The sequence below is a fragment of the Saccostrea echinata genome, unplaced genomic scaffold (assembly GCF_033153115.1).
Source record: "Saccostrea echinata isolate AGI-Se365-2 ecotype Australia unplaced genomic scaffold, CSIRO_AGI_Sech_v1 ptg000014l, whole genome shotgun sequence".
Lineage (NCBI taxonomy): Eukaryota > Metazoa > Mollusca > Bivalvia > Ostreida > Ostreidae > Saccostrea > Saccostrea echinata.
In genome coordinates, this window is record NW_026889763.1 from 14,573,852 (window position 1) to 14,834,154 (window position 260,303).

The window sequence follows — 260,303 nt, forward strand, 5'->3', positions numbered from 1 at the left end:
ATTTCCCGGCCTGACACTAATTTCTTTCCAAACCGTAAATTCAAATTTTCATAAATAAATGTTAGGAGGACTACCAAGATGATATGCCTCCTATTACAAATATATAAATTTTTAAATAAACTAATGAAATATTTACATATTTTATTTCACGTAATGAAAATGCAACTTTTTTCAAATCGTTTGGGTGCATCTTCATTTATTCTTAGTTAAAAAATTCGCTTTTTCTTAGCTTTTTTAAATAAATAAATAAATAAATAAATAAATAAATAAATAAATAAATAAATAAATAAATAAGCACTTGCTCCGGTTGACCTTGCTTAAGAAAAGGTCGATTTACCAAATATGGTAATTAGCCGGCATCTTCTCAAGTTTCTTATTCTTACTTTCTCCAAGCTTCTGGATTTTTTTGGTTAATGTTATATAATGAAATAGAAAATCTTCCTTTTTTATTCGATAAAGACAGTCAAATGCTGAATTTTTCTCACAATTTTGACAAAATTTGAAGTACGAAACTACGTCTACAAAGTGGATATTACTTCCGGAATTTCCCGAGTTGGATGACTGTGTAGTGTTATTTTAGATTTCTGAGAAAGGGAGTAAGCGTTTTATTATTTTTCAGGCTGCATTTGTGGCTGATCGCGCTTATTAACTTGGAATAAATTTAAGATGCCGGTGTTCCACACAAAGACGATAGAAAGTATCCTGGAACCAGTGGCCCAGCAGGTTGGTAGAGTTATCTGCTCCTTGTGTTTACATCTTCAGCAGTCGTCCTATTGTTATTAATATATCTGTGTAATTTCAAAATTTATCTCACCCTATTGACCCGCCACCCGAACAGGGTTTGCAAAGTTACGATGAGGTTTTCCTTCGGAAACCTCTCTTAGACTCTACATTTAATTTTTTCGGTGCCAACAAAATATTAAAACATGTTAAACCAGTTTTCCTACCCCCTTTGATCTGGACAGGTTGCAGCCATGGGATAATAAAACCCAACTGGGCATAGATTTACTGTGCAAAAATGATGTCAAGGATTATATTTGGAGTTCCTTTAATCCTCGTTAATATAAACTGCATACAACAACATTTAATTGGCAAGCAAGTTTTTCTATAAAACAAGTTTTTTTATCACATTTGGGATATTAATATATTCCAATGCTGCTATTTTATATCATATGGGCAATTCATTTCAACTTGTTGATTATGTCAATCGATCATCAGATCTGTACATCAATCTTGTATCATTGAAATTTAACATGAATAATGAACACTTAAGAAGGTAGCATCTCAAATGGTGAGCAAATTTAATGTATAAGATGAAGTGCATTGAATATACCTTTTCAAATGTATTAAACATTTATGAAAGGAGCTAATGGTCACAGTGGTGGGACCTGAAGCTAACACAGATACACCATTAGCATTAGGGCACTCTACCTACCCCTTAAACCCCCCTTATGAAAGCTCTGACTGATAGGAAATTTAGTAGTCAACATGCATCAATATTTCTGATATCTTGAATATGTACATGTACCTATAAAAGTGAAAGTAAAGCACTAAATCCAAAGAGGTATTTTAGTTTTAAAGTTTTGTAAAATGTATGTAAGATTTATCTGAACTAGATTGATAAAATGCGACAAGTAATGATCATTACTTGTCGCATTTTATCAATGAACCTCTGGCTTTTAACACTCCATGATATGACCTTTTTATCAACTACACATAAGATTTTCATATTTCTCTTACATAACGCACATTATCAGATATGTACTGACAGAGAATCAGATATTTATCAGACATATTTACTGACGTCCTGATGCTGGGGGAATCTAGGAGGCAATTTTTTCAAGTATTGTTAATAGCATGGCCCTACATATATGCACAAAGAGTGGTAATCTAGCTACTAGTATCCTACCAGACACTTAATTGAAGAGGTGCTCCTTTTTTTTTCTATGTACAAGTAGATAAAAAGTGTAACAATGAGGAAATAAATGCTGTTGAAGGAAGGCACAGGCTGTGACCAGAAGAATAATAGTGTCTTGTACAATTATTATCTAGTTAATAATATTGAACATATTAAAGCTTTGACATTAAGTTGCATAACAGGTATTTAACTAGGTTGTAAGATTAAAGTGACAATACTACCAGCTTTATGCGGCTATTGACTCACAGCACCACTGAGTGTGACAGACAGTTTTCTGTGAATCAGCTGTGTATCATCCCTGACTCTCTGCCCCTTAGCTTCTCCTATCTGATGCTGGAGTTGCTGCCAAATGCTGTGAATGACTAAGTTCTTCCACTCAGAATGAGATCACAATTAAGATCTTGGTTTCATGCCTGAGCCTTCATAAAAATAAAAACTGCACAATCTTCTCATATACATATAATCAACTTCTCCCTCCCTTGTTTATTTTGGGTCAGTCCCCACTTTTCGTTTGACTGCATGCAGACACATACTGATTCTGTTATCCTTTATTCTGTGCAAGGTTGAACTTAAGTTTGCATTTCTTTTTATTCAGGATTAAATTAAGAATATGAAATTCTTACCCTACCCCCTTTAAATAAAACCTTTTGCAAAAAAAAAAAAAAAAAAAAAAAAATATATATATATATATATATATATTGATGACTATCTATAGGCCTAAAGGCTCAACATGATTCCTTCGGTATGTTGATTTGATATATTTAAAAAAAAATATATATGTATCTGAGTCTTATGAAGCCTTAGATGATCAGTAGTGCAAGAAATAATTTTTATGAGAAAACATAAAACACCTCCTTAATGTGTTCAGCCCTCAGTCTTCATCGATCCCACTAACAGTTGTAAGTAGATGGTAAGCGGGGGTGGGGGGTGGGGGGGGTAATTGTTATAAGCCAATAAGTTAGTACTGTTGAACACCACATAAACTTCCTTCATACACCAGAGCTGAAGGGGCACCTGCTGCACACTGTTATCTAGCTGGTATACATCTTCTGGTCAGTGAGGACAGTTTTTATTATTGGTAATGTAACATAGATACCAGCTGTTCTTATTCGTGGTAAAGAATATCCAAGTCATTTACATGTTTCTTGGTCTATAGAAATGGCTTTTGAAAATTGTCTTGTCGGCCATGGGACCAACAGTATAACTGAGAATCTAATTAATATTACTGTGAAAAGTTTTATAGATACAGTCTTCTTTACTTTTCCAGCAGTTTCTTCACACAAACACTTTAAAAACCTTTCAGCAATCTCTGAAGGTGGTATAACTATTTAAAATATCTAAAGGAACTGAACAGTTCAAACAAAACTATGACATATATTAGACAAAATTTAGTTTAAGAGATTGAACTATGAGGACAAAACAAAGATAATAATAAAAGGGAGGGTGAAATTAATGGAAAATGATTATATCTATCTGACTTCCAGAAGAATAATGTGAAGGTTCATTTTGTGAACAAGTTCCATATATAACCAGTTTGTTCTTTGTTTTTTTGGGAGGGATGGGGTGTGCAGCTTTCTGGAGGAATTGCAGCTACAGATAGATTTTTTTTTGGAGGGGGATAAGTGGAGAGGAAGGGTAGTGGTGGCAGTCTATGACCTCAATTTACAGATATAATACATAAACACCTCCTCAGGTATGAGTTTTTAATTTTATTAAGTGGTTCACCTCAACAATGTTGAAAATATTTCATCCTGCTGTTGTTATACTGTCATTAAGGAAATTTCGTTCTCCTCATCCATTGCTCAGGAGCTGTTTAGTTGATAAAAAGTTCATCTGTGGTTTACATAATACATTACATAGTACTTATATACTATATATATAAAGTTTATCTACCTTCTCCCACTTGCCAAACACTTCAGATTCCAATGGTAAGAGCCCCACATGTTTTGGAGGTCTGAAGTGATACAAGAACAATACAGACTTTGTGTATCATGTAACCGCTAGGGAAGGAAAAGAAGTCAGGATGATATAAGGCTGTGAAAATTACATCTTACTGCATGGTTTCCTGTCTGAGACTGTAGTTATTTTGCCTGCATTTGTATATTTAATTGAGTCGTACATTGTATATTGCAGATTCACTTACGTTTTTTGTGATTGGAACTTTGAGATACTTCAGTCACAGGCACCTGACCTTATCTTTCTTTTAATAAAAAATATACCCCCTACCTAATAAATTCTTAGGTAGGGGTATATTTTTTTTATTAAAAGAAAAATAAGTAAGGTCAGGTGCCTGTGACTTCAGTGCTTACTATGTAAATTTGTAAAAGTAGAAAGGGTAGCTGTCATGGTCCATTTCTTCTGACAAGCATTTCTAATTATTTCAGAATGACCATCACATATGTGTGGTTGATTGAGTGGTTTATTTGTACCGCTGACTGAGTCAATCCTGTTAAGTCTGGGATTGATATTTTGAAGCCAATATTTTTGCACTAGTTCTTGATTTTGACATTTCTGATTAACTCAAGTAAACATCTTACTTGGCCAATATTTAGCCAGCATTAATGTTACACAGGCATTCAGAAAGTGGCAAAGAATTCACCTGGTGCCATAGTCTTGACCAGAATCATTTTCTCAGGAATTTGCCAGAAATTGAATCAATTTTATTTGTAATGGTGGAGTAGTGAAGGGTCAAGGTTCTATGCAATCGCATTTTTGATACCTTACTCCTTATAGGAATGTATAGTTTGTTCATTTGCATGTCTACTTGTCTTTTAGATAAATGAAAAAAATCTGTGTTCTTTTTCCATAATCTTGAGTTAGAGATGCTGATGAGTAAACGTGTTCTTATGGCATCATAACCTTGGGAGTGTATCTAGATACAGAGTCAAATGTTCAGAGGAATTTGAAATATTTTGATGGTTGTAAATTTAGAAAAAAGGCTATCTGAACCCAGGTAGGGGCTGAGTTTGATAACACAGGATCAATGAAGACAGTAGTTAGATTCTGAGGGGGAGGTATGCACTGTGATGTATGTTTCTGGGGATAGGAAGTCGATTAAGACAACAAATACCACATGTTGACACCCCCACTGTGTCTTCACCTGAGCTCTCGGAGCAATCTCTGACAGTGTATACAAAAGAAATACAGTGTATGTCATGTTTAAAAGCATTCAGGGATGTAGCAGCAAAATGTTATACATGAGAGAGAGAGAGAGAGAGAGAGAGAGAGAGAGAGAGAGGATTAACTTAACTTAAAGCTTTATAACCTTAGGATTTCATTCTTGCATGTGATTAAATAACTATTCCTTTGTTCTGATTTAAGTTGGAGATTAAGGTCTGAAGTGCCTACTTAGATTTCTGACAGATTAGTGAGGGAGAACAATTATAATCTTATCTTCCCTGTCTTCAATCTTTAAACATGCAGGATTATAAACAAATCAGAAAATTCTGACGCAGTTTAAAAAAGAATCAAATGTATTTGTGTCTTTGCCACTTTTGAAATGAATTAATTTGCTCATCCATGTCTTTTCCAAACATGTTCCATTAATGAAATAAATGTACGTAGTATGAAGCAGTAAAATATGAAAATATTAACTCCAATAATGCACAGTCATGTTGGTTGTTGATTTCCATATACTTGATTAATAAATGCAATTATAAAATGTAAAAGGTAAGTATTTTTTTTATAAGCTGGTCTTCATAATCATAGTGGCAGAATTACTGTTAAATTGTATATTGTATCAAGGAGTAAATTAAGCATCAGGGGCTAAAACAAGGATTACCGGTACTGTAAAAACATTACTGATGTAAGATACGAAGATAAAGTGTGGCTGGAATAATTAATATTAAGAAAAGTGTCCTTATAACCAGAAGATAAAGTACAAGAGATTTCTAGTGGTACATTACATACAAAACAAAGATTGAAACATTTTGCTAGAAGTTCAAAGTAGAAGAGAAAATCTCAGCAAACTTTAGCGCAAGAAAGCAAACTTCCTTAGAGGTGTTGTAGCAAAAATCTGTGGTACACAATGCTAGGTCAGAAGTGTTTCTCATAGTGGTATAGCTAATCTCTCCTAGAATGAGTGGTATAGCTAATCTCTCCTAGAATGAGTGGTATAGCTAATCTCTCCTAGAATGGTATAGAAGATTATCATAGTGTTATAGCTAAAATCTCTTAGTATTATAGTATAGCAGATTATCTTAGTGGTGTAGGTAAAATCTCCTAGAATGTTATAGCAGATTCTCATAGTAGTATAGCTAAGCTGTAGAAGATTCTCATTGTGGTATTGCTAAACTCCTATATATGGTATAGCAGATTCTCATAGTGGAATATAAACTCTCCATAATGTGGTATAGCAGATTCTCTTAACTCTCTGAGATGTGATATAGAAGATTGCAATAGACAGTGGAATAGCTAAACTCTCCATGATGTGGTATCACAGATTCTCAAAGTGGTATACATGTAGCTAAACTCTCCTAGATTTAGAATAGCAGATTCTCATAGTGGTATAGTTAAACTCTTCTTTAGATGTGGTATAGCAGATTTTTCTTATTGGTATAGCTAAACTCTCCTAGAAGAGATATAGCAAAATTCTAATCATAATTTTATGATAAAACCCATATTATTTTAGCAAAACTCTTCAGAAAGTTGAATAGCAAACTTCTGGTTATAGTAATGTAGCAAAACTTTCTAAATAGTGGTCAGACAAACTTTCATGAATGTGGTGTACCAAATGGTAAGCCAGAGGTACTTAATGTGAAAGAGGTAGCCTCTTCTAAGACTCATGTGCCTCCCCTAGAAGTGAGGATAGTAGTGGGTCATGTTTCACAAAGGTATATTATGGCATGTAGCTTGTCATGGGCCAAAGGTTGATCATTTTGAGGGGATAAATTTTTTTTTTAAAATCTTAAATTCTTCTTCTAATCAGCCCAGAATTTGCAGAGAAGAAATTCAGAAGTTAGTATGTGACCTAATTCTTTGTCTGTGTGTTTGTAGGTATCACGACTGGTAATCCTCCATGAGGAAGCTGAGGATGGGAACGCAATGCCGGACCTGGCCCGTCCAGTACAGACGGTCAAACTGGCCGTGGACAATCTTGTCAAGGTAAGCCAACATTAAAACTTAATATCATATACAGTAGATTCATATATATATGTGTGTATACGAGCAATTTATTATCGCATAATTTCATGAGAATTTCCACTTATTTTTATATTGCTGAAATACATGTAGAATTCTCTGATCAACTCTACACTCACTTATTCATTTCGCTACTAAGTACCCATGTAATATAAGGAATCTACAGTACTGAAAACTACCATCATACAGTTGAGGAAGAAACTACAGGGTGGCTTGCTGAATTTCATCCTTTAAATACAGTGAAACCTCATTATCTCGAACTTGATGGGACCAAGAAAAATCTTCAAAATATCCAAGGATTCAAGATATTGAGGGTAAAATACTTAAAGAATAGGTAGTTGGGACTTCCAAACCACTTCGACATGTCCATGGTATTCGAGATATCAGTGTTTGACATACCGAAGTTCAACTGTATAAGAGATCAAACCAGGATAGCTCAGTAATTGCTGTGAAAATAAACAAATCGTGCCATTTGTGACAGTGGTAGAGAATACGCAGTGCTTATGTTATAACCTTCATAGGAATGACCTGTAGTAATCCAAACAGAAATGACTTAATCACAATAGCTCTTTCTCAGTGGTCAGTTGATCACTGTCCTTTTAGTGGAAATTAAAATGTTTTCCTTCTGGCTCATAAAATTTTATTCATTTCTCATTATTAATTAAGGTAAAGATTACTCGCCGCAAAAATAAAGAGTGTGTATCCAACAATAAAAAGATTGTGAATGTATGAAAATAGATGATATAGTAAATAAATTAATTATACAATGCCATGAGTACATAATAATAAATAAGTGTAGTTTGTGTCTGCAAGACTTCTCTTTTGCTGAGGAAAGGGTGCATTGTATTTGAGATTTATAATCATTTATGAGTCACATTGCTTTTTTATTGATGAAGGAAATATGGTTTCTATGATCTCAGACAAAGCAGAGCCTTGAGTGAAAATAATATTGATAATGCATCGGTTTATGAATGTATTCCTTCATTGTTTAATGTTAAGTCAACAGCAGATGTGCATGACTAATGCAAGCGTCTGGGTAAAAGAATATCAGTAGAAATTAAGTCTGGGTTTTACCAAGCTAAGGTTTCATTAAAAGGGCTATTTGAGGGTCAGGGATAGAAGGATAGAGGGATAGAAAGATAGAGGGATAGAAGGCAGGATAGTGTGAATGGATAGAGTAGAGAATTATATTTACCGGTAAAAGAAAACAATTGTAGACAATAGAACAAATGTTTTCTTAAATATCATCTATACTGCCTTGAATGATCTAGAAATATTTTTGATATAAATGTTTTTATGCCCCCTCATGGCTGGGGCATATAGTGTTATAGTCAAGTTGGTCTTCCATCCTAATTCTGTCTGTCTGTCTATCTGTTACACATTGCATTTAGCTCAGTTTCAATGAAATTAATCATGATATTTTTAACTTCATAGGCTGATACATGTAAGTGATGGCTATTCAACTGCATCAACATTTTGACCATTTTCATTAAAAATTATCCTTAAAACAGAAAATAATTGGAAGCCTCATATTTCTGTTGTCATGTTTAACTTTATTCTCAATGCTTTCACTTCCTTGAATCCTTGTAAAGATTATAAAACAATGATATCATAGCTTGACTAAACATATGCTGAAAACTGATTTAAAAAAATGGGAAATCAAAAAAGAATTTTAGAGTTTTAGAAACATAAATAAATGCTTCCCTTAGGAAATACCACATAGAAATATTCAGTAGCTCAGTCCGCATAGTGTTTTTCACAAAATTATCTTTTAGACATTTTATCATTTTTTTTTTCTGTAAGGAAAGTAGAAAAGGACCCAAAGTGCTTTGGTGCATTATTAACTAAATAATTGTTTTAAGATAATTAATGAACAAAATTGACATAGATTTGGTTTAAAGTGAAAAATATTGACTAAAAAATGATGCAGTTTGTATTTTCATGCAGAAAATAATATATTCAATTATAATCATATTTTTTTGGGTGGGGGATGGAGGGTGAGGGTGGGGTTACTTTATGTGTCATGAATTCTTTTGTAAGTTTTGTATTGATACTGTCTGCACATATGGGAAGTAAATATATTTTAAGATGATACAATGATGCTAAAAACAAAGACTTGTATTAAGCTTATCAAATGGAAGAGATCCTTGAGGTTGGCCTGAAAATTTTGATTAGTTTCCTTGTCATGTGGAACATTAAGTATCAACAATAAAACAGAAATAGAACTGTACATTCTAATCATGTCTATATGTTGCATGTCTATTTAATATATCATGTAAATAAAATGCTTATATAAACAGGGCCAATGGTTCTGATATTGTAGAGTTACTCCCCTTAATTATATTGTTCACAAATGGTATTAAAAATACTGTTTGAGCAATATGATGAAAGAATTTATTCACAATTCTGTAAAGTCATATATATATCAAGTACATACATAAACATACATGTGTACTTTCCTTCAACACAACAGTGTACCCTGTCCCATGTATGGTATTCTGTAGAATTTCTAAACATTTTACAGAATCCTACTGTACCCTATGAATACTCATACTTTTTGTATCCACCAGTCCAAATGCTCAGTACAACTTTTTGTATTTACTGGCTTTCACCACATATTGCACACTGATCAATTAAGAAAATGTTACTGATTTTGTAAATTAGAAAACCTTCTGTAATGAACCTTTTTTCTCTTTTCTTTCTTTTTTTTTTATTGCCAGTAACAAACATTACATTGTCTATGATTTTATAGGTGTTTTTTGCCTGTGACCTATATTACAGTGTCTGTGATTTGTAGGCATTTTTTACATGTGACATATATTACAATGTCTGCAATTTTATAGGTGTTTTTTTGCCTGTGACCTATATTACAGTGTCTGTGATTTTGTAGGCATTTTTTGCCTTTATTACAATGTCTGTGATTTTGTAGGTTTTTTTTGTCTTGACCTATATAACAGTGTCTGTGATCATGGTGATTTTGTAGATTTTGTAGATGTTTTTTTTTCCTGTGACCTATATTACAGTGTCTGTGATTTTGTAGGTGGGGTATGACACAATCAATAGCAGTGAGGACCAGATTCTGAAGCAGGATATGCCCCCCGCTCTGAACCGAGTAGAAGAGGCCTCACTTCTCCTCCTCCAGGCCTCTGAGATGTTACGGACTGATCCATATTCTGCCCCAGCTCGGAAGAAACTCATAGAGGGATCAAGGGGTAAGAAACTGGGATAATATTTCACCTATACAGATTTCTTACCTCTTCTGTGCTCAGTTGTGTTTCAGGTAAATATATTTCGCTGTAGAGAATTGATGTTGACAAGGCTGTTTATGTGTTTGTTTTAATAGGTATTCTACAGGGTACGTCTTCATTGCTACTGGCCTTTGATGAATCTGAGGTGAGGAAGATCATCCGTGTCTGTAAAAATGTCCTGGAATACCTGGCCATTACAGAAGTGGTGGATCGAATGGAGGATCTTGTTACATATGTTAGAGTAAGTAAAAGTAAAAGGGGGCACCTGGCCATTTGGGAGAATAGAGGAACTTATTACTTAGATTATGGAAAGGTTGGAGGAGTACATATTTTAGGAAGTTAATCTGTTGCAAGGTTGACATTTTTAGAAATAAGTGAGGAAGCATGGGAAACAGAGGAACATCTATGACTGAATCTGATTCTTAATGCTTTGTAGAATTCAACCCCTGTATTAACTTTGATGTTGTTTTCTTTTTAAGAATTTAACCCCTGTGTTGACTCGGATGACTAAAGAAGTAGATGCCAGGGAGAAGGAACTGACCCACCAGGTCCACCGCGAGATGCTGACCCGATCCCTGGAACAGGTGAAAAACCTCACCCCTGTCCTAATTAGTGGGATCAAGACATATATCACCGTCAAAGACTCAGGTAAAATAAACTTTGTACATGGATGCTGTCAAAATATCAAGTGAGAGTGAAGTCTACCTTATAGAAGGTCAGCATTAACATCCATAGAGATTTTCAAAAGAAATGATAAAAAGTTTTCCAACTCAATTAGTTCAAAAGTGTGATATTGAATTCAAAACGGAAGTGTATAATCATATTTACGAATATACAGGTAAAAATCCCCAAGACACACAAGCCAACAGAGATTACCTGGTGAGAAAGATGTCGGATGAGATCCATGAGATAATTCGAGTCCTTCAGCTGACAACGTACGATGAAGAGGAATGGGACGCAGATGACATCACTGTGATGAAGAAAGCTCAGGTGAGTATGTCTGACTATAGGTGCAGAACCTCCCTGAAAACTCAGATGAGTAGTCTGACTATAGGTACAGAGCCTTCCTGAAAGCTCAGGAATATTGGCAAATCTTGGGTACAGAGCAGTGATGCAGGAAACCAAATTAGAAACAAAAAAATGAAGCTGAAATGATATTTTCTTTTACAGTTGAATGTAACAATTCATGGGGTAATTCATTACGTTGATAGATTTATAGAAATGTTAATTTGATTTTCATTATTACTTTGTAGAGTGGTATTGAGCAAAAGATGAAGCAGGCCACTGATTGGCTGCAGGATCCTGCTGCTTTGATTGGTAGTTTAGGTAGGTCAGAGTTCAACATAATGAAGAAGATGTAATCATTTTTAGCTCACCTGAGCTGAAAGCTCAAGTGAGCTTTTCTGATCACATTTTGTCTGTAGTCTGTCTGTCTGTCTGTCCGTCCGTCTGTAAACTTTTCACATTTTCAACTTCTTCTCCAGAACCACTGGGCCAATTTCAACCAAACTTGCCACAAAGCATCCTTGGATGAAGGGGGTTCACGTTTGTTCAAATGAAGGGCCACGCCCTCTTCCAAGGGGAGATAATTAAGAATTAGTGAAAATTTGGTGTCATCTTTTAAAAATCTTCTTCTCAAGAACCATTGAGCCAGAAAAGTTTATACTTATCAGAAACCTTCATTACATAGTGTAGATTCAAGTTTGTTCAAATCATGACCCCCGGGGGTAGGGTGGGGCCACAATGGGGGATCAAAGTTTTACATAGGAATATATAGGGAAAATCTTTAAAAATCTTCTTCTCAAGAACAACAAAGCCACAATTAGTCATATTGATATGGAATCATCCTCAGGTAGTGTAGATTCAAGTTTGTTTAAATCATGACCCCTGGGAGTAGGGTGGGACCACAATGAGGGATCAAAGTTATATATAGGAATATATAGAAAAAAAATCTTCTTCTCAAGAACAACAGAGTCACAATTAGTCATATTGATATGGAATCATCTTCAAGTAGTGTAGATTCAGATTTGTTCAAATCATGACCCCTGGGCATAGGTTGGGGCTACAATGGGGGATCAAATTTTTACAAGGGAATGTATAGGAAAATTCTTTAAAAATCTTCTTCTCAAGAACAACAAAGCCACAATTAGTCATATTGATATGGAATCATCCTCAGGTAGTGTAGATTCAAGTTTGTTCAAATCATGACCCCTGGGGGTAGGGTGGGACCACAATGAGGGATCAAAGTTTTATATAGGAATATATAGAAAAAAATCTTCTTCTCAAGAACAACAGAGTCACAATTAGTCATATTGATATGGAATCATCTTCAAATATTGTAGATTCAAGCTTGTTCAAGGCATCCTCAAGTAGTTGGGTGGGGCCATAATGGGGGATCAAATTTTTACAAAAGAACATATACAGGAAATATCTTTAAAAATCTTCAATCTCAAGAACAACAAAGCCATGATCAGTCATATTGATATGGAAGCATCCTCAGGTAGTGTACATTCAAGTTTGTTCAAATCATGACCCACCCCCCCCCCCCCCCCCCCCAGGGTAGGGTGTTAGACATATTTAAAACTCTGTTTTAAAGAACAGCAAAATCGTGATTAGTTATATGAAGATAGAAGCATCCTCAGAAGATTTATATTCAATTTCATTCAAAACATGGCACCTTGGGGTAGGGTATGCCTAGAACAGGCAATCAAAGCTTTATATATGAATATATAGGAGAAGAAATCTGCTGACGAAGAGCAGCAGGGCCATATTGACTCAGGTGAGCGTTGTGGCCCATGGGCCTCTTGTTTTTTTTCTTGCTTCCATTTATTATCTACAAATGGATGCTTTGTTCTGTACAAATCATAGCTCTACCAAACAAAATTAAAACATTACAGTGCATTTTTTTCTCAGAAGAGGGAGAAAACTACATGTACATACCATGTATATTTAAAGTGCATTTGAAGAATGTGTCATACTTGGGAGAGTAAGGTACATGTACATATTTTAATTGTAGGAGACAAAGCCCTTCATCAGGTTTTAGATGATGCCAGGAAGATTGCAGAAAGATGTACAAACCCAGCAGACCGTGACCAAATTCTCAAAACTGTAGGAGATGTTGAGTCTATGGTGGATGCACTATGTGAGCTAAGACAGCTTGGAAAGGTACAGAGATGTATCTCCTGTTTCATCTCAAATCAGAGAATTCAAATCAAGTTCTGAATTACAAATAAAATCTGTAGTATCATACAGTATGAAGTTTATAAAGGTATGTGTATATAAACATACCATGGGAAAGGCCAGTGATTAACTTTTACTAACATAGACTCACTGATGATATTGTTTCTTTTATCCAGGGGGATTCCCCACAAGCTATGTCACTGGCCAGAGAAATTCAGAAAAAGCTTGGAGACTTACAGAACCTGACCAATATAGCGATCGCAAACACAGAGCGTAGTGGAATAAGACGACCAGCTCCCACTGTTGATGGCAAAGTGGAGCAGGCCAGGACCTGGCTAGCCAATCCTGGAATGGATGATAAAGGGTTAGGTGTGTATCTGGTATTTTTGGCTCATCTCGGTTGTATTTTTTATCATGGAATACTTTTTCATATGAAGTTTTGTGTACAGTCAAACCTTGTTATCTCGAACTCAATGGGACTGAAAAAAAACTTAAAGATATCTGAGGATTTGAGATATAGAGGGTAAAATACTTCAAGAAATTGGGGGTATGAGACTTCGAAGTCACTTTGACATATCCATGGTATTCAAGATATCAGTGTTTGAGAAACCAAAATTCAACTGTATATTGTTTTGCTTGACAGTGGCTTTGTATGAATGATTTAGACTTTAACTGTCAAGTACTTTCTGTTTATCAGGTGACATAGTCTTGCTTGATTGTTATTGTGAGGATGAGTAAAGTTTTTACTGTCAATAAAATTTTGCTTATCAGGTGAACAAGCCACTCGACTTGTGGTGTCAGAAGGAAGAAAGATTGCCAACTCCTGTACTGAGCCCCAAAGAACTGAACTCCTACGGTTGTGTGACGAGACAGAAATATTAACCAATCAGCTTGCAGACCTCATCAGAAATGGACAGGTAAAAGGCAGAAAAAACAAATCAAATCTCAGAATTTGTTAATGATATAAAGTGGGTGTTAAACTTGCATTGCTATTATTGTTAAAAATTTTCAGGGAAATTCACCCCAGGCACGAGCCATCGCTAATCACCTGTCTGAGAAGTTGTTCCAACTAAAAGGAAAAATCAAGGAAGCTCTCATTAACCAGGTATGTATAGAGAGATAAAAAAATCCATGAGTGAGTGACGATCTTAAAACTCCTGCACTGACAAAGGCAGAGATATTTTCTATGCAAAAATACATATACTTTAAATATTTTCTAATTTGAGAAGAATTGTATTCTATCTCTTAATTTAAATCTACAGTTGTTTTGAAAGATGTTAATTTCTGCAAATTACATTTTTTATCAAATATATATATAGATATGAGTTTACTACAGACAGTTTTTTTTTGTATAAAGATGATGATAATCATTATCTGGTAATCTGTAGGTGGCTGAGGATTTCATTGACATCTCTACCCCTCTGAAGCACCTCAGTGAGGCCTCTATAGTTCCCTTAGGTAAGTCTTCTCTCTGAAGCACCTCAATGAGCCCTCTATAGTTCCCCTAGGTAAGACATCTCTCTGAAGCACCTCAGTGAGGCCTCTAGTTCCCCTAGGTAAGTCATCTCTCTGAGGCACCTCGGTGAGTCGTCTGTAGTTCTCCTAGGTAAGTCATCTCTCTGAAGCTCCTCAGTTAGGCATTTGTAGTTCCCCTAGGTAAGGCGGTCTTTAAAGAATTGTTTTCCTTCTCCCAACTGACTGGCTAAAAAAGGCCCAACTCAAAACTTTATTTAATCTCCAGGAAATGATTTTTTTAATTCATTCTGGAATTTTTTCATCCAGTCAACAACTATTTTTAAGTGTGTAAGTAGCTTCATTTTTTAATTATTAGATTCTGAATATTCAGCACTAATGTTGGAAATTTTGGGGGAAAAAATGTTCCCACCTATCTACTGACCAAATTTTTTATCCTGAGTCGGGAGAGGGCAAACAAACATTTGTCATTATTTTAAAGCTGGCCTAAAGCATTTCTGTGAAGGCCTCTATGAGGCCTAATTAAGTGGTTCCTTGGGTAACTTTTTTATCTACCATCTTCAATGAGCCTCAGAGGTTACTATGTGCAAGTGTTATAGTTACAAGTCTCGGAAAAGCATTGTTGGTTTTTGTTGCTAAGTTTCTTCTCTATTAACTCATCACATAAAGGTTTATTTTGTTGGCTCAATAAGAAGACTCCCTCCATTCTTTTGACAGGTACCCCAGGTAGAGATCAGAACTTTGCTGAAAAATCTCGAAACTTTGAGGGTCATGCCAACAAACTTGCTGACACTGCTAAAATGGTGGCCACTGCTGGAGGATGTCGTAATAAGAAAACTGTGGAAGAGATCTTTAAAACCTCTGCCCAGGTAGAGAAAGGAATTTTTTCCCCCTTTGTTACTCCTCTGGTGGTTGCAGAAATTCTTTTTGTTTTTGGTACTGTAAAATGAGGACTTATGATATTGAAGTAAAAAAAAAAACCCTTAGGAAGTATGGTACATGTACATGTATCTCATTAATAATAAGTAAAGTAATTGCCATATTCTATCAAAGACATTTTTTTGAGTAAAAGGGGGGCAGGGGATCAGATGGTTTTTATTTGGGCAATAGTACATGTTCTAGTATGTACTATGTAAAGAGATATTGATCATTAATTCATGGATGCTGAATCGAGTAAGTTTTTCAGTAGGTTTCTGTTTTAAATAATCATTTTTACTTTGTCTCTATAGGTAGATGACCTGACCCCCCAGTTGACGACAGCAGCTAAGATTGTGTTCCAGGATCCGACCAATCAGGCGGCCCAGGAACACTTTGACCTGATGAAGAAACGCTGGATGGACAACATGGAGAGACTGAGAGCATTGGTGGATGAAGCTGTCGATTCTTCTGCTCTTATCAAAGCTGAAGGTATGGTACATCTGGCTGGCTTTGAAAGAAGTTTACTTTTGGTGAGAAAATTCTTAAAGAAATTTATGCTCATGTCTTCCATACTTTGAAACAGAAGCATACTTAGATATGTGATCCAAATGAAAAAAAAGTCCGTAAAAAGTTTACTAAGGTCCTAAATGTATGTCTTGCAAATACTTTGAAAAAAAGGTCAATTCTTAAAATTATAATGTGCAAATATCATTAGATAAGTTGAACACCTTTTTTGATGCTTTTGTAGAGGAGGGAATTTTACGAGACACAGAGAGGGTGGAGGACGCAATCCAGATGAAGGACCCTCCAAGAATTGGGGCACACGCCTCCAATATCGCCCGCCGAGCCAACCGCGTCCTACAGGTCGCTCAACAAGAGGCTGAAAACAGCGAAGATCCGAAATACGTAGACCATGTAAATGAAGCAGCTTCTAACCTAAGATCAAGTATGGAGTTACCTCCCTTGGAATGCTTATTTTTCCCTGTTTGAATTATTCTATCCAAAAACTTAAGTAATTCACATAATTACATACAATTGTGATTTGGTTGATTGTTTTGAAAATATATCAATACAGATTTAGGTCTGATAGAGTGTATGTATACAATCCATTGTCAATCATTTCTTTAAACTTGCTTCAAACTCACCACTGTTAACATCATTTTAAAGAATGGAGATTAAAATATTTACAGAAAGATAGTGAAATACATGTAAAAATAAAGTTGTGCAACGAGAAATGAGGACCACCTGTTTTTCTCAGATTAACCAGTTTTATAAAATCTTAAAATTTCTGCTTCATTAATGAACCATCTTCTGTGTTATGTACTAACTCTCACAGTGATGTGGCTGATATGATACTGAGTATGTTAGTATCATATGAAGGGTGAGTCTTTATAACTCAGAAGCCTTAATTCTCCTCAAACCAGTTAAATGAAATTAATATAAGCCATTATATATCAATCAAACTTGTACATCCATACATCCAGAATTATTTTTTTTTCATATGATTTCAATCAGATTTTTTTACTAGATGTCTTGTTATCACTTGTGGATACAAAATAATGATTTCCTGTGATTTGATTTCAGCCATTGCTCCAATGGTGCAGGGTGCCAAGGGTGTCTCTCTGAATCCTGCTGACACTAACGCCCAGCAGAACTGGAGAAAGGCCAATCAGAATGTAGGTCACATTTACTCCATAAAACATAAACATCAGCAGTAAAACAAAGGCCTGTCATGTGATTTGAAGTTTTTATTAGCTCACCTGAGTTGAAAGCTCAAGTGAGCTTTTCTAATCACCTGTTGTCTGTCCGTCTGTCCGTAAACTTTTCACATCTTCAACTTCTTCTCAAGAACCACTGGGCCAACTTTAATCTTGTGCCTGTTACTTCTATATGAAAAGTTAGTTTTTCTGAAATTTGATTTATTTCTGTTTTATCTTTCCTCCATAGTTTATAAACATCTCTGTTGTACAATACACCACATTGTTCATCTTATTCTAGATTGTGAAATCAAAATATGTCAAAAAAAAATCTAAGCTTATTTAATATTGTACGGTGAAACATGCTTATAGCAAGGGGGATAAACAATTTTGACTCATTTTAACTGTAATTCCATCTATCTGTTAAGTTCATAATATGTTATACTAAGTATGAATTCATTATAAGCAGGTTCAGTGTGACTGTGTTTTAATATAACAGACTTGTAGCAATCAGTATAATGTTAGAATTCATGGACTTTCTCTTTTACAAAGAGAAGTTCTGACCAATGAGGGGTTTATTTTCTTTATATTTTGCTCACTTACTCTAAATCTTTAATTGATGTTCTATTTTTAGCTGATTGACGCTGTCCGTGACGTAAGGGGAGCTGTAACGGTAGACTCCGGCATGGATCAGTTTCCCCCTCCGCCGCCCCCGGACTTGTCCGAGCTCAAAATCTCAGGTATGTCTCACCAGGTAAAACCCTTATATAAGGTTTATAAATATTCAATAGAGTCCTGTATTTCATGTAGCTTAGTTCTCAGATAATGTACATACCGTATGTAGGAAGTCATTTAGAAATTTGTATATAAAAACATATCTAGAAATCTGAATTATACTCTGGCATCATTAATTTTCAGTCATAGAATATGAGGATTGTGTAGACAACATTATGATAATACTTATGTATTGATGGTTATCCAATTTACTGCAGAATTTAGAAATGTTTGGATTTTGAGAAGTTGATGATCAAACTTGTTTTAAACAACACTCATTAACTGTTCTAGACAGTGTTTGACATTTTCTTACTACTCAATGTATGCTCACTGCTTTTACTCATTTACTATGTAATATAACGTAGGTCTGAATATTTTGTATATACATATAACACTTTAATTAACTGTAGATGGGAATGCTACTTTTAGAGATTCGTGTATAATTTACTGTATCAAGATAATTCCTTGGATTAATGTTCATGTTTTTTACTACTTGTGTCCAAGTATTTATTGTAGTATATTTACATGGCATTGTTTCACAGTTTCTGTCCTAATTTGATACACTGCTTTATAGATATCATATTAAGCTGTGTTGTAATAGTCTTGGCTTTTCTCATGTAGACTTGTATGGCCCCCCAAAGTGGGAGCCTGTGACCCCCAGTCGAGTCCGACCTCAAGCTGCCCCCATCAGTCCGAGACCCCCCAGGGCTCCAGCCTTCTCCCCCCACAGTGACCTTTACTATAGAAATGTGTCCGCTAGAGGTAGATTGCTTCCCAGCATGCTGCTGTGCTCAGTTTGAGAGATGTTACCTCCCTACCCCAGCCACAGAATGATTTTGATTTTTCTATGACTTTTTGTGTGTGCAAAGCAGGGGCTATTTTCTTAGAGATGCATTGACCATTTCACATGAATGAAGATGTTAAAAATGCATTAACTAAAGTATTCTTTGTGAGGAAAAGGAGACATTTTAACAATAAGGTTAACCATTGAGAAATGGGTCATTTTAAGAAACAGATTTATATTCCTTACAATGAAAGTTCAAAGCCAGAACATTACTAAATTTAAATAAGACAGTCCATCTATCTGATATGGCTGCTCAGATTCATTTATCAGCAAATCTAGGTGGCTTTGGTTGTTACTGGTAAAATCAATCCCATTTCAAAATAGATTACATGTGGTGACCATATTCTTTTGTATCAAGCAGGAAATTTGGAAAACAATCCTGACTGATTGATTACGTATGGTTAAGGGGCTCAGACAAAAGAGTGACATTACTGTTTGTTTCTGTGTTAGTGATGTGGTTTGTTGTATTTTACAGAGGATGAAATTCCTCAGGAAGAAACTCTTCCTGCATGTAAGAGAATGTACCCTGTGTGTCACAAATCCTGTAATCTAACTATGTACCTTTTGTGTCATATTCTGTAATCCAGACTGTGTACTTAGTGTTTCACATCCAGATTTCTATCACTGTCTCCCACAACTACACTACTAGTACACTGTGGTTTGTCTATCTCTTTCAACAAATTAACTGGAAGTATGTTATTTTAAGTATTTAGACATTTTTTGCTCTGAAGTATTTAAACATGATGATTCTAAAACAAACTAAAAAAAAGCTTCAGTCAGTCTGATTACAATCTACTGTATACAGGGCTATTTTCACCCTGTGTTATTATCGCCCTTTCACACTTTCAAATGATTTTGCCCCATTTTAAATTTGCCCAGTCACAGTTTTGTTTAAGAAATTATGCTGTCTTCTCTGAATTAGCCCGTCTTAAATTAGCCCACAACTGTCCAGGGTGAAAGGGGCAAAAATGAAATGGAGGCAAAAATTTTCTTGCATACAGTAAATAGTACATGTACAAATATCATATCTGCTTGAACTTTCAGTAAGGCGTGACAATCTGGGCGATACATACTTAGCGTCTCTCAGACGGTGACCTAGATTCTCATTGGTTAAGAAATTGATAACATTAGCAACTTTAGATTGCTGTTAACAAACAATGAGATGACATAAGCCACACCTCTTTACTGTAAGAAACGATGTAATTGGTTCCTTGTGTCACTCGTTGACGTCTGAATCATTTTTATTCCATGTGTTTTTCACCTGTGAATGAAAAGCTGTGTAAATTTCAGTATTGATGAGCTAATCTGGCAACCAATGAGAATCTAGGTCACTATTTGAGAGACTCTAATTATGTATAGCCGAGAATATCACGCCTTACTGAAAGTTCAAGCAGAAATGATATTTGTACTATAAGCTTCTTTGATTTAATCTGACTGAGCTTTAATAAACATATTCCACTGAAATTCAAAAGGAAATGTTTTTAATAAAGAAATCCAGCCACAGTATACAAGGTGAAATGATATATATGTTTGATTTTTGCACTGTCATGATTAATTCTAGTCCACAGCAATTTTTGTTCTTTAAATGTCTTTTGTGTATGATAGTTACTACATGTGTATTTTATATGCACTCACTTGTTACTTGTTATTTTACAATGTAAAAAAATGTATATTGTATGTATAGAGCACAAATAGCAATCAGTAGGATAAAAACAGACAATGTATATGACTATATACATATAGTTTATATACTACTTCATCATTTCATTACATAGTGATAACATCATTTCTGTGGTATCCTCACATTTATCATCTCTGAGGTATCGTCACATTTATCATCTCTGTGGTATCATCACATTAATCATCTCTCATCTCATCATCTCATCATCTCATTCTTTATTTACTCGTTAGTTCCGGACCAGTTTGCTGATGGACCAGTGATGTACCGACCTGAAGGTATCTCCCATAAATAAGCGGGCTTACTTCCTATGTTTTCAGTTTCTGTTTCCCAGATTTTATTGTTTCTATCTCAGCGGAAATCCCCTGCTTTTTTATATACTAGTTAGGAAAACTTAATTTTTCTTATGTTTCACTTTCTACATTTGATCTCATTTTTTTTCATTTTGTTCATTTTAATCTTGTCACCAATATTTGAATGTTTTTAATTGTATAGATAAATTTTAGTTGTTTTTTTTTAAATATTTTTTATCTTAAGTTTGTTTGTGTTGTTTTTATTTGCACATTAAGCCTTATTTATATACAGAAAGCATTTACCATTTATGTTCTTATGAATAGACTGATATTTCAAACAACCCTGCATTATCTATGTAGTTTAATCAGAAATATATATATAGGACGTAATTGGCTGCACACAGGTCATAAAAAGCTTATTGCATCAGCAGTAAATAAAGCATTTGACACAGCATGGATAATATCTGAAAGATGTACAATGTATATCCATGCTTCATTTCTGTAAGATGTACAATGTATTTATTCGTGCTAGAAATCAGTAAAGTAATGATTTATAAAGATCAGTGTTTTATGTGTAGCATATTTATATCCAAAATATACTAGCTGTATATATCTATCCTGAATGTAATGATTGGACGATTTAATTTTCAGCAACCTTGCATCAGGACCCCCTTTACCAGGGACAGTCCTGTGCCCCAATGGTGCCCCCACCCCCCGTACCCCCACCCCCTCAGGAGTACGGGTTTTATGGCAGAGGTGCTGTACAAAGGGTGTATATTATTAACCTGGCCTTCGTGTGCATCATTTATTTCTTCCTTTTCAGTTGTGTGTGATGATTTTTTTTGTTTAGTTTATTGAAAGAACCAGAATATTTTTTCAAACCATTCCTAAAAGATATTTCTTTTCAGTTTTTTAAAAAGAAAATCCTTTGAGTTTCTTTTTCTCCCCTTTATTTGCACATCTTTGTTACTAGCTGTTGTTTTGTAAAAAGAGAGAATCATAAATATTGGGGATAAAATCATTGTTTAGTAAAATAGATAGTTCTGTAAAGTATTTGCCTATAATAACTTTCCACTTGCATCAGTGACATAATTTTCAGTTTAAAAAAAGACATTATATTGATTATATAGGAGTTACAGACTTATAAGGGGTTTGTTATGCTTGTAGTGGAACTAGAAATATTGACATAGATTTCTTTACTTTTGAAATATTAAGTAATATGATTGCATTATTTCTTGCCCTTTAGTTTTTAAGATCCACAGAATTAATTCTTCTTTTTAATCCAGCAGAATTATCTTCACTTCACAATAATATTTACTCTTACATACACTTGTTAAAGGACTTTATAAGTACATGTATATAATAACTTACGATAATTTGCTATGGTCAGTGTTGTAATTACATGTAGTATAGATTGTTTGATGAACCAGAGTTTGTGATGCCTATTCTGCAAATACATATGAAAATACAGAAATATTCTGGACAGTTTCTATAAAAAGACACAGATTTTAAGGGGGAAAAAATATGTCATCTTGTTTGGTGTTCACATCTCTGGGTCAGAGCATGGTATTCTGACCTCACATTTATTGACAGGTTTCCAGGAAGTGCTCCTGTTTGACCTCTGACCTTTATGATGCACCCTGACCTAACAACCTCATCACTATCCCAGATCTGAATGATCTCTTAGACAATAAAAATTCTCTCTCTGTTTTACTTAAAAAGCAGGAAAATAACTTGTACTGAATTCCATTTGCATGATCACAAAAGGGTACAATATGATAACATTTGTGTGTATTGATTTTTCAGAAACAGCAATAGAATATAAACATGTAGAATTCAATTGAAGCTGATTTAATATTTTTTCTGAAAATGTTGATATGAGGTTATAAGAATGTAAATATTTTTTGGATGTCACTTAGTGTATATAGTTTTTCTAATAGGTATTTCTTAAATTTTATAAATGTGAAATGTTACATTACCAGCCATGATATTGTACATGTTTATTGTGAAAATTAAAAAGTTTTTAAGTCATGTGTGTTGCACATTATAGATGGAGGTGCCCCTCCTCGCCCCCCTCTGCCCAATGACAATGCCACACCCCCTAGACCCCCACCCCCAGAGACAGATGATGAGGATGAGGCTGCTTTCCCCACCCCACAGGCCAATCAACCCATTATGGTAAGATTCTAAACAAGTTAGCATTTTAAATATGTGCATCATATACTTTTAAAGGAATTTTTGTCCTGTCTTCATTTTGGCATTAAATTGATTTAAGATTTTGTCATTTTGATTTCTTTCAAAGCCACTTTGCTACTGTAAACTGATGTGACATGTTTTGAACTATCTGTTCTATATTTGCTTTCTGATGATAAGGATGAAAATGACAAATGTAAAATAGGGACAAAATTTCAGCATGCATTAAAGATTTTAGGAGGTTTTCTAACAGTTGTTCTGTGAGAAAAAATATAAAGTTTCTTGTACGAATGATTTACCTCCTTGTGATATCTCTGTGATGTTTATCAATAATAATCTTGTTTTACATTTTTGGAAAACTATTTATTAGTTAGGGATACCTTATTTTCTGAAATCACACCTATTAGTATATGTTTGTAAAGTAAGCGTGAGCCTATTGCTAATGAAGAAACATACACACTAGTTCAGTCTAGAATCAATAAAACACAGTTTGAAATATGATTTTTTAGATGGCTGCTCATGCTCTTCACATGGAGGCCAAACAGTGGTCAAGTAAAGACAATGACATAATCGCAGCAGCCAAGAAAATGGCTCTCTTAATGGCAAAACTTAGTCAGCTGGTCAGGTGAGCTAATTCTACTCATGGCAAAACTTAGCTGGTCAGGTGAGCTAACTCTACTCATGGCAAACTTAACTGGTCGGGTGAAATATCTCTACTCATGGCAAAACTTAGTCAGCTGGTCAGGTGAGCTTACTACTCATGGCAGAACTTAGTCAGCTGGTCAGGTGAGCTAACTACTCATGGCAAAACTTAAGTCAGCTGGTCAGGTGAGTTATCTCTACTCATGTCAAAACCTTGATATTGTGTAAATGGGATAACCTTGATTTTGTGTTTATGAGGTGACCTTGATTTTGTGTTAAAGAGATGACCTTGATTTTGTGTTAATGAGGTGACCTTGATTTTGTGTTAATGAGGTGACCTTGATTTTGTTTGTAGAGGAGAGGGAGGGACAAAGAAGGACCTAATAGCCACAGCCAAAGCCATCGCTGAGTCCTCTGAGGAGGTCACTAAACTCGCTAAAAAACTTGCTGCCGAGTGTACAGACAAAATGATGAGGAAGGTAGAGAAGGAATTTATAGAAATGTGTACTAAGCTTAAATAAAGTACAACATATTTATGTAGTAAAGCTTAAATAATGTACAACAGATTTATGTAGTAAGGCTTAAATAATGTACAATAGGTTTATGTAGTAAAGCTTAAATAATGTACAACAGATTTATAGAAATGTACAATAGAGTTATAGAATTTATTATGGATTTAGTCTGTATTTTAAATATAATGCAATGACATCTTTATATTTAGGTCAAGAATATTTGAAGTACATGTGTATCTCAACTCAAAATTACCAATTGATTTGAGATATTTCCATTTGTTTCTTTATTCTGTGATGATGTATACTTGTACAACTATTTAGCACTGTTATGTGAGCTAAATGAGTGTTCAGATGTATTTAAAACTTCTGTTTGATTTGTTTCAGAATCTCTTACAAGTGTGTGAGCGAATCCCAACAATAGGAACACAACTTAAGATATTATCTACAGTCAAAGCCACCATGTTAGGGGCTCAGGGTAGGTATCTCTGTAGCTGCTTCCCAATCAGCTAGTAATAAATAGCAAATTAATTTGTTTTGTTGAGCCTCTGATTAAAATAAATCATTTGTAAGCTGATTTACTCATATTGACCAATTGGGAAGATTTCCAGGGGATATTGTATGTTAATTTTGTAGATGATTTTAAATGGATTTGTATCAGTTCCATACTTTTTTGATATTACATTTTTTTGATGATGAGTGATGTTTTACATAGAACCTATACCCAGTCCAGATGGCAGCGAGATAGAATGTGGTAAAGATCTGTAGGCATGAAGCCCCACCCCCAATTAACATGTCTCATTGAGTGTCCGTGTGTGATAGTCACAAAAAAAGTTTAGATCCACCTCTGCATTTTATCATAAGATTATATATGAATGTGTGTTTTACTAATGAATTATGAAATTAAGATTGTTAATTTTCTTGGGGCCATAAAAAATGCACATGTAAATAGGTAGTGAAAAATAAGTTATGAAATCGATGTATTGTTTTGAAGACAAATTGGGGCTGAAAAAGAAACGGTAAAATGTGTAATATGAAAGGGTAGCATTATGAAAAAAAATTAGAAAAATGTAAATTTCAGTTGTGTTTGCTACCCATTAGAATAAAATTTTAGCAGTAAATAGGGTTGGTCATATATGGATGATAGAGAAATAATATTTTAATTATATACATGTAATTTCAATTGACTGGCCTAATCCAGGAGGGCTTCAAATAAAATTTATAGGCAGCACACTGGTCAGTGGTTACTTGTGTCCATATTAAAGGAGGAAATTTTTTTTTTTGGGGGGGGGGGATATTTCCTTACTGTAAAGGATTAGTTGACCCATTTAAAAGATAAAAATGTAACAATGGAAAAATTGTCATCGTAACTGATACTGTACTTAAATGATCAATTAATAGAATTTGTGGTTCAATATTTACAAGGAAGATCTGAGAAAATTTGAGAAAGATGGAGTGTTTGAACAAAGTACATTAGACTGTTAATATTGTGTATGTAATAGAGTGTATATACTTGTAAAGTCATATACTATACATCATATACAAATTTTATTAACAGGGAAATAATCTAAGGAAAAATATTGTATATATTGTATTTGTATTCTAGAAAAGTTTATTAATAATTACATTGCATCATGAAATGATTATACATGTATATTTGACTTATAGCATGTCTTTAGTACATTTGTATCCTGGTCATATTTATTGCCTACATTTACAGAGGAGGCTTTTCCTTCTTAATATCTGACCATCTAAAATCCTAAGAATGTAGTGTAATATATTGTTGAGTGAAGCTACAGCATATATTGAATTTATTTACAAGAATAAGATCATATTATCACAAAATCTTCCTCACTTACTTTATACAAGAAATCGGTCAAAGAATATACTGTTAATCATTTGCAAGTTTATATCATAAACCCTTTTTTTTAATTTGTAAAAGTATCAGAATGTGTGTCCATGTTCATATCAGGCTGTGAAAGTTTTATTGTGATAACAGATCTTTGTTTATGAGGATCAATTATGAACCACACGTCTTAATAAGTACACGTATACAAGTGTCAAACATGCTACATGTAACTTGATCACATACCAGACTTTGCTAGAATACATTAGGTTTTGTGCTGTGTGTTCTAATGTTTGCTTGCTAATCATGCTTTTTATTCACCAAACTAATCATGCATTTTGGCTTTTTTTTTCTTTTGTGCATTTCTGGGATTCCTTGGGAACAGAATCTAGTAAGTGCTATTTTATTCCTAACCCATATTTCCTCTCACATATATCATTAAACATCAGTAGATTTGGCATGTCACAATTGTAAAAGAAAATAGGAATTTGGAACATTTTGTTGAATCAGTAAAAAATATAAATGTCAGTGTCATTTTTTAAGATAGGATTTTTGTTTTAAATTTAGAACAGTTACGTATATACTAATGAGATAGGTAGCTCTCACTAGTCCTGCCATAACTCGTAAGTTGCAGGATTTCTTAATTTAAATATGATATATCTTTAGATATCTTTAAAACTAAAATATTTCAGAACAAAACCTTAATGTATCTATCAAAACATTATTAAAGATTTTTTATGAGCACTTTTTATGCTCTTTATCTTGGGGATAATTACGTTGTAAATTCAAAATCAACACATGCCCCTTAGTGGCCGTATTTCCCAAAATATGCTGAATTTGGTAATTATTTGCTTTGTATTCAAAATATTTTACAATGCATGCTTTAAAATTTAATAAAAATCATTTCCAATAAAAAAAAAATGAACATACTACATTAAAACAAACTGTTTACTGGGGATAAATCTAGTTTGAAAAACTTGTAGTGTTGTGTGTGATGTTTTGGGCAAATAAACATGGCGCTGAAGGAGTTGCCTATCCTTTTAGTATATAGTGTTTAAAGTTGATAAAGTTGATATATTCGAGATAAAGAAATTAAATTCTTTAGTATCTGAAACCAAATACTGATGCATGTTCATATCCTTCTTTACAAATACCTGAACTCTTTCCATTTGTTCAAAACCCAACCTTGTTAAACAACATGATTTATTTATATTTTATAAATCCTTCACTTTATGCTTGAGCTTAATCAAGGACACAGCTTCAACTACTTGCTTGTTCATCAGTGGAAATATTTAATTAGAAATTCTATATTTGGATTTTTCTCGTGTTACAGATTAAGTTTTACAGAAAAATCTTAAGTGGTCAAAAATGTATAATTGAAGCATTTATCATTTTCTTAAAATCTTTTTTCTGTAGAAAACTCATTCACACTGTAGATATATCAGGTGTATTTAATAAACTAGATGTAGATGTTTTTATTGAAGAAAAACATATCCCTTTGACCCTAACTCTGGTGACATGATTTCATTTAACATCATAGCATTCAATAAAGGTATTGGCAACAACATTCTTATTATAAATTAATGACAATGAAGAATTAGAAAATTATATTTTGAACATGAGACGTTACTATAGACAGTCAAACAGACAACTCTGCTAACATTGCTACAGACAGTCAAACTGACAACTCTGCTTACATTGCTTGACAGTCAGAGAGACAACTCTGCTAAAATTGCTTAAGACAGTAAAACAGACAACTCTGCTTCCTCTTGTGGGAGGACAACATTCTAAAAGTCTGCTTTACTCTAGGAATATTTTACTCTAGCATGGGTTCACAGGCACATTTTTGAAGCCTTTATGAACATTTCTGCATTTATGAGTTCTAGTTTTCAATGACAGACATTTTATGGGATTTTTAGGTTCCAAAGAAGACCAGGAGGCCACCGAGATGTTGGTTGGTAATGCCCAGAATCTGATGCAAGCTGTTAAAGAGACGGTGAGGTCAGCAGAAGCCGCTTCCATCAAAATCCGTGTTGACTCAGGCTATTCAATTCGCTGGCTGCGTCGTCGACCTTGGTACACATCATGAGTCAGCTGCCACTAGGATCTTCTATTTACTGGAACGGGGGCCCCAGGAGGGTGACACGATGACTGGGCCCAGGTGTTATGTATTACTTGTATAGGTGTAATGTGTGACAGATATATATCTATCATTATCTACAGTTTGTGTCTGGAACTTTGTTAAAAGATCCAGGATACTTTATATAAATTTATTATTGTATGTTATTTTTTTTCTCACCATTTTATAGTTGGCTTATTTAATTTATGTAAACTATAATAATGTTAATTTTAGTGGCTGTTGAATACCGCTCTCAAGGAATTAAATGAACCTTGTGAAATGACTAGTGATAAAACCATTAGATCTGTGATGTTTTTTTCATCAATTTTTTATGTTTTTGTTGAATATGCATTACTTAAGTTTTTATCTGTGCATTAAGTAACATTTTAATAAAAAATTGTTGATTTTGAAACAATGGAAATTTGCTTGTTTTGAATTTGACTTAATACATGAACTTAATGAAATATATACATTTTCTAGAGTGAATGTACAATCATGGTGTAAAAACAGTTAATATATTTGTGACAAATGAACAAGGGCCATTTTCTGGTCCTATTGGAATGGTGCTATTTTGTCATTATCATGGTGTGTCTCATATATGTATTATAATGTTTGCATAGTGCATTTTTCCAAATTAAGTTTTTTTTTTTACATTTTCCTTGAATATACCGTATAACGGGTATTTTCTGCCGTTGTCCAATTTTTGCGGAATTTTGCGGATAGGACAAATCCGCAAAAATTACAATCGCAAAATATTTTTTCAATATTCATTCAGATATTTTGTACATGCAATTATGATAAGTGGTGCGTATGTCTGACAGGGTTCTCATTAACGCAAGAACCTGCGTACTGGACACAGAAAAATTATTTGGAACGCAAGGTTTTTAAAATCGAGACGTCCGCTTGCAGACTCCTGAGTGGCCACATCCTCGTTAGCGAGAAAATTCAGGTGTGATCGAAATTCGAAGATTTAAGATGTCAGGATTTGTCCAAAACATATTGAATCAAAACCTTCCTGTAAATAATATCAATTAAATAAGTTGATACAAAAACATCTTTACTTGTACCTATTTCCCAATTATTAGTCCAAACTCCGATAGCTGCAGACAACACATGGTAGCTTTACTTTTTTAAATACTTTTTTTCAATCTTGTGTTTTGTATTGAGACAATAATTACTGCTTGTATACACAATGTGGCTCGATTGTCTCGTGAATTTCACCCAATGCATACGACTGATAGGATTAGTTACGCCTCAATGCACATGACACCTGTGATTGTTAACCGTCAACTTTGGGGTACTTGATTATGCAACTGTTTGTTTTAGCTTAAAATATAAACACCAAATTAATTTTGATGACAGTTAACTAGAAATGTATTTTAGAATATGGCTTGGATGCATTTATTATAATTATCTAAATATATATAAATACTAGTATTTTAACAGATCGCATAGAACGTCTGCTAGAATAAAGCTTTGTATTGTTGTTTTGGGTGGACTGACACTGCATTAATTCATTTCAATTGGTACTCGAAATATTTTTTTACAAAAACTAAATAAAAGATAGTGGTTTAATTAAGCATAATAGCTTAATACCAGTTTTCATGCACCTTTGATCAATACAGTGTATGTCTTAATGAATTTATAAATCGTAAACATGACAGCGTTCTGATAATTCATAAAGTTTAGTGCATGATCATACCCCATAAATAATTTTTTGCGGTATAATGCAACCGCAGAAATTGAAAACGCAGAAATAAATTTGCTACCTTTTAGGGGTTAAATCGCAAAAATTTCCAACCGCAGAAAATACCCGTTATACGGTATGGTGTCAAGAAAGTGCCTTTCTCAAACAGTACTGACAATCAGTCATGGAGGCAAGACTGGAAATGAATTTATTGCTTTATTTGTAGTTTTAAAGGCTTTATTTGTTTTGTTTTTTTTTTTAGTGTAATACAAGTCAGTTTGAGACAGAATAGGATTTTTCTTGAAGAAATGGATTTTATTAAATGAAGAATTATCAGACCAGTGTCCCATGGTGTTCTGATTCTGTATTAAAGATTCATTATTGTATTCAACACTCCATTATTGTGGATCTGAAGGATTCAAGTTGACAAGTCATGTAATTAAAATGATTATCACATTTCAGATAAATTTAGGATTTCCTTCACTTTTCATTTGACAATAAGTTAATAATTAAAAATAGTGTCTGACAACATTTCCTATTTAAAATTGCTATTTTTGAACTTTCCATAAAAAATTAATGCTAGTACATTTTTGGCATTTTTTATTGTATTATTTTGACATTCTTAGGGTTGAATAATTTGATGTTTTTGCAGATTGATTTGAAAGAACATGGTTTGAAAAATATACATTTTATACAACTAGAATTGTATTATTTAATTGAGTAGCATGACTATTATGGAAATAAACAGTATATACCAGTATGTATATCCAGATAAAGGTGAAGTATGTTACAATACATGCATGCTTTATCAATACTGCTACATCTAATTGTCACCTCTATAAATATATAGTGCAATGTATGTTAGGAACAGAGCACAAGCCTATATTGTAATTAATATACAATTAATTAGTGCATTGAAGGATAAAACTGTTAATCTTTGTATACTGCTGAATAAAAAAACCACCATGAATTAAGCTTGGTTTTGTTCATTGTAAATTACATGTATGTTTAACAAAACAAGAGGCAGATTTAGATTCCATAAGTAATATTCATTTGTTATTTAAAGTGTTTAAACACACTTTCATTATGATGTCATTGATTTTGTTGGTGTGGCTGATTTCTGCTTACATCTGTACAATATATGACTGAACCTGATTCGAATCTGGAACCCATACATCACAGGTCAGGTGCTATAAGTACTGAGCTACCAAGGCCAATGTCGGTCATTATCATGTGAACAGTATGCCTCCCAAATATTCATTAGTAAAGATTTTCTAAGGTTTAATCTATTTTCTATTTATGACCAACATAGGCCCACCATGGAGCCATAAAACTTAGACAAGCCCACTTTTGTTCTCAGTCTCTTTTTGATCTCAGTCTCAATAGTGAAAACATGAAACTGAGATCAGAAGTGAGTTTATCCAAGGTTTTTTGCCTAGGATCCTGGAAATGCCAATTTTTTTTTTAAACTTAGATGAAAGGTTAATCAAGTGCTTATAAACAGTTTGCCTGTCGCATACCAAGGAGTAAAAATGTTTTCAAAATCGTATTTTAAATATATGACCAACTTAACTCCATCCCGAGACCGTACTTCTGGCATCCCGAGACCGTACTTGTGACAGAGGGCTAAGTGTGCACTGTAATCATGTTAATAGATCTAATAAATGTCCATGAGTTAAGAAGTATACAAAAGGTATAAAATGTTTTCAATAAATCAAAAGGGCCAGGTATCTCCAACTTAGACCCACCCTAGCGTCTGAGTGCTGGGCCCAGGGTTCTTGTATTTTACACTTTTGGGAAAGGGTTATGCATTCATTGTAACTTTATAATCAGTTTACCACTAGACGTCCTTTAGAAAAGATTTTCATAGATGTAATGTATTTTCAATATATGACTAAGCCCCACCTTAAGGCCTGAACCATAGGGGGCATAAATTTCAAAATTTTGGTAAAAGGTTGAGTACTCATTATAATCATGCAAAGATACTAGATGTTCAGAAGTATAAAAGAATATTTTTAAGATGAAATATGAAGAAAATGAACAGTAATCAAGCTCAAAAGTTCATTATAACAATAGAAATTGGGAGCAGAGCAAATATGGACCTCTAAAAATGTCAGAGGTTGGATCAGGTGCTATGGAGGAGTAAGTATGATGCATATTCAACTTATAACCAATTCAGCCCCAACTTACAGTCGGAACCAAGGGGTGATGAATTTCACAATTTTATTAGAGGACCCACTGCTTATAATTATTATGCCAACAGTTTGCTTGATGTCCAGGAGTAAAGAAGAGGATTTTTTTGAAGATTACATTAATTTTTAAAGGTTTTTGGGCCCACCCTCAGCCCCCAGGTAGGGGCTATCTATGAGATTTTCTTCTTCTCTTCCCCTTCACCCATAAATACTATATACCAAAAGCTGAAATTGGTTCAGCAGCTCCAGAGAAGAAACTACTAATGTTAAAAAATGTGCAAGCGACGGACGATGGCGGTCAAAACCAGAGCAAAATGTCTCCTGAGTGACTTGGTAAGTATACCTTTTAGCTCACCTTGACGAAGTCAAGAGGAGCTTATGCTTTACTATACCTGCGTTGGTGTCCTTGTTAAAGTTTAGGAGACAGTACCATGTTTGAAAAACGTATAGAGACACATTTCTAAAGTCATAACAATAACAAACAAGAGGCCCATGGGCCACAACGCTCACCAGAGTAACTTTGGCCCTGCTGTTCTTCACCTGATTTCCCCCTTGTAATACCTATTGTGACCCCACCCTACCCCAGGGGTCATGATTTGAATAATTTAGAATCTACACAACACCAGGATGCTTCCACTTAAGTTTCAGATTTTCTGGCCCAGTGGTTCTTGAGAAGAAGATTTTTAAAGATTTTCCCTTTATATCTCAATGTAAAAATTGGATTCCCTATTGTAGTCCCGCCCTACCCCCGGGGATCATGATTTGAACAATTCAGAATCTACACTACGCCAGGATGCTTCCATATAAGTTTCAGCTTTTCTGGCCCAGTGGTTCTTGAGAAGATTTTTAAATATATTTTTAACATATTTCAGTGTAAAAATTGGATTCCCTATTGTGCCCCCGCCCTACCCCCTTGGGTCATGATTTGAACAATTTAAAATCTACACTACCCCAGGATGCTCCCATATAAGTTTCAGGTTTTCTGGCTCAGTGGTTCTTGAGAAAAAGATTTTTTAATGACCCCACCCTGTTTTTTTTCTTTTCTTGATTATATCCCCTTGGAAGTGGGCTTGGCCTATAGTTTTAACAATTTAAACTCCCCTTTACCCAAGGATGCTTTGTACCAATTTTGGTTAAAATTGGCCCAGTGATTTTTGAGAAGAAGTTGAAAATGTGAAAAGTTTACAGACGGACGGACGGACAACGGACAACGGGTGATCAGAAAAGCTCACTTGAGCTTTCAGCTCAGGTGAGCTAAAAACTATTTCAGTATTCATAAGTAAGTGCATATTTACATGATGAGTCTGAATACAATGAAATTTCAGATGTTTTGTTGAACGTATTATAGATAATAACGATATCAATTAATAATTAACTGCATTTCAATAAAATAAACCATTTTAAAAATTGATAACACAGAATAACATATCTTATCTACATGCAGAGTCGACATGAGTAGCAAGCACAATTCAAATAAGAGAAAAAATTGAAATAATAACTATAACATTCTTTTTAATAACTTAAATACATGAAGTAACACTGTTCTAGAAATTAAAAAGCAATTTAAAGAATGTTTTTGACTGAGTCTACTTATGCAAAGAATTCGTCGAAAAGTCCAGTCAAAATGTTTAAAAAATATATATATATACAAACAAAAAGATTGCAATGTGGAGTTGGACAAATTGCTAGAGCATAAGCTAGCTTTTCGACCAGTATGTTTAAACGTGAAGATTAAACATATGTTTGCATCTGAAAACTTTGACAAGTCCTCTGGTATTTCCTACCCACAATTTAGATTTGTACAGGAATAATGATGTCGGAAATTGTACTTCACTCTCTGTGAGCAAAAACTTCAAGAATATCCCAGAAGGACTCAGTAAATGGATCCGATGATTTTTTGCGTCGGTAACGAGGATGTTACAATAGGAGTCACATGTCACGTCATACGGATCGAAGTTCTCCATCGGGTGAAAGAAAGGGTTGTCGTCTTCTTTCAAGTTACGTCTAAGATACACACTTCTAACCTGACCAGTGGAAGACAAAATGACCAGATCACCTTTAGGAAATGCCCAGTTCACAATACAGATGTCACCGTTACCATTCTGTGTGATTCGTGCGGGGTATATTAAATGAAACCCCTCTTCCGTATATTTGTACTCACGTATAAGATCACCTGTTAAAGTCAGGTGTCTCACTAGACATGGGAAAGGATCACTGACAAGAATATAGCCGGGAGGTTTCGTTGTTAAGGTGACTAAGAGACCCCCATCAACTGACGGACAGATTCCTAATGGTAAAAGATGCTTTGTATTCGTGATTACAGAGACTGAATCTGAAGGAAAGAGTTGGCAAATGGTTTTTTTCTCATTATCAGTGAAAAACACTTCACCACCTTTACAAACACAGAGATCGAAAGGATTTATCATGAGCTTTCTTTTCTTCATTCCTTGTGTGTCAATTTGATTCACGTAGTCTAATGTATGAGACTGAATATAACCAACATCTTCATCACATACCTCAAGTATACGTATTGGTTTATCTCCGTATCGAAACGATTCTGCTTCATCAGCAATGACATCAATCGACAAAGTTTCCTGTAAGACATCAAAGATTTTTCCTCCATCGTATTCCACAGGATCTTCAATGTCTCTAATATCAAACTGTAGCTGTTTCAGAAATTTCAAGTTGTCAATCAGGTTGAAATCTGACATATTTCCGCTATTTTTCTCGATAAATTCCACGGTGTCAACAATTTGATTTTGTTTCTTGGCTAACTGAGATTTTACACAGCTATTATGTTCGTCTGTCTTGCTCAGGTTGTTTTTAAGTGTTTCTTCATTGCTTCTCTTGATTTCTGTCAGCCTGTTAATCACTTCATCAAAATGTTTATGCAAAATTCCAACATCATAATCAAAATGATTTTCATTATGCCTTTTCTGTGTTGATATTTTCTCTTTACTCTCCTCAATCTCCGGTATGTCTCCCTCCTTTATCCCCGTTAGGTACCCCGTTAGACCTCTCCTTCTTTGACAAGCTACGTTAGCTAGAGTTTCCCAGTTGTGTTTCTTGTGCTTAGTTTTTGCACACTTGGAACAAATGAATTCATCACAATCCTCACAGAATATATCAGTCCGAATGCTATGTTTGTCACAAGTTGGAATATGTTCTTGAGGAGAGCCTACAGCAGATTCTGGTTTGTTGGCCGCCATTACTACTTGTGTTGAATTGCCATATTCCTATAAAGATAGTTGGCGATACGATTCACTGGTTTGGTTGTAAAGCGTTGAAGGAGCTCTCGATTTTCCCTATGAATTGAGAATAGAAATGCAAATCAATAATATGGATTTAAAGCATACGATCTAAATAACCAGGAACAGACACCTTCTTTCGATTTATCGTCCATGAGAAGAATTACACTGCTCTCTCTCTGTATATATTTTTTTATATATTGAAATTGAAAACTTTTTCCATCATCAACTTTCCCTATTTATGTAGTAATATTCGGCTATCATCTGCATATGGTGTTTATGTCTCCCAACGTATTTGCTTTTCAAGTTTTAAACAAAGGCAGACTATTCAGATATAAGTAGATGCTGCAGGGATTTAAACAACCTCGTTTAAAATGTCAGCATTTCGTAACCTTTTTGATCATTATAACGACCTTATTAACAAATATAATCTATAACTGTGTCGTATTTTGGCTGACCTGTTTCGTTGGCTGGCCGCGTCAAACCTAAAAAGTAAACATAGGTAGTGATTGTTCCTTCGCCAAGCGCCTGGCATTAGAAGTGAAAGTCACAGATCATTCGTATGAGACTTTAAAAATCGAACACCCGTGTTACGATAAAAGTTGGCACGACAAAGAACCCTCACTGTTCAATGCCCTGAGTGCCGAGTATAGGTTTAAATTTGAAGCCCTCTGCCGGCATATGGTGACGTCTCTTTATCAGTGGAAAATTCTCGAATAAGACGTAAAAAAACATACAATCAATCAATCAATACTTCTCATTCCCGGTAGACCAGTTTTGCTCCTATTGCAATATAACTAAGTATAAAAATACATGTACTTAAATGATCAGTTTTTGATTTTAACAAAAGAACGTTGCCATTGCAAATATTTTATTGAAAAATTTACAGATAGCTATCACTAGAATGGTTCCTGAGGCCATACCCTTCGGAAGATCCAGATACCAGGCTAAGCTAATACATTTTTTTTTGCTGTTTGATGTATATATAAAGTTTAATTTCATAATTTCTTTTACATGGTTTCTTTTGAGTTTAAAACTAATATAGTATCAATTCTAAGATACCTTGTAAACAGAACATTCTTGGCCTAAACCTAACAATAATATCTTCTCTCCACCTGGATGTAAAATAATGTTTTAAGAATCGGTCATGTCGGAGATGTGGTCAGAAATCTGATTTTGCAATTTAAGATTTGTAATGTACAGCTGTTTTGAAGATCCACTCTTTAACACTGATTGTAGCATGACTCTTGCTTCAAGTATTGTAGTGGAAAACCTTCTCAACTCATCATAAGCAATTTCAATGTTTCCAATAGAATCTGCATGAGTCAGTTCAAATCGTTTCAGCCACTTTGTATGTGCATTGTCCAAAAGTGATTAGATTTCTTGAACTTTCTCTTCAGTGTTCATACATATTTCCTGTTTCCTGATATTGAGTTCGGCTTTTAGATTTAATTTTTCTAACAGCATATCTTCAACGCCTTTCTCCAAACCAATATATTTTGAAACAATATTTTGAATGTAATCTCGGTCAACCCCTAGAGCTGTATCTTCAACTACCACATTCTTGCACGATTTGTGCTGTTTGACAAGGCATATACTACAACATAGCTTTTGATGGTTTGGCAGAACACATCGAGTATCTTCCCTTTGTGCAAAAGACATGGCTCTTCTATCTCAATTTCACTGTTCACCTCCTTGATGTCTGCAAAGTTAATAAGTTTATGATCCTGCAGACTTAGAACAAGTCTATGAAATGATTTGCAATCTTCACTAATAGCTTCCATGCAAATCTTGCACCAGTGTTTTGCAGGTACCGTTTTCTCTTACCGTTTGCAAAACATACAGTATATATTTTCTTCATCTTGCTTAGGATCTACAGACAAAGTCAGAACAAGTTTATTCATAGGTAATTCCATTTCTTCATTTGAAATGTTATCTCTCGGAGTGTCGATACACCTACGTACGACAAACGGGACATTCGATCGATTTAACTGTTGGTTTCCTTATGTGCTACCGTCCTTGAAATGTAAGTCTGAATACACGGCTCACAGAATGTGTGATAATGTAGCAGAGCAGCAATTAACACAAGGTGGTTTCAGTGTGATGTTGTTTATTACAAGGATTATACTAGTACCAGATTCTGCAAAACATTATAAAATACATTAATTAAATTTGATATCACATATAACAGCAGAATCTACTGTCATCATAAAATCAGATAATTACTACATATTAATTAGGTCATAAAATAATAGATATTGACACAGGTCAATGAGTTTATCTCTTGACTTCAAATACAAATATATCTCTTTATATATTCCTTCATATAGTGGATAATAAATATTTACAATACACATGTACATAGCTACATATCAAACTATGGGTATGAATCCATCTCTAATATATTTCTAACACAGTATATATATGTCTTGCTATGGACTGTCTACTATTCATAAATAACATTTATACACTATATATCCTTTGTGTCATAAAATACATCAGTTCATTACAAAGTTTAAAATCAACTAGTTCATCAGCTTTTGACAAACTTAAATAATTTGATAAATTCTCTCATATGCCTCTTTTCATTCATACAATTATTAATATGAAATATGAAAGGATTAATATGAAATAAGAATGTCAAAAAGTCAACTTACTGTCAGTGGTCTATAAAGTTCTCCAAATAACAAAAATACAACTTTATACACTGACTGCTCCTGGGCTAGTAATTAGCTGGACACTCTAGACAAAGGGGTTAAAGGTTTTGGCGGGAAAATATTAAGCAATGGCTATTTTTAGTTATTTATTTATTCAAGGTTAAGAGTTAAACTTTAGTTGTAATTTTAGAACTCTAGAGATTTCTAGACTTTAATTATAGGTAGTTGTTATAAATTTATTTAAATGTTTAATATTTAAATAAAACATTTTTATTTTAAATCAAGTTTATTATTGAAAGTTATTTCATAACTTTCAATGGCATCTGAAAGAAAAATACTGTTAATTAAAATCAATATAAAATCATGACTATCACAATAATACGGCAAATATTTCGGTTTTCTTACCTCCTCTTGACATATTGGACAGTGTCATTTATCCCTTTCAAGGTTAGCAACAGGGGTTTCGTTTTTTGCATCAGCCATTCAATAGAAAGAGGGATATGTTTCTGAAGCCCCCAGCTTTCCGTTTACACTATGTTTACTATGGAACGCTGATTGTATTAAAAGTAATAGGCAAGGACACGATTTTGAAGTTTATTACTTTCAAAATTTCTGGTAGACGGATCTTTCATGAATTTGATGTTGGCTGAGCATTTAGGCCTTATGAATTATGTTTTTTTGTTTGTTTACCGTCCCTTCGATAATTTTCACTTCTATTTAGACGCCACCACTTGCCGGTGGAGGGCTGCTTTTAAACCTTTACTAGTACTTGTCACCTTTGAGGAGTGAGGGATCTTTTTCCTGTCAGCATTGTTGCAACGCGAAATGTAATAATCCTAAAAAGTCTGTTGCGTTATTGCATTCTGCGTTGATCTCGACGCAGACTGTAATAACGCAAAATGCAATAATCCCGGTTTATTACATTTTGCGTTGTTATTACATTTTGCGTTGTAACACAGCATCTACTGCTACACTGGACTCCGGTTTATACGGTTTCATCCGAAGGACCGGTCTTTACGTCCTACAGTGGGATTCGAACATATTAAGGTATTCACTCGTGAAATTTGTTATATCAAGGATTTTTTGAGAAGTATATTTTGGATAAGTACTCATATAGTATGACTCAAAATCGCAGAGAAAATGAGGGGTCAGTGTGCATCTAACTGAGCTACGGTACAATTAAGTTGACCTTTTTGCACTTAAATTGTAACTCTTTGGTTAATCACTTTAACCGTTATCATATTTTATCACATGTAACAATGGCAATAAACATAAACTTATTTTACGTAAAATAGTTTGAATAATATTTATCATTGAACAAATCATGCAAATTAATGCGCGTAAATTATTGTGTGACCTTTTTGCACTAAAAAAGTCTCATATTTGGGGTATTAAAAATCTAAATAGGCAATAGAATATTTTTTTGTATCAAACTTTTTACGACTTAAGTGCTGATCGGTCAAAAGTATCGAGTAGTTTAAATTAATGAAAGAAAAAGTTGGGGTCAGTGATGTAAATTTTGAAATATTGGTCAAAATATGCGATTTTCAGGCAAAAAACTGTGTAAATTTTATCTCGACTTCCTTAATATATCTTCATTTCTTGGCAAAACTTGTTGAGAGAAGGTGTACATTTTGTTATAAAAATATAAATTGAGACCTATATTTAATATCCCAAGCATATCATAACGGAAAATATTCTCTACGTAAAAGTATGTGAGGCTTAAGTTCCAAGATATTAGATTTAATAAATGTGTAGATTTGCAGAATTTTCTGCTAAATATCCTTCCACCACAAGAAATAGTCCCTTATAAATCTTGCTTCTTTATGAATTTTTGAACAGTTTTTTAATTGAATGTTGAACATTTTGCATTGTTTAATTTAAATATGTTATAAAGATTGAATTGTAATAAATAGTTTTTAATTAAGAGGTTCTGACTGAAATTTTCTAAAAGGCTGACGAGTGACATACCTTAAGAAATGGTGTTCATTCCGCTCATTTGCATGGCGTCCTTATTGTGACTATAATGGCGACAGATTCCATAAAGGTTTACATAGAGAAAATACAAAAATTCGCAAATTTTATCTAATATCAATTTCAGATAAAGTTTTTTTGCCGATTGTTTAGTTTTTCTTAATATCTTCTACTAGAAATGACCAGATTATTGATACCAAGGTGAAAGTTGCAACCACCTGTTTGATTTGAAAATTCGAAGCAAGAGTATATCGTTTTATTGAAGGAAAGTGCACTGAATTTGTGTTTCTATCATTTTTTCAAGATGAAACGCAAGTGTTTATTTCAAATTGATAGACTTCTTTCGCCGATTAATAGGATTAAGAGAAAGCCTATTTTTATAAAATACAGATGATATCTCTGACGTGTTGGAGGTAAGTGTTTGCTCTGCACCTATTTTGTTATGTTTAATGGACTTCTGAGCTTGAATACTGTTCGTTATTTCCATATATTTCATGATTTATCTTTTCGTGCAAAGTTACGACCGCCTTTTTAATCTGAAAAGGTAATTTCTTGCATCAGTGTGACCTACTTATTATTTTTAAAAAATTGTTATCATAAGTTGTCAATGTTAACCACACAAAATTCTACTCATACTATAAGGGAGGCTTGAAGAAAAAAAAACCCCAAATGAACCGGTCTTGAAGGTTTTAATGTCAAAATTTGAAGAAATTTGAGTTTATGCAGAGTCTTATGAATATTCATGAAAAGTAAATCACGTGAAAGTAATCTTTGAATAAATTGCACATTTTTCTCCAACGACCCGCGACGTTAAGTTTATCTCCTTATTCCGGCGACTCTAGAGCAAACGACCTAAGCACTGCGCCACGTGGACGATCTGAAAAACTAAAAAAGTGCGTCTAGAATTTTTTATTTATTTATTTTTTTAATGAAAATTATCGTCACTACGAATTTCATGTTTGTTTGATTGTCAAACATACTAGAACACATTCAATTTTATTCTTAACAAAGCACAACATTAGTGGTGCATTAAAATGTTAAAAATCTATGTAAGAAAAGATAGCAAAACCCACATACCCACTAGTGTTGTCTGTTCCTGTTCACTGATTAAGAAAATCAAACAAACAGTCGGCGATTTAACCAGTGCATGAGGTTTTTGACAACAAGAGCAATTAAATCGGTCTACATCACACATGTTTGAATCTAAAAGATCTTGAATTATTGAATAAATGGTGAAATGAAAATAACGAATCATGATTGATCTTAAAAATATAAATAAACAATACAAATCTGTGAACAAGGCAAAAACACGGATCCCCAGAAATTCCATAGGTGTTATCAGGTGCTTAGGAGTAAGCGTCCCCTGTTGACCAGTCACACCCGCCGTGAGCCCTATGTATTGATCAGGTAAACGGAGGATTCCGTAGTCGAATTCAGTACATGTATAAACACAAAGACCTAAACCATGATTAGTATAAAACATGCCAGCCAAAATACGACCCCGGTTTTAGTGAAACGCTCGTTTACATGCACGTCTAGCAATCGTAAAAGTAATCGTACGTTTACGATCTAAGATTTGTTAGTGAAACGGCCGCCAGGTTATTTGCGAATGACTACCTTATGTATAGGGCCATTACTACAGAGACCGATGTCAGGCAATTCCAAATGGACCCTGACAACCTCCAAAATTGGGAAGCAGACTGGCTTATGCATTTCAACCCAGAAAAGTGTGAGATCCGTATTACCACCACACGGAAGCAACACATAACCCCATAATACATCAATGGGAAGGAGCTGGCCGTTATCACCAAGGCCAAGTTCCTAGGGGTCAAACATCTCCAACAACCTATCGTGGAACCATCAAATCGATAGTGTTTGTAAGAAGGCAAACAAAACCACCGCCTTCTTACGGAGGAACCTCTCGTCCTGTCGAAGCAACATCAAGGACAAATGTTATACGACCTTGGTCAAACCCCAGGTAGAATATGCATCCACCCTCTGGGACCCTCACACAAAGACATCGACAAATTAGAAGCGGTGCAAAGAAGGGCAGCTAGGTTCGTAATTAATAACAACGACACCACCAGCAGTGTCACAACAATGATTGACAGGCTAGAATGGGAGAGTTTACACCAACACAGAATCAAAGCAAAGGCTATCATGATGTAACGTGTTGTACATTCCCTTATTGCCATAGATCTGCCTTCCCAAATCAGCAAAACAGGAGCAGCCACAAGGGGGCATCAACACCGGTACAGGACCCCATTCTGCAGTACCAACGTCTACAAGGAATCATTCTTTCTTACTACCAGCTACCCGAATACACTATCATGGCCATGTCCCCGGAGTCCTTTAAGTCAAGGATTCAGGGATATAAAGCGCCTTAAAGGAACTTGGACATGTTTTTTTTTTTTATCAGTTTTTAAATTGTAAATAGATGCGTGGACTCCCCTCCCGCACACGTTTTTAATCGAAGTGAGAAAATGCTGTAGCAGCGGCCCTTCACTTTAAAGGAAGAAGAAGGATGTCCAGGAGTAACGAAGGGAGTTTTTCATGATAAAATTAATTTTGATGGTTTTGGTCTCTCTCTCAGTCCCCAGGTAGGCAGAGTCTATGAGGTTTTGTTCCCTTCACACACAAATGCTATATACCATATGCTGAAATTGGTTCAGCAACTCCAGAGAGAAAGCTTAAAATGTTCAAAAATGTATTACCGACTTACAACAAGGGTCAAAACCAGAGCAAAAGGTCTCCTGATGATTCGGTAAATATACTTTTTAGCTCACCTTGACGAAGTCTGCTAAGTTTTAGAACCTGAGCAACTACCTTAAAACTGGGTGATTGAATGGCGCATATATATTTACGGATATATATAACATGATCTTTCGTTTTGTTTGAGACTTTGCCTTTATTCTAGATAACATTTGTATTGATCCCCGCAAAGTTTTAATATACCTATGAAAATTAAAGGGTCTATGAAATCCAGGTCCCAATTTTGAATTTTTATTTTTATCACATGATATTGTTTTAATATTTAATTGAATAATCAAGTTATAGACACACTTCTAAAGTCATAATAATAACAATAAAACTTTCAATATTCGTAAGGATGTGCATATTTACATTAGTTTGAAACCAATGATATTTTAGATCAACATGGTGGTTTATTTTGGTGAATGTGTTTTTATTAGATTAAGTGTAGATAATAATAGTATCAATTTATAACTGCATTTCAATAAAATAAATCATATAAAAATCAATAGCAATGAGTAACATACGTCAATTATCTACACAGAGTCTACATGTGTAGCAATCGCCATTCAAATAAGGAAAAAGATTATGAAATAAATACTAGAATATTCTTCTAGTAACCCTGTTCGTAGAATTTAAAAATTGATTTACAGAATAGGTATTTTGACAGAATCTACTTATGTGACAAATTTTTGGGAATATTTAAAAAAAAAATATTAACAAGCAAAACGATTGCTATACGGAGCTGGACACTTTGCCAGTTCATAAAGCTTTTCTACCAGTATGTTTAAACGTGAAGGTTAAACATGTGTTTGCATCTGAAAACTTTCACAAGTCCCCTAGTATTTCCTACCCACAATATAGATTTGTACAGTGATAATGAGGTCGGAAATTTCATTTCATTCTCTGTAAGCAAATACTTCAAGAATATCCCAGAAGGACTTAGTAAATGAATCCGGTGATTTTTTGTGTCGGTAACAAGGATGTTACAAAAAGCGTCACATGCCACGTCATACGGATCAAATTGGTAGACAGGATTGTTGTTCGTCAAGTTGCACCCACGATACACAAACTTAACTTGGCCAGATGAAGACAAAATCTTCAGATTATCACTAACCCAGTCTACAACACAGATGTCGCTGTTACCATTCTGTGTAATACGTTGCGGAAAAGAAAAGAGTCTCGCTAATTCACACCCAGGAGAACCACCTAACTCACGTTTGACGTCACCTGTTAAAGTCATATGTCTTATTAGGCTTGTAAAAGGCATCAAGAAATCAGAATAATCTGTCAAGGCGACCAGAAGACCACCATCCACCGACTGACAGATTCCTAGTGGTTCTAAGTTCCCTGTATTCATTATTACAGAGACAGACCCTGAAGGAAAGAGTTGGCAAATAGTATAGTTCTCATTATCAGTGAAGAAGACTTCACCATTCTTACAAACACAGATATCACAAGGATTTATCATGAATTTTCGTTTCTTTTTCCCTTGACTGTTGATCTGATTGAAGTAGTCTAATGAAAAAGACTGGATATAACAAAAGTCCTCACCCCATACCTCAAGTAAACGTATTGGAATATCTCTGTATTGAAATAATCCTGCTTCTACAGCGGTGACATCAATTAACAAAGTTTCTTGTAAGTCGTCAAGGACTTTTCCTCCATCGTATTCCACAGGATGTTTAATCTCTCTAATATCAGACTGTAATTGTTTCAGAAGTTTCAAGTTGTCAATCAGGTTGAAATCTGACATATTTCCGCTGTTTTTCTCGATAAAATCCATAGTGTCAATAAGTTGATTTCGTTTCTTGTCTAAATGAAATTTTACACAGCTATTATGTTCGTCTGTTTTGCTCAGGTTGTTTTTAAGTGTTTCTTCATTGCTGCTCTTGATTTCTGTTAGCCTGTTAATCACTTCATCAAAATACTTCTGCAAAACTGTGATATCATAATCAAACTGATTTTCATTATGCCTTTTCTGTGTTGATATTTTCTCTATACTCTCCTCAATCTCCGGTATGTCTTCCTCCTTTATCTCCGTTAGGTACTTTAAGAGTCCTCTCCTTCTCTGACTAGCTGCGTTAGCTAGAGTTTCCCAGTTGTGATCCTTGTGCTCAGTTTTTGCACACTTGGAACAAATGAATTCATCACAATCCTCACAGAATATATCAGTTCGTAAACTATGTTTGTGACAAGTTGGAATGTGTTATTGAGGAGAACCTACAGCAGATTCTGGTGTGTTGGCCGCCATTATTACTTTTGTTGAATTGCCATATACCTATAAAGATAGTTGGAGATACGATTCACTAGTTTCACTAGTTGTAAAGCGTTGAAAGAGCTCTCAATTTTTCTTATGAATTGAGAATGAAAATGCAATAAATAATGGGGATTTAAAACATACACGAAGTTGTTAGAAAATCTAGATAATCAGGAGCAGACACCTTTTTTCGATTAATCGTCCATGAAAAGAATTACACTGTTCTCTCTCTCTCTATTTAAGGAATGTTTTTAAGTTTTGTGTGAGTTATTGGTGTGTAAATCACACAGACTTGTCACGTAGGCGTATTTCATGAAAAATGACCACAGCCGTAGAAAAATGTCATTTTTTAAAGAAAGAACCATGGGGAGTCAGTTCTCTACATGTGCAATCTATAGCAATTTATCCCCGTTGATAAATGACTCCCATTCCAATAGCTGTAGAACTGTAGCTCTCTGCTTTTTTTTTTCAAGAAAGAGCTACAGTTAGGCAGCTACCATTCCAACAGAGTGATTCAAAGTTTAAAAGAAGTGATTGATGCGACGGTTTGGGTCTCAACGATTAATTCTCATGTGTTTTTCCGACGAACGTTGGACCAACACGCAATTAAATTATAATAGAACTGCATTACATATGATTATGTCTATTACGCATATTGTATTCTTGCTAAAAAACTGGCACAGTAGATACATTACACTGACTTTCCAATAATACTTATTATGTCGTCCAGAACATAAGTCGGGAAGACATATTGATATCGCTAGACCTATTTTTTTGTCCATTGAAAAAGATAACGAACAGTGACCGATCTAAAAAAAATCTATAAACATTACAAATCTGTGAATTGGGCATAAAACACCAACCCCTGGAAATTCCAGAGGTGAGATCAGGTGCCTAGGAGTAGTAAGCATCCCCTGTTGACACGTCACACCCGCTAAGTCCTATGTATTGATCAGGTAGACGGAACTTTACGTACTAAAATTCAGTATAAAAGTAAAAGCCTAACAATTGGTATGAAACATGTCAGGCAAAATATGACCAATGATAGGTTATATTTGCTATCAAGTTCATCATAACAACCACAAAATTTACGAAATGCTAACTTTAAACGGAAATGTTGAAACATCAACTTATCTGTCAACAGCCTGCCTCGGCTTAAAACTTGATCGTACTCGGAGCATGCTCTTGAGTATCGAATAAGTTGGGAGATGTAAACAAAATATTCAGGTGATACTAGTAATGGGATATTACTACATAAATAAGGAAAGTTGACAATGGAAAAGTTTAGTTGCTAGTCTGAATGTCGAGTTGAAGGCCAAGGTAGTGTTTTCTTCTTCTCATTAAGAAGTTTTTAATTAAATTCTGCTTCATAGAAATATAAAAACAAGTCGACTAAAAAAGGAGGACAATTACTGCCGATCGGAATTCCAACAGATGTTTGGAGGACCTGGCCTCCGAAGACTACAGAAATATTGTCACTGAGGAATTCTAGCACCCTTTTCCTTAATTTTGTTCAAAGGATTTCCTGATATTTGCTAGTTTTTCTATGATTTCTGCAAAATGTTTCTTTTCAAAATTGCTAAATTGGACAGTTTCCCAGTTATGATCCTGATGGTTTGATTTCTTACACTGGGAACAAAAAAAAAAATCATCACAAGCCTCACAGACTATATCAATATGTACACTGTGTTTGTCACACGTAGGCATATGTTTTTGTTGAGCACTATGCATTCTTAATTACCCATCGCCATTTCCACAGGATGTTGGATAATGTATCAAAGAAATGATATGATATGGTTAAATGATTCGATTAAGTAAAGTGCTGAATGTCCCGATTTTTTTTTTATCAGAATCATATACTGTGAAAGTAAAAATGCAAATAGATTTTATTTCTAAAGTTATACAACGGATTTTCATATGTAAAGAATCTCTTTTTATCATGTTCAAATAAACAATACAGAAAAGTAAGAAGCAAATGCCTGATGACCATTTATTTACTTTTTCAAAGCTTTAAAATATGGTCAATTTCGAATTGGACATTTCTTTGTCGAGTTGTAATTAAATAGAAAATTCCACATCTTCGAAATACAATTCTTTAATTTGTTATTTTGGCTGTATTCCAACATGGTGATGACAATGAAAGGCATATCGTGTAGCTTGTTTCCTTTCATTAAAACATAAACTATGGACAAATATGAATTTTAATACAAAAAATTAGGTTCCTTAATTTACATTTTTTGTACTTGATACACAATAAGCTGAAAAATAAAAAGTTAAAAAAACGCACCAACTTGCTAGTACTAGAGTTCATCTGAAATAGGTCAATGCCTACAAATTAACTTTACGCTATTTTCGTAATTAAAAACTTTTACAAGGCTATCTTCATTTCCCACCCGAAGGTTTGATTTCCACAAAGATATTGAGGTGGGGAAATTTACTTCATTTTCATTCAGAAAGTACTTTAAAATCTCTCCGTCAGGGCTCAGTAGATGAATTCGTTCGTTTTATCGGTCTGACACAAGAATAATAGGGAATCGCAGACCACGTCAAAAGGTAAAAAGTTCCACTTCAATGTCTGTCCACGGTAGGTTGATCTGAGATGCCCAGAAGAGGACAAAATAATAAGATTCCCTTTAGTTCTGCTTGTCCAGTTCACAACACAGATATCCGAGTTACCATTCTGAATGACTTTGAAAGGCATAGTAAACAACTTAGTTTTACCGTCAGCAGTGTGCTCGTATTCTCGGATAGTGCCACCAGTCAATGAAACGTGTCTCACAAGACGTCTGCTGTCTGAATTTAAATTCATCCATTGTGTTGTGTTTAATGTCACCAAGAGGCCTCCGCTTCTCTGAATACATATTCCTCTCGGTAACAGTGGATCTGTTCTAAGAACTATAGAAACAGATCCTGACGGTGAAAGGCGAGCGATGGTCCTGTTCTCAATATCAGTAAAGTATACACTGCTTCTACTCAGACATAAGTCATTTGGTTTTATCTTGAATTCTTTTTTCTTCTGGCCTTTTTATTTATTAGTTTGGTGTAATCAGAGTGGAAAGAGTTTATATAAAAATCATCGTCACTGAATGGCTCCAACGTCAGAATTGTACTGTCTCCATATTGGAATGATTCTATTTCATTGGCAATGATCTCATCTGTATCAAGAATTTTTCCAAACATAGATTTCAGTTGCTTTTCACATATTTTTCCTCGTCTAAATCTCTTTTTCTGTTCACATTTCTTCATATCAACATCCAAATCAGACATTAGTTGTGTCAGTTCTCTGTGGTTGTCAACAAAACTGTAGTCAGACATGGTGCCGTTGTTCTCCTCAATAAATTTCACCAGATCAAGAAGTTGTTTCTAACTGTGATTAAGAATGAATCACTTGTTCATTCTTTACTGCAAGACTGTCTCTAAGAGCTTGTTCGTGTTTTTTCTTGATGTCTTCGAGCTTCGTTATGATCTCCTCGTGATGTTTCTGCATAACTTGTATATCCTTATCACATCGACGTTTACCCTCTACATTTTGTGACATGAGCCTATGTATTTTATTATCAATCTCTGGTATTTTATCCTTTATAATTTTGAGATAAGTATGAAGGCCTCTCCTTATTTCACTGACTACCATTGCTAACGTTACCCAGTTATGATTACTATGGTCTAATTTTGCACATTTGGAGCAAATGAATTGGTCACAATCTTCACAGAACATATCAATTCGTACACTGTGTTCGTTACAAGCTGGGATGTGTTCCTGAGGTGAACCAACGGTGCCTTCTCTATTTTCAGCCATTATTCTGTTTATGTTGAAAAGTTCTCAAATTTTAACGCTTGCTTTAACGCCAGATTTAAAGTGTAAAATCGAAAAGGAAATATGGCGAGTTTATCGGCTAAATCTGTAAATGGTGGTATAAGTCAGTATTCCAAATGATGGATGCTTTTTAAAATTTAAAACATTACCTGAGTTTAAACTATGTCCTTTGTAACAAGACAATTCAACCACTATCTGCCATTAAAGATATTGTGCAGTCATAAACCTTTATGACAATTACTACAACCCATCCTGTATCCCTAAAAAGTCCAATGCTCTGCGACTGATACAATTCCAATGTGATCGATCGCAGTCTAGGGCCATTGCACACGTTTCCAGAAGACTCAGTGTGCAAATCAATGGAATCAACAGTCATTACCCATGTTTATATCTTAGGTTTCACGCGGCGCGGCGAATTAGCATCGAACCCGACCGGTCCTCCTGATCACGGAGTGAACGCCCTACCACTAGGATACCAGAAGTAAAATTGATGCAAAGCATCAAATCAACTTTTCAATTTTTATTCATGATGCACTTTTACCACTTAATTATTATCCGGAAAATCATGACGCTTTGAGTTCATACCTTACACTCTCCGAGGTTGGGAGTATCTATTGTAAACTCTTTATAAAATCATAAATTAATAATTATCTGATGACAAGTGAAAATGAAATTGAAATATAATAACAACAATTGATATTTGGTTTAAAGCAAGTTTTTGAAATATTTTATTCATGATTTTATACATGTTATCATTAAAAAACTATTTTCTGAATTAATAAAGAAATAACTTCTCATTTCCTCATGTACAATTTCTAACACACCCACAAATAGATCGGCCACTCAAAAACCAAAATGCTAAGTTATGTAATTTGGAAAAGTCTAATTCTGTAGCCGTAAAATGTACGTACAGTAATAAGGTAACAGTACCGATCAATCGGTATCGGATTCCTTAGTCCGTGCACTGCTCGTAAAGTGTTTCACATTTCACAACACGTGTTTCTCGGTGAAATATTATACCTCCACCTACAAATATTGAATATTCACATAAAATTTAAAGCTTAACAGCATTCATGCAAGAACCTGCATAAAATTTAAAAAGGCACTTAACAATATTTCATAAAGCACATTCACAGCAATGCAAAAGTTTAGATATAAAAGAACACACAGCAGTTATTATGTACAAATATCTTTTACAATGTTCAGTTCGTCTTGACCATCTGCTCTTTTTTAAGCTCCGACGTGGCTTCCACTGCCTCTGTTGCCCTCTCATTCCTGCTTCTTCTTTCTCCATTGCGGGCTCTTCTCTTTCCTCTACAGTGTTTTCTCTCCTTTCCTTCTTTCTGTTCCCTAAAATATTCTCCAACTACTGTTCTGACGAAACTGACTTATTGTTCAGCGTTTCCTTGCTAAACTTTATAAATATGGAGTTAACGAACAGTAATCAAGCTTTAAAGTCCATTGAAACAATACAAATCGGGAGCAGAGCAACCATGGACTTCCAAAAATATCAGATATTGGATTTGGTGCCATGTAGGAGTACGCATGCCCTGTCGACCCTATTACAGCCACCGTGTGTGCATTGTCATTACTGGGCAAACGGAAAAATCCATAGACATTTCATTGTTTAAATAATGGTCTAACGATTGGTATGAAAAACGTCAGTCAGCATTCGACCTAATGATAGGTTGTATTTGCTGACAAGGTCATTGTATAAACCATAAAACTTGCGAAATGGTGACTTTGAACAAGACTGTTGATATCCTTGATTCATCAACTTGTTTGTCAACAGCTTGCCTCGTTTTAGAAATTGTTGTACATACATGTATGTACCTGGAGCATGCTCTTGTGTATCGAATTAACTGGGAGATATAAACCCCATACGTACGCAGGCGATAAGGGCATATTGCTACATAAGTAACGGAAGTTGACGATCAAAAACAATGAAGTCATAACGTTTATCATAAAGTTTTGTTGTTAGGTTACCATTGACGTCTTTTTCCAGTAAAATATCCAAATATGAAACAGATGTGTCAGACTCTGTGGTATCTTTTCTTTCATGTTCAATGGGATATATCGAGTCGACATATGAATGGAAGTAACTATTGTTCATGGATAATACGTCGTCGGTATATCTAAATGTCGAGCTGAAGGCCACAGCAAGTGTCTTCTTCAGTTTTTGAATAAATTCTGCTTCATATGAATACAGAAATAGGTCTGCTAATAAGGGGGCGCAATTGGTACCATGGTAATTCCGGCAGATTGTTGGAAGACCTGATCTCCAAAAACTACACAGATATTGTCAGTCAGAAACTCAAGAATCTTTTTAATATCTTCTTGTGTGTACAATCAGAATGTTTTAACAAGATAATTTTGCAAATGACCGATGACAAAGTAGAAAGTAAATTTACGAGCTCCGTTTATTTGAAAAAAGTAGCTTTCTATGATGTCAAAAAAATCTTGACAGTGATTTATCGCGGGGTATGTTTGTATAAAGTGTTGAAACTTCGTACGTTTTGATGTTATTGAGTTATTTCAAATTTTCCAAAACGTTTGACTTACACCACTTCTCGAATATACTGTTGCATAGTACTTCTGAAGTTTCTCCTTCACCGCTGTTAAATTTCAGTAACAAGAGGCCCATGGGCCACATCGCTCACCTGAGCACATTGGCTAGGAAAAAGCATAAATCACTTCAGTATTGAAAAGTTTAAAGGGGGGGGGGACTTGGATTTTGAACTACCTGAGGATGCTTTCATATCAATATAACAAATGGCTTTGCTGTTCTTGAGCAGAAGATTTTTAAAGATTTTTTTCCTATATATTTCATTGTTAAAAATTTGATCCCCCATTGTGGACCCTCCCTACCCAACCCCCATCATTTGAACAAACTTGAATCTACACTACCTGAGGATACTTCCATATCAATATGACAAAACATGACTTTGCTGTTCTTGAGAAGAAGATTTTTAAAGTTTTTTCCTATATATTCCTAAGTAAAAGTTTGATCCCCCATTGTGGCCCCACCCTAACCCTGGGGGTCATGATTTGTACAAGTTAAATCTACACTATCTGAGAATGCTTCCATATCAATATGACTTAGCAAGGCTTTGCTGTTCTTGAGAAGAAGATTTTTCAAATTTTTTTCTGTATATTCCTATGTAAAACTTTGATCCCCCATTGTGGCCCCGACCTACCTCTGGGGGTTATGATTTGTACAAACTTTAAGATACCATCAAATGTTCACTAATTCTTAATTATCTCCCCTTGAAAGAGGGTGTGACCCTTCATTTGAACAAACTTGAATCCCCTTTACCCAAGGATGCTTTGTGGCAAGTTTGGTTGAAATTGGCCCAGTGGTTCTGGAGAAGAAGTCGAAAATGTGAAAAGTTTACAGACGGACGGACAGACAGACAGACGGACGACGGACGAAATGTGATCAGAAAAGCTCACTTGAGCCTTCGGCTCAGGTGAGCTAAAAAGTAAAAGATGCTTGGAAGAACATTTACTGGAACCCGCTATGTATCTTCGTTTATAAAGATTTTTATAAAGTTTAGGAATTCAGTACAGTTATGTTCATTCAAATTAATTTTGATAGTTGGAATATTTAAAACTGACATATGATTTTGAAGAAGTTCCTCCTTACAAAGGGAGCTATGGGTATAAGTTGAATTACCATTTGCAGAATTAAATCCCATTTCCTCTTAAATACAATTAAAATAATGAACCTTGTAAACAAAGACAATGTCAGCTATCTATCCTAGGCTCTTACCTGTTATGTCATGACTTCATCTCACTTAAGTGTATAACTTAAAAAGATCTTCGTTTGATCTGTGAAACGCCTTGAGGATTTCAGTCTTGACGTTGCTCTTCCTCTCATTTCCATTTCCTTCATTCCGCTCTCCTCACTGCTTTTCTTATCGTCATCAATTCTGTTTACATTGTAGTTGTCCTTTCTCTTTCTTTTAACTGGTTGGTCCTTTTTCCTGGTGCCTTTTTTGTATTAATCTTTTGATTTTCCTTACTCTTTTCATCCTTTGTCCTCTTTGTATTTGATGTAACAGCACGTGAAAGTTCCTTTGCTTAGTCCTTATCATCCTTGTTAGTCTGGGACTTCAAAACTTCAGGAACGAATGTCCCTGCATCATTTGCAAGATACGGATCAAGAAAGCTAAACTCCTCATCTAGTAGGCCATTAAATGTAATACTGGAGGGACTTAAGACGGCTGCCTCAAGGAGTCCATTAAGTGTTACCAACACGGGCAGCCACGACCAGTTTGGACATAGGATCATTTGGTAATGAGAGGTCAGGTTTGAAATCACAGGGCCAGTCTTTGGCTGTAGTGTGCTGCCTTTCAACCAGTGTTGTTCCGACTCCTCGTAGCTTAATTTGATGAAGTGTACCCCTTCGGGGGAGGTGCATAGGATTCCTTGACCTGAAGGAAGTTTTCCAGGGGCGTCCTTCTCCCTTCCAGAGCCTTAACAGCCTCCACTTGTTTCGAGTAACTCTTTACATCTGCGGTCAGTTTATCTCTCTATGGCACTTGGCCCAGAGGGAGATGGTACTTATATAAATGAGCCATGACTTGTCGCCTCTCCCCAGTGAACATCGTGATCGATTCCTCACAGTCAAGGCAGTATGCCCTTCTTATCTTCAGTGTTCGAAGTTCAGCTTCAGACATGCTCTGAAAGAATGGCATTAGAATTTCAAATTGTTTACACTTTATTCCGTTAAGAAACATATGCATTGTCTGCCGTTCCTATCCCCAATTATTCTATTTGCCTGGATTAAATATTTTATTTTTTTGTAGATTGATACTTTCTGTATCTATAACACTTTTTTAAAGGATAGGAAAGGTAGAACGGAAAGAGGAATCTTCTTAGAGAACTCTTTTAGAAACTTCTTCATATACGTACACACGACAAAAGTATTGAAGGAAACTACATGAAGAGAGACAAATTGAAAACTAATAAGTACGAAGAAAACATTTTTGATCATGATGCACTACCTTATAAGCAAGACTTGATGAATTTTGTATTTTGAAGATAACATTTGACAATTTATGTACAATTGTACATAGACGGCAGTACAATTTACCCATTTTTCAATCTTTCTGACCCTCATTGGAGAACCAGACTTGGCCTCCCTCTTTGATTTCGTTTGTAGAAGTTTTTGAATTGTAGAAATCTGTCTCCTATGAGAACTCTGTAAATTTTTCCGAGCTACTACTATTGATGCCTGCAGCCTGTCTCCATGAACCTATCTTCCCAACATAAGGAGATTAGGGTTTAGACCAGTACACACATATACACTTGACCTTTGTGTAGTCCCAGACAATCAAGGTAGAGGTTCCATTCCGTTTTATCATCTTTAATATAACTTGTGATAATTTCCATGTGTTCTATTAAATCTTTCAATTTTCCCATTCCATTGGGAATACCATGATGTCCTAGTCTTTCTGATTTCAGGTTAATTCGCACTATTCTGGAAAGATTTGACTTTCATAATTGCGACCTTGATCTAATAAAATAATTAGCACACATAGCGACCAAAAACTTCAATTTAAAGATCTCTTGCTGTCATTACAGCAGTCAAATTTGAAATGGAAAACATCTTCACCGAATTAGTAAAATAGTCAATCACTGTTAGGATATATTTGTTTCCTATTGGTGTTTCGGATAAGGGCCCAAGGATGTCAGTAGAGAGTCTTTCTAGAGGTGACCACGGAGTCATGTTTCTCAACTATCTTAGCCTGAGCAACCTGATAGGGTTTCTGTTTCTTTCAAAAATTTTGCAGCTTGATACATGAGCGTCCCGCATTTTAAACCAAAAAATATCAACAATTTTTTCATGTGTTTCTTTCAACCCCATTTTGTGATCAGGAGGTCCGGGTTCGATTCTCTTTGCCCGCGCCGCGTCAAACCTAAGACGTAAACATAAGTAGTGACTGTTCCTTCTCCAAGCGCCCGGCATTAGAAATGAAAGTCACCGGTCTTTCAGATATGACTTCAAAAGCGTAGGTCTTATCTAACGGTAGGTGTTTGTACGATTAAGCAACCTTACTGCTCAGCGGCTTTAAGTACCGAGTATAGTTCCAAATTTGAAGACCTTCATCGGTATTTGGTGACGTCTCATACGATTGAAAAAATTCACGCAAGGGATTTAAAACAACAATGAAACAATCAATCAATCAATCTTTCTACCCAGATGATCATTTAAATATTATCATGAGACGGTGTCATTACTTCTTTCCTGAAATTCCTTGGAGTGACTAATTGTAAGTGAGACCCAGAATTGTCCTTTACCAACAAGTCATCGTAAAATTTCAAATCGTTACAAGTCACCTGAAACCATAACATACTGTTCATATGGACTTTTTATACTTTTAGCACCCGAAGTTTACTGAAAAGGGATTTGATTTTTAATTGTAGAGGTCTTCTTCATATTAAGCCCAATGTTTGGCACACTCCTCGATGGTATTGATATTATTAATGAGGTTCTGTCGCTATTTGAGAGATTGGAGGTCCCTGAAATTTGGACCTTTCAATGATGAACGTTTTCAAGCACAGTTTCAACTTTGTTGCTATCACCAGTAATGATATATCCAGCAGGATTGTAGTTGAAAGAATTTGAGATTGCAAGCAATAGCATGTGTCGAGCCCAACTGATCCCAGCGCTCTATTATTGGAGTTGAAAGCAAGGATAAACAAGAATGCAAAAAGTTGACACGGTGTTTCGTAAGCTGGCGTACCTGAACAATGACAATACGCAACTGCCGCGTGTCAGTCTTTCTATCTCCCGATAGAAAGAACGAGCTGAAGACTACTAGTTAACTTATTCTTCCTTTCTATGATATAGCTACAAACTTGAAAATTATGTAATCGATTCCAATATTTTGGTAGAAATCACTTTGACAGAATGCAATGAACAATCCTGTAAAGTTTTTTTTAATGGCTAAACAATTACTGGGGAAAAAGAAATTTAAAACATAATGCATATTTTGCCCGTTTCCATGAAAACGATGGTCATTTTGAAAATTTCATATGTAAATGGCACATCTAGAGTTGCTGATTATCATTTCTATGAAGTTTCATTTAGATTCTCCCGGTCATTTTCGAGAACATAAGCGGACCAAATTTTAAGTCCAGCAAAAACATATGTCGCCCCACTTCGTTATGGACGATATAATAACACTGAGAAAGATTTGTTTTAGATGGTCTATATATAGGCATTGTAGGGTTTGTTTATGATCGAAAAGTTTAGATTCAACAGTTGGGGAATATCTGTAGAAAATGCAGGGTGCAGACCTCGACCTTCAATATATAATAAATGCAAATCTGAATTTTTGTAGGAGTTTTACTTATTTTTACAGCATATTTGTCTTTATCGACAAATTTAAGCTTAAAGAACTGTCAGTTTGATTCGTAACTTGTGGCGTCTGTGCTGACCAACATTCATATTCATAAACACTAGTCTGCATTCTGGAGTTGAAGAATCCAGATATAGACTTGCTTCTTCGAACATATGTTGTGCAAATGTGATGTAGACCAAACTTTTTTATTGACATAAGGTGAAAGCAAATTAAATGAAACAACATGTACATTAAGTCCATTGTATGCATACAATGTTTTTTGAAATGAAATCAAAATGTAAAACAAATATTCTTTTTTAAATATATAACTCAGGATATGTTTAACACGGTATGTGTGCCGTCAATATAAAATCTTTATTATTCAAAACATGACCCAATTAGTTGGTATTGCTAAAAGCAAGTGTCGAAAATGTTACATCTAAGTATAAACCTCTCATAATATCTTCTCTAATTTAAAGATATTTAAAATATTTAATGTGTCGATGATACAAGCTTTTTTGCATATATATCTTTTTAAAATTCAAACATATTCCTTATTTAATTTTTTAGATACGTATAAGAATTGTTAGATTACAATAGCATCTATTAATTTATAAAATATATACACTTACGTTATGAGAAATACTTAGTTCCAGCTATTTGAGTTGGTTAGCTAGAAAATAAATTAGATCGGGATCAGAAACCCGCAATTTCCTACTTTTTACCCTCTAACCCCCCCCCCCTTTTTGCCCTGTAACCCCCCCCAAAAAAAACGAAAGTTACACAATTTTTTTTATTAGACAGATTTAAGTAAAAATATACTTTCAGTGAAAGATGTGGAGATAACGGACAGTATTCGAGCTCAAAAGTCCATTAAACATTACAAAATAAGAGCAGAGCAAACACGGACTTATAAAACTTCAGAGGTGGGATGAGGTGCCATGGAGGAGTGAGGATCCCCTGCCGACTGGTCACACCCGCCGTGTGCTCCTTGTCATGATCGGCAAATAACGGAAAAATCCGTCAACAACTCAGTGTGTAAATATTGGCCTAACAAATAGTATGAAAAAAGTCAGTCAGCATTTGACTTAATGAAAGATTTTATACGTATTTGGTGGCAAGGTCATTGTATCGACCATAGAACTTACGAAATGATGACTTTAAACGAGACTGTTAATATTCTTGTTTCATAAACTTCCTTGTCAATAACTTACCTCGTTTTAGAAATTGTTCATACGTAGAGCATACTCTGGCGTATCGAATAAACTGAGAGATATAAACCCCATATGCAGGTGATAAGGGTATATTGCTGCATAAGTAAGGGAAGTTGACGATTGAAAAGTTAAAGTCATCACGTTTGTCATAAAGTTTTGTTGTTAGATGATCATTAATGTTTTTTTTCTAATAAAATATCCAAATATGAAACAGATGTGTCAGACTCTGTGGTATCTTTTATCTCAAGCTCACCGGTATATTACCGGTCGACATGAGAATGGAAATAACCATAATGATTGTTAAGGAGGCTGGGGGGGGGGGGGGGGTCAACAAATTAACCATCAGATATAACTTATTTTTTTTAGATATGATATCTTAAGTTGTCAACTATCATTTGGCAAAGAAAAAATTCATACATTTTAGTTTTAAAATTTAATCATTTTTGTATATCTTTATATGGAGCTCTTCTTCTAAAGGAGATCAATATAGTCTAAAAATGGCCACGACCACCCAGCCCTCTTAATTGACAATACGTCGTCGATATATCTAAATGTCGAGTTGAAGGCCATAGCAAGTGTTTTCTTCTTTTCACGTAAAAGATTTTGAACAAATTCTGCTTCATATGAATACAAAAAAAGGTCTGCTAATAACGTGGCGCAATTGGTACCCATGGGAATTCCTATAGATTGTTGGAAGACCTGGTCTCCAGAAACCACATAGATATTGTCAATCAGAAACTCAAACATCTTTTTCATGTCAACTTCAGAGTACTTGTGTGTACAATTAGAGTGCTTTTTAACAAAATAATTTTGTGAAAAACCAATGACAAGGTAAGTAAATTTACGAGTTCCATTTTTATTAAAAAAGCAGCTGTCAACGATATCAGAAAGTCTGGACTTTAATTTATCGTTGGGAATAGTTGTATATAATGTTGAAATTTAAGTTTTATGTTGTTGATTTTGGTAAACTTTTGTGATTTCAAATGTTCCCAAAGTTCCTTGGAATTTTTAATATCCACATCTGACTTACACCACTTCTCGAACATATTGTTGCACAGTACTCTTGAAGTTCCTCCTTCACTACCGTTAATATCTTAGTGAGGAGTAAAAAAAGAGGCTTGGTAGAACATTTACTGGAACCCGCTGAGAGACCTTCAAAATTCCCATCCTACCTCTAGGGTTCAGTGCAATGGTGTGATTTTGCATTATGATTTACACAAATTCAAGGAGTTTTGCCTGCTGTTGGGTTTTCTCTATCATTTAGATTTTTGATTGGGTATTCAACTTCACTTGAAGAATTCTGTCATGGCATTCTATTGACTTGATTTTGTCCACTGCCTCATTTGCGCAGAGCCATTCAACTGATGCTAAAATTGATTGTTATGCTGCTGCGTAAGAAAAAACTCATTTACTGCGAAATTGTGTGCTGCTTTCAACCAATTCATGAACGTTTTTGTTCGCTAAAATATTTTCAGTAACGTTCACTGTTAACCCGGAACGATAAATGCACATTCATTTAAAGTTTTTGTAAAATAGATAAAATATAATCGTAATCTTTATTACCATTTGCGGTATACTTGGAACGGCTATATTCTGCTTATCAATAGTACATGTATATGCTTTTATATTGAATGCTGCTGCTGCTTGTTGTAATTTCGGGATCGCCCTGTACCCTTGGCGACCCCTTGCTGCCTTTAAATATGCTACGATCAACAATCGCCAATATATCAAAATAAACCATGGTTGTTTTATTTTCCTCTATATAAATAATTTATTTACATTGCATCATTCCAGAACGACGTCTAACGAAAAGGTTCCCATGCTTTTGAATTTAAATATTTTTACAAGTCCTTTAGTATTCCCGACCGAAAGTGAAGAGTCATGCAGTTGGGAAATTAACGTCATTTTCTGTCAGTAAGTTCTTTAGGAACTCTCCGTCAGGACTCAGGATATGGATCCTGTGGTTAAGCGAATCACTAACAAGAATATAAAAGTAAGAGTCACATACCACTCAATTTGGTTTGAAGTCTCTTGTCAGGTTCTGTCCGCGATAGACCTAACACGACCAGAGGAAGACAAAATAACCAGTTTACCCGTTCGTTCACCTGACTGATTAACAACACAGATGTCTTTATTCCCATTCTGAGTAACTCTGGTTGGAAACATAAAAATCTTGGTCCGACCATCCTCCTGATATTCATGATCATGTATGAGGTCACCATTCATCTTCAGGTGTCTCACCAAACGTCTACCGTGTGATCGTAATTTAAATGCATCTGATAATTCATCTGTCAATGTGACCAGGAGTCCTCTATCCAAAGAAAAGCAAATTCCTCCAGGTGTTAAGGGTTTAGTGCTGACTATTGTAGAAAGATATCCATAAGTAGACAGACTTGAGATGCATTTGTTCCTATAATCTGTGTAATAAACACAACCATCAACTTTTACACACACATCTTTAGCATTTATTCCGGATTCATATTTCTCCTTTCCTTCTGTGTTTACTTTTTTGATTTTTGACATCGTGGAACGAATGTAACAATAATCCTCACTGACTGCCTCAAGAATAAATATGGTGTGATTTCCATGCCGAAATGAGTTTGTTTCAGTAGCAATAATGTCATTTAAATCCAAAGTGTGCCCAATGATTGATTCTATTACATCATCACTAATTTCTCCTCTCAAGTATCTCGCTGAATATTCACAATTCCTTACTTTGACATCCAAGTCAGCCATTAATCGTTTCAGTTCTCTATGGTTGTCGATCAAGACGTAATCCGACATAAAACTTGTATTCCCCTCCATGAATTCTATAAAATCAACCAACTGCTTTCTTTTTCTATTGAATTTTAATATGACACTGTTCCCTTGCTCGTTATTTTTTGTCAGATTTTCTCTCAACATTTGTTCATGGCGCATCTTGATCTCTGTCAACCTTGTCATGGTCTGATCGTAATGATTTTGCCATTTTTCCATATCCAATGCACATTGAATTTCATTTTCAATCACTTTAATTGATATTTTTTCAATATTCTTCACAGCTTCTGGTAGCATCTCTTCCTTTATCTTCGTCATGTACTCAAACAGACCTCTCCTTCTTTGACTTGCCACCGTGGCCAATGTGTCCCAGTTGTGGATTTTGTGATCCGTTTTGGCACACTTGGAACAGATGAATTCATCACAATCGTCACAAAATATTCCAATACGATAACTATGTTTGTCACAAGTTGTGCTGTGTTCTTGCGGAGACCAAGTAGTGTATTCCTGTTTACCTACCGCCATTTTCTTGTGCCTATAGCGACTTGTAATTAGATATATATCGAACAATACTTATATCAAATTTGAATAATAGAATGTAACAATTAGTTGTTCCAACAGCATAAGGTAAAACAAAATAGTTTGAAACATTTTCCTATATGAAAGATACTTTTATTTAAATGAAAATTCACATAAGGGGTTATTTTTATTCCCCTACCGGTGCCATTTATTCTTAACTTGAAGGGATCGGGATCGTTATGTGTATTGTGAAGGATGATTTTCAAATGATTCTCAATGTCTTTTTCCAAATAAGACGACATCAATGAAAATAAAGTTTATTTACTTTATATTTGAAATCCAAAATAAAAATTTTCTTTCCATTCGTCTATATCATATTGATATAAATAGAAATAAGTTCAAAATCAAATGGTTGATAGTACATTATAATCATAAAAAAGAATATGTTATTTTACACTGTTTTGACAAATACTGAATGTCAACGTTTGGACATTAATGAAAAACATAAATTACATTTAAGAGTCTCAACTTTATTGAAGATTTATCGTAATATCTGAACTCTAAAATCTTTGAAAACCCTTGAATGGAGGTTATTTATTTGAACTTCCATTATTTTCAAACAACAGATTTAAATCACAGGGTGACATTTCTCATTGCATTGGGTTTTATGAAGTTCTCATTATAAAGCCTGACACATTTTGTCCAAATAAAACAATTTGCATGTCGACCAAGAATGAGAGGTGCTTACTGCCTATCAAATAAGAAGTCCATGGGCCACAGCCTTCTCCAAGACACAATTAAAATACGTAAATAAACATATTCTCTGATTGCAGCCTTGAGTACCTACTATTTATTTCCTATAGTTGCATATATCCATTATCCGTATATATCCTCCCCTCTCCCCTCTGGGACCATAAATTTGTACCATTATGAATTTGCATGAGGATATTCACAACTGATCTGTCTCATCATGGCATGGCTGTTCTTGGGTCTTCGCTTTATAGCATTATATTGTTAAGTTTTTTTCTAGGTATAGGACATCCTCTCCTGATTCCATCTTTCTCACAGCAAATCAATAGATGAAACAGTCCTATGCCAAAATAATATTCCCTACATAGTAAAAGATACAGGTATTTTGCATATGTGATTGACCTGACGTCACAACAGCCGTATCAGCTTCCAGGGTTGATATGCATTCTGCTTGGCTGATCTGAATCAAAAGGGCTGATACGGATTTATATAACACCATAAGTAAACCTTTAAAAACAGTATTATGATAATACTAGGGTTGTTCAAGTAATCCAACCTATTGATAATCATCATAAATGTGGGAGCACTTAATTTTCTTTTCTTTTCACTGTTTAGAAGTACTATTTAAAAACTCATAATAGCCGAAAAATGCATGCTTTTACCAATAATCTTCGAAAAGAAATTCAATTTTAAAATAAGCATGGTCACTACATTGAGCTGAAAACTGTTTAAAAATGGTCTCTGCTAAGAAGATGAATCTGAGGGTGTATATAAAAACTGTAGAACAAATATAAAGATGTAGTTGTAGGTGAATTAAAAAAAAATAATGACCATCAAATTAAATTTCAAAAAATCAACTAACCATATCCATAACGTTTTTTTTTTATTTATGTCATTATACTGAACATGCATTCTTGTCAACATTTCTGAAGTTCCAGTAGCATAGACAAGTTTCAGAATTTTTTTTTTTTTTTTTTTTTTTGTAAAACTTTATTTAAAAAAAAAAGAGAGACATTCTAAAATACACAATCAAAAGAAATTATAGTTTTTTATGCTTCAAATTGGTCTCAGGGATAAACATGATTAGATCTAAACCTGGATTGAGTTTCTTCTTTTGTATATGTGAAAGATATTGACTTTTCATTGTTTTATTTTACATGTTTTTTTTCAATTCTAGTTTGAAAAAGTTTAAATATGAAATTCATTAAATCTAAGCCAAAAAAGAATTTTGATACACGTTTTCTTACAAAAAATACTAGATTTAGAAGCGATCCTATTTTACATTATCGTGTTGCACTTCTGACATCTGATATGTATTTTATTTAACATTGTTTTAAAAATTATAACACACAATACCAGTAACTCAAAGTTTGTAAATCAGTTGGTAATTTTAATATTTTTTATCATTTACGGCAAATTTTTCATATTTTCTAGACTTCAAAATATGATTATTTTGCTTGTGTATAAAATATTTTAAAATATATCTTAAGTGAAGAAAACTATTCTGCGACTTGACTGTAAAATATCCAAACAATATCTGTAATTTGATGATAGACATAATGATTTGAACTACAAATGATATCAAACATTTTCTGCAATTAATTTTTTAGTGAAGATAGATGAAGATCATTGATAATTATAGAACAGTTTTGTTGCACTCCTGACTGCAGTAAAATTTAAAATTAATCTCATAGAACGCAAAAATTCATAAAGTGTTGGCAAAATAAGATGTAAGGAAATCATGCATTTATTTATGGTTCAATACGTCATGATTAAAACACATAGAAGTATTTAGTCTTGGCTTTATATCTTGGATTATATCCTATGTATGTCAAAAAACTAGCTAAAAATATATTTAGAAGACAAACACCGTAAGCAATTGAAGACAACCAGGTATATACTACTCATCGATTGTTTCTTTATATCTATAGATATTTGATCAGCAATAATTCTAATAATTTTGATGCAAGTCTTTAAAGTAGAATTGTGAAACATGAATTACATCAGCACATGTTCTGTTGTTTCAGTGAAATTGAGGTGGAATTACCTGAATTTTATAACAATTTTTCAGTTTTTTTTTTTAAATTATTATTATTTTCTTTTCAAAGAAAAGATAAAAAAACCCCTAGATTGATCAAATTAAAGAACATACAGATTTCAATAATAAAACTTCATAATTTAGTACTTGATTATTCATACAGACCATTATTGATTAAAGAATATTTATTGGTATGAATAGAAGTCTTTTCATCGTTTAACTTGGATCTTTAAAAAAAATGTGTTGCACTCCTGACCATAGAAATATAGATCAGAAACACAGACAGACTCTGTAATTGATAAATTTATTTTGTAAAATAAAATGTTCTTTGTGTCTTTATATTACAAAATAAAAATCAGAGAAACATATACTAATAAAAGTTTTTTCCCATGCTGGTGAGCAAAACATGCACACCTGACATAATTTGGTATGCACAGATACTTGACTCTCATTAATGCTAGTTGTGAATTACCTAACACTTTAAAGTTTTTAATAGTATACCAGTAATTGTTGTACACTTTGATCGATTGATTGATTAATTGTTGTTTAACGTCCCATTCGAGAATTTTCACTCATATAGAGACGTCACCATATGCCGTTGAAGGGCTTCAAATTTAGCCCTATAGTCGGCACTCAGGGCCATTGAGCAGTGAGGGTTCTTTATCGTGCCAACGCCTACCGGGACATGGAGCCTCGGGTTTTAAGTTCTCATCCGAAAGACCCGTGACTTTCACTTCTAGTGCCGGGCGCTTGTCGAAAAAACAGTCACTACCTATGTTAACGTCTTATGTTTGACGCTGATTTATCAATAAAAATGGAACTCGTAAATATACTTACCTTGTCATTGGTCATTTGCAAAATTAATTTGTTAAAAAACAATCTGATTGTACACACAAGTACTCTAAAGTTGACATTAAAAAGATGCTCGAGTTTCTCATTGACAATATCTATGTGGTTTTTGGAGATCAGGTCTTCCAACAATCTATTGGATTTCCCATGGGTACCAATTGCACCAATTGCGCCCCGTTATTAGCAGACCTATTTTTCTATTCATATGAAGCAGAATTTGTTCAAAATCTTTACGTGAAGAGAAGAAAACACTTGCTGTGGCCTTCAACTCCACATTTTGATATATCGACGACGTATTGTCAATTAACAATGGTTATTTCCATTCATATGTCGACACGATATATCCCAGTGAGCTTGAGATAAAAGATACCACAGAGTCTGACACATCTGTTTCATATTTGGATATTTTACTAGAAAAAGACGTTAATGGTAATCTAACAACAAAGCTTTATGATAATTGTGGTGACTTTAACTTTTCAATCGTCAACTTCCCTTACTTATGCAGCAATATACCATATACAATGACCTTGTCAACAAATACAATCTATCATTAAGTCAAATGCTGACTGACCTTTTTCATACCATTATTTACACACTGAATTGTGGAAGGATTTATCCGGTTTTTGTTTCCCGATCATGAAAAGGAGCACACGGCGGGTATGACCGGTCGGCAGGGGATGCTCATTCCTCCATGGCACCTGATCCCAATTCTGATGTCTTAGAGCTCCGTGTTTGTTCTGCTCTTATTTTGTAATGTATAATGAACTTTTGAGCTCGAATACTGTTCATTATCTCCACATATTTCATGCATCCGACTATGTAATACATTGATTTGTCAGCATAGTAAAGCTTCTTTGTTATATATTATATAAAGTGGACTTGATGATATAAATGGAAGACCTAATGTTTTAGGCATCCAACTATGTAGTATTTTAATTCGACAGCATATATAAAATTTCTACATATAAAGTGGGATGAATTATATAAAGCGAAGACTTAATGTTCTAGGCATCCGACTATGTAGTATTTTAATTTGACAGCATAAAAAGCTTCTATACTACACGTCATATTAAGTGGACTTAATTTTTGTTTGTTTGTTTGTTTGTTGTTTAACGTCCCTTTCGAGAATTTTTCACGCATATGGAGACGCCACCACTTGCCGGTGGAGGGCTACAAATTTTGACCTATACTCGGCACTCAGGGTCATTGAGCAGTGAGGGATATTTTTCGATCCAGCATCTACTGCGACGCGGTTTATTCGGTCTCATCCGAAGGACCGGTCTCCACGTCCCATAGTGGGATTCGAACCATCAACTCCTTAATCCGCGACTCTAGAGCAGACACTTTAACCACTTCGCCACGCGGGCGACAAGTGGACTTAATAATATAAAGGGAAGACTTAATGTTATGTAAAATTGACACTATGATGCATATTTTGTAACCTTAAGACAGCTGTGACGTTCCATAGCAAAGCATATATTTTTTAAAACAACATATGTTTTGTTCAATCTAGGCCTGTAAGAATATCAGATATACTTTTGCCAGAATATACTTTATATTAGAAAACTAATCTAAATTACGGATGTGTCCATTCAAAAACGTTGCATTTCCCAGGATGGATATCTAATTTAGGAGAACATTTGTTTTTGTAGTTGTTGAAACCAAATTCACAGGGACGTTCAATTTTGGGGAAAAGAATTAACTAAAAGAAGCCCATTGGCCACATCGCTCACCTGAGCACTTTGGCTAGGAAAATGCAGAAATCAGTGTCAGTATTAAAAAGTTCAATTATAGAAGTGGTCCTAACATATCACCCCGGTATGATTTGAACAAACTTAAGTATAAACTAAGAAAAGTTGTTTTTTTTTTAAAAAGAATTCCTTCATGTTTGGTTTATTGTGCCCCCGCTCTACCCACGAGAGACATGGTTTGAACAAACGTGAATCTGCACTACATGATGATGCTTTTGAATTAATAAGACGAGGCTCTGCTGTTCTTTAGAATTTTTCCTATATATCCTACGTATAAATTTGATCACCCACTGTAGCCCAACCTTACCTTCGGGGTCATGATTTGAACATACTTGGTTGAATCTAAGCTACCGGAAGATGACTGTATAATTATGTTTAATGATGGCTTTGCTATTCTTGAGAATTCCCATGTAAAACTTTGATCGCCAATTGAGGACACACCCTAACCCCGGGTGTCATGATTTGAATAAACTTGAATCTATTCTACCTGAGAATGCTTCCACAATTTTCATATTTTCTGGGATAGTGGTTCTTGAGAAGATTTCTAAGAGATTCCATTAATTTTTCAATGATTCGAAATAATCTCTCCTTGGAAAAAGGCAAGGCATTTTATTTGAACGAAGTTGAATCCCATTTACCGAAGGGTACTTTGTGGTAAGTTTGGTTAGAAGAGGCCCATTTCTTCGTAATAAAATGGCCCTGTAGATATACCAATTTATTGCCTAATACCTTATGTTCCATTTTAAACATCAAGATAAAGTAGAGACTTAGTGCTTTCATTTCCAATTAAAAATTTTCTCCTTAAAGTCCAGGTCTTGGAAAACAAGCTTAATGGAATTGTTCTTTAATTTTAAGGAAAACAGGTATATATAAGTACCTTCAGAGAAGAAAAATAATATGAGTGCACCCTCTGATCTAAAAAATAAAGCATGATTTGCAATCCTCAGAATCGGGTCTATCAGTAAATAATTGCATACTTTAGATCAGAGATTGCGCTCTATGTTAAATATCGAAAAATAGCTTGACTGTTTTTGTAGAATTTTAGGATATGAGGAAAATGACATTTCATGACGTCATAATTCAGAAATGCCAGAAAATTACGTCATTTTTGGTAGATTCGCAATCGCCAAATGTCTAAATGAAATTTAATGCATTGTCAACTAAAACTAAGCAGTTTCAGTTTTTCAGAAATTCACAGGGCCAAAAAAGGCCCTAAGTGAACCTTGTTCTTTAGCACACTATTTGTCAAGATATGTCATGTGGTGGGATTCAATTTTGTATAAATCTGATGTCAATTTCCTTTTTTCCGTGCCCCTGTCCGTACCTAATTTCCGTCACAGTTTTTTCAACAACTACTCAATGCAGGTGCTTGAAATTTTAGCACACTCTTTGTTTAAGCATGTCATGTTTTGTACAAATCCAATGTCAACTTCCTGTTTATCCATGCGTCTGTCCGTACCAAATTTCTGTCAGTTTTTTCAGCAACTTCTCAAGGCAGATGCTTGTAATTTTAGCACACTCTTTGTTTAGGCATGCCATATGGTGGGATTCATGAGAGTGTATAATCTCGTCAGAGCGGGGGCATTACTAGTGAACATTGGCTCACAGACTTCTTGTTTAGAGTTGGGCATTTCTCTGTCAACTTGCAAATTAATAGAAAATTCTATATCTTTAAAGTACAATTATTTGTACTTAAGCATATAGTAAAAATGTTTTACATAGTATTCTGTATATCGGCAAAATTATTGGGGGCACGCCCAACACGCCCCCCCCCCCCGATTCCTACGGTCATGAGTTTTCATATCGTCTATACACACCTTCCAACCTTATCAATATTCAGGGTCATGAACTCGAGGGAGCATTCATTTTGTCCGCAAAGAGAGACAACTCAAAAATTATATTTTTTTTTATCCATTTAAAATATGCTCTTAAAACAAGACAGATATTTGTGAAGTGTGTTTCGTTAAAAACAATTATGATGTTATATCCATTAATTAATCTTAGGGTCACATAAATAAGATTATTTTACAAAAAATCAATTTTTATATGTTGAGTCAATATAAACATAACAAAATAGTTCAATAACAGTCTACCTATTTTGTGTACACATATGTAAAGCTCAATTTAATAAATTCTGACTTTCGGGTATATTTGGTTGCATTGTACAGGTCCGGTACATGCAAATATATTTGAAGGTAGCTGTAATAGGTTGGGTGGAGGATATTGACCTATATAGGTCAGTGGTTATAGCACCTGACTAGTGATGCAGGGGTCATGGGTTTAATTTTCAGTCCAGGAATACATTTTCTCCTTTCCTGTTACATATCAACACAATAACATGTACATTCCATTAATATTTTGTTAAATGAACAAATGATACAAGTTAAGTTAATCAATTAATATATATATATATATATATATATATATATATATATATATATATATATATATATATATATATATATATATATATATATATATATATATATATATATTTATATATATATACCGTACTCGTACAGAATAAATGACAAAGCGAACAAACGATATGTATTCATCTTATTTACAAGAATTATTTACAAGAAATTTACTACTACATTTAGAAAGGACTATGGACTGGTTCAACAACAAACGAACTTGTAAATTAGAGGGCATATGTTAATACACTTAGAAATGAAGAATATTTTTTTTTTTTAAATTGACATTCCTCACAAGCTTCCTAATTTTCAAACAATATTTGATATACATAATAAAATAGTTACTACTTATAGCATATTGTTTTCCTTCCTTCTTGAACAGATTAAAAAAAATAAAAGCCATTAAAAAACTAGCATTGTTTTTTTTTTATTTTACTGATTATTTGATTTAAAATACGTTTGTAGTTAAAATATATAATACATTTATTTACATAGATCATTTTAAGACATTATATTTCATATTGCAAGTAAAGCATTCAATCACCGATTCATTTTCTAATGAAATGACGACCCATCATTTAAAAAAAAACACTGCCTCTAAATCAGACTTGTTTTGTGGGCGTTTAAGGAAAGGTAAATTATGCCATGTTTCTAAACACTTTGACAATTCCTATCTCATTCCCAACCCATAGTGTAGACTTACACAGGGATAATGAGGTCGGTGTCTTTACTTCATTCTCTGTCAGTAAGTGCTTCAAGAAATCCCCGTCAGGATTCAGTAGGTGAATGAGATTGTTGTCTGGGTCAGTAACAGTTATGTTACAGAGGGAATCACACACGACATCATTTGGACGAAATCCATTGGTCAAGTCCTGACCAAGGTAAATAAACATCAGATGACCGGAGGAAGAAATGATCAACAGCTCACTTGTTGTTTCACTTGTTCGGTTGACAACACAAACATGGGTGTTTCTATTCTGTGTAACTCTGACTGGTTGTATAAACAGTCTGGTTTGGTTGTCTTCAAGGTATTCGTACTCTTTTATAACGTCACCCTTCAGTGATAAATGTCTCAAAAGACGCCTACTGCTTGATTCCAGTTTGAAGTCCTCCGATTCCATGTCTATCAGTGTGACCAGAAGGCCACCATCCACTGACTGACAGATCCCTAGTGGTGTTATAGTGGGTCCGTGCAGATGACGGTTGTAAAGGTTCCTGAATATGAGAGAAGGCTCATGAAGCTGCTTGTTGTAGAAAGACGAGCGATAGAGTTGTTCTCATAGTTGGTAAAGTAGACATCACTATTTTCGCCCACACACATATCATAGGGATTGATGGAGAATGTCTGAGTTTTCTCACCTTCTTTGTTTACTCGTGTTGTTATCCTGTCTGATTTAGCATCACAAACGTAACAGTCACCCTCGTTGAATGCCTCCAGAAGAAATATTACATCATCTCCGTACTGAAATGAGTTTGTTTCAGTGGCGCTGAGTTCGTCTAAATCAATAGTATGTCCGGTGATGGACCTCAGCAAATCATTTGTGATTCCCCCTCTTTTGTATCTCATTGAATGCTCACAGTTCTTCATATTAACGTCCAAGTCAGATAGAAGTCGTTTCAGTTCTCTGTGATTATCAATAAAGCCGTAATCTAACATTTTACTTTTGTTCTCTTCTATATATTTTACAGTGTCAGATAATTGTTTTCTCTTCATTTCTAACTCAAACTTCACGCGATCAACCTTTGTATTCTTCGTCCTTAGATTCTCTTTCAATTTTTCTTTGTGGGAATTCTTTAGATATTCCAAACTCGTTGATATTTCATCAAAATATTTTAACAGCTTTTTTATCTCGAGATCACACTGTATTTTATTTTCTTCGATTTGTTTTGACGCCTTCTCTATCTTTTCATCAATTTTTGACAAATCCCCTTCCTTGATTGTTCTCAAATATTCAAACAGATTTCTTCTCCTTAAACTTGCTATTGTAGCTACGGTATCCCAGTTGTGATCTATGTGATCTGTTTTTGCACATTTTGTACAAATGAACTCATCACAGTCTTCACAGAAGATATCAATACGTAAGTTGTGTGTCCCACATGTTTGAATATGTTCTTGAGCTTCTAGTAAAAAACTGCCCGCCATTCCTTTATGGACAGGCGCTTTGACACATATTACAAATAAAGTGTGGTTCTTTTAAGGATACACCAAAGGTTTCCAAATGCCAGAATTTAATTTGCATGTAATTCTTTCATTATCAAAGATAACATAATAAAAGTATATATCATTTGAAAGCTTGTTAAATTCACTATTTAATTATCCTAATTAAAACTTTAATTAATAAATCATTTAAAAATTATTTAAATATTAATGTAAATTTTAGTGCATAAATATTTTATAAATCAACTTTTTTGTATTTAACCCCTCAAAGTGGTCATTTTGCCTCAAGATAGATTAAAGATTGAACTTAAAAACCGTATCTCAGATTTTTGATAGATCTTCTAATTCAAAAGTTACAGCCATTTGCACTTCAATGTTACCAATTTATTGGCCTAATTAACATTTCCCTCAATAATTCCAAAACTAAGCTAGATATCAAAAATCTGAGATACGGTTTTGTGAACACACATTTGAGAAGCAACCCATCCAATTTTCAGAGAAATTGGTCAATAAATAAGGGAGCTGAATCTTTTGAAATAATACCACAAACTGTCTGATCTTACTTTACAGTAGAGGGCAAAAACCCATTACACAACAAAATCTGCCAAAGCTAGGAATATATGACACCTTGGAGATTCAGCTTTGGATACCTGTCACTTAGCCATATTTCCTATGCATATTCACAAGAATGGGAGGTTCTTTTCTGTATTTTGATGCCTTTAATTAAGTAAAATAGGTTAAATTCTGAATCTGAAAGATTTCCCGGCAAAATGGCAAGAGTTAAGCTCAACCTCCTATTTTATGGTCATCAGTGATCTGTTAGATCTCTTTCTCTAAATCTAGAGTCCCTGTAGTTTAATTACTGATAACCTCTGTGTGACTAGTGAAGAATTCCCCAAGTGGCCACAGTGATTTATTGCGTCTTTCATGAGCAGGCAGTCACAGATCAAATCAGAAGCTTCAATAACGGATTATTCACATGTGGTAGTGTTTATGTTTCATTATTGTTAAATAATTAGAAAACCATTTCATAATTACCAAGAATTTTACATGCATTATAAAGCAGTGATTAACTTTTTTTCTTAGCCAAAAATCTCAAAATTGTTGAAAATCTTGAAAAAAGCCTTTGGTGTATCCTTAAAACCGTTATGTAAAATTTTGGCATGTTTAACAACCGTTGATGTGCTATGCAGTTTGAATAGAACAATTACTGATAAATAATTATATGCATTTCAATTAAAACGTTTTAAGGAGATTTAAATTTGTGGTATAAAATTTAATGCAGGTTATCGTGTATGCAGAGAATACTTTGAACACTAGGTTAGTCGATATGATCCTGTGTTCATCAATGCAAGAATGGAAACATTCATGGCGAAATATTACGATACAAAGAAGGAAAGTTAACGATGAAAAAGCTTAAGTCATCTTGTTTGACATACACTTTAGTTGTTAGTTGGCCCTTAGTCAGTAGTAAGTAAAACATTCAAATATGAAGCAGACTCTTTAATTTCGAGTTCGCTGGGATATATTTAGTCGACATATAAATGGATTGATTGATTGGTTGTATTTGGTTTGTGTCCCATTCGAGAATTTTTCACTCATATAGAGATATCAGCATATATCAGTGAAAGACTTTAAATTTAAACTTTTAATCGGGCCATTGAGCAGTGACAGTATCAATGCCTGTCGTGACACGGGGCCTCGGTTTTTAAGGTCTCGTCCGAAAATCCCGGAACTTTCACTTCAAAGTGCCGAGCGTTTGGCGAAGGAACAGTTGCAACCTGTTCGACTTAGACCAGTCACGGTCGGGGTTTGAACCCACTACCTTCCGATCACGGAGCGAGCTCTCTACCGACTGAGCTACCGTGACGGTTACAAATGAATGGAAGTAAGTGTTGTTAATTAATAAAACATCTTCGATATATCTGTCGATTTGAAGGTCAACAACTGTTTTTTTCTCATGTAAAAGTTTTTGAATGAATTCTCTTCATGGGAATATAAAAACAGGTCTGCTTATAAAGGAGCATAATTAATGCCAATCGAAAATTCGACAGTTTTTTTTTTTTTTTGAAGATCTGGTCTTCGAAGACTACATAGATGTTGTCAATGAGGAACGTCGGCATCCTTTCCATATTAATTTCAGAGTACAGAGTGTACTTGTGTGTAGATCAGAGTGATTTTTAACAATGTAAAATTGATGACCAATCACAAGAAAATTTATGAATTCCATTCTTTTATTGAGGAAGCAGTAGTCTATAATATATAAAAGGCTAGTTTTTAATAGATCGTGAGGTGTAGTGAATAGAAAGTGTAGGAAAGTCATACGTTGTGATGTTAGTGAGAATCCACATAAGGTTTATATCACTTCTAGAATTTGCTGTAGCACATTACTTCTGAAGTTTCTCCTTAACAGCAGTTAATATTTTTTGTAAGGAGTATAGACAGGGGTTTGGTGGAGCACTTGCTGGACCTGGCAATGTATCTTTATAAGTATCTTTACGCAGTTTAGGAATTCACTATAGGTAGGATAGATCAAATAGTAGTCACCTTCGATGATGGAATGTTAAAAGTATTAAAGATTGACATGTGATTTTGATGAATTTTGCATTCAATTTTATTGAATCTGGATCCGGAGCTATAAGTTCAGTCAATCTAGCAAAGATATAGGTTCAACATCAAACTGATTTACAGAGATTATTTAAGGAATAACTGTCTAATTTTTTGGTTTTTGAAAAGTACTGCGAACCTGATGAAATCTTACAAATAAATTAGGTTTATCTATATTTAATGTAGTTGAGCAGCAAAAATTCAACCGAAGTATTCAACAAATGTAACAAATGTATTTTTAGCAATTACTGTAAAAGTGAAAAGTTTGACGAGGAGGAAACATTGACGAATAGCTTTAACTCGTCAGTTTCATCTCGCCATTTTTTTTTTTTTTCATTATCGTTCATCTATAAATTATACAAGTCTAGAACTCGAAAATAAAAGATTTATGTATAGGAAAAGCACTTTTAAAAATAAATCTTGAGTGTTCACGGAGACATAAATGATATATTGTTATTTTTGGCAGTTGAATGTTTAAATGACGGTTTTGAACGGTTAGTTATGAGCTTGAATTATACCTTGTAAGAAATATTTGACAAAAGTTCATTTGTAGCCAAGGGAGAGACAATTTTTGTGCGTGTAAGGAAGCAAAGAAAGATAACTCCTTTTTGTCTTGGAAGGACAGTGAAAAAATCGTCAGTTTCCACTCGTCATTAAAATCGACAAACTTTCCTTTCGCCAATAGTTACCACTTTTACAGTAGGGAGTAGAATCTATATTTTAAGTTCGCAGCACAGAGTGTTAATAAATAATCATAAATTAAACTTAGATTTCTAATTTGGTTATGCCCTTGCAAATTTGGAATTTATAGATGACCTCAATTACTGCAAGCATATTTGCTAAAATCACGTGACAAGTCAAAATAAAACGTGTAACCGTCCTCAACATGCAGGATTGAATCGTATTATATTTGTCAGGTATTATTAAAATCCAAAGAAAAAGAATCGCCAATTAACTCTACTGCGAAATTTACAATGCAAGTATTATTGTTGTTTAAAAAACTTCAATGACGTCACCCATTGTTATTAGTCTACGTATATCTTACCGATTCAACCAGCACTAGTTGGATATTTAAAGATCCAACTGACCATCAGTTGGATATTCAAATATCCAACGGCCCATCGGTTGGATATTTAAATATCCAACTGTGCATATACAAACATAATTAAGCAATGAAGAGAGTTTAAAATGTATTTTCAATGCAAATAAAAAAACAATTACTCCGAATTTGTCACACTATTAGAATTTGTCCAATGCACACAGAATTAATCACTTTGGATTTATCACACCATTAGAATCGTGTTAAAAATGTACGTCCAATGCTCACAAAAATTACAATTCCTCCGAATTTTCACAATGTTAGACTCTTGTCGTCAATAAAATATCCAATACTTATCCATGTTTTTTTTAACAGAATGTTTCCGGTATTTTCTTAAATTTTGAAAGTATCACATTTTGGCACGCTTTTAAATACATTTTTACCTTGAACCTTAAACCACATCACTTCCTGTTGCTGAATATTATTTCAGGGGACCGTTATCAGCAAATCCTCTCAGATTATTCGAGGTTCATCTCTGATCTCATACTTTTCCAGCATACTTCCCAAAACAATTTAATAAATTGACAGCCCATCTATTTTTGATACCTTTTTTATTGCAGATCTTGATATGGAATATTTTTAAAGCAGGTTCCGCATAACACCGACAATCTTTTCATCTGTTTTAGCACTACTAGAAGTATTGTCCGAGTGGAACTCCATAAGATTAAACCATTTTTCCCCAACAAATCATCATCTTATATGTAATGATAGATTTCCAACCTTTTATCAAAATCCTGTAGTTTTCTTCTGCTTTCAGGTCAAAAGTATTCAGAACACTATCTGAACCTCTGTAAATTTACTTTGGATTTAAAACTATTCTTCATCTGATTTCATGACTGTTCAGTACAATGGAAAGGTTTGAAATGACATTAACACCATGCAGTTTCATGCTCAAGAGTCAATGAATAAAAGGGGTGTTCGATTAGGGTATTGTATTGTGTCACTGTTGGATATCTAAATGGGCTAGGTCCTATTGTATTACAGCAAAGTTGGATTATGAATGGGTAAATGTTTCTTTGGGGTCCACAGTAGGGAAGTTTTTTGAGTAAGATATAAATAACTCGATAGTGTTGAATAGTTTAGAGAAAACATCCCCTCCTCGGGCCTTCGGCCCTCGGAGGGAATGTTTTCTCTAAACTATTCAACACCATCTCGTTATTTATCCATTACATAGCAATAAAGCAATTACCACAATCACCTGCATATGGAGTTTATGTCTCCCAGTTGACTCAATACAAAAGAGCATGATCTACCTATGAACAATTTCTAAAATGCAGCAAACTCTTGACAAATAAGTTGATGATACAAGAATATCAACTGTCTCGTTCTAAACTCAACATTTCATAAATTCTAGTGTCGATACATTGACCTTGTGAGCATATACAATCTATCGTTAAGTTGGATGTTTGACGTCTTCATACAAATTGTTAAACCATTTTTTCACACTGATACAGAATTTTTCGTTTTTCCGATCATGACAAGGAGCACATGACGAGATGCTTAATCCTCCATAGTATCTGATCCCACCTGTGTTTTCAGAGATCCGTGTTGGCTCTGCTCTTAATTTGCATGGTTTAAATGGACTTTGATTTTGAAAAATTGATTTCTTTCTGATTACCAAGAGAGGGAGGGAAAGGAGACACGATTCAAAACTTCTTGGCTTGTCTCTATCAGCCATATATTCCTGTCTTCGATTTACTCTTAAATTGTCATATGTATCATATGTATTAAAAGTGTATAAATTTCTGCCAGTGGGGGCACCATATTGTAGATAATTTAAGAGGTATGCCGGTAAAGTAGGAGTTTTTGACATTCTATGTCCTGTCTAAATCGTAGCAAAATAATGTTCTAAGAGATATTTCTACACAAAAATTCATAAGATATAACACTGGAGTAAGAAAGAGAAAAAAAGATAACACTGAGAGAGAGAGAGAGAGAGAGAGAGAGAGAGAGAGAGAGAGAGAGGATTACACTGGAGGAAAGAGAAAAAACAGATAGCACTGGATGAAGAGGATGAAAAAAGATAACAATGAAGGAGAGAGAGAAAAAAGATAACACTGGAGGAGGAGGAGAGAGAAAAAGATAACACTGGAGGAGGAGTAGAGAGAAAAAGATAACACTGGAGGAGGAGGAGAGAGAAAAAGATAACACTGGAGGAGAAGGAGAGAGAAAAAGATAACACTGGAGGAGAGAGAAAAATATAACACTGGAGGAGGAGGAGAGAGAAAAAGATAACACTGGAGGAGAAGGAGAGAGAAAAAGATAACACTGGAGGAGGAGGAGAGAGAAAACGATAACACTGGAGGAGAAGGAGAGAGAAAAAGATAACACTGGTGGAGGAGAGAGAGAGAGAGAAAAGATAACACTGGAGGAGGAGAGAGAGAGAAAAGATAACACTGGAGAAGGAGTAGAGAGAAAAAGATAACACTGGAGGAGAAGGAGAGAGAAAAAGATAACACTGGAGGAGGAGGAGAGAGAAAAAGATAACACTGGAGGAGAGAAGAGAAAACGATAACACTGGAGGAGAAGGAGAGAGAAAAAGATAACACTGGAGGAGGAGGAGAGAGAAAAAGATAACACTGGTGGAGGAGAGAGAGAGAGAAAAGATAACACTGGAGGAGGAGAGAGAGAGAAAAAAAGATAACACTGGAGAAGGAGTAGAGAGAAAAAGATAACACTGGAGGAGGAGTAGAGAGAAAAAGATAACACAGGAGGAGGAGGAGAGAGAAAAAGGTAACACAGGAGGAGGAGAGAGAAAAAGATAGCACTGGAGGAAGAGAGAGAGAAAAAGATAACACTGGTGGAGGAGAGAGAGAGAAAAAAGATAACACTGGAGGAGGAGAGAGAGAAAAAAAAAGATAACACTGGAGAAGGAGTAGAGAGAAAAAGATAACACTGGAGGAGAGAGAAAAATATAACACTGGAGGAGAAGGAGAGAGAAAAAGATAACACTGGAGGAGGAGGAGAGAGAAAAAGATAACACTGGAGGAGAAGGAGAGAGAAAAAGATAACACTGGAGGAGAGAGAAAAATATAACACTGGAGGAGTAGAGAGAAAAAGATAACACTGGAGGAGAAGGAGAGAGAAAAAGATAACACTGGAGGAGGAGGAGAGAGAAAACGATAGCACTGGAGGAGGAGAGAGAAAAAGATAACACTGGAGGAGAAGGAGAGAGAAAAAGATAACACAGGAGGAGAAGGAGAGAGAAAAAGATAACACTGGAGGAGAAGGAGAGAGAAAAAGATAACACTGGAGGAGGAGTAGAGAGAAAAAGATAACACTGGAGGAGAGAGAAAAAGATAACACTGGAGAAGGAGAGAGAAAAAGATAACACTGGAAGAGGAGGAGAGAGAAAAAGATAACACTGGAGGAGAAGGAGAGAGAAAAAGATAACACTGGAGGAGAGAAAAAGATAACACTGGAGGAGGAGAGAGAAAAAGATAACACTGGAGGAGGAGGAGGAGGGAGAGAAAAAACGATAACACTGGAGGAGGAGGAGGAGGAGAGAGAGAAAAACGATAACACTGGAGGAGGAGGAGAGAGAAAAAGATAACACTGGAGGAGAAGGGGAGAAAAAAAGATAACACTGGAGGAGAGAGAAAAAGATAACACTGGAGGAGAAGGAGAGAGAAAAAATAACACTGGAGGAGAAGGAGAGAGAAAAAGATAACACTGGAGGAGAGAAGAGAAAAAGATAACACTGAAGGAGAAGGAGAGAGAAAAAGATAACACTGGAGGAGAAGGAGAGAGAAAAAGATAACACTGGAGGAGGAGGAGAGAGAAAAAGATAACACTGGAGGAGAAGGAGAGAGAAAAAGATAACACTGGAGGAGAAGGAGAGAGAAAAAGATAACACTGGAGGAGGAGGAGAGAGAAAAAGATAACACTGGAGGAGAGAAAAAGATAACACTGGAGGAGAAGGAGAGAGAAAAAGATAACACTGGAGGAGGAGGAAAGAGAAAAAGATAACACTGGAGGAGGAGGAGAGAGAAAAAGATAACACTGGAGGAGAAGAGAGAAAAAAGATAACACTGGAGAAGAGAGATAGAGAAAACGATAACACTGGAGGAGGAGGAGAGAGCGAAAATATAAGACTTCAGAGGAAAAAAAGATAACCCTGGAGATGGAGAAAGAAAAAGGATAACACTGGAGTTGCAGAGAGAGGGGAAAAAAGGAATGGACTGCAATCTTTTCTTGAAAAGGATGCCATAAATCCTTTTTTTTAAAATCAGTTTCGAAAAAGTGTCTTTCCTCGGAAAAATTTTTCAGCAAGAAAAAAAAACATGATTTACATAGCCACCATTTTCAGTCACATATTTTTATATTATTAAGCCAATGATTAGTTATTCATAGAGATCTCTTGTTATTGTATAATGAAAATTTGTCTATGATGTTAATTTATCAAACATTAATATTTAATGTTTCCATAATGTTTATGAATTTGTTACTATTGTTTAAAATGACCTAAAGGTGCATTTTATCGACTTATTCAAAATTTTCAAAATATCTAAAATCATAGAAATAATCATGAAACAAAAAACGACATCAATATATCCTTTGTTATGGAAAGACAAAACACTGCCTCACAAAGTAAGAACTTTTATTTAATTCAGTGTTCAACAAATACATATATATAATTCTAACAAGATTTTACTTATGTAATATTTTCATAGTTGAAATATATATTTAGTTTTATGATCCATATAGAGGATATTCAATGTTTTGTAGATGAATATGGAATTTATTTCACGAGTGGGACAGGATTTTTTAAATATTTTCACGAGTGCGAAGCACGAGTGAAAATATCAAAAAATCCTGTCACACGAGTGAAATAAATTCCATATTCATCTACAAAACATTGAATTTTCTGTTTATTACATTTTCTTTGATTTTCCCTTTGTCTCTGTCTTAACACAGTGTCATAGGCTTGACGTCATAGTTGAGCGGTTGAAACGTCATAGCTTAGAAGTTGTGTGATTGAAAACATTAGATAGCATGGATTTTAGCAACATATCTAGGAAGAAATTTGCAGTTTTAGCTCTATCAAGATGCTTAGTTACTATCTCTATCTTATGACAGGCCAGAAATTATTTTTACTTACTTTCATATCCTTTCACACTGTGAGAGAATATCATTTTTGGTATCCTTTCACACTGTGAGAGAATATCACTTTTATTCAATAAATAAACCACAGTAATAAAGATATATATGTAATTCTAACACGGGTTTACTTACTTTTTATTGATGAAATTGTGCTTATATCTAGTTCAATGATTCACAAATACGTATGTTATTCTAATACAATTTTACTTTTTAGGTCACTTGAATCACTCAGGTGTCCTATTGCTACATATGTACCTGTTTTCGTCCGTCGTCGTTAGTCGTGCATCATTCGTTAAAATTCGAACATTGTTTGCTTCTTCTCTGAAACCGCTTAACCAATTTTAACAAATTTTGGTATATAGCATCTATGGTAAGGGGAACCAAAAATTTGAATTTCATGGTCCCTACACCAAAACCATAAAAATTAATGCAATATTTAAAAATATTCTTCCTTACTGCTGGACATCAAGAGTTATACTATTGGCATGATTGTTATAAGCAAAGAGTCCTCTACCAAAATTGTGAAAGTCATGGTCCCTGCATGGGTCAGGTATTCTGGAGTTAGAGTGGGTCTCTATTGATCATATAGTGAAAATGCATCATTTCTTTGAAAATCTTCTTTTCTGTTCCTGAGTATTTAACAAAGTAAGTGCATGGTAATGATGAGCGAGAGTGCCTCTTCCAAAATTTAGAAAATCAAAGCCCCTGGATGAGGGGTTCAGGTGTTGGACAGGGTTCTATTGATTTTCTTTTATAGTAAAATGCATTTACTTTTTTGTAATACTTCTTCTCTGCTCCTGGGTATTGACCCAAAAAAAAAAAATAGGCACATGATTATGATTAGCAAAGGTACCTCTTACAAAAATTGCGAAATGCATGGCCACAGGGTTAGGGTTTCTGGTGTTGGGGTGGGGCTCTAATGATGAGATAGTAAAAATGCATATTTTTTATTTAAAAAATCTTCTCTGTTCCTGGGTATTTAGCAAAGAAACTAAGTTCATTGGTATGATGAGCAAGGATGCCTCTTCCAAAATTATATAATTCATAGGGCCTGTGTTTAGGGGTTCTGGTGTCAAGGAATACTTCTATTGATTAAATAGTGAAAATGCAATAATTCTTTGAAATTCTTCTTCTCTTCTCCTGGGCATCTCTAAGGCAAACAAAGTACAAAGATGTAATAAGCAAGAGTGCTTGTACAAGATTTGTGAACTTTTGGACCATGCACTGGGTCATTTGCTCTTGTGCTGTGCAGGGCTCTGTTGATATTGTAGGGAAATTTTTACTCTACTGAGAGAAGGTATTCTCCTAATCTATTTACCTATTTTAACAAATTACTGCAAACAATGTAATTGATGGGTCAAATTGAATAAAAGAAATACACAAGAAATTTTAATGTATTACATAAAAAAGTACTTTCATAGTTTTAATGACCAGGTAGACTTGTAAATAATAGATAAATAAAATGAGACAAAAAATATCTTATCTTTGTACGGTGTATACATGTATTTTTCAAAGACCAAGAAAAGCCCATGTGTGAGGGAATGAGAAGGGTTTACTCCATGTTCTCTAGCACTATTGTTTAATATATAATATTTCGCTTATATTTTGTTCAATGATCCCCAAATACATATGTACTTCTAACAGGAGTTTACTTACTTTTTATAGATGAAATGTGGGTTACAAAGATTACATGTGTGATTCATGAACAAATATAGACAATACAAAGATAACATGACGTATAATATTCATCCGTTTATCCGTAGATTGCAAGTCTTTTACATAGTTGTGAAATTTAGGCATGAATGCAAACATAAATTTTGTAAGCACCAAATGAAAATAAAGGGTTCAGCTCCTATTACATGTACTTTAGAAAATTTTATGAATATGGAAATAAATTTGAAATTTAGAATGTCACTTCTTGTTAACTTTTATTGAAATGAAGTTTTAGTTACCTAATATTGAATCATATTTGAAACTTCCTGGTGTATAAATTTGCAAATATTTAAAATTAATTTTGCCGTGGTTAAACAGCAACGTAGTTGTATGTCTCTCATAGACGGAAGAATCAAGACTCAAATACAGAAAAGAGATGTTTTAATTCTCTCAGAGATTATTATGTACGTAAAAGTTGTAAATACAAACTATTATAACAAGAAAATGTTGTGAAAATTCACCTAGTAAATCAACTATTACTATTATAACATGTATAATGTTAATTTACCTGTATAGACAGGTCGATGGTAAAGAATACTTAAAGAAGAAAAATTTTAATGTTATAACTGTATTCCAATAAGTTTTGACCACATTGCTTGAACATCATCAACAAAGCAATGTACAGGTACGTAGCATGCGTCGTTTTTGAAACCGTTATTGAAAGGGAGGGTGGCAGAAAAATAATTGACAAGATCTTAAATTCAATTTCGTGTTGAGGGTGGGGGTTACGACGTTTTTGAGAAGAATTTTTTAGGATACATTATTAAGGAGGAATTCACCATTAAAAGTGTGTCTATGTGGAGGATGGACATTTTCATACTAAATCAACAGTAAAACATATTCGGATAAAAAGGGGCAGACCCCCCTCCACCCATCGATATTACATGCCTGATGTATAAGTGTATCTTAATATTCCCTCGCAGCAAATTTGCAAGGGGATACAGTAGCTGGCAAGTAACGTCTATGCGTTCCTAATTTAACTGTGTTATGGGCATGACATATGGATTGAAAGTAGCTTAACAATTGCTACAGTGGGTGTAGGCGACCATAGTTATGTTTTAGTTCACATGAGCTGAAAACTCAAGTGAGCTTTTTTTTATCACTCCTTGTCTGTCTGTAAACTTTTCTCAATTTTGACTTCTGCTTGAGAACCGCTGGGCCAGTTTTAACCAAACTTCGCACAACACATTTTGGGGGAAAAGACTAAATTGTTAAATTTAAGTGCCAAGTCCCATTCCAAGGGAAATAATCAAGAAAAGGTAAAAATAGGGTGGGTCATTCAAAAATCTTCTCACGAACCACTGGGCCAGAAAAAGGTGAAACTATGTGAAAGCTTTCTGACATAGTGTAAATTCTAAATTGTTCAAACCATGGTACCCCGGTGTAAGGTGGGACCACAATATAGAAAGTTCTGGCTTTTGTAGTACAAGACTAATAGGGAATCAAATTTAAACATTGGAATATATAGGAAAAAGTCTTTTAGAATCTTCTTCTCAACAGTGAGGATAAAAATTCTACATTTGAATATATTGGAACGATTCTTTATAAAGCTCATCTCAAGAACAGCTTTGAAAGCTTCCTGGCGTAATGTAGATTTGAAATTGTTAAAAACCATGCCTCCCGAGGTATTGTGGGTCATAATAGGAGATCAAAGTTTTACATTGGAATATATAAGAAAATTTTTAAAAACTCCTCTCAAGAATCACAATAGAACCATTACTTAGCAAACATTTCCAAGTTGTATGGATTTATTTATTTTTCAAATTACAGACCCCCGATAAGAGTTGGGTTAAATTGGAATATTTTTTTATAAGGCATGTATTCAGAAAAGGGGTGTTCTTCTCCCTAACTGCAGAGCCAGGTTATTGAAATATTGATATTAAAGCATCCTCATGTTGTAGAGTCAGAGACCACTCCTTAAAGTTTGAGTGGGGTCATAACATGGGGTCATAATTTTTTCATGGGAATATAAAGGAGAAATTATTTTAAAGTCATAAAGGTTACTCAGGTGAGCATTTTGACCCATGGGCCTTTTTTTTTTAATTTGAAGGTCATAGTCAATGAATGGAGTATTCTGATGTTGTTTGGGACATTTGTTCTGAAAAAGATTCTTAACTTTTAGAAGACATACAAGTTGAAGCAGGCAGAATTATCACTGGATTAAGATGTAACTTTTCTCGTTCAAAATTGTATGATGAATTAGGATGTGGTCTTCTAAAAACAAGGAGAAAAATTCATAAGCTTATATTGTTTTATAAAATTATTAATGGTTATTCTCCTCAATATTTGTATGATTTGATTGAACCCTATCGCCCATCAAGTCATTCTTATAATCTCAGAACCAATGATGTACAATTCAAAATTCCTAATATTAGAACAACATCTTATATGGAAAGTTTTCTTCCCTCTACAGTCAAACAGTGGAATATCTTGCCAGATTAAATGAAAAATGCTCCTGGAATATGTTCATTCAAGAGTCTTTTCAAATCCTATTTTTGTAGAAAAAGTAATGAACTTTTTCATTTTGGAATAAGAAAATATAATATAATACATTGTCAGATAAGGAATAATGCTAGTAATTTGATGGCAGATTTATATAATCAATGTTTAGCAGAAACTCCAATGTGTGAACATTGTGCTGGCTGTATTGAAGATGCCTACCATTACTTTTTTGTATGTCCAAAATATACAATTCCAAGAGATGTACTTTTTCATTCAATACATAATGTTATAAATTGTAACCATATCTTTATTGATTAATATTTGTTACATTAAAAAGCATTTCAAATTTCCAAAAATTTTGACTGAATGAAAATATTTTAGCAAATACATAAGCCTTGAGTTTTGTTTTGTTTTTTATAGATACGTCGATACATTTAAAAAAGTAATAAGATTCATCCCCAATTTCATTTCAATTACATAATTTACAAAGTACAGTTGTATAAGAAAAAAGCTAAAATAAGTTAAACAGTAAACACATTCGTATTTGTTATTTTCTTTGGGTTGATTTAAGTGTAATGTAAAAAAGGAAAAATTCAAGGAGGATGCACACTAATTCTAAATCCGTCACTTACTTCTGAACATTGCTTGAAAATTAAGACGTGGGTATAATTATTCATTATTTTCAATGAATGTACTGAGTATATCATCGACTATGTACTTATACATTAAAACAGTTGTCATTTTTCAGTGGATCAATCCGGGAGTAAAATTGTAATACGTAGTAGAGACATTTTATAAAGAAGTAAATAACGTAAATAAACAAACAGTTATTCTAATCTAAAAAATATTCATTAATTTTCAAATAAATAATTTTTTAAATGTCCAGATATAATTAAGCGATTACTCAGGTTGTAAAACCGTTGAGTTTTTCACTGAGTATTTCTCAAGTCTGGGAGTAAATTTCCAGAAATGAAACCATTGCACGTAAAGTGTTGACATATCTATAATTAAATTGATACTAATTAAAAAGTAATTGGCAACATACCTCAATGTATAATGGCATATGGCAATATTCTGATAAGATGCCATAATTCAATTTATTCTTTAAAAAAAATATTAAATTGTTGTGTTCTATTTCAGTGATTTATCTGAAATTTTCATGGTTTTAAAGATATATTTGTTACATAGCTTCTACCTTGTAAAAAAGGGGTAAAAATATATGAAAATATTTATGAATAAGGCTGGACAGATACTCCCTCCACCTCACATACACACCTCAAAGGGAAGTTTAGATCCCTCTCCTTTCGCTATACCCTGCACATTTTCGTATAAAATTGATTAGTAGAACTTAATAATCAGAGACGCAAATAACATGATGTTATTTATTTCTCAGTTTATTATAATGCATGAAAGAATATGTACACAGGCACCAATAATTGACGGTTCCTATTAATGTTAACGTTGGAGTTGTACATGTTGTTTTATTAAATCAAATTTTGAGTCTGAAAAAAAATTAACTTTGCATATATCTGTAAAATCTTTTTAAAAAACAAGCTAGTTTACTTTTTTTCCCAGTGTACTGGCTGAGTTTCAGAGAAAGATAACAGGCCCGTAGAGCATGGTGGTGGTGGTGGGGGGGGCCTTTTTTCTCTTAGTATTTTGCTATATAGTCAATTTTCCTTCAGATGCTGCCCCCCCCCCCCCCTCCAACTTTTTAATGTTGTAAGGTCGAGCAATGGCAAATTCCATGATTCGGACAGTAAATTAGCCCCCCCCCCCTTTTTTTTTTGCTTGTCAGATTTTTTTGGGATTCCGAAATTGCCCCCAACCCTATTTGAAACCGTTGCTACCGAATGGCCTGGATAATATGTGGTTTTTCAATTTTTGTGCTGAAATGCCGAATAAATCAGAAACATAATTCTTTTATAGATTTGAGACTTTCACGAAGAAATGACCATGCAATCTAATTGCATATCAATTATTAATTTAAACTTTAATAATACATGTGGAATATTAATTATTGATTTGTTTGTTTAATGTTACTGGATGATTCGTCGTCATATTCAAATTCATCTTCTTATAAATAGAAAGTAACAAATTTCAAATGTCATTTTACATAATCTTGTACTTATCTGTCACAGAATTCGTGGTCTTTTGAAATTACAGAAAAGTTATATACGGAATATTTTGTAGATAATTTGATGTATTCCAGCTTATATTCATGATTTTATGCCATGATATGATAGTATTGTCAATAAATGACGCATTTGAATATGAGTAAATTTTATTATAAATTTGATAAGTAAACGCTATTTCCCTGTTTTATAATATAATCTATATAACTGGTTAGACGATACAAGGCATATTAATTTTATATGTATTAATTACATATTAATATGAACTTTTTAGATAATCCCATTAATCCATCCAAATAAAATCAAAGTACATGTGCCCTCACGAAATTATCAATTCTGTATTATTGATATATTGCTTTCTTTCCATGTCATCGCTCGTATTTACAAGCACGGGCACCTGTTAGCTACGGTCGGTGATTTTACTAATATGGAGTGTATACGAGGTCATCGCCATGGATTAGCCAATGAGCATCGAGGCCGCTTCAAATCGGAAAAAATAGGTCAACCAATGAAATCGGTCCATTCAAACTGTAGTAGCTCCCTTTGTTTGTTAGGTTGATCTCGGGATTTTACTATATGTGTAAGGCTCACGGAATAAGATCCGAAATTCCTTGTTTCAAAAAGTTGAACCAACTTGAATACATCTTAAACATTGAGGAGATACGTGACAGCTGTGGTAAGTTATAAAATGAGTAGTTTTAGGTCGGAATCTATCCATTTTCAGTTTGCAAATAATCGATCAATGTTCTGAGTCGAGGATTGTCATGTCTGATATTTGAATTTACCTCTACCCTCGAAATCTCCTCTCGCATACAACATGACGTTATGTTTGCGCCAAGTTTGAAAAGGTATTTGTAAATATTGCCGACACGTGTTATAGATAACTTTGTGATATTTTTAATGTATTGCTTTTTGCTAAAATGATGATGTTTTGTTCCAGTCAGAAGTTGATGTGGTCAGAAACACGATGTTAAGTATGGCGTATTGTAATCCATCCGACATGGATTTTTTAGACACTGTTTCAATGGACTCACATGATATTCAGAGTGAGATGGAGAAAATTCTGGCCAATGCCGATTTTCTAAACAGTGAAAATAGCAACCATGGAAACAGTGCTTTTGATTTTGACACCACTGGACCAAATTCTATTGATGACTGGATTCAGAATATTCAGTGGAATGAGGTGGCAAAAGTGCACAATGTCATGGACTCTTCTTTTGAAATTGACAATAATAATCCAAACTTAATTGTCAATCCACAGTCTGTGATGCCGATAGCAGTTGCCCCTGCTCGTCACAGCTCTCCCAAGAAAACGGCATTCTCACAGATTGGCACACAGACAAAACCCAACTCAACAGCGGTGAATGTACAGGGATCTGTGTACGGTTCCGAAGCCCTGGGACTGAAAATTGAAAATGTTGTCAGCCTTAATCCACAATACATAGAGAAAAACAACAATTTGGCCACTACAATAAATTCTACAGTACAAGAGACTGCAATGTCTGTACAGTCTCCCAGCAGAGTATCGAAGCCTGTGACAGTGTCATTATCAAATAGTGCTGTGTCATCCATCGACTTGATGGAAGAGCAAGAAAAAGTGTACCCCAAACCTGTGTATTCTTACAGTTGTTTGATTGCCATGGCGTTAAAGAATAGTCGAAAAGGGAGTTTACCTGTCAGTGAAATTTACAGCTTCATGACGTGAGTGACATTGGATTTATTGCATATTGTGTTCATTGTGCCTACTGAGTTTAATATGATTTAATGATGATTTATCAGAAATCAAAAACAAAACCTTGTATTCAATAAGATTTTGATTTGAGTTATTTAGTATACAGGAAGAATTCAGTCAGAATTACTTTCAGTTTTAATTTTTTAAATTTGCGAGAATGATTTATAATTTAGTTCATTAAAACTCCTATATTATATTATATTATTTGTAAGGAAGTGAATTTTGGGGTTTCCCAATGGCTACCATTCTAAATTTTTGGAAATATGATCAAGTAAATTATTTGCATTTGTAACATACAGTGTGTCTGTGCTTTGTTTTATAAATTTATCTCTTTCTGTTACAGAGAACACTTTCCCTACTTTAAAACAGCCCCAGATGGATGGAAGGTAAAAATTAACAAATTTTCCATGAAATCGATCTTCATTTGTACTAGTTGTAATATTTAAACAGGTGCTTGGGGAGGGACCGGGGTATTTAAATCAGTGACCCGTTTTACAACAGGGAAGTTTAAAGTTCATGTTGGGATAAGTTATTATACAGTGAAAGCTCTTCTATAAAATTTTTCATCCTGCTCTCACACAGTCTTGAGTTTTGTTTCAACATTATCAAAAGTTTCCATAGCTTATATATATCTAAAATGCAGTGTATGAATTAGCTAAAAAAAAAATTAAGATGCTGAATTGGTTATAATTGCAATAAATGAAGAATTTCATTTTATTAAACTGAGGACAATATTTTTATGGTTATGATTAATTTCCCACATTACATAAAAGGGATTTATAATGATTTTAATCTTCACATTTATAACTTATCTTTTTGCAGAATTCCGTTAGACACAACTTGTCATTAAACAAGTGTTTTGAAAAAGTGGATTCACCAAAAATGAATGGAAATACTAAGAAAGGCTGTTTGTGGGCCCTAAATCCAGCAAAAATTCTAAAGATGGAGGATGAAATTGCAAAACACAGAAAAAAGGACCTCGACTCCATTCTCAAAAGCATGTCAAATCCAGGTAAAAAAATGCTGATAAAATTGTTGCAGAGTTTGAAAGAGTCATTGTGTAAGGAACTGTTTATTGCATAGGAAAAAGATGTATCGGTAAATTCACTATTTATTATATGTTTTGATGTCAAGATTTACTGTCATATTAAATTATTTAATAATTTTAATGTCACATTTAACTTAGGGAAAAATGATAAATTCCTCCTCATTTAAAGCTTTGATATTAAGACTTTGGCCTTTTCCTTAAGTAAAGTACTGTTATGTCTTGTAAAAACAACATTCCACTCCCAGACATCAAAGACTATCTCACCATACAAGTATCTAATTGATTGTAAGATCAAAGGGCCTAGTGATAATGAGATTGAATGGGCTTTTTTGATTTTGTTTACACAAATTACTTAAGGCAGATGTGTAGGTATAAAAGTGTATACATAGTGTAGATCTCTATCAGGGGTGCCCTAGGGGGATCTGAACAGTTTGTCACACTTGAATGGCTCCATAGAAGTTTTTAGCCCTCAGAATTATGATTATGACACCTGTGTAAAATTTTAAATTGACACTAATTGTAAAACACAGTGGAGTAAGTCAGGGTGTCTGGCCAAGACCTTGAGAATTTTTATAAATTTCTAATCATGATTAGCTTCTCACTGGGGATTAGTGAATGAGTTAATCTGGCTTAATAATTAATTGTGAGTAATTCATGTTGAACTCCCACTGCAGTCTGTATTTTGAGAATAAAATCTTCCATTTATTGATCTGTTATATTGCAGAGAATTTTATGTGTTAAGAAAAATGAAGCTTTTTTGTCACTTATTTGATAAATAAATGTTTAATAGAAATTAAAAAGTAAAACTAGAAATTCTGAATAACTATCATACAAGCCTTACATAATGTATAATCTAAGTAGATTAATACACAAATTATTCATGGATAATTATTATGTAAGGCATGCATGTGTGAAATACTTGCAGGGTTACTTGTCCCTGTAAGAGTGTATATGAGGGGGATGTTATATCAGAACCCGGGGATGAGCATTAATTAAGGTCATTAATACTCACCTGTAGTGGGGGTCAGTGGTATGACAGGTGTCAGGCCTGACTGACCAGTGGGCATTAAGATGTCAGTCCTTATCTGCTGGTGTATACACACACTGCTAACATCAATATTGATAAAGGGAGCTGCCATAAATCATACTTCAAAATCACATTGATTGCATGATTAATTATTGGAAAATTTTAATTAATTGAGATCAGTTGCATAGGCAGGCATTATATCCCTTTGTATGGTGTGGCATATTTCATGTAAAAAAAAAAAAATCATGATTTTTAATTAAAGTATTTATTTAAAAAAAAAATTATGATTTATTATAATAAAATATTGATTAGTACATGAAATATATTAAAATTTTATAAATTTTAACACCACAATTTTAATATTATTTCAATTTTATCAATGTTACTCATTTTAAAAAAATTGAACAATTAACTCCATTCAGTGTTATAAGCATTTGCAAAATCTCCTTAGTCCCATTTTTATTTTATTTTTGACTAAAAATTTATTTAAAAATTAAATAATCCAGGTATAGTATACTGACTTCATTTCTGTTACAGGCTTTTTTTATTTCTTTTTTAAGTACTCTTCTTTGCAAATTATCTGGTACTTGATACTTCCAAAATAAAAGTCTGAAAAACTAATTAGCTCCAGTCCTGTCAGGAATTCACCACTTCCCATAGGAACTATCAATTTTAAGCATATTTTTTCCAAATTTGTTTATTTGGGTCTATATCTATACTGCTTAGGGCTCAAAATCAACAAAAATCTTTGCTTGTCAATTTAGAACTTTGCTAAATTACATTTTTTTTTTACAGAGAAAGAACTGTAAAAATCATTTATTGGACCATGAATGTATTTCATGAAAATGTGACTTTTAGATCAGTAAAACATTTACATCAGTAATAAAATAACACAAGTACTATATTTCACATTGTAGCATTATAATCGGTACTAAATTCCACTTTTTCATTGCTACATTACAGATAAACTGGAGCTAATTGAGGCTGGAAAGGCGGGACCACCAGGATCACCAAAGGAAGACACACCCTCCCCAAGTCAGCCAATCAGAGAGGAGAAGAACAGCTTCCTGTCCTCTGATGTCGGCATTCTGGAAAACGGAATCGGTCTCGAACAAGGACTACCAGATATTAGCTTTCCGGTACAGAAAACACAATCCAATTCTAACTTCATACACAAAACTTTATGTAGTATTATAGAGAATCAACACAAACAGGTTGAACACCTCTTTCATAAATTTAAAAGTTAAAACAAAGACAAGGAAATAACAGAAATACAAACTTCACAAACAACTCTGCTAACTGAAAATTTCAAGCTTGTAATCTAAGGGTGTATATGTATACCATTACGATGTCATAATTTGAATTGCCTCCCTTGTTTCAGAGCTCTGGTATTTGGGATGAGATTCGCATCGATTCAGTGACATCACCCTCCACCACACAAGTACTTACCATTAGTGCTGCCCCTTTATCAGGCCCCACTACCATAGCAACAGGTATAGAATATGTATTAATGGAAATTAATGTCTCAACAAGATCATCTATGAGTTATAGTGCTAGAACTTATATCATTTGATTTCAGCAATGCTGACTTTTGAGTTCTGTTTCTGTTAGTTCAATTCTAGACTTCTTTATTTTAGGAAATAGTAGCATATATGGAATCCTTACATGCTCAAGTCCCATGAATACCCAGAATTCCAGAGTGACCCAAAGCAGTTAATGCCGTCCGCTAGTCACCACATGTTCAGAACATTCCAGCCATTTAACCTGTCTGTGTGTGTCAGTTTTACATAACCCTCACCCCAGTATCAAATTAATATGTATCTTAAATCATTGTTGAGGCATACCCTTCTCTGTTGTAATTAAATGTACACTAAGTGTTACATTGCAATTGTAAATATGAATTGACCTATTTTTTATATGCTGTATAATATAGAATGTGTTCTGTATTTTGCATATTGCCATGAACTATTTTTAACGGTGTACCTATAATGGTGTATAACTATACAGACTCGGTGTACAAACCACAATGTGTTCAGATAGAAGTCCTAGATTTCTATAAATCTGGCAGCGATTAGACATTAGAAAAAAGACAATGTGTTCAGATTAAAATCTTACATGTCTGGCAGCAAATATCCTCAAAAATCTTTACAAAGTATGACCTAAACTTTTTTTATTGTATTTATTAAAGGAGTTGCTTTTTTGACTGTGGAAAATGTTTTATATATCATTTCAACACTAAAAAGTTTTGATCTTTCATCAAAAATGTAGATCTTCCAACAAAATATTACTTGTAAACAATTAACACAAAGATTTGATTAGTGAAGCAATACATGTATCAGCCTTCAGTGCAGTGGTATAAGTTTGTAGTGGAGGAAAACAATGCTTTGGACTTACAGTCCTCTGTTACTGAATACACATGGAATGACTTTTTGTTTTTTAAGACAAATGTACACGTTATGTAGATCATATCGTCATTAGCAGGAGTTCCTGTTGTTGAATATTTGCCGACCTGCTTGGTGGGCGTCATAGTTACATGTACCTATATTTAGTGATCATGCTTTTAAATGAAGTCATAAGAAATGGCAAGTTGTAAAGTTTTATGTATGGAGTAATTCCGATATTGTTTTCTGCACAAAGTGATTTTGATTTAACATTGTGTTTTGCTCACTTGATTGTTATTAATTTGTAAAGTGATAGAATGTATGTTAATTGTAAATACTAGAATGAAAGAATGGAAGTGATACAAGGAGGCATGACAAGTAGATGGTACAGTGCCAAAATGGAAGTTTCTTCAAGTGTGATTTGCTTCATGCAAGACACAAACCCCCTTACAGGCAGCAGTGTACAGGAGTCTGAGCGGTCATCTTTAGTTTTGGGAGGCCCGGGGTACTGCTCGAGTTCTCACGGTCAGCTGGTTCCCTGTCCATAGGGACCAGAGGGTTCAGGGGTGCTTTGAGTAAACACCAGAGGTTCCTTTCTGATCTAAATGACCCAAAGATTCAGCTTTTGATTTAGTGTTTCATATATTTAGTTGTTACCAAGTCCTAGACAAGTAGATTTCTTTAAAGTTTGGAAGGGTACAAATTCCTTTCTTGTTTCTTGAATATTTACATAGTCAGCTTTAACACTTTGCTTCCATGGCTTTAGTCATCCTCATGCTAAATTTACATCAGAAGCCATTTATGTAATAAATGTGGATATAAATAATGATTTAATTTCAGTGAAATTTTACAATTTTGCTCCACATAGTGCTATGTGTATAGTTTTCCTTGTTTTTTTTTCACTGAATTTATATGTATACCACTTTCTTCCCTAACTTTTTTCAAGCCTCCTTTAACCCATTGTTTACGTGTATCCATTTAGATTTTTATTTTCAATCATGCAACATTTTAGTTTTTATTTTTTGGTTGATTTTTTTTATGAAAGGAAAAGGTCATTTTAATTAGAAATTCTTTTTTTTCAAATATATTGTTTCAATGTATTGTGAAATTTACAAACTTGCAGCCATGTATGTGTTCATATTTTCTTAATTGAAAAAAAAGATTCAATATTTTTTTTTACATAATGTACATTAAGATGTATAAAACAATGTGTGGTGACTAAAAAAAAAAAAAAATAAAGTTTTCTTAATTTCTTGGATTTTATGCTTTGTTAGAGATTTATTGCTCTATGAATAAGCTTGATATATGGAGAAACAACCTGAAAAAATGATAATGCCTTCATTGATAGACTGAATGTGGATTATTTTCAAAATTCTGCTAATTTTGAAACAGCTTAAAGTTCTTACTCTTTTGTAACCGATGAGGGAGACCCTGGCTTTGAGACCATGATCTGAGAAGACTAGTCAAAATTTTCATTTTGAATATCCGGTATCTGGAGTTTTTTTTTAAACATATATGCTTAAAAATTTGTAAGTTTGCATAATATTCAGATTTAAACAAATGAACAAATATTTGTATCTTTATCAAAATCATTTCAAAACTTGTATTGAGTTTAAATTTTGACTTGCCCTCAGTTAATGGTCTTGGGGCCAGGATTTGAACCCAAGCCATCCTGAATTACTTAGGTGTTCTACCAACTGAGTCATTTGGCCACTAGTGTTCAAATTCTCTGATTGCCACATTCCTCTCACCTGAAAGTTCTTTGCCCCCCCCCCCCCCCACAATACCAACCCAGGCTCTTCCGTGGCAGGTCTTTCATCCGACACTTTAAGGGCATAGCATGGCAACAAATGTAACCAGTGAGAGGAAAAATGCGACAGACCAGACCAGGATTTGAACCGGGACTCCAAGACACTAGTCATGGGCTCCTACTGACTGAGCTACCTGGCCGCCAGTGTTCAAAGTCATCTGATTGCCACACTTTTTTCAAAAAAAAAAAATTCTTGAGATTATACTAAGATAGTTCATATCTGTATTCTTCAAAGGACAGTATGACTTGATTCTGTTCAAATGAAGCATTTGACTGGATTTTCTAGTGTTGGAAATGAATTTGCTGAATGTGTTTTAGATGTTAATGAATGCCAGAGGGGCCTTGTTTCCTAATGAGATACTTGCATTTGTATTTCCTAACTGACTCTCAAGAGACCAAGCAATACCATAAAGGATTTAATGGCTAAGTTTAGCAAAATAAAGCACTTTCCTTGTCAAACTAGTTGACCAGTACTTTCATAGTATTATACATGTACTTTATTATGAGGGACAGAGATAGGTTATATACAAACACATGGAACAGACAGAACAAGTTGTCAAACATAAACAATGCTTTATTGACTTCTATAATCTTGGCACATAATTTGCCTGTACAACAAAAACTGTCAGGGGAGATAAGCCCAATAAATTCAATGCTCTAGTGTGTACATACATATTCAATAGGTAAAATAGAAAGGGCAGACAACTGTGGACACAGTAATCACATTGATATACAAGTTATACTGGAATCATATATAATGGCTGTCAATCAATACAAACTGAATATCCATCACTGAAGACTCATAATCTATCAGTCCTCTCACCAACAAAAAAATAGCAGTATCGTTTGTGGGATTTCTATTGGGATATAACACTAGCTATTCCTAAGTATTAGACATATGACTAGACAAATTGAACAGGGCAAATTTATGTAGACAACGACCCCCTTTTATCCAAGTATCTCCCTGTTTCAATGATTAAAATTTGCGAATCATTAACATAAATTTGCTTTAAGATTTATCTGCTTTGTTGTAGCTTGTAATAAAAGTATTCCCTGAAAGTTATTTACACTACTCATATGTCTACATATTCCAGTGAATTCAAAATTAAACTCAATTTCAAATGTATGTATGAATTATTGATCAATGGGGTAGTTTATATGGATTGTCAGTATAAAATTATAAATATATATTTGTATTCAACATGAATTTGTAGGCTTAAATTTCTACTGCATCAGTGAAACTAGCATATAAATTCTCATTACACTTGTCAAGTTGTGAAAAAAAATCTCTGCTCATTTGGAATGAAGTTATCATATTTCCAAAATAATAGAACCCAATTTTACAGAACTTTGTTACAAAAAATGTTATTCTTGTAAGGAATTCTAAAATATCTAATCATTTAAAAGATGTTTTTGGTTAAAGGAATGTGTAAAAAATTATCTTAATCCCCCCACCCCACCCCCTTCTCCTGCATGTTACACTGTACTACTGTGTACAGGGTTATTTTCACCCTGTGTTACAAATGTATTGTCATTTACACTTGTAAACAGTTTTAAATTTCTGTTCAAAGAGAGATAACTCAGAATTCACCAAGCATAGATGAGGGCAAAAATAAAACTGGGGCAAAAATTCCATGTTTGCAGTATTTAGAATACTAAATACAAAAAAAACTTTGTCATACAAAACTTCTGGTGTACAGTAAAAAACCCTTCCAGAACTCAAAAAAGTCCCATTACCCTATATATCAGGAGAAAAATTGACATCAGCCACAAAGAGACTCAGACAGGGCATACAGAATTCACATGGTCCTTCTTCTTAACATTACACCTACACAAAGCACACATGAAATTGCATCAAATTCTGGATCCTATGAATGACACATCTTGCATTGACATATGAAAGACATTGTAATTGAATAATGAATGATGGTGAGGTCCACAACAAATACAACATTAGTCACATGACTGATAACTGTTCCAAAAAAATATGAAGTTCTGAAGTAACAATTGACAATTCAGTTTAACCAAAAAATAACATAGTCTATAAACTTCATAGAAATTACACATATACTTAATTACTTGTAAGTAACTGTGTATAAAATAATAACATATTAATGCACAGAAATTTACAATTAAAAAAAAAATCTTTTCCTTTTTATTATACATGTATTATCAACATGAAAGTATAAACATTGGTATAATTGTGCAATTTTTTCAGGTATACAATCATTCTTTATTTTAAAAAAAATGCTGGTGATTGTTTTATATAAGTCAGGTATTCCTAAGAGTAACTTCAACAAATTGTTACTCAGACCTGTATAATGCAGACTTCATTTATAAACAACACATACTATGGCTGATCAACATATAGCTGTGGATGATGTATACATGACGTGGATTTTTATTTCTTCGTTGGTTTTTTAATTATAGTAACAAAAACAACTGTCCAAACATATCCACAGGGACCTGAGCAAAATCAGTTTAAGTAACTACCCATTCTCTGCAGTATCCCCATCTAAACAAAACCTCTGACACCAGAGTTGTTTTTCTTAAATACAACATCTCTGACACTAGAGTTGTCTTTCTTATACAACACCAAATGCCAGAGTTGTCTTTCTTAATACAACATCTGATGCCAGAGTTGTCTTTCTTGATATGTTTGTCATTCAGTCAGTAGGCTTAATTCTTTGGCTATTTGTCTGAGTATATTATATTTATAACACAAGGGGGTGTTTCTACTCTGTCTGTCTGTGACCCCTGTGATGAACCATTAGACCTCCTTGAGGTACTTCAGGGGACACATGGCTTGTTTTTTGTTTGCTGCTTGGATATGAACCATCCCCTTCTCTTCATCGCCTATCTGTAACACTATCTGGAAAAGAAAACAACTGGGGCTAATTCATAAACAGCCAACCGTTCTTACTTTAAAACTAGAGAGTTCTAAGGGATGCAAATGTTGCCTGCTTAATAGCATCATTAAAGATTAAAATAAATCTAAGAGGGTTCAGCTATTTACCGTATTTTCTACTAGAATTATAGATCAGGCATTTACCGTACTATATACTTGTATATCTTCAGGTAAAACTTTGGACACCCATAAAGGCCATTGTAAACCAGACCAATGGTTTGAACAAATTTGAATCTTTACTGTTTACTAAAATTTGGAGCAAAGTTTTGTCATTTCTTGATTCTGTGCACTAAGTTAAGTTCTTAATGTGATCCATCATCCAAGAATTCATTGTAGCAAGTTTGTCTAAATTAGCAAGGTGGTTGTTTAGACATTGAAAATGTGAAAAGTTGATGACAGAATACAATAATGTATGAAAACAGATAGGAATAGGTAACCTGAGTTGACTCAAGTGAAGTAATAAAGATTGCAAGATTATCAATTGAAAGTACATGTATTCAGATTTAAAATACAAGAAGACTACGTCATATACATCACAATTTGGAACTCTCTTCCTTCCTTAACACCCCTATACTAACTACTGATACTAGTTCCCTGCTTTTACATATCCATACATCTTCACGTATACTGAATTGTCTTAGAGAAGGGAGATAATCTTAAAGGAGTCTGCGTAGTAGTTCCTGGCAATAGAAGATAACTGATAAATTAGTCGAAATGACTTTTGTACTTCATAGTATCAGCCCAAGAGAAGATAACTCTGTTATGTTACCTGATCCTTGTGCAGCTTCATTCCATTCCCTCCCTCTATCAAATGCATGGAGTGGATCACCTGGAACACTCGCTGTCCAGTCTGGATTGGGATCAAGTAGGTGGCCGGGAAATATCCCACCTTACCATTACATTTACCCTGAAACACACAAAAATTAACAGGTAAATAATCCACCTTACCATTATACATCGAATTACCATGAAAAACAAAAAAATAACAGGGAAATAACCCACCTTACTATTACATTTACCTTGAAAACCACAAAAATAACAAGTATGTGCCTGGGAAATCAATTTACCATACCATTCACTTAACCTGACACACACTAAAATTACAAGGATGTGTCTTGGAAAAACCCCCACCTTACCATTATATTTACCTTGATATGCACTATAAATATCATAAATACTGTAAATCACTTTTTATTCATGAGAAATTTATTTTAATGTAATCATGCCAGACTCTCTGCTCACAAAAATTTCATTCATGTGTTATATTTTTATTATTTAATAAAGATTGTACACATGTCCAGATACAGTAAAACTCGATTATAAGGAGGTCACTTAAAAACCCCAATAACGAAGATTCTCCATATTCATATGATCGAGGAATACCTATCTGGATTTGTAAAATTTTCTTTATAACCCAGATTTCCATATAAGTGAGATCTTTATAACTGAGTTTTACTGTAATGTAATAATTTTCTAGTTCCCCTTACCACCTGTACAATGTGTATATGTTGTGGTCACTCACCTTCCACCAGTCTGGATCTGAACTGTCCAATACACTCACCCTCCACCCCGCCCTGTCAACGACAAAACAACAACAAATCTAACTTATAGATTCAACACAACACACTCTCTCTCCACCCCCTGTCAACGACAAAACAGCAAATCTAACTTATAGATTCAACACAACACACTCACTATACACCCCGCCCTGTCAACAACAAAACAACAAATCTAACTTATAGATTCAACACAACACACTCTCTCTCCATCCCACCCTGTCAACAACAAAACAGCAAATCTCACTTATAGATTCAACACAACACACTCACTCCCCACCCCGCCCTGTCAACATCAAAACAGCAAATCTAACTTATAGCTAGATTCAACACAACACACTCACTCTCCAATGTAAATGACCTGGTCTTACCTGAGATCAAGGTCATCTTTTTCTTTTCCTTTAAAGTTGTACAATACAACATACAACTGAGTATTTTGTTTCTTTTGGCTTTTCTGCAAGAAAAAAAGGTCACAAGATGACTTCCTACTTTGATTCAACTCACACTTAAAAAAAGGGCTGAATCTATTTCTAAAGAGCATAAGAGGAATTCTCTCAATCAGCATACTCTTTATTCCTTACTTTATGCGAGTACTTATTATGAGATGACTCGAACACATCAAATTGCAAGAACATGAATACATGAGTGGACAGTTGTTCAAGAGTTCTTACATCTATTTCAGCAATACAAAAATAAAAGTGAGTAATTTTATTTCCCAAGTGGTGTCTCTCACAAAATTATGCAGTACTGATGATAAATTCCTCACTTATATTTAAAAAAGTACAATACTCTTTAAAGGACAGGATGTCTTGACTGCTGAAAAGTGGAGAATAATTTACAGAAACATGAGATACAACATCTGATCATTACAATAAATAATGAATACTGCTCTTGCATTAGAAATCAATTTTGCGTTACAACTGCCTAGGTTAAATAATGAAAACTAAGGGTTAGAAAAACTGTAGCATGTTGATCGGTAAAACAATTGATTGTTTATCTGAACTTTAACTGCCACTAACATTACATTCTACAAGTGTTAAACTGAGGAAGAAGATGTGTGAATATTGATTCAATGTCTGATGTGAACTTCTGTAGCTTTGTAAATACATCTACTACTGGGGAATCATAATTTAATTCGTGGGGGTCAATGTTCGTGGGCAAGCAAAATTTTACTTTTTTGTGGGGATGTAATTTCTGGGTTACTTGTGTATACAGTAGATTCAATGAATCAATATTTTACAAAATAAATGTCAGTGGGAATGTTAATTCATGGATAAGGTTGACCCACGAAATCCATGAACATTGATACTTCACAGTACATCAACAAACAGCCTTATTGTCATTGTCAGATTACAACTCTGGTTCTATAATGCTTTGTAATCATTTTGATCTGTAGGGGCCAAGTGGAGATATAACTTAATAAGGGAGCACTCAAATCAAAGAAATAACCTATATTTCAATATTTGTTGACATTGAGGGCTGAGGGTATCTGCAAAATCTATGAAAGTTGAACCCCCATTAAATTTGTTTCCCTTAGCATCACACATAGATAATATTGGGTATCAGAACAGAACTGTGTGATCCCCATTCCCTCCCCAGCCATCATCTAACTTTTCAAATCATTATAATCTTTTTCATTTCATAAAAATAAATAAATTCTATGCCCCAACTGTACAGGTGTATTTAACCTTGATATATGACCTTTATAATGACCTGAAATTATGCACTGATCTTCATGTTGACTCAGCGAGAATAATTATTGAATTATTAATATCTTTAGTTTATCCGTAGTGATTCAGTGGTCCTCAACAAAGCTATAGGGATTTCACTTTAAGGAGGTATGCCACATAGAAATTTTATTTGATGGATGTTTAAAGTATCTCTTTTGACATATGATTTCATCATTAAAGACCAATTTAAGCAGTGTCACCCTAAATGACTTACAGTACTTGATGAAATATGGTTGTGTCACCCTCTATGACTTGATGAGATGTAACTGTGTCACTCTATCTGACTTAAGGACTTGGTGAAATACGACTGTGTCAACCTTTAGGACTTACAGATTTTATCACATTCAGAACTTGGTGAGATGTAACTGTGTCAGTCTGTACGACTTTCAGGACTTGGTGAGATATGACTGTGTCAACCTTTAGGACTTGAGATATGATTATGTCACTCTATGACTTAAAGGACTTGTGTTATATGTCTGTGTCACCCTTCATGACTTGATGAGATATAACTGTGTCACCCTATATTACTTACTGAACTTGGTGATATATGACCGAGTCACCATTTATGACTTGATTAGATATGATTGTATCACCCTTTATGACTCAAGATGACTGTGTCACCTTTTATGACTCATTCGTCTTGGTGAAATATGATTTGTCACCCTTTATGACTTGATATATGATTGTGTCACCCTTTACGACTCAAGATGACTGTGTCACCTTTTATGACTCACAGGACTTGGTGAGATATGATTGTGTCACCCTTTATGACTTTATGAGATACAATTGCATCACTTTATCTGACTAACAGGACTTGATGAGATATAATTGTGACACCCTTTATGACTTGTTGAGATATATATACATGTTATTGTGTCACTGTACTTGACTAAAAACTAGACTTGATGAGATATAATTTTGTCAGTCTATATGACTTACAGGACTTGGTAAGATATGAATCTATCACCCTATATGACTTGGTGGGATATGACTTTGTCACCCTTTATAATTTACAGGACTTGATGAGATATGATTGTGTCACCCTTTATGACTTGATGAGATGTAACTGTGTCACTCTTGACTTAAAGGACTTGGTGAGATATGATTGTGTCACCACTTATGACTTGATGAGATGTAACTGTGTCACTCTTGACTTAAAGGACTTGATGAGATATGATTGTGTCACCCTTTATGACTTGATGAGATGTAACTGTGTCACTCTTGACTTAAAGGACTTGGTGAGATATGATTGTGCCACCACTTATGACTTGATGAGATGTAACTGTGTCACTCTTGACTTAAAGGACTTGATGAGATATGATTGTGTCACCCTTTATGACTTGATGAGATGTAACTGTGTCACTCTTGACTTAAAGGACTTGGTGAGATATGACTGTGTCAGCTTATATGACTTTCAGGACTTGGTGAAATATGACTGTGTCATTCTTTAAGACTTGATCAGATATAATTGTGTCACTCCATCTGACTTAAAGGACTTGGTGCGATATGATTGTGCCACCCTTTATGAATTGATGAGATATAATTGTGTCACTCTATCTGACTTACAGGAGAATCTTTAGGAGAATTGCTGTAACTGACTTTATCTTCCAACTCCAGAGAGCTTGCTCGATTTGATGAACTAGCGAACTTCTTCCGCAGATTGGCGGCAGAGAAAACATATTTTTCATCTGGGCTTGATGAACCTATTAAAAAGCAGACAATAGACAATATAAAATCAGCATGATGGAGGAACAGTTCATTTGGTGCAGTTCAGCTAGGACATGCACGTTTTATTAAGGAGGAAAAAGCTTATTGGCTTAGAATTTTATCAATACAATATCCCTCACAACAGTTTAGAGTATACTTTAATACAGTAACCTTAAAATTATATCTTGATAACCAGAATTTGTATAAAATGAAATATAAAATGATGAATAATGCTTATACAGTGTAAAGAAAATCAAATTAACAATCTCTGAATACAACAATATGCAAAGCTTCCGTGAGCGATAGACTGCTACAACTGCAACTGGTGTTCATTCTTCTGGTAATAATACCAATGTTCTGGAACAGCTGATTTACATGTAAAACAACTATTAGTGATAGACTACTTCAGAACATGAAATTGTATGACACATGAAAGTTATATTGATCTGTAAAACAAAATGTAATTAATATCAATATTATGTGGAAAAAAGCATTTGATAATCTTATAATAAATAAATGTAAGTACCTAAATGACATAATTGTAAAGCACTATATTTACTCCAACTCTCCATTGATTTTGTGGCATGGTAGAACATACATGTCCATGTGAAATATTTTAAGTTTAATATAGAATTGTAGCTGGATCCTCAATTTTAATGATTGAAAAGTAAAAGCCATGTCCTGTGAAATCTCGCACTGAAGGAAGTGGACACTGACCCCTGGTCACTCTTCTGTGACAGGTCAATCTTAGGTGTCGCTATATTTCCATGACACAGAAGGAGTTTCATCTGAACTTTGACATTCAAATACAGAAAAAAAATTGATCTATGAATGTTCTAACACCATGTAAATTGTAAAGGCACAAAAAAAACAAAACTTTGCTTTACATAAATAAGAGTTCAAAAGAGAATACCCCTATATTGTGAACATGCAGAAACCTTGTCTTTGTCATTGATAGAGAAACATGTAGATACCAGTTGTGCTCAAGATATGTAAAAGTCATGCAAATAAAATGTGTGCTGCTTTTTGTCCATGAGAATTAAGTGAAAATTCATCAACAAAACAATTTTTTCTGTCCTTTGGGCAAAAGTTTCATCTAATAAAAAAGCTATATACATCAATATGGTATGAAGACATGCAGTTTTAGATGTTGCTTGATGTCCACCTGGTTTTTGATTAGGAGTAGTGGACCTATTCTACCACTAGTGTTGTTCTACTTACCCTCAGAATCAGCCTGCAGTCGAGATATCGGACCTACTGGAAAAGAGAAGACAAATCACAACCAGGGAACAACATCACCAAGGATGAACAACAGGGGTCATTTACATCACCAAGAAGGAAATAAATCACAACATTACCAAGGATCACAGAAAGAAATTTAACCATTGGTCAATGCACTGATCAGGGGAGATAATTCTAAAGGTGAATGAGGTACACTCACAAAAGGAGCAATTTTTTGTTCAAAATATCAAAGTATAAGCAAAGAAGGGGGGACGGCTGGGAAACAGAATCTTAGACAGAAATAAAGAATACATCAATTGGTTGGATCAGCAGTGTTTGAACAAGATCGGAATATCAGCAATGTTTGTACAATGTAACAACTCTATTACAAATTCAGAAATAAGCAAAAAAAATGTTGCCTTATTGATCTCAAGACTTTTCAGTGACAGATTGATAAAATGAAAAGATTTCTCTGGTGAATTTCTCTCTTTGAATTCATAACTTAGACTTTCAAAATTGGAAAAATATTCCAAAACATCTTTTCCTAAGGAAAATGTTCTGAATTTATTATAATATATTACTTCTTTATTTAAATACTTTCTGATCAGTAAATGTACTGGCCAGCTCAAATGTTTAGAAAGTAAAACTATAAGCATAAAATATTAAAATTGCCAAAGACAAATGATGAAACAATGGACTAATTAAGTTTTAATCAATGAAAAAGAAACTGACAGAGTGTGTAATATATATAAATAACCAAAGTAAAGAGAAGATGCAAGTTTTAGTTTTAAAAAAATCTCGGAAGTCAATCACAACAAACAGAATGTGTGCTATTATTGTAGGAAAATACCAAAATGGAAATTTACTCAGAAATGGAGAGGATATTAGCAGAGGTGAATAGAGTAGGGCTGAATAGAGTAGAAAGGGTACGATATATATATATTATAAAGACAGATTAGCAGTGGTCAACATTTAGTCACCTCCAAAACAAGTGTTAGTAAAGGAACTGCTCTTCTTCTTTGTAGTTTCGTCAATCGCCAGCAGGTGCTTGGACGGCTCGGGAGTGTCCAAGGAAAAACTTTTCATGCGAGAATTCAACTTTTTTCGACGATTTTTGGGACTGTGGCTAGCTAAAAACAAAATAGAAGAATACACAACCCAATTAAAAGGAAGTTTCTGTTTTTAGTTCCAAAAGCTTAGCTGCATATCCCTGAAGTTTTAGAAATAAAGTGTATATATACCCATTGACAGAGCTGTTGTTGCTGTAATCAGTGTTTAGTCCCTGAAGGCATGAGGTGATTTGACTTGTAATATTGAATTGGCAACATTTTTAACCAGAAAATGTATGATATCTAGCATTTTATTTCCAGGATTCCATGCACAGATGTGCAATATTTATATGTAAAAGCTTTGTCAAAATGCTCTGGTAAGTCTTCAAATCTTGCTCTTTTTTAGCAGGAATGAGCATTTTTAATCAGCAACATGTCTTCCTTATGTCAAAACGTCACAAAATCAATGCTGCTTAGTTTTGTAATACATTGTACCAATTATCTGCTCTTTGTTGGTGACTGAGACACAATATTTACATTAACTGCATGATCATAGGGAAAAATTTTAAAAAATCTCTAGCCATAATCTTGGAACTAATTACTACAAGATTATAGGAAGCAGTGTCTCCCTGTAACTGCACCATACGAGGCTGACATAATTTGAGTTTGTTTTTTTTTTGCCTCCCAGAATGCTTTGCTGGTTTGTTTGATTTACGTAAACGCATCAGAAACATAACATGTATATTATTTTGTATTAACTTTATTACTAAACAAACAGATTCACAATGTATGAAACCTAGCAGACATTACATTTTCTATCCTTGTCTTCACCTGTGATTCAAACTGTGTAGATCTCAAACCAACATTACATGTTTCAAAAAAGTAAGTACATTAAAAGTTAAAAATGTTGGGACTTAACTGGGATTGGTAAATTCTCAAAACTTTTTAAAAAAAATTGTAAAAGACAGTGCCATATAGTGTCTCATTCTACCCATATTTTTCCAGCAATCAGTCCATCTTGGATCATATTTAACATAAAATGTTTCATCCTTTTCAATTCCAACAAATATTTCAAAACCAATCATAAAAACTAGTCTTTCCCTTCTGAAAAATGATGAAGGAATACTCATAATAAAATAAATGGAAACAGACAGACAGATGGATGTGTCAATTACAAGGGGACACAAAAACTAAGAAGATATATTACATGCATTCTTTGACACTACGAGTCCACTTGTGGAATTATTAAGTAAGACCCAAGTCGTAAATGAGATCTGATAAAATAAATCTGTAATATTCCATACAACACAGCTAGGACACAGAAAACGATCAAATCTCCAGTGTCACTGGTTATTGACTGACTCTGCTGAAAATTCAATATCTACGTTGTATACAGGTTAACCAAAAACTTCATAAAACAGTTAAAAAAACAAACAAAACAGTGCAGACAAAAAAAAAAACTGTGTGTGTAATATTGAGGTTATATAAAATACAGTTTTCTATATATACACTCTGTTATCACAAATGCTTATTGAAAAAGATTACACATATATATAAACAGAAAAAAACCAATAATGATAAATGGAAAAATGTATTTAAAGAAGAATATAGTGGGACTGGTTACCCAATAAAACAACATGACGAATCAACATGATTCACAAGCATTTGTACAACGATGGAAAAATGTAACCACTTTTAACTAACACGGGAGAGGACAACATTTAGAGATACCCTGCCAACAAATAAATACCGCAAAGATGGTGCCTTACCAAAGAACCCACCACCTCATAATCACTCCTAAGGGGTACTTTAGCAAGCCACCCCATCCAAATACTGAGATGGCGCTCTAGCAAGCCACCATGCAATAACTGCTAAGATGGTGGTGCTTTAGCAAGTCACCATGCAATTACTGCCAAGATGGTGCTGCAACATAATTACTGCCAATTAAGACAGTGCCTTAGCAAGGACCTCTTATTGCATTGAAACAATTGAATTTTCTGAACATAATTATGCAGATAAAAAAACTGATTATTGAATCAAAAAAGATTTTACAGCCAGTTTTGGATATAAAATCCTCTCTGATTCAATAGAAATTTTTTACCTTGAAAAGTGAAAAAAAAATGGCCTCTCAAGAGACTATATTTTGCATGGTTGATTTTTTTAATGAAATGAAATAGAAATTTAAAACATAGAATCATAGGAAATCAAAACGTTTGTGGCAAGGTGTCCATATAAGGTATACTATTAAAGCAAACCTGATCTATTCCCCAAAAATGAAAACCTAAGCTTTTATGAAGCTTCAAATTTTTTTTTCATCCATTCCTATATCTATGAAGATCTAAAAAAAAATATATCAAATTACTGTAAATACTCAAAACTGAAAACTGTGTCAACAGCTAATCAAACACCCTGCATAAAATGATTTTTCAATTAATGAACAAATTCTAACAGTACACTAAAATATGCAAATTTACAAAAATTGTCCCTATACGGATCTTATCTGAATATTGACAAAAATTTAACACTGACATTCTAGAGTACAGAGGCGTGTTACGAAAAGTTCAATCTGGTCCTAAAAATAAACCACATAATAGGAGGGGAACACAACATGAGGAATGTACTAGGATGTTTGGGGAAAATATTGTGGGTGGGGTGAGGTGGCGATTAAATCATTAAATCATAAAGTATTAACATGGGAGTACATGTATGTTTGGCATGTGACTATGAATAGAAGTCGTGCTAATATGATGCCATTTTGCTTTGTGTTACCACAGAAACAATTTAAAGGAATTCGAATATAGGCAGGTAAAATTTGTATTAAGCATTCTGGTGGAATTATAATCATTCAAATTTATGAAAACTGACCATGAAAAGGGTGCAATATTATAAGTGTTTCTTCCAATTTAACGTATGCAAAAATAGGCATAAAATACACTTAATGAGAAAAAAAAGTCTGGATGGCTAGGAAGAAAGAGATAATGGGAGCCTAAATAATAATAATAATAAACCAAGAACTGGGAAGGATAATTAAGTTAAAGTGAATTTGTACCTCTACCGTCAAATGCAACCAAACATTTATTTTACTTACTAAATGTTTTGATACAAAAAAAATTTTAATTTCACCTTTAAAAAAGTTATAGCTTATTAAAACATTTTTTTCCAAGAAAAAAATAATAACGATAATAAAATACAATATACAGACATATGAAATAATAATTAAACAAGAAATTTAACAAAAAAACTGAATTCAATCTAACAAAGATCTATGCTAGTTGAATAGTTTATGTACAAATAGTTCTGTCTTTGGATTGATGAATTTCGGGAATTGTGACACAATTAAATATCAGAAAGGAATTATGAAGGGAGAGGAGTTCTGTTTTTTGATGGCTGGACTTGTTTGTTTGTAGTAGGTCTTGAAATCACTGCCTAAGCTATTGCTTACATCAGAGTTCCCTGTTAAAAACAACACTTAGCTTAATATAGTCAAACAACAACAAAAAAAAACAGGTTTTAAAAAATGATATTGTGGAAAAAACATGTTTGCAGGGCTTATAAGATTGCAAAGCTATACAAAGCAGCAAATTAAAACAATGACAAGCAGGGAAAAAGCAACATATAAAATATACAAAAGCAGGTTTATTATTAATTTTATAAAGTTATTGAGTGCACAAAAAAGTGTCTGAAAATATATCAGTATTAAAAAAATACCCACTAAAGTCACAAAATCAAGTTCAGTTAATCTTAAAACCAGCCAAGGGTTTACTAAAGAAAACTGGCTACAAATGAATACAGTCAGACATCAGTTCCTGGCATGTCTTTTTTTTAATTATTTTTAAAGTACCTAAATCATTCCTAAAATAGGCTGCATCAACAGGATGTGTCTGTCCCTATAAAATCTGAAATTTCTCAAAAAACTGATAAAGCAAACAACGCGACTCTGACACAAGAAGAATAGCAGAAGTTTCTCCTCCAAGCAAATCAGGAAAGCAGCCAATTAAACTAGAGCATGGATTGGCATTAGATATATATATAGCCAATCAGCTTGCTTGTAAAGAGTCTTAAAGCAGCCAATCACAATTAAGCTTGCTGTAGAAGTTTGCTGATTGGCCAGGCCTCATTATGGTTGAGCTCTTTCTTTGAAACCTATCAAGTTAAAAAGACACTGCAGTGGTCATGTGTTAACTGGTGTTAGTGTGTTATTCATTGTCAATAATAAATGTAGATAAAACACAGAGCAAGTAATTTCATATGAATTTGTCATAATAGGTAAAAAAAAAGTCACCAGTCTCTGTAAGAAAGAAAATCACAACATCAAGTATAAGGTACGTGTTATATAAAATATGTATGTTTAATATGTTACTGTAACAAGGAATATCAAGATCTTCACTTTGGAGACGTACCTCTTGTTTACCTTAAGTTAGTATTCACACTTTATCAGTTTATATGGTATAGCTACAAACCAATGCATTCAAAAAGAAAAAAAAAACTAGTGCAATATCAGTCTAACATGATTGATTCAGCAAAATCTTCACGTGCCACACTGCAATCTCTAAATTTGCAGAGAAAATGTCATATTTCTCTGGTTTCTATGAAAATAAGCAATAGATATACATGTAATTGGTAAATTTCTGTTGAGACACATATTATGTATGCGAGTTGGTTGCTTTGAGAACAGTGTGTGTATGTGTCAATTCCTTCTATCTTTGTATGAATTATTTTTCTTCACAGCAATTGGAAGCTTCTTGTCAGCAATTATCTGTGACAGTCACTGTTTTCTTAATTTAAATAAATTAAAAAAACAGTAAACTAAATTGTAAAAAAAAAAATCTTTGCATTTCAATTGAATTGAAAAACAGGGAAAATGAAAGATTTGGATCTAAAATGAACTGTAAAACTGGAATGATTAAAAGTTTGAAGGCATTATATAAATAACTTGTTTATCTTATAACTGTAATATCTACAGTGACAGCTGAACAGACAGACAGACAACAGCGACCCTTCAATAGATCTACACGTAACCCCTACTCTGTGTTGTATAGGTGTCTCACCTGACGAGGCAGGACTAGTTGTTTTGGAAGTGCTGGTGCTGCTGTCCCCCTTGTTAGAATGGTGCCCTGAACACTGGGCATGGATCCCACAGCTGGGTTTACCAACCTTTGGAAGGTCTGCAGCACACTTTAGTAGGCTGTAAACTGGGTCAATTTCTCCCGCTGAAAGTATCATAAGAATTGTATCAAGAAATAAAACAAAAAATTTGGTTCCCAAAGTAATTTAGCAAGTTTGAAATATTGAATATGTCACTGATGTACAATTGTGCATGAGTTCAGACTTGATTTATCAAAGGTACTATCATGTTGTAAATTTTGCATTTATCTCCCCCTAGTAAATTCAAAATTTACAACATGATAGTATACCAATAAGATAAACAAGAGGCCCCAGGGCCACAGTGATCACCAGAGTCCTGGTGGCCTTCCTGTTCTTCATCACAAGATTAAAAAAGAAAATTTTCCATCTTTATTCACATGAAAAATCTTTATCTCATATTGTGGCCCTACTCTAGCCCCAAAAGGGCATGACATAACCTAACTTGGATCAACACATCCTGGGGACGTTTCAATATCATTACTCAGTCTGGTATATATGTCTAACATAGCCTTCCTGTTTGCAGAAGACATAAACATACTCTTAGTCTAAGTGAAATATGCTGACTGACTTTAGCATTACTTGAACACCAGGATTTATTAATTGAAGAAAAAAAAATGAATCCATACAAGTTTGGAAATTGATTTAGTGTGACCCTACTAATTTTAAAAAGAATTTTTTAACAATAAAATCTTTATTAACTTCTTTTTAAAATATTAATCCCCTACTGGGTCCCCACCCTTCCCCCAGGAGCCCTGGTTTGAACAGACATGTTTCTGCATTACTTGTGAATGCTTGAATATTAATGTAACTTATCATGGACCTGTTGTTTCTGAAAGAAAACTGAAAGAAAATTTGACAAAATTTTCCCTACATTTTCCCATGTAAAACAATCCCTAATGTAGGGAGCTAGGGTAGGGTAGAGATTGCATTTTTTGCATAATTATATTACTAATCATGGCTGTACTATTCTTCAAAAAAATGCACTTACATTTTTCCCTATATATTCCCATTGTAAAACTGCTCATCTATTGTATCCCCATTCTATCCTGGAGGGGGGGGGGGGGGGGGATTTGATCAAATTTTTATCTGCACTACCTCAAGGCTGACTGCCTGTGATTATTACTAGTCTAATCTTGGACATCCTGTTCTTAAGGAGACAATTTTTAAACATTTTCCCCATATATTCCCATGTAAAACTTTGATCTCCTGTTGTTAAGATTGTGGCTCAACCTTTCACCCTGGGGACATTATTTGAGCAAATTTGAATCTACACAATGTCAAGAAGCTTTCACTTGAGTTTTTATTTTTTCTGGCCTAGTGGTTCTTGACCAGAAGATTTTTTCAATGACCTCACCCAATTTTTACTACTTCATTTTAACATTTGGCTCAGGTGAGCTAAAAATAGACACAGAGTAAGGGGCCATGTGAAACTAAAACAGTACTAACTCTAATAACAACACAAGACCTAGCTGTAAAATTATTTTACTAGAATTATTTTGGTCCTAATTAACAGAGAAAGTCGAGGATCTCCTTACAAAAATTAAGGACCCGACTAAAATTGGATATTCTTCAACTGGGTCATATGGGTATTAGGTAAATTTCATAATTCTTCTTATACACATGTATACCACCCAAAAACATAAAGCACCGAACAAAACAGGAACCAGAAATACTGTGTGCCACACCATCTATCAACAATCGATAGTTACAATAAATAGATTTACTGTTAACATCTCAGGAGAGTTTGCACAACATGAAGCAGTATGGCTTCAATCAAGCAGGTGCTCTGCTCCCAGTGGGAGGCAGACTTACATCTGGCCAGTAGAATTTCCTCTGATTTTATCTTCACCAAAGAGCTGTATCTGACAACACTGCCTACATGCTATCTGGCTGTGTTAACACCAAATGATATATTTTTTTAATGTCTCTATAAACTTCATACTATATGATGTCTATGAATGGAACAGAGTGATAACATACATTTATACTGATAGTGAATTTTGCATATAAATTATATATTTGTAAATGATTTTTTTTTTCATCTATAAAAATTTTTTTTACTGGCTTTTGGAAATATTGATGAGTAATAAATTTTTACAATAGAAACAAATGATAAATAATTAATGTTTATTATACTATACATCACGCACAACAGCAAACTTAATGAGAGAGGTGTAAGTTACACTAGGCATTTTATGATAAAAACAAAGACAAAAGTCCCATAGACCACAGTGCTCACCTGAGCCACTATGGCCCTGCTGTTCATCATCAGATTTTAAAAATAAATTCACCTCTTTAATTTCATAAAATATTGACTTCATTATTGTGGATTTATATAAAATAGCTCCTACACTACCTGAGGATGTCTGAGCCATATGGATAAGGAGGATACCTAAGGATGTTTCCATTGTATCTTAATTCACTATATAATGAAGATTTTACATAAATTACATCTTTTCTGGGCAAGTGTTTTTTGAGAAGATTTTTAAATGAGGCCATTTAATTTTGGCTTTTCCTCAATTATCTCCCCTTGGAAACATTGCATGGTCCTTCCTTTACAAAATTTGAATTCCCTTCACCTAAGGATGCTCTGTGTCAAGTTTGGTTGAAAATGGCCCAGTGGTTCTGGAGAAGAAGATTAACAACAATGACAACTACGACAGACAATATACAAATTTCAATCAGAAAAGTTCACTTGTTCAACTGCTCAGGTGAGCTCAAAACACTGAAAATGTCAGATTAATAAGTAATCCTTGGTCAATTTATTTGTAAGCAAAATGCCATTTATGGTTCTAAAATGATTTGCCAATTAATATTTGATCTCAAAGTTTATTAAAACACAAAATCAAAAATATATATCTAAAAAAGCAGCACACAAAAAAAGGGAAGGATTAACCTGAAATGAGTGTTCTTAGATTATTACGAGGGAAGTGAAAAGCGTGCTGATTGTTTTTGTCTGTGTGTCTGTTTTCTATGAATAGCAAACGATGCACAACAAAGCAAAGGTCTGACAGAATTAGATGCAGCTAAGAATTCTCTGCCAACAACACAAGGGGGGATCTAGTGGTAAGAACATTTAAATGATTTCTCCATCACTATTGTGCGTCATCGCTGCCTACGCATCCCACAATAAACATATATAACAGTCCACATATTAATAAAACCCTACAATAAAAAAATAGTAACTTAAGGGGGTAAACACTCAAATCTAAACCACCTTGTTGAAAGTACAAGTATTGTAACCCTGACAATGACCTTTGTACACTAAGACCCTGGAAAAGTCAGAAGAATTTGTTTACTTTTCAGTAATACTTCAAGTTAATAGTGTACAGCAGGCAGTGATGTATTTTTTGAAATCTTCTCTGATAATTTGAAAAGTCGTAACAAAGCACAAAAAAGTTAATGAAAATAAATGTTCCCTTTCTTGACTAACTTCTTAAAACAACTTACTGGAAAATCGTACTTAATCTAAATCCTTGACAAACATATTAGGGTCAATTATACAATTCCATGAAATCTCTTGAGCTTGTTTAAATTACTAAATTAACAGGAGATTCACATTACAAGATGTTATCTCCATATCTGAATATTTACTGAATAATACTGGAGATGGCACAAACAGTTGTAGCAGCAAGAATTTGAACTCAAAACTTAATTGATCCTCTCAGAGCTAAAATTAATGACTGCGATTTAAGTTGAAAATAAGGTTGATGTACGTTAAAAACTGATTTTCCACTATTCTTAACAACTCACTAGGTCAAGATATCTTGTATTAGGTGAGTATGGTAAATATAGTTCATATCAATGAATGACAGTGAAGGTCCAAGTACTCTATAGTTCTGAAGATTTATTCTGAAGATTAGGGGAAACTTTCTGACAACCATAACTTGTTTTATTTAAGTTCTACAAGAACTTGTATCATTGCAGATATCTAGATTCTATACCATCTATTTCTGGTTTGTATTAAACCTGGGGCTTGGAAGACTGAGGGGACTTGTTAAGGTTATTGACTGTATATTGGGCAATATACCCACCCAAGGTCTTTGCGCAGTAAAGCAGAATGAACTTGCGAGGTCTACATCCAAGCACAAACCTTGGGAGAGAATATTTTCTGACATTCAGTCAAGAACATTTTTATTACATATTTTAATACCAGTACATTTTTTTTAAAATTCATATGAATGGAATTTCTCTGAATTTCTGGTCATAAAACATCCTTACAACATAATATCTGTGATGTCAAATATACATGTACGTGATGTCATTAAGAATGGAGAGATGGGAGAAGGTATAATGATGTCATAATCACAAAAGTAGTCCAGTAGGCATTTACAATGTGGGCAGATATGGTTCTGTAAATGCCCGGGTACTCTTTATACATTCTATTGAGAAATATATCAAAATGTGTAATAAAACAACTTGTATCAGATTTCTAAAGTTGTATAACTCACATTCCACTGTCTCTTCCACCTCAGTTTCTTGTGAATTCTGTTTTTTCTTTATCAAACTTCCTTTCTTGGTCTAAAAGAAGAAAAAAGAACATCATGACTGTTAAATTCGTTTTCTGAGGAAAAAAAAAAAAGTTAGAGCCTAGAGGGGATTAGTTTAGTGTAAGTATATTGTCTTCATTTGAAATTTTGTGATGAACATATATTTGTGATTCTGTATTTCCGTACTATGAAAACGACAAATTTTAAAATGATTGATATACACAGTAAATACAAAGCCAATGTCAAACTTTGCGATTTTTCACACTGGATACTCTTGTAGGGTCGTCCATGGACATTACTCATTCTAAGAAAGGAGTTACCCAAGATGTTTCTACTGGATCAGAACACAGTCTCAGGGCAAACTAGTGCCAGCAACAATACTGCACTTATCAAATGGCATTTAGTGGAAAAGAATTTTCACATACATAAACATCATCTTGTTGACCTGACCATCACCAATTACAAGTTCCTTGTTTGGAACCACTTTCTTGATGGATGACATAACTAAGGGAACTTTATTGGAATGTATTCTAAGAATTACAGCTGTGAGAGGGTCAGAGGTCAGGCTTATTGCCGAATTCTATAAACAAATTTTATTAATGAAAGGAGGATTTCCGAATTGCCAGATTGTGCATCATCTAGAAACTATTCTCAATAAAACTGTGATTCTTGGTATATTAAATTTCTTCACAAGTTTAACGTGCAGTGTATAATTTATAAGCAACACGTAATTTTGATAATCAAAGGTTTACTTGAAACATTATGAGAACTAATAATAACTCCCAGACGTAAATGATTCAGAGAAATGACATATTGCTAAATAAATACTGTATACAGGGTTATTTTTGCTCAGTGTTATTTTCGCCCTTTCACGCTTTCAAACAACTTTGCTCCTATTTATAATGGTCCAGACATAGTTAGCTTAATTAAAGAGATATAGCTGACTTCTTTGAATTTGCCCCCTTTTATATTTGCCCACAGGTGACAAGGTGAAAGGGGCAAAAACAAAACAGGGGCAAAAATTTTACTGTATACAGTATATAAAATAGCAAAAAGATGTGTTTAACACTAATTAAGCTATACTAGCTAAAAATCCCGTACTAACAATCACTAGTTTATATATCTGGCTCCTGTGTGGTCTCAATATTACCTGTACTAACAATCACTGGTTTATATATCTGGCTCTTATGTTATAGTCTCAGAATTACCCATACTAACAATCACCGGTTTATATATCCGGCTCCTGTGTAGTCTCAGAAATACCTGTACTAACAACCACTGGTTTATATACCCCGGCTCCTGTGTAGTCTCAATATTACCTGTACTAACAATCACTGGTTTATATACCCGGCTCCTGTGTAGTCTCAGGAATACCTGTACTAACAATCACTGGTTTATATACCCGGCTCCTGTGTAGTCTCAGGAATACCTGTACTAACAACCACTGGTTTATATATCCGGCTCCTGTGTAGTCTCAATATTACCTGTACTAACAATCACTGGTTTATATATCCGGCTCCTGTGTAGTCTCAGGAATACCTGTACTAACAACCACTGGTTTATATACCCCGGCTCCTGTGTAGTCTCAATATTACCTGTACTAACAATCACTGGTTTATATACCCGGCTCCTGTGTAGTCTCAGGAATACCTGTACTAACAATCACTGGTTTATATACCCGGCTCCTGTGTAGTCTCAGGAATACCTGTACTAACAATCACTGGTTTATATACCCGGCTCCTGTGTAGTCTCAGGAATACCTGTACTAACAATCACTGGTTTATATACCCGGCTCCTGTGTAGTCTCAGGAATACCTGTACTAACAACCACTGGTTTATATATCCGGCTCCTGTGTAGTCTCAGGAATACCTGTACTAACAATCACTGGTTTATATATCCGGCTCCTGTGTAGTCTCAGGAATACCTGTACTAACAATCACTGGTTTATATATCTGGCTCCTGTGTAGTCTCAGGAATACCTGTACTAACAACCACTGGTTTATATATCCGGCTCCTGTGTAGTCTCAGGAATACCTGTACTAACAATCACTGGTTTATATATCTGGCTCCTGTGTAGTCTCAGGAATACCTGTACTAACAATCACTGGTTTATATATCTGGCTCCTGTGTAGTCTCAGGAATACCTGTACTAACAACCACTGGTTTATATACCCCGGCTCCTGTGTAGTCTCAATATTACCTGTACTAACAATCACTGGTTTATATATCTGGCTCCTGTGTAGTCTCAGGAATACCTGTACTAACAATCACTGGTTTATATATCTGGCTCCTGTGTAGTCTCAGGAATACCTGTACTAACAACCACTGGTTTATATATCCGGCTCCTGTGTAGTCTCAGGAATACCTGTACTAACAATCACTGGTTTATATACCCGGCTCCTGTGTAGTCTCAGGAATACCTGTACTAACAACCACTGGTTTATATACCCGGCTCCTATGTAGTCTCAATATTACCTGTACTAACAACCACTGGTTTATATATCCGGCTCCTGTGTAGTCTCAGGAATACCTGTACTAACAATCACTGGTTTATATATCTGGCTCCTATGTAGTCTCAGAATTACCTTTGTGAAGTTTTCAGGCTTGGACCAGCAACAAATAAAGCAGGTCATTTTTTATCTCTTACATTCTTAATACTCCTAAATATCATCCAACAGCCACGTAGATCGAGGACTTCACAATAATCAACAGCTAAATGACATCAAATGTCTACATATTATACCACAAGTTCAGAGAAACCTAGACTTCCAGATATCTCTTCAGTCAATGTACAAACTGTTCATTTACTTATTTGATTATGAACATAATTTCTTTCAATTCCCCATGCTCCAATAAAACAATATATCTAAATATAGGAAAAGAATATCTCCTAAAAGCATAACTTCTAGGCTCAGGGTGAATAATTTGACAGCCCTCTATACTGAATGAATTCAGACAATTAATACAGGTCAATTATTGATTGTTCTTAGATCCTCCCCACCTCTCCATTGTTTTGTTGACTGTTCTTAGATCCTCCCCACCTCTCTATTGTTTATTGACTGTTCTTAGATCCTCCCCACCTCTCCATTGTTTTGTTGACTGTTCTTAGATCCTCCCCACCTCTTCATTGTTTTGCTGACTGTTCTTAGATCCTCCCCACCTCTCCTCTGCTTAATTGACTGTTCTTAGGTCCTCCCAACCTCTCCAGTTTTGTTGACTGTTCTTAGATCCTCCCAACCTCGCCTCTGTTTAATTGACTGTTCTTAGATCCTCCCCACCTCTCTATTGTTTTGCTGACTGTTCTTAGATCCTCCCAACCTCTCCTCTGTTTAATTGACTGTTCTTAGATCCTCCCCACCTCTCTATTGTTTTGCTGACTGTTCTTAGATCCTCCCCACCTCTACACTGTTTTACTGACTATTCTTAGATCCTCCTCACCTCTCCACTGTTTTTTCAACTGTTCTTAGATCCTTCCCATCTCTGCACTATTCTTTAAGCTTCCTCAACTCTTCCCATTTTATTGACTTTTTTAAAGATCTTCCCCACCTCTACACTATTCTTAAATCCTTCCCACCTGTCCATTGTTCTTACATCCACCTAATCAAGTGCAAGAATGTATCCTAATTGCTACACATATTTTACACCAAGTATGAGGTTTATAAAACTCAAAAAGATGAAAGCATTAATATTTATGGAGTATTTTGCTGGAAAAAGAATCTGACATGTCACCTCAAGATTTTAATCAGTGAGAGAAAATATATAACAATGAATGAAGGTTGTGATCTTAAAATTAGCTCTCTGGGAATTAATAAAGTGATCAGAGATGTACTGGATACATTAACTACCTGCTTTAATTACAAGTCATGAAGTGACGATATTATCAAGGTCATGGTGCTCTGTGTAGCATAGAGTATATAGGGTATCGGTAACCTTAATGTTAATTGATGAGAAACTGATCTACATATTCTGGCATCACTAGACCACTACAGTTATAACAGAAAACTACAGCAACAATTCACTGTCAAAGACAAAGTGGTACTCCATCTCCAAAATCTGACAGACTCAATACATCATACATAATGCCATCATCTCGGTATACATATCAACCACACTTCATAATGCATGATGTCTCACTTCTCATGATGGCAAAATGAGACAGAGCACGCGATCAGACTCCCATCAGCAGCCATAAACAAAATTGACTTCCACTGTAGGCCATGCTCTTTAGATACATACATAGCTTTGGAACTCTTTTATCACAACCAGATCACACATTGTCAAAAGACTGGCTGAAAATGGACCATTTAGTTTATACATAGAGGGCACTTGTTCTAGTGGAAATCATACAGAAGCCTTTTGACAAGGATAGTGTTTTGTATATAGAGTACAAAACTATTTCTATGTGAAATACACCTTTTTATCGCAAAAGGTATCTTTGATATGCTAAGAAAACTAGAAAATGGGATCAAGGGGGAGTAATTCTGCAAATTTTATTTATTTTTGTAAAAGATTTTTCTCAGAAAGGTTATTCATTATTTAAAATCATTGAATTCATGAACAAAGAAAAGGTATTTCCTAAGTAATATCAGCTTTAATACAGAAATAATTTTTCTTTCCTGCAATCTACATAAAAGAAAGTATTTTATGTCAACTTTTAAATTAATAATTTATCAAGAAATGCAGAACAATTCACCAGAGCAGATGTCCCTGTAACTATAGACAGAAAGTTAAGCAAGGAAATGATGGGAATAAGATTTATATTCTTCTTGGACTAAAAAACAATAACTTCTTGTGTCACAGAATGTTACTGAAGTAAATATGGCACTTGAAAGTCAATCAAAACTAAGTTTTAAAAGAAACTCTGACAGATTGCCATATGCAATAACGGAAGTTTGAAGTAATAATGAAAAGATTTACACACTCGTTGATGTACTAAGTGTACCATAATGGAATAGAAAGACAATCCATTACAGTGCATTTATATAAAAAATATAGCCAAATTCTGCCCAATCCCATTTCTCTGAGCCTGAGCTGCACTTAATCTCTCCTAAATATGTGTAACTTGAAGCAAATTTGTGTTTAACTTATTTTTGTGATGGACAATGCTGTTTCACAACCTCTTTAATCTGCCCAGAGTTTTGATAACGTACTAACATTTTGTCTAATTCAATTTGAAGATGAATACTTTCATTTGTCCAGAGTCTGGGTGACTTACCAATCCACGTTAACCTGGATGTATCTGGATATCACTTACCAAGTCTGGATCTAAATTAATGTTCATGTTTACATTGTTGTTGACAAGTTCTGGTGCACTGCGGGACTTTGGCATGGGTTCTGAGTTATCTCCCCTCCTCTCAGATGCTAGTGTCGCATCCTCGCGACTCGCTTTCCATTTCTGCATCACTTTTTTCCACATGATTCACATGAAAAATTATCCCAAAATCAATTTTTCCAGTAGAATAATTCATGAACTAAAATTTACACAAACATTGTAAAACTCCAATTAAGTGAACTATTGAACAATATTACTCCATTAGGGTCTTTTAATGCTGTAGAACTCTCTGAGACATGAAGATATGTAGATGGGAAGACACAGATTCGAGGATTTGCTGGCAGTGGCCGACAGAATCCCTGGACAATACATGGATGGCCATGCAGTTAACATGTGTCACTTATTACAGAGCAGCTTTGGATAATGAGCTATTACAGACAAAAACACATCCATCTCACCAATAGCAATACACAAGTTACATATGGTGTCCATTTTTACTTGTCTTGATACAAATCCCTACAACACTCCCTCATCTAACATATCATCCCTCTCCCTCTCTCTATCCTCTCTCTCTCCCCTTCTCTCTCTCTCTCTCCCAGATATCAATATTTTTCACCATTTATATTAATTGTACAGTTATACATGCAGTACTAATTCATTTAAATTACTCTGCATTTAACATCTTTAATTTTTAATTCATTTAATTCTATTTTGTATCTTGATTTAACTTGGTCATCTTGAGAGCTGAAGTGTGGGATAGAGAGTGCAGGGGAACACCATATTTTATGCCTCAACTTCATAAATCATTAATAATTTAGGAAGCTAATTTAGGTCATTTTTTAAAAAAATATTTCCTTTAATTAATTTATAATACATTTAACAATTCTAAAGAAAAAAATTAAAGTCATTGGAGGTCAGAACTCAATAATGGTCCTCTGCTGCAAGTGTCGACAAGAATGTAAGCCCCCCCCCCCCCCCCCCCCAAAAAAAAAATCCCTTCAATCCACCAATAAACAAGTAATGGATGGAGATTCCATAATCTCACATTACTCAGTAATTGGCTTAAAAAGCCAGTAGCTTTAATTATAGACAGCTATCAAATGTTACCACACAATCCTAGCCTGGACAAATCTCCAGGAAATTGCTAGTTTTCAGGGAAGCTTTAATTTCCTGGCGCAGTTTTAGATAATCCATCTTCTTCTTTTGTGTCAGTTGGTTCATCAAATTTCATATAGATCATATTATTGAGGCGAGAACAGACGAAGTTTATTATTTTGACAGCTCCAGTCATCTATAATAACTTAATTCTACATTGTGCAGACTTCATCAATATTTTTTCCTGCAATATCAATTTTGGAGCTTACATAATGCATTTTTTTTTTCAATATAATAATGAAGTGATGGATTAGGTATAAAAATCTTACACATGACAGCAAAATGTGCATCAAATTAACATCAAGTGAAAAGTTTCATATGAAATTCATTTTCAACAATTTCATTTATGAAACTCATAGGGAGGAATTTGGATGATAATTATCTGTGATTTTGTTCTCTTTCTAAATTGATTTTTTGCTTAAAATATCACATGAAATTCATTCTAAGCATAATTTGTTGCATAAGATCACAAGCATTTTTTAGCATGAATCTGCACCTCAAAAATAATATAATGCTTTTTTTTGCATTATGCATCTCAGGCCATGAGATTCCCACTACATTTTACAGGTCAGTAGGAAGTAATTTCAGTTTAAGGGATGATTAGTGAATGGCTGTCCTATTTATTGGCGTTTAAGCTTTTTGGTGCCCAAGGAAGCCCACCAACCATTAATGTTGCTCTAACTCAGCATTGAGATTGTCTGTAGCCTGAGGATAATGGTGTGATAAGAAGATTCTAGATCCTGACTACTTTACTCCAATACAATCCTTAGCCATCTCTGACCCTCTGACACAATCCTTAGCCATCTCTGACCCTCTGATACAATCTTTAGCCATCTCTGACCTTCTGATACAATCCTTAGCTTCTAGCTTCTATGACCCTCTGACACAACCCTTAGCCATCTCTGACCCTCTGATACAATCCTTAGCCATATCTGACCCTCTCAATAAGTCTGAAACAATCCTTAGCCATCTCTGACCCTCTCATACAATCCTTAGCTTCTATGACCCTCTGACACAATCCTTAGCCAGCTCTGACCCTCTCAATGAGTCTGAAACAATCCTTAGCCATCTCTGACCCTCTGATACAATCCTTAGCTTCTATGACCCTTTGACACAATCCTTAGTCATCTCTGACCCTCTCAATGTGTCTGAAACAATCCTTAGCCATCTCTGACCCTCTGATACAATCCTTAGTTTCTATGTCCCTCTGATACAATCCTTAGCCATCTCTGACCCTCTGACACAATCCATAGCCATCTCTGACCCTCTGACACAATCCTTAGCCTCTATGACCCTTCGATACAATCCTTAGCCATCTCTGACCCTCTGACACAATCCTTAGCCATATCTGACCCTCTGATACAATCCTTAGCTTCTATGACCCTCTGACACAATCCATACCTTCTATGACCCTCTGACACAATCCTTAGCCATATCTGACCCTCTGATACAATCCTTAGCTTCTATGACCCTCTGACACAATCCTTACCTTCTATGACCCTCTGACACAAACCTTAGCCATCTCTGACCCTCTGACACAATCCTTAGCCATCTCTGAACCTCTGAAACAATCCTTAAACATCTCTGACCCTCTGACACAATCCTTAGCCAACTCTGACCCTCTGACCCAATCCTTAGCCATCTCTGACCCTCTGACATAATCCTTAGCCATCTCTGACCCTTTGATACAATCCTTAGCCATCTCTGACCCTCTGACACAATCCTTAGCCAACTCTGACCCTCTGACCCAATCCTTAGCCATCTCTGACCCTCTGACATAATCCTTAGCCATCTCTGACCCTCTGACAAAATCCTTAGCCATCTCTGACCCTCTGATACAATCCTTAGCTTCTATGACCCTCTGACACAATCCTTAGCTTCTATGACCCTCTGACACATCCTTAGCCATCTCTGACCCTCTCAATGAGTCTGACACAATCCTTAGCCATCTCTGATCCTCTCAGTGAGTCTGACACAATCCTTAGACATCTCTGACCCCCTGACACAATCCTTAGCCATCTCTGACCCCGACACAATCCTTAGCCTGTAACCTCTGACCCTCTGACACAATCCTTAACCATCTCTGACCCTCTGATATAATCCTTAGACATCTCTGACCCTCTGATACAATCCTTAGCCATCTCTGACCCTCTGACACAATCCTTAGCCATCTCTGACCCTCTGACACAATCCTTAGCCATCTCTGACCCTCTGATACAATCCTTAGCCATCTCTGACCCTTTGATACAATCCTTAGCCATCTCTGACCCTCTGACACAATCCTTAGCTATATCTGACCCTCTGATACAATCCTTACCTTCTATGACCCTCTGACACAATCCTTACCTTCTATGACCCTCTGACACAAACCTTAGCCATATCTGACCCTCTGATACAATCCTTAGCTTCTATGACCCTCTCATTGAGTCTGACACAATCCTTAGCCATCTTTGACTGTATCATCACTGACTGATCTTGCTAGAATGTGCATGTCCACATGCATTGAGTTAATACAGGTCAATTACTTCTTCTCCCACATGACTACATAATCAGAATGTCTGTGTCACTCAAGAATGCATTTCTCTTCAAATTACACATGTTTTCAATAAAGGCCCCCCAGTTAGATTTGATTACTTTGACCTTAAGAGTTCTTCAATATGGTAAATGCCACACAGTAACAAAGAGTCTTAATTTGATATTTTAATGGTAATTTGCTGCAACTTCAATGCTAAATGTAACATGAGCTGTGAATACAATCGAAATGCAACAGTCATGCAGGGTCAGATCCAGCAATTTTTGAAAGGGGGTGGGGGTGGGGGGGGGGGTTGTTCCAGGGTGCTGCCCCGACCCCTTGCTCATACATAGAATCACACCACAGGCATTTCTATTTATTGATTAGAATATCCCCATACTATAGGGAGAAAAAATTCTCTTATGCATACTCCCTTTCAAGACTTTTTAAAGTTAATTACTACAGAAGATGGTCCAAAAACGGTATACCCAAAGTTCGCCGGAATCTTCCAATGATATCACATTAAAACCTTGCATGATACTTATCTTATATATAGTGAATTATGAAGAAGATTTTCTTTCATTCACTTATAATGATCAGAAATTACTTTTTGACTGCCTAATTTGTAAGCTTCCGAGTGTGGGTGGCCATGGTACTGAAGGTACAGAGGAAAACAAATAAGTGAGACTCACTTGATCTAGCAAGTACTATAGATCACTAAATTTTCGCAACACTTTTTTTTTTTGCAAAAAAAGGAATTTGGTATTAATAAAGGAGACAAAATTTTTACGAAGACTGGTTATTGCTGTATATAATCCATACTAATAAAAATATACATGAAAATAAACTCTTTGTAAACAGACTGTCTTGCATAATAATGTGAAAATAAAGTGTGATTATTCAAGCTTCAATATCAGATAAAAATATAGGTATTTTCATAATCTTAAGTGCCTAAACAAAACTCATGACATATCAGCATTATTGTACTCTAAAAAGGACTCAATACAGGCCCTTCAAGACCAACTTAAACCAGTTAAATGTCAGAGGCACTTTTGTATTTGTTTGAAGCCCCCTACAACCTATAATTTACCAGTTTAGAGTCTGAGGTACTTTGGTACATGTTTGAGGCCCCTTACAACCAGCGCCTTAATTACCAGTTTGGTGTCTGATGTACTTTTAAATATGTTTGAGGCTCCCTACAACCAGTGTCTTACCAGTTCAATGTCTGCGGTACTTTTATATACTTTTGAGGTCCCCTACAACCTATGACTTACCAGTTTGGTGTCTGAGGTATTTTTGTATATGTTTGAGGACTCTTACAACAGGTGATTTTATTACCAGTTTGGTGTCTGAGGTACTTTTGTATATGTTTGAGGCTCCCTACAACTTTTGACTTACCAGTTTGGAGTCTGAGGTACTTTTGAGGTTCTTGAAAGCTTTCTTCCACATGCTTTTAATGGTGGCTGAGGACTTCTTGCTGTCCTGTTCCAGGTTCTCCATGGATCCATTCTGTTTGGGGGACAACACTTCTATCTACAATGTATGAAAGCAAGTAAGAAATTCTTCAGTTGCTTAAAACATTTTAAAATTAAATTATGTTCTATTGAAAGAATTTCTTCTGCTTATTTGTTATTTACTTATTCATTATCAGTAATTAGGTCAAATTGAACAATAAAAAGAGTAATAATAAATACTAAAAATTTTTAATGATGTTCACTAAAACTTTACAGCTTTAAATAATTGATTGTCTCCATAATCTCATGCAATAGTGTTGAAAAATGTAATATTTCTAAAGATTCTATAAACAGTAGAGATATGTCAAGAATATCAAAGTGCTCGACACGACTATTGACTAATGCCCTGTTCACACTGAGAGTTTTAATTTGTATTAAATGTAAGTTACTGCGAATTAAATTTGAACAGCGTTCACACGTACAATTTAATGCGAATTAGTTTAATTCGAATTAGTTTACTGTGCATTAAATTACTTTGCATTAGCTACATGTGAACGCTATGCGAAGCTAATTCGAATTAAATTCTGACGCATGTGTAATGGCAGAATTAAATTACATGCCACATGTCGGTGGTCAGATATAGGTACTTGTATTATTTTTGAGTGAAAAACTATAGGAAAATTATGTTAATCACTAAAATGTGTACAGACACTATGACACTATGTCAAATGGATCTGCTCTGCATAAGATGACATGATTGCAAATGATGTCATAAAAGCCTTACTGAATAGCCCTACTATAGAAATAAAATTTTAATTCACATTAGTTTACTTCACATCAGTTGTCGTGTGAACGCAAGTTAATTCGCAATAGTTTAATTCACATTAGTTTACTTCACATCAGTTGTCGTGTGAACGCAAGTTAATTCGCAATAGTTTAATTCACATTAGTTTACTTCACATCAGTTGTCTTGTGAACGCAAGTTAATTCGCAATAGTTTAATTCGCATTAGTTTACTTCTCATCAATTTACTGTGAAATAAACTCTCCTTGTGAACAGGGCATAAATATTTTTTACTCTGTTATCAATAGTATTTCTAAAGTTATCGCAAGTTTTTTCTATTTTTTTTTTATAAAACTGTTTACCAGTTACAGGTCCATAAATTAGGCAAAATTACACACTTAAATTGTGTCAAGCTATAAATTACTAACATGTATTAGAAACTGGTCGGGAGTAGAAATGACAAGCTGTAGTAATTGATAAACTGTACCACTTTTTAATTGAGATACAGGTAGTACAGGTATTTCTACTAATTAACTACTTGTATTGAGAAATACGTTGTATGTGACGGAAGCTTGATATAAATATTGCAAGCAATACAAGCAATCTAAAAAGGACATGAAGATATAAGAACAATTATTTTAATGAGTACTCGATTATCCCTGGACTAAAGCCCCCAATTATTCAACTAGGCTATCTGGGTGAAATTGACATTTCTAATTAGCACATATATTACTATAGCTATAGCAGGAGACAGAGAGAAGGGGGGGGGGAGTTATCATACAATGGAGCAATGCCAGCTGTAAATGAAGAGGTGCTCATCAGAAAATTTTATTGTCTTTAAGCTTAAAATATTTATATAGACCCAAGATCTGATCTATAGCTGTATATAACTGCAGCCTCCTCACTCCTCAGCCCATGAGAGGATGTTTGATGTTGTGGGAGCTATCACTGAAAAGGGGTCATGTGTATTAAAAAAATGTGTTCAGGAAATTACAGATGATGTCTCCGCATATTAATTAATGGTGCACAGTAAAAAAAAAATCTTCATGTATCATAGGATCTGTATTGAGTCTATAGTTTAAATCTTATTTTGCTAAGAGCTTCATAATGTTCCTTCCATACAGGATCATAGCAAAACATAATAGCAGAGGAATGAGCTTCGAATTCCTTTGACATACGGAAGTAATTTTCTAGAAGTCATATCAATCCACTCACTGGCATAATTCCTACATTGTACCACCTTATAGCACCTGTATCTGCCATAGTTCTAAATCAATCCACTCACTGCCAGAACACCTATGTTGTACCACCTTATAGCACCTGTACCCGATATAGTTCTAAATCAATCCACTCACTGCCAGAACGCCTATATTGTACCACCTTATAGCACCTGTACCCCATATAGTTCTAAATCAATCCACTCACTGCCATAATGCCTACATTGTACCACCTTATAGCACCTGTACCCGACATAGTTCTATATCAGTCCACTCAATGACATAACTCCTACATTGTACCATCTTATAGCACCTGTACATGACATAGTTCTAAATCAATCCACTCACTGACATAACTCCTACATTGTACCACCTTATAGCACCTGTACCTGACATAGTTCTAAATCAATCCACTCAATGACATAACTCCTATACTGTACCACCTTATAGCACCTGTACCCGACATAGTTCTTCATTAAGGGAGTGTTCAGTAGTGGTATCCTGTCATTAGGGGCAGTAACAATACATCAGCAGAGGCCAAACTCCATAAACTGCCATCATCATCAGACATCATACATACAAGTAGGTAATGTGCATGATATCAAAAATTTAAATTATACTACATACACTCCAATCAAAATAAAATATGCATTTATTTAACAAGCAATTCCACTTGTATTATTTGTCTGAGAGACAATACCAGGTGAACTTTTCTTTCCTTTCATGTAGTCCCCTTCCCCAACATCACCCACCTCACCCTTCTTTCTCTCTGTTTAAGCTATAAATATATTTTGTTTGCAGTATCTCATCAAACTGACTTACTTCTCCTAGTAAACAAATTCACTCCACACCTTATTATTATATTTTCATTTGAGCCTAACAGAAGCTTGTAGTCTATCTTGATAACTGCCTTTATCTGAGACAATGAAGATCATTTTCCCCTCTTCATTTTCCAAGGGAGGCAATCTGCCAGAATGACCAGCAGCTAATGATGCAGGAACAGGTAGGATAAGAATGATGCCCTATAGGATAAGTGTCCTAACATTGATTGATAGACCCCAATATAGAGACAGGTAGGATAAGAATGATGCCCTATAGGATAAGTGTCCGAACATTGATTGATAGACCCCAATATAGAGACAGGTAGGATAAGAATGATGCCCTATAGGATAACTGTCCTTACATTGATTGATAGACCCCAATATAGATACTAATATCTCAATCCTTCAGTCACTGTGCTGACTGACCCTGATATCTCTATAACAGTCTTATAGAACTACTCCCTACATCTCAGTCCTTCAGTGACTGAGCTGACTGATAAATCTTGATAAAAGGACTACTATCTCAAAGTTTCATGGGTTACCCGCGTGGCACAGTGGTTAGAGCATTTGCTCTCAAGTTGCAGAGTAAGGTGTTGATCCTTACATCGCAGGTTCAAATCCCACTATAGGATGTGGAGACCCGTCTTTTGGATGAAACCATGTAAACCGAGGTCCTGTGTTGCAGCAGGTGCTGACACAAAAAAAAATCCCTTACTGCTCAATGGCTCTGAGTGCCGAGTATAGGTCTAAATTTGCAGCCCTCCGCCAGGAAGTGGTGGAGTCTTCATATGAGTGAAAAATTCTCGAGAGGGACATTAAACAACAAACAAACAAAAATTCTCACCCAATTGCTCCCTACATCTCTGTCCATCAGCCATGATGCAGAGCTGATTAACTGTGCATTCTTATTGAATAGGTACTACATTTTCTTACATCAGCATGTTTTTGTATTTGGATACAAGTTCTTCTAAGTTTTCTCAGAAGAAGCCAAAGTTTATTTACTCTGCAAACAAGATGACATTTAACAGTCTGCCAAAATTAATAATTTACCTACAGTAGAGTTTTAATATCTATTTGGTGGGTGTGACCTATAGCTGATAATATTTTGCTTCAACTGGAAAATCAAGAGGCCCATAGACCAAAATGCTTACCTGTATCACATCAGTTTGGATAAAAAACTGATCACTTGAATCTGGAAAAGCACATCTGTTTGAACATCAAAGGCATTTGTGCCAAACAAAAAAAGGTTAATTGGTTGAAGGACCAGGGAACATATACCAAAAGTTGGTATAATGCCCTCTGCCTTTGAATCATAATGATTAAAAGTGATACTTCTATTGCCAATAAGCTGATAAGGCAAAAAATAATTCTTCAGAAGAAAATGCCAAATATTTTATCTCTCTGTAAAGACTTGACATGTATTGTTCCATTATGAAAACTTCTTTAAATCTTCATGAATGAACAGAGCCCACTGGTAGCTACCAAAGGTTTCTCTATCTAAGAATCGCAGATTCCAAAGAATGAACAGAAAATTTAAGGCAGATCAAAACCTAATTATATCAGGAAACTCCCTTGAATTTTTCTTCTCAACTTTGCTAAAATAAAGAGGGGAGGGGTTCAAATTTTATCTATCTTTTTTGAATATGTCACATACAATTTCTTACTCTTACAGCTCCACCTAATGGTTATGACATATCTGCCATCTTCATATTTTTTTTTTCTCAAAAGAGGAGTTTGCTTTCAATCCATTTTTTTGGTAATTATTTAGAATTTCAGATATGTAAATGAACCCTGTACAAGAACATGCCAGAATATTTCCCATGAAGACAGGCAGGTACATTAACTTAACAACCTGTTCTCTCTACATTTCAGTTGATTGATTACCATCAAAAAATTCCCTAATATACAATATAGCGTAATGAACGTAACACCATATGGTTATAATATCTAGGGTTGAAAAAAAGTTTGTAGGGCCGTTCCAAGATTAATTACTAAGAAATGCCAACAGTGCTGTTTTCCCTTGGCAGAAATAAAAAGTATATGTACTCAGAAAAAAAACTGCCTTTTTTTTTAAAGCAGCAGAACTGATGAGCTTTGGGCGTATGGTAAAATGATCAGACAATTTATCGGCCATTCTATAAAACCACTGCCGTGTGTGGAATGGGAAAACTCACAAAAAACAATAATCTCCTCTCTATTTAGATACAATGGGCAAAAAATACAGCATCAGAGGTGGATTTTCTAAATCAGCAATATCAAACCTGTCATTTTAATGATTGGTAAATGTTTTTACTCTGGCTATAAATTTTTGTGGCCATTTATTCCAAATAGCTTCTTTCTTTAGCTTAAGAACACACATTTATCAGATCATATTTATAAAATACAATAAAGTGCATGTTCCTTGCACACACAAAAAATCTACTTCAGAATCTCATAGTATTGATCTAAAATAAATGAAAATCTTATATAAAACGCATTAATTCGTTTCTACAGCTAAGTACAGTGATCTCTATAACCTTATACAGCAGATTAACTGTAGCTAGTTCTAGGATTTATTAAAATTGACTTTTAAACCTGAGGATCAATATCAGATGAATTACCTTTTCTGCATGCTCTTACCTGTGCTCGAATAGCTGCTAACTGCAAGTTTGCCAAACGAATTTCATTCCTCTTGCAACACATATCCCCTTGAGTTTCATACACTTTTGAGTACAGATGATTAGCTAAATTTCTGCCAAAAATTAAACAAAACAAATTGTTAGAAAATGAAATTTCTCACCTGATTATCATTGTCAAGGTCTTTTAAATTTCCTGTACTTCTATTAGAGGCTTGTGACAAATGTCTGTTTGAGTTTGGGGCCTTCATACTCTGGCTTCTTTTAACACTTGACTTAAAACTCTCACTTTTACGCGATTTAGTTTTGCTACTCTCGGTTCTGTGAATTTTTTCAGTTTTGCTTCGACCGTAATCCTTTGGTCGTGTGGACATTTCCGTCACAATCCCACTATCCTTGCTCTCTTGTTTATGCATTTGACGACGGACTTTCAAATCTTCTTCACCACTGTTTTGACGGGAGACGGACCCCTGAGTGTGGAGTAAGCTCCCTTTGTAAGTCTCCCCATTCCTTGGTTCTGCCACTCTCTGTCGTATTGACACAGAGTTTGATAGCTCACTCTCCGTGCCTGACATCACAATATCCGTAACACAATTATCAATAAAGGTATATTTCACTGTCTAAAGTTGCTGCCTACACAAAAAAGTACCAAACGGTATTGAAAAAATAACACATCTTAAAATGTTCTTCCTGTTTGTAACTTATTTAAAAAGTCACTCAATAAATGATCTGTTTATGTCCTCTGCATTTTGTGCATGGTTAAACTGGGTAATTAACACAGCCTCCAGAGAAAAGAAATGAAATCAACGTATTTCTGGCAAATGAGCAAGCTCTTCAATTAATGAGTACAAAAAAACCTGCGGAGGGTTGTCAAAATCTATCCATTACAAAGCTGTGATGTCATATGGCATCTCTGGCCTCTCACATATAATATTTGCTGTAGAAAACCATAGTTTCATAACAAAATCTCCTATAAGAAAAAAAATTTGACTTTTTTTTTTTTTTTGCAAATCAGATATTAAACCAAAGAACAAAATGACTGAAGTATGCTCTGTTTGTTTTGCCAAGCATCAAACTGAAGTGTAATGAGTTTCCAGTATAAGCACTTGCTGCCTATACAATCCTGATGTATTGTTGCTGGGCCAGTGAGAAGCATACACAACGCAAGAAACAGCAGCAGAAAATCTGTAAGCAGCTCTTTAAAGATCTACACCGATTAAAAAAGTATGCAAATCTCCTAATTATGTGTAAAGTACCTCCAGACTCCAATTAGTCATCAACAAAAAATGTTTTGTTCCAAGCTTTTTTTTTTCCTCAATAAATGTGGTATGTTGGCATCAGTTTTTAATGAGCTGGGACTTAATATTACGTCTTATGGCATATCAATGCTCCAACTAAAACTCACATTCAAATTGAAAACTGAATGCCTTCACATTGCAAACTGCGCCGGTCACAGATTCGTATGAATTGCTAATGATGCAACATGTAAAAGCATCTACTAAAATGTAAAAGCATCTACTAAATGGAATTCAAAAACAAAACTGTCCTGTATCTAGTAAAATCACAATTCATCATGTGAATCACTGACATTTAAAAAAAGATTAATTGGTAATCTCACTCAGCAGAGCTAGTCTTCTAACTTAATAGCAAATATAGCTAATGTGTTTGTCCATTATAAAAAGTATCCTGACTAGGCATTGATTCCATAATCAAATTCCCCTTGAGAAATCCCTATCATAACTAATAGACACATCTCTAAATCTGTTAAAATCCTTCAGAGTAGATTCCACTAAAAATGGTCCACTGAGTGAACTCCAAAAAATTGTCATTATAAGAATCTAATTAAATCTCCTTTGCAAACCACACATGAACTTCTAGTAAAATACAAGTTAATCCTGTCATCCCAATATTGTGCACTACATGAAATGATGATGGCAATGTTTCAGTGTATGGAGTAATGTTCTATGGTATGAGGAAGAGAATTAATTGACCAGACAGGGAGAATCTGTCTTATGTAGAAACTCGGCAGGGAGCCGTGTTTTATCTGACCATCACCCTTCCCTAATCTCCCTCCTGATCAGTACTGATCAGTACCTCTCACCAGTTCTGTGCTGTACTGACTGTTGATCCCTGCTGAGACTGATCAGACTTCAAGTCCTTTAAATCTTTAATTACAACCGATTTTACTGATATATTCTATGCATGAGGAACTTTTTTTTATGGCAGATAAGCGTGCTCTGTGAAATCAGTGGCTAAGAGTTCTGTTGCCATGTGAATGGTAAACATCTGGAAGGGCCCAAGATTTATGTCCTGTGAAATTCTATCTGACAGAAATAAATATTTAACTGGGGGCTATCCGATCAATAACAGAGGGAAATATTTTACTTTTCATGCGCTGAAGAAGAGATTTGGGCTATTTGATGTTGAATCTTCAATCAACTTATAGACATGAGGAAAAAAAAATAAAACCAGCAGATGTTATCAATAATCAAAGACTAATTATGTGAACAACATGCTTCATTAATTAACATTTATGTGAAGCATCTCATTTTTCTAGGAAACCTTTATTTTCTATAAAGTAAATGAGGGGGTGTTGGCAAACTTTTATGTCAGAGAGGAGGGGGGATTATCTTAGTCAGCTGAGGGGGCAGAAATTAATTTATTTCTGTACGTAATAATGAATTAATTAAAACTTCAATTAATAAAATAATAACATAATTAAACATCCATACTTTTAACTCATTTCAGCCAAAATAATTCCTTAGAACTTAAAGTCTGGAATTTTTACTACCGTGTACTCGCGTATAAGTCTGTCCGCCTATAAGCTGGTTGTATTTTTGGGGGTTATTTTGGAGGAATTTGCCACTGACTCGCTTATAAGTTGGTACAACTTTCTGCCAGAATTGGTTGACAATTTCAAATCAATACTCTGATATTTTAATCTGGTTTTAATCAATATTTTTAAAAAATGATATTGATATCTGATTTTAAATCATTAAAAAAAAGTAACGCACACTTAAGATAAATATAAAATTATTAAAATTTTTACATACTTGTACTTTATGCATAATCTTAGAATACATAAATGATTACAATATATAAAGACTCTGTTCAACGGTAATCGGCAGGAATGTTTATAAAATACTACCTTTCGTCGTCAGAAAAATACCAATATTTCTATGACTCGCCTAAAGTCAGACCCAGAGTTTTGGACCAAAATTTAACTCCCAAAAAACCGACTTATAGGCGAGCATATACGGTACTAAATGGTATTTAATATACAATGAGAATCGGTGTTTGCTTCAAGATTCTCACAGAAGGTTTCTATCTATTGAATTTTGACAGAATCTTTAAATAATTCATCAAATCACTCCACCATTGGACTAGTCAGAAGAAACATTTGGTGGTGTAAAGTGTTCCTTAATTAGCCTGGTTTTCCTCAGATAAATCAATTCTTCAGCCCTCTCTGGGACCCTTGTAGGATGACCATCAGAGTATAATTTGACTTCTCCATTTTGATCAGGTCATATTCTTTAATGTCATTGTTAACTTCAACAAGGGGAGGAGAGGTTCCCTGGAGACGACTTCTAAGAACATAATTGAGGTCACTGTCCTATAGTACAATGTGATTTTGTACTTTATTGAACTTATGGTACTTAATTTACAGTACCTTTCTGAATCAGTAGAGTTTGTGTGTATTTATTCATTTAAATACAGTAACTCTATTTCAGCAACCAAAAAGTGTACTTTTTTATGTTGTTATACGATGTTTGATTCTTGTATTATATCTAAAAATGAACTTTGAAAACTGGTCAAACAATAGACTGCTAACCATAAAGCTGAAATATCCAAGGAGACTCAGATGAAACTATACCTCTACTGGTAGAAAAAAAAACAAAGTGGAGCATGCTTTTACGGTCTTCTCTAACTCCACATCACAAAGTGGAGCATGCCTTTACAGTCTTCTTTAACTCCACCACAAAGTGGAGCATGCCTTTACAGTCTTCTCTAACTCCACACCACAAAGTAGAGCATGCCTTTACAGTCTTCTCTTACTCCACACCACAATATGAAGCATGCCTTTACAGTCTTTTCTTACTCCACACCACAAAGTGGAGCATGCCTTTACAGTCTTCTCTGAATCCACACCACAAAGTAGAGCATGCCTTTACAGTCTTCTCTAACTCCACCACAAAATGGAGCATGTCTTTACAGTCTTCTTTGACTCCATACCACAAAGTGAAGCATGCTTTTACAGTCTTCTCTGACTCCACATCACAAAGTGGAGCATGCCTTTATGGTCTTCTCTAACTCTACCACAAAAAGGAGCATGCCTTTACAGTCTTTTATAACTCCACACCACAAAGTGGAGCATGCCTTTAAAGTCTTCTCTGAATCCACTCCACAAAGTGGAGCATGCCTTTAAAGTCTTCTCTTACTCCACATCACAAAGTGGAGCATGTCTTTACAGTCTTCTTAACTCCACACCATAAAATGGAATATGATTTTACAGTCTTTGCCAATCCAAAACTACAAAATGGAGGGTGCATTTACAGTATGCCTTCATGGTCTATCCTCTCTCTAAACCAAAATGAGAAGCAAGCAATCATATTCATCCCCTATATCCTTTCTCCAAATCAAAATGTAAAGCATCCATTAATGGTCCACCATCTCTTCAAATCAAAATGTATATACATCCATGATCTACCCTTGCACTATATCACAATGTCTTACCCTGTGTTATAGAGGTCATTTAGTTTATATATATAGAATTAAAACATATTTGAACACTGCTGTGAAAGAATCATGCAAGAGTACACTGATCTCAAAAATCAGAGTTCACTCCTGACGTATACAAAAGTGAGAAAATCGTGATAAGTGCTACTGTAGCCTGTTGTTTGCTGTACATATATATTACAGAGATCTGAGTTAGGATCAAGCTATCTGGTAGTTTGAGATGTTTATATATCTGTATCTTGGTAATGAAGCAACTAAACCCCTGATATGTGTTATAACCCATACGGCTACTGACATTGCAAAAAAAAAAAAGGAAAAGAAAATGTTATCATACAAACACAAATCTACATTATACAAATTAAGAATTTTTTTAAAAAGATTAGCAGATTAGCTGTTAAACATTTTTTATTATATTTCCAACGGTGAAACACTGTAATTTATCCCTTGAATAAAAGGATCTTTTTGCAAGTGATATTTTCATAGTGAAAATATCATAAGTGGTATTTTCATTAGTGCAAATATAAAAATCTCTGCAAAACATCCCTTCACAAAAAATGTTATAAAGAGAATACTCCCTTTAGATAGCATTGCTATCATCAGTGTTTGATTTGTACTGACCCTTGACCTTTGAATCATCAAGTGTAAATGAAATGCACTGATCTTTGAATCTGAGTGTGTGAGTGTCATCCTGACTTCTGACATATCATGAGTATGGTGATGTCATCCAAACATTTTATTTATCATAATGAGTTCATGAATACTGTTTTGACCTTTGACCTATCACTATAAGTGAATGTCACATAGACCTTTAACATATCACTATAAGTGAATGTCATACTGACCTTTGACCTATCACTAAATTTATATGTCACCTTTAGCCTATCACTATAAGTGAATGTTATATTGACTTTTGACTTATCACTATAAGTAAATTCATACTGACCTTTGACCTATCACTATAAGAAAATTCATTCTGACCTTTGACCTATCAACATAGGTGAATGTCATACAGTCCTTTGACCTATCACTATAAGTGAATGTCACACTGACCTGTGACCTATCACTATAGGTAAATTCATACTGACCTTTGACATATCATCATAAGCGTGTGTATGTTGTCCTGATTGTGTTTAATGTATGAGGTAAGTACGGCTGCTTCCTTCTGTAGTTTCTGCCGTCGATCCTGGATAGTTGACTCTGTGTGGGGATCTATGATAAGATGGTTCACTGTCAGGTTCTACAACAGAGAAAATCTGAGTTTACAATACACAGTGGATAGCTGACTCTGCATGTATCAGAATCAGGAATATATGCACTACCCTGAAGTGAAAAAAGATGAACATTTATATTTATCTTAATGAGGACTCCTTAATTTTAAATGAAAATAAATGGATATGAAAGGTCTAAAGAAAAGATTAACAGAAACAATTCACCAATAAAAATTATAGCAATGTAACGGGAGAGGAGAAAAATGCAGTGGACCTGACCGGGATTTAAACCCGGGCCTCCTGAATCTCCAGTCAGGTGCTCTACCAACTGAGCTCTCTCACCAGTGATCGAACCCGTCTGACCGCCACATTCCTCCCTCCTTAAAGGTCCTCGGCCCCTGAAGACACCAACCCAGGCTCTTTCCTGGCAGGTCTTTCACCTGTCACTTCCAGGGCATGGCACAGCACCAAATGTAACGGGAGAGGAGAAAAATGCAGCGGACCAGACTGGGATTCGAACCCGGGCCTGGTCCGCTACATTTTTCTCCTCTCCCGTTACATTTGGTGCTGTGACCAGGATGTGACAGGTGAAAGACCTGCCAGGAAAGAGCCTGGGTTTGTGTCTTCGGCGGCCAAAGACATTTAAGGAGGGAGGAATGTGGCGGTCAGACGGTTTCGATAGCAGGTGGCCAGATAGCTCAGTTGGTAGAGCACCTGACTGGAGATTCAGGGGGTCCAGATTCGAATCCTGGTCTGGTCCGCTGCATTTTTCTCCTCTCCCATTACAGCAATAATTCCTGGACATATAGAGTTCAAGTTAACAAGTAAGTAAATTTTTTTTAATGGTGCTGTCTTCAGAAACTAGGATTTTAACAGGTTCTCAGTGTAAAAATAGTCCATTTAATTTCTTGCTCAAGTAGTAATGGATTCGTTATCTTCTAAAAACATGCAGTTTCTCCAACAAAACACCCAAATAAAAGTATTAGCATTCTTTTTTAAGATTTGGAGAAATCTGTGCGGGTTTTTTGGTGCAGTGTAATTTTCTAGCCCTAATTTTACTCCCCAGTGCAGCAATATAATTAATTTACTGAAGTGGTGAATAGTGATCACTGTTGATAGAAGATAAAGTTGTGGTTTCTGATTCATTTACAATCAGCTGATAATGTAAAGTTTTACCCACCCAACTTAGATTGCATGCCCCACATTGACTTTCAAATTTTGCAGAAAAATTGTAAAATAAATTGTATATAATACAGTTGAACATTGGTATCTCAAACACTGATATCTCGAATACCGTGGATATGCCGAAGTGAATTGGAAGTCTCAACCACTTTTTCTTTAAGTATTTAACCCTTGATATCTCAAACTCTAGGATATCTTGAAGTTTTCTCTTGGTCCCATTGAGTTTGAGATAATAAAGTTTGACTGTACTTATCTTCACATGCTTAAAAAAGTGACTGAATTCAATTTTTTTCATTAAGAATGATCTCAAATATATAATGTACAACTTAATTACATCATGTGAAATATTTGATATGTAATTCTCTCTCTATTGAGATTTTTTCTTACATATCATATTCATTTTAGAAAATTCCTCTTAAATAACAAAATAATTGATAAAATGCCACCAGTTTATTCTCTGCAACATGCAATGAATTAAGACAACCTTTTACAAAATGAAAAATATCAGATATGCAGGTTTTGATGTAAGAATTTGCACATTTCAATAAGGTGTTTTTTGTTCAATATTACATCACCAACTTCCATTATCTCTATTACACAAGGTAAGTAAAAACTGTCTGGTAAATAAATAGTAAACATCAAACATGACATTAATCCTCTGGTATCTAACAAGCATTATTACTTAGTTGATTAAATTTATAAATCAGGCATAGAGTGCACAACACAACATCAGAGGGAGGAACAATGAAAGGTGCATACAACGGAACACATGAACTTAGTGTAGAAGATAAGAAAATAATGAGGAAACGATTGTTTTCTGTCTGATTTTTATCCCCTGAAGTGAAGTACACAAGTAATCGTAAGACAAGGCACTCTTTGACTTTGTATATTAAGAGAGGTCAGCTTTTGTGTTCCTCGGTGCTGATGTCAGAACTTAAAAATAATAATCTCTGACAGAAAACTGACGGCAGAGTCTGCATCAAGTGTCAGAGAGTAAGTATACGGGGATCAGAACATTAGACACTGGACACAGCATCAGATGCTTCTAATCAAGTGGTCCTCTACTTAGCTACAGGAAGTCTCATCTCTCTCTCTCTCTGCTCTCTCTCTCTCTCTCTCAGGCTGTTTATAAATATTTGGCCTGTGTTGGTTGCCCTGATTTTATTTGCCAGTGAAGTGGAGATTATACTTAAAGCTGAAGAGATGTGCACTTCACGTCCAGAGTCAGATGGAGATGATGAAAAAACATTACAGAAAGTTAAAAAATCATACAGCTTTGACAGCATATGATGGGAAAAGCCAATATAGTTGCATGCTTCAGTCTTGGATGACCTTGAATTAGGATCATTTACTGCTTGATCGGCTCAATTTAAGAAAACTACAGGGTAGTGAAACTCATCATTAAAAAGAGTTTGAAATTCAAATCTAATGTTTTATTTTCTAAGAAAAAAGGGTATATTTTCTAATGAACCTTTTCATGCCAAAACCAAAGAAACATTTTATTTTACACTTATGGATCACTTTACCCTTAGTCTAGGTCACACCTTATATCTTGAGAACTGTAAGAGGTATGGATTAGATAATTTTGCTAATGTATTACTTGGCACTATAACTTTTGTAGAATACCATGGTTACCAATGCAATGATTGGGAAGGGCTTGTGCCATGCGCCATAGTTGCATTGAAGTGAAAATTGGCACATTAAATCAACCATTGGTTGGCCAAGGTGCGCATATTCAATTTTTAGCGATTTTAGTTAGAAATACATGTATTTTGTATACAACTTTTTCTTTCTTATTTGTTCTACTTTGAAAATTCAGTTTAAATGCTGTCATTTTAATACAACAAATCTCATTGGTTAAAACCATCAAAAACTGCTTCCTGTTACAAGGAGCACTTAATATAGGAAAGCAAAGGTATGTCATTACCTTACTCTTTTCCAATGCAATCGACATTTTGACGTTATTGATCCAAAAATACCGTTAAATTATATTGTATGAGGGTTTCTTTAAATGTGCTGCACTGCATATGTGAAGAATAAGATGTGGTCAATAAAAATATGTTTTTCTTTCATATTTCATATTTGTCATTTTGTTACTTCTTAAAATGGACCTTCAGAATATATAGATGGCCCATTCATTTTTAGAATGGCCCATTAAAAATTTTGGCAGTTGTGCCATAGTCCCATTGACCTTCATAGCCTTCCAAATCACTGCCAATGTGGTGACCTTTCAACTTGACCATTGGCCTACTTTTCAAAATAGTTCCTAATGCTGATAAACAGAATATTTTGGACATTTGAGAGATGAATCTGTGCTATTTAGCATATGCACTGTTTGTCATAAAATATTATGATAAATACCAGTGGTAAAGTCTTCTTGACCTTTGATCTACTTTTCAAAAATACTCTAAATGGTTAATTTATCTTATGGCTTCTGAATTTTGAGAAGCAGGGCTTCTATAACTTGCATATATATCACATGTTCTGAGCTTATGACACTGTACTTTTAAAATGTATGATATACAGTTACCACATAAAGTGAAATTGAAATACAAATGTACTATGAAAATACATCAGGATCAGTTTACTGAAATGGATCATATCAAATAAATATGTAGACTGACAGCTGCTGTAAAGACTGACTGATATCTCTTTCTAATTACATGTAAGGGATTGTTGAATTAAAGAATACATAAATAATTATTTCTAATAATATAAAGGATGACTGCACTTAACGCCTGTTTTTGGGTCTTTTTCGGTTGCTTCTGTTGCTTTTATATCTAAACCTTATCTCACTTTTGTATGTTTATGAAAGATTATACTGCCAATTTGGAACCACATTTAAATCTGAGAATGATTTTAGACTGTGATACAATAAAATGATTCAATTTTTTGTTGTCCTTACTGCTTTCTAAATATAGTGAATTTACACTTACCTGCCCTTGATTGAACATTAGATATGCATATAGATATATATCAAATATAGTGAATTTACACTTACCTGCCCTTGATTGAACATTAGATATGCATGAGAGGTGGAGCTAACATTGTAAGAATGGGTCTAAAATTAGACTTGATAAATAACAATAACATGTTTGGAAAAGCAAATGTAATAACTCTTTCCAATCTCCCTCTCCATTCTGTATGGCACAAATACACTACTGACAAAGATTTCAAAACGAAATTAACAATAGGAGCACGTCAATGTAATTAAAGAAGATTTTATATCAATGCCAGATAACATAATGTGTTCAAACATAGTGTCCTAGTTAGCACAAAACATGCTATCTTACAAGTCATGTGATGGAATTAAGAATTCACAAAGTTACCTGAGGTAAGAAATCACGTGGTGAATTATAATATTCAACATGTCACAATCCTTGGTTACAACACAGAGAGCGAATGTAAGAAGAAGCAGTTTTTTCTCTTTTTAACCACGAGCGCATGTTTGTCTATTAATCTCCCTTTGACACATTATTATTTATGCAAATATACAACTACTGTTAATCGTAGAACAATAGACAAACATGCGCTGACTATGTATAAAGTCAGTAAAAAAGTGGGCGTCCTCATTATCGAACGGAGATTCAAGAAATTGTTATGACCCCTGCCTATGAAAACAGATTTGAACTTCGTAAATACACACTTTTATTAAACGTAATTACATAAAGTTGTAGATTGGATGTTGGCCATTCTTTCAATGAAAAGAAAAATGCTTGTTTTTAAAGTTTATTTTGTCGCAAATTCCGCATGTCCTTAAGTGCAGTCATCCTTTCATTATTTGTTATAGCTTTAACTCTTGAAGAATCATATTTCTCAGTTTGATTGTCACACCTCACAATAAATGATATTCTATCGCAGTCTTAATATCCATGGGCATTTTTACCCCCCCCCCCCCCCCCGCTTGAAAAGCTGGGGGTTTATAGTGATGAGAGTGTCCATCTGTCCATTCATTATGCTTTGGGGTACACACCTATAACTTATCCACCACTCCTCCTATACATTGAATAAAATTTAATGAGACTTTCACAGAATCTTTGTTACATAGTGCCATTGTGACCTCCTATTTTAGTTTTTGATCAGACACATATTTCGGGTTTCCAGTAGAAAAACATGGACACTGCCATTCTTTCTATGATATCATGGTACCCATCTTTTATCTGCAACTCCTCCTAAACCATAGAATAAAATTTAATGATACTTTCACAGAATATTAAATAAAGTCATTTTGTGCACTTCTTATTTTACTGTTTGATTGGACACATATTTGGGGTCTCCCATTGCAAAACATGGACTTTGCCATTATAAACATATGGGAGGCAAGGGGTATCATTTTGTGAGCCCAGCTGGCAGATTTTGGAAATAAATAATCTGTCCTCGAAATTGTAGAAAATAAATAATATGTACTTACCGACAAGAAAATAAATAATAGATTCTTGACTAGTGCTATCCCCCCCCCACCCCCCCCCCCCCCCCCCCACCCCCAAACACACACACACACACTCACACTTTTTGGAGTTTGGGCATTTTTCAATTTTTCTACCTTTTTTTTTTTTTGCTTGTCAAACTTTATTTTTCAGAGAAGAAAAAAAATAAATTTTCTGTCCTTGATCATCTTGAAAATAATAATCTGTCCTAGACTGGCATGAAAATAAATAATCTGACTCAAACACCTGCCCATCCCCCACCCCCTCTCAGAATCAAATGGTGACAGAGTTCTGTGAATTTATCCCTGACTTTACTTAAGGTGTCTTAAGCCTGTGAATTTATCCCCAACATTATTTCAGGTGTCTAAGGCCTGTGAATTTATCCTCGACTTTATTTCAGGTGTCTAAATTCTGTGAATTTCTTTAGGTGTCTGAGTTCTATGAATTTATCCCAGATTTAACTTCTGGTGCCTGGTGATAGATTCCTGTTTACACCAGTATAAGCTCTAGCTGTTTGTATTACATTAGATACATTGATTTAGCAAATAGGGAGAGATGTTTCCGACAAACAGCCTGTTTGTAGAATTCAAGGTCAGCTCTGTTTTCCTTCAGTGATATATGCATGCATGCAATTTACTTTCCTCCACATGTTTCTTGCCACTATTAAGTTCTGCCTCAAAATTCATAATTTGTATATGTATGGAGATCAACAGGTGCTTCACTTTTAAAAAAAAAAAATAAAAATAAAATAAAAATATCATTTTTCTGTATGCTATATTTTTTCTATAATAAAATTTCACCTATCTGCTTGCTATTATAGTATCAGGCATATTTTACTTTCAAGTCAAAAAATCACCATGTTGTGTCCATTATATCCAATACTCAGCTCCTAAGAAAACAGGATCTAGTGAAGAACATGTATGAATGGTACTCAATTTTTACAGGTGTTATTTAACATCTCTTGACCTTATTACATGCTGTATACTGATTCACTCATTTTCCCTGTTCACATGAATGTGCATTAAATATTTAATTTGCAGTAAATTAATGCTAAGTTAAAAAAAAATCAAATTAAACTAGTGCAAATTAAATTGCGTTCACAAGACAGATCTAATGCCCATCAAAAGAACAAGGTTCACTTAGGGCGTTTTTGGCACTGTGAATTTCCGAAAAACTGAAACTGCTTAGTTTTAGTTGACAATGCATTAAATTTCATTTAGACTTTTGGCAATTGCGAATCTACCAAATCTACCAAAAACATAAGATGTTAGTCAATAAATTGGTAATATATATAGGACCATTTTATGCATGAAGTGAACCTAGCTCTTTATTTGTGCGGTAAGGCTATTATGACATCATTTGCAAATCATGTCACCTTTTGCAGAGCATGCAGATTTATATATTTGACATAATGTCATAGTGTCTATACACATTTATGACACTGAACAAAAATGTCTGTGCAAAGTAACACGGATAAATAGATGGACATGATGATTATATTTACATGAGGCCTGTTCAACAGAGCGAACGTTCGTGAGCGCTCGCCAAAATTCCTCATTTTTCCAACAGAAATGTTCGCGAGCGCTCGCGAACGTTCGCTCTGTTGAACAGGCCTCTGTATACCCTCCTAGCTCTTAAAATAAGTCCATATGGACTACACACACAGCATACTCTAAACATAGGAAGGGCTCTAATCAGATTGTTGATATATATATATATATATATATATATATGATTTGAACAAATTTGAATCTACACTACCTGAGTATGCTTCCATTTGAATATGACCAATCATAGCTTTGCGGTTCTTGAGAAGAAGATTTTTAAAGATTTTTCCTATGTATTCCTTTGTAAAACTTTGATCGCCCATTGTGGCCCCACCCTACCCTCGGGGGTCATGATTTGAACAAACTTGAATATACACTATCTGAGGATGCTTCCATATAAATATTACCAAGTATGATTTTGCTGTTCTTGAGAAGAAGATTTTTAAAGGTTTTTCCTATATATTTCTATGTAAAACTTTGATCCTCCATTGTGGCCTCGCCCTACCCCACGGGGTCATGATTTGAACAAACTTGAATCTACACTACCTGAGGATGTTTCCATTTAAATATGACCAATCATGGCTTTGCTGTTCTTGAGAAGATTTTTAAAGATTTTCCCTATGTATTCCTTTGTAAAACTTTGATCACCCATTGTGGCCCCACCCTACCCCTGGGGGTCATGATTTGAACAAACTTGAATCTACACTACCGGAGGATGCTTCCATATAAGTTTCATATTTTCAAGCACAGTGGTTCTTGAGCAGAAGATTTTTAAATGATGCCATTAATTTTTCCCAAATTCATAATTATCTCCCCTTGGATGAAGGCGTGGCCCTTCATTTGAACAAACTTGAATCTGCTTTACCCAAGGATACTTTGTGGCAAGTTTGGTTGAAACTGGCCTAGGGCTTCTTGAGAAGAAGATGAAAATGTGAAAAGTTAACAAGGACGACAACGCCAACAACGACGACGGACAATTTTTGATCAGAAAAGCTCACTTGAGCCTTCGGCTCAGGTGTGCTAAAAATTGTTTGGTTGAACTTTCCCAACCCACTATCTAAAAATGGCCCAACTCAAAACTTTTTTTACCACCAGGAAGAATTTTTTTTTTTTTATTACCGTATATACTCGCCTATAAGTCGGTTTTATGGGAGTTAAACTTTGGTCCAAAACTCTTTATCCGACTTATAGGCGAGTTGTAAAAAGACTGGTATTTTAGTTGGTCAATCTCTCTAATTTAAGCTTAAAAAATACAACCGACTTATAGGCGAGTATATACGGTATGCAGATTTTGAAAATTCAACACTGAAGTTGAAAGGAGTATTCTACTTAAGTATAGTAGTGTGGTCCCTTTTTACACCCTTGGTTTACCGGTTAAATATTAGCATACAGTATTTTGATTGTTTTCATTGTGTAAAACGAAGTATTTCTAATTAAAACGTTGTGTATTTATAATGAATAATTAAACATATCAAAAAGTACAAACCTATTTTTAACACCTATCGCACTAAAAAATGCCGGAACATTTTCCCCCGATCAGACTACGGTTTCTCTATTACATGGAAATGGGCGGAGACATTTAGATTAGATACTATAAAAAGAAGATCTTGGTATGATGTTTTTCTTTCAAAGACGAATTATATGTTCAAGATTCACAATGAACTACAAATACAATTTTCTATATTTACAAAACTTTGGCAATAAAAGCTATATATCAAGATGAACCAAGCAAGTCCTTGCTGATCGATATAAAACTGAGTACGTTTCAACTGAGAACTAGCACGTTTACTGTGGGCATTTACCCGTAACGATACAAATCCACGTGGCTTGCTATGATTCTAAACAGGTCATAAAGAGGTTAATTGCATGTAAATGAAGTCAGCCAAGAGATTCAAAATCTTAATACTTTTAATTAGAAAACACAGAGCACAGGGTTGTTCAACAAAGATATTTTCACTAAACATCTACACATATGATATACACATTATATTTCAAACTCGACTCTGAACAAACCTGTGCTCGGTGTTCACGAAAGCTTTGAAGTGTGTACCTGTCACTGATTTCTTTTGATATTCATGAAAATCAAAGGACCCTACCATCAACGCGCAGCTTCGTATGCTGCCTATATCTATTGTTTGACATTTTTAGATGATGATTCAAATAATAAAGACATTAGTTAATAATAAAATTTAATTTTTAAAAATTTTAATAAATGTTCGAAATTTGACGAGTAACTGGGGACCACAGATAAGCTTTATTGAGACTTGTTCTTTCCTGGGAAAAAAATTTTCTCACCTACCTACCTACCAACTGAATTTTTTCATCCTGAGTCGGGAGAGCAAACGAACATTATTTTAAAGTTGGCCTTATATTTATGTTTGAATGCATAAAGGGGCATAACTCTGCCACATAGAAACATGTAAAGATATTGCCATCCATTGGAGCAAAGGTACACAGGTACAGTTAAGTATATGAAGTTTAAAATGATGATGTCCACATATGAAGGTATGTTGACATGAATGTAAACAGTTCATTAATCACTGTATTAAAGATAATGATATCCTTGTGTGTAGATAGTTAATTTACCTCTGTTATAGATATTGACATCTGTGTGTGTAGAGATTTGATTTAACCTGTGTTATAGATGTTGATATCTGTGTGTGTAGAGACTTGATTTAACCTGTGTTATAGATGTTGATATCTGTGTGTGTAGAGACTTGATTCACCTTTAATTGTGTTATACAATGTACATGTTGATATCTGAGTGTATAGAGAGTTCGATTACCTCTGTATTATAGATGTTGACATCTGCAGGTCTGAAGGTATGCGTAGAGATTTCCATTTTTGTTGGCTCTGTGTTAATGGCATTCATAAAGTATGAAATATCAAGCTGTGGATTGACCTGTCGACAGAACTTCAACATCTCCTTAAAACGATGATGCTGCTCATCTGCCTGTCCAAGAAATTTTTAAAAAATCAGAAAAGCTTGGAGATAAATCATAAATCATGAAATACTACTAGTTTGATCTGGAAAGTAAACTATATACCTATTTACTGCCTATAAGGACAATAGTAAGTTATTGATGTTAACTTCTTCCTCGAGGTGTAGCCAAGGGAATTACAGTAAAAAATGCTTATGCAAACACACTTATAATGAATTGATGCTTACAGCAAAATTATTTTCATTCCATGTGACTATAAATTATATTTCAAACTTAATGGATATAATGAATTATGCTTGTAAGGGAGACAAATCATTCATCCCTGGCACTTTGTTATAAGCATGTTTTCCTGTAGTTGCGAAGAAGGGGGACAATAAACTTGCTGTTGTCCAAATAGTCAGTAAATAGGTGTTTTATTATTTTATTATACAGAAGCAGACTTTACTTGTGTCACGTCATGATCTGGATAAAACCACAAGAGTTCAAAATGCGATGGAAATGGAATGCTGCTGGTGGATAATTTGATGACTATTTCACCATGGGCGAATAGCACAAAAACTTTTCCACAGTAGGGGCAGTTAATAAAACACAGCAGGTTTATTTGTCATATTAATTCACAGAGGTATAACAAAATGCACTCAGCATATTTTGGGGTCAAATATCTTCTAATTTCAACATGAGTCCTGATTGAGGCCAGTGAAAATGCTGCTAGAATACTCCAGGTCTGTGGATTGGATAGAATTTTGAAAGCAGTATCCCTGCTGAAGAATGTGTCCAAGTTGTAATGCATCAGCATCAGCTCATATGTGACATGTGTCATGACCCTGAGCCAAGGTCATATGAAGAGGGTCTAGGTCATACAGCTCAAAATTTTCTATGCCACAACTTTATTATGCAAAGATTATAGAAGTTCGTCATTAGTGCAAGGGTTATTGGTGCCCTGACTCTGACCCCAAGGTCACTTGGACAAAATCAAGGTGTAAGAATCTTGTCTTTGTCAAAGTTAATGATTTAAATTCTGTAGAAGCTCACATTTGACATAGGTTTTGGTGAAGGGGAATTTGTCATAACCTTAAATCTATTACACAACTGACAAGGTAAATTCTATAGGTATCCAAGCTACTGTTTATGTATGATTTCTGCAGAAAAGCAAGAAAATTATGTCAAATGCACAATTTCCCTTCATCAGAAATATTCCTCATTATAAATATCCTCTCTGCCTCTAACCATCTAGAAAGTTAAGTGCTTTATTAGTGTCTCAACTCTTACTTCTTTATGGTCTAATTGTAGCCTCCAATGTCAGATGGTAAGGGAAAAAAAGAGTACTTCTTCAAATCATTCATTTAAATGTGACCCAAAAATAAATAAAATGATTTAATAATAAATATTATCTTGTATTGTGATCCAAGATAGCTGTATAATTTCCAGCAACGATAGAACTTTATACAATTTACAAAGACATAAATGCAATTATTTTAATTTATATAGCAAAATTACAGTCTGTTTGCCCTTAAAACTCCATGATGTGGCAAGGTATTTTTCTTAAAAATTATAGATCTATTTTTTTTTTTAAATGTAAATTTTCCTTTCCCTTTTCACCTGGAGGATGTTAATCCCATTTAATAAGACAGTTCTGGTTCTGAATTTTTTTTTATATAGAACTGCTTTATCAAGTTTTAACTAGAATTGTACAAAGAGGACCAATACCCCTGGGTAACTAAGGAAAGGATGACTTTAAATTAAAACTCTAATATTTTGCTAAAACAAAAAGAATTGAACTGCAAATCCCATGGCCTTAATCTTCACATCTTATGAGCATTTAATCTTTAATTGTTTTGAGAATTAAAAAAGCTCCAAGAATTAAAGTTTGATGATTTAAAGAACAACTAACTTCCGAGTCATATGATGTTGATTTGATACAAACATGGTTAAGACTCAATTTACCCTATGACAAACCTTAGTGGTGGATTTAAGAGGGGTGGGGAGGGGTGCACCCAGTGTCCATCCCCTAGCTAAAATTCTCAAATTCAATCACTGCTCCTTCTATGAAAAGACATGATTTATTGGACAAAGGGGTGTAAATCTATATTCTTGCAAGACAAGAGCTTCTGGGGGCTTGACTCCTTCCATAGATCTTGAAATATTTATAGTTTTTGTAAATTACTAATTATGGTGGCAAGAAATCATACAACTGTCTACTTAGAAAACTTCATTTTTGCCCTTCACCAGGAGTTTCCAAGGGCTTGTCCCCCTGGGTTTCACCAGATTTGCCTTGCCTCAACCTGGCCCCAGACCCCCTACCTAATCACCTCTAGCTTCAAATCCTGGATCTGCATGTATTCTTGAGTCAAAAGCAACTCTGGTACAATTATATACTTGTAATGTTTCTCCATTTCAAAATTGTGCCTATAGAACAATACTTTTTAAAATACCTTTGTGACGTTGATATTGTCTACAATAACCTTGATCAGGGTCAAGATACACCTCAGGTTACCTTTGTAATTTTGTATTCTTGTATTTAACTTGTACGTATTCTTGGTTTTAAAATTACATCCAGAAAAGAAATTTATTCTTCTTATTCCTTGTATTAGAAAATCTTTAAAAAAGCTATAAATCTAAAAATAACCTAATTCATAAAAAATAATGCCAAATTGCACATGTTTAAATGGTATATATAGTGTATTATTTGTTAAAGTTTGAAAAAAAAAATATCATTGCCAAAAGTACCGAGATAATCTCAGGGAAAAATGTCAATGCACTGACAATGCACTGGTGGTTCTAGTTTAATCCCCAAACCCATCAATTTCAAATTTTATTTTTAAGGAAATAAAATAGCTCACTAGTGCAAAAAGATTTGAATCTTGAATGATTTTGCCCATGTTCTATTTCACGAGGAGATAAAGAGGTGGAGTATTTCAAAATCACTTTCCTTAAAGTTTATAACCACTAGACTAAATATTAAATGCTAGCTTCTTCAGTGTAGAATTGGCTCAAACCACAGCCTCTGTGATCAAAATAAGGAAAAAAGTATTGATTAGATTTTAAATTGATTAGAAATTTAAATCTATGAAAATTTTCAATAATATTCTTACAAGTTGAAAAAAATGACATTTCATCAGTTATATTATGAATGGATTTTCTAATCAAAGTTTCTGATTTAAGTTCTTTGGAGGGAAAAGGCAATCTATTATGTATTATAAAATAATTTTACAAGTCTATGAATTTGATTTCTGTAATTTTCTGATCAAATAAACATACGAGTTACAGATCCCAAAGTTAAACACCGGTAGTCTAGAGAACAAATTTCAAAATGTCATTCTGTGACTACGTGCAATACCAGTATCACTGAAAATCAGCCCTACGTAACATGGTATCAACATGGTCTCTGATGTGACACAGGAATTACATCAAATTCAGATCTAGTTTCTATACTGAGCAACACATCTTTTAACAAGCTTCTGGCATTGATCAGGGCATTAGATGTGATGGAAATGTTGGAAGTCTGTCAGAGTTATCCACCTTACCCTATTTGTTGTGATGTTTACAGTGAATTGAATGAGTCCAGTAAACCTGCTTATAAAAGCTCTGAGGACAGCTGTACTTGTTGACATTGATTTGAATGAGTATAATAAAACCTGCTTATAACAAAGCTCTGAGGACAGCTGTACTTGTTGACAGTGATATGAATGAGTACAGTAAAACCTGCTTATAAAAAAGCTCTGAGGACAGTTGTACTTGTTGACAGTGATATGAATGAGTACAATAAAACCTGCTTATAACAAAGCTCTGAGGACAGCTGTACTTGTTGACAGTGATATGAATGAGTACAGTAAAACCTGCTTATAAAAAAGCTCTGAGGACAGTTGTACTTGTTGACAGTGATATGAATGAGTACAATAAAACCTGCTTCATAACAAAGCTCTGAGGACAGCTGTACTAATGAATGGGTACAGTAAAACCTGCTTATAACAAAGCTCTGAGGACAGCTGTACTTTTGTTGACAGTGGAATGAATGAGTACAGTAAAACCTGCTTATAACAAAGCTCTGAGGACAGCTGTACTTATTGACAGTGATGTAAATGAGTACAGTGAAACCTGCTTATAACAAAGTTCTGAGGACAGCTGTACTTGTTGACAATGATATGAATGGGTACAGTGAAACCTGCTTATAACAAAGCTCTGAGGACAGCTGTACTTGCCTGCTTATAACAAAGCTCTGAGGACAGCTGTACTTGTTGACAGTGATATGAATGAGTACAGTGAAACCTGCTTATAACAAAGTTCTGAGGACAGTTGTACTTGTTGACATTGATATGAATGGGTACAGTGTAACCTGCTTATAACAAAGCTCTGAGGACAGTTGTACTTGTTGACAGTGATAGGAATGAGTACAGTAAAACCTGCTTATAACAAAGCTCTAAAGACAGCTACAGGTACTTGTTGACAGTGATTTGAAAATCTTACCTTTGTCAGAAGCATTAAAGTGTGACTCTCCATGGCAATGTTGACAAGGATTGAATATCTTACCTTCTTCAGAAGTATTAGAGCATGACTCTCCATGGCAATGATGACAGTGATATGAATGTCTTACCTTTGTAAGAAGCATTAAAGCATGACTCTCCATGGCAATGTTGACAGTGATATGAATATCTTACCTTTGTCAGAAGCATTAAAGTGTGACTCTCCATGGCAATGTTGACAGTGATATGAAAATCTTACCTTTGTCAGAAGCATTAAAGCATGACTCTCCATGGCAATGTTGACAGTGATATGAATATCTACCTTTGTCAGAAGCATTAAAGCATGACTCTCCATGGCAATGTTGACAGTGTTACTGGTATCTATATAGATCTCCTCAAGCTCCTGGTTAAAATTAAAATGAAAATTTATTAGTTTACTGTATAAATAATACTTATCTGATGCTGTAATAGTTAATGATTTACCTATCTTAAAGAAGCAATACAAACAGAAAAAAGCAGAACAGTCCTACCTCAATTTTATGGAAATCAAGATGCAAATATTAACATATAATATTTACAGAATCAGGAAAATAAACCAAGTTAACAATTCTCTCCTTCTATAACCAAATCAGATTTACAAGTAACAATCAATTCAATGTGAATTCTTCTCACGGTATGCATTATCTCTTTCTTCATAAATGTACTAGTATTTAGATGTAAACCATTCACATTTTATGGAGATATATATTAATTGCAGATAGATGGCCGAGAATAACTAGAAACAATCCAGCTGCATTAAGTCTTCATCAATATTTATTTCAGAATTGTTTGATACATGTGCAAGTAAGATTGCAAGTTTTGGATACCAGTTCTATTTTTGTTCCTAACTTAATAGAAGTCGATGAAAAGCTTTAAAATAAACAATTATAATATAATAAACAATGTTTACTCATGATAAAGAAATTCAAGACAAATGATTGAAAATGCTTTTTGTAATAACTACCCAGCAGCCTTTGCCTTCACCCCTTGCTTCCCCAATGGAATAGCAGATATTTGGGAAGTACTTGATAAAGCCACCACAGGTGTTAGGGGACAGGATCCCCATCCCATGTTCCATACTCCAAGGGGTTCTTTGGCTTTTTATATAAATCAATTTTCTATGACACATTCACAAAGTATTAAAAAGAGATCTTTTATAGTATCAGAGAGTGTGATTTTTTATATAAGGTTAGTAGGTTATATTTTGGATTTTTTTTTAGCATTGTAATACATGTACTTGTCAATGTGTCATAGAAAAATATTTTATATAAAAAGGCAAAAGAACCCCTGGTGTACAGAACGTGGGGTGGGAATGGGGGGGGGGATCCTTTGACCAAAGCCATGTCCTTCGCCCTTACCTCCCCAACATCTACTATCTTCTAGCATCCACAACTTTTACTTTTAACCCTATGTGTCCAGGCGTCCATAGCAAATAACCCCTGATTATCCGCCTTGTTTTTGTTTTAAAATCCTTTAAAATTATTCTGATAGGAAAAAGATAAGGGAATTTAACCAGGCGCATTTTCAAAATGGAGGATCGAACGGTGGGCTGTAGGATACCTTTGACCAAAATTCAAGCCGCCGATTTCTGATCGAATACTACTTTCTTCAAATCAAGTTAAGAAGTGGAAGAAAAAAATCATTGTTGAAGAAATTAGTTTTATTTCAGTCATTTTTCTTAGAACGAGGTCATTCCTCCTTGATCAGGACTGTCAGACCCAGTCTGACTTATAAGTTTGTACGCATATCATAGAACTTTGACATATCCGCCACTTACAGTGACGGGCATTACCTCTAAAACTTGTGGAATGAGATACTGGAACTCCTCTATTGTCCTGTTGGAAGCACACAATTGACAAAGATATTCGTTGTGAGCGCCGAGGAACTGAAGTCTGGCGTTATAGTTGGAATTGGTCTGATAAACCTTTACTGAAGCCTCATAGTTCTCTTCTGCCTGTAAAAAAAAAGATTTTCAGAGAGAGAGAGAGAGAGAGAGAGGTTCTAATGCCTTTTAACTTTGATATTTTTTTGGAAAGGAACATGTATTCATGTAATTATGAAATAAGATATCATTTTAAGAGTTTCATTGGGATATGACATGAAGTTGGTCATGTGATCAAATCCTATAACGCCCCAAGGGCATTATAGAAGATTTGATCACGTACCAACTTCATGTCATATCCCAATGAAACTCTAAAAAATGATATTTTATTTCTTATATTTATATTTTTATTTCTATTAACGTTATAAAGAAAAAACCCACTCTTTAGACTTTGTTATTGAAATGCAACATAACGTAAATATAACGACGTCATATGACGTAACAATCAATACATCCCAAATGTCTCGCGCGGAGCAAGAAAGTTTGATCATGTGACCAACTGCATGTCATTGAAAATTGAATGTCAATTTAATTTGTATTGTCATATAAGGAAAGACATTGGCAAATGTAAATATTTATAATTCATAGTGATTCTCTGTAACCACTTAAACTTCTTTGCCACGCATGGTCACCAATTTTGATGAAACTTTGCCCATTATTACAACTTGACACCAGAAACATATATCAAATAAAATTTCGTTGCTATGTGTCTTGGTTGCCATGGTAACAGCCAGAAAAGTTGAAAAAATTGAGATTTTCAGCTACTTTAAATCTTTATTAAGTCTTAATAAAGACCAAGAAAAATAAACAAACCATTCTCCCAAAAACATGACACCTTCTTGCCACTTATGCTATAAAGAAACTATTTAGAATTAATCTCTAAGTAAGTGGTAACCATGGGTACATTTGGAATACATTTTAGATGCTGAAAAATGCTGAAAAACGCTCTATAGTCACAAATGATAGATGTTACATGATCAAACTCAATCAACAATGTAAGAAAAACAATGAAAAATATTTGACCTCATGTAATTAGGTATTGGCAATATTATTCTAAAAATAACTTTCATGGTTGCCATGGTAACACAGTGTCACCATGCAAAATCTGTTGCTATGATTGGGTTAATGCTACTATCGTGAGGAAAAACAATAAAATTCATGACTGGCACATATGCATCCTTAGGACCTTGCAACACCGACAACATAAGAAAAATTGAGATAAATTGTTACTTTGCAGTGTAACCATGGAAACAATGTACTAGTTGTTTAAAGTGATTTTTTTGCTGCTTTGGGTATTTACTAACCTTTTAATCAAGAAAAATATTATTTGAATCACCTTGAATAGTACTTATCTCGTAGAACTAATGTTGAATATCATATATTGATAAAGGTTATTGAAAAATACAACACTGTTGCTATGGTTACCAAGAAGAGAAAATGTTCGATTTTGTTAATTTTTTGTCAACATTAGACCCTATGTGCCAGCTTTTTGCATCCAGTTAGAGATTGGGTGATAGTCAAAATTGAAAGTCAGGTTAGTTTTTCACATATATCAATCATTAAAGTTTTGGGAATCTACATACAACGGTACGTATCCAAGGAAACAGAGTGTTTTTCAGATTTTTATGCATGTTTTTTCGCCTTATTTCCATAGCAACGCACTATTTAAAGAATTGAAATTGAATTTTTTGAAATGTGAAAATTAGGGTCACACCAAGGCCTTTAAAAATTGATCATCAGTTATATAGAAATATGCTTTTTAAAAAGATAGGATAAGATTAAAACACTAAGAGAGTAAATTTAAAATCCCTTCGTGGTATTAAAACCATGGCAACCATTGCCAACCTATAAGAAATATCATATTTTGTCCTTGGTATATGTTACAAGGATCTCTTCTCTATTAATTGCTTGCATTTCAAGCTTTAATTGTTTTTATTCTTAAGTGTATGACTTTATAAAATTAAATGAACAAAATTATTACTTTTGAATACTTTGTTTCCATAGTAACGTATGTTAAAGATAATTTACCAAACATGTTTATCATGCATTTAAGACACCAGGCCTTCAACTTTCAAAAACAGTCATTGCCACTTGTTTGCTTTGCTGCAAACGTTAACTGTGGGACTCTGAAGATGTTGAAAATTGCCATTTTTCAAACTTTAGGACATATTGCTATGGTAACCATGACACATAGCAACCAATTTTTGCCTGATTTGAGTTTACGGTATCAAAGACTTTTATCTTAGAGAGTTTGGAGAAATTCTGAGACTATGCGTGCCACAGCTCCTATATAAAAGTTCAAGTCATTACAGAGAATGGCTCTTAACGCATGGTATTCCCAGAAATATCTAAAATGTTTCAAAGTTGACGTTAATTAGAACACCTTTTTTTTTTTTTAAAGATGTTTCGTTTGATTGATTATTATTTTTTAACGCCGAGTCGGCAATATTTCAGCCATATTTCGTTTGAAGTTTACAATGCCCATAGTAAAACATTTATAATTACCAATGGAGTGTATTTTCGATTAGGAATTCGAAATTAAATGACCTCATCACACAATTTTATTTTAGATCAATTGAAAATATAATTAATGTTTGCCTCTTCCTTCTTCAGTTTCTGTTACTGTAATATCTTACGTTAATAGATAACACCTCTGTATGATCAGTCACTACTGGATCGTTCTTCTGTTTTATTTCTCTTAGCTGTCTGGACACCTATAATATATCTTTTTTTTCTCAGTGCGAAAACGTACAAGAAAACGTATCAACATACTAATATTGGAGTTGAGAGTGAAATGGCAGATCCCAAAATAGTAGATGCCATTTTACCATACGCCTTCATTAACGAAACTTGAGTCCTTATGTGTGGAAAAAGGGAACAAATTATCTCCTCTGCCTTTTTACAACTGACAACAACCAAAAATTAATCACTCTCAAGTTGTTCTTTAGAGGGAAAAAATTAATGACCAATAAAAACCATGTAAAAAGGGTTTTTCAGTGCAAAATTGGACTCCCCCTCCCCATATGCACCCTTGTCCCCGGGGCTATTAATGAATTAAGAGAGAGAGAGAATATCTGTGAGCTTTGAAAATGAGCCTAAGCTGCTAAACTTCGTTTATCTGCGACCAAAATTGCAAAATCTATTCACTGATACATTTTTACAAAGGAAACTAATACAAATCTCCACAAAAACGAAAGAAGATAAACTAAAATTGTTATCTAAAATATTTTATTTTGTATATGAAAAAAGAGAATTCCTTACACGGGCAGAGAATGTGGTGAAGTGTCATTACTCTTATTCACAGAAGTGCTCAGATTTTAATGGAGAGTGGAGGAACAGGCTAAATCCGCCATTATTGTTTTTTATGCACTAAAAGTGATTGAATTTTGCCCCGTAATACGAATGTAAGCCTGATTTGCGTTTATACGTCAAGTTTAATCCGAATTAACGTTAATTTGGGTGTCAAATTACCACGAGAATGCGCAGGGAAAATTCGGAATTGATGTAGATTGTTACGAAACAATTCCCAATTGAATTCTGGATTAAAATGTACTTGTGGAAAAATAATTATGATTTTTTTAGCGAAGATGACTGTTAAAGAACTTCTTACGAATATAAGATTTATACAAGTTTTCTTTTTAGAGGTGGTTATATATCCTTCTTTTACTCCAAATGTAGAAATTAAGGATGTCAACGAATATTCGAACATTCGAATATTCATTCGATGAGTTAATATTCGAATATGAATTTAAGATTCGAGTATTCGGTGTTTTTCAGATTTCACAAAAAGGTAATACATTTTAATTAGACCAGTGCTGGAATTATCAACGTTTTATTTACCAGCGATCCCCTGATTTCTTTCGCTACTTATCTTAGAGATCTTCTAAATCATTTCATTTTGAGTAAGGTTTAGAAGAAATAAACAAGAATTATTATTGTACATGCATAATACAAAGGGTATTTTCAGTAGTTTAATATGATCGAACTAGAATCGAGGACAACGAAATGAAACCCTTCTTGGATGTCTAAGAGACATGAAGAGTGTACTTATGAAAATAAATTTAACTGATCATTGAATTACATTTTTGATAGAATCAGTCTGTAATATTGTAAAGGGCTCAATTTAAGAATAATGCATCAATTACTTGATTATCTCAAACTGAATATTAATTTTTAAATTTTAAAATCATTATAGGAAAATTAATGACCTAGGGAAAATTGTCTATGGAAGTGTTTGCTTATAAATTCAAAACATTGTGTCAAAGATTATATTATACATGTAATATCTCTTATTAAGCAGATAATTGTAATTAATTACGTGTATTTAAATCTGAAGAGTAAACGACAACCTTGCCCCTGGTTAGACGACTGGTTCGTCAGTTTGAGGTTGCATCATTTGTTAAAATTATATTTCGTTTGTATACACTTAAATCAATTATTTGACTGCCGTCATGAGAAAAGGGTCCTTATCTTTTGACGTCACAATGCTCAGAAAACGACGTCAAAGTCGCGTTATTGTAAACACGGAAGTAATTTTTGTCGATTGCGTTTTGTGAACAAAAAATAAAATTGGATTTCCAGGTGTTACAAGAAAAACATTAAATCATATGAAATTTGATGCGGACATTTTTAATAAATAATATAATTACACACTAGTGAATGCATTTATTAATTATTCTGTTTAGGTATTTAATTGATATTGATCACATAATTACGCTAAGTGCAACATTGAACTCATTGTTAATTACGACGATTTATAGCGATGTGTATATATGATGCATGGCTTAAGTTTTCTGAGCAATTTGCAAATGCTTAAATTTGACTCATATTAAGTCTTAATATTAAATGGTATTCTGCATACATGTATATTTTTTTTTAGAGAGAGAGGGAGAGCAATGCACGTAAATGTATACACTTCTTAATTAATTCTAAAAAAAACACCTAATGTAAAATGTACTTAGCCATTTTAATTGATCCACAGTTAATAATATCGATATGCGCAGTTAGACCAGCTCACCAGCTTAGGGTGAAGCGTCGATATCCAAATGTGTTTGAGAAGGAGGAGAAGGGGTGGGGCGCAGATCATTGAAAAGCAAGAAAAAATCTCCTGATAAAACAGCAATCGGTAAAAGTTCAATCTAAAAAAGAGAACCTATCTTTTGTGGGGGGAGGGGGGATATAGTACTGGTATTTGGCATTATGGGAGATTCGAACCTCCTACTACAGCAACGAATAAGGGGGGGGGGGGGGGCAAACGGCCCCGATATAGAAATTTCTTTTCTAAGTTAACAGCAAGAGAATATGCTAAGGGGAAAAAAGGAAGAGGGGATGCCACGGAAATTTTGCAAAAAATAAATTATGATTTTGAAATGATCTAATAAATACATAAAAAAAGTAGTTTCTGATAAAAATGACTATTGTATCAATTTTCTTAAATTGTTCCGGTAAAGGCTGACGTGAAATTGAATTGCAATACATTTAGGATATAGATACAGCTAATGTGGACTTTTTCCAAAAGCATTATGATCAATGTTGAAGAAAATAACAATTACATCGACGGTGATATTAGGATTAAAAATATTTGTGAAACAGAAGAAGCAACAGGTTAAACAACAGATTAGGCTGTAAAGAAATTACAAACTTCTGAACAATGTTGATATGGCGACATCTTTAAGAATAAATCACTGATAGAGGAATAAGTACTAGTTACAAGTGGTTATGGGTGTCATATTCAAATGTTAACAAAACTTTCAAAAACATCAACCACACCAGTCGTAAGACAACAAAGACAGTGAAGAAATCTGTATTTTGATAAAGATGAAAAAAAAAAATTAACACCGCTGATGTTTCGAGCGGAAAAACTGAGGTCCAGGCAAAACTCTGATAGCCATAAAATATGCTAAAAAGGCATTTTTTTGGCTGACTGTTGCACAGGCACTTGACGTTTTTAACCTTTCTTTTCATAAATAAACATTTCTCCATAGTATAATAGTATGGAGAATTTTTTATATATGTAAAGAAAGGTTAAAAACGTCAAGTGTCTGTGGACTGTTGTATTCATGTACATTTGTATGTAATAAATTAGTCACGTTTTGTGTTGAAATATTGAACGTTGAGTCTCAGCTCTGATATCTCGATACCCCGGATATCTCGACATTTTTTGAAAGTTCCGTTGATGTAGGAATACTGAAGGAAAAATATTAAAAAAGCACACACATCTTTCTGATTTTAAAGAAAAAAAAGTTCCTATTTCAGTCGTGTGGTAACAGGCAAAAATAAGAGTCATGCTCTTTAATTTCGAGATTTTGACAAATTGTTATTTTTTTGAAACAATAACTGGGAAAAAATGGTTTGTCTATTTTATCCTTAGCTTTCAAGACAAAAGCAGATCCTAAGTCGATCGCCCATGAAGTTCAAGTTAGAGTGGTAGAGTTACAAACATTCAATGGGATATTGCTTAACCGAATCGCCTCATATACAAAAAAGTATAAACATGTGTGTTGGACGTAATATTTAATAGCGATTCTCTGTAACCACTTAAACTTCTTTGCCACGCATGGTCACCGATTTTGATGAAACTTTGCCCATTATTACAACTTGACACCAGAAACACATATCAAATAAAATTTCGTTGCTATGTGTCTTGGTTGCCATGGTAACAGCCAGAAAAGTTGAAAAAATTGAGATTTTCAGCTACTTTAAATCTTTATTAAGCCTTAATAAAGACTAAGAAAAACAAACACACTATTCTCACAAAAACATGACACCTTGTTGCCACTTATGCTATAAAGAAACTATTTTGAATTTATCTCTAAGTAAGTGGTAACCATGGGTACATGTGGAATACATTTTAGATGCTGAAAAATGCTGAAAAACGCTCAATATTCACAAATGATAGATGTTACATGATCAAACTCAATCAAAAACCTAAGAAAAGCAATGAAAAATATTTACCTTATGTGATTAGGTATTGCCAGTATTATTCGAAAAATAACTTTCATGGTTGCCATGGTAACACAGTGTCACCGTGCAAAATCTGTTGCTATGATTGGATTAATGCTACTATCTTGAGGAAAAACAATAAAATTCATGACTGGCACATATACATCCTTAGGACCTTGCAACACCGACAACATCAGAAAAATTGAGATTAATTGTTACTTTGCAGTGTAACCATGGAAACAAAGTACTAGTTGTTTAAAGTGATATTTTTTTGCTGCCTTAGGAATTTACTAACCTTTTAATCAAGAAACATATTATTTGAATCACCTTGAATAGTACTTATCTCATAGAACAAAAGTTGAATATCATATATTGATAAAGGTTGTTGAAAAATACAATGCTGTTGCTATGGTTACCAAGAAGAGAAAATGTTCGATTTTGTTAATTTTATGTCAATATTAGACCCTATGTGCCAGCTTTTTGCATCCAGTTAGAGATTGGGTGGTAGTCAAAATTGAAAGTCAGGTTAGTTGTTCACATATATCAATCATAAAAGTTTTGGGAATCTACAAACAAGGGTACGTATCCAAGGAAACAGAGTATTTTTCAGATTTTTATGCATGTTTTTTCCCCTTATTTCCATAGCAACGCACTATTTAAGGAATTGAAATTGAATTTTTTGAAATGTGAACATTAGGGTCACACCAAGGCCTTTAAAAATTGATCATCAGTTATATAGAAATATGCTTTTTAAAAAGATAGGATAAGATTAAAACACTAAGAGAGTAAATTTAAAATCCCTTCATGGTATTAAAACCATGGCAACCATTGCCAACCTATAAGAAATATCATATTTTGTCCTTGGTATATGTTACAAGGATCTCTTGTCTATTATTTGCTTGCATTTCAACCTATAATTGTTTTTATTCTTAAGTGTATGACTTTATAAAATTAAATGAACAAAATTATTACTTTTGAATACTTTGTTTCCATAGTAACGTATGTTATAGTTGATTTACCAAACATGTTTATCATGCATTTAAGACATCAGACCTTCAACTTTCAGAAACAGTCATTGCCACTTGTTTGCTTTGCTGCAAACGTTAACTGTGGGACTCTGAACATGTTGAAAAATGCCATTTTTCAAACTTTACAACATGTTGCTATGGTAACCATGACACGTAGCAACCAATTTTTGCCTGATTTGAATTTACGGTATCAAAGACTTTTATCATAGAGAGTTTGGAGAAATTCTGAGACTATGCGTACCACAGCTCCTATATAAAAGTTCAAGTCATTACAGAGAATGGCTCTTAATTATTGTTTAAGAATATAATTTTATGTACATTTCATCGCGTCGAAAAATGAATAGATTAGGTGTCAAGTTAGCTGATGCCACAGAGGAAGATGAATAGATGGTCTTGATTATGTTCAAATACATATATTCAAGCAGGTCCGGTCCGTAGTTAGTTTTAAAAGTTCGGGGGGGGGGGGGGTCGGGGGAAGGCAGCTTCCTCCAAAGATCTGAAAAGCAAAAAAACAAAAAAACAAAAAAAACAAAAAAAACAAACAAACAAACAAACAAACAAACCTATATTGACTAAAGAGTTGGGGGTCAACTTTCCAAAATAATCTGACAAGTAGAAAAAAGGGGAAAACTTACCTGTACAAATCCTGGAATTTACCACTGCTCCACCTTACAGCAACAAAAATGGGGGGGGGGGGGCAGCACGTATAAGAGGACCCCCCCCCCCCCGCTTCTACGGGCCTGTTAAGTCTCGCATGATATTCGGTTTCAATTTCAAATAGACTTCATAAAAATTGTAATGCAACTGTATTTCATTTCGCTCAGAAAAGTCCGTTTAGTTTGTATGTATATCAGGGTTTTTTTTTTTTTTTTTTTTTTTGATTAGCGGCCCTTTTAAGAAATGATGAACGATACTTGTTGTGTTCAAGTGATACATCAGTAGCGTCGAGGGCACAGGTGCCTCAAAATAAAAATAAAAGGACAGAAACATTTTTAACCGCTTTTTATTAAGTGTGATTTACTGAAAAAAGTAAGAAGTTGACAAAAAATTAAATTTTCATGTACAGAATAAACGTTCGTAATACAATCCTTTGACATCGTTATGTGCCTCTTTGTTATGTTTCTACTCAATAACTAGGACAGGCGAAGAAATTGAATTGTATAAACAATGGAAACTTAATTATTTAATCATTTTTATTAAAGAATTAAGAAAGAGCTAAATAAAAAAAGCCCCTTAGAAGTAGTGAACAGATTTTTTTTTTAATTAATTAATTATGATTTTTTTAATGAAACTTAAAATTTTTAAAAAAAAAAATGTTTACACATATGGCGTATCTGAATTTCTGAATTTATTTCCCGTTAGAATTTTTTGGTGATACAGAAAATACATGGGGTGTTATTATCCCTTCGTAACAAAGTTATAGGGGATAAAGTAACGTGCGTGTATGTGGGTGAGTTAATGCGTGCTTATCCGAAAATATTTTTTTTATCGGGATCGATGTGCTCTTTCGAGAGGGGATGTCCCGCTTTAATTGCACGAGGTGCCCTTCCGGGACACATATATAGATTTTTTCATATTTTAATATTACAAGTGCTTTATATCTTTTATAAATTGAGCTAGAGTAGGAATTTTAAAAAGAATACATTATGATGTGAAATTTAACAAGTATTAATTTTTCGACTGAATAAAAACCGTTCCTATATCCTGTCTAGACCCCAACCTCCACCCCTAACGAAATTACTAGACTTGCCCTTATATAGTATGAAAATAGTATGCGACTTCCCTCATGAATAATTACATACTTGTTGCTTGGAAGAAAAAAATTCTCAAGTTTATATGAGTCAAAACGATTAAGATTATTTAAAAAGTGTAGTTTTTAAAAGAATGTTTGGAAACTGAATTTGACGCACGCGACATCATTATGCTTTCAGTAAGTAACGTCAACGTTGTTTTGAAGCGGCCTTACTAAAATGCTCATAAAATAGTGATAAAGTGAGATATTTTAAAAATTGATGTATATTTGCATTCAGAAAGAGTCAGGCTATTAAAGTTTAACAAAAAGTCAATTTGTGAAATTTTGACCTTAAGGGCCCTTTTCTCATGACGGCAGTCATTTATTTTAAACATGAGAAATATCAAATGTAGAATTCCTTATTGTATATGTACAAAAGTCTACGTCCAATTTTACTTCGAAAAATCGACGCAAAACCTGCCATGAGAGTATGATGATGTACATTTTAAAAAATAAACCAAGTTATATTTATTTTATCGAATATTCGAATATATTCGAATACTTTCATTGAATATTCGAATATGAATTATTGTCAAAATTGACATCCCTAGTAGAAATAAATTGATATAAAAAAAAGAGTAATGAGATGAAAATAGAAAAATAATACGTAAAAGAAAGAGATAAAAAAAATTTGGAAAATAACTTAATGTCAAACGTCACTTTTGGACCGCGTGTATAATGTCATATTAACTTGCGATATATAGTCTTAATCATTAGTGACAGTTTCACACAGGCGTTCTTCAGACTTAACTCCTCTGATAAACTCCAAACACAATAATTTTAAATACATCATAGTTAAAACCAAGCATGCCTCATCAATTCAATAAATAAATAAACAAGAGGCCCAGGGGCCACATCGCTCACCTGAGCACTATGGCTTGGAAAAAGCAGAAATCATTTCAATCTTGAAAGGTTGAAAAGTTTAAATATAAAAGTGGTTGGGGGGGGGGGGTGTCAGGAATTGAACAAATTTGAATCTACATTATCTGAGGATGCTTCCATTTAAATATGACCAATCATGGCTTTGCTGTTCTCGAGTAGAAGATTTTTAAAGATTTAACCTATGTATTCCTATGTAAAACTTTGATCGCCCATTGTGGCCCCACCCGATCCCCGGGGGTCATGATTTAAACAAATTTGAATGTACACTATCTGAGGATGCTACCATATAAATATGACCAATCATGGCTTTGCTGTTCTTGAGAAGAAGATTTTTAAAGATTTTTCCTATATATTCCTATGTAAAACTTTGATCGCCCATTGTGGTCCCACCCGACCCCCGGGGGTCATGATTTGAAGAAATTTGAATCTACACTACCTGAGGATGCTTCCATGTAAATATGACCAATTATGGCTTTGTTGTTCTTGAGAAGAAGATTTTTAAAGATTTTTCCTATATATTCCTATGTAAAACTTTGATCGCCCATTGTGGCCCCACCCTACCCCCGGGGGTCATGATTTGAACAAACTTGAATCTACACTACCTGAGGATGCTTCCAAGTAAATATGACCAATCATGGCTTTGCTGTTCTTGAGAAGAAGATTTTTGAAGATTTTTCCTATATATTCCTATGTAAAACTTTGATCTCCCATTGTGGCCCCACCCGACCCCCGGGGGTCATGATTTGAACAAACTTGAATGTACACTATCTGAGGATGCTACCATATAAATATGACCAATTATGGCTTTGCTGTTCTTGAGAAGAAGATTTTTAAAGATTTTTCCTGTATATTTCCTATGTAAAACTTCGATCGCCCATTCCGGCCCCACCCTAGCCCCGGGGGTCATGATTTGAACAAACTTGAATCTACACTACCTGAGGATGCTTCCACATAAGTTTCATGTTTTCAAGCACAGTGGTTCTTGAGAGGAAGATTTTTTAATGATGCCATTAATTTTTCACGAATTCTTAATTATCTCCCCTTGGAAGAGGGCGTGGCCCTTCATTTGAACAAACTTGAATCCCCTTAACCCAAGGATACTTTGTGGCAAGTTTGGTTGAAATTGGCCCAGTGGTTCTTGAGAAGAAGTCGAAAATGTGAAAAGTTTACAGACGGACAGACGGACAGACGGACTACAGACAAAATGTGATCAGAAAAGCTCACTTGAGCCTTCGGCTCAGGTGAGCTAATAAAAACGTGTGTAATAGAGATCACATGGAATAGGCTTTTAGTGACCTAACCACTTTGTGCATGCGCAGTGCAAATATGCTTTAATATCATTCGTAAGCTAGATATAGAACTAATCGTTTAACTTCATCATTGTTTTCCAAGCGTAAGATGTAGGTCAGAGACAGCATCTGAAGCATGCAGGTTTGGATTACTTGCCGGAAGTTTGAAACAGACAAAAACCCCGACCTAAAAGAAAACAGATATACATACAACTTGCAGATCGTGTTCCACTTTGTCCATAGTCTCCTCGAACTGATCTCGGTAAGAGTTGAGTTTTTGGGTTTGATTCTTTTTATTAATTGCTACTTCTTCTAAGGGTTTGTAGACATTTTTTATTAGCAAGACAGCCACATCCATATGAGCCTGAAAATGTAGGATATACACACAGATAGATTAACAGCAACACTTTAAGAAACACGGAGGTTGCAAGAAGCATCAAATTCATGTTCAATTAATTAATTTAATTAATATATAAAGCATCTATGTCTGTTAAAGTGATACTTTTGTTTTCCGTAATATGAAGCATTCAAAGTTTGATTCAGCATTCGTAATCAGAACGATACCGTGATAATAAATAACAACTTTAACAATAGTTTATGTAAAATGTGTTTATTTCGAAATATTAGGACTGCTCAGTTGTTGATAAATAAAAAGTATTTTTTCATCATTATGTTTTTTATTACCTCTAATTCTAACACCATTTTCTGTGGTATATCTTTAACCTTTACCTTTACATTATAAGTGATATGGTCTCTTATTTTGCATGTTTTACGATTTTAAATTTTCAGAATCATCATACCTGGTTAAAAATGTAAATGTAAAAAATGTAAAAAAAAAAAAAAAAAAAAAAAAAAAAAAAAAAAAAAAAATGCCATCGACGATTTTATACTATAGGTTACAGACCATATTACATATACTACAGTTACATGTTCATTGTCTTGTACACTAACTACTCATCATTTACCTGAACGTGTGTGATCTTTACCTGTGCACTTACAATTTACTTGTACCTGTACATCTAAAATTTATCAGTGCACGCCTATAAATATCTGTACCTTTGTATGTATTTTTCTGTTCATCTTTAATTTTAACGTATATCTTTTACCTGTGCGTCGTTCTCTGTCCCATGTAGCAAACATTCCCAGGCAGACAGGATTGTGGAAGGTGTGTCTTTTGGTCTGTTTGTAAAAAACAAATCTATAGACTGTAACCATTTTATCCTTGGTTTTTAAATAATCTTATATGCTTGGAACTTTACAGTTATGTAAACAAAACAGAATAATATAGCTGAATAATAAATGTGATTAATGCGACTTGTGAAAACAGAATATTTTTTTATTTATATATGTATACATATGTACACAAATATACATTGACATTTTTTCCCTTCCTCAGCACAAATTGATATTTAGCAGACTTGTATTGATAAATATAACTGTCAGGCTTCAATAAATGGTCCTCCCTGTTTCTATTACATTGACATACCTATTACAGTGAAAGAACCCATTATAGTGTTAGTACCTATTACAGTGACAGGACCTATTACAGCGTCAATACCAATTACAGTGACCTTACCTATTACAGTGACAGTACCTATTTACAGTGACAGAGCGTATTACAGTGACAGTACCTATTACAGTGACAGTACCTATTACAGTGACATTATAGCGACAGAACCTATTACAGTGACAGAACCTATTACAGTGACAGTACCTATTACAGGGACAGTACCTATTACATTGAAAGTACCTATTACAGTGACAATACCTATTACAGTGACTTTATCTATTACAGGGACAGTACCTATTACTGTGCCAGTACCTATTACATTGACAGTACCTATTACAGTGACATTACCTGTCACAGGGACAGTACCTATTACAGTGACAATACCTATTACAGTGACATTATTTATTACAGTGACAGTACCTATTACAGTGACAGTACCTATTACATTGACATTACCTATTACAGTGACAGTACCTATGACAGTGACAGTACCTATTACAGTGACATTATCTAGTACAGTGACAGAACCTATTACAGTGACAGCACATCTTACGGTGACAGAACTTATTAAAGTGACAGAACTTATTACAGTGACAGAATCTATTACAGTGACATAACCTATTACAGTGACATAACCTATTACAGTGACAGAACCTATTACAGTGACAGTACCTATAACAGGGACAAAACCTATTACAGTGACAGAATCTATTACAGTGACAGTAAATCTTATGGTGACAGAACCTATTACAGTGACAGTACATCTTACAGTGACAGTACCTATTACAGTGACAGAATCTGTTTACAGATACAGTACCTATTACAGTGACAGTACCTATTATAGTGACAGAACCTATAACAGTGACAGAACACATTACAATGACAGTATCTATTACAGTGACAGTACATCTTACAGTGACAGTACCTATTACAGTGAACCTATTACAGTGACAGTACCTATTACAGTGACAGAACCTATAACAGGGACAAAACCTATTACAGTGACAGAATCTATTACAGTGACAGTACCTATTACAGTGAGAGTACCTATTACAGGGACAGTACCTACTACAGTGAAAGTACCTATTACAGACACAGAACCAATTACAATGACAATATCTATTACAGTGACAGTACATTTGTACCTATTACAGGGACAGTACCTATTACAGTGACAATACCTATCTCGTTTGAGGTCCTCGTATTTGGTTTTGAATGCTGCTATAATAGTTTGAATGTCTTTGGCAAATTGTTCGTAGACTGCTGCCATCTGGCGGGCGAAATCCGATACTGAAAGCAAGTAAAATCTACATGAACACGATATTGTTGTAACAGCTATACTCAAGGTAACGTATACGCTTTGTCACATAATTCCATCACCTATACAGGGTCTGTTTACTATTAGTCTCATTTTTATGAAAAAATCATATGATTAATTACAGATTAATTTTCTTTAATCTCAATGTCAGGGTTTTAAAACAGTACATAATTTACCGTTAGGACCGCGATTGTATATCGACATATCCTGGTTTGTCGACATATCCGATGTCGAAATACCGAACTTTACCTGTAATAGGCTCCCTCTGGAAGTCAGTAAAGATCTATTATTATAAAAGTGCTGAAACAAAGTGGTACACATATAGCAATAAAATTTTAAAAAGTCAGATTTTCACACCTTCCATACAATTGATTTTAACCCCTCTCCCTCTATTTAATTATATTCCAGTAAATTTAACATTTTACTTTTACATGAACGATAAAAAGCAAGTTTATGTAAGCCATTCAGACACGGTATCTGTCAGTCGTGACTCGTGACGTTACGATACAGGTGTCTATAGTGTCTTCCTATTTCTAATATTATTATAGATCTATATTGATTCTCATTTTCATTCCCTTTGATTAAACGTAAATAAATATTCTTTGAAGCTTAGGCATCGGAATAGGGATGAGGGTTTAGTATACCCCTTTCAGTTTTGGATTTTTTAAATCTCTCTCTCTCTCCGAAATATTTTTTTTATAAATCTTTTTTTTATTTAGTTTGTCAAATTCTGCCTTTACATTTTATTTATTTCATTTATTCATTTATTTATTTTTTGAATGGTTCGAGTCCCCTCCTCTATTGACGTCAATGTATATTTAATGTCTTTGCTTGTACTATTGTATGTGACCGCACATGTTTTATTAATCAGAATACTGAGATATGTATACAGTGCATGTACATATGTGTTTGATTATATATCCTCCATGAACACCGCTGTAATGCTTTTGTCTTGTAATACCTTATCTTACAACTTTTCTAGGGAAAATAATCTTTTAAAATTCACATTTATCGTCTCAATAAGCCACGGTCCGGAGTCCGCATACAGTTCTCTCCATAATGGGAGACGATCCTACATTTTGCGACATGCTTCACGTGACTAGGAAACTAAAATTCTTTCAGGTACATTGAACAGACACCTGTTTAAATTTTACATTTCATATCTCCCATGCAGAATATAGTTACACAAAAGACAAAAAAAACCAAAAAAAAAAAAACCAAAAAAAAAAACTTGCGCGGCTGCAGTTTGTTCCTTATTGCATATAACACTAACACCCACCGGTTAAAGATTAAAGGTATACCATTAGTGAATATCATTAAAGTACACGTGACTTTGTCGTTAGAAAAAAAGTCATCTTTTTTATTTTAACTTCACCGATACAAATAACAAAATAGGGACTGCAGATACAACATTTTGCAACCGAGAAAGTTTTTGTCTTACACGATCATGGCCCTTTTAATGTACTCTTTTTTCGGCAGAAATTTAATTATAAACTTATAGTATGTTGATGGTATAATAAATTAGATCAAGACACGAGACTCTATATGGAATGCAAGTAAAATGTGCCACACAAAAGCACGTACCATGCACCGTTGCATCATTTTTTTATGAATTTCTTCAGCAATCTGGACTGTTCATAATTACCAAGGGGATATTTGGACTTTATACACTCGTGTAAGTGTAAGAGGAAGCAGTTCAGGACATTCAGAAATAAGTTAAATGTGGTAAAACTATGAAAAATTCATCTCTGAAGATATGGACTAATGGTTCTTTGTCAAAGTAAATAAATATACGAGCTATGGGAAAATAATTCGTCGAGTTTCTTATAAGATACGCCAATATTTCTACTAATATTGGTTTTAATGGCTTCTCTTGTGAACTTTTTGTTTTCGGTAAATGTCAATGTCACCTGTAATGCTGTTATAAAATCAATATGGCTGATGTGATATGTCCGGTGTGAGTATGTGGTGAGTATAACATTTAGTCTTGTGGTATAGAGAGATTAAGGTTGATTATAGAGTGAATTCAAAAGAAGGCCGTGTATCAAAAACCGGCTCTGATTGAAGTCGAGCTCCAGACGAGCCCTGAGATAACAGAGAAAACAAATCTGTGTTAAATAAACAGGGTGGGCGGGTACCAGGGCCTATATTTACAGAAACCCCAAACACTCTCGTATGACAATCCGCAACTCAACATAAAGCAATTACACTATGGATTCGGATGGGAATGTTTTCATTTCCTCAGAATCAATTTTATTTTTTTTTTGGTATTGTTTAGTGACAATACGATTTATTGCTCAGCATATTTGCTTGCCATTATTTCATTTGAGAGGGAGATAGTTATACATGTATTGTCTTTTGTACAAATAGTGGGAGGACATTACACTAATGTTGATGCTAAGTAAATAACACAGAGAAGAGTTCCCGAGATCCCTGTCCAAGGACAACACATCTCAATACATATCAAATACTTTACAGACAAAACAAGTAATAATTTTGTTTACACTTTAAGTCAACGGTACTTGAGGATAGTACACTATCCTTCCCTCCTCGATGCACACTGTACGAGGTTTTTTTTTCAAAAAATCACATATTTAAAATGTATCTGATGTTAAAATAAATTTATAAATTAATAAAATAAATAAAATAACAAAAAATCCTAAATCGGTCATTTTATTAAATATATATACTCTAAAACGGTCATTTTATTAAATATATATAGCGACTGTACACAAATACTGCAAATCAGTTTTTATTCCCTACAATTTTATTTTCTCTCTCGTAATCAGGTAGTCAGGCCCCCACGTTGTACGCGGGTAAGGGGGGAGAATTTTTTTTGTCCCACACATACGAAATAGGATTTTCGAGTATGGGCAGTTTACGTTTTTTTTTTTTTTTTTTTTTGTTTATCAATTTTGTAGGCTACCCCCACCCCCCTGAGCACTTGAAAAACGTTGCTACGGGCCTGGAAATTACGTAAAAGTCTGTTCGCGAAAATGTCATTTTTGTGTATATTTGTTTAGTTCAAAATTATATACAACAGTCACCAAAGTTAGAGAATTTTATTTCGCACTTCTAAATATCAAATAACTATCTCGCATACGCGGATCTAGAGGGTCGGGGGGAGGGGCGGATCCCCCCCCCTGGAATTTGCCGAGTTATTAAATGTATATACTAAAGCAATTAAAGGCAATCTTGGACCCCCACCCCTTAGAAAATGGACCCCTGTTGAGTTGGTATGAAATGTCATACATATAAAAATTGAGAAGTGAGCGGCTAACCCCTATACGCGTAACCCCCCTCCTACAAAATAGGTTTTCACACTTGACTTGGGAAAGGAGTTTAGTTGCGTTTTTTTCTTGTTGTTTATTTTATTGGGGTTTTTTTTTTTTGTTTGTTTTGTTTTTGTTGTTGTTTTTTTTTGTTTTTTTGTTTTCTTGCTTGTTTGTCAAGAAATCTCTCGGTCGGATTTTTTATTCTAGACTTGGGTGGACCCCCCCCCCCCCCGTGGAAAAAATTTCTGGATCTGCACCTGATCTCGTGAAAATAAATTAATGTCTTTTGTTTATGCATGTATACAATAATGGATTATGCGGTCGGCGAATATTTGTTATAGATTGAATTAAGGAATAACTGTCTAGTTTTTTGGTTTTATGATGTGATCAATCATCAATCAATATGCTCGCGTGATAATTTGCATAAACGCCTAAGGCGTTTATGCGTAAAATTATCATGCTAGCAAATTGATTGATCATCATCATAAAACCAAAAAACAAAAACAAAAAACCAGACAGTTATTCCTTATATTTACATTTTTACCTGATCCTTGATTCAGTTAAAAAAATTCAATAATAAGAAATCTCAGCATTCCCGCCAGGTGTATTACTAAACAACACGCAGCGAAAAGAACATGCAGTTCTTTTACGTGCTGAGCAAATCGCTTTATGGGGTTATAAAGCCATTACCTTATCTCAGAGAAAGACATTGGAAAATGTAAATATTGAAAGTTAAAGCGTTTCCCCTCTGCAGACTTATCACATTGAATACTTTGTTAATATATCGAAGAAAATAATTTATCATAAAAAGTCAAACAATGCTAGGGGTGTTTCTGGGGTATGGGTTAGGGGTACGTGTATTTCGCTGAGGGGTTCCTGAACATGCAAACACATCGATAGCCATGAATTTTTATGGAGGTACATGTGTACGTGTCCCTTGTTTAAAAGTGAAGAATATAACAATATAAATTAATTTAAAAAAAAATATTAGCAAAAGTAAACCTACCTTTTTAAATCAACATATCGGATGTTACTAGTATACAAAAGTGCTAAAAAATCAAAATACTGGACTCTATACTAAGGGTATTGTTTAATAGGAAAAAAAAAATTTAAAATCATTCCAGATACGTCAACAAAATCGATCCAGCTACATTGTTATAATAACCAGATTAACGAGAAAAAACTTAATCCGTGCAGTTATGCGAGAAACAAAATTACATTTAATCCAACTACAATAGAAGAAACTCAATCCAGACACAGGAGAAAAATTCCATCCAGACAAATGAAAAATCAAAATATAACAGGAAATGTTCAACACAGAAACAGGTGAAAAAATAAATCAAACTATACGAGAAAAAGAACTGAACGCAGTTACAAGTTTGCGAAAAGTTCGCTACCCGAGAAAGACCTAAGTCCAGAATTCAATCCAGCTACATGTGCAAAAGAAAAAAAGAAATATGAGAAAAACTTATCCATCTAAAGGAGGGAAAATGAATCGAGGTATACGAGATAAAACTCATCCAAATATATGCCAAAAAATTGGGTACAAGAGAAAAAAATATCCAGGTATATGTGAAAAAATAATCCAGATATATATATATATATATATATATATATATAACTCTGATTTAAGGACTAGGGAGACCAGACCATTATATATGGCTTAAGGGGACAATATACAGTTTTTTTAAATTTGCTTTTTTCTAAAAAGAAATACCAGATCAAAGATCTATAGAACACCATTTAGTCGACTCTTGCTTTATTTTTTCATAATAAATGCCTCCTAAAAATATATGAAAAAAATGGTCTCCTTAATATTTTATGTTTCTCTCATATGACTTAAGGAGACCAGTGTATATTTTTTATAAATATAACTTGTGGTTTAAGTAGACCATTTTTCTTTCATAGTAATTTCACTTATTATGCATTAATTAACATATTGTTTCCAACCAGAATAGTTGCGGATGGTTATTAGTCAAGGTCAGCAGAAAGATATTTGTGCTAATGTGACTCAACATGATCAGTACAAAACTTTGAATTAAACTAAAGTCATTGCACAAGTGACTTAAATAGAGAGTAGTTGCCCCAGTGGCGCAGTGGTTAGAGCATCTGCTCTAGAGTAGCGAAGTAAGGAGTTGATCCTTACGTCGCAGGTTCAAATCCCACTGTGGGATGGGGAGACCGGTCCTTCAGATGAGACCGTATAAATCGAGGTCCTGTGTCGCAGTAGGTGCTGGCACGAAAAAAATCCCTCGATGCTCAATGGCCGTAAGTTCCGAGTATAGGACAAAATTTGCAGATCTCCACTGGCATGTGGTGGTGTCTCCATATGAGTGAAAAAAATCTTGAGAGGAATGTTAAACAACATACAATCAATCAATATATAGAGAGTATAAGCCCAGAGTAGCTTGTTCTGATATCCACATTTAACTCTCAATGCTGTCGCCCACATGGTGCAGTGGAAAGAGCCTATGCTCTAGAGTCGTGGAGTTAGTTGATCCTTTTGTCACATGTTTGAATCCCACTGTGGGACGTAGAGACCAGTCCTTCGTACAAACAGAGGTCCAGTGTCGCAGTAGATGCTGGCATGAAAAAAATCCCTCACTGCCCATTGGCCCTGAGTGCCGAGCATAGGTCATTTGCAGCTCTCCATCGGCAAGTGTTGGCATCTCCATATGAGTGAAAAAATTCTCCAGAGGGACGTTAAACAACAAACAAACTCTCAATGCCCAAAACAGTTTAACCTAAAAGTGAATGCAGACACAGATTATTCTTTAGACCAAGTATAGTATACTCCATATTGTTTTGTTGAGGACACAAAGTTCACAGTGGACATCAAGTAGTTTTTCCTGCTATTTATACCCAGCTTCTTTTAAACCATATAGTCACCGAGTGCATTCGCTTTCCAACTAATTGATGAAGTTCTGACCTATGCCTATATTTGTTTAAATTCTTTCTGATTGAAGAATACATTTGACCAGTTGAAACCAAGAGTACATGTACTACATAAAATTTCAAGGTTGTGATTAAGATTCAGTAAAAGTTATGCCCCATCCAGTATAGCAATATGTGGATGCCATGTTCAATATACCCGGTACATATTTGCTATCATTAAACTTGCAGAGACCATGAATCAAAATAATTCAAATACTTAAAAATCATTTTATTTTTACTGCTAGTCAAAATACAGTCACTCAAGCATATCCTTTGTTAATTTGAAAAAAAAAATGATAGTTTAACATTTATTATTAATACCATACCAAAGCACAAGATAGTGCACTTCTTACATAATCCAATGATTCATGCTGTGAATTTACCTATTTAGATGTTTCTTATTTACAGTTCAGTATACATGATATACCAGTACAATGTGACACTAACCTAGTATCAATTAAATGGATCATTACTATTCTGTTTTTAAGAAGTTTGCAGGGTAAAAAGTATAATAAAATAAAAATGTTGATACATTTATTGATTGCATATGCTAAAACCTTTTATAAAATATCAAACATTGTATCATAACAGCTTTTACAAATTAATTCAATACATTCAAAGGTACAAAAATCAAATCATTTTCATCCACAGTTTTATCATATTCAGTTGAACAACAGCTACATCTATTATATAAAATGTATGGTAGTTGGCACTGATGGTATATATACAGACCTGTCTACCCTTTTCATTGCGAGGGTGTAATTTCAAGACTCAATTAAGTGGAATTTATGAGGTAAAGGCGTAATCCTTTATGTTTCCCTACTTTGATGTTTTGCAAAGCTACTATATTGTCTGAATCAACCTGAAATTGTACATCATTGAACAAAGCAAGCATGAATGTTTCTTTTTCAAATCATTTATAGACAAAAAGTCCCTTTGTTGTAAAAACTGGTATCGTAATTGCAGTCAAATCAAACTTATTTATCTAACATTCCTAATGAACGTTTGGAAAAAAATTAGCAAATCACATAATTCAGAGTTTCAATCGCATATTAATACAAATTCTACATTATTCCGCTATTTCGATTTTGTTTTTCTTACATTTACTTGTCTCTATGTTGTTCTTAGCAATGTAAGAATAAACCGAATTGAAAATTAAACTGACTTTACTTATTGCACACATCATTCAAAAGTTTTGTTTCCTTAATTTTGGCATGCAACCTGTTTAAAAGGCATAACTACAACGTGTATAACGTATGTTGTTTGTATCATAAATAATCATATCGTGAAGAACCGAAACCCTCCATTAATTAGTATTAATTACCTTCTCGTTTTCATTAAGGAAAACCTTTACTTTAACTCCAAAATTAGCCTTTCATTAAGTTGTTTATGAAAAAATATTTAAAAAGCATAAAATTAGTTTTCATGGCGTAACAGCGTAATTTTGTGGTAAAAAGCGGAAAAATTACGCCAAAAGCGGAAGGGTAGGCAGGTCTGTATATATCCTGAGCAAAGAAAAAACATACCTAATCAAAGAATACAAAGCTCACTTCTATAAATGTTATCTACTAGTAAGGCAAAGTCTCACTTAACAAACACTCTGGTAATGTATATCACCTGGATCCAAAATCTATGCAAGTTGGTCTGGGTTAGATTTAACTGCTCAATAACCCTGAAAATGTATGTTACATCCAGCATCAGAAGCAGGATACATCATCTATGTTTACTGATCACCAAAGAGTATATTGTTACTTTGAATGAACCTTCTCTAAAAAACTGGTCATTAATCCAGAATATCTAAGTCAAATCAAGGATTGGTACCCTGAAACATTTACATGTACATACATCATCTTTGCAGGTTTGTTCAACATAGAGTTTATAATTACATGAGAATAGGACTGCTCAAAACACTTAATCTTGTGGAGTCCCCCATGTGGCGCAAAGGATAGAGTTTGTAATCTAGAGTCGCGAGTAAGGATTTAATCCTTAAGTCTCAGGTTCAAATCCACTGGGGATGTGGGGACCAGTCCTTCAGATTAGACCATATAAACCGAGGTCCCGCCTAGCACAAAAAAGATCCCTTACTGCTCAAGGCCCTGAGTGCAAAGTATAGGTCAAATTTTGCAGCTCTCCACCAGCAAGTAGTGGCATCTCCATATGGATGAAAAATTCTTGAGAGGGATGTTAAACAACAAACAAACAAAAACAAAAAAAAAAACACATGAGGAAAATGTAGATCAGGTCAAGCATCTGAAGTAAATCTGTTAATGTGCTTTAATCCATGCAAGTTTGTCCAGGTAGAGCTTAGGAATGAACCTTGCTCCTTAAATTTTAACTTGGATGACAATGCTAGGTATATAGTGAGAACTCATCTAGACTGTCCAGAAAATCTAAAAAATATTTAGCAATTTCTTACTTGCATGATTTAAAAAAATCTGCAATCTAACATTATTTCAAAAAAAATTTCAACACATTTTCTAATTTTCAACAAATTCAATGCACTATGAGAGGATTTAACATTTCTTAACCACATACACTGTACTTAAAGTGCAATATACATGCATTATACTGTATGTTAAATCTTTACAGTTTTCTTCAAGTACTCTAATCGTATATGAAATATGAAGATTACCAACAGTGATCAAGCTTTAAAGTCCATTGAAACAATACATAATTAGAGCAGAGCAAACAGACTCTAAAAACACCAGGTGCAATGGAGGAGAAAGCATTTCCTGCCATGTGCTCCTTGACATGATTGGGCAAATGGAAAAATCCACAAACAATTCAGTGTAAACAATTTTGATGAAAAACATTAGTCAACATTCAACTTAATGATCGATTGAATTTGCTATAACAATTAATTTACACATAAGTGTACACACATGTGTGCATACTAGATGAATTATTTCACAATATCCAAAATTGGACAATAATAGTTTCTAATCTAGCTAGACAACAGGAAATTTTCATTATTACTTAAATTACATGAAACTATTGAAGTCTATGAGATACAAATTATATCTAAAAATTATACACATTTTAACAAGTGTTTACAGTTTAGTGTATTTATTATACACAAATGATGACTTAGTAATTATGACTTACTAGTAAAGTCCACAGATTGACTTCCAGATTTCAGCTCAAAGGCTTGAAGATTTTTAGTGGCTCTTTCATCATTTTTTTTTCACTGAATATTTTCATTTTTATTTTCAAGACGCTGTTTTTGTTGAGGTCTTTTAGCAGTTTGATGCAATCCAAGAACTCCAAGGGCAATTTAAGAACTCCTGAATTTCTTTCTTACCTGGAAAAAATAAAAATTTAAAAGTTTAAAATATATTCAACTTACATGAAGAAAACTAGTAAAACTAGTGATAATGTAATAGACCTTTCAGATGTTCCAAAGCAGCTACATGTATCTAATTAAAAAATATAAAGTTTGAAGTATTTAGAGTCACCTGTATTCTGAACAAGCATAACTAAGGGATATGTGTATTTGACAGACAGATGAATGAATAGACTGATCACTATAGAGCACCTTAGTCTTTTTTCAATAATCTTTATATTAGTGAAAATCAAATAGGAACTAGAGTGTTTCAAGGAATGTATATGTCACCTGCTAGGTATCGTCATTAAAGAGGTAAATAAATCTAAGAGTGGTCAGCTATTAATTTAATATTAGCATGGAGGTTCAAGCATTTGCCTGCAAGGAAAAAAAGGACCCAAAAGTATTTAAAAGACTGGGATAGAATCTGGCAATCAGAGAAAATATGGTTCCCCAGTCCTCAAATGAATAATTTAATTAAAATTATGAGGAATAACTATTTATCATTTTATTAATACACATGTAGGTGCTTCCAACAATCCTCGGAGGAAAGGAATTTCAGACTGTCTTTACTTTAATTGTCACTTTGTCAGTCAACACGATTCATTGTGGAATACTGATCCCAATGTATTTTCATAGTATTTAAATATAAGTTTGTGTGGTAACTGAATTTCATACAGTTTCAAAGTATAGTATCATGAGCTCAAAAACATATATAAATGCTAATTATCAAAACCCTGCCTCTCAAAATTTTGGAGATATAAGGTGTGACAGACGGACAGACAGACACCAGGTAAAGTGATCTCTAAGTGTCGTTCTGCTCTGCAGTTGACACAAAAATGAAAGTTAGTCAATTTTTGACCATGTATATCACTTCAGTGATGAAAGGAATGCTGAAGTGGTAAGTCTATCCTAATTATTTGAAAATACGGCAACCCCATTGAACAGAATATAATACATATGCTGTCCAGCCTTAATTTCATTGGCATAAAGCAGCACAAAATACGATTTAATTGGATGGTGCAACTTGTTTTTCTAGGGGGCGCTGTTGCAACCCTGGAAAAGAAAACAGGACTGGGGCTTGCCCCTAGGGGGCACTTACTGACCGGAAGTAAACAAACAACAGAAATAGCAATACACTAGAAATATGTCCATAGGACATGTATGCCCGCCGAGTGTATAGTAATGCAACATGAAATTTTGTGTTAGTGTATGAAGTTTGATGAGAATATCTTGAAAAGTTTCTTTAAAATTGAAATTGAGATCTAAAAAAAAATGGATATAAATGATAAATTCTCACCAAATTATGTATAGATGCATAGCCTTAGATATCAATATTTTAAATGGTTTTAAAACCATGCAAAATGCAAATTGAAGGAAAGTGAGGTCAAGGTCACAGGAAAGGTCAAAAGTTTTTGAAATAGTTGAATAGGTCTTACTAATTATATATGTATCAGCATATTAAGTTTGATAAAGAATATCTTGAATGATTTCTTTAAAACTGAGCTAGTCACAAGCGTGGCGCCATGGTTAGAGCGTCTGCTCTAGAGTCACGAAGTAAGGAGTTGATCCTTATGTCGCAGGTTTGAATCCCACTGTGGGACATGGAGACCAGTCCTTCGGATGAGACCTTATAAACCAAGGTCCCATGTCACAGTAGGTGCTGGCATGATAAAGACCCCTCACTGCTCAATGGCCATGAGTGCAGAGTATAGGACAGAATTTGCAGCTTTCCACTGGCAAGTGGTGGCGTCTCCATATGAGTGTAAAATTCTCAAGAGGGACTGCAGATTACCTGTAATGATTGACCAAAATCCCTACTAGGCTTTAAACTCTTCATTCTTGACCTGTTTTTCGTCAAATAAGATTTTTCCAGTTAATTAAGGTAAAATTACTAATTGTTAAAACTGTAAATGATTTTTTTTTTTTTTTTTTTTTTTTTTTTTTACCTGAGCCAGATTTTTACTTTTCTTAGAAGTGTCTGTATTTGACTGTTGGTTCCACCTATCTCAAGAAAATGATCTGTAAAAGTAAATGTTAGAAATCATAATCTGTTCTCTATCTACTATAATCATGAGAAAAGGTGTTGAAAATTAACAGATGGAGATAAAATCAGCAGTCATATTAAAGGCTTTTTTTCAATAATCAATTTATTAGTGAAAATCATAAAAGTATTAGGCAAAAAGGAAAAATAAATGTTGTCATTAATTAACCTTGCATATCTCTACAATTTTCTGATAAGAAAATTATACCCGATAGATGCAATATAATCACCCTTTGCCTGCCCCTAAATTATGATTATTTAAAACAAGGTTCTTTTAGAGGTGCCTAGGGTCGAAATTCATAGAAAAAAACCTACAAAAAACGTGAAAACCTATTTCTATCATACTGGTTTATATTTATTACAAATGTCCTCATAGTCAGCATAGCCCAGAACAATAGACCGCAGACTCTCACCATGAACATTTTTAGTGTCCTGGTTCGAAACCATTTGTTGGCACATTTTTATTTTTTCAAACTTTTTACCTGTATAAACACTAAAGAACGAGTGCACTTATGGGCCCCGATAAATTAAATTAAGCATAATTTTCCATCTCAGATCATTAATTGATATCTAAACCATAAGATTCAACAAATTTTGAATATACAAAGAGCAAAGCCATACAATGTGGTAGGGGTCAGCCGACATTCGTGATTTTCTATAGTAAATCGAGGACGGTCATTCATTTCAAAGCTTTTGTTTATTGTCAGCCCAACACTATACAAACTTGTGCGATTGACAAAAAATGCATTATACATTTATAAAACTTGTGTGAAAGTAGGAAATTTGTACATGATTAGGCTTGTACTTAAAATATTAAAAATGTATGAAAAGTTCAATGTTTTTCCTATAACAAGCAAGAGCTATTTACCTGTATGACCTATGTTGAACCCACCCGTGGAATAAATTATTTAAAATACTGGTAGTCACGTGAGTTCTACCCCGGTAAACATTCCTCAAAGATGTTCACTGTAAAACATAACCACGTTTTATATCATTATATTGAAGTCAAGCCGCATAGAGAAGTTTGTATGTATTTGGTTTTAGGAACACGGGATGGTTAGAAGAGGTTAGTGTCGTTAAAATGTCATCATAAATAAAAGTGTCAACCATTTTAACATTCATGCAAGACAATGGTACTGGTATTGAAAGCCACCTAAATATACTTTTTTTCATTTTAAAATTTAAAGGAACTAATGTTAATACTTATTGTATTATTTCAAATGCAAGCATGCAAATTTCTTAGTTTGATCACTATGGATACAGGTATCTATACAACTTCATTCGATTTTTTTCTCGGGTAAAATAGCACAAGAAGTATCATTCGGCATACGCGCCTGTCAATGATCCACCATCAGATTGTTCAAGTGTCTGATTTAAATGTCTCCTCCCCTTGATTTAAATAAACGAAACTCAAAATAGGTTCGGTACGACTTTTCCGGATTTGGGGTATCTATAGACATTTAAAAAACTTCATTTGTTTCAAATCCATGCTGATTTAGGTGATGTTTTAATGTGATTTTAATTAGAAATGTCCACTTGTGTTTAACTATTACCAAAAGAGAACAATTTGGTAATACATTCTAAAGTAATATGGCACTGAAAAAGGACCCATTAAGCATTGCTTAAGTGCACTTGTCCTTTGATTTTTTAATACAGGCTTTTGCATTTTACTTAATATATTTTCTTCCTTAAATGCATGTTTGGTGTTGATATAAAAGACATCTATGGAAATGCAGATCATAATTCTCTTTAACTAAACGCAATCAACCGGAACTAAACCTCATTGTAAGCACACTTTGTTCGAGGACATGAATCATTCACTTTGTGTTACTCGATACTGCAGGTGTCATGAAAAAAAATCATGCCGAGCAATAATTGCTGTGTTTGCCTTTCAAGAACATAATGACATGTAATAGTACTGTTGTGCCAGTGGGAGAGATACTGTTCTATGCAGAGTAGATGCAGTTCATTCCTCAGGAAAAATGTGTGCATTGGCGATATGTTATGCTAAAAATGCATGAGGGTTTTCAGATTAGAAAAGAATGTGGTAAGGTCAGTTAAGGTTTTATGTCCCATTGCCATTACTCAGTCAGACATCAAGAATGACCCTCAAACAAAGGATGTATCATTCTGTAAATATTGAGGTAGGATCACATGAACACACAGTTGAGTAGAATGAAATATATCGAGATAACAATCAGTATTCAAGCTCAAAAGCCCATCAAAAAATACAAAATAGGAGCAGAGCAAATACGGACCTCCAAAACATCAGAGGTGGGATCAGGTGCCATGGAGGAGTGAGCATCCCCTGCAGACTATTCACACCCGCTGTGTGCTCCTTGTCACGACTGGGAAACAATAGAAAATTCCATACACAATTCAGTGTGTAAATAATGGCCTAACAATAAGTATGAAAAGCGTCAGTCAGCATTTTACTTAATGATAAATTGTATTTGCTGACAAGGTCATTGTATCGACCATAGAACTTACAAAATGATGACTTTAAACAAGACTGCTGATATTCTTGTTTCAGCAATTTGTTTGTCAATAACTTACCTCCTTTTAAAAATTGTTCATACATAGAGGATGCTCTTGCGTATCGAATCAACTGAGATATATAAACCCCGTATGCAGGTGATGAAGGTATATTGCTGAATAAGTAAGGGATGTTGATGATTGAAAAGTTAAAGTCATCACGTTTATCATAAAGCTTGGTTGTTAGATTACCATTAATGTAGAACTAAAGCAATACATGAGAAACAAGAAACTACACACGTGACCTAAAGTCAGTGACTGGAACATATATCGGTAAGCTTTTTCTAAAGACTGAACCAATATTGGTCCTATAGGTCATCTCATATTTTTAACTAGAAGTGTTCCTTTGATATACTATATTTTACTTAATTTCTATAGACTTACTATACCCTGAAAAAAAAGAAGGAAAACAGGAACTACCTGTTTAAATGACCCCGACCACCGAGGTTAATCTAAAGTTTGTCCCTGCCTACCTGAAAAACAGACTGCCTCGGGCAGTCAGTAATTTCCAACTCTGGTTATGAGATGCTAAATGTTAAATATTTACAATTAAATGCTTATATTTACATTTTTAAATTCATCATAGATTGAGAAAGTCGATAAAATCATTTCTATATTAAGTCTGTATACTGTATGGGGGAAAATAACTCGCGGTGTTAATATTCACTATATTCACGGTGTGAATAAATCCGTGAATTCAAGAAACAGTGAATAAGTTTTCAATAACCTACATGTTATATTTGGAAATTTGAGAATAGACTACGATAGGTAAATATACGTGCAGTACATGGTCATTTCAGTAATTATGAATCGTACTTGTCATTCAATTATTTTAATTATCACGCTTGACATTAATTTAGATCACCCAGCAGATAATAACCTGTATTTGTAAAAAAAAAAAAAAAACTGTTTTAATAGCCAACGCTACATGTTTCATCAATCAAAACACTAGGGTCATGGGTTTTGAATACCCGTACGTAACTATGTTACGACGTGTATTTGTTACCTGCATTATCATGTTTTTGTCGACATTTTGGTTTTATAAAATCATTCAAATAACTATCGAACTTGCTGATGTATATATAAATCTACCCTGTTGTTCGTGAAGTGAATACATAACGCTGATTAATGCCTTCTAGCTATGCTATGGATTACCGTAAGTTTTGGAAGATAAGACGATACTTTTTTTTCTCAGAACCGCTGGGGTCATCCTATTTAACGAATCGTCCTATCTAAGGCTCAAGTTTACGAAAAATGCCCCCAAATCAGTAAAATTAACGTCAATTTTAAAGGAAATCTGTGCCATTTTCGTATTTTTTAAAATTATTTTCCCAAAAAAAAAATAAACAAAGAATTAACTAGTTATAATTGTAACGGGGACCGTTACAGATGTTCCCCAAACGCTCCCCAACTCCCTTTTGGTGACTTTTTTCCTGTAAGCTTCATTAAATAAGGCAATGAAGTATATTGGTCATTTTTTGCATTTCACGCGCGCACGTGCATGCATGTGTAGGATGACCAAGTCATCCCGTCTATACTATATATGCATCTTTATATTCTCAGTATCAAAACATTTCATCAAAAAATATATAAGTTCCGGCTAAATCAAGCATATTGGTCATCTTAGCATTGCGCGCACGCGCACATGCATGCATGTTCATAATGACCATGCCATTTTGTGTAGACTTATAATATGTCTGTTAATTCATAGTATCAAAGCTTTTCATCAAAAAATATAAAAGGTACGGCTATATTAAGTATATTGGTCATTTAACACATTGCACGCGCACGCATGTGCATGCATGTGCATCATGGCCAAATCATCTTGTCTACACTTTTAATATATATATATATTCTTAATATCAAAGCTTTTCATCAAAAAATATAAAAATTACGGCTATATTAATTATATTAGTCATTTAACACATTGCACGCGCGCGCACGTGCATGCATATGCATGCATGTGCATGATGACCATGTCATCTTGTCTACTCTTTCTATATATATAAATATTTTGAGTATCAAAGCATTTCATCAAAAAGTATAAAAGTTACGATATTATCAAGTAAATTGGTTCTTTTCCGCTTTGCGCGTGCGCGCACGCGCATGCATGTGCATGTTGACCATGTCATCTTGTTCATACTTTTAATATATCCTTATATTCTGAGTATCAAAGCATTTCACCAAAAAATATAAAAATTACAGCTATATCAAGTATATTGGTCATTTTACCCATTGCACGCGCACGCACGTGCATGCACGTGCGCGCAAAATGACCTTTGTTCCGCAAATCTACATAACATGCCTATTAACCCTAAAAAGGTTTTAACTCAATTGGATGAGCAGTTACCGAGAACACTCGCGGACAAAAAAGTACCGGAGAAGAAATAACAAGAAAAAAGAATAATAACTAGACTCTTGTTGCCATGGCAACAAAAAAGTCTTCCGTTCTTCTAAATCTGTAAGAATTTGCTTTTTTCTGTGTAAAAAACATACATGTCATATTTACTGTGAAAGAAAAAAAATAACTGGAAAAAAGTCCTTTCAGTACTTAAGGTACTTTGATTTTCATTATCAATCTTGTATAATACATTTGGCACCTATAACAGATATACGTATATCATTAGCAATTTAAAAAAAAATGTTTGCAATCATTTCTAAGACAAACAAACAGACGAACGAACACCGTACTATCATAAACTTCACTGTGTGTATGTTTTGGCATAATTGTGATGGTGTTATAGAAAAATATAATGAATTAAGTTAGTATCACATTAAACGTAAAGTCACTGAGTTTTGTAAAGTTATAATATCAAGATTTGACAACATACCTATAAGACAGATTATTCAATTACAGTAATTCTTCAGCAATCGATTGATTGATTGATTGATTATACGTATGTTGTTTAACGTCCCTCTCCAGAATTTATCACTCACATGGAGACGCCAGCACTCGCCGGTGGAGACTGCAAATTTTTGTCCTATACTTTGGCACTTATCGCCATTGATCAGTGAGGAATCTTTTTTGTGCCAGCACCTTCTGCGACACGGGACCTCGATTTATACGATCTCATCCAAAGGACCGGTCTCCACGTCCCACAATCGAAGTTTATAATACCGAGATATTTTATTTTTTTAATTTAATTTTATTTTTTCACAAGTTTGTTGGATTGGATTTACTTAAAGATCATACTTCAAGATCATTTCGAACTCAGGCTATTTTATTGCAGTGCATACCGCGTCGGGTGATTTTGATTGACAGGTCAACACACGTGCACTTCGTGTGATACTTTTTAAGCAGAAAAATATACAGGATGTGACAATGACTGACTATGAAATCAGAAAACATTTAATAAAGAATGGGTGTGACTGATATAGAACTAATTTTTGGTCTATGTAAATGGATAGGAGGATCGGGATTAAGAGGGAATCTCTCTCTCTTCCTCTCTCTCTCTCTCTCTCTCAGGCATGTAAATTGACCGTTTCAGTATCATAATGACAAATCTACTCTTATAGAATATGAAATTCTGTATACATGTAAATGGTAATTATAACCACATGTTCCAGATTTAAATCTAAAACGAATATATAATTCAAATGCCTAGCTGCACGAACGTCTCCAAATATTAATCAAGACGGGGGGGGGGGGGGGGGAGCTTCAAAGGAATTAGACAGTTGCATTATAGATTTATGAATTATAAGGAAAAGTACGGACGTCAGTTGCATGTACATAATTATATATCATTACATAAAATTGTGTTCATTCAGGTACATGTATATACTTATCCCACATATCAACAGGACCTGTGCAATTTTTTTATCATGTTTTTTTTTTCTCAAAAGAAACATACAGAGTAGCATTATTTCACACAGGATCGCATTTTCACACATTTTTTTTTTAACTCTGGAGTATTTGACAAGAATCCAAGAATCGCCTTTTCACATCTTTTATAACTCCTTGGGTATATAGAATAAAGATCATGTGACATCTTTTTATCAAAAATACATGTAATAACCAAATCTAATCTACATGTATATACTGATTTTCTTTCTTTTAAGTGACAAATATCAATTTATTTCCAAAGGCTTTAAAACAGTCTGTATTACAAATTTCTATCGCTCAGTTCCTTTTTAAGTGTACGTAATATTTTTTAATATCGAAAATAAAACTCGGAAATCGGGATAATTTCGCATTCAAATCATAGAGAATAATAAATCGTCTGCATTATAGAAGGCTTAGTAACTATCTTATTCCGAACTTACTATACGAGATAGATAAATTGCATGCCTGTCCATCACTATAAATGTATATTCAGTGCTTATAATATATTTACTTGAATTACATACCTAGCAGATATAGTAATTTTTTTTTTACATATATTCATGTGTAAATCAATTAACTGTCAATACAGACTTACACTACACTGGCAACTTCAAACTTTACATGCACTGGAAGCGGTAACCAACGTACTCTTAAATTTTGAAGAGTGAATATAGAACGTCTAAATATTTTGATATGGAGAGTGTATATGTCCCTGACGTCATCGATACTATTTCCGCCTTTATTTTGAAAGTTCTATTCTCACTTACAAGTCAGAGTTATCTTTCTTTGCCCATTGTCTACACACTAGGTAAATAGGGAAAATGACGGTACCGAAAATCTGCAAAATGTGGAATCTGATTTCAAAACAAATTATATATTTAGTATCTGTAGAATAACCTCTGTTATACATAATAATATCTTGAAAAAATATTAAAAAACAAAAAAGTTGAAAATTGACCAAACACAAGTTCACTTCCGGTTCGGACAGGAAGTACCGGAAACACACGAAAATAACTTCGAAACAAAGAGAATGTCATGATCTAATACCCCTGTTAATTTCACATCTTTACCTCAAACCGTTTCCGAGAAAAATTCCGGACAAAAGTCCATTTAAAAATTGGAAATTCGGCCGTAACTTCGGACCGGAAGTGAATTTTTCAAAAAACGGAATTTTATATAAACTTCATATATCAGCCTACTATCATGTGAAAAATTGTGAAAATCTATCCAACCATCTCTGAGTAATCGCGCTCACAAAATTTGGGAGGAATAATAATAATAATAATAATAATAATAATAACTAGACTCTTGTTGCCATGGCAACAAAAAAGTCTTCCGTTCTTCTAAATCTGTAAGAATTTGCTTTTTTCTGTGTAAAAAACGTATATATCATATTTACTGTGAAAGAAAAAAAAATAACTGGAAAAAAGTTCTTTCAGTACTTAAGGTACTTTGATTTTCATTATCAATCTTGTATAATACATTTGGCACCTATAAGAGATACATGTATACGTATATCATTAGCAATTTAAAAAAATTGTTTGCAATCATTTCCAAGACAAACAAACAGACGAACGAACACCGTACTATCATAAACTTCACTATGTGTATGTTTTGGCATAATTGTGATGGTGTTATAAAAAAAATATAATGAATTAAGTTAGTAACGTCACTGAGTTTTGTAAAGTTAAAATATCAAGATTTGACAGCATACCTATGAGACAGATTATTCAATTACAGTAATTCTTCGGCAATCGATTGATTGATTGATTAATTATACGTATGTTGTTTAACGTCCCTCTCGAGAATTTTTTCACTCACATGGAGACGCCACCACTCGCCGGTGGAGACTGCAAATTTAGCACTTATCGCAATTGAGCAGTGGGGAATCTTTTTTATGCCAGCACCTTCTGTGACAAGGGACCTCGATTTATACGATCTCATCCAAAGGACCGGTCTCCACGTCCCACAATCGAAGTTCACAATACCGAGATATTTTATTTTTTATTTTGTTCTATTTTTTCACAAGTTTGTAGCATCAGATTTACTTAAAGATCATACTTCAAGATTATTTCGAACTCAGGCTACTTAATTGCAGTGCATACAGCGTCAAGTGATTTTGATTGACAGGTCAACACACGTGCACTTCGTGTGATATTTTTTAAGCTGAAAAATATACAGGATGTGACCATGCCTGACTATGAAATAAGAAAACATTTAATAAAGAATGGGTGTGACCGATATAGAACTAATTTTTGGTCTATGTAAATAGATAGGAGGATCGGGATTAAGAGGAAATCTCTCTCTCTTTTTTTCTCTCTCTCTCTGACGTAAATTGAACATTTCATAATGACAAATCTACCATTATAGAATATGAAATTCTGTATACATGTAAATGGTAATTATATTCACATGTTCCAGATTTAAATCTAAAACGAATATATAATTCAAATGCCTAGCTGCACGAACGTCTCCAAATATTAATCAAGACGGGGGGGGGGGGGGGGGGGGGGCTTCAAAAGAATTAGATAGTTTTATGTTTTATGAATTATAAGGAAAAGTACGGACGTCAGTTGCATGTACATAATTATATATCATTGCATAAAATTGTGTTCATTCAGGTATACTTATCCCACATATCAACAGATCTGTGCAATTTTTTTTCGTGTTTTTTTTTCAAAAGAAACATATAGCGTACCATTATTTCACACAGAATCGCGTTTTCACAAATTTTTTTTTTACTCTTTGAGTATTTCACAAGAATCCAGGAATCGTCTTTTCACATCTTTTATAATTCCTTGGGTATATAGAGTATAGATCATGTGTCATAAATAATTTAACTTTTTTATCAAATATACATGTAATAACCAAATCTAATCTATAGATTGATTTTCTTTCTTTTAAGTGGCAGATATCAATTTATTTATAAAGGATTTAAAACAGTACTGTATTACAATTTTCTATCGCTCAATTCCTTTTTGAGTGTATGTAATATTTTTTAATATCGAAAATAAAACTCGGAAATCGGGATAATTTCGCATTCAAATCATAGAGAATAATAAATCGTCTGCATTATAGAAGGCTTATAACTATCGTATTCTGAACAACTTACTATACGAGATAGATAAAATTGCATGCCTGTCCATCACTATAAATGTATATTCAGTGCTTATAATATATTTACTTGAATTAGGTACCTAACATATATATTAATTTTTTTTTTAGATATATTCATGTGTAAATAAATTAACTGTCAATACAGACTTACACTACACTGGCAACTTTAAACTATACATGCACTGGAAGCGGTAACCAACGTACTCTTACATTTAGAAGAGTGAATATGGAACGTCTAAATATTTTGATATGGAGAGTGTATATGTCTGACGTCATCGATACTATTTCAGCCTTTATCTCGAAAGTTCTATTCTCACTTACAAGTCAGAGTTATCTTTCTTTGCCCATTGTTTACACACTAGGTAAATAGGGAAAATGACGATACCGAAAATCTGCAAAATGTGGAATCTGATTTCAAAACAAATTATATATTTAGTATTTGTAGAATAACCTCTGTTAAACATAATAATATCTTGAAAAAATATTAAAAAACAAAAAAGTTGAAAATTGACCAAAAACAAATTCACTTCCGGTTCGGACAGGAAGTACCGGAAACAAACGAAAACAACTTCGAAACAAAGAGAATGTCATGATCTAATACTCCTGTAAATTTCACATCTTTATCTCAAACCGTTTCCGAGAAAAATTCAGGACAAAAGTCCATTTAAAAATTGGAAATTCGGCCGTAACTTCGGACCGAAAGTGAATTTTTCAAAAAACGGAATTTTATATAAACTTCATATATAAGCCTACTATCATGTGAAAAATTGTGAAAATCTATCCAACCATCTCTGAGAAATCGCGCTCACAAAATTTGGGAGGAATAATAATAATAATAATAAAAAGAAACAATACAATCACTATAAGTCTTCCGTTGTGAACGGAAGACTTAAAAAGAAACAATACAATTACTATAAGTCTTCCGTTGTGAACGGAAGACTTAATAATAATAATAATAATAATAATAAGAAACAGAGTAAAAACAATATGTTCCCAAACTCCGTTTGGGGAACATAATTAAATATTTATTTCATTGATTTCTTACAAAATAAGTTCCATTAAATATCCGTCGATGTACAAAAACTTATAATATCATCTAGTAAATAATGTCTCAAAGTAGATTTACAGAATGTTGTGTCCATCTTGTGAAGTTGGAAGTCGCAATTGTTTACTAAAAATAAAACCGCAACCGTATCAAAGTTTAAAATACGGAAGAGTTTTTCACAATCGCAATTGTAATCTTTTTTTCTTTTTTTTACCATTTATTTGTAACGAATAATTGAAATAGTATACCTAAATATTTTTTCATTGTCTTGTGATATTTATTTACGAGTAAATGTAAAATGCGTGAAATAAATTGTTGCCAGTAAATTCCTAGAATTATTTACTAAATACACCGCTAGTCATAACTATTTTGTTTTATATCCCAAGGGGTACACTGAATTATACAAAGATTGGCTTCTAATATAATTTTCATCGTCTGACAGATAAATGGATATACACTGTGTACACAAAGGTGTTAACACCTGTGTTGGTTTAAACACCCGAAGGGCATGATTAACAGATCCACGTGCCGTTACAGGGGTATTAATACATCATCGAACAAACAAAACAGTGAAATTCATGATGACTGTTAAATTGCGAATGTACTCTCAATTAAATTTATTTTTTACAACAACATCTCAAGCAAAATTAAAGCATGATAATATGATTAATTTCAATTGCTCACAGTTATATGTAATAGTCAATTGCGTGTTTTAGCAAATCCCTGGACAAGAAATATAAAAATGGCGGTCTTCGAAGTTAATATTGTACCCCGGTAAATAATGTCGGAATAAAAGAATGTGTTCACGATGTTCTAAAATGGAAATAATTATTGTTTGATTTCGGGTATTTCCCTAATTATAGCTGTTGTATACTACTGTATTTATGTGTTTAACGACAGAGTGAAACTACGACGGCATTTAACAGGCAAGTTGGAGAAAATATGTTACATCACAATTCAACGAAGTTTTAGGTATGTTTGTATAAAACACTATTAAAATGCTGTACTCATAAAAATACCAGTTTATTTTATCAATACGTTAATATCACGGGTTAAGTTAAAGAGGCTTACATGTTCTGATACGTAGTATCTACGTAAGAATCTCTAGAAAATCGATATACAAAGCCTCGTCTTATCTTCTGAGTTCGTCCTATCTAAGGATTTTTTAAAAATTACGGCTGAAAATGAGCCTTTCGACCTATATATCCCATCGACATATACCCCAAAACTTAGGGTAAATGGATATAGACATTGAAGGGAGGTACATGTAACCTTAGTTATATACCAATTCCGCGAATTCAACAAACCGCGATCGTGTCAGAGGAGAGAAAAACATGAAAATTACAACCCCTGAAATTAATCCCCTATACAGTACTTCAACCGAGAAATTAGTTGAAACTGGTTCCAGAAAAGAAGCTGAAAATGTTCAATAGTTTACAGACAATACTTGACACATGATGACTGAACAAGAACAGATAGAATAAGTAATTTAAATGACTCAGGTGAATTATAACCTGTTCAATCTTAGATCCATCTTTTTTCTAACACGAGGGTTGATCCAAAAGTTCATGGAATTTAATTATTTTTAAAATTTTATTGTGATTTGATGAAAGCAAACAATAGGCATATTTATAATATAGAGTCATTATGCAACAATACTGGAAAATTTCACTACGTTCCAATTACCAATAAGGTCACATGAGCTTTCTGAACACTGATAGTTGTAAAATCCGGGGGAGACTTCGACGTAACGTCAAGTTAAGTATGTCATGTCATGTTATAGGAGCATCTCACCCTCATGTTCAATTCAACTAAGTAATTCTACAGAATATTCTGCCTTTTTCTCCTTTTTTCTCTCAAGAAAAGCCTGGGTATCCACCAATCGACTTATCTTTATATTACATTCATATTTCAAAAATACTCCCCATCTTTCCATATGATATTCCAATTCAGTAGCAAAGTCAAGCACAGTACGTCAGCGGTCAACATCCATCAACGCTTAATTTGTCTACGAGAAAAACAGACCCTCCAAAAGCAGCCACACCATGGAAGTTCTATTGTTCTTAAATTTCTCACGCCACTGGAAAATCAGTTGCTAAATGCATTTTTCTCCAGCCTGTATCAGTAGTATACCCCTTTAAGTCAGAGTGTTCCTAAGATTTTAACAAAACTTATAACTTGACTGAAATGTGACGTTCTCTAACAATTAAAAGATTAACAAGAAATCATCAACTAATAATCTAAATATCAAGTTAAATCAGTAAAACTCTCACATACAGGTATATTAGTGGTCAAGCAATCGTCATTATGACAAAATTCTCATTTTATTTGCCACTTGGCGCAGGTTTTTTCTTATATCACGTATTAAGAATTAAAATGATAATGAACGAGTAAATGTCTCCCCTGCATTTTAAAACATCCTTTGCTATGGCAACTGCCATAGAGTTACTATCATTAATATTTAAAATATTTTTTTATCAAAAAAATTCAACAAGTGTCTATATTCTTATTTGTAATTTTCAACCACTTTCACAAATAAATAAATAAAATAAGAAGAAATTCCATGAACTTTCGGATCAATCCTCGTACATGTCAGTCATTAAATTTATATAATATACAGTATGCATAAGGGAGACCAAATGTATTATTACTGCATTAAGGAGACCAACCACTATCCATATGTAAATCAGTATTCAACCACTTTCACTAATAAAAAAATAAAATACGAAGAAATTCCATGAGCATTTGAATCAACTCTCGTACATGTCAGTCATTAAATTTATATAATATACAGTATGCATAAGGGAGACCAAATGTATTATTACTGGATAATTGGATTTCTTCATAGTTTTGTATACAAAAAGCAGACTATTACAATAATTTTATTTATTTCTTTAACATGAATATATAAAATACATAATATATTATTTTCTTTGTTGTTTTGCTTCTTTTACACTTTCTAGACCTAAAAATATTTACAGTGGACACCCAACATGGCTGCCTAGCGGCAGAAAACGAACTTCAAAAAGTCGTGGGGGGAATTGATCACTCTATATTTAAGGTAAATGTTGACTAAGTTGCATATTTCATATCTCAAATAAAAGACACAATTAATATTTTTTGAATAAAAAGAATCAGCTGATTGATCAAACCAAAGAGCAAACACAGATTTGGCAGAAAAAAAAATTCACCCGGGGGTAAATTGAATGGGTCGGTCGGGTTATTACAGGAAACAAAAATAATTTTTTTTAGGCCCTATATATGCATCTTCGGTTCTTAATCACCTCTGCTTCGTGCTAGTTGGCTAGTATCAGATGCAGATGCCATTTTCCTTCGTTAAGAAGAAATAAATTTTAAACCAGAAATGGATAATTCCGGAATGTATTGTATTAGAAGTATGTTTCCGATGATCGATTGTGAAAAACTATAATCGATCATCGGAATCGGTAGCATTTTTTTGTCGACAATCGATGTTTTCTGATTATCGGTACAACACTAGAAGAAATTCCACGAACTTTTGGATCAACCCTCGTACATGTCAGTCATTAAATTTATATAATATACAGTATGCATAAGGGAGACCAAATGTATTATTACTGCATTAAGGAGACCAACTACTCTCGATCCACATGTAAATCAGTATTCAAAACTTGAGATTTTAATACCCTAATAATTTACATGTTTAGTTACATGAACTAAATCTATTTACCTTTGTCATAATGCAAGAACTGTTTTACATTCAGCCAACTTTAACATTACACATGCATACAGTGTATGCCATGCATTAGGAAGACCAGATGCATTATTTCAACATTAAAGAAACCAACTACAATGGAACAATTAGACAGTATTCCAAAATGTTCATTCCAATACCATGGTATTTTCCCTTAATTTGTTTGTATTTAGATGACTTAAATCAATTTATCTCAGCCAGAATTGGAACAAAAAAACTAATCATAAAAGTGGCCAAACACATGAACAGACAGATGGACATGATGATTCCTATGCTTATATACACCCAAAGTTGCCAAAGTAGAGCAAATGCAGTGGTTAGAGCATCTACTCTAGAGTCGCGGAGAAAGAAGCTGATTCTTACATCGCGAGTTTGAATCCCACTGTGGGACATGGAGACCCGTTCTTCAGATGAGACAGAGGTATTAACCGAGGTCCCATGTCACAGTAGGTGCTGGCTCGATAAAGATCCCTCAATGCTCAATGGCCATAAGTGCTGAGTATAGGACAAAAATTTGCAGCTCTCCACCGACAAGTGGTGGCGTCTCCATATGAGTGAAAATTCTCAAGAGGGACGTTAAACAACAAACACTATACACCCAAAACTTTGTTTGCAGAAGATTTTGTGATACATGCTTTACAAGTATACATATTGTTCATAAGGGAATAAAAATGCTATAATATATCATTAAGGAAAGCAACTGAACTTAAATGTGCACTTCTAATTGAACTAAACAAAATTACCCTTTGTCAGAATGTAGATTTATAAACAGGAAGGCTGTTTTTCTTAATTTTTTCCATGTCAGATTCAGACTGTTCTTGAAAAAATTCTGGCATACACCCTGTAAAAGTGAACAGTGCAGATAATAAAGAGCTTCTAAATAAACTGCATAATATTTAAATGATCCACTTAAAAGGGATAACAAATGCATTTAACTCCATCAAGGAGACCAACTGATATCCATATATATATAAATCAGTACATGTATTTTAATTGTGATATTTTAATATCCTAGTAATTTACATGTTTAGTTTCATGAAATAAATCTATTTACCTTTGTCCAATGACCAATGAGACAAGCACTGATTTTTCCTCTTTTTTCTTAACGGAATCACCAGGGCCAGTCTGCGGTCCATATGATTCTGGCATATGTACACTCTGTAAAATGCATATTTGTACCATGTACAGGCATATGAACAATATTTCTATACTACATACATGCATCATTAAACTTAATAATCTTTTTTTCCCAAAATTCATTATTCATAGTGTTTTGCTGTTAGCAAAATTCAACAAAAACTATACCGTATATATACTTGCCTATAAGGTGGTCCACCTATAAGTCAGTTGTATTTTTTGAGGTTATTTTGGAGGGATTTGCTATTGACCCACTTATAAATCAGTACAACTTTTTGCCAGAATCAATTGACAATTTCAAATCAATGCTCTGATGTTTTAACCTGGTTTCAAAATACTAATCTTTTTATGACTCACCTATAAGCTGGACATAGAGTATATACAGTACCTGCATTATACATGCATTAGGAAGACCAAATGCATTATTGCAATATTAAAGAGACCATTGTGGCAAATGAAATCAATGTATGAATTGTATTCAAAACTACGGGTGTACTAATTTGCCTGAAGTATATCATGATATAATGTGATACACAAAGACTTTAACAGGATATGTACATATACCCACATGCCTAAATGTAACAACAGGAATTATTGTTCTACAATAATTTACTGAAATTGCCAATATGAATAAACAAAAGCAAACTTTGTTTCGATTGTATGAACTTTAAGTTTTCTTTTTACACCACGGTCAGATAATCTAACTATCCCCTGGTTGGCTACTGGGTCCTTTGTTAGATTGCCTTATCGGACATGATATTTACTGAAGATTTGATTTTTGGTACTGACTTTTATACTCAAAATAATGTCTTTAATTGTTTAATTTCTTGAGTTCAATATCACTTTGATGTGTTCAGTGTTTACTTTGATATGTAATGATGTGTATAAGCGTGTATTTTCGATAATTTAAATTTCTAGTACAGTAATCGTCCCCAAGCTGCTGTTTCATTATCGTGTCATAGTATCTCTGAGAGTGCATTTTATTAACACCTCCAAATCACCTGGCCTGCGTAATTAAATTTAACTACCAAAAACAACAGCTTGGGACTAATAAGGTGTGATTATCAGCAATGGTCCCATGAAGCCTGTGCTAGACCTAATGGAAACATTCAACAGACCGTAAAATTAGCATAATGGGATTATTAGGTCTTTCCACCTTTCTGTGGAAAGACCTATTGATTTTCTTCTGTTTATTATTAGGTCTTTCCACCTTTCTGTGGAAAGACCTATTGATATTCTTCTGTTTATTATTATTATTATTATTATTTTTCCACCCCCTGATGTGATTCTATGTTTCAAGATATATCGAAAAGATTTATAGTCTATAAGAATGTACTCTTTAAAAGATTTTTGTAGTTGACCCTGCGTGTATGAACTTTGACCTCTTAAGGAGTTACAACCCCTTTCACAATAAAACCTTGTTATCGCTACTCCTTCGAAACCGTAAACCGTAGAGGTATGGAACCTTCACCAATGTCTTCGACTAATTGAGGGGACGCTTCAATCTTTTCATTGCGAAAGTATTCGTGCACCCCTTTTATGAGTTATTGCCCCTGAAAGTCTTTGATATTTATGAATAATGAAAAATTTTCAAAATGATAAGTCGTAGAGACATGGGACCAACTGCATAAGATTCATTGACCTTTGACCTAAAAATATATGTAAAGGTCAAAGGTCAAGGTCATTCCAAAAATGAGAATTAAAGCTCTTTTTACAGCTCTTTTGTCTTTCAATATATACTATCGGTCTTTGCATCATTAATATGTACTCTTAAATCTATCTCAAAGATTTCATTCTTATCCCCCAAGCTTAACCCCTTTGAAAGTTATTGCCCCTTGTGCGAAAAACCTTGTTATCGCTACTTCTCCTAAACCGTAAATCGCAGAGACACGAAACCTTCACTAATGTCTTCAGGGTCATTAGACACAACTTCAGTCTATTAGTGCAAAAGGATCTGCTGACCCCTTATATGAGTTATTGCCCTTTAACGTCTTTGCGCTTACTAGTAAACCTTATAACTTTAATACTAAAAGTCGTAGAAGCATGGGGTTAATTGCAATGTGACCCTTGATCTTTGACCTTGAATATTTGTTCAAGGTCAAAGGTCAAGGTCATTTCCAAATTTTTAAAATTTTTATTTCTTCCATCTCTTAAGCCATTTCTGGTTTCTTTTGTAAAAAAAAATAAACAGTAGAGAGTTAAATGTGGAGAATATATGAAATTTAAGGAAGGTGGAAAGACCTCTAATTGTTCCAAGAACAATTAGTCTACTAGTTGTGTACTAAGGTGTGAATTCAGCGGAGCGAGAATTTGTTGAACTTCGAGATAACGCATGTGTTTATAGCACTTGGGACCGTAAATCTACTTCGAGATAAGCAAGGTATTCAAGATTCCGTGTTCGAGATACCGGGGTTTTTTAAAATCATAAATATAATAAAAACGGCCGGGACCGTTGATTCACTTCGAGATATCCGTGGTATTCGACATACCGGTGTTCGAGATACCGAAGTTTACCTGTATATCGATACATATCTAGATTAATGAATATATCGTATCAAAAACAAGAAGCCCATGGGCCACAATGCTCACCTGAGCACATTGGCTAGGAAAAAGCACAAATCACTTCAGTATTGAAAAGTTTAAAGGGGAGGGGGCTTGGATTTTGAACTACCTGAGGATGCTTCCATATCAATATAACAAATGGCTTTACTGTTCTTGAGCAGAAGATTTTTTTAAGATTTTTTTTCTATATATTCCCTTTTTAAAAATTTGATCCCCCATTGTGGACCCTCCCTAACCCCCCCTCCCCCCCCCAATCATTTGAACAAACTTGAATCTACACTACCTGAGGATGCTTCCATATCAATATGACTAAACATGGCTTTTCTGTTGATGAAAAGATTTTTTCCTATATATTCCTATGTAAAAATTTGATCCCACATTGTGGCCCCACCCTACCCCTGGGGTTTATGATTTGAACAAACTTGAATCTACACTACCTGAAGATGCTTCCATGTCAATATGACAAAACATGGCTTTGCTATTCCTGAGAAGAAGATTTTTCAAGTTTTTTCCCCCTATATATTCTTATGGAAAACTATGATCCCCCATTGTGGCCCCACCCTACCCCATGGGGTCATGATTTGAACAAACTTGAATCTACACTACCTGAGGAAGCTTCCATATCAGTATGACAAGACATGACTTTGCTGTTCTTGAGAAGAAGATTTTTGAAGTTTTTTCCTATGTATTCCTATGTAAAACTTTGATCCTCAATTGTGGCACCACCCTAACCCTGGGGGTCATGATTTGAACAAAGTTAAATCTACACTATCTGAGAATGCTTCCATATCAATATGACTTAACAAGGCTTTGCTGTTCTTGAGAAGAAGATTTTTCAATTTTTTTTTCTGTATATTCCTATGTAAAACTTTGATCGCCCCTTGTGGCCCCACCCTACCCCGAGGGGTCATGATTTGATACAAACTTGAATCAACACTACCTGAGGATGAATCCATATCAATATGACTAATTGTGACTTTGTTGTTCTTGAGAAGAAGATTTTTCAAGATTTTTTTCTACATATTTCTATGTAAAATTTTGATCCACCCATTGTGGCCCCACCCTACCCCTGGGGGTCATGATTTGTACAAAATTTAATCTACACTACCTGAGAATGATTCCATATCAATATGACTAATTGTGGCTTTGTTGGTCTTAAGAGAAAGGTTTTTAAAGATTTTTTTTCTATAAATTCCTATGTAAAATATTGATCCCCCATTGTGCCCCCCCCCCCCCCCCCCGCCCGGGGGTCATGATTTTGTACAAACTTGAATCTACACTACCTGAGGATGCTTCCATATAAATTATGACTAATTGTGGCTTTGTTGTATTTTTAGAAAAACAATTTCAAGATTTGTTCTACATATTTCTATGTAAAACTTTGATCCCCCATTGTGGCCCCACCCGACCCCTAGGGGTCATGATTTGAACAAACTTGAATCTGCACTATCTGAGGATAATTCCATATCAATATGCCTAATTGTGGCTTTGTTGTTCTTGAGAAAAAGATTTTTAAAGATTTTTTCTATATATTCCTATGTAAAACTTTGATCCCCCCTTGTGGCCCCATCCTACCCCTGGGGGTCATGATTTGAACAAACTTGAATCTACACTACCTGAGGATGATTCCATATCAATATGACTAATCATGGCTTTGTTGTTCTTGAGGAGAAGATTTTTAAAGATTTATTCCTATATATTCCTATGTAAAACTTTGATCCCCCATTGTGGCTCCACCCTACCCCAGGGGGTCATGATTTGAACAAATTTGAATCTACACTATGTAATGAAGGTCTCACCTAAGTTTCAACTTTTACAGCCCAGTGGTTCTTCAGAAGAAGATTTTTAAAAGATACCACTAAATTTTCACTAATTCTTAATTATCTCCCCTTGAAAGAGGGTGTGGCCCTTCATTTGAACAAACTTGAATCCCCTTTACCCAAGGATGCTTTTTGGCAAGTTTGGTTGAAATTGGCCCAGTGGTTCTTGAGAAGAAGATGAAAATGTGAAAATGTGAAAAGTTTACAACAACAATGACAAAGACGACAACCACGACAGACAACGGACAAATTTTGATCAGAAAAGCTCACTTGAGCCTTTGGCTCAGGTGAGCTAAAAATAACTTATGGGCAGGCAGTTTTTTTTCAATCACCAAAGATTATATTTACCGGTAACTGTTTTGAATTAAAACTGATCAAAAATGACATAATCATTTAAGGAGGTAGCACATCTTAAATGATTATTACAAAATCATAAAAATACATAGACAACTTTACTTAACATGTTGATTTTACAGTCAAAAAAGTTTGAATTTGAAGTGTAATTTTTAAAGACGGTGAGACAAAAAATTAAAAATGAGTAAAAAACAATTATTATTTTTATAAAATTCATGCATAATGATTTATAAGACTTTTTTGACAGAATTGTTAAAGAATTCAATATATTGCATATCGCATTAAAAAATGTCTTTCTTTTTTTTTTTTGCTCAATACACAGCCCTAGCAAAAATGATATACAACAAGGACTTTGATTGGATTATTAACATTCATACGATTGATCATAATTATTAACTGTTATTGCACTTTCATTTTCAAAATATTGTTAGGTACATTGTTTGTTCACTCTTTTGCATTGATGTTATAATTTATAAAAGAGTATTTTAGCAGAAAAAATTATCAATTTACCTTTCTTGGAATAAAGACATGTTGACCCTTGAGCTGAGATTTTCTCTCTTTCCATAGATTTGTTACACTGGGGTCCACATGATTCTAGCAGAGACCCTGTAAAAAAGGACTTAACTATGGAAAAGCATGAAAAATATATGCCTATTATACATATCTTAAATTCTAATGAAAACGATGTTTTTTAATTAAGATCCATATATTTCTAATGATTGACATAATACAAATTCAAAATAAAATATGCATGTCTATATTATACACTGTACCTTAAGCAGACCAATTGCATTATTACATCCTTCAGGAGACCAACTTAAATCAATGTTTGAGAACTACTTGTGAGAACAATAAATTTGTCTACTTTACAGTACTAAATGTACATGGAATCTATAGGATCATGTTACTTTAACTGGCCTGCCTTAGTTCAACACAGTAATCTAACAAAGAAATTGAGCCAAAACAACATTTTAAGACTTTTTGAACAGTGCATGTTCCTATCATTTCAAAACCATTACACTGTACCAGTAAAAATGCTAATATAGGAAAATGATGACAATTAATTAATATTGTACTTTCAGGTATATTAGATGAATTAATCTGATTTGTCAAGAAACATTTGTTAAAAAGCACTATTATCCGCTGAATAATGAAGCCACGCCCAGTGTCGCAACAGTCAACATTGCTTGACGACGGGTGATATTCCAAAAAATAGTGACTGCGCAGATTTATGCACTCAAGGTTCACTATTATTTGTATAAAACATTCAGTATAATACAATAAATATTGCATGTAGTTGAGTGTAATATTGAAAATTTTTACCCCTCGAAAACCAAATACGTCAAAAAGGGGATGGGTTTCTTTTCCAACTTCTACATAGTTTCGCCCCTGCAAAAACTGGTATAGACCTTGGAAATGTATAAACGGGCTAAGAGAAATCAAATGCATCAAGAGTATTTAATTGTTTTTACCTAAGTTACATGCCAAAAAAGATTCAGAGAGACGTCACATAAAGTTAATGTTGATTTGAACTGAAGTTAGGGTGTCAAAAGTCATTCACGTCCAAAAGTGACATTGATCATGTGTGGTAGATAATAAACTCCTACGAGCTAAATATGCTGCCATAATCAAGTGAGGATCTTTCCCTAATCCTATATATAAATCCATTTACAATATTATATGCACTTAAGCAGCTGTTTATGACATTGTAAAATTATATAAACAATACCGGTTTATATAATTTATATCAATTTATATAATTAATAATATAATTTATATATAATTTTATCAAGATAAGTGTATGGGGTAGAGGGAGCAAACATTGAGAATCAATGTTGTCGGACCTCATGAAACTAAACAAACAGTCTTCCAAATAACCCGGGAGTCCAATGCCAGGGACCTGTTAAATTTGCAGCCGGGCATGTAAAAATTGCCAAATTACATGTCTGAAGAGGGCATATGTGAATCTTCTTTCATTGTACGATCTTTACTTGCCATTTATTCTGTCCTTCCCCCATTATTCGCTTAAACGTTGCTATATGTAATGTCGATGGATTGCCTGTCTACATTCTCGATACGACCTGTCAAATGATTGTCAATCTAATCATTGAAGTGTTTAGTTTAACCTATTTGTTTTCTCGAAGTTGCTTGCTAAATTACGAGATGTTCATCAATGCCACATACTGTGGCACTACAGTCATGATCCCATTTCTGAAATTCAGTTCAGCTAAACCGGCCAACAAATGACCAGCATGCAACTCAAAGTTATTTATGAACAAAAACGCTTTAGAAAATGGCAATCACAGGCCATGGTTGGTTTACGATGCTGAAAAAATTAATATAAAACCTTTATACCTAATGGGTTTTTTTTGTTGCACAATACTGGTAAATGTAAGAATTTTGAGTAGGACATGTACAAATTTGAATGGGCTGGGTAAAAATGATAGGTCTACATGCCCGAAGGCCATGTGCTGAAAAAGAATTGTTGTGAAGACTGAACTAAAGCGACAGCGCCGGGTGATCATATAAAGTCCCCTTTATTACATAATAATTTGGCAAATTATCAACACATCAAGCTAAAATTTCCAACATATCTTAACGGTGAGAATTTTTATTTTTTAAGTTGAAACCTCGTGACCTGTGAAAAAAATGAAATTTGTATCCCATCTAAAGTCTTAAAATGTATAAAGCCAATAAAGGTAATTTTCGATACAAATTTGCGGTTGGGGTTATAAATGAAGGATAAAACCAGAGACCTCGGAATGGAATACTCGGAAGTCTCTGGTTTTATTCTATCCCCAACTGGAAGTTGTATCCCATCTAAAGTCTTAAAATGTATCGAGGTAATTTTTGTGGAATAAATGAGTGTTTTACAATAAAGAGACTCGACCAGAGACGTCTGAAACGATTTATTTGACAAGAAAAAAGTCTCTTGAAGCGAACGATGTCATTTTAAAGTAGGTTAATGATTGATAATGATACATGAACAAAATACGAGCTTGAAGCGGGGGTGCCTGAAATTGAGTTAGATACCTTGTGGTAAAAATAAGTAGGGGTGCACCGTATATGAAACAAGTGCCTGTGATTGATAGTCTGAAATTTCTCTTCACCTAAATATTAAAAGCTTGCAGTTATCGCTATAAATCTATACAACAGTCAAGTTACATACGGTAAACTAACATAAAAACAAGATTACAACAGTCATGATTACAGAAGGTATATTTTGAAGACTCTAGGTCAGTAGGTGAATATAAACAGGTAAACACACGTGGGACAGTCACCGCAAATATGAACCACAAAACGACTTGTAACATTAAAATGTAAATATTCATCTGCACACAGATTTTTGCATAATAATAATAATTTTTAAAAAGTGTAAATTAAAATATAAAATAAACAAACCTCAAACCTTGTAACATGTGTAACAAGCCTTACAAGGCTTGATTCCCTACAAATCTTATTCTGGTTCTCTGTCACTGAAAATGCAGGGAACCAGGCTGCGTTATTAACTCGTACACAGATTTGTTGATACGAATAAACCTATAAACATATATACGAAATAAAATATTATCATAAAAAATGAAGAATTTCAAATTGCTTGAAAAATTATCTTTATGTAGTTTATAATAAATGGTTGTAATTGTTTATTAATTTCTATCTATCCATTAAAATTTGATACGTAAATGATATATCAGCTTAATATGTGTTCGTCTGAACAATTATTGTTATTACACTCCCTGTCACATCTTCATAGTTAAGCCTGTAAGCATGGTAAGAAGGAATCAATTTCAGTTGAAGGGGACCAAAACCAACATTTTTCAGTTTCATTTGGTGGGGAGGGGGGGGGGGGGGTATAAACCTCAAATGATCATTTTATCTCTGTCACTGAACTGCTGAAAATAATGAAGGGAACTAGGCTGCGGCAATGATTTGTTGACTGAATTAAAATACGAAATAATTTATCATACATACGAAATAAAATAATTTCATGAAAAAATGAAGAATTTCCAATTGCTTGAAAAAAAAGAAGCTTTTCATGTATGTGATTTACAATAAATGGTTGTACTTTTATATTTTCTATATATCCATTAAAATTTCACAGTATCAGTATTTCACTATTTGTAAACATTAACAATAATATTAAATAATTGTTACACTCACTGTGGCTTTGACTGAGTTACTGTCACATCTTCATAATTAAACGAGAATATTCCCTTCCGTAAATATTGCTATATATATCTGAACTGTTACCAATTAATCTTTCTTTGGTGAAAGAAAACCTCAGGGATGGAGAATAGGCCCGTACTTAATTTAGTTGGAGGGGGGAGGGGGGGGTGAGCACAACCAAACAACATTTTTCAGTTTCAGGTTGGGGGAGACTACAAACCAAAAAATTTTTAATAAGCAAAAGAAAAATACATTATCAGAGGTTATTATTGAGGGGGCCCAAAAGCAAAAGAAAAATAGATCATCAGAGGTTATTATTGAGGGGGCCCGAGCATAAAGGAGCAATGTTTTCTATAGTATACCTAAATTTCAGCAAAATTGCAGGGGGCCTGCCCCCCCCCCCCCCCCCCGTTCCTTCAGCCATGTATTGTATCAAATCTGCTTCACCCTGATTCAGATTTTTTTTACAGTCAGCATATATATTCTATTAGCAGAGGACCACATTATATTAATAAACAATTATTAAATTACAGCTATTTTTTTCTTACAGGGTCTGTTTCATTTATACTATATTATGATGATCATGTCCTGCATGATGTTTACAGAAATTAAGTTTAATTTAAATTTTTAAGCTAGAAATAGCTGCGTCAACTTGCGAGACTATTTTTTCAACGTTCGGCCTAATCTTTAAAATATTTAATTTGTTTGTGGACTTGCATAAAAGAATTAAAAAATATAGGGGCCTATCATTTAACTTTATTTCGAATTTCCTTCAGGATTTTATATACCGAACTATAGTCTAACGATTATTTAAAATCATACTTTTTCTCTTGGAAGCTAAATTACTAGGCAAAAAAACAAAAACAAAAAAAAACAAACGAATGTTTGTCTTGTGTATTCTTAATTACAACTTATTACTGTATCATTTTAGTTACTTACCCAAATTTCTCAACATCCACGGTGTTCAGGGGTCATTTTCTGAAAACTGAAGGGGCATTCCGATGGCATTCGGAACAAATGACGGAAAGCACTTGCTAAGAATTCAAAACATGGTTCATAAATTTACAATATTTTTCCTTTTTAGGTTTTTAACATAAAACATGGAAAACTAAGTTAAAGAAACACTCATTTGAACAAATCAAAAGCGGAAAAAATATATATGCTAGATTTTTTGTTTAATTGCATGTTTTTCATGGTCTCCAAAATGCAGAAAAATTATCCTTTGAAATTATACGTAGGTTATAAATTCTTTTCTTTTTTAGAGAAGATGATAGAAATTAGACAACTTTTGAATGTTAAATAACAGAGTTAAAGATTAATAATATTTAATGACAGACTGTTTATTTATCTATAAAAAGACATTTGCAATACTGATGAGGTCAAAATAATAGGGAGACCTAAAAAGGTCGCCTTAATCCAGTGGTCTCCCTAAGCCAGAAAATATATCCTCCTTGGTCTCCTAAAGCCATAAGTCATATATATATATATATATATATATATATATATATATATATATATATATATATATATATATATATATATAAAATAATCCATATATATATATATATATATATATATATATATACGTTGATAAGTTAAATTCTTGGTACAGTAAAAAATACTTAAATAAATGAAAACAGAATGCTACAGTCCAAATTAAATAAAATCTTTACTGTTAGCGCTTTCAGCCATGTTGGCTCTTCAGACAGTTATGAAAAGTTCAAAACGTTGCCAATAACGTTGCTAATGACGTCGTAAAAATCTTAGGTATTATGACGTCACAATGAAGTTTGTGGTAGCGGCTACATGAACTTTTTCAACGCAGTTAAAATACAATGTATAATTAAAGCATAGAAATAATATAAAATCTGTGAACACATAATCTATCATTTGCGATTTAGTTTTGGATTAAACAGTCTTATAAAATAGTCCTCTTTGGTTACACGGGCGCTTTCATCCGATGTCCACATTTTGTAGAACGGGAAAATCTTAAATTTTCCTTTACCACACTCAGCAAAATGTTCTGAACATGGGGTGCATCTGACAGTTTCGTCCCTTATATGTTGTTTGTGAACCCTAACTCGTGCGTTGAGTTGATTTGTCTGCCCTATATAATGTTCTCCACAGGTAGGGCATATTGCACAGTATATCAAATTTGAAGATTTACAATTCATACTGGTATTTGGTTTTAAAATTTTCCCGTTTTTAAGTGTAATATGTTCGCCCTCCTGAATGAAATCACACGTTCCACATCGGGGGTCACCACACTTTTTGACGACTCTCTGGTTGCTAGAGGAAAATTTCGCTTTGGTTAAAATCCGCCTCAGGTTTGGTGCTTGTCTTCTGCTGTTAATTATTGACGATTTGTCCAGAAGATTTTTCATGTTTTCAGATTGTTCTAATATTGGAAAAAATCGTTTCGCTGAATTTAGAATATTGTGGTTACGTGGGTTATGAGTTATCACAAATGGGATGTTCTCTACGTCGTTTTCCTCTGGATGGCGACTTTTTCTTAATTTGGTTATTGGTATGTCTTTTGCCCGGTTGATTCCGTCCTCAATAAGGTTTATTGGATAGTTTTGTCGCCTCAGGTGTTGTTTTAATTCTTGGAGCCTTTTCAAGCGTAGAGTAGGCTCGGTCACAATGGTACAAATACGTCTGGCCATATTGTATGGAATGTTCCTTTTTGTATGTGACGGATGGCAGGAACGAAAGTCCAAGTATTGGTGAGTATCTGTTTCTTTACAGAATAGGTCTGTAGAAATATCTTCTCCGTTTTTTATTATGAGTATATCTAGAAAAGGAAGTGAATCACGATTCATGTCATTTGTGAAATTAATTGAATCGTGTAATTCATTAATGACCGAATGGAATTTTCTAAGATCCTCTTCACTCCTTGTCCAAAAGATGAAGCAATCATCCAAGTACCTTTTCCAATTCTCTTTAATGTACTGCGTAAAGTCCAGATCAAAGGTTTCCGGTAAAATAGTGTAAAGTTTTTCTTCTAGAAATCCCATAACTAAACAAGCATATGTAGGGGCGACTTTGGTGCCCATGGCAGTACCTTTGATTTGTAGATAATTTTCGTCATCAAAAAGAAAATTATTATTCTCTAGTACAATTCTAAGTCCTTCTAAGATGAAGTTTGCGGGAAATCTATCGTCGATTTCTTCCGGATATTTATCCAACCAATATTTGATTGCCTCAATTCCTAAATCATGCGTAATATTAGTATATAAGCTGGTAACATCAAAACTAACAAGCAGTGTATCTCTTGGTACTGTTTGTGGAATATAATTAAGGAAATCCATATCATCACGAACATAACTGGTCACTTTGGTGCACAGTGGTTTTAAGATTATATCTAGCAGATTGCTTAATCTTTGTGTACTAGATGCAGGTCCTGCAATGATGGGCCTCAGTTTAAGATCATTTGGTCTAGGAAGTTTTATGTACGTAGAATTACATTTCTTGACATTTTTCTGGATTTCTTTACATTTGTGTATTTTGGGAAGACCATAAAAATGGCTAGTTTTAACTTCAAAGTTCGTAAGGTATTCAATTTCGTTTTTCGTGAGGTTACTTTGAAACTTCTTTGTGAGGTTTGTTATTTTAAGCATAGATTGCCGATCCTGATTTTGCTCTAGTTTCTTATAGAACTGATTATCCTGGAGTTGAGATAGGGACATTTCTTTATAGTGTTCTCTGTCCATAATTACTATAGCTCCTCCTTTATCGGCGCTTTTGATAACAATTGTTTGGTCTCTTTTAAGATTTTGCATTGCTTGATATTGATTATGAGGAATATTTGATGTTACCTTTTTATCCGCTATGTTGGATTGAGCTGCCTTTCTAAGACATGAGATATAATCCTCCAAATGTTTATCTCTATTAAGCGGTGGCTTAAAACCCTTCTTATTTTTAACTAGAGATATATCATCATTGGTTTGATTTTGAAAGAATTCCTTCAAGCGTAATTTTCGGCAGAATTCTTCTGTGTCCGTGACGACATCAACCTTATCAGACTTCGGCGTAGGCGTGAATTTTAAACCATGTTCTAAAAGTTTTATTTCATCACTATTTAAGGCTCTTTGTGATAGGTTGAGAATTTTGGGTTCTGTAGAAACTATGTTCTCTGTGTTTTCAGGACAGTTAATTATTTCTTTCGTTTCGTTTGAGTCCAACCCTGTCTTAAAAAAGAATTCCTGGAATTCTGTAGTGACTTATTCCTTATGTTTTTCTGAGTTGTCCTCTGTTTAAAGGAAGAATTCCTAGCATTTTGATATGTCTCTTGTGTTGAGTTTCTCCAAGAGTTTTTATGGTTTGCTTTATTGGGTGCAGTTCTTCCCTTTGCAGTGAATCTCCTTCGATCAATTCTGTGTTGATCGCGTTCTCTGTTTTGAACATACCTAGGGTATTGTTCTGAAGACTTCTTTGAATTACTTTGGGGTCCATGGTGTGGTATTCCTCTTCTCAGTACTTCCGCATATGATAGACGTTTTGAGCTACTTTCTCCGTTTCTGGTAGTAGATCGATGTTCAGTACGTCGATTATTGTTCCCCTTATTATTTTCTTGTTTGTTTCTTAATGTTGGTGTTCTTTTAATCTTTTTAGGCTTTGTTGGTTCTTTCCCATAGTTGATCTCATATTGTTTCAACCATGCAGATTTTGATTCCAGTATCTTCTTGGATTTTTCCTCTTCCCGAGTAACATCGTTATTCCATAACTCCATCAGTTTTTTACAAACGTTGCCACTACTTCTTTTGTTCAATTCCTCTAACATAATGGCGTCAGTATTTTCATACTTGTTTTTGTATTTCGGAACTCGGAGACGAAGCAGTGTAATTTCAGCTTCAAATCTTTGAAGTGCCAAGTTGATCCGGATTTTGGTTTCTTCACTAGGTTCTGTTGTTATTTCCTTAACTCGGAATTTTCTAGGAAAAATAACATTTTCACTGTTTTTCCATTCCTCGTAGGTGTCGGCTAAATTTTCGCTTCTTATGGCATTCCAATACGCTTGCTTTCTCTGGTTTAAAAGTTTGAACCATACTCTTTTCATTTGGCTTCTCTTTTTGTATGCCTCTTTTTCAATATTCAAATCGGTCCACTCTTGAAATATTTCCTGAACATTTGTATAAGGAATTTCACCCGAATTTATTTCTCTATTTTCATTGTTCTCTAATTGCATTCTATGTGAGAGCAAAAGGTCCACTTTTTCTCTGTATTCAAGAGTTTGCTGTTCCATAGTCAGTAATGTAGTAGTAAAATTGTCGTACTTACTACAAAGAATTGATAATTTTCCGGATATTTCTTCTAAAATCCTCTCTATCCCGGTATTTTCCGCTACTGATTTGGCTCTTGTCTGTGACATCCTGATCTTGTACCAGTCAAAGAATACGTTGATAAGTTAAATTCTTGGTACAGTAAAAAATACTTAAATAAATGAAAACAGAATGCTACAGTCCAAATTAAATAAAATCTTTACTGTTAGCGCTTTCAGCCATGTTGGCTCTTCATTTTGCTGAGTGTGGTAAAGGAAAATTTAAGATTTTCCCGTTCTACAAAATGTGGACATCGGATGAAAGCGCCCGTGTAACCAAAGAGGACTATTTTATAAGACTGTTTAATCCAAAACTAAATCGCAAATGATAGATTATGTGTTCACAGATTTTATATTATTTCTATGCTTTAATTATACATTGTATTTTAACTGCGTTGAAAAAGTTCATGTAGCCGCTACCACAAACTTCATTGTGACGTCATAATACCTAAGATTTTTACGACGTCATTAGCAACGTTATTGGCAACGTTTTGAACTTTTCATAACTGTCTGAAGAGCCAACATGGCTGAAAGCGCTAACAGTAAAGATTTTATTTAATTTGGACTGTAGCATTCTGTTTTCATTTATTTAAGTATATATATATATATATATATATATGTATATATATATATATATATATATATATAAGAAAAGAAAAAAACTCAATCAAGATACAGTAGCAAGAACAGTCCATTTATATATGAGAAAAAAACTATGACAAACTTCAATCTATACAGATATATGAGAAAAATATGAAAAAAAAAAATAATTTAGGTACAGAGAAAAAAACCCAATCCGAATCCAAGAGAAAAAAAATCAATCAAAAATTCGATCCAACTTCACGAGAAAAAAAAATCCAGATATATGAGAAAAACCTATCAAGCTAAAGGAGAAAAAATGAATCCAGGTAGACAGGATAAAACTCATTCGGATATACAGATATGCATAAAAAGCTTAATTTATACGAGAGAAATAAAACCTCAATCTAGAAAGATTTCAAAAAATTAACTTAGGTATATGAGGAAAAAATCAATCTAGACACGTCCGAGAAAAGATTATTTAGCTACAGACACACAAACACACACACACACACACTCAACCCAGATACATGAGAAAAAAAATCAATCTAGGTATCTGAGAATAAAAATTCAATCTAGATAATTGAGAAAAAAATCAATCAAGATACCGGCATATGAGGAAAAAACTTTTCATCCAGATATTATTCTGTTTGCTAATTTTCAACTGTCACCTGAATTATCAAAATCTCGAAGTTAAAATCTATCTTCGCATTTCATTTCAAATGATATATACAATATAAAAGAGTTTTTCTTTTTTCTTTTTTTTTTTAAATGTCTTTGTATGTTTTTTTTCTTCAATCTTAATATTGTCTGCATCTACAAGCCAAGGGTTTTCGGTCCGAGGTTTGTGGGGTGCGAAAAGGACCGAAAACTTTTGGCTTGCGAAGATGAAAATCTACATACCGATTCCGCTGCTAGAAATCACTATATCGTGTGCCGAAAGGTCATGTAACGTTGATGCTGCTGTTCATCGACGCGACTGAATTAATTTTATGGGTTTATAATCCCATTAGTTAAAATGTTTGGAGATTACTTGTTAATATTTTGTCTTTCATTAAGATATTCTCAATATCATATATATTCAACTGCCAATTCATTTCACAAATGCATTATAGTTACATATAAACAAAATACAGCATCAAACTGATGGTCGTAATTTGCGGTTTATAGGTTTGGATGAAGAAGACGATGTGTAGACTAGTCAAGAGGAGAGTATGCGTAGACAAAGATAGGTCAAGGTCAAAATTATCCCAAACATCGTTGTCTGTTGAAAAAAGAGGCAAGTGGGCCTCTCTCCCCCCCCCCCCCCCCTCCCCCAGTATTATGAGTTTCTCAAGACTATGACCACATTAGACCCACCTAGAACAGAAACTTCTCATGTGACAAGAAATTATACAGCTAGGAGAGGACTTTATTATCATATTTATGCAGTTTGTAACAGGAGTAATGATATATGGTACACTGCATCATTTATATTTTAACTTCAATATATGACTTGGCCCCTTCCTAGAGCCTCATCATAGGACCCAAAGACATGAACTTTATATAATTTTTGCAGAGAGAGCTAGCTGCTCATGATAATCATGCCAACAATTTGCCATCTGAAAAAGATTTTCAAAAAATATATTCTGGGTTGAGTTTTCAATATACGACCGACTAAGCCCCACCCTGGGACCTGAGCCATGTGCCGGTAGGGCCAAGAATTTCGCCTAAGTGTTTAATATAATCATGGAAATACAGTTTGCCTGCTGAATGCCCATTAGTAAAGAAGAATTTCCAAAATATAATGCATTTTCAATATATGAGCAACTTAGCCCAAACCTGGAGCCTGACCCCTGAACTAGCCCGGGGCCATGAATTAAAGGTCGCGTTCTGATTATAATCGTGGAAACCGCTCGCCTACTAGATTTCTATGAGTAAAAAGGAAGGTTTTCTAAGATATAATACATTTTCTAATTATAAATATGACCACCAGCACCTGAGCCTTAACCTTAGCGGCCATGAAGTTCACAATATTTGTACAGGGCTTATTGCTCATTATAATCATGCAAATAGTTTAACTGATCGATATCCATGAGTAAAGAATAATAAGTCGGTTTGGCCCCGCAGGCCCCAGAGAAGCAGAGGCTATGAAATTCATTTTTTTTTTGTACTTTACCCATAGGTGCTGTATACAAAACTTGGTTCAGCAGTTCCAGGACAAAGAACTGAAAATGTGTGACACTTGAGTGATGACTCAAGTAACCAAAAAAAAAAATCACTCTAAAGCAGGTTTTTTTTTACTCATACTCAAATATCTATTGTCTCCTGTCACCTGTTTTCTGGTGACTCAAGATTAATCAATTCTGACAATTCTCTGAGGAGTATATAGAATATCACTAAGATCGATATCGGTAAATGATTGATCATTTTAAAATATTCACAAAAGGAGCACTGTACTAAAACTGTACTAAAACTCTAAATTAAAAATGAATATTTAAAATTAAATTTAGATTTCATGAAATGAAGTATTCGCTTTTTTAGTAAAACCTGTCGGCGAATTTTAACAAGTGCTTCTAGAAGTACTTTTTCCTATGTCTATTCTATGCCTATAAACGAGAACCGAATCATGTATCAATTCTCGACTTAAATGTCACATTGTTGCATTATATGCCTTATAATTAATAAATTTCACAATCAGCATATAAAAAAGTATAAGCCTTATAAATTATTGGTATGAAATCTAAAGCTCATTTTGCGACTTGCTAGATAACAATTTTCTCCCTCAGTTTAATCTTCGTCCATTGATTACAGCCTTCTAGGCAGTAGAATACACAATTCACACGACCAACGGTAAACAAGCCAGGGCAAATCAATTTTTAAAATCAATCTCCAAAATTTTGCAGACATTGTTTTTTTAGACAATGCCAATTGTTTACAGTACTAAGTCTTAGTTTTGTTTTAGAATTTTCCCGTATCTGGACGGAATTGAAACAGTCTGTTTTGAAAGTTATGAATGTACGATACCAAAGTTCATGTGGTTTAAGTTTCTTTTTTCCTCTCCTCTTTTAGGTGGCACTACAAATTTTTAACGATATCCTATATCTACAACAACTATGGATCCTACCATAGCTATCAAGTTGTTTGAATTGAATCTGATTTTATTTTTATGCCCCCGTAATCGAAGATTCGGGAGCATATAGGTTTTGGGTTTGTCCGTCTGTCTCTCTCTTTATCTGTTTCTTTGTCCCCAAAAATTTTAACATTGCCGATAGCATTTGACTGGTTGGAACTAAGGCTTTCAAATTTCAGGAATATTCCTTGTGAGAGAACTTTTCTTTGGATACGAACATATTTGACCTTTGGGCCTTGGAAATTGACCCACTTCTTTCAAAATTTTACCAAATCTTACTCTTGTCCATAACTTTTGAACGATTGATGCTAGGGATTTCATATTTCACATGTATTCTTGAGACAAGAACCTTTCTTTAGGTACCAACATTTTTTACCTCTTGACCTTGGAGTTTGACTTGCATTTGAGAATATATAAATTTGGTCATCGCTATCATACGGGGCATCAGTGTTTCATAAACTTGTTTTTTTTTTTTTTAAATTACAAGGAATAGGTCAAGCTTCTTGGGATTATTGTTCAATCTTTATAGCTTTCACTCACTGATTATGCAGACGAAAGAAAATTCTATTTCTAATTTTAAGGTACGTCGTAGATAAAAGATTCTCAGAATTTATTTGTATCAGGAAGGGGTCGCTCCACAATCATGCCAAAAAAATGGTAGTTGTATACTTTCTTAAAGTTGGAAGCAAAATTAATCATTATAAATCACATATAGGTATAAGAATATCTTATGTGATAAGAAATCGATGAGACTTAGAGAGATATATACTGCCTTATTTCAGCGTATCTTCAAATGTCCACTGTCCTCCAAGAAAATCAATCTTACAATACATACTTCTTTTTTTACGTTGGTAACACCGGGCTTCCTCTACAGGTCTACATCTATATTCATGGCATTCACAGTATTTTCTGCAGATGTCTATATTATTTAATTCAATAACACGTTTATCAAAGGAATCGGCATTACATGATTGGCGTTTCTGAGTTCATTATTTCATTGATAAGGGCACTGCCGGCGCTTACAATCATGTATCTAGACATTCATGGGGAAACATGGAATCACAAAGTCTGCAGGAAGACCTGCTTAATTCGATGTCTGCTTGATTTTATTACAAACTAACTAAGGAGCAGATTGATTATTACACATAGAACAAAATATACACAAAAACGGTTGACTTGGGGCGGTACATGGTTTATTTATTTGGTATTCTGAATGCTGCTCTAAGGGGACATTGAACTATTGATCAGTCATCTATTAGGAGACTGACATTACCTGTCATCTTTGGCGAATTCGATCTATGAATGGATGAAACCTATCTGTCCGTCTGATCGTCAAAAATTTTGTTTAGCTATTGTTTATGTTTTAGGAGAGGGGTGGGGGTAGAGTGGGGTGGGGGCTCTTAGAACTTTACCCATAGACAACAGGTATATCATGATGAAATGTAATTTCTCTATCGTGGTTGACTTAGTTATAGATCTTTGACCTTGACCTTCTAAAATTCTTGTAATACCACTCCTGACTATAAACTTTGATTTTGAAAGAAATCACTCTGTTAAAAATGATTTATTCATCATCATAAACTAAAACACAGTTTAGTTTTTTTTTAAATAAAATCAATGTTTATATAGTATTACCAATAGAGTTGACCTTGGCCTTTGACCCTGAGATTGGTACTGAACCACATTAACCTCTGCTGCGACTTTATTACATAGAAAATTTGTCTTCTAAACATAAAAAACATCAAGCAGAATCTACTATACCTCACTAGATACATGTACTTGTAATATTGCTTGGAATGAGAAAAAATCTTAATCCTCTACAGAATCATCTGTCCAGTATGATTCTGGTCCATTATTATTATGATGAACTACGTATTTTTCACAGTTTGATACTGCAGCTCTGTCTACGACCAATGAGACTCCCTAACAGAGTTTGAAAGTTTATATCAATACACTGTACGTATTATTCTCCATTAATGACATCGTTTGTTATAATGAAGCGATCATTGATGATGATTTTTTTTTCATCTTTAATTGTACTGTCATGCATTTTCTTTCTGAATATGGAATACAAGAGCATATTGATTTATTTGATAATAAAGGAACAATCACAGAGGATTGATTGGTTTATTTATAGACGAGAGAAGCCTTAAATGGAAAAATCTGTATCAGTGAAGGAAGACACGAGTTTACTTTTATAATTTGTAACTAGACGCCCCCGCCTTCAGCATTATCATTACAAATGGTATCCTAATCAAATCTTCGTTCCCAGCTCCATATCAGGGTTTACACAACAGATTATTTGTCGTCTGCAAATGACGTCATATTGATTGTCTTTCCTTTACTTAGGACCCCAGTTGCCATTTTTGGTTTCCCTTTTCGACCAATGCCTTGTGCTGACGTCATTAATAGAAGAATTTCTTCTGATTATAGAAACAATGAAGTGAGAGAGAGGTTATCTAATTTAAATACATTGTACCAACATCGCGGTGTAAATTTATATCTATCAAATACAGAACAAAACTTTCAGGCAGGAGTTTTTTTCTATCCGCTTTTTCAGCTTTTTAAAATCCAATGCTTGAACCTTTTTGAACTTGATTCCCCAAAAAATCTTACAAATAAAATATTTCATTGAATGCTTAACACACAAAAGCATTACATGCAAGTTCCCACTAAAAGCAGTGCCATAGGTCTACAAGATAGCTGCAGAACTGTAGCTCTTTAGTAAGAAAATTCGGACAGGCGTACTTTTCAAACCTATGAGTATTTTAAGGTTTCGCCTAATAGTTTATCTCATGTATTGATGTAAGAAGAATCTCCGAGGACTTACCAAGCAGCGCCAATCGAAGAGCTGACGCATTGTTGAGTTTGATGAATTCTCCGAATGAGCGATGGGTGAAATCGGCGTAGCAGTGGTGCTTAGAGTACCCAGATTGCATGGCTAACTAGTCCACAAAAAATATTTCTGTAAAACTCCAGCACCGACCCGGACGTCATCCGTGGAGGTTAGCAGAGCGCGCACCTGTAAAGATAGGGATAGTCACCATGTGAGAGTATTTATGTTGTCATGTTAAAGTCAGACAACCTTACACAAAGGTAATCAAATCAGCATCACTAACGGAGACTGATACGCCATCAATTAATCTGCCATTTATAATTAATATCTCCTATGCTTAAATGGAAAAATGTGTGACTGTCAGAGAGAAGGAGAGTGTCCCTCTTCAGAAGAGTTGTTCTATCTCTGTGTCAAAGATATTGCACGAAAGCAACTTTCTGATACATGTATTTTGGGGAAAAAAGATGCATCTTCTGTGAATATGAAAAAGTATATGTTGATCAATTTTTGTACTAACTTTCAGAGACCATTTTGGATGATGCAGATGAGAACAAAGGAATTAAAACCTCATAATTAAACACTTTTTATTAGTTCTGCCCTAAAATAATATTTGATTTAAATGGAATCAGGAGATACACATACAAATCAGCAAGGTCCGGAAATAAACTGTATTTTATTTTTAAAACTTCCTATATTTCATTTATTTATTTATTTATTTAAGGAGTTAATGCTTTAGAAATTACAGATTGCACGCTATCCAATCTGCTAAATTAACATATTTATTCATTAGTATCAGAAACATCTTGTAGTTGTAAAAATAAAAATGTTATTGCTTCGTTCTTTGCAAAAATACGAGGAATATAACATTTGATGAATAAAAATTGTTGAAATTTGAAGAAAAACTAGAAATATGTCCATAGGACATGAATGCCCCGCCGAGGGTATATTAGTAATGCAACATTTTAAGGTATTCAATGTATAATGAAGGGATTTTTATCAATTTTGAATAAATTTAAACTATTTAAAAACGCATTGCTAGAAAACCATTAAAGTGAAATGAACCAAATTCACATGACTGATTACAAGTAAGACGGCGGTCACTTTGCACCTTAAAAGTTTTTGAAGAGTTATCTCCCCTTGATTAAAATAAGAAAATTTTTAATTTCTCAAAATTTCTGTGGTAAATGATTCATTTTATTTTATAGATTAATAAAGAGAGAGTTTATGATATTTTCACCAAGAGATTTGTTTGAAATTCAAATTACTTTTTACAATATCTTAAAAAACATGCACTGCCCATAGACTTCAATGTAAAATTCAAGGTGCAATTAAGTGGAAAATAATCAAAATTTTGTAAATTCCTTTGGTGGAGCATTTTTATTTGGTAACACCTTCAAAATGCTACCGTGATTAAAAATATTGGACCATGCATTTTTTTGGTACAAAATATGGTCGTTATACATTGAATACCTTAACACAAATTGAGAAAAGTGAGGTCAAGGTCAAAGGAAAGGTCAAGGTGAAAAAATATTGATGCAGTTGAATAGCTTACATCAGTATGTATCAGCGTATGAAGTTTTACATTAATTTAAGAAAAGTGAGGTCAAGGTCAAAGGAAAGGTCAAGGTCAAAAAATGTTGATGCAGTTGAATAGCTCTCATCAGTATGTATCAGCATATGAAGTTTGATAACATTATCTTGTATGGTATCTTTAAAACTGGGCTAAAAACTTATTTAAGAAAATGAGGTCAAGGTCAAAGGAAAGGTCAAGGTAAAAAATATTAATGCAGTTGAATAGTTCTCATCAGTATGTATCAGCATATGAAGTTTGTTAAAAATATCTTGAATGGTGTCATTAAAACTGAGCTAAACACTAATTTAAGAAAAGTGAGGTCAAGGTCAAAAAATGTTGATGCAGTTGAATAGCTTACATCAGTATGTATCAACATATGAAGTTTGATTACACTATCTTGAATGGTATCTTGAAAACTGAGCTAAACACTAATTTAAGAAAAGTGAGGTCAAGGTCAAAAGAAAGGTCAAGGTCAAAAAATGTTGATGCAGTTGAATAGCTTACATCAGTATGTATCAACATATGAAGTTTGATTACACTATCTTGAATGGTATCTTAAAACTGAGCTAAACACTAATTTAAGAAAAGTGAGGTCAAGGTCAAAGGAAAGGTCAAAGTCAAAAAATATTGATGCAGTTGAATAGCTTACATCAGTGTGTATCAACATATGAAGTTTGATTACACTGTCTTGAATGGTATCTTTAAAACTGAGCTAAACACTAATTTAAGAAAAGTCAGGTCAAGGTCAAAGGAAAGGTCAAGGTAAAAAAAATGTTGATGCAGTTGCATAGCTCTCATCAATACCTCATATGAAGTTTGATAAAAATATCTTGGGTAGTTTCTTTGAAATTGAGCTTTGAACAGAGCTAAACGCAAAGTGTGACGGAAGGACAGACGGAAGGACGGAAGGACAGAAGGACGGAAGACGGACATGACAAACACTATATGCCCCGGCCATATTCATGGCGGGGCATAAAAATGTTTTAGGCTACCCCCTTCAGGTACACCTCTGTGTTTCTTATACGCCAGAGTCATTGTTGACTAAGTATTGATTTAGATTATCACAATAAAACTGAGTTTTGATTTTTGCGATAAGGGACCATATTTGGCCCTCATCGTACCTTATCCTTTAACTTACAACTGCAAGAGTGATTTACGTGTTCGTTAATCACGACATACTTCTCTACAAATGTGTGTAAAAAATGACTGATAAAATTATAATATGTATTGCTTGTAAGTATTGCAAAAATGGTTGATAAAATTATAATATATATTGCTTGTAAGTATTGTAAAAATGGCTGATAAAATTATATGCATTGCTTGTAAGTATAGTAAAATGACTTATAAAATTTTAATATGTATTGCTTGTAAGTATTCAATAATTGTTGATAAAATTATAATATATATTGCTTGTAAGTATTCGAAAGTTACTTCAGACCCGAAAATTTGAAAAATATCTAAGTTCGTCAGATCAAGGCTTATTATATATATATATATATATTTATGCCTCTTCCAATTGACGCTATTTGCTCCTCACTTGTTCCTGTGATCCGGGGGATAAGCTGGTATTTTTCATTTAAACAATATTTTATTATGATTAAACATAACTGGATTGGACAGCAGGCACTGCCTATATAAGTCCTCTCCACAAGCTGGTGATAAGCTGGTATGCTTTGTGAGTAGTATATTAGTGAGTAGTATTTACGGTAGAGATCTGAGGGGATCTTATCTGACCAAGCGAGTACTGACGGGTTACGCCAGACTCGCTACAGTGATTATCTGTAACCGTTCGATGTACTATATACCTACGAGTATATCACGATTTGAACCAGTACACACATCAAAACAAATTGTACTCGCATCAACAACTACAACTGATGACGGAACTGGGTTATATTTGACATCTCTCTCTCTCTCTCTCTCTCAACTATAGAACAACAAGGCATCATATAATGTTGCAGAAACGAAACATTGATGTAGGTGTTTTGCTATAATAACGCACTAAAAGCTAACTTCCGATATTTTTTTCTTTTTTCGGAGATAATCAACAATGCCCAAGAAATCAGATGAAGTAAATGAATCTATGTTTCTTACCAGTCACAGAATTAATGGCATCGATACTATACTGAAATGAAAATTTAAGTTGGTTTTGAGGGTTAAAATTATGATATATTATATTAAAGGGCATTTTATCGCAGCTCCCCGAGACTATATTGGGGTGATAAGAGGTATCTGCTGAGATGGAGACAGTATATATATATATATCACCCTTTACTTTATGTCTACCGTTAGCGACATCACGACATCCATTAAACATCTTCTATATATTACATTAAAATTATGTCTAATAATAACTTACAGCGATTTTTAACTGCGCGGAAATTACTTGTATCAGTTCTGAAAGAGTCTTTTAATCAAAGTTTAAATTTGTTCTTGAAAATTTAACACGTGGTTCAAGATATGAAATGATTGTTCGTTCACAGATCTTGAGTGTAAAAAACCGAAACTGACTGGTTCCCGCCTTAATCTTCTTCTCTAGATGTAACAAAAATACAGGAAGAAAAAAAAAAAAGTTGACAAGATTTAGATTTAGGAGGCTTTTCTGAAAGAAGGTATAAATCACAGTTATTGTAATTGTCCGTAAGGTTCGGTCCAGGAAGGACACGTCAGGGAGGTGTCATTATACTGAGTGTGTGCTGCCTAATGAAGCTGAATCAGGGAATCTATTAAACTTCCTCTAAAAGCCATGTTTAAAAGAAACTCCCTTGTGATTTGCTTAAAATAGTCTTTTTAATGTCGTAATAAGAAATCTTTGACAAATTGCGGTCATTTTCCCATTTATTCAAAGCATTTGAGCAAACTTGTAAGTAATTACTGAAATCATTGTCTAATTAATGAATAATAGAAATTATTAGATGGGTACCCGCTTTTATGCACAAACCTGTCTTGTATTTTTTATGGCGCCCCGTTTTTAAATTTCAATGATATCGATATTCATAAGAAGTATTTTACATGCAGACTTGGTATCTTACAAGAAATTGTGTGTGTTTAAATCACATCTCAGTCTTTAAAAGTCAATGAAATTGAGTTCGATCTTCCCTACCTATACTGGATTCGTTAACTTCATAAAAATCCTTACAAAAATACATTGCCGGGTCCAGCAACTGCTCTACCAAGCCCTATCTTTACTATTCGCAAAAGTATTAATTGCTGTACAGGAGAAACTTCAGACGTACTGTGCTACAGCATATTAGAGAAGTGGTGTAAATCAAATGTGTATTCTCAAAAACTACAAAGAACTTTTGGAAAATTTAAAATCAAACTGTTTTTCAAAAGTTAGTTACATCAAATATGTTTCGATGCTATTGATGTTTAAAACGTTTTGAGATTTTAAATTTTCCAAAAGTTATTTGTAGTTGTATCTCAGTGAACTCAAAATAAAAGACACCACAGAGTCTGCCACATTTGTTTTATATTTGGATTTTTTACTGACTATAGACGATATGGGCAAACTTACAACTAAACTGTATGATCATGACAAACGAAATAACTTCAGCTTTTCCATCGTAACTTTCCTTATTTGTGTAGTAATATTACACTATCACCTGAAGATGGTGTTTATGTCTCCCATCTTGTTCAATACTCAAGAACATGCTCTTTTAAACCGAAGTAGGCTACTGACAAATAAGTTGTTGTTACAGAAATTTCAACAACCTCGTTTAAAGTCTGTAATTCGTACATACCATTCTATGGCCGTTATAATGACCACCTATCATTGGGCTGTTATTTGACTGAACCTTTTCATACTAATTGTTAGGATTTTGTTTTTAAATATGATAATGGATTACTCGGTCTACCTGAAATATACTCAGTATTTAGGACTCACAGCGGGTGTGACCTGTCGACAGGGAATACTTACTCCTCCTAGGTATCTGATCCCATCTCTGGAACTTCCAGAGGTCCGTGTTTCATGCCCTGTTTACAGATTAGTTTTTTGTAGCTTTGTTTTTTTTTTGTTTTGTTTTGTTTTTGTTTTTTTTTTTAGATCGATCACTGTTCGGTATATTCACCTATTTCACGTAAAAATAGAAAAGTGACATATAATATATAGAGAATAATACATGGCAAAATCTGTATCACACCCCATATCAACCCGAGACTCCAATATCAGCCCGAGGGCCGAAGGCCAGAGGGCTGATATTGGTCGAGGGTTGATATGGAGTGTGATACAGATTTTGCCATGTATTGTTGCTTTTATTATATATTTGAAAATAGTGTCAAAAAATCATATATAAATCTGTAAATTATTTAATTCTTAATAATTGAATATGTTCCTTTTTTCGTTAAATTTCCTTTCTCATTATTTTTTTTTTCCAAAGGCAATGCATACAGCGATAAGAAATGAAATAATTATAAATTAAACAATTATTTTGAATAGCATAAAATATCTGATGAAAATTTACAGTTTAAATAAACTTCATAAACAATTAATAGAAAAAAGATCCGAGATACTCCGAATGAAAAATACAGAGATGTTCCGGAATGGTGTAATAAAGGGTGTGATAAAGGGTGAAATAAAGAGTGCTGATACAGGGTGTGTAATACAGGGCACGTGCTTGTGTTCATATCAGGGATGCAAAAATCATGTATTATTGAACAAATATATAATAAAGGTAAATAATAAATAGATTCATTATATCCCAGAGCTGCTTAACTGTGATCAGACAATTTTTTGGCAATCACCTTGAAACTTGACAATTTTTCAAAACATTAAATGAGGAAATCTGAATGTACTTTTATCTTCATTACAGTAAAATTAATTCTTTTAATGCATTACGTGTAAATCTAAAACGATTGGAGGGTTCAATATTCCTGAAGTGAGGACGTATACAAGACTCCTCCGCCGAGCTGATGTTGTAACATTCATAGCCAAAACTTAAGCGGAACAGAATCCTAGTTGTAATTCCTCAAGGATTAGAGTTATTTGATCCTAGGATTATTTTAGTTCACGCGTACTCATATGAGATCCGTGGGTGAAATCCTCCCTCGGAATAATACACAAAACACTGCATTAAATCAAGTAAGCGTTACAGCAGTGAAATAATACACGTGTAATACTGATCTCTAACAGTTGCACAGTTTGTTATTTCGGCAATAAATTTTTAATGGATTTGTCAACATGATATTTAGGTGAAGGAATTTTTCTGTCAATTTGTCGACGCGTTATTTAGGCGAAGGAATTTTTCCGTCATTTTGGTAAATTTTCTATGAATTACGATTCAGTAAATTAAAAATTTACGATTGAAATGACACATTGCAAGTAAATAATTGTTAGATGACATTTAGAAGTCTTCATTCATTTATTTTTAATCAAATTATCTCCATTAAACTAGATGTTATGTATGGTTGAGTGGGTGTTGTGCTCCCTGCTGCACTTAGCACCTCTAATACTATTTAGGCATCACGTGTCGGAATCCCAATGAATGTCATTTAATCATATCTGTAGCGGCGGAAAATATCAAAGAAATCCAAAATTACATAAGTTATATTAATTTAGTTCTTAAGTTTTACTACCAAAGCTTTCAAGTTAAATATGAACTTTTTGTATATCAGCCACTGGACGCGGTTGGTAAGGGGGGGGGGGGGGTCCTTTGGGTGTTTCGAAGAGTGTCAATCTTTAATATAAACAACAGAGTTCACTATGCTTTCCCGTCGACAAAAGGAGGCTACGTAGCAAACCAGAGTATAAATGCAGGTGCATTGTTGTACTTTTGAGACGTGAATTAAAGAAAAATAAGCGCTTGTTTGGCTTCAGATATTAAAAAATGACATGCGCACAGATAAGGAAAACTTGATTGTAAGAGCATATATGTAATATCAATACTTAATTGCTATGAAATAATTCAATTAAATGAAAAAATACAGAATCATTAAAATAACAAAATAAAGTTGTCAAACTTAACATCTTGAGCAGAAAAAAAAGATGGACTGTAGAATAGGTTTTATACAATACAAATTGTGAATAGGAACCCCCTGATGGACCCCCTGAAACTTCAGAGGTGAGATCACATGCCTAGGACGAGTAAGTACCCTCTGTACTGATCAGGCTCAACTGTAAGTTTTATTTGCAAACAAAATCAATAAACCGACTATAAATTGGCGAAATGCTGACTTTAAACGAGGTTGTTGAAAGCCATGTAACATCACTTATTGGCAGTAGCCGGCCGCGGTTTATAAATTGATAGTACTCAGAACATACTCTTACGCAACGAACCAGTGGGGAGACATAAACATCATATGCAGGTAATAGTGGAATATTACTGCATAAATAAATTTCCTTATTCAATTTTTTTTTCTTTATACTTCACTATATACCAATATTAAAGTTTTCGACCATAAATAAAATTTTAAGAAACAGACAGGGCTACAGGTAGAAATTCTGACACAAATAGCAAATGATTTTTAGAGCACCTATGGCTACTGGAAGAAATTCCGAGACATATACAGAGCTAAAATATGACTCAATTCGGACTTCAGAGTGCATAAAGGGCCAGTTGGAAAATTTCTTGCGATTACACAGGGTAACTGGAAGAAATTCTGAAACGCACAGAGCTTATGGTAAATTTTCTCAAAGCATGTAAATTCAATAGCAAAGTTTCAGAGCGAATGGTTGAATTTCAGAGCGCATTTAGGACCAATACCAGAATTTTTAAGACCACACAGTTCTCTTGGAAGAAGTTCTGAAATACATAGGAATGATTGTTGAATTTCAAAGCGTATTTTGGGCTAATTGCGGAATTTCTAAAATGACACAGGGCTCCTGGAAGATGTTCTGAGACACATAGGAATAAATTTCAGAGCGCATTTATGGCCAATGGTAGAATTTCTTAGAGCAGACTGGGCTCCTGAAGGAATTCTGAGACCTGAAGGGCTAATGGTAAAATTCCAGAGCGCATTTAGGACCAATGCCATAATTTCTGAGAGTGCACTGTGTTTCTGGAAGAAATTTTAAGACAAATAGGGCAAATGATAGAGTTTTTTTTTTTAGAACAGATAGGGTCAATGGTAGAATTTTACGAGGCTTCTGGGGGCGGCTGATTGAAGAATTTCAAAGCAAAAAAGCCCATTGACGGAATATCAGAAAACACGCCAGACCTAAAAAAAAAAAAATTCCGAGACCAGACATTGCAAGTGAAATAGTTTCACCATAGAACATACCAGGTCATTGGCAAATTCAGAATGCAACTGGACCAATACTAAATTTCAGCGGAGTTACTAGTCCAATGGTTGAATTCCTTGTGTATAGCAGCATTATGTTTCGTGTTTCAAACCAATGATGAAATTTCAGACGGTTTAGTACATGTACTCTGAATTACATTGGAATTCGTGCAAGTCTAACAACATATCGTCTAATGGGGAACCCTGACCTGGTAATTAAGTAAATAGTCGAATTTCATACCAAGTACCTTAAATAGGGCTAGTAATAGAATTCAGTTTTAACTCACTAAATATACGTTTATTCCGTACTTATCTTATATAGACAAGGACGTGTAGTGGTAGGCAATCGAATGAAAACTGAGCGTTATTGATTAATTAAGTATCTAAATAATATCTCTGTGTGCTAAATGATAAATGTCTCTCTTTATGTTGTCGACAGATCCTCTCATTTGTTGACATCAAAGACGGGGAGATCCCACAGCATTTCCTGCACTTAATAGAATACAACAATTGTGATAATATACCTGAGTGTGCAACAAAACTCGGCGTTCGAAATACCAGAGAGCACATTCCAGGTTAGCTACCGCACAAACTCTGTGTAATGGCTACATTTGTCCTGTATTGAATCTTATAGGAATCTTTTCATGATTTTTGGTCCAGTTTTCATACGAATATTACATGTAATCTATCTTGTAGCATGGCCGTAAGAAGATAGAATCAAAATTTAGTGTCCATTATAAACCAAATGTATTATCAATATTTAGCTTAACGTTAAAATAAAATCCTAAAAGTAATAAAACGTTTTAATTAAGGGTTTGCAGGTTATTTTTAGAATTATGAGTTGCATTGGAATCAAAATTTTATTCTTAATACAAATACACTATCTTTAAAATTACAATTTTTTTACATTAAGGGTTATTTTACATTAAGACGTCTTTTCGTTATGTCCGTTGCTTCTTATGCTCAAGTAATAAAAAGCGGACAACAAGACTGCAGTATATGGTATAGCTTAGCTATTACTCTTTGGCTGTCATAAAATATCAGATTTTTAAGATCAAAGGAATTCGGGTATATATATATCTCCCTCGCGTGACATTTACTGCTTCTCACAAGTAATTTATAAGATGATTATTGATACAGTCATGATTTTAATATTTGACAAAACATCTAAAATATTGACAATCTTTAATACTCTAAGATAAAAGTTTTAGTTCAGAGTTTAAATAATTTCTTAATAACTTATACATATGCATATCTATACATTCAAAATATATTTTTGCTGCGAAAATCAAAACATTAAACTGAACATCTACCAGAATCTCTAATATATTTGTGTACTGATGAAAAATAATTAAAATATATTGGTTGATATAAACATTTTGAAATGAACACGACTGGAAATTAAAAAAAACAAATTTAACAGAAATAGCAATTAATATAAAAATTTATAACAGCAAACCAGATTTGGGAAAGAAAGCGCTAAAAATATGACATACATGTACATGTATGTATAACACAGGCAAAAAAAAAAAAACATAACTAAATATGTTTCGATTTAGGCTTCTACCAACATTTGTGTTGAAAATACAGTAATAATGGCTGACAAACTTTTTCTTTCTGTTAAACTAGCTTTTTTTAAAAAAATCAGAACTCTGCAACACGGAGGTTGTGTTAAAAATTAATACAAATAGGGAATTTCTGTTACTTTACACGGGAGTAATTCATACCAGGTAAAGGGGTTGGAGTACCGGATACGGGTGATCTGGAGTAATTAGAATCGAGTAAAAGGGACGTAATTAATTAATTAGAATCAGGTGCATGATATGGAGTAATTAATTCCGGATATGAGATGGAGTAATTAGAATCGGGAAAAGATGACTGAAACAATAAGAATCGAATACAAGTGATATGGAGAAATTAGAATCGGGTACATGTGATATGGAATAGTAAGTACCGGTAACAAGTGATATGAAGCATTAAGTACCGGTTACAAGTGATACAGAGTACCTAGTAGCGCGAACAGGTGAAAAGGAGAAATTACTGCCGAGTTCAGTGCATGAAATGGAGTAATTAAAATAGGGATATGGAGTAATTAGAATTGGAAAACATGTGATATGGAGTAATTAGAATTGGGACCAGATGTGATATGGAGTAATTAGAATTGGGAACATGTTATATGAAGTAATTAGAATTGGGAACATGTGATATGGAGTAATTAGAATTGGGACCATGTGATATGGAGTAATTAGAATTGGGAACATATTATATGAAGTAATTAGAATTGGGAACATGTGATATGAAGTAATTAGTACCTGATACAGGTGATAAGGAGTAATTAGTACCGGATACAGGTGATATGGAATAATTAGTATGCTTATCTCGTTATGGCACCCTGTTAAAAATAAAGTAACCCTGTGTTTACATTCTTCACATGTACCTACACACCCTTAATGAATCGTCCCCCATCCAATCAGCTCTTACACCAGCCTAACGATCGACTTATTAAATATTTGAACATGAGCCCGACCAGGAAGAAAGTAAAAAAAATGTTGATTTATAAATTTACTCTCCTTTTAATTTAAAAGGCGATCAATACACGACTTATTGTGTATATTTGCTATAAATGCATTTGAAATATTATCTTAAGTATGATTATGTAACCAGAACCTCCTTTCAACATTTCCATAACTTTTTCTTAAAGTTGAAAATTGTTTTAAAATTGAGAGAGAAATTATTGTAAAAAATGCAAATGACATTTGAAGTATACGAAATATACATACCTCAGATAATGTACAGCTCCTATAATAAAATGTCAGAGAAAGCGTTATTCCACAAATTAAATGCAAGAAAATGTTCAAACGACAGGAAATTAAGGGTCCCACACAAGAAGAGTCTAATTAACCATCTCATCAGGTTTTCCTCGCGCTCGTTGTACACTGGTAAAATTGACAGAGGATCAGGCAAGAAACCTAATAATGTGATGTTAGCTAATTCTCATCTCCAACTGTCAGCGTGACGAGCAGATTCACGGATCAATGGTAGCACGCGCTCAGGTCCCGCCCACTTCACAGCCGGAATATACACACACCATTACACACGCGGACAAAATACAATATAAATGGTGCCATCCATAAAAGAAGCATTATATTAGCTAATAATCAACACACATCGATTCCATTTTACCTGTTAAATCAACACTTCTCTCGGGGGAACTGGATTGTTATTGAAGGGCTTTGAATTCTAGACAAACGCTTCCATATGTTTAACGAAGAAATAATTCAATTTAGAAAAGTTAGACCCATGCATTCGGCTAATTTTTCCCCTTTTTTACAATTGACATTGAAAAGAAAGCTCCCAGAATGCGGATGCATTAGAAACCTGCAAAAATTGGGAAGTAATATCCATTAAAGTGTAAAACTTCAGAGGTTTTGCTGCGACAAACATCAATCTTTTTAAAAGTTCTTCATTGATTGTACATCTACCACTTCTCCTGCTGCTTCCTTGGTTAACCGAGAGACGCGGAAGACAAGAAAAGCCGCTTCCGAATTCAACATAAAATATAAATCTTTGAAAATATACAAAGGGACTTCAGCTACTCACGTACCCGTGTGTTGTGACTATCAATTCTAATACAGACCATTAAAAATACACATCGTGCAAAAATTGTCTAAATTTGGTCATTTTTTGAAGAACGGACAAATTGAATTGACAAATTGACATCCTTTTAAAAAGGATATCGAAGATCATGAATATCAATGAATTTGGTACAATAGATAAGACATCTTGCTAACTGTAAAAACTAGGCCATAACCAAAATAACGTCTTTATTGAACTACGTTCAAAATTCTTAATTATAGTTCCGTTTGTCTTAATGGAAAATATCGATATGATATAAATTTCAAAATGTATTTATTATCCAACATCAATTAACATTTATGTCTTACATGCATGACAATAACAGCATATTTTGATAAAAATTTAGACATTTGAACAAAATCAAGAAAATCATGCTATTATCGTCTGCCTTGCAATTCTGTACAGTTTTTCAGTGTCTTTCACAACAGATGTTAAAAAATCGAAGGAGTTAATAGCATGTCTTTGGAACATATAATTCCATACCATCATGAGAAAGCGTGTAATCTGACGATAACAATACAATCTGTTAGACATATTTCTTTATAAATTTATCCCATTTTCAAGAGATTATCAAGATCTCATAGAAAAGAGAACAAAAACTAGTCAGTCTTACAACAACGAATACTTTGATTTAGTCATTGATTTCAGTGTATATCCCTTTATAGCTGTGTAGAATTTTTTTATATTCAGATTAAGATGCTGAGTTTACTTCAACCCGACTAAGCTTTTTGATATCAAAGAAAACTGCTTCTTCAATAGAAATGGAACTCAGAAATTTTAGCATCTTGTGATTTGTCATTTACAAAGTTACTTCGTAAGAAAAAACTTACTCTGACTCTACACATAGTACTCATAGGTTGATATTGACCACATTTATGTAGTCTTTGGAGATCTAGATGAAATATATGGAGATAACGAACAGTATTCAAGCTCAAAAGTCCATTATACAATACAAAATAGGAGCAGAGCAAACACAGACCTCCAAACATCAGAGATGGGATCAGGTGCCATGGAGGAGTGAGCATCCCCTGCCGACCGGTCACACCCGCCGTGTGCTCCTTGTCATGATCGGGAAATAACGGAAAAATCCGTCGACAATTCAATGTGTAAATAATGGCCTAACAATTAGTATGAAAAACGTCAGTCAGCATTTGACTCAATGATAAATTGTATTTGCTGACAAGGTCATTGTATCGACCAAAGAACTTACGAAATGATGACTTTAAACGAGACAGCTGATATTCTTGTTTCATCAACTTATTTGTCAATAATTTACCTCGTTTTAGAAATTGTACATACGTAGAGCATGCTCTTGCGTATCGAATCAACTGAGAGATATATACCCCGTATGCAGGTGATGAAGGTATTGCTGCATAAGTAAGGGAAGTAGACGATTGAAAAGTTAAAGTCATCACGTTTATCATAAAGCTTGGTTGTTAGATTACCATTAACGTCTTTTTCAAGTAAAATATCCAAATATGAAACAGATGTGTCAGACTCTGTGGATCTGGTCTTCCAACAATCTGTTGGAATTTCGATTGGCACTAATTGTGCTCCTTTATTCGTCGGCCTGTTTTTTATAGACCTATGAAGCAGAATTTATTCAAAAACTTCTACATAAGGGAAAAAAACACTTGCTGTGGCATTCAACAGTACATTCAAAAACATCGACGACGTTTTATCAATTGATAATAGTTACTTCCATTCATATGTCAATTCAATATATCCCAGTGAACTCGATTAAAGACACCACAGAATCTGCCACATCTGTTTATATCTGGATATTTTACTGACTAAAGACGATATGGGCCAACTAACAACTAAACTGTACGATAATCAGTTTTCCTTATTTATGTAGTAATATTCCGCATATGGTGGTTATGTCTCTGATTGTGTTCGATACTCAAGAGCATGCTCCGAACCAAATTTTTAAACTGAAGTCAGCTACTGATAAATAAGTTGATGTTACAAGGATTTCAACAATCTCGTTTCAAGTCAGCATTTTGTAAATTTGTGGTTGTTAAAATGACCTTATTAACAAAATACTTATCAATGGGTCGTATTTTGACTGACATATTTCATACCAACTGTTATGCCTTTGTTTTATATTACATTTGACAACGGATTACAGCGTCTACCTGATCAATATATAGGGCTCAAATTAGGAAAGGTAAATGATTTTCATTTCGACAGAATTTTAAAAAATAATTCTGCTCTCATTCTGCGCTGATTTTACCATATATTATTTAGTTCCATATGTATGATTGAGCAATTTATAAAATATATGACATGATGTATGTGACTGGTGATGAAATTAAGATGTGATATGTGTGACTCGTAAACAATGGCCTGATATATGTGAAGGTAAAAAAAAAAAACTATGACCCGATACTGTGACTTTAAGGACACTTTATTTTGTAACTGGTAAGGAAACTATGACGTTATATGTATATCTGGTAAGGAAACTATGACGTTATATGTATATCTGGTAAGGAAACTATGACGTTATATGTGTGATTGGTAAAGACACTACGACGTTATATATGTGACGGCTAAGAAAACTAAAACGGGATATGTGTAACAGGAAAGAAATCTACAACGTGATATGTGTGACAGCTAAGAAAACTATGATGTGGTATGAGTGACAGATAAGGAAACTATGACGTGATATATGTGGCAGATAAGGAAACCATGACGTGATATGTGTGATAGCTAAGAAAACTATGTTATAGTGATTTGTGTGACAACTAAGAATACTATGACGTACTATGTGTGACAGCTAAGGAAACTGCGACGTGATATAATTATGTGACAGCTTAGGAAACTATGACGAAATATGTGTGTATCTTAGGAAACTACTAAGTGATATAATTATGTGACAGCTAAGGAAACTACGACGTGATATGTGTGACAGCTAAGGAAACTACGACGTGATATGTGTGACAGCTAAGGAAATACGTGATACTATGACATGATATGTGTGACTAGTAAGGAAACTTTGATGTGATATGTGTGACAGGAAAGGAAATTGTGACGTCTCATATGTGATAGGTAAGGAAATTATGATGTGATATTTGGGACAGCTTAGGAAACTATGATTTATATGAGAGGTTAGGAAATTATGACGTGTAATGCATGACAGCTAAGAAAAGTATATTTGATAGGTAAAGCAATTATGACATAATTTATGTGACTGTTATGGAAACTATGAAGTCATATTTGTGATAGGTAAAGAAATGTGATATGTCATGAATGACGGGTAAGGAACTATTGTTATTAGAAAATGTACAATCAAAACAATTACTTGCCAGAATAATCAGTATGTTAATTGTGGGTAACACATGGCAGAAGAAAACAAATAGTTGGTGTTAATATAAAAAGAATGTATATAAGTGTGCATTTGTATCATTTGTTAAAATAATAATCGACGTCCTTTAAGGCTCCATTTGCATAAAAATGCACTAGGATTGTCCCACTACCTAAATCACAGTGGTAAGTTTAAATACAATTAAATTTAGTTTAGAATCCTTATGGTCTATAAAAAAAAAAAACAAATTTCAGATAAAATTATCCATTTAGATCTTCAAGGACTTGATAATTGCTGGGATTGTATTTTTTTTCATGTCACTTTAGAAAAATTAACAAAAGCTATAAAGAAATTTGAATTGAACTTTTGAATTGTGTCTCTTAATTGTTGATGGTATAATTTCTGAAGATAACTTTTTGATGTTGGCAAACTGAAATTAACTGTAGTGATTTGATTTGAACTGAAAAGTGTAGTATTTCTTGTTATTTGTATCTTTGAACAGATTACTGCTTAGTGTTGGCAAACTGATACTAGCTGTATTAATTCAATTTGATTTGCTCCATGCAATTTTAACGTAAAAATTACTATTGATGATCCTTCCTCGGAGTGTAGGTTCGTGTATTTAGAGTGTTGTATGTCTTTTCAGTTGTATTGCTATAATAAATTGATTTGGAGATTTTTGTTCTTATCTGTCATTACTATACATATTAATTTTAAATAATGGAAAACCGTATGTATTTTTGCTTATTAATCTCCATTTATATCTGGCTTTGAAGATCTCTTCTTTCTAAAAGATCAAGGGTATAGCATAATGGGTAAGCGAGGACTCATTACCCAGTATTTAGAAAAGAGACAAAAATGCCAGTCCTCAACTCATTTGATCAATTCATTATAATTTCATTTTTTGCAAATCCACATGTGTCCCTCCATCACCTTCAGTATTGTATGATTTGCTTCAGAAATGAAGTAAAATGGGCTAGTTTGAAGAAAAATCGTCTTCATCTGTTGAGAAATTTAGTACATAGTAGTACTCTATAGAGGAAATTGTTAGCTGTGTGTTAACTCTGGCTTATTAAGTGGTTTTGGTAGAAGGCTGCTAATATTTAATCGCGAAATTTTCACCCTTACGTAAAATTACTGAACATAAGAAGAATATTTTTATCATTGTGTTAATAAACATTTATTTTTCTTAACTTTTGCGTAAATACCGAAGGCTCATCTAGATATCTTTACATATCTAAAGGTACCTGAAACACTCGTCATTTAAGCAGTACCGAATTGTTTACTGTTTTCAACTTCGTGTACCACTGTTGTCTCCTGCTGTTCGCCAAAATTATCGACACACTTTTGTATGCAAATCGCCAAATTTTAAAGAAACCCGCTATACGTATCATACCGGGTATGAAGACTTTTCCCATTGATAAACTCGTATAATAATCATATCCTTATTTATTCATATGGATTATATTATTTGTTGCCTTACTATAGCGACATAATCTAAAGAAAAATAACTTGCATACATGAGACAGAAATATGCCACCATACTATAGCTTTCAGGAAAAATAAATAGATCTTCAAACTTAGCTCATATTAATAAATCTTCCCCTCAGGTGTTGAAAAATAGTGTGGCTGATGCATGTCTCTGCATCTCCAGTTCCCATCTGCCACCGAAGAGAAAACGTAATATGAAGTCAATATTCTGTTAGATAGATTTAGGTTTCCTCCTTGGCACAGTCTGTTAGAGAAATGTGTAAAACTGTTGATGGCTAATCCAGATTAGGGCTTGATTTGTGTTTATGTGGAAGAGTGAACCTGTATATCCCAGGATCTTACCTGAAAATATATGTAATTCATACAATAACTAGATTGGTAAGATCTAATAAATGAAGGGGGTTTACAAGTTTCTCAAGATCGAGAAATGGACTCCTTCTATGATGCAAATTAACCAAGGTTTGGTAAAACAAGGTGTATCGAGCGTAAATTGTAGGAAAGCACAATAAAAAAAGTCTTTTAACTGTCATTTTTAATGAAAAAAAAAATAAATACAATGAATACAGACGGTTTTCTTTTCCATATCAGACATTGACTACTAGTTATTTTCACCGTTAACTTATATCCAGATTGTGTACAGTCTCTCAGAGTCACTCACAGTCAGTATGTTCTATGCCATTCTTTTCAAAAATGTATATTGACTAAGGGTATCCGGGATAATCTTCACTTGATTTCAATTTGAATACCATGAAGAAGCTTCATTTTCTACATAATTCAATTATAGTCGACAAGTGATAAGTTTTAATTATGGCGTCATAACGGATCTAGCACCAAATAACAGGCAAAACTTATCAACTAGATCTTTACTAGATCTTATTTATTATGACCCGTAAAGATCATCTAGAAATATATCACTGTGGAATGCCTTTCCTACTGATATACCTTACAACTTTCCAACACTTTATACAACCATTCCCCACAATAAATTAAAGTCTAGGATTTTGACATCATAAACAGCTGCTTTTTCAATAAAAATGGAACTCGTAAATATACTTACCTTGTCAATGGTCATTTGCAAAATTATTTTGTTAAAAAAAACAATCTTATTGTACACAATCGTACTTTGAAATTGATACTGGTATTACAAAAATGTACAAAGATGCTTGAGTTTCTGATTAACAATATCAATGTGATTTTTTTGGAGACCAGGTCTTCCAACAATCTGCAGCTGTTGGCATTACCTTAGGAACCAATTGCGCCCCATTATTAGTAGACCTATTTTTATAAACCTATCATTTATACAAAAAATTCTGAGAAGAAGAAAACACATGCTGTGGCCTTCAACTCGACATTTAGATATACCGACGACGTATTATCAATTAACAATAGTTACTTCCATTCATTTGACGATTCGATATATCCCATAAGCTTGAAATAAAAGAAACTACAGAGTCTGACACATCTATTTCATATTTGGATATTTTACTAGAAAAAGACGTTAATGGTAACCTTGCAACAAAACTTTATGATAAACGTGATGACTTCAACTTTTCTACGGTCAACTTCCCTTACTTATGTAGCAATATACCTTTTCACCTGCATAAGGGGTTTATGTATCTCAGTTGATTCGATACGCAAGAGCATGCTCTACGTACGATCAATTTCTAAAAAGAGCAAGCTATTAACCAACAAGATGACAAAACAAGAATATTAATAGTCTTGTTTGAATTCATCATTTCGCAAGTTTTATGGTCGACACAATGACCATATCAGCAAATACAATCTATCATAACATCAAATGCTGTCTGACGTTTTTCATATTAACATTGTTAGGCCATTATTTACACACTGAAATTTAAAGGATTTTTCCATTTACCCGATTATGAAAGGAGCACACTGCAGGTGTGACTGGTCGACAGGGGATGCTTAATCCTCCATGGCACCTGATCCCGCCTCTGGTGGTTTTGGAGGTCCGTGTATGTTCTGCTCCCGATTTGTATTGTTTTAATGGATTGTGAGCTTGAACACTGTTTGTTTTCTCCATATTGCACGGTACTAGTTACTGTTAAGGATTTAAATTTAAAAATGAGAAATCTTTTCATAAACATTTCTTAAAGTGACAGGAAATTCAGTTTTAATCAGAATTGGACAGGTCAGTTTCATTAAATCAGACTAAGACCTACATAACACATAGGTCTTGTGAATTCATTAATGAAGCAGAATAAGATTGTTTAATGAAATATGATTACATTTATTTCAATACCATTCGTATAAACAAAGGAATAGTGGACCCTGAAACAACCCTGACTGGGGCGATGAGAAATCGGAAGTCATCTCATTTGTCACATAGATTAGTAAATCGGTTTACTGAAGTTCGATTTCAATACAAGAGAAGCAACTCTCGGTACAAAAAAAGTCATAATTCTTTTAGTTAAGTTCATTTATATGATACATTATATTTATATTTATCATTACTTTTTTAAACATATACATTATTATACAGGTATACAGGTAAATATTGAATAATTGAAAAATATTGAATAAGGTAATTCACTATTCTTTGTTTTGCATAAGGTTTTTTGTCTAATGTTTATTTAACCATTAAAAAGCTAAAAACCTATAAAACACACATCCCCCCCCACACACACACACACCCTCACTCTCTCTCTCTCTCTCTCTCTCTCTCTCTCTCTCTCTCTCTCTCACACACACACACACACAACATTGAATAATACATGTATAATTCTTTTATACCAGTAACCTATCAATTACTTTATTGACAAGATAGGACTTACTCTGATTTCAGTGTTAACCTATTTTAGCAAACAATTCTTTTGACTGAGATATTAACAATCTTCTATATAGTATACACCAATGAAATTTTCTTTTAAAAATACATAACATATTCTACAGGGAACAATAAGCTGATACAAGGATATCAATAATCTCGTTCAAAGTCAACTTTTCGCTGATTCTATGGTCAACACAATGACCTTGTTTGCAAATACAATCTGTCTTTAAGTCGAATGTTGACTTAAGTCTTTCATACAAATTGTTCGACTGTTATTTTTGACACTGAATTCTCTACTGATTTTTTCCGTTTATCGGATCATAACAAGGATCCCACCTCTGTTTTTGAAGGTCCGAGTTTGCTCTGTTCTTAATTTATATTGTTTAAATGGACTTTGAGAATAAAACCTGTTCGTTAACTTCAAATTCATGCAAATAAAGTGTTCAATTAATTCTCTTGGCCTAATAAAATATTAGGAATGCTTTAATTGATTACAAATTGATTTATGCACTATAGATATAGATTTATTTCTTTTTAATTTTATATCTAAGGGCATGTCGCTCTAACTGCTTCAATAAACATAGAATTAGAACTAATACATATAGGTTTATTTTTTACTAGCAGTTTGAACTATACATGTATATAGTAATTAACATTAGTGCCCCCATTCATGCTTATATGTTATTATATTTTGTTGTATCCATTTGTATTTATATACCCCTATTGAGGTCTTTGTCTAAAATAAAAACTTGAAATTGAACTCTTTAGGACTCTGCTCATTTGTTTTATAAATATGTGATACTGTATAAGAGTGGGTACTTTTTTATAGAAAGTTCGTTTAACACTGGAACTTATTTTGTGTGTACATAATATAGTACACAAATAAGAGAAGATAAAGATCATGGAACAACTGAAGTAAAAGAGTTTAGTTATTTATTAGTTTCCCATTAATGTCCATAAAGTAAAACATCCAAATATGAAACAGATGTAGCAGACTGTGATATGTATTTTATTTCGAGTTCACCGGGATATATCGAGTTGACATATACGTGCATCTAAATATCGAATTGGCCCGCAGCAAGATTTTTTTATTAATTTTTCTCAATGTAGAATGTTTTAATAAATTATGTAATGTGTTATTATTGCAATGAAAAGGGTGAGGATAACGAACAGTGATCGATCCAACAAAAAAAAAACCTACAAGCAATACAAATCTGTGAACAGGCCATGAAACACGAACCCCTTGAAATTCGAGAAGTTGGGTAAGTTGTTTAGGAGGAGAGGAAAAAGCATTCCCGGTACACTCGGCGTGAGCCATATGCATTGATCAGGTGGACGGAATATTTAGACAAATTTAGTATAAAAACAAAGGCCTAACATAAGCATGAAATATTTCACTCAAAATACGACCCAATGATAGGTTATATTTGCTAACTAGGTCATAACGACCGTAGAATTTACGAAATGCAGAATTAAAAGGAGGTTGTGTAAGAACTGTTACATAACCTTACCTGCCAGAAGCGTGCCTTGGTTTAAAAATAATTGATCGTACTCAGAGGATGCTCTTGAGTATCGAATGAGTTGGGAGACATTAACACCGTATAGCGGAATATTACTACATAAATAAGGAAAATTGACGATAGAAAAGCTGAAGTCTCTGCAATACAGATGTTAGTTGACCCTTGTCGTTTATAGTCTGTAAAACATCCAAATATGAAACAGATGTGGCAGAGTCTGAGATGTCTTTAATTTTGAGTTCACTTGGATATATCGAGTTGACATATGAATGGAAGTAACTATTATTAATTGATAAAAAGTTGTCAATATATCTGAATGTCGAGTTGAAGGCCTCAGCAAGTTTTCTTCTTCTCGTGTAGAAGTTTTAGAATAAATTCTGCTTCATAGCAGGTCGGCTAGTAAAGAAGCACAATTATTTCCATTGGATATTTCAACAGAACACCTGGTCTCCAAAAGCTCAATAGTTTTTTTTTAATAGAATCAGAGTGATTTTTAACAAGGTAATTTTGAAGGTGACCAGTCAGTAGATATAAAAATCCTAGTTCAATAATTATTGAAGAAGCAGTTGTCTATATATGATATCAAAAAATCCTAAGTTTTAATTTATTCAGAAGAATTGTTGAATAAAGTGAGGAAAAGTCAAATACGTTTTGGTGTTACTAACTTTTGAAAAAAAGTATGATTTTAAAGGACTGGGTACGTTAAGTATAACAGAGCGGCCCTGTCTCCAAATTTGATTTCAGTTTTTTACAAACATGCCTACGATTTGTCCTTTCAAAATCATTTTATTTTTTTTAATTATCACAAACCGTTTTTCCATCAAAGGTCTCGAAAAATGGGGAGTTTTCTTTAGAAATTACAAATTTTGACGTGATAACGTCATCACGGCGTTACTGATTTTAACGTTCCGTTAAAAGAAATCTGTAAATTCTCTGAACCGGAAACTATTTACTTTAACCTGCCTTATGTTCCAGAAAAAAATTTTGAACTTTTATTTCAATTCATCGTAATGTATCTTTGATAGCTGGAAGGAGTAAAATAATTTAAAGGAAATATAATTTTATTACAAACGATTTCATCAGACAAGTAATGAAGCTTGATTCATCCATACAGACGAGACAAGGTAGTACTTCTTTTAAAATTGTGCTCGTATCAAATTTATCATTTTTTTATGTAAAAATGTCCTAATGATTTCATTAATCATTTTCCACATTGTCTATGAAGTTACATTAAAATTTTTAAAGATACATGAATCAGTATTAAAAAGAAAATTGGAACGTCCCATATAAAGTTGTCAAAATTGGATTTTTGGCAATGAAAGAGTCAACATCACTCCCCTTTTCCATTCCAACAAATGGCAGCGCTATTAATTTCGCATTTTCTATTTTTTTTTTTTTTTTTTTTTTTTTTTTTTTTTGGATAAACGTATAAATTACTCACTACTACGGGGTTACGAGGTGTCTGAAACTGCGTTAAAAAATTTTTTCTCTGATGTTAGGATTTCTTTTATAGATCGTTATTTATTCATTCCAGTGGATCCGCTTTACTGCACGGTTCATGTAAAATACCCTAACCAGGAACAATCCCCAGTATACTTAAACACAATCACTTTCTATGTTAAAACCACAAAAGGAGACCGGTTATAAGAGTCCTGATTGATGAGGCCATTCCAAGTTTTTTCTTTGTTTAGCGTCCATCCTAACTTATCTTCCTATCCGAGAAAACACACAAACCAAAAGGGGAAAAACGCAGCATTTTCAGAACAGTTATAGAATTTCTTATTATCATTTGAGACCTCTCCTCGCCATAAAACTTAGATAAACTACTAGTTTATTGAAATAAAAAAATTAATACACCACTTAAAAAGAGAGATGTCAATCCCAAAAGAGTAAAATGCATTTCAGAGATTCGTATTTGTTGATTTTAATTTGAGTTAACTTTGTGTTTGCGTTTCAAAGCTTTTTATTTATCAATTTTAATTTGTGTTTGTTTTTAATTTCATAACCTCAAAATTAATTCGTCCGCGTACACTGCCATAAAAAAAAAAACTTGGAATGGCCTTATCATAACTTGCGTTACAGACCTTGAAAAATTTTGCTTCAAATAAAAACCGTGAATCTCCGAAGGCTTAAAAAGGGGTGTGCGATTTGTTTAGATCAATTTTTCGATGAACAAAATATTTTATATAGCCAATGCTAATAATTTAATTTTAGAGACAAACACATTAATTTGCATGTACATACTCATTACTTGATTCACAAAATCGAAAATTATATGCCTAAATCTGCGTAGTGAATTCGACAGGAAATGCACACGAATCCTCGGGAAGGGATTCAGAAGCCTGAAGTACACTCTAACGGGCATAATTCCCTAAAACTAAAAGCTATAAAAATAAGGATATAATATTATATGTTTGATTTAAATATAGAGTTTATCCGCGTCAGCTATGAAAATATGCGCATGTCGTCTTCAAAACAATGCAGCATGAAACGGCAAACACTTGCATTGATATCGATCAGTAAAAGATCGATCAACGTTCACAGTCCAGTGGGGAGCCAAAGGAAATTGGAAAGGGATGTATTTAGTTTTAAATCAAATTCTTGATATAATTTTTTTATTGGTACTCATTACAGTACATGTATAATTTGATTATCAGTAAGCCCCCCCCCCCCCCACCTTCTATTTACATGAGACAAAATACAAATAATTGAAATGCAGAATAACAGAACACTCAAATACAAGAATCAAAATTCATTTTCACGTCCCTTTTTATAAGCTACATAGAGATTTTATTTCTAGTTCAGTTATCAAATCTTATGTTATTTTGTTACTTGTGGGAACAATATGCAAAACACGTCACAGTGCTTCTTTATAGAGTTATCCTTGCCATTCCCGGATTATATCACTAGCTTGATTATGTTTCTTTTTCATGCAAGTGTCTGATAAATTTAAAAAAAATCTTTAAAAATATACCTAACAAACTGCTGACATGAATTGCAAGACGATACATCACGTCATCTACTAAGACAAAAACTGCATTAAAATAGATAAAGATTTTCTTTAGAACCCCTCCCTATGTTTACATGTTACACAACCGTAGGTAAGATACATGCATTTGATAAATTATTATTTCGGTGACAATGATAATTTTATCACTTCCTTTGGATACATTAACTCTCTGGGGCATTTCCTTGTGCATTTATCCTTGTAGTAACGATAAAATACTTTATTTCGTTTTTTTTTCTGGAACGGATTATCATCACAGACGGACTTTGAATCTTTAAAATTTAGTGGTAATGTGCACCGCCGTTTTCATAGAGGTGATATTGGACAGGACGCTCCTCCAGCCCCGATAAACATCTATTGGAATACTAAACATATTTCCTATGAAATATATTACTATTATTTTATGGATAATCTGGATAAAATCCTTTTAAAAATACTCGCTTACTTCAAGATTAACAATAGTGTACATGTAGTTAATATGTACATTCGTTTTTTTATACAGATAAATATCTATAGAGTAATCTTTTTTCTTTTTCTTTTTTTTTTTTTCATTTCAAGACTTGGAATGCCTTAAAATGTATTAGGAATACAATTTCTGGAAAAAAAAAAATAACGAGTTAAACCATCGATTATGGAGCGGAAAGGAGGTGTCTTGTCCACAAGTAATGCAAGATCGTGTTTGTATTTCTTACAGAACTGCATGGGAACAGATAAAACAATAAAAAAGGTTGATTGTATCATGTTTCACTTGATTTTCATAGAAAATACCGAAAGCGTACACCACTGTATACGTTTTTTAAGCCTTATAGACTTGGTCAACATAATTATCTAAAATTCCTTCTAAATTATAAATTAAACCCAATTTTACTTGAAAACACTGATGTCAATATTCCGATCAGCATGATAAATGTATATATAATTAACAAGTGTAAATACATGTAAGAACTTTTCCATTCCCAGCTGCTGACCTTCAATAAGTAAATGTAGGTCAGCAGTGGCAGATTTAGAAGTATTTTGTCATATATAAAACACTTCCTGATAATGCGATAAAACACTAGAATCCTTTCTGACATAATCAATTTTGTCAAATAAAAATCTGCAACAATACAGTGACAAGGATAACAAGTTTTGAAAAGAAATGTTCAAATGGTGACTGCTATACATGTAAGCCAAGCTTCCAACCCCCCATTGTGTTTTGACATTCATGAACCCCAGTCATATATAAATTGAAAACGAATAAAACATGCTTTAAAAAAGCTGATGATTTTCAATAAAAATGTTAAAAATGTTAAAAATAATCTCTTCTTGAAGTCAAAGAAAGTCAATGTCCACTATGAAAGAGACGCGCGTTTTAATTGGAGGTACATTGTACATGTAGGATTAAATGTAAATTGATTGTGTGAACCATCCCAACTTATGTCGTTAAATTACTTTTTCACGCTGTAAATATTGATTGAATAGTTATCATAGTTGCGAAGACTGAAGAAATTGTTTCAGGTACATATATTTTCAACATGATTGCTCTTTGTGACGTCATTTTTTCAATGCATTGCGTCACTAATTTACATGTAATGTCCCATAGTAAATTTCACTGAGAAAGGTTCATATGGTTTTCATTTGCCTAAATAATTGTATTACATTAATTTTTTTTCAAATGCAGGATTGAATTTAAAAGACAATAAAAAAATAATGAAGCCTTCAGATATAGAATTAAACAATTAACTTCTTTAAAAATATAGATTTTATTGTGGAGAAAAGGTGACGTCTATCCAAAAATGCAGCATTTTTTACTTCAATTTTTTGGAAAAACGGATGTGGCCGCACTTTTGTAAGGTTATTTTTTCTCTTTAATATTAAAAATCGTAGTGTATTTGTTCTTTCTGCAAAGTTTCGCATACATACTCGGATGCGGCCATATCGAAATATAGACTTGAAGAGGAGGAAAACGTCCAAAATAGGGGAATTCCGGAATATTAGACCGGTTTTGAACGTTATATAGATGAAAGGGCACGTGAGTTGAGAAAAATTTGTTCCCATTTCACACACAGGGAAACCTCAACACTTAATTGATACAATTGATAGAATGTAATCGTACGTTTAATTTTTGCCGATTTTACAGGGCTGTAAATCGGTCTTAACGTACCCAGCTCTTTCTAAAAGTTCTTTGGAGTTTTTGAGAATCCACATTTCATTTACACTACTTCTCAAATATGCTGTTCGTCTGAAGTTTCTCCTTAACAGCAATTAATATTTTTTTGAGGAGCAAAGACGTCTGTAATGATTTTTATGAAGTTTTGGAATCAAGTATAAGTAAGGTAAATCAAATACACCTCCATTGACTGGAATGTTAAAAGTACATGTATTTAAAACTGAAACGTGATTTTGAAAAATCCCATTCCTTTAAAGGGAACAATAAATTTAAGTTGGATTTCGAGTTGTGGAGTTAAACAGTAAAGCCAAGTTCTTTTAAAATGCATTTTGCATATCCTATAGTCGAATACAATGACCTTGTTTGCAAATACAATCTGTCATTAGGTCGAATGTTGACTAATGTCTTTCATACATTATTTTCAAAGTGAACTGACTACCGGAATTCTCTGTTTACCCAATCAAGACAAAGAGCACGGGGAGGGTGTGACCTGTCGACAGGGTATGCTAACTCTTTCGTGGCACTTAATCCCACCTCTGATGTTTAAGAAGTCCATGTAGACTCTACTCACAATTTGCAAGTTTCAATAGACTTTTGAACACGAATATTGTTCATTATCTTTAAACTTCAAGCAGTTGTAATAAGGGTAAATTTAAAAAAAATGACCGGACGCATAATTTTCAACCTGCACTTAAAATTCAGGAAATGTGAATAAAGCTCAATATAGCTCAATATGTGACTTTTGATACTGGCTAAATGTTCGCCAAATATTCTATTGGTATCTTAAGAAACAAAAAAGCTATGCCCAAAAATGATGCAAAAATGCTTTTTTGCAACATTTTGAAAATTTCATATTTTTTGAAGACCTGTTAAATAAATAATAGTTTATTTCGGAATTCCCTGATTAAATTTAAAAGACTGTAGTAACTTTTGTTTGACCAAGTTATGGCCACGGCTGATGCTGAAAAAATGCTATACAATGTTATGAGTGCAACATATAAAATGTAATCATGCCAAAAAATATGGAATTAAAAAATCTGTATGACAAATTAAGTAAAAAAAAAATTAAAAGTATATAACAATCACTGAAGCTTAGAATATTATATGAATCCCAAGCAGCATAAATGAGAGTCAAGTATCTGTGGATACCCATTTATGTCAGGAGTGCAACATTTGACGTTTTGCTCTCCAACTTGGAAAAAAAACTTTTTACAGTATATATAATGTTTTGCTTTCTTGGATAATAAAGACAAAAGGATCATTTTTGCCAAATAAATCTATCATTTACAGGATCTGTATGTGTTTCAGATCCATATTTCCACAATCAGTAGTGCAACACATTTTTAAAAAGATCCAAGTGTACTGATGAACAGACTCCTATTCATACTAATAAGTATTATTTGATCAATAAGCTAAGTATTATTTGATCAGTAAACATCTATTTGAATAATTTAGAAACTAAATTAATGTTTTATTATCGAGATCTATTCCTTTTCAGTTTCAACAATCCTGATGTGCTTTTATTTATTTTATTTTTTAATTTTTTAAGATATTTGAAAAAACAATACTGAAAAAAAAAATTGTTATAAAAATCAGATAATTGCACCATGGCTTTACTGAAACAATGAAACAATGTTTTGATGTAATTTATGTTTCACAATTTTACAATAAAGTCTCACATACTCTTGGTCAGGAGTGCAACTAAAATGTTGGAATTATCAATGATCAAATTCGAATAAATATAGACAAAAATTGAGAGAAGAATGTTTCTTGTTCATTTGCTATTGAATTGTTAACAGTGTTTGTCCCATGTGATAAAAAATGTCCTATAAAATATAAATTTTATATGTTTTACAACATTAATAGGGAATAATTTGCTATATAAAGACAAGTTTAATCCGTTTCATATTTTGTTAACCATGAGATATTGGACTATAAATATTGAACAGTTTTTATCACAACTTGATGTTGCCAAAACATTATGAATTTTTGTAAATGTGTTTCATGTTTTTAATTTTAAATATTTACATTTGCTGTATTTTTCTACTAAGCCAACTGTGAAATTGACTTGAAAGTCATTTTTGTGTATACTCACGCGTAGAAATATACACGGTGAAACTCGCGCTAAAGTGACGTCACAATGAGGCTACAGAGACGTTGATAAAAATGTAACGATATAGGGCAGCAAGAAATTTAAATATTGAGTATATCATTGGTTCTTTTTAACAATAAAAATGTAAATAATGCGCGCTTCATGAAATATGCCTACGTGACAAGTCTGTGTGATTTACACACCAATAAATCACACAAAACTTAAAAACATTCCTTAAATATTACTGTATTTTCTTTTTAGAATTATCGATGCACTTCATCTCTCTTTACTACAAAATAAATTATTGAAAATACTTGATATTATTTGTGGTTGAAATCATTCTGTAAATCAACAAATCACAGACATTTTTGGACATTTTAATTCAATGTACAGAAAAGTTTCATCACCAAACAGATATATTTTACAAATATATATTACATAAGCAAATAAGCATATTTTGAAGTCAAGAAAATAAAAATAAAAGACTTTCAATAAATGATAAAAATTATCGGCGAGGAACTGCTTTACAAAATTAAAATGAGATGTAGTTTGTTAAAATTTTTAAAACAATGTTTGATAAAAACATACCAGATACATACAAGATGTCAGGGGTGCAACAAAATTAGATGAAATAGGATCACTTCAAAATCTAGTATTTTTTTAATAAGAAAAGTTACTGTACAAAAGTAACAAAACTTCTGTTTTGGCTTAGATTTAAAGAATTGATTACTTTGATTAAAAAAGCAATGTTTGGAGAATTTATTACAACATAGTTCTTTCATATCATAACTTTTCAAGCCAGAATTGAGACAATTAATGTTTAACAGCAGCAATTTTAAGCCATTTTTTCACAAATACAAGAAGAGAAACCCAATCAAGGCTTAGATCAAAGCCTCCGAAACAAGTCTGAAAGATAAAAAGCAATTTCTTTTGATTACATATTTCAGAACGTCTTTTAGAATATAGTCATATTTCTTTTTTCAAATGAAGCTCTACAAATAAAAATTCTGAAACTTTTACGAATTGTCAATTTTATTATTACTTCGGAAATTTAAACTTGAATGTATGATCAATATGATGTTAAAATAAAATGTTATAGCAAATTTAAAAAAAAAAATCAATTTGCTGGTCTTTATTTGAATCCATCCATCACGAGGCTTTCAAACAAAGCCTACGTTATTAGAAGTCTTATCAGGTGGAACCACATCATATTATTCATATAGTCTTTCTTATTCTTACATCTCTTTTTCAGTTTCAAAAAACTGAGGAATAGATGCAATGTATTTTGCCTTGTAATGGTCTAATACGATTCTTAAACACACCTTAAACTTAAAGATTTTCTAGTGGTTCATTTTGACAAGGTGCCGAGGCTTCCATTTCATTATGTCTAACATGGATTATCGAGATGACGAACAGTATTCCAGCTCCATTCAAACAATACAAATCAGGAGCAGAGCAAACACTGACCTTTAAAACATCAGAGGTGGGATCAGGTGCCATGGAGGAGTAAGCATCCCCTGTCGACCGGTCACATCCGCCGTGTGCTCCTACTCATGATCGGGGGGAAAACCGGGAAAATCCGTAGAAAATTCAGTGTGTGAATAATGGCCTAACAATTAGTATGAAAAGCATCAATCAGCATTTAACTTAATGATAAGTTTTATTTGCTGATAAGGTCATTGTATTGACAATAAAACTTGCGAAATGATGACTTTAAACGAGACTGTTGATATCCTTGTTTCATCAAATTATTTTGTCGATAGCTTGTCTTGTTTTAGAAAATGTTCGTGCTCTTGCGTATCGAATCAACTGAGAGACATAAACCCATATACGCAGGTGATAAGATATTATTGCTACATAAGTAAGGGAAGTTGACGATTGAAAAGTTGAAGTCATTACGTTTATCAAAACGCTTTTTTGTTAGGTTACCATAAGCGTCTTTTTAGAGCAAAATATCAAAATATGAAACAGATGTGTGAGATTGTGGTTTCTTTTATTTTAAGTTCACTGGGATATATCGAATCGACAAATGAATGGAAGTAGCTATTGTAAATTGATAATACGTCGTCGATATTTCTAAATGTCGAGTTGAAGACCACAGCAAGTGTTTTCTTCTTCTCATGTATATAAGATCTGAATAAATTCTGCTTCATATGAATACAAAAACAGGTTTCCTAATAATGGGGCCCATAGGAATTCCGACGGATTGTTGGAATACCTGGTTTTCAAAAACTACATAGACATTGTCATTCAGAAACACAAGCATCTTTTTAATGTCAACTTCCGAGTACTTGTGTGTACAATCAGAGTGTTTTAACAAAATAATTTTACAAATGACCAATGACAAGGTAAGTATATTTGCAAGTTTCATTTTTATTGAAAAAGCAGCCGTCAATGATGTCAAAAAACCTGGACTTTAATTTATCGTGGAGAATGCTGTTTCGGTATCCACATCTGATTTAGACCACTTCTTGAATATATTGTTAAACAGTACTCCTGAAGTTTTTCCTTCAGTGCTGTTAATATATTTCTCGACGGAAGTCACAATATATATGAAGTTTTGTATGAGACCAAGGTCATATGGAAGGTCAAGGGTAGGACATTTTGAGACAGTTGCATATAGCTCCAACAAACTTGTATCTTTGTATGAAAGCTGGAGAAAATATCTTAAGCAGTTTGAAACTAAGATAAATGTATTACAAGGAATTATAGTGGGTCAAGATCATAGGGGAGGTTAATATAAGAAAAATATGACACAGTTGAATAGTTCTCACCAGTTTGTTCAGTGTATGAATTTTGGACAGAAGGGTGGAAGATGGCCATGATAAACACTATATGCCCTGGTCACTTCCATGGCGGGGCATAAAAAATAAGTCATTGATGTTCAAAAAATATTTATTTAATAACGCACAGTGCAAACAATAAGACTATTTCAACTTAATAAATCCTCACGGATATTGAATATCAATTAATGTCTCAGATGTTTCTAACATTGATAACATATCGAAAGTGGTTCATTATAATATTAACCGTAGTATTCATAACCTTAATTAACTTCATTCCTTTAGAATTTTTAAGATCGTATACAAAAAAGACACTAATTCCTGTAGAATTGACACTGTATGACATTTAGAAGCATGGTTATAGTTATCTCTCTATCATGTTGTAAATTTTGAATTTACTAGGGGGAGGTAAATGCAAAATTTACAACATGATAACTAGTTATCATGTTGTAAATTTTGCATTTACCTCCCCCTAGTAAATTCAAAATTTACAACATGATATCTCCTCAAAAATGGAAGACCTCGACACTTTGTCAAAATGTATTAAGTGTTTTAAAAAGTATATTAACTATTAAGGAATCATATTAGATCATCAAAAAGGCACAGTACGTACGCTCTATTTTTCTGTTTTCTTAAGCTTTAAACTGAAAGCGATAAAAGAATTAGAAAAACTACATGAATAATATGTTATATGGTCCAGCTATCAATGACTGTAAACAATACAGGCTTTGTTTTAATGCTCGTTATTACAAGTACATTTAAAAAGAGCTTGGTTTTAACTCCACTCCTGAAAATCCAACTTCCTTATATTCACCTTTCAGTTTAAATTATTTTAAATAAGTGAGTGTCCTGTTCACGATTCGTATCAATTACAGGATTTATGAGACTGTTCTTCAACTTTTTTAATTCAAGACGATGTCTTATAGGAAAGAAAAATTTTACAACATATTACAGTTGTTGACAGATATTTTGTATATTATCGATATAGCTTGGAAACTTCTCATAGGATAATGATTTGAAATATCGCTATTGTGGTTATAACAAATTGATCAATAAAGAATTATAGAATATAATCTACTTGACAGTCAGACTGACTTCTAGTGTTTATTGATAGTTATGAAACGTTTGGATAGAATATTTGTGGGGAATTTTGTGATACATACGTATTTCATATTGTTATCTTTAAAAGTAAATTACGTCATTGCCACCGAATCCAGAAATGCTGAGAGTTTGTTCTAATAACATTTTTACAAAAAAAAAATCAAAGTTCAATATGACACACTCGTTCAAACACTTTACAAACTCAAGTATCTAAATGTAAACATGTTACACATATAGGATAACCTCACTCTGGATTTATTCTTATTTCTTAATGAACAATTGATTTATCCTGTAACATACTTCTATTCAATAAATATGCATTTTGTGTAATGTGTCATCATCAGTTATAAGTAAAGGTTAGTGCCTTCTGTTCAATCCTAATTCATGTTGCAAAGAATTAAAAAAAATAATTTAATTTTATATCTCAATCATATGTACATATAAACATCAATACACAATACAAATTGAACAAACATGTAATACATTTATACATTATTGTTAACGGTTTATATTTTTTAAACTCTTTAAAAGTAAATATTTTTAATTGCAAATAAATTATTACAAAAAACAATAACAATAATGTAATTAAAAATTAAACACAGGGGATGCTCACTCCTCCATGACACCTGATCCAACCTCTAAATTTTGAGGTCCGTGTTTGCTCTGCTCCAAATTTGTATCGTTTCATTGGACTTTGGAGATTGAATATACTGTTAGTTATCTTCATATTTCACACACACACACATACCCTCACACACACACACACAAGTATTAAAAACCATAAAACTAATTCATATAATTATATGATTTATACATTATTGTTAACAAGCAAATTATATATTTTTAAACATAGCTATTAAAGTTTTTTTTAATTGCAAATAAATTATTTCAGAAAATAATTACAAAAATCAAGTTAAAAATCAAACACACACCTGTAAATATAAAACTAATTCATATAATTATAATTCCATATATAAATAGAGAGAGAGAGAGAGATTGAATCTAATACAATCAGATATCTATATATATATATATATATATATATATATATATATATATATATATATATATATATATATATATATATATATATATATATATATATATATATACGCATCATATACGTACATAAACAAAAAACAAAACAAATGAAAAACAAACAAATACACATGTATCTAAAGACAGCCACAAGTAATAAATCACGAAACGAAATGTTTTCCTAGCTATAAGCTATTTCTTTACTTATTTAATGAATAGATCGAGCTAATTAAGTTACTAAAAATTATTTTTCACGTGTTTGACTTCTAACAAACGCCCTCTCTCTGTCGTCTCACAAGGAGTAATTGAACTTCATAATGATGTTTTCTTGAATTTCTCTGTAGCAAGAGCGATTCATTCATTTTGATTGTTCGTTTTAGAATAATCTTTCGATCCTGATGAAACCACCCTTTTCAGTTTGGGTCATCAGGGGCCCGTTTCATCAAAAGTCGTAAATTTAAGACCTAACTTGGGTGAACTTCCGGGGCCTACGCCAAACTTTAGTCGGGCGTAATTCGCGTTTCAAGAAGTAGCGTAAGACTAGTCGTAAACAATACGCTTAGTCTCAGGACTCAGCACATGCGCAAAAACATAAACATACGTATTGTGAACAATGCAACATACAGTGTTGTTCAACATACATTGTACACAATACGGTCACATATACATTAGCTTAAATAAAAAATTACATGAATGTTTAGGGACCTTGTAGAAAACATACATCTTAAATCTACTTATTATAAAATATTAAAACTACTTACAACATATCATATGATTAAACTTCAAAATTAAAGGTCTAAGAAAAGAAATAAATGTTCTTGTCAATGTATTTATTTTGGAATATTTACACCACCCCCCCCCCCGGCCTTACCCCCTCGATTTTGGTACAGGAAGAGAGAGAGAATCCGTTACAATTGTATTTACTTGTAAATGTATGTAACTGGGCATATGATGGATTAGTTTACTAAATTATTAAGTATCGATAAAATAATACAAAATATGCATCATCAGGAAAAAATAAAAACATCTCTATTTCTTCAATGACATAACCTTGTACGCCATTCCGTTTGTTCCTATTTTTTTTTAATGCTGATTTTTTTTATTTTTCCCGATAAAGAAAGGGATGTACCATCGATATTCATTTTGAAATTTTCAGAAATTTATCATTCATTGTTTGAACATTAATATATTGTCATACATGGGCGTAAGTATTGTAAAATTACAGTCATTTTTGAGTCAAGTTTCTCTGACAGCTGATTCTCAGAATCTTTCGAGTGACTAAATTTGTTGCCCCTAGTCCCTAGTCCCTAAAGTAAAATCCTCTTTAATTTGTATTCAATATCAGGAAAAAATGAAAATGACTTTCAGTATATTTATGAAATCAACTGGAATCGTTTTTGTCTTTTGAACATTAACAACTTTTTCTGGACGCAGGTGCGGGTCCGTTATTTTTTTTTTCAAAGGAGAGGGGGAGGGCGGCAAAGTCATCAGTAAACAAAAATTCCATCTGAGAAACTTGTTGACAAGCTAAAAATCGTAATTTTCTTTCTCTAACCTGAAAATCTTATTGTGTGTATGTGTGTGTGGGGGGGGGGGGGGGGGTCCTTCCCTTCAATTCCTGAACTTCATAAATTGTTCTTTCTACCAACGTACTAACTTAACTTTTTAACAGGACCCAAGGTCACTTCATTTCTCAATTACTTTACTCTAGATTTGTACGAGGGCTGTTCGGAAATTATTGAGACATTATTGAGATATTCTTTCTAATGAACGTCTTTAGGTGATAATTTGCATATACATTGTACGTTTGACAAAAACTAAGAATTAATAAAAGCAAAAATTATTTTACATATGTTTTATTTTTTCTTTTCAATTGTATATTAATGTGTCAATGATAGGGGTACCCGGCGCAGTCACGAAATCAGATATTGAAAATGTGTAACACCAACGTTCAAACTCCTGGTGGACCCATAGTAAGACCGAAAATAATTCAATTTATGTATATACTTATGCAATATAAATTTAATTCATTTTGTGCAAGTTTAATAGAATTTCGATCAAAAATACGGAGATCTTAAATAATTTATGCACTGTATAGAAATCTGACAAAATGGATTTCGACGTCAAGGCGGCGCATCGAGCATACATAAAATTTTGTGCAGCGCTATGGAGAACTCTTTTCCAGACTAAACGACCTGCTAAAACAATAACAATGAGAAGGAAAAAAAAACATGTCTATGGGTTTGATTTTTTTATTGATACATAGTGTATATATTTTTTTCTTACAAATAATTCAACCAGAGGAAAAACAAAAGCTCCGGACGACCATCAACTATTACTGACCAAATAACGTTGACCCGCGTTGCATAAATCGCTACTGTATGATGCTAAGTCAACCTGTACGTGACACTTCACGGCTGACGTGACGTTAAAGAAATCTTGCACATTTGTTTTATTCGTTCTTTATAAAATGTTGACGAATTTTCATGAATTTATCTCTGTCCTTTATGGAGTTAAAGTAAATGTCTCAATAATTTTCGAACATCCTCGTACATAAATAACTCTGCAAATTGCTGCGAAAAGGACTGGACCCCCTCTTTGACACCCCCCCCCTCTTGATCCACGCGTGTAAACGCGGAGTAAATAAGATATGGAGTTTCGAGCACGATATTTTTTTTTTAAAGCTTACTTGGTTTTACGATAAGTTAAAAAATTGCTTTCTTTTAATATAGATCTTAACCATGCAAAGCTATAGAAGATAGCTTTTGTGGAAAAATTACCTTTTTCCCCAAAAAATCTTCTTTTTTTTTCAAATAATAGGTTTCTTTTCAGTTAATAACACAAAATGTATATCGTGTAGTGGGTTTACAACACTTCCTTATACTCGAAATACAATTAATCAAATGCGTATAAATGCAAGAATGTCAAAACTTAAGAGATGGTGTTAAAATGAATCCCTTATAAGACAATCTTTTATGAAGAAATTTATTCAAGTTATGTAAATACCTCCCCGAGTGGGTGTACCCCCCTCCACGATTTCCGCCCCCCCCCCCAAATCTTCATAGTTTGTGAATTAAATTAAATTATGCATCGTTTGTATTAAAAAGACTCTTTAGAACCGTAATTCTTCTTATAAAATGGCTAAATTGTTCTCAAATCAGTAAAGTAGCTTTATTTTATGTTTACGCTCGCACTTACGCTTACCCATGAGTAGACGTAAAATTCTGGCCTAATTTTAGTCCGGTGTAAGATACGCTATTTAACGGGGTTCGCTCCTGAACTTTTGAGCAGATTTATATCTTAACCTATATTTTTAAAAATTCTGCATAATGTTTTAATTCTTGCAATAAAATTGGATTCTACAATGCCAATTACACTATATTCAGTTAAAACTCCATGATTAAATTCCATACCAAAAGCATTATGTGAGGAACTATATTTTGTGGCGGAAGGTTTTTTAGAAGAAAATGATCATTTTTTTCTCTTTTGAAGTATTTAAAGTATGTTAAGTTTGGATTCCTATTTTTACATGCAGTCTACACACAGAGTTATTTTGTGCAGTGAACTGTTTTATACTGGTCCTAAATTATATATTAAATAAACTGTCATGAATTCTATCATCATATTAGATAAATATAGCAAATATATTGTGAAAATCGAGAAAAAAATATCCCTATTTTAAGCTTAAAATTAGCACTATTTTAGTAATATCTAAAAATTAACATCACAGACCCCCACTTTTTATTTTCTTTTCTGAATATATAAGATACTTTTAACCATTCTTCTTAAATTCAGTAAAATGTCATTACTTTCAAATGATTTTTTTTGCTTGTTAAAGTTCTAATACCAGAAAAATGAAATTTTTTGAGTGCAAAAAGGTCAAATAATTAAACATGCGGAGTAATTTGAAAAAAAGATTTCATTGTCACAAATTTTAATGTGTCTATTCAAGATGAAATAGGACTGTGTTTGTTCCCATAATTTATCTGAATAAAAAATATTGGAGGAAAATCTTTAAAAATTGATTTATGTGTAAGACATATTTACAGTGCAAAAAGGTCAAACTAAATGCTCTGTAGCGCCAAAAGAAGCGCATTGACCCCCAATTTTTGTTTTGATTTTTAATTAAGCTATGTGTATAAATTCTAGAAATATACTTGATAAAAAATTCTCATTACTTTTGATGGCAGGATCCAACCTCCTTAAAGCTGAACACGATTCGTAAATAGGCATACGCCATTTTCGATATTACTATCTAAGATATCAGCACCAGGGTATACTCTTCGCATTCGTTACACCTGACTGCTTTATTGTCACGGGTATCGGCGTGAAATGGCGACTTGTGTTCGTGCTGGTTATCTTCCATTACTTTTGTTTACATTTTATTGCAGTTACGTATATTTGTGTTTGTTCGTATACTGCACTGACCTGTGCAACTGTTGTAAATCTCTTTGGTATCAATACTCTCCTGTATTACAAGAAGCACAGTTATTTTTGTCGCTACCAAGTGCTGTGTAGAGTACGTCCGCCTACACCGGTGACGATTGATTGCACTGAACAGTGACCAAGTGAGCGGCTCTATATATAGGGGCCCTCAGATATAGCAATAGTCCACTCGAATATGGCGGACAGATTCTTTCTACGAAGCGTGTTCAGCTTTAATGAAACGCAAATCTTTGTGCTAGTCCCGACTTTACGCCGGCGTATCGCTACGACTGGGCGTACGATCTTTGGTGAAACGGGCCCCAGCTGGGCTAGGCGTGCCCACCGCAGTTACACGAAAAGAATACATGTAATTATAATAAGACCCACCGACTGTTATCTCTAGCGCAAATAAAGGTGTATTTTCTATACCATAATAACCATAATGTAAACACGTGGTGAACGGGAGGGTTTTTCCTGCTTGTGCGCACATTTTTTAAATGCAGTAAAAACAAGAAATCTACATATTTGCTAAATTTATACATAATCTTATCAGTGGCGGATTTAAGGGGCACACTCGGTGCCCCCCCCCCCTAAAATTGACAAAGCTAGCGTAAATCATATTAAAAATGTATTCGCGGTAGACCTCATTTTTTAACCTATAAAATCTCTAGAATCCAGGGGCTTCCGTGGGGGTGGGGGGTGTTGTCCTCTGGGCCCCCATCAGGGCCTTGGACCCACTGAGGGCCTCAAGGCGGCCCCAAGACCCCCTGCCTACTTTTTGCCCCCCCCAACTTCAATTTCTGGATCCGCGCCTGCTTTTTGTAAGCTGGAAAAATATATCAAACCATGCAAAACATTGACACTACAACTTTCCGCTCGAAGTGCACCAACGGCGGAATGTCGTGATAATTTTTTGAATTTGGGGTTCTATGTAGCACATGCCATGCCACGTCAGTTTTATTTTGGCCAATAGAAATTCACATAACATGCACCTGTCGAACGTTCAACTCCAGGGGTATAAAAGGAGCATGATTTCCTGAATATTTCGCAGTGCGCGTTTGGAAGTCATTCGAAGCGGATACACGTCAGGCTTCATGACTAGTGCGCGCTACTCAACCGTGTCGGTTGTGTGTAAGTAGCATTTGGATCGGTGGAGAAAAAAATAATATGATAATAGTTGTCTTCTTGAGACATAGAATCTTGAATCCAATGTTTTTATTTATTCTTTTTTTAATGGGAACAAGTAGAATTGTTTTTTTTTTTATACTCTGTTGTACCCAGTAGTTTTACGTAATATCACGACCGATTACGACACCAATATATATATAATGCATCAGAACATGGAATCCTGTTCTCAGGGTGCGAATTAAAATTTAGTTCATTTTATGGAGATGCTGATTTTCTTTGTACTTTCTGGCATTTATTAAGTGATTGAGTGGCATGGAATTGAAATTCATTTCAGCGGTACATTTTGGGGGTCGCCATGCAAGGATATATCAACATATATTTACCCACCACCATTAAATGCAGTCATTCAGAACAAACTGTTTCTTGAAACACAGTGAAGTGTCGTTACCTTCAACAGAGTTTAATTTCTTAATGCATTATAAATGCTGTAATATCATAACCGGAATTACATATTACATGATAACTAATTACATATGTACCCAATGTTTGTTGTGTTTAATCCACCATTTTTATGCCCCGCCATGAATATAGCCGGGGCATGTCCGTCTTCCGTCCTTCCGTCGCGACTTTCACATTTACCAAAGTTATTTTCCCTTTGCGGGGTCAATCTGTGAACAACCGACGTAAGGCACTGTTTTCCCTCTATAACATTACCAACGTTATGGGACAATGTCTTACAATTTTAATCTGCATGAATATGGCTCATTATGTTTTTTATGTTGCCCTATACTATGGCAATACAGGAATGGATCAAAATTGAAAATATTTACAGGTAAGTTACAAGGGATATAGGAAAATTGAGTTATGCCGACAACGGAAGGTAACTCTGAAGAATGTGAAATTCGTCTAGATCAAAGCTCGGTTTCAAAGAAACCTTTCAATATATTTTTATCAAACTTAATATGCTGATACATAGTGATAAGAGCTATTCAACTGCATCAACATTTTTTTTACCTTGACATTTCCTTTGAACTTGACCTCACTTTTCTTAAATGGTGTTTAGCTCAGTTTTAAATAATTCATTCAAGGTAATGTTATCAAACTTCATATGCTGATACATACTGATATTAGCTATTCAACTGCATTAACATTTTTGACCTAGACCTCACTTTTCTTAAATTAGTTTTTAGTTCGGTTTTAAAGAAACCATTCAAGATAGTGAAATTAAACTTCTTATGCTGATACATACTGCTGAGAGCTATTCAACTACATCTCAATAGTTTTTTACCTTGACCTTTTCTTTTGACCTTGACCTCTATATGTGTTTAGCTCAGATTTAAAGAAACTTTGATTTGAAGAAATTCATGATATTTTATCAAACTTCATTTGCTAATACATACTGATGTAACTAAAGTTTTGTTTATGCCATCTTTAAAAAATTGTTTGGTTTTCCTCTCCCGACGACTGGCTTAAAATGGTCCGATTCAAAACTTTTTTTAACCTCCAACGAACAATTATTTTTTTCATCCATACCGGAAAATAGATTTTGAAAATTTGGCATTGATATTGAAATTTTCTGGGGAAAAATTTTTCCCCACCTATCTACCGACTAAATTTTTTCATCATGAATCGGAAGAGGACAAACAAACATTATTTTAAAGTTGGCCTTATCATCATTTCATAAATTTCAACGATGAGAACTTTACTCTAAATACTAAATTCACAAATTGAATATATGATTTTATATATCTGAAGCTATAGGCATTTTGCACGCTTTGTTCACTCATCTCCTTTTGAATTGATCCAAAACTTGAGAAATTAGATTTTCTTAGAATTTTGCTTGGATAATGTAAAGGTCTATGAATTTTTTAAACCTTGTAATGTCTTAAATGAATAAATGGGTAAAAATAATTACATTACAAATTCATCAATACTGTGAATATGCTTATACTACACATAAATAAATGTCAAAGTCTGATGTTTGTTACATTTCAAGATATTTTCATCAAACTTCATACAAAGAGGCTATTCATCCATCTTAGAATTTCCCAACTCTTTCCTTTCATATGACCCTGACCTACCCATGAATTATTTTGCATTTAGCACAGTTCCATAATATTTTCATCAGATTTCATACACTAATACAAATTGGTAAGACTTATTCAGCAGTGCTATAATTTTCTAACCTTGTCCTCCTATATGACCTTAACTTCACTTTTTAAAGCTTTTTCATCGAACTTTATACAACGTTAAAGATTGGTAAGAGAAATTTCATTCTGTCATAATGATGAATTGCGACTTTGACCTTCCCATGACCTTGAACTTCACTTTTAAATATTATTCAATTAATTTCAGATACTTAGATATTTGTGAGAGCAATCTATGCCATTATTTTCAAACATTGACCTTTCCAATTGCATTTACCTTGACCTCGCTATTCTTTCATTTTTACAGTTACCCAAGTTTTAAAAAAGTATGATGGATATTTTCATCAAACTTTGCATATTGATACAAATTGATGGAAGCAATTAAAGAGTGTCATATTCTTTTAGTCTCGATCTTCGCTATGACCGCGAATTTAACTTTTTCCCTCGTTTTACTCTTAGTTCATCTGATATCACATAAATTCATCAAGGATTACTTCATAAAACTCCATACACTGATTCTCTTTAAACCACCTTCACATGAAAAACCACCTTCACATGAAATACCACCTTCACATGAAATAACCACCTTCACATGAAATAACCACCTTCACATGAAATACCACCTTCACATGAAATAACCACCTTCACATGAAATAACCACCTTCACATGAAATACCACCTTCACATGAAATAACCACCTTCAAATGAAAAACCACCTTCACACGAAAAACCACCTTCACATGAAAAACCACCTTCACATGAAATAACCACCTTCACATGAAAAACCACCTTCACATGAAAAACCACCTTCACATGAAATAACCACCTTCACATGAAAAACCACCTTCACATGAAAAACTACCTTCACATGAAAAACCACCTTCACATGAAATAACCACCTTCACATGAATAACCACCTTCACATGAAAAACCACCTTCACATGAAATAACCACCTTCACATGAAAAACCACCTTCACATGAAATAACCACCTTCACATGAAAAACCACCTTCACATGAAAAACCACCTTCACATGAAATAACCACCTTCACATGAAAAACCACCTTCACATGAAATAACCATCTTCACATGAAAAACCACCTTCACATGAAATAACCACCTTCACATGAAATAACCACCTTCACATGAAAAACCACCTTCACATGAAATAACCACCTTCACATGAAAAACCACCTTCACATGAAAAACCACCTTCACATGAAAAACCACCTTCACATGAAATAACCACCTTCACATGAAAAACCACCTTCACATGAAATAACCATCTTCACATGAAAAACCACCTTCACATGAAATAACCACCTTCACATGAAAAATCACCTTCACATGAAATAACCACCTTCACATAAAAAACCCCCACCTTCACATGAAATAACCACAGCATAACATAAAAAAGCACCACCTTCACATGAAATAACCACAACATAACATAATAAAGCACTATCTTTACATGAAATAACCACAACATAACATAATAAAGCACCATCTTCACATGAAATAACCACAGCATAACATGATAAAGCACCATCTTCACATGAAATAGCCACAACATAACATGAAAAGGCACCATCTTCTCATGAAACAACCCATACTTGGCAGCTATGGCGTTCCATACGGAACGCTTCAATGCAGGTTAAAATTTTGTCTTGAAACGTATGTGTGAATGAATGAAGCCACTTTAAGATTTGCACCGGAGTAAGTTTTTTATGCTAGTTACATAGATATGTCCAAACTCAGTTTAGATATTCAAATTCACAAACGTGTCTCCTTAAATGAAGTTAGTCACGTGATCAGACTTTTCTTGCATATCCAACCATGGCGACTTGGTGTAGGTTTTATCCTTATATAAATTAATTATTGCTTTATAAAATTTGCTTGGGGAATTTCAATATGGCGTAAATATGCAAATTAGAATATTTCTTATCAGTTATGGAGACTTATTTCTCCATATATGTCACAAGACTGACAGGAAAAAACAGCACATGCATTCTGAATTAAATCATGCTTCAGGGTAAACGCTATTTACTAAAAAAAAAATCATATATAAATTAAAAATTTGATTTGAAAACTATGGCATTTTAAATATCATAGACAACTGCTTCTATAATTAAAAAGAAACAGAATCGGATATTTTAATTTATATCTTGTCTGTAGTCATCAACAAAATTACTTTGTTAAAAATCACTCTGATTCTACACAGAAGTACTCTGATGTTGATATAGAAAGGATGCTGAGTTCCTTATTGACAACATTTATTTAGTCTTTGGAGACCAGGTCTTCCAACATTTTTTTGGATATCTAATATGCAATAATTGTCCTCTTTCATTAGGCGATCTGTTGTTATATTCCTATGAAGCAGAATTTATTCAAAAACTAAATACATAAGAAGAAAACACTTGTTGTTACCTTCAACTCAACATTCAGATGTATCAACGATGTTTCATCAATTAACAGAAGTTAATTACTTCCATTTATATGTCGACTTGATGTATTCCAGTGAACAAAAGACACAATAGAGTCTGTCACATCTGTTTCATATTTGGATTTTTTACTGACTAGACGATAAGGGCCAAATATAACAGCTAAAATATATGTCAAACGATATAACTTCAACTTTTCCATCATGTAGTGATATTTCACTATCACATGCACATCGTGTTTACGTCTCCCAACTTATTCGATACCTAAGAGCATGCTCTGATTACGATCATATTTTAAACGGGGCATGCTACTGATAAATAAGTTGATGTTACAGGGATTTAAATAGCTTCGTTTAAAGTCAGAATTTTGCAACTTCTATGGTCGTTATAATGACGTTGTTAGCAAATACAACCTATCCTTGGGTCGTATTTTGACTGACATATTTCATACCATATATTGTAAGGCTTATTTTTATGCTAAATTTGACTTTGATTACTTTGTCTATCAGATCAATACATAGAGCTCACGACGGATGTGACCGGTCGACAGGGGATACTTACTCCTCCTAGGCACCTGATTCCACCTCTGGAACTTCCAGTGATTTGAGTTTTATGCGCTGTTTACATTTTATATTTATATTGTTTGCAGATTTTTTTTTTTTTTTACATCGATCACTGTTCGTTCTTTTCAGCTATTCCATTCACTTATCTTTTGTTGATTAGCACACAAGACAATGTGGGTATTTAAGAATATTACATCCTTTCGACTATGCATGCATATAAGACTTAAAGCATATAGGTATATATGTTACTGAGAACATTACGATTATATGATTTTCGAATATAAAAACAGCGTGTTCAATTTTCTTATTATTATTATATGTACGTGAACTATCTACCGATTGCAGTGATCAAGAACAATCGTTGCCATGTTGTCAATTGCGAAGTTGTGTTTAGTGCGAAAACCATTGAAAACTGATTACCACGAAATTTATAGAAAAAAATAACACTGGCCCACTGCCAAGATTGTCGCGTACATGCACTTATAAAAGGTCAAAATATACAGCTATTTGTTACGTTTTGTAATAAGCTCTGTTAACCTCATATAATTACATTCAGTGTAATTTTCTTTATGAAATCAATCCATTGCAAATCTACAACATTCAATCCCCTGTAACACACACAAAACTTTGTCACTGCGCGATGGAATACACAGTACGAGGAACGACACACAATTTCAATACACTAGGAACACCAAAATGTATTAATATTGTTTGGGCTCAATTAAAAAAAAATCTTTCAAATTGTTGCAATGAATAAAAAAAAAAGAACACAGAAAATTAGAGAAGGTAAATATAAGCACTGAATTCTTATTCTGGGATGTCGTTGCTCGTTAACAGATGCATCTGCCCGTGTCGACAAATTATGCATGTAACGCTCGGTAGCTACTGAGACACTGTTTTCAAGAAAATTAGATGCAGATATAGAAAACTAAGAAAGATTTACGCAGTGCCAAAATACTACGATATATGTATTACAATTATTCCAAAATTAGGGGTTGATATATTGTGATGATGTGATGTTAGGAAGCAATTGAGGGGGCACAAGCATATAGTAGCTCGGTTTTCTATAGCAATCTATATATCGGCAAAATTATTGGGGGCACGCCCCCCGTGCCCCCCCCCGGTTCCTATGGCCATGAATGGCGTTCTCCCTCCTTCTACGACATGCATATATACTTGGACAAATACACCAACGAATCTAATCAGTGGCGGATCCAGGAATCTTGAAAAGGGGGGCGACCAGTTTGGGGTCGGGGTAGGGGCCCACGGCCACTCCAAAAAAATTGATTTATGAAATCTCATTTATATTTTGGACACAAAAAGGGGGGTGGGCCCCCTGGGCCTCTTCTAAATCCGTCAGTACTAATAACATAATGACGGTTACATGTAGTAGTACTATCAGAT

At 33.9% G+C, this 260,303-nt stretch overlaps 9 protein-coding genes and 2 long non-coding RNA genes across 20 annotated transcripts; 3 read left to right on the forward strand and 8 right to left on the reverse strand.

Annotated features, from left to right (window-relative positions):
- Positions 1-510: 510 nt before the first annotated feature.
- On the forward strand, positions 511-28,492 carry LOC133186794 (vinculin-like). 9 transcript variants are annotated; one of them, XM_061322109.1, is made up of 26 exons: positions 511-723; positions 6,914-7,021; positions 10,098-10,269; positions 10,401-10,546; positions 10,785-10,953; positions 11,144-11,295; positions 11,559-11,631; positions 13,322-13,470; positions 13,662-13,854; positions 14,257-14,402; positions 14,498-14,590; positions 14,874-14,943; positions 15,676-15,827; positions 16,188-16,365; positions 16,625-16,822; positions 17,461-17,552; positions 18,208-18,313; positions 18,969-19,109; positions 21,103-21,147; positions 21,814-21,918; positions 23,213-23,340; positions 23,865-23,980; positions 24,353-24,476; positions 24,894-24,984; positions 25,222-25,260; positions 28,272-28,492. In XM_061322109.1, exons 1-26 carry the CDS (start codon positions 667-669, stop codon positions 28,439-28,441), a joined length of 3,213 nt encoding a protein of 1,070 aa, XP_061178093.1. In that variant the 5' UTR covers positions 511-666; the 3' UTR covers positions 28,442-28,492. The 9 variants fall into 9 exon arrangements, with proteins under 9 accessions (XP_061178093.1, XP_061178094.1, XP_061178096.1 ...); XM_061322110.1 differs by lacking the exon at positions 25,222-25,260; XM_061322112.1 differs by lacking the exon at positions 21,814-21,918.
- Positions 28,493-34,068: 5,576 nt separating this feature from the next.
- LOC133186512 (uncharacterized) lies at positions 34,069-35,559 on the reverse strand. Its single transcript, XM_061321747.1, has one exon. It carries the CDS (start codon positions 35,557-35,559, stop codon positions 34,069-34,071), a length of 1,491 nt encoding a protein of 496 aa, XP_061177731.1.
- An 8,315-nt stretch (positions 35,560-43,874) lies between these two features.
- LOC133186513 (uncharacterized) lies at positions 43,875-45,234 on the reverse strand. The gene is made up of 3 exons (XM_061321748.1): positions 45,208-45,234; positions 44,098-45,111; positions 43,875-43,886 (listed from the first exon to the last, which is right to left on the reverse strand). Exons 1-3 carry the CDS (start codon positions 45,232-45,234, stop codon positions 43,875-43,877), a joined length of 1,053 nt encoding a protein of 350 aa, XP_061177732.1.
- Positions 45,235-59,654: 14,420 nt separating this feature from the next.
- Positions 59,655-60,902, reverse strand: LOC133186514 (uncharacterized). The gene is made up of 2 exons (XM_061321749.1): positions 60,710-60,902; positions 59,655-60,430 (listed from the first exon to the last, which is right to left on the reverse strand). The coding sequence occupies exons 1-2, from the start codon at positions 60,900-60,902 to the stop codon at positions 59,655-59,657; spliced, it is 969 nt and encodes a 322-aa protein (XP_061177733.1).
- Positions 60,903-69,339: 8,437 nt separating this feature from the next.
- On the reverse strand, positions 69,340-69,822 carry LOC133186515 (uncharacterized). Its single transcript, XM_061321750.1, has one exon. The coding sequence runs from the start codon at positions 69,820-69,822 to the stop codon at positions 69,340-69,342; it is 483 nt and encodes a 160-aa protein (XP_061177734.1).
- A 56-nt stretch (positions 69,823-69,878) lies between these two features.
- LOC133186516 (tripartite motif-containing protein 75-like) lies at positions 69,879-70,844 on the reverse strand. The gene has a single exon (XM_061321751.1). The coding sequence runs from the start codon at positions 70,842-70,844 to the stop codon at positions 69,879-69,881; it is 966 nt and encodes a 321-aa protein (XP_061177735.1).
- Positions 70,845-76,350: 5,506 nt separating this feature from the next.
- On the forward strand, positions 76,351-78,047 carry LOC133186517 (uncharacterized). Its single transcript, XM_061321752.1, is given in 3 exon segments — positions 76,351-76,361; positions 77,123-77,222; positions 77,949-78,047. Coding segments are annotated over 3 exon segments (210 nt in total).
- Positions 78,048-86,483: 8,436 nt separating this feature from the next.
- Positions 86,484-91,945, forward strand: LOC133186796 (forkhead box protein N4-like). Of its 2 annotated transcripts, none has more exons than XM_061322119.1 (7): positions 86,484-86,634; positions 86,899-87,659; positions 88,034-88,076; positions 88,513-88,702; positions 90,729-90,904; positions 91,147-91,258; positions 91,403-91,945. In XM_061322119.1, exons 2-7 carry the CDS (start codon positions 86,926-86,928, stop codon positions 91,480-91,482), a joined length of 1,335 nt encoding a protein of 444 aa, XP_061178103.1. In that variant the 5' UTR covers positions 86,484-86,634; positions 86,899-86,925; the 3' UTR covers positions 91,483-91,945. The 2 variants fall into 2 exon arrangements, with proteins under 2 accessions (XP_061178103.1, XP_061178104.1); XM_061322120.1 differs by lacking the exon at positions 86,484-86,634 and adding an exon at positions 86,664-86,806.
- A 4,141-nt stretch (positions 91,946-96,086) lies between these two features.
- LOC133186797 (uncharacterized) lies at positions 96,087-226,261 on the reverse strand. The gene is made up of 20 exons (XM_061322121.1): positions 226,064-226,261; positions 214,487-214,678; positions 166,641-166,749; positions 165,056-165,128; positions 164,161-164,313; positions 151,927-152,088; positions 150,418-150,498; positions 145,479-145,646; positions 135,415-135,566; positions 129,597-129,708; positions 124,101-124,235; positions 113,724-113,793; positions 109,176-109,337; positions 104,059-104,208; positions 103,079-103,114; positions 101,717-101,853; positions 98,792-98,874; positions 98,387-98,438; positions 97,634-97,771; positions 96,087-96,828 (listed from the first exon to the last, which is right to left on the reverse strand). Exons 2-20 carry the CDS (start codon positions 214,593-214,595, stop codon positions 96,727-96,729), a joined length of 2,184 nt encoding a protein of 727 aa, XP_061178105.1. The 5' UTR covers positions 214,596-214,678; positions 226,064-226,261; the 3' UTR covers positions 96,087-96,726.
- LOC133187261 (uncharacterized) lies at positions 175,057-193,677 on the reverse strand. The gene is made up of 4 exons (XR_009721160.1): positions 193,660-193,677; positions 193,349-193,446; positions 178,258-178,330; positions 175,057-176,287 (listed from the first exon to the last, which is right to left on the reverse strand). It is a non-coding gene; the product is annotated as an uncharacterized LOC133187261 (long non-coding RNA).
- Positions 193,679-201,894, reverse strand: LOC133187260 (uncharacterized). Its single transcript, XR_009721159.1, has 3 exons — positions 201,881-201,894; positions 198,989-199,084; positions 193,679-193,763 (listed from the first exon to the last, which is right to left on the reverse strand). It is a non-coding gene; the product is annotated as an uncharacterized LOC133187260 (long non-coding RNA).
- Positions 226,262-260,303: the final 34,042 nt, after the last annotated feature.

Coding starts and splice junctions, on each gene's coding strand:
- LOC133186794 (XM_061322109.1), top strand. CDS start 667: ATGCCGGTGTTCCACACAAAGACGATAGAAAGTATCCTGGAACCAGTG. Junction 13,855..14,256: donor AATGGATGATAAAGGGTTAG/GTGTGTATCTGG, acceptor TTTGCTTATCAG/GTGAACAAGCCACTCGACTT. Junction 18,314..18,968: donor GTCCGAGCTCAAAATCTCAG/GTATGTCTCACC, acceptor TTTCTCATGTAG/ACTTGTATGGCCCCCCAAAG.
- LOC133186512 (XM_061321747.1), bottom strand. CDS start 35,559: ATGGCGGCCAACAAACCAGAATCTGCTGTAGGCTCTCCTCAAGAACAT.
- LOC133186513 (XM_061321748.1), bottom strand. CDS start 45,234: ATGGCGGCCAACACACCAGAATCTGCT. Junction 45,112..45,207: donor CCAACACACCAGAATCTGCT/GTAGGTTCTCCT, acceptor ATTTGTTCCAAG/TGTGCAAAAACTGAGCACAA.
- LOC133186514 (XM_061321749.1), bottom strand. CDS start 60,902: ATGGCGGTAGGTAAACAGGAATACACTACTTGGTCTCCGCAAGAACAC. Junction 60,431..60,709: donor GGCAAGTCAAAGAAGGAGAG/GTCTGTTTGAGT, acceptor TTGATTTTATAG/AATTCATGGAGGGGAATACA.
- LOC133186515 (XM_061321750.1), bottom strand. CDS start 69,822: ATGGAATCGGAGGACTTCAAACTGGAATCAAGCAGTAGGCGTCTTTTG.
- LOC133186516 (XM_061321751.1), bottom strand. CDS start 70,844: ATGGCGGGCAGTTTTTTACTAGAAGCTCAAGAACATATTCAAACATGT.
- LOC133186796 (XM_061322119.1), top strand. CDS start 86,926: ATGTTAAGTATGGCGTATTGTAATCCATCCGACATGGATTTTTTAGAC. Junction 88,703..90,728: donor CAAAAGCATGTCAAATCCAG/GTAAAAAAATGC, acceptor GCTACATTACAG/ATAAACTGGAGCTAATTGAG. Junction 90,905..91,146: donor TACCAGATATTAGCTTTCCG/GTACAGAAAACA, acceptor CCCTTGTTTCAG/AGCTCTGGTATTTGGGATGA.
- LOC133186797 (XM_061322121.1), bottom strand. CDS start 214,595: ATGCAATCTGGGTACTCTAAGCACCACTGCTACGCCGATTTCACCCAT. Junction 152,089..164,160: donor TGGAACACGATCTGCAAGTT/GTATGTATATCT, acceptor TTTTTTTTACAG/GCAGAAGAGAACTATGAGGC. Junction 135,567..145,478: donor TCAACATCTATAATACAGAG/GTAATCGAACTC, acceptor TCTCTGTTGTAG/AACCTGACAGTGAACCATCT.